Source organism: Delphinapterus leucas, chromosome X, assembly GCF_059928025.1.
Source record: "Delphinapterus leucas isolate spDelLeu-1000000601 "Yukka" chromosome X, BTC_Dleu_Yukka2, whole genome shotgun sequence".
Taxonomy (NCBI): Eukaryota; Metazoa; Chordata; class Mammalia; order Artiodactyla; family Monodontidae; genus Delphinapterus; species Delphinapterus leucas.
This window is the reverse complement of record NC_143150.1, coordinates 1,535,928-1,806,121: the sequence shown is the minus strand read 5'-3', so window position 1 is coordinate 1,806,121 and position 270,194 is coordinate 1,535,928. Positions and strand designations below refer to the sequence as shown.

Here is a 270,194-nt window from a genome sequence, read left to right as displayed (position 1 = left end):
GCTTCAGCCTGTGCCGTGGACCACGCTGACCGGCGCCAGCGCGCCGGCTGGGCCCGCGGCTGCCTTGGCCCCTGCAGCCTGGCCCCGACCCCCAGTGCCGTGTGCGGACGCGGTGAGGCGGAGACCTGCTGCAGCGTGGGGAACGTGACACTCGCCCCGCGCCCCCCGGGCCTGAAGGTGAAATTGGAGTTTCCTGACAACTGAGAACGCTCGCTCGACCGGAGGCTTGCAGAGAGGGGCGGCCGGGCGCGGCCCGGCGCAGGCAGGGAGCTGGGAGCAGGGAAGCAGGTAGGCAGCACAGCGCAGCAGGCAGTGGCAGCACCCAGGGGGAAGGGGGGCAGGAGGCCCAAGCCAGAGCCACGGCTGCGAGGTGGCGAGAGCAGAGCAGCTGAGCAGCCTCCAGGGCCCCAGAGTGCCCGAGGAGAGGGGAGGGACAGTGACGTTATGATCTGGGCTCAGCCGTGGAGGCTCGGGGAGCTGTAGGCCGTGAGGGCTGAGTGCAAGGGGGTCCCCCGGCCAGCCTGCCACCGCACTCTCCTGTCCGCCGAGGGCTCCCACTTTGCGCAAGGGCTCCATGCTGGCCTTCCGCGGCTCTCCTGAGCTCTACACCTGGCCCCCCCTGCTGCCCGCCCCTGCCCTGGGAGGCCTCACCTCGCACACAGCCACACCTGGTCTCCCTGGCTCGGAACCTGGACCCAACACCTAGCTAGTAGCTCGGGCCCCAACCTCACAGTCAGCCCCGACTCCCCGCTTTCCCTGCCTGGCGCCCAGCCCCTCAGCTGCCCCATCCTCAAAGTACCCCCCCCAGTTTGGCTCCCCCTCAAGCCCCACCACCAGCAGCCTAGCCCAAGCCACCCCTCCGACTGGTCCAGAGGTGACTTCGGTTCCCCAGCTGGGCGCCCCGTCTCCATTCTGCACGCGGTGGCCAGGTAAACCGAGACCACTCCCTCAGCCCAGCCCTGCCCCTGCCCCTGCTCCCCCCCAACCCCGGCCCTACCCCCTGCCCTAGGCACGCAGGGCTGGCGTCTCAGACCCCGAGGCCTGCTGTCCAAAGTCATCGAGCCCCTGCCGTGGAGCCCCAGCCACCCTCTAACTTTCTCCCTGGCTGCCTCGGCCAAGGTCCAGGCCGACAGCCTTCAGAGGCTCCCGTGTAGTCGTTGCCTCTTCTTGGTGTCCCTGGCTGGGGCTGGCTCTCCCCTCCCATGCCTGAGCAGGAGAACCTCCGTGCCTGGTTGGGGACCATCTGAATAACGTCACTGCTTGGGGAATGGGGGGAGGGAGGGGGGAGGGGGCCACCGAGTGCACTTTGGGGCTCTGAGGCCGCGCCGGGCCCCGCCATGCTGGCCGCCCAAGCAGTCGACGCTGGTGCTGCGCCACTACCAGCCAGCCCCACCCACTCATGCAGCCTGCACCTCCCCCGGCCTGGGACGCAGAGGCCCCCGGGAGGTGGGGATGGGGGTCTGTGGATCCGGCCGGGGCCGGGGACTCCCGCTGCTTGGGGGAGACCCCACGCGAGAGCCCTGGACGCGGAAAGAGGAAGTGAAAAGAAAGGGCCTGCTGCCCGCCCCCGGGACTTCCCCGGGAAGCCAAGATCCCCAGACCCCAGAGCCCCCAGGGGGGTGCCTCTCAGGATGCACCTCACCCCAAAGCTCTCAGCTGCAACCCGACTTCTCAGATGGGGAAATGGAGGCCCAGAGAGGGGGAGGGCCGGAGCACTCATGCTCAGCTCCGGAGGCCTCCCTGGGCCCTAACCCTCCAGTTCCCCCCTCTGTCCCTGCCAAGAGCTGCAGCTGGAACTGTCCTGGGAATCAGCATGGAAGAGGAAAGGAAGCTGCCCTCTGGGCAGGAGGGGCATTGGGAGTGGCCCCAGCAAGCAGCTTACCTAGCCCGTGACCTCCGATTGACACTGAGGTGAGAGGGCAGAGAGCAAGGAGAAAGGTCAGGTGAGTCACTCAAGGGGGCGGCCCCCACTCCCACACGCCGCCCCAAGCAGCGAGCCCTTGCACACAGGCACACCCAAGCCCCGTGCTGAGCGCCGTGGCCGCTGGCGGGCTGGCTCACCTGTGACGGTGCACTTGCTGGCATCCCCAGTGGGCACGGCCCGAACGCGGTACGGGGAGAAGGGGATCTCATCACCACCATACTTGATGAGGATGGTGTAGCGGCCCGTCACGTCTGGCACGTAGGCCACCGTGTACGTGCCGTCGTGGTTGTCTTGGATGTGCGTCTTCTTGGGCTTGCCCTCAGGGTCCTGCATGGCAGAGCAGAGGGGAGGCGGTTGGCCCAAGCCCAGCCAGGCCCGGGGTTCCCTCAGGCCCTCTCAAAGGACCAAGCGTCAAGCACCACTGCTGCAGGGACAGCCTCTGAGCCGCTCAAGCACCATGGCCCAAAGACGGCTGCCTGCATCCACCACTGTCCTTTACTTCCCCACGGGCAAGGTCCAGAAGGGAAGCGCCAAAATGACCAGTGACCCCCCCCCGACCCCCCGCACCCTGCGTGACAACAGGCAGGGGCAGGGACCTGGCGCCCATCCTGCTTTACCCCCACGAGGACCTCTCAGCTCCCATCCTCTACCCCAGGGCCTGCCCTAGCACTAGGACGAGCTCCCCCAAAGATCTCAGAGTCCTAGCCTTATACCTGGCCCCAGAGAATGTTACAGGCAGAAAAGCTGAGGCACTAAGGGCTTTGGTGACACCCGAAGTGAGCAAGTACGTGCGTGGGGAAGCCCGTGTCTGTCACCACCATCCTAGAGGCTGGCACGGCCTCTAAGGGAGACCAGAGAGCCGGGCTGGCCCATCTGCCCCGGGCCGCGGACCCCGCGCGGCACCCCGCTCCAGCCTGGGCCCCTCCCCTCCCTCGCCTTCCCTGTGCCCGGAGCTGCAGAACAGCTGGAGCAGGCGGCCACCCGTGCGGCCGGCTCACCGTGATCTGGACCGCCAGCAGGCCCTCCCCTGCGTCCTTTGCGTCGATGGTGAACTCCACAGGCAGGCTGGCGGGCACGCCAGTGGTGTTGAGCCCGGGGCCGCTGGCCTTTACCTTGCTGGCATCATGCGTAGGCAGCACCTTGACCTTGAAGGGGCTGTTAGGCCAGGATGCTGTGAGCGGTCAGGAAGGCTCTTGGTGCCCAGCCCAGGCCCCTCCCCACACGCAGAGGGCCCAGCCTCTTACCTTCGGGGCACCTCTTCTTCCCCGTACAGCACCGAGATGCTGTAGGGCCCCTCACGGCTGGGCACATAGTTCACGGTCTGGGTGCCATCGGCGTTGTCCACCACATCCACCGGCTCCACCAGGCCTGGCCCCAGGCCCACAGACAGAGCCTCAGCCGGTGCCCTGGGCCCCTAGGCCCACCACACTAGAAAGCCGAGTTTGGGCCACGCACCCAGCCCTCACCCCAGGCGGCCTCGACTTGCCCTCACCTGCCCGTCCCCAGAACAGCCCCGAGCCCCTATGACATCTCAGACCCTTGCCCACTCTACCTCCCTCCCGCCTGCCACATCTGCTCAGTGGCCGAGTCCTGTCTGTTCTGCCTCCTTTAGGTCCCCTGCCCCAGGGCACTGGCTCTGGGGTCACCTGAGGCTCCTCCGTCAACTGCCTGCCCACCGGCCCCGCCCCCCGCCTCCCGCCGTGTGCTGGGTCCCCCCCCTCAGAGGACCGCACTCTCCTGACCTGACCCCCAACTCCCAGGCACAGGAACGCTCACCTTTGGGCCCCTGCACTTTGACCTGCAGCGGGGCCACACCGGCCTTGCTCGTGTCCACCTGGAAGGACTGAGGGAGGTTGGCACGGACCATGCCTGGGCTCAGGCCAGGCCCAGAGCACTTGACCTTGGACGCGTCTGTCACATCATGCACAGGGACCTTGAAAGGACTGCCTGGAGGCGGGCAGAGGGATGGCAGCTGTGTGAGACAAGAGTGGAGGGCGGACAGGTGGTCCCAGCCCGGCCCCAGCTGACCTGCCTCCTCACCTGGCACCTGATGGCCGCCGTAGGTGACGTTAAGGCTGTAGGTGCCGGCCTCATAGGGGACGTACTCGACCGAGCAGCTGCCGTCCTTGTTGTCCATGCAGGACATCTTGGCCTCGGAGGGGCCCTCTACAGCCAGGCCCAGGCCCCCTGTGCCAGCTCCCCTGGTCCAAAGAGATAGCCCGTTATCCCCTGGGTTCCAAGGCCCCTGCAGCCCTGCCTCCGGGGCTCTCGCTCACCTGGTCTCCACGGTGAACTTGTTGGGCTTGTTGGTGGTGCCGCTTTGGATGCCCGGCCCATGGACGCGCACTCGGGAGGGGTCACAGCCCTCGGTCACGGGCACCTGGAAGGGGCTGCTGGGCACAGGGCTGCCGTCGTAGGTCACATCCACAGAGTGGAGTCCTGCAGGAGGGCAGGCTGAGTCAGAAGGAGCCCAGGTCACCCTGCCCCCACCCCCGGCCCATCCCTCCAGCACCCTAGCACGCACCCTCCTCGTAAGGCGTGTACTCCACTTTGTACGTGCCGTCGCCACAGTCCTGCACGTAGGTCTCGGTCAGGTTGCCCGAGGGGTTGGCCACGCGAGCCTTGACGTGCGGCCCTCCGGTCTGCGTCAGAGCCCGGGCATCCACACTGAACTCAGTGGTGGCTTCTCGGAAGACGCCTGCAGGGGGGCAGGGAGAGGAAGAAGAATGGGGCTCCCAGGGCCCCGGCTCCCGCTGCTCCCACGCCCTATGGTGGGAGGCCTCTCACCTTGGCCCTCAATCCCGGGCCCATAGCACTGGACGCCTGAGGTGTCCACTGCGGGCTCCACCTGCAGCTTGCTGGGGAAGTTGGGCACGGGCTGGCCGCCGTACTTGATGGTGACAGTGTAGGCCCCGGGGCACAGGGGGATGTAGGTGATGGTGTGTGTGCCGTCGCCGTGGTCCTGGATGTGCACCTCGGCTGGCAGCCCCGCCTCGGAGCGGATCTCAATGGTCAGCTCTGCGCTGCCTGCGCTCGAGCAGTCCACGTGGAACTGGCCCGCCTCACCGGCGGTGGCCCGCTCCAGCCCAGGGCCCGAGCACTTGACCTTGGATGGGTCAAAGCAGGGAACCACGTGGGCCTTGAACGGGGAGCCGGGGATGTGGGTGTCAGCGAAGAGGATGTTGATGTTGTAGTCCCCGGGCTCCGTAGGCACGTAGGACACAGAGCACGTGCCGTCCCCGTTGTCCAGGCACTCAAGCTGGGCCTCACAGGGGCCCTCCACTGTCAGGCCCAGGCCGCCTGTGCCGGCGCCCTTGGTGTCGATGGTGAAGCGGGCAGGGGAGCCTGCACTGCCCCCCTGCAGCCCCGGCCCAAAGGCTTTCACCTGAGGGAGGAGGGGCAGGTCAGGAGCCAAAGCCACGCCACCTCCCTGACCCTTGACCCTCAGACCCCCAGCCTGACTCCATCTGCCTCCTCTCGTTCTGGCTCCCCTCCCCCACCAGACGGGCACAGGCAGGCCTGAGCAGGGCCACCGCTCAAAAGGACAAAAATGAGAAGGGGTGAGGGCGAGTCTGGAGAAGAAAGGGGGTGGCGCCTACACCCCAGTTACCTTGCTAGGCTTGGTGGGGGGCACAGCTTCGAGAGAAAAGGGGCTTCCAGGCACAGGCACGCCGTCGTAGGTCACCTCGACTTCGTAGGGCCCCTCCTCACGGGGCACAAAACGCACCACGCTGTTGTCAGCCCCTAGGCCTGGCTCCACCTTGCAGGGCACTGCTGTCCCTGAGGGGCCCACAATCTTGGACACCACTTTGCCTTGGCCACCGGCACCCTTCGACTTGACTGTGAACTCCTGGTCTTTGCCAACATCCACCTCTGTTGACACGATGGAAGGAAGGGGAGAACTGTGGCACGGGCCCAGGCAGCCCCAGGGCATGCTCAGTGGCTGGCTGTGACAGGCCCCAACTACTTACTCTCTCCCAGGCCGGACACCTTGATCTTGCTGAGGTCCAGGCTTGGAGACACCGCCACCGAGAAGGGGCTCTTGGGGATAGGATCCCCTCCATAAGTGACACTGACACCCACTGGGCCCTGGGAAGGGTACAGAAGGGCAGGGTCGTGGGTCATGGCCCTGGTCCCCCGGCCTGGGGCTTCCCAACTTGGGCATGGGGAGGGGCTTCAGAGACAATGGCTTCTCTCTGCCACTGCACCCCCTGGACTTCCATGCCTTCTCTCTCCCAGGTGGGAAACGAGAGTGGGCGGGAAGCCCCCTGGAGCTGCCCACCCAGCCCACCACGTGAGGAGGCCCACGGGCTCAGCAGGTATATATGGACAGGCGCGGCCACAGGGGGTCAAGGTAGCTACCTGCTGCACCGGGGTGTACTTGACGGTATAGGTATTGTCATGGTGGTCAACGAGGTCCACATCACGCACCGCATCCCCCTTGGCCAGCCCCGAGAACTGGACATCCAGCTTGCCTTTGCCGGCGGCTTTGGCATTGACCGTGAAGTGGGTGGGTTTGCCAAGCTCGACACCTGAGGAGACACAGCTACCCTGTAGGGGCACCTTGCCCCACGCCCCCTCGGGGCTCCCCAACCTCCCCATGGGGTACTCGTCCTCACCGGTACGACTGAGGCCAGGGCCCTCGGCCTTCACCTTGCTGGCGTCATGGGAGGGGTCCACCTTGACCCGGATGGGGCTGGTGGGCGTGGCCTGCAGGGGGCGGGAGGAGGAGGGCTGAGAGGAGAGCCACACCCCATCACCCAGCAGCATTAGCGGCTGGAAGCACCAGCACCCACCTGGTCGGCGAAGAGGACCATGATGGTGTAGCTGCCAGCCCCGCGGGGTGTGTACTTGACAGTGAAGGTGTCGTTGTCATTGCGAATGATATCGAAGTCGATGTCGGCCTCGGCGGGGCCCACCACGCCGGGGGCACACTTGATGCCGATGCTGACGTCACCTGCGGGGGAGGAGGGGGTGGAGGCTGGAACCTCACGGGGACGCCCCGCCCACCCGCCCACCCGCGCTCTCGAGGCAGGGCCTCACCCTGGCCGGCCTCCGTGCAGTCCACAGTGAAGTAGGTGGGCTCGTGAGCCTTGAGTCCCGTCTTGGCCACTCCTGGGCCGTACACCTTGACCTTGTTTGGGTGGCTGCCGGCTCCCACATTCACCTGCAGGGCACGGGGGCAAGTGCAGGGGCATGACCAGTCTGGAGGAGGGGCAAAATGGCGTGACCACCCTGGGGAGTGCCATGTAAAGCAACCATTTGATGCTGCAGTGCCGTCACCCTTCGCTATCTATGCAACCAGGGCAGTGAGATCGCTCGTCTGCACTAACGCCTGTACTGGAACGTCCGTGGCAGCACTGCTCACGACAGCCAAAAGGTGAAAAACCCCAAATGCCCGTCAACAAATGACTGGACACCTAACACGTGGTCTATCCGTGCGATGGAGCATCATTCAGCCGTGAGCTCATGCTATGCTGACCGTGAACTAACGCGAACACAGACACAAAAAGCCACAGGGCCTAGGAGCCCGTCCCCAGGGAATGTCTAGCGAAGGTAAACCACACAGCCAGAAAGCGGGTGCGTGGCTGCTTAGGGCCGGGGGCAGTGGAGGCGCAGAGGAGTTTCTCTGGGGGACGGTATGCGAGTTTCATGGAAGAGGGCCGTACCAAAGCAAAGCAGGCACCCAGGGAAGTGGGCTAAAGGCCCGTCTGAGGCCTGCAGAGGGCAGGCTCACCCGAAAGGGGCTGCTGGGGACGCTGACGCCTCCCCAGGACACCATGGCCGTGTGCTTCACCGGCTTCCGGGGCACGTAGGAGCAGCTGTAAGTGCCGTTGCCGTTGTCCTTGACCACTGCCTCCACGGGGCAGCCCTCGTTGTCCTGGAGAGCGGGCGGGAGCAGGCGGCCTCCTGGTCAGTGCCCGGGTCTGGGCACCTGCCCACCCTGCCCCCACCACAGAGGGCACCCCACCTGGACTTGGACCCTGAGAGGAGCCTTCCCGCCGTGCTTGGCATCCACCGTGAACTCTGCCGGCTTGTTGACGGCCACACCCGTCTTCTCCAATCCAGGCCCACGTGCCTTCACCTAATGGGAGGCCACCCAGATCTCAGGGGACCAAGTGCTGGCCTCCAAAGACAGAGTGGCAGGAGCACGCTGCCGGCGATGCCAGCCCAGGGCCCCAAAGCCCAGAGACCCAGCCCAGCGGCCCGCACCCTTTACCCTGTCTGGATGGAAATCCTGGGGCGCCTCGCGGATGTCGGCCATGAAGGGGCTGAGGCGGATGTCTTCACTGTTGCACAGCACGTGCACGGCATACTCGCCAGCCTCCTGGGGCCAGTAGCGCACATCACAGGAGCCATCGCCCTTGTCATCACATTCGATCTTGGCCTGCGACGGGCCCTCCACAGAGAAGCCTGAGAACAGCCGCCAGCTCCGTCAGTGCCCTGGAGCCTCGGGAGGGTGGCCCTTACCAGCCTCTGCCCCCAGGTGCCCACATCGCAGCCTCCAACTTACCCAGGGTGCCCACGTCGTCCCCAATGGCCTCCACCACAAAGTCTGCGGACTTGCCAACGACGCCGCCCTCCAGCCCGGGGCCCCAAGCCCGCACCTTCTGATTGCCACACTCGGTGCCCACCTTCACCTCGAAGGGACTGCAAGGAGAGAGCCACCCAGGGGAGTGCCAAGGGGCCCCGTCTTGGAGGGGGGCCGGCCCAAACCCAGCAGAGGGAGGAGTGCGCCCCCTCCGAGCTCAGCCCGGGGTCTCACCTGCGCCCAATGTTCTGGCCGCCCCACGTGATGGTGACAGTGTATGTGCCGGGGACCATGGGGTAATACTCGAAGCCATAGACACCATCCCCCAGGTCCTTCTGTTTCACGCGCTCCTCGCCCTCTGCCGGAGACAAGGGAGGGCCTCAGGCCTGGCCAGCAGTGGCCGGGGACTGGCACCGCCCACCCCAGCCCAGCCACAGGCCAACTTACTAGGACCCTTCACGGTGACCTTCAGCTCCCCACTGCCCGCGCCCTTCGTGTACACCTTGAAGTCGGCAGTCTCCTTCACTCGCACACCCTTGGGCTGGAGGCCCCGGCCGACGGCGCGGCAGGCCCCTGGGTTACAAGCTGTGAGCAGAAGGCTGGCTGAGCTGCTGGGAGCCGGCGCTGGGCGACCCATCCCTTGCTCCCACAAGGCTGGGCCATCGGGCCACACAGGCCGGTGAGGGACGCGTAAGAAAGAACTGGAAGGGACCGTGACTCTAGGACCTGTGTGGCCCAGGCCAGGACACGGCAGGCCTCCTCCCACCTGCTCCAGCCATGCCAGCCCCCAGCCCCCCGCCTAGCCCCCCCTAGGAAGACAGATCCAAGTACCGTTGACCCTGTGGGCAGAGCAGAGAGCAGCAGGTTTCTAGACAGCTGGAGCGAGCTCTTCCGAAGGTGAAAGCGTGGAGAGAGAGAGAGAGATGGAGAGGGCGAGAGGAGGAGAAGGAGGAGGGTCCCAGCCGGGCCAGAAAGAGTGCGCCCGCACAGCGGAAGGACAGAAGCCCGGGGAGCCGGGGTGGGGGCTGGAACGGGACCTGCCCGGCTGCCCCCTCCGAGACCGCAGGGCTGGAGCCGTGCCCAGCGGGGGGCGGCCGGGACTGGCCTACCTTGGCCAACAGTGACAGTGTAGGGGCTGCGAGGGATGGGCACACCAGCGAAGGTGACATGCACCGTGTGGACGCCCTCCACGGTGGGCTGGTAGCTACAGCGATACGTGCTGTCACCCCGGGCCTCCAGCTGAGGCTCCACGGTACCCTTCCGTCCTGTGGGGTCCTGGATCACCACTTCCACCTCGCCTGTCCCCGCTCCTGCCAGGAGGCATCGGCTTAGATCCCGGAGCCTCCAGGCCGCTCCCGCGCCCCCCCAGCTCTTCCCCCAGACCTGCCGGCCTCGGCACCCTCCCCTCACCCGCCGTGAAGATCTCAAAGTAGGTGGTCTTGTTGGCGATGTTGCCGCTGGGCTCCAGGCCAGGGCCCTGGGCCGTCACTTTGCTGGCATCTCCCTGGGACTTGTCCACATACACCTCGAAGGGGCTCTTGGCGATGTGCTGGCCGGCAAAGAGCACGGTGACCTGTTCCCAGGAGGGGCGCACCGTGAGGGCAGGGTTGGGGCACCCTCGCCACTGCCCTCGCCACTGGCCTCCCCTTGGGCTGAGGGCTCACCTTATGAGTCCCCGTCACCTCGGGGACATACCAGACAGAGAAGGTACGGTTCTTGTCGTTATTGGCGGTCACCTTTGCCTAGGGTGGGAAGGAGTCCGTGAGCCGTTGCTCAGAGCGGCCCCTCCACGCGGGGGCCCGGCAGCACCCTGCCCTGCCTGCCGGCCGCCCTACCTCCTCCTGGTGCCCGGCCGGATCCTCCACGTACACCAGCACCTCTCCCTGCCCGGCGCTTCTGGTCTCCACAGTGAACTCTGCCCGCTTCTTCACCATGTTGCCTGTGGGCTCGATGCCTGCCCGGGGATGAGGGGGAAGCCACAGGCTGGCTGTGAGGGCTGGCGCACTCCCGCCGCAGCCCCATCAGGCTGTTCGGAATGGGGTGAGTCAGTTCGGTGTACACCCCAGCGCGCAGAACCCGGCCTTCGGCCCCAGCTGCGCTCCTGCCGTGGGACAGGCCTGGGCCTCTTTTCTAGAACGCTGGCTTGAGTTTGCCTCGGGCTGGTGTGGCGGGGGGAACACAGAGCCAGTGGCCAGTTTTGACCAGCCCCGACCCACTCCTGTCTGACTCACAGGGGGGGCATTTGATAACCTGGCAGCCACGTGGCTGAAGACTCCCCAGGAGCTCACGTTCAGGGAGGAGGTCACCTTGCAGGAGGACCCCCCGCCTGGCTCTCTCACCTGGCCCGTAGGCTCGGGCTTTCTTCGGGTTCAGTTTGGGCCGCAGGGGAGCCCCTGGTTTCAGCTTGGCCTTGGGGAACTGGGACAGGTAGGTCATGACGGAGTGCTCATCCACATTGGGGTCCACGATCTCCTCAGGGGTGATCACCTGTCACGCGCGGAAAAAGGAGCCAGTTGGCCTCCAAGCCTCAGGGTCCTGGGACACGCCACCTCTCCACACTGGGCCCTCGGCCCCCAGACGGCCACGGTTGGCCCGGCGGAGCGTACCTGAGGGATGCCCAGCCAGTCGTCGGCCTGCTGCATGGCTTCCCTGGCGTTGTTCACGGGCTTGCTGGCATCCCAGGAATCCCAGTCAGGGCACAGGCCTGCGGGGCAAGGAAGGCCATGAGTCTGGGGGGCCATGAGACCTGGCTGCAGGCCATCCCCTCTGCCCCCCTACAGGCGGCCCCGCCCCCCTGATGCCCCTCACCCGGGGCACAGCTGTCGACAAGGGCGCCCAGGGCCCTGCCACTCTGCCAGTCCCGGCTGAAGTTGGTGATGGGCAGCTGCGGCAGCTTGTTCTGGATCCAGCCCAGGAGCCTCTGCTTGGGCGTCTGCTTCTTGGCCTCCTCGTCCTCCTCCTCGTCCCACATGGGCATGGAGATGGAGTAGTGCAGGATCAGGGTCCAGATGAGGCCCAGGATCAGCTTGAGGTTCCCGTCCACTATGGCCTTACTGTCTGTAAGGGGAACGAGCGGCAGCGCTGGGCGGGCAGGGCTGACCCGGGAGTCCCTGTGCATGCGCGCACACACACGCGCGCACATGGGTTTGGGGGTGGCACACATTCAGGGTGTCAGGCCACTCCCAGGCACTGGGCAATGTGGCAGCATAGCAGGCCCCAGGGAGGAGGCACAGGCCCCCGTGGGGCAGGGTGGGGTGTGGGTCGGGGCCCGTTCTGCCCAGGGCCCCTTTGGGGGTGTGAAGGAGGTTCGGAGGCAAAGCACCTGTAGACACATGATGACAATACAGCACAATGAGGGGGCATTGCTGGAAGCCCTGGGGGCCGTGGGGACCCAGAGGAAGGACGGGAGACAGACCTAGGCGGCAGACAGGGCCAGGGGAGGCCTGGGGAGGAGCCCCCTTCCGCAAAGGTGGCTCTGGAGAGTGAGTGGGATGAGTGCTCTGCAGGGGCCCACCGCCCATCCCCAGGGATCTCCAGGAAAGGGCCCCTGACCTGCACTGAGAAAGAGGAAGGCCGGTGGGTAGAGAGGTTGGGAAATGTGGCGGCTGCACTGGGGTCGCGGGGGCGGGTGGATGGGTGGATGGCATGGGGCTGGGGAAGCGGAAGCGGTGGCGCGTTGGGCAAGGACCCTTTGGGTGGAGGGTGTGAGCCCCGCCCCCCACTGCCTTAGTGCTCCCCCTCCCCCCCACAGAGCCAGGCTGGGAGGTGGGCAGCAGCCCTGATGCAGGGGGAGGGGCTGGGAGCCCCAAGGAACCGGTGGTTGGGCTGCATGGCCCTGACTCACTGGGGCCCGGCAGAGATGGCCTGCCAGCCAGGATGCTGGGCAGGACACATTCCAGGGGCCCCCTCACCCAGCCTGAAGGGGAAGGGCGGAGCCAGTGAGCCTGGGTTGGGCGCTCAGGGCCCAGCTTGGGAGTCTGGGTGGCAGAGGTCATGGGTGGGGTCCCCAAGTCCTGCCACCTCAGCAGAGCCTGCTCAGCTGCTGCCCGCCCTCCTCGCCACCTAACGGGCCACTGGGCTACAGGCTGGTGGCCGCCAAGCTCGCCACAGGGGAAGTGGTTAGGGCGGGCACCCTGCACCCCATCCCCGTGGCGATGCCTCTGGGCTCTGAGCCCCACCCAAGGCCCTTCTGGGTCTCAGCCTCCTCAAGCGAATGGGGTGGGGGGGGCGGGGGGGGCCTCTGAGAACTCAGGAGGGCAGCTCATCTTTGGAATCCCTGCTGGCGTGTTCCACCTACCCTTCCCCAACAATCAGTAGAAAATACTTGTCTGGTGAGTCAACTTGGGGGTGGGGAGAAGGGGATGGATGCCACCAAAAGGGCCATCAATGGCAGGTAGCCTCTGAATCCAGCGGGCAGCACCTTGCAGACCAGCTCAGTGCCACTCAAAGCAGAGCGGCCTTCCTGCTCCTAGGCTGCGGTTGGTCCCAGTCCCTCACCACTGCCTTGCACTGTCCCCAAATGGCAGGTAGGAGGGTGGAGTGGGGGCTTCAGGCTAGGGGTGACTGGAAGGTTCAGACAAGCCCAAGGACACAGGAGTAGCCAGGCCTTCCCGCCAGGCTCCCACCCGCAGAATCGCGAGTCTAGCACAAGCCCTCAGCAAGCCCGAGGTCCACTATGACCCACGAGGGGAAACACAAGGCCAAGCTCATCAGCCATCATCGGGCTGGGCCCTCCCCACCCCCGGTCCATAGGAGGCTGGCCTAGGCCCTCCCATCCACCTCACAAAAGAGGGTGGGAAGGACCGGGCTCAGAGTTGAGAGACTGACTGGTTGGATGGCCCCGCCCCATCCCACTCCCTTTCCCCAGCCCCCCGGGCCAGCCTGCCCCCTCCCTCCCCTAATCACTGCTGCTTTCCAACATTTTTTTGCCTTATATGGCAAAGCTCTGGGAACTAGGCCTGCTCCAGCCAGCTCACAAGAGGAGGAGAAGGAGGGAGGGGGGAGGAGGAGACCCCCCCCAGACAATTGGGGTGTGGCCCGCCTCCCCACATCCGGTTGCCCCCCCACCCAAGGCTCAGAGATGACTCAGCTTGGCTAGACTGAGGCTGGGACTGGGGGGTGGGCCTCGGCCTCGACTTGCATTCCAGAGAAAGAGGTGGGGCCCTTGAGACCTGCCCTGAGTGGTTGGGGGCACCTGAGTCTCGGTCCCTCCTTTTCTCAGGCTCCGCATGGACCGGGCCAGGGCTGTAGGGACAACTGGAAGGCCTCTTTCGATTCTAAAGAAAAGAAAGCTCGTGCCCCTTCTCTCCCTGTCGCATCTCCCCGCCCCCCCCAAGTCACCAGTTCTGGTGCCTGTCCCTGTGTGGCTCTCATCTCCGAAGTGCCTGGGATGATGCAGTAGGCCCGACCACTGCCAGCCTCACCAGCCCGGTGACACGAACACTGGGCTGGCAGCGAGCCCAGCACATGCTGGAGTACCTCCCAAACAACTCCTGCATATTCTAGATGCAGGAAAGCAAGTCCTACATGGAGGCAAGAGTTTGGCACAAGCTTGACAGTAACCAGGTATCGAAGTGACTACAAGCCAGCTCCCTTCACTGGCCAGCGCCCAAACCCATCTCAGGTGCTGTTTTGCTAGCTATGGCCCTCTCTGGCCCCCTAGTTCCCGAAAGGAAATCTAAACTTGGGGTATGAGCCATCTTCACTGGGGGGCACTAGACAATGGGACCCACAAGCTCCAACCCCCTGTTTAAGGAACCACAGGGGTGCCTGAAGCCCAGAGGGCCCTCTCCAAACTGCTGTAGGGGGTGGAGAGCCCCGGCCTCCCCCTCGTTATAGATGGGGCACTAGGCGCACGGCCAGAGCTTGGCCAGTGCCCGCCCCCCCAGGCCCTCTCCCACCGCGGGCGCAGCGGCGGGGGCGCGGCCTGTGGAGGATGTGAGCTCAGCCTGGGCGTGGGCCAGCCGGGGACCGGCGGGCGGGGGCGCGTAGCGGTCCGCACGCACCGCCGGCCTGCGAGCCTTTGTTCTCGAGGCCCACACGGAGCTGGGCGGCCCCGGGGACTCCCGGGGCGGCGCCACAGCTTAGGGGGGTGTCTGCGAGGGGTCGGCCCGGAGAAGATGGGAGGACGCGCGGAGCCCCCCTCCCTCGCCTCCCAGCGCCACCGGGCGGCCCGCGCCCTCACCGATGGACACGAGCTTGATGCTCTCGCGCTCCAGGAACTCGAGCGCCACCGACACATTCTCGAGCTGCATCTGGCGGAAGGTGGGCCTCTGGTTGTGCTTGCGGTGCATCTTCTTCTGGCTGAGCACCTCGAGCAGCGCGATAAGCCGCAGCCCGTCGCTCAGGTCCGTCTGCAGGTTGGCGATACGCTTGCTCACGCACTTGAGGTGCTCGTTGCACCAACGCGTGAATGTGTTCTGCTGGATCTTCTTCCACGGCGCATCCTCCGCCAGGTCCTTCTCGGTGGCCGGCATCTCGGCGTCTCGCGTGTCAGCGCCACTGCCCGGAGCCGCGCCCGCAGCGCTCTGGCCCGCCCGGGAGTGGGAGCTACTCATTTTGAGGCGCGAGGAGCCGAGGGGCGGTGCTGCAGCCCAAGCGAGGGGACGGCCCTTTAATTAAAGTCGCAGGCACCTCAGCGAGCGCGGGGCGATGCAGACAGCAGAGACAGCGCTGTGGAGAGAGCGAGCCCTTTAAATGCGGGCGGGGGCGGGGCTGGGAGGCGGAGTCACATCGGGGCGTGGCCTTGGGTGGGGCTTCGGGGCCGTGCCCGCCCCGCCCCACCCCACCCGTTGGAATGCCCCCCTGAGTCCCCCCCGCCCAGGCGATTTCGACCCGACCCCCAGCTCCGGGAAGGGTCGTTGGGCCCCGTAGCGGGCAACGATGCGCTCAAGTCCTGCGATCTCCCTCCTGCGCTGAAGGAAACGCTGCAGCGAGGAAAGGCTGAGCAGCGTCTGGCGCTGGACCTCTTGGCTTCCAGCGGGCACACCATACAAGGGACTTTCCTTCCCCAAGGCCCCTGCGGGGGGTGGGGTGGCTCGCCCTCCCTGAGTCACGTGGACTCCGCTCGGTCCCCGCAGCCCCCCGTCGTCCCCTCTCCCCCGAGCTCCGGCGCTTGGGGTTCCCTGGACGCGCCCCAGCCGGCGGCCCCGGCAGCAGCAGCAGCAGCGGGAAGGGGCCCGATCTGAAGGGCGAGCCCTTGGAGAGCTCAGGTCTGGGCCAGGCGCTGCTGGCAGCACTTTGCGCGCGTGCGCCAAGCCAAGGAAGCCCGTAGCGCCCGAACCCTAGGCCGCCCCCCCAGACCCCCAGACCCCCAGACCCCCTGCCCCAGCCCGCCTTCCCGCTCTGCAGGGCCTGGACTGCGCACCTGCGCCCTGCCGGTCCCCACCGCCTCCCTCCCTCCCCGCTCCACCCGGGAGGAAATGGGGCACTGGGCCAGGAGGCCACCGGCACTCCTGGAGCCAGCAGCCTTGGAAGGGGCCTGGGCGTGCCGTTGCGCACTGGCACAGGGCGCGGTGTGATGCATGCAGAGACAGCGAGTGCCCGCCTCACCCACCAGCTGTCCACCTGGGGCGGGAGGGGCTTCCTCTCCTGTCGGAATGGCCCCTGAGCCCAGTGTGACCAGCAGCCAGGCAGCGGCGGGGGGCGGGGGTGGGGGCTTCCAGACAGAGGGACCTGCTCCGGGGTTCCAGTAAGACTTGGTGGGCTCTGAGCACCTGGGTCTTGGTGGGCTTCAGAGCCGTGGTAGTGCAGAGCGGACCCCCAGGACAGGGGGGCCAGGGGACCGAAGGGGACAAACCACGGAAGGCTGCCAAGGCCTGCTGGGGAGCCCGGATGGTGTCAGGGCAATGGGGAGCTATTTGCTCAAAATTAATTTTCTGGTAGATAACTGGAGACCGTGGGAGGTCACTGTGGGGAGACATTGACCGGCAAAGGCACAGGGGCAAGAGGCCTGTTGGGACATTCACTGCCACCCTCTTCAGTGAAGAGAAGCCAGCCTACTCATGGCTTTGTCACCAGAGTGGACTCACTTCCCCCAGTCCTGTGTACCTCCCCTCTCCAGGATGTTCCCTTCTTTACATCTTTTTTCCAGAAAGGCATGTCTCTGTCCCTCCTGCTTGATTCTTAGATTGACCCGCAGACTTGCAGTAATTAAGTTATCTGCTAAAGACCAGTGGGAGAGGAGGCCCTGGGTCAGCCAGCACGTCATGCCCAAATATGGTTGACTCTTGCACAGCCCTGGTGTCTGCATCACCCGCAGTGGGGCTGCAGTCCCCACCGGCATCTCCCTTGCCCTCCAGCATGCTCGCTTGGGGGCTGCCTGTCCCCCCACTGGTTTTTCCTCACCAGTGGTGGTGGCATGGGGTCTAAATGATGTTTTTCAGTCTGAGGCTCACCTCCTGTGCACTGTCCACTCCTGACCACTTTCAGACACATGTGCACAAAACTCCACACTGCGGTGTCTGGGAACTGGGATGGAGGTGGGAGAGACAGCTGTAGAGGGGGACCCATGTGGACCCCTCCCTACCAGGCCCCATTCAAGAGGAGGTGAGAGTTGTTCTTCTGATTCCCCTGCCCCACTGGAAAGCAAGTTCCCAAGGACAGAATTACACCAAGAATTGATTTTCACTCCATAACTGCCATCCAATTGGGTCATCTGTGTTCATTGCTTAATCTTCAGAGAGCAGGGAAACTGAGTCAGAGTAAGCGACCAGAAGCCGGCTCCAGCAGAAAGGGGGACAGAAGCTGGGTGCCCTAGGCTTTCCCTATTTGGGGGCAATAAGTGATGGGGGTGTAGAGGGTTCTTGTCCCAAGGGGACATAGTATCACCACCAGGTGGCGCCCCATCCCAAAGCCCCCAGATCGGGCAGCCCTTGGAAGCCAAAATCCAGCTCTTTCATATTTTCCCTTATTTGGAGTAGATTCTTGGATGTTAGACACACCCCGCCTCCCACCCCACTCCTGCCCTCAGACCCCAGGCCAGGCCCTCCCACAGGGGTGCTTCGGCTGATGAAGAAAGCCGAAGAGTGGCAGGAGGGGCTGCTCAGGCAAGTCCAGGTGCAGCACGTAACAGCACTCAAGTCCTGAGTTCCCACTTCGACAGAGCTGCCTGGAGCACACACAGGTGGGTCTGTCAGCGGACTTCACCTGCTGCTCCTGGACCAGATGGCATGGGAATCTGGGGACCCTGCCGCTCACATCCTGGCTGGTGTGAACATCTAGCTCAGAGCCAACCTGGGACAGGGCACAGCCTGAGAATCTGGCCTGGCCACCCTCCCACCTGGGTCCCCGTGGAGCACAGCAGCCCAGGAGCCAGCCCCCATGTACCCAAGGCAGTTGGTGCCCAGAGGACTGGTGTCACAGGTACCCACTGTCGCCCTCCCAGGGGGCATACTGGCTGCGAAGTGTCCTTCCAGGTGGTCACTCGCGCTCAGCCCACACAATGTCCTGCTTTCAGGGCGTTGCCTTCCTGGCCAGTCATGCAGTGACCCGCTCACGGGCACCCACGAGAGCCCATATCCTGCCAAACTCTCAGACACCCTCTCTCTCAGGGACCCCCGTGGCTTTCGGCTCCCACACTCCTGGGCACACACATAGGTTCCCGGGGAAACCCGGGAAGGCGGCTGCGCTCACGCACCCGGCTGCACCTGGCCCTGGGCTCCCGCTCCGCGAGCAGCTCGGTGACCGTTCCACTCGGTGCCCGCCTCGGAGGCCTCACCTGCTGTCCCTGCGGGCGGCCGGCGACCGCGGGGTGGCGCCTGGCCGGTCCTAGAGCCCGCGCCGAGCGCCTCGGGGCTCCGCTGGCGTCCGCTGCGCGCCGCGCGCCTCCACGCGAATGGGCCGCCGCCGCCCGCCTTCTTGTTTGCCGCACCCCCGCCCCGCGCCCGGCCCGGCCCGGCGAGAAAGCCTTAATTGGTAAAATCGCCCAGGAGCGGGGGTGGCGGGGCGCTGCGGGGGCGCGCCGTGAGCTCAGGCGCCCGGGCCGCCGGCGACGCCCCCCCACCCCCGATGAGCTCACCGTCCAGCGAGGGGAGGGGCGCGCCCAAGGGGTCGCAGGGCCTGCGTCTCAGCCCAGCAGCAAAAGCCACCTCCTCCAGGGAGCCGCCCACAGTCACGGCCCCCCGCCTTTGCCCCGAGCCTGGGCTGTCCAGACAAGTTTGATTCTGCCTTGGGGGTGGGGGGTGACAGGCCCTTGCAGGTGCTCACTGAGCGCCTACCACCCGGAAGTCCGCACTGGGGCAGGGACCCGAGCCCCGTGGTGAGCCAGCGTCCTGGCTGCCACTGATTTGGCCCCTGATGGGTGCCAGGCCTGGCCTGGGAGCGAGCAGTAGAAATGTTCTGGATTCTCAGGAGCATGATTAGGTGCAATGCTGAGCTCTGGGCGTGTACAGTGGGGTGCCACCGAGGGGCCAAGTGTCTGTGAACTGGGCGGGCACAGCCATGCCCTGGCTCTGCCAGGCTCCCTCTTCCTCTTCTACGTGCCCATTGCCTGGTAGCTTCATATTCAGCTCAAATGTTACTTCCTTGGTGAAGACCACATAAAGCAGTGTCTTAATATTTTGCCCACAACCCCCAATAAGAACTACATTTTACATCCTGAGCCAGTACCTGCATGCACACACAGATCGACACAAATAACTGAAACAAACGTTCCACCAAATGAAACCTTCCCTTACTGCCTGAAAACACTCTATTTCCTATTCTATTCTACTTCATAAAAAGAGAGAAAGGAAAGAAGGAAGGGGGCTTCCCTGGTGGTGCAGTGGTTAAGAATCCACCTGCCAATGCAGGGGACACGGGTTCGAGCCCTGGTTCGGGAAGATCCCACGTGCCATGGAGCAACTAAGCCCGTGCGCCACAGCTACTGAGCCTGCGCTCTAGAGCCCGTGAGCCACAACTACTGAGCCCGCGTGCCACAACTACTGAAGCCCGCGTGCCTAGAGCCCGTGCTCTGCAACAGGAGAAGCCACCGCAGTGAGAAGCCCGTGCACCGCAACGAGGAGTAGCCCCCACTCGCTGCAACTAGAGAAAGCCTGTGTGCAGCAACGAAGACCCACCGTGGCCAAAAATAAATAAATAAAAATTTTAAAATACCTTCAAAAACAAAAAGAAAAGAAGGAAGGGAGGAAGGGAAAAAGGGAGAAGGAAGGAAGGGGGAGGAAGGGAGGAAGAAGTTTGGTCACACCTGCTAAAATGCTGGCTCTGCTGGCAATGACCTTTCCACCTTGACCCATGGTGGGATCTCCTCGCAGTACCTCGACCTTTGTCTCTCCCTGCTCCATCTACTGGGACCCCGTCCCCACAGCACTGGGTTATCCTCACTTGATCGATGAGTGGCCTGAGTTTAGATCCATGAGGTGGCTGTGTTGGAGCTCATGGCCAAGGCTCTCCTTCAAGGAGGGAAACCCACCTACCACAGGCATTGCAGTCGGAGCCAGGGGTACAATAGGTGGGGTAGCAGGAAGGAGACACCTTCATTTTAATTTTCTTTTTACACTACTATCTCCCTCCCCTCCCCCCCACACCCCTGAGACACACACATCTCGGGGTCTCTACTTCTTCCAGGTCTGGGGGAACGGTTTGTACAGCACCAGCTCTTCCCTGGTAAAGACTGTAATAAACACTTTTTCTCCTTGTGTTGAAGGTTCCTGAAAAGCACTAGAACCAGCTCCATTCCCACTGCCAAGGCAAGCTGACTCTCCAGCTAGCTGTGCCAACAGTCCCAAGGTGGACGGATGTGTTCTAGGGCTGGAACACAAGGTGTTAATTGAGAGGCTTTTGGTCAGCTAACCATTCCCTGCTGTATATTGGCTGTAACAATCTTCCACATGTTAATTTTCACAATAATCACCATCTTACGACTTTTGTTACTATCTGAGCAATGTTTTAAAGTATTTGATTGCCAGGAAAAACCCATAGGATGTTTCACATCCTTGAAGAGAAAAACTAAGTTTTGTATTGTACCAAAGTATTATGGTTCTGATCTTTTTTAAAAAATATTTATTTGGTAACACTTTATTTATTTGGTTGCACCGGGTCTTAGTTGCAGCAGGCAGGCTCCTTAGTTGTGGCATGCATGTGGGATCTAGATTGAAACCGGGCCCCCTGCATTGGGAGTGCAGAGTCTTAACCACTGCACCACAAGGGAAGTCCCCTTAAGGTTCTTATCTTAAAGAAAACATTAATAGCTCAATGAATAATAGTCTCCTTGGACATGACTGTTGAGAAATGTATTCATGTTGATATTACTTTTCCTTATAATTTTTGATGTTGCTGGGATTACAAGTTATATAATATACTGCTTAGAATCCATTCCCCATTCTCAAAGGAGAAACTGTCTTCTTGTTCTTGACTTGGAATCGGTGGCTTCCAAGCCCACTCTTCCCAGCAAGACTCCCCTCAAGGCCCCAGATTTCCCCTAACAGCTCCTCTGCTGACTCAGAAACCCCGCTGGGCCACACTGTCCAGGTTAGGACCTCGAGGGCTAGGTACTGGCTGGGGGAACATCCATGAATGAGTTGCACTCAGGGCCCTTGCGCAAGTCTCCTCCTTCTCTGGGTCCCCAATTCCTCCTCTATGTGACAGGGGTGGTGCCGAGGGCCTCTCAGCTCTGACGGTCAAGGGCTCGCCTGTTTTCTGGTGGTCTGGGATGGGTCTGCCTGCAAATGGGGCCTGACTTGGGCTCCAGGTGGGCTTGTGTGCAGGGGACCATCACAAGTCAGACTCCTGGTGCCATCCATGGTGGGACCTCATAGCGGGGCAACTGGGGGAGAGGGAAATAAAAGGCAGAGGGCCAAGGCAGGTGCCGGGGGAGGGGTTGTTCCTAGAGGAGAAGGCAAACTTAGAATTCCTTGACCTCATAAGGAAACAGCTTGGATCTGTATGGGGAGGGGTGGCATGGGGAGGACAGCCTCTGGGACAGGGGCCAGCACTGCAGAAGGCTTGGAGAGGTACTGGGGAATCTGATCTTGCCAAAACTGCAAATTCCAGGAGGCCAACTCTGAGCGGCCCAGAGCCCAAACGCCATCTCCCTTCCTGCTCTGAGATAAGCAGCAAGACCCTGCCCTGCCCTGGGCTCTGCCCCCTTGTACTGCCATGCATGTCTGGGGCCCTCATAGTTTGGGAGACAGAGCAGGCCTCATCTTTACTCTAAAACCCAGCCTACAGCAACTTTTCTGAGGGTCTTTGTGTGTGGTCAAACCAGGGCCCTATCTTCTCTCCACCCCAGGAGCGAACCTCCATGCAGAACTGGTCTGTGACCCTCGCCAGCTGGGCCAGCCTTCCTGCCTGGCCTTCTCCCAGGTACCAGCCGTCATCTATGAGAACCTCCTCCCCAGGCTCCCAGTTCTGGGAGGAGCACTTCAGTTCCCCCACACTCCATCAGCTGCCTTTGTTTAGAACGTGACTGTCATCTCCTTCCCAAATTCCACAGGGCAGCTCTTTACTGACCAAGCCCCTCACCAACTCCTGGTGACAGTCCCGGCTCCCCAGCAGGCCTTGGCAGCCTTCCGTGGTTTGTCCCCTTCGGTCCCCTGGTCCCCCTGTCCTGGGGGCCCGCTCTGCACTACCACGGCCCTGAAGCCCACCAAGACCCAGGCGCTCAGAGCCCACCAAGTCTTACTGGAACCCCGGAGCAGGTCCCTCTGAGTCTGGAAGCCCCCACCCCCGCCCCCCGCCGCTGCCTGGCTGCTGGTCACACTGGGCTCAGGGGCCATTCCGACAGGAGAGGAAGCCCCTTCCGCCCCAGGTGGACAGCTGGTGGGTGAGGCGGGCACTCGCTGTCTCTGCATGCATCACACCGTGCCCTGTGCCAGCGCGCATCGGCACGCTCGGGCCCCTTCCAAGGCTGCTGGCTCCTGGAGTGCCGATGGCCTCCTGGCCCAGTGCCCCATTTCCTCCCGGGTGGAGCGGGGAGGGAGCGAGGCGGTGGGGACCGGCGGGGCGCAGGTGCGCAGGCCAAACCCTGCAGAGGGGGAAGGCGGGCTGGGGCAGGGGGCCTGGGGGTCTGGGGGGGCGGCCTAGGGTCCGGGCCCAGACCCACGCTCTCCAAGGTCTCGCCCTTCAGATTAGGGCCCTTCCCGCTGCTGCTGTTGCCGGGGCGGCCGGCTGAGGCGCGGCCGGGGAACCCCAAGCGCTGGAGCTCAGCTGAGGGTGGACAGCAGGCGGGCTGCGGGGACCGGGCTGAGTCCACGGGACTCAGGGAGGGCGAGCCCCAACCAGCGCGCGGCCCCGCCCCACTTCCGTGTCCTGGCCGGTTTCTGCCGGTTCCATGGCCACAGGCCCCGCCCCTCTTCACTTCGGGCCGGAACAGGCCGGCAAGTGACGTCTTGGCTCGCCGACCCCGCCCCGCTCCCAGGTCCCGGCGGGTCTAAGCTCGTCCCCCTCGCGCGCAGGCCCCGCCCCTCGTTCCCGTCTTGCCCAAACTCGCCAGCGTGTGACGTCTCTGGGCTCGCAGGCCCCGCCCCCCTCCCGGACGCACAGCCCCACCCTCTCCCACGGCCCGACCCGTCCTCGGCTCTTCGGCTCTAGCACGCCCTACATCCCTCTTTCGCCTCTAGCCAATCCCCGCCCATTCCCAGGGCCCGACCGCTCTGCGCCGGGGGCTCCCCGCGTCCTGGCTCCGCCCCGCACAGCGCGCGCGGCCCGCAGGGGCCGCGGTTGGACGCGATTGTGACGCAGGCGTGACGCGGGCGTAGCCGCTCCCGAGGCGCTCGCGCTGCTCCTGTCGCGCTCTCAGGCAGTCGTAGCTCGGCCTGTATCACCAGGCCCGGGCCACCCCCAGGCCTCTGCCGCCCGCTGCCCGCCATGGACGACTACGCGGTCCTGTCGGACACCGAGCTGGCTGCCGTGCTGCGCCAGTACAACATCCCGCACGGGCCCGTCGTGGGTACGCGGCGGCGGCCGGCCCCGTCCCCGCGCTTCGCCCCGCGCCCCCTTCCTTAACCCCTCTCCGCGCCGCCCCCGGTCTCGCGGCCCGCGCCCTGACCGCCCTGTGCCCCTTGTCTGGCCAGGTTCCACTCGCAAGCTCTACGAAAAGAAAATCTTCGAGTATGAGACCCAGAGGCGGAGGCTCTCGCCCCCTAACTCGTCCGCATCCTCTTTCTCCTGTCGGTTCTCGGGTGAGGCCCCCGCCCCACGGCTCCACCTGGCCGCCCTCGGGGACAGGGTTTGGGAGGAAGGGGTCGCGAGGGTGTGGCAGGGGCGCTGGCCGGGAGGGGCACAGGGGAAAGGGGAGGTGAACCTTGGAGGCAAATGGCCCTGGCCCCTCCCCCATTCAGACTTAGATTCTGCGTCCGTGGACTCGGATATGTACGATCTGCCCAAGAAAGAGGACGCCTTACTTTACCAGAGCAAGGGTAAGGCAGGGGTGGGGTGGGCACCCAGACACCTTCGTTCCAGTGTCAGGGAGAACCTGAGATCTCAACCCCCACCATCCTGCAGTAGTCCTGGAGGGGAGAAACCGAGTCACAGGCCCCCACATGGGATTCAGATTAGGGCCATCTGGCCAGGTGGGGACACCGTTGCTCCCTCTTCCCCGCTGCCCCCCTTCCCAAGGCTATAGTCATGACTACTGTGAGGAGAGCTACTTGACCACCAGGACTTACGGGGAGCCTGAGTCTGTGGGCACATCCAAGGGCTTCCGCCAGCCCTCGGCTTCACTCCCAGATGCTGACACCTTTCACCACCAGGTGAGCTGGCTCTTGGGCACCCTGTACTTGGGTACAACCTGAGGGGGTGATTGTGGGGTTTGGATAAATCAAGGGGGCCACTGGGTGCAAATGGTGGCTCCGAGAGCCTCCAGGGAGAGGTGGGGTCAGCAGACACCTGCCGGGTCAGGGCCTTTTTGTGGGGGGCTGTCAGAACTGTTTGACTAGAGTGCCCGGTACATGCCCTGCACCCTTGCCTGGGATCTAGGTTTGAACTGTCTCTGAGAATCCTGCGGCAGAAAGTAGGGTGTAGGCAGCTGGCACAGTCACTTAGCAAGTGGCAAGGCCCCACAGACATAAGGCCGGGAACCAAGAAGGGTGCTGGAGGGTGGCAAGGCCCAGGCCTTGAAGCAGTGTTCAGAATAGGCTGGCAGAGAAGTTTGGGCTGAGGGGTATGACAGGGCCACGCTGACCCTGCCAGCCAGTATCCTTACCCTGATTCACTTCTATAGGTTCACGATGACAATCTTTTCTCTTCTGAAGAGGAGGGCAAGGATAGGTGAGTAGTAGGGAGGGCGAGGGACTGGGGCTGATTCTGGGCTCAGGCCTTCCCGGCCTATCTGCTCCCCTCTTTGCCTCAGGGAACGCCCCGTGTATGGCCGGGACAGTGCCTACCAGAGCATCGCACACTACCGCCCTGTTTCCAACGTCTCCAGAAGCTCCCTGGGCCTGTCCTATTACCCCACCTCCTCCTCCACCTCTGCCGTGTCCTCGCCTTCATCTCCTCCTTCGTGGCTCGCCCGCCGTGCCATCCGGCCAGAAAAGCGGGCCCCTGGGGCTGCTCTGGGCCAGGATCACCAGGTCCCACTCTGGGGCCAGATGCTCCTGTTTCTCATCTTTGCTGCCTTCCTGTTTTTTGTTTACCACTGCATGCAGGCCTAGGATAGCGACCCCTTCCGGGCGGAGCCCTAATGCTCTGGCTTTGTGGCTTGGGGCCAGCTGCTCTTGGAAGTCCTGGCTGACTGCCTTAGCAGTGTTTTCTGGGGGAGGGGGGTTGGGGCTTTTCTGCGTGTTCTAGCTTGGGGGTACTGGGACAGGGGCAGTGTTTGCTTCCCCTGCCTTGTCCTGTCAGGGAGGCAGCAGGCCTGGGCCTCTGCAGCATGGTGGGCCTGGACAGGTGTTCCTCTGGAGCCTCCTGGCCCTACTTGCCTCTGACCCTTAGGGCCTAGGAGGGCAAGAGCCTTCTCCTGGAGAGGAGAACATGGGTGTCATCATTGCATGCCTCCTGTTCATTGTCACCTCATTGGGGGGGATTAACCAAAGGACACCCTGACTTTGTTTTCGTGGACAATAAAAAGACCGTTTATTTTTAACGTGTGGGCTCTTCCCTTTAATGTGGGGAGGGGTTGGGCTGCCCCCTGCTAAGGCCCTCCAGGCCTTGGGCCTCCAGAATTGCCATCTGGCGTTGTTGGTTCTTCTTTTCTTCCTTTGCGCTTGGGGTAGGGATCACATGCTACCCATGGACATATTTGTGCTTTGCTTTTGGGGTCCACTCCCTGACTCGTTACCCAAAGCTCTTGTAACTACTCATAAAAACAACTGTCACACGGAGAACCCACTTGGAAATGCAGGCGAGGCTGCTTGCACGATGTCAGTTATGGGTGTTTAACTTTCCAGCAGAGGCCAATCTTGGTGTCCAAGGGTGGGGGGATGAAGAGGAAACGAGGCATCTGCTTGGTGAGCCATTTCTGCTGGAAAGCTGATTGTTCAGTGCTACAGGAGAAGGCTCTTAGTACTCTGGAATGCTCCATCACCTTTCGGTAAACCAGTTCCTCACCTGGCTATATTCTTTCTTATTGCCAGGTTTTCTGCTGTGGGTATTTCATAATTTTCAAAGAAGGAAACCTAGGGTAGACTGCTACAAGAGGCCGCGCGTCCTGGCTCTGCACTGCCAGTAGAGGGCAGTAAAGCGTGGAGAGGCTGGCTCCGTGTAAACAAGCGGGAATCAGAGGCACCACAAGGGCTACCTCGTTGTGTGGGGGCCTAGCATCAGTCCCTCTCACCTCTGACCGGCTCCTTGCTACAGGTGGCAGGACTTGGCAGAGCCTGGCCTCTCACCTGCATGTACACCACGGGCTCCTGAGCCTTTCGGGGCTCCTGAGCCTTTGGGGGCTCTTGGCTGTCTATGGCTGCATGGTGAGCTTTGGTCAGGGCTGGGACTGGAACCATCCTACCGAAGCTCCTGGACATTTCTTTTTGATGCATCCTAGTCTCCCCATTTTTTTTTCTTGGGCGGGTGTTTTCTTAAAAATAACACAGGGCTTCCCTGGTGGCGCAGTGGTTGAGAGTCCGCCTGCCGATGCAGGGGACGCGGGTTCGTGCCCCGGTCCGGGAAGATTCCACATGCCGCGGAGCGGCTGGGCGCGTGAGCCATGGCCGCTGAGCCTGCGCGTCCGGAGCCTGTGCTCCGCAACGGGAGAGGCCACAACAGTGAGAGGCCCGTGTACCGCAAAAAAAATAATAATACACACCTTTTTGTGCATTTAAAATAAACAAAAAAGAATGATGGGACTTCCCTGGTGGTCCAGTGGTAAAGAGTACACCTTCTGGGACTTCCCTGGTGGCGCAGTGGTTAAGAATCCGCCTGCCAACGCAGGGGACACGGGTTCGATTCCTGGTCCAGGAAGACCCCATATGCCGCGGAGCAACTAAGCCCATGCACCACAACTACTGAGCCTGCGCTCTAGAGCCTGCGAGCCACAACTACTGAGCCGGTGAGCCTAGAGCCCATGCTCCACAACAAGAGAAGCCACTGCAATGAGAAGCCCGCGCACTGCAACAAAAGAGTAGCCCCCACTCGCCACAACTAGAGAAAGCCCACATGCAGCAACGAAGACCCAACACAGCCAAAAATAAATTTATTTTAAAAAGTCCACCTTTCAATGCAGGGGACACGGGTTCCATCCCTGCTGGGGGAACTAAGATCCCACATGTTGTGGGGCAACTAAGCCCGCGTGCCACAGCTACTGAGCTTATGCGCCTCAACGAGACAGCCCACGCACCCTGGAGCCCACGCCACAGCTAGAGAGAGAAAAACCCGCACGCCGCAATGAAGAGCCCGAACATCACAGTTAAAGATCTGTACCGCAACTAAGCCCTGACGCAGCCAAAAAATATATTTTTTTAAAAAAATATTTTTAAATATATACAAAAAAGGATGAAAAAATTGCTTCTAATTTTCTTACCCCTCCCCCAGCACCCAGCCAACTGTGGCATGGACTCCCCAGGTCTCCAGCTTCTGCCCCTTGCCATCCCAGTGCAAGAGCTGAGACTTGTTTGCTTCATGGTGGGTGGTGGGCATGGGCAGGGGGTGCTGCCTTCTCATTGGTGACAATAAGGCCTGATGGTCAGATCAATGAGCCTGAATGGGGGTGGGGGTACAGAAGAGGTAGTCAGGTTGCCAGTGCACCAGAACTCCAGGGCGGCATGGTGAGACATCTTGCTTCAGCAACGGATCCCAAATCAAGTATGTTGGGAAGAGGGACCAAGCCTGTGAATGCAGCTCCCCCATAGGCTCTCACTACCTGGCACTGCTGTTCAGCTGGAGCCCCACCAGGTCTTGGCGGAGAGGCAAGTGGAGCCTAGGGACGTGGTAAGGTTGACTCGCTGATACCCTGTGGAGTAGCTGGGGCGGAGAGGGACAGCATGGGAGCAAGGGGAGCTGGGCTTGGGCCCTCCCAAGGAAGGGGAGAGAGATGGCGTGGCCTCCGGGTGGAATGGTCCTCTCCAGGCCTCAGGTCCTTGATCTGTTCCAGGAAAGAGGAGGAGGCTAGGTGTGCTTGGCAACCACTGTGGTGTCTGAGAGAAGAGAGGAAAGAGTCCCCACCCAGGTGACATAGTCTCCCTGTTCTCATTCATTATTCCCCAAGGGCAACCACATCCATTGATCACCATGCAGCAGAGAGAGGGTGTCTGCAGGCTCCTGAGTGGCTTCAAGCTTCCTGCCCCAGGGCTCTTAGACGCCCCCTCCCAAAGAGTTGTAGCTCCCAAGGGCTCTGGACCGCCCCCAGCACTCCCCTTCAGGCTTGGCCCCACTTCCCAGGGCTCTGAGACTACCTCCCGCGAGAGCTCTGAGGGGCCCAGCTGCCTAAAAGTCCCCCGAGGGCTCTGGAGTTCCATCACAGGGCAACTGAGGACTTCCATTCCCCAGGGCTTAGGCCATCCTCCCTTCCCCCACCAAGGGCTCCAGTGGTGCTGGGAACACAGCAGGGGGCAGCAGCTGCCCAAGGTTAAGGGGACAGTGACTCCCCTGCTGTGTAGGTGCCAGCAGAGGGGGGAGGGAATGGTGGTGGTGGTGGTCCTGCCAGGCAAGGAGGAGCCTGGATGATGCAATGGAGCTGGTTGCAATGGACCTGGATGCGTGGCTGCTGCCAGAGGTCTGAGCCGCATCCCTAGTGGAGCACAGAAAGGAGGGCCCTGTGGGTGGGGCAGGGGGGTGGAGCCAGGAATCCTAGCTCAGGATCCTCCCACCCTTGACCTCCACCCCCTCGTCAGGTCCAGGGTAAGTAGCAGACAGTGTTGGGCAGACCTAGGTCCACCCCTACCTTGACCCCCACGCTGTGCTGGAGCTAGAGATGGTGGCTACTGGGCTGGTCCCCACACTGCAGAGGACAGTCCATCCAAGAGAACAGTCCAAGGGGGGCACAGCCTGTGGATCCACGACGATGGACCACCCCAGGCCCTGAGGGTCTAAAGGACAGGAAAGTGCCACTGTTACTACCCCGGGGGCTGGCCAGTTGCCCTAGGTTCAGGGTGGCCATCGCTGGAGACTCTACCCCTCCCCCCAGGGCAGACAGGACTCAGTGAAAAAAGTCAAGTCCCGCCCCCTGGCCCACCACTTCTCAGGCCATGCCTGCTGCTTGGGGGGTGAGGGGGGCAGGTACACTCTGGAGGCTCTGGAAGCTGCTCAGATGGAGAGCTCCAGCCCCAGTTGAGGGGATAGAGGTCCTCCCCAGGCACCGCCTTCTCCCCTCGGCCCACCAGGCGCCCCTCCCGCCGACTCACCCAGAGCCTCCTGCCTGCTCCCTGTACCAGTCCGCCAGGAGGAGACAGTCCTGTCTCCCAACCTTTCCGAACCCCGCCTGCTGGACGGGCCCCCATGGGAGAATGGCCCCAGAGCCAGGCTGAGTTTAACCAGGAGGCTCCGTCCCCACCGCGGACTCCACATCACACCCAGGCAGCCATGAGGCGTGCTAGGCGTCAGCGGCGGAAAAGATGCCACCCTGGAGGGGGGAAACAGGACCCTGACGACAGCCCTGAGGACAGAGGCCACGGGACAGACCAGGCCTGAGCCTGAGGCCCGCCCAGGCAGGGGTCAGGAGGGAGCGTGACTGGGGTGCCATCCCTGCCAGGGCTTCTGGCGGGGGCGGGGAACAGGCAGATGGCACCAGGAAAAGGACCACCGAGACCCCATCCTGCTGGGGAGAAACGGCTTGGGACCTGGCCCCACTGAGCAAATCCCCCAGAGGACACCCCGGCTGCTAGGAGACAGGGAAGTGCGAGGCCTGGGCCTCAGCCAGGTTCCCACGCAGGGTGTCCAGCCCGGGCCACCCACCCAGAGCCAGCAGGGATGGTGGCCCAGCTCCAACAGGCCCCACGCCCACGCCCGAGCCCCGCTCACCAGCAGGTGCCAGGAGCAGAGACGAGGTCCCGGCCACACGCCTTCCCCCAGGCTGGCCCCATCTCACCTACTAAGTCTAGGGACGGGGTGGCTGGTCGCCCCAGTTGGGAGCAGCCCCCCATCCTGCAGGTCCAGCTGCGGGCAGGGCAGGGCAGGGGGATGGTGGAGCTGACCACCCACACCCCACGGCCAGCCTCCACCCCTGCTCTGGCCACACCTCTGCACCCGACCCTCCCTGCTGCGCACTCCCCCAGGAGGATGGGAGGGACCCGGCTGAGGAAAGGGGAGCACCGGCCCCTCAGGATGGGACTGCCGCCCACCCGACAGTGAGGGAGCCCCAGCACTTCAACAAGGGAGACAGTAGTCTGGAGACCCTTGGGATTCCCATGCAGGCCCCCGGCACGGGCGGCCTCACCCAACTCCAGGGCGCAGGGCCAGGGCGCTCCAGGGCAGCCACCTCCACACCCCCCAGGAACCCCGATGAAGCCAGTGATGGGAATGTGTGTGTGTGTGTGTGTGTGTGTGTGTGTGTGTGTGTGTCTGGAAGGTCCCCACAAGCCCAGCGAGGCCGCAGCCAGGGGAGCAGGACTGAGGAAAGCGCTAAACAATGGGCGGGGCTGGGGGACTGCCCTGGGGTCAGAGCACCTACTGAGGACGGGCCAGGTACTGACGCCCGTACTCAGCGGGGGGAGGCACCCAGGTCCTCGGGCGGGCAGAGGGTGAGGGCCAAGGATGAGCACTGCAGGTGGGTGGCGGCCGGGTGGGGACAGGGCCTGGCCGCTGCCCTGATTATGCCCATCCACAGAGCAGGCCGCTAGGAAGAGCTCCCTCGGGCAAGGGAGGACCAGCGCCCACGCAGTGCCCTGGGCCCCCGTGGGCAGGCCGCCTCAGAGGGAAGACTGCAGGGAAGCCGGGCCCACCTTGTCGTGCCTTCTGCCCAGGGCTGAGGGACTGGAAGATGGCTCTACTTTGGGGGACAGTCAGATGGCCCAGGAGTGTGGGGCTGCAGTGGGCCCGAGCGTCTCCCGGAGCCCCAGGACCCCGCGGCCCCACATCGCGGCCGGAGGGTGTCCCCGGCAGCCACCACCACAGCCACGAGGCCGGGCCCAGCAAGCACGGCCTCGGCCTCGGCCTCTGCTCCTGGGACGGAGACAGAGAGCCCGGCTCTCCCGACACCCACGGTCCTGGGGTTCAAGAAGTGCATGGCGGCCTCGGACGGGGCCGGAGAGCTGTCGCCAAGGGCCCCGGCGTTGCCCAGCAGCGAGAGCCAACAGGAAAGGCACTCACCGCCCACAGAACCTGCGTGACAAATTCAGAGCCACCAAGCGTGTCATCAGGGAGTCACGTCTGACTCCCAGGCAAGAAGGATGCGGCGGCGGGCACCTCTCCCTTGGCCACAGTGGGAGCTCCTTCCTGGGACCAAAGGGACACTCGCCTGCCACCCCGGGCTGGCGCCTGCCACTGCTGAGCCGTCACAGCCCAGCCCGGGGCTACCTGGCATGGTCACTGAGGACAGGGGCTCGCCAGCCTGCACCCTCACAACGGGGCCCACCCTTCTCTGCTCCCTGCCCCTACCCACTTCCCAGCTGCACGGTGGGAGGCTGGCGGGGCGGGGAGGGGAGCTGGGAGAGGAGGGCCTGCACCTATGGGCACAGAGAGGCCACCCCAGCCTCAGGCAAGGTAGCTGCCCCCGCCCCCACCCCACTGAGAAGGAGAGGGGGCGGGGACCTTGGAGGTCGGGGAGCACTGGGGCCCAGGCCTGGGTGCGCACTTGCATGGCCCTGGCAGTGGATGGGCTGCTGTGATGCGAAAGCGCTTCTGGCCCCCGCGCCCATGGCAGCGCAACTAGCCAGGACGCCCATCAGGGCTGCAAACTCCTGGGCAGAGGGCACGCACCGCTGGCTTTGTGGGCCACGCTGGGGTCCTGTCACATGTTCTTTCTTTCCTCTGGCTTTTTTCTTTTTTAACTTTTGTTTTTAAAATTTTATTTATTTTTGGCTGTGGTGGGTCTTCGTCGCTGCGCGCGGGCTTTCTCTAGTTGCGGTGTGCGGGCTTCTCACTGCGGTGGCTTCTCTCGTTGCGGAACACGAGCTCTAGGTATGCGGGCTTCAGTCGTTCAGGCTCGCGGGCTCAGTAGCTGTGGCGCACGGGTTTCGCTGCTGCGCGGCACGTGGGATCTTCCCGGACCAGGGCTCGAACCCGTGTTCCCTGCATGGGCAGGCGGATTCTTAACCACTGCACCACCAGGGAAGGCCCTCTTTCTCTGGCTTTTTGTGTGTTTTGTCTGCAACCGTTTAAAGGTGAAAACCCACTGTGCCCTTGCAAACACAGGCCCTGCTTCTCTGGGTCCCGGGCTGGAACCTGCCACCCCCGCTCAGACAAAGGACGCATGCCCAAGGGGCCTGTGCGGACCAGGAGTCCCGCACACAGATTCTGGAGCGAGGACACTCCTTTGAGCCTTCTCATCCGCCATGAACGCGAACAAGCTACGCCCTAGCGGGTACCGTCCCCTCCTCCGCTGTTCCTGGGTTGACCCGTGTAAGCCATAAAATTACAGCAGAGGTGAGGGGGTGTCACTTCGAGGTGAAGTTCTTAGAGAAACACTGAGGCCTCGATCTCGGGGCTGCTCTGTGCTAGGTCGTGGGCTCTGGCGAAGCCCCACCCTGAGCACCCCTAGGGAGAGGCCCGGTGGGGAGGCCCGAGGCCCCGCCACAGCCACGCGAGCCATCTTGGAAGCAGAGCTGCCCCCGCCCATCCCCACACCCTAGGCAGACCGTGGGGCTGTGGCCCCAGCGGAGGCCTCGACTGCAGCCTGTGATGGACCCCAAGCCGGAAGCCCCCAGCCAAGCCTTCTAGAGTCCTGTCCTTCACACACGCAGGAGATTACGACGGTTGGCTGTGTTAAGGTGCTACGATTGGGGTAATCTGTTACGCAGCAATGGGTAACTAATACACGATCATTTTAAATGGAGAAGACCACTCCAAGTCAGTCTGAAGCAAACAAACCGACGAGAAGCCCCAGAAGCCATTAGGAGAAGCCTGGAAAGTCTGATGACACAAACACTAAAATCGTATGCCTGGCCAACACAAACCCCAAACCACAAAGTCAAGACACAAGTGACAAAGTGGGGCAAAAAAATAGTAGCAAGACGTGACTCGGGGCTCATATCGTTAACGCATAGAGAGCTTGAACCAGTCAACAAGGAAAGCTCAACGACGCCAAGGAAAAGGGGGTGCAGGAGGGGACCGCGGAAAGTGCAAGCCAAAGGCTACCCCCATCTGATCCCACAGCCAGAACGTGCTCGAGTGTTGGGGTCCCAGAGCTGCTGGTTCCGGGCACACATGGTGCCTGGTGACTGGCACTGCATTTGCTCTGCGCCTCCAACCAGAAGGCGGGCGATCCTGGAGCCGAACAAAGACCGGCCACCGCAAAGACTGGCCAAAACGGTGGGTGGTGGCGCTGGGCGTTGAGCAGGTCTGGGCAGCATCACCCAGGAGCTGGGAGACCCTCTTGGTGAGGAACGTTTGGCAGGAAAGGCGGCGGCGGCGGCTGGAGAGGACTGGCCACGCCCACAGACCAGACAACTGTCAGGGCAGTTCCCGGGCAGACAACCCCCTTTCTGGCCTCCACGCTCCCCCAAATCCACACTCTTGGTCTCAGGGCCCGTGTTCCTTTCCCACCTCTGAGCTCGGCGGTCAGGTCTTTTTTCCTCTGCCTCATCAGAGAGTTCTTCCCATCCCCACGCCCAGGCCTCCGCCCCTCCCTCCTAAGTGTCCAGATGTTATCAGCCCCAGTCGGGGAACTGCTGAGCACGTGTACAAACCTGACACCTGATCCTGCTGGGGTGCCGGGGGGGGGGGGGGGGGCGGGGGGCGGTGCGCTGTGGACCACATCCTCAGGCGGGGAAGGGTGAAGGCTGCTCAATGGGAAGCCCCAGATCTCGCGAGAGCCAGCATCCTCCTGGCGCTTCCCAGGCCCGTGGGGACCCTGCAGAGGAGCCAGTCTGGGGTAGGGCAGGGGGCACACACCTAGGAGTCTCAGCCCTCTAGAGCAGTGCTTCTCACAGTGGGGTCCCTGGCCAGCAGCAGCATCACCCAGGATTGCGGGAGGCCCCACCCCAGGTGTGCCAGATCAGAGCCTCTGGGGTGGGGCCCTGCAACCCAGGGTTGAACGCGCCCTCCAGGTGTTCTTACGCGCCTCTCAGCGTGAGAACCACCACCGGGATGGACGGTTCCTGATCGCACCCTCTTCTAGAGAAGCCATGAGCTTTCTCTCTCTGCGGGGCTCACCTTGACCTCCCAGGTGAGAGGCAGGCAGGCAGGCACCCACAGGTTGTCCTGGAGAACAGGCGTGCTTGGGCAGGATTCCTTCCCAGCAGGCCACACGTGTCAAGTGACATGGGGAAGACTTTGTTACTTCGTGCCGTCCCCCCCCTCCAGCAGCATGGACAGACACCCCTGGCCGACACCAAGTTTCTGGGCACGGCCGCAGCTCTGCCCACCTCTCCCTGGATACCACGCGTGTGTGGAGGGGGGCGGGTCCGTGCTTCACAGGGAACCGTCCGAATCACACTCAGGGGCGCTGGAACACAGTGGGCCAGGCAAGGGGTGGGGTGGCGGGAGGGTGGAAGCTCTCAGGATCGCGGAGCCAAAGGCCCCCGGTGACTCGGGGAACGGGGACTCTGGCCAGGCCCAGGACCCAGAGGGGTGGGGGGCGGAGTCCGGGGAAGCTGGGCGGTGACCACAAGGCCGGGCCGTTGTCCCGGCGCGTCGAGCCCCGCCCTGACCGCCCCCACGCGGGTCTCCTCACTCCCCCTCAGCGCGCCCACCGTAAGCCGCGGAGCACCGCTTTCCTGCCCACCCCTTCCAGCTGGCTCCGCCACTGACCAAGCTCGACTCGTGACGAGACCCGCCCCCAGGAAACCCGGCCCTTCTGGTGTGACGGGCACCTCCTTTGCCCAATCACAACAAGCAGACCCGCCCCCCCCCGCGCGCCCCTCTCAGCTCTTCCCCCCCGCGGGTTTTCTTCAGCCGGCGACCGGGTCGGCTGCGGGCCTCTAGGTGTCCCTGCCGGGAGAGCAGGGACTGTCCGTGCAGAGTCGCGCGAGTGGTCCGATGTGTACACGCTAAGCCCTGCTTGTGTGCTTTTGGTGTGAACTTGTATTCTGAAGGAATTAAGTTCACAGGAAGTTACACAGAAACGTCCAAGAGGCCGGAGCACCTCCCGCAGTTCCCCCAGCGTCAGCCTGTTGCACAGCTAGTGGGACCGCACACCAGGAAAGGGCATTGGTGCCAGCGGAGAGCTGCTCCGGGTTTTATCCCCGTGTGTGTGTGTGTGTGTGTGTGTGTGTGTGTGTGTTGGACTCAGGTGACCACCACTGCCGTCAGTATCCAGCCCGTCCCCTCACAAGGACCCCTCCTGTGGACCTTTCGTAGCCACAGGCCCCTCCCTCCTCCTCCCAACCCATGGCAACCGGATTCTATTCTCAGCTCTGTAATTTTGTCATTTGAAGACATTACATAAGGACTTCCCTGGCGGTCCAGTGGTTAGGAGTCCCCGCTCTCACTGCCAAGGGCGGGGGTTCCATCCCTGCTCCGGGCCGGAGCTAGGATCCCGCGAGCCACCCCAGGGCTTGTTTTCACTCACACACTGCTCTTGAGATCCATCCATCGGAACGGTTGCAGGTATCAATAGTTAGTTCTTCCTTTGTATTGCCAGCTGTCGTCCTTGGTTGGATCAGCCACAGTTTGTTCAGGCCTTCACCCACTGAGGGACATGGTGCCGATTCCCACTTTAGGCTTCTACAAATAAATCTGCCATGAACATTCGTGTACAGGTTTTCCTGTGGTCAGAAGTTTCCATTTCTTTGGCATGCCTGCCCAACAGTGCAACTGCTGCGTTCCAAGGAGGTGGAAGTTTAGCCTTGGAAGAAACTGCCAATTTGCATTCCACAGTGGCTGGACCATTTTACACGTTAGCAACCCGCATATATTTAAAGCACATAATTGAAAGTTTTTACAAAACATTATCTTAAGCAAGACTGTTAACAGTTCTGTTTCTCACTTCTAACTATGTTCTTGTATGCAATCACCGACATAGTTATACTCACACAGTTTTAAAAAACACAAACCCTGTACATACAATTGTGATTTTCTTTTAACTAGCAATAATATAGCTTCGAAATTCTTCCATGTCAGTACAGAAACAGCTAGCTCATTTCTTCTCTGGCCACGCGGTATTTGATAGAGTACACGTCCTATAATTTACATAACAAATCCCCAACTGATGAACTTTTACCTTTTCCCTTCTTCTTCTTCTTCTTCTTCTCCTTTTTCTTTGTTTTTGCTACCTGCTCTGAACATGTGTCAATGTCACCCTAGAATAATTACCTCTAAGTGGCCCTGCCAGGTCAAAGCCTATGGACATTTACAGTTTTAATGGACAGCACATAATTGCCTCCCCAAAAGACCCTGCTTGTCATACACTTGGGCTGTTAGTCCTTTGTTCCATGTGTTGTAAATATTTTCCCTCAGTCTGTCTCTTGTCTTGAAAGACTAGGCTGGCTGGTTTGGGCTGTCAAGAAGCTATACAATTTATTTTTTGCGGTACGCGGGCCTCTCACTGCTGTGGCCTCTCCCGTTGCGGAGCACAGGCTCCGGACGGGCAGGCCCGGCGGCCATGGCTCACGGGCCCAGCCGCTCCGCGGCACGTGGGATCCTCCCGGACCGGGGCAGGAATCCGTGTCCCCTGCATCGGCAGGCGGACTCTCAACCACTGCGCCACCAGAGACGCCCGAGAAGCTATACAATTTTATATGAGCAAATTTATTAAACTGTCAGTTGATGATTTCTGGGTGTTATGTAGCTTGGGCACAAAGGCCTCCTCCCTCGTGTGAGGGGAGTGTTGTGACTGCGGGAGTGGGTGGGGCGGGCGGGATTTCTGAGTCCCACAGCAAATTCCTCATTGACCCTGGCTGGTAATCGGCCTGCTGGCCAATCACTGTGTGTGTGTGTGTGTGTGTGTGTGTGTGTGTGTGTGTGTGTGTATGCGCTTGCGCGCGGGGGCAGATTGTGGGGAGGTGGTGTTTGTCACATGACCCCACGTTATGTAGACCGGGACTGGGGGCAGTGCCTCTCAGACACCCAGCCCCTGCCCTCCAGGGTGCCAGTCCACTTGGGGAGAAGACAAGGAAATGTGTAAGGAGAAGAGTTTAGCTACATCATTTAAGTGCGTAGGTGGCCCGCAGGGGAGCGAGGGAGATCCATGGGGGAAACCGCAAATGGAATCAGTGGGGTGGCTGGGGCCGAGGCTGGGCCTGGGAGAGGAGCTGCGGGCAGGCTTTCCGAGGGGCTCAGAGTTGATGGGCCGCAGAAGGTGAGAGAGCAGAACTGAGAATCCGCCTGAAAGCAGCGCTCTTGAACAGTCACCTGCACAGTGAAAAGGAAGGACAGGGCTGTACGAAGAAGTGGGTCCATCCCAGCATGGGTCTGAGTGAGCAGGAGAGGAGCCCCTGCCCCATCATCCACAAGCTGGGGCTGCCTCCCCTCCCCCCGCCGCAGACAGAGGGGCTTCAGAGAACCGCAGGCTGAGAGAGACGATGCCCAGCGCCCCCCGTCGTGGTAGTACTGCTGGGCTCCCCGAAGAGCAGTCGCTCCCTGGAAGGGGACACCTCACCCCCGGCTTCCCCCTCGGGACTCCCAGAGGCCCAGCGGAAGACGGGTCTGCCAGCTCAAACTGAAGACACCGCCCACCCTCGTGGAGCATTGGACGGACGACTGGCCCTGTCAACGTCCTGTCCCCAGGGCATCCCTGTCAGAGGCCAGATAATATAGTTTTCAGTGAGGGCTGTGAGTGCCGGCTCCGTGCCTGGACTCGTCCATTCCACCCTCGCGGTGGCCCTAGGAAGTTGGGAGCATGTCATCCCCATTCTCCAGATGAGCAAACGAGGCCAACATGACAGAAGGGTTGAGGAGCTTGTTCTGAATCACTAGCTAGCAGGTGGCCGAGGCGAGGTGTGGATCAAGGACACTGGCCTCTAAGCCTGACGTCCTTTTGCGGGGAGGCGCTGCATCTGGATTGCTCCCTCGCAGGGAGGCTCCCAGGCCGTGGTGCGTGTGGCACATCAGCTTGTCCTGAAGGCATCAGAGGCGAGTCCTGGTGACTATCCCCGCCCTGGCCTTGGGCCAGCCCATAAAGGAAGGAGGGTGAGAAAGAGAAACACCTTCTACTCTTGTGCTTAATGGAGGGAGGGGGCGGGGGGGGGGCGGCCTTTGAAACACAGACTGACATTACCTTTGGATTCTCCTGAGATCAGAGAGCAGTTCTCATGGGTATTTACAAGTCGTTTGCATTATTGTGATAGAAGGCTGCTCCAGCTCCCCAAATCTTCAGCAGCCTCCGAGACACAAAACAAAGATACCAAGGAAGGAACCACAAAGATAAGACTAATTTTAAAAGCCCAGGCCGATGTGAAGAAGAAAAAGAACTTTAGGAATTAAAAACGAAGCCACAGTCATTGAAATAGAAATCTCAACAGATGAATCGAACCACAGATCGGATGCCACCGAAGAAGGAACCAGTGCCCTGGAAGATAGGTGGTGCCTCGGAAATCACCTCCTGCCCCTCCTGTCCCGTTCCCCCTCTTAGCGATGCTGCTGCTTTCTCCTTCCCTGAGAAACTGCCGCAGCCCCTCCTCAGAGATCCAGCCTCTGTTCTTCAAGGCCCCTTATCCTGCCTTCTAGGCTTCAGATGACGTCAACCCCCTCCCTTTTTCCCAGGCTCTGGGGGTGGGGGGCAGCTTCTTCCTGTACCATCTCTGTTCCTCCAGCCCTCCGATCCCTGGGTAACCTAGTGGGGCTCGAGGCACCCATGACCTGGCGGGGGCCTCACCACTCGTCAAGCTCTCCCCTGCGGTTGACTGGGATGAAGGGCCAAGTGCAGCAAGTGCCCGGGGGAGGCGCAGCGTCTGCTGCCCTGAACTGTCGTGGAGGGGACGCTGGGGATCAAGGCTGTGTGTGGGGTGACTCCACAGTGTCCCCGGGAGTGCACAGAGAAAAAACTGACAAGGTCCGATTCCTTACCTCTCAGCTCAAGGCACAGTATGCCAGCCAGAGCACTTCCATGGCAGCCCTAAAAATTCTCTTCCTCCTGTAACCTGCAGGGCTGACGGTACTGGAAATCAAACACTACAAACACAAACGAAACCTGCATCGTTGTGCGGGTTGCAGAATCCCAAGGTCACCTGAATTCCCAGCCTCTCCATGTTTCTCGTGCGAAGGGTACGGCACTGGCTGGAGGAGTGGGACCCTGAAGCCTAGAATCGGGACATCTGGTTGCCCTCGGTGGAGGCTGACAGTCGGGAAGCCCCCGGTCCCCTGCAGCCTCCCTTGCGGGTGGAAGTAGCCTGCCCTCCCGTCTCTGGCAGGCTGCTGTTCTCTCCCTTGAGGACTGTGTCATCACCTCACCTGGCGCAGATGCCTTGCAAGGGGACACCCTCTGTCCTCCACACCGGTGCCACCACACCCTGTTGCCATTAGACCCATAACTGGGGCCTAATCACAGCGTGATCCAGGGGGACAGACCAAAGCCTGACCCTAGAGGAAAGAGCTCATAGGTCAATACATATTTTCCACAAGGATGTTAAAAAAATATTTTCCAGACTTCACTGATATCTACCAACTGAACTGTATTTGAACGCTTGTGGTAGTAGGTTCTCAGGGTGTGCGACTCAGTAGGTGAGGTGGGCCACTCGATGGGGTGGATTAACTGACAGTGTATTTACTAGAGGTTCCAGATTAAGAGTATTAGGACAGGGGCTTCCCTGGTGGCGCAGTGGTTAAGAATCCGCCTGCCAATGCAGGGGACACGGGTTCGAGCCCTGGTTCGGGAAGATCCCACAGGCCGTGGAGCAACTAAGCCCGTGCGCCACAACTACTGAGCCTGCGCTCTAGAGCCCACGAGCCACAACTACTGAAGCCCGCGCGCCTAGAGCCCGTGCTGGGCAACAAGAGAAGCCACTGCAATGAGAGGCCCGCACACCGCAACGAAGAGTAGCCCCCGCTCGCCGCAACTAGAGAAAGCCCGCGCGCAGCAACGAAGACCCAATGCAGCCAAAAATAAATAAATAAATCAATCTTAAAATAAAAAAGTATTAGGACATACAGCTGGTGTGTAGTCTAGCACCTCACATGCTTGGCTTGGACCTACTACTGACCTGCATTTCATGGGTTTTGATGCCAGAAATGCCCTGACAGGAGGTGCAGGACAGAATCCGTAGGCTTAGGGAGAGAGGAATTTGAGAGTACATTCATCATATCCGGCCTGAACACTCCATCCCCCAACTGTGTTCCAGGGATAGGTCCAGAAGCAGCTCTTTTCAGCAAGGCGCTGAGAGAGCCATTAGCGCAGGAACACGAGCGGAAGGACTAAGGACCCCAGGAACAGTCTGGCACGTTCCAGGAAAAGCAAGAATGACGGGCTGGAGCCAGGTGAGCAAGGCACAGAAAATGAGCCTCTAGGGCTTCCCTGGTGGCGCAGTGGTTGAGAGTCCGCCTGCCGATGCAGGGGACACGGGTTCGTGCCCCGGTCCGGGAGGATCCCACATGCCGCGGAGCGGCTGGGCCCGTGAGCCATGGCCGCTGAGCCTGCGCGTCCGGAGCCTGTGCTCTGCTACGGCAGAGGCCACAGCAGTGAGAGGCGCGGGTACCGCAAAAAAAAAAAAAAAAAGTAAAGAAAATGAGCCTCTAAGAAGGAAATAGTTGGGCAGCCTGCTACAGGACTGCTTGATGCGTATAACCCTAAATCCTCTAGTTCTGGGAGCAAAAACCTGACTTGAGTTGCCCCCGTGGAGAGTCACACCTTCTCACCCAGTTTCCAGACCCAGAGCCCCCTGATGGAAGGGGAGGCCGTGTTCCCTGGGAAGGACCTAGTTGCAGCATTGCTGGAAGTGCACAGCGCAAATCTTCCCAAGCCTTCCTAAAGGACCCATTCACTAAAGTGAAAGGTCGTCCTGGAGAAGAACAGGTGTGTCACACCTGTCAAGTGACATGGGGAAGACTTTGTTACCTTCTTGCTATCCCCAGCTCTAGAAGCGTGGGCACCTCTGGCGGATACTTAGATCCCTGGTGGTATGGGTACTAGCTCTGGACACTTCTCTGGATGTATTCTTGGGCGGGCGGGGGAAGGGTCCGTGCTTTACCTTAGAACATCTCAGAGGCACACTCAGGAGGCGCTGGAATTCAGTGGGCGGGGAAAGAACTGTGTGTGGGGGTGGGTGCCACATTCTGGGCCCCGGGAGGGTGGAAGCTCCCAGGAGTACAGATCAAGGCAGCTCTCAGAGGCCAGGACTGGGGCCCAGCCGGACAAGGAGTGACAGTGCTCGTTTGCCATCTGGGTGGGCTCGCCACCTTCCTCTTCCCCTTCTCCAAGTCACCCTGGGGAGCACAACGTCTCTTTTCTCTGCCGGGTCAGGGCGGGCCCAACGGTGCTCACGGGCTCTCCTGAGCCCTGGATCTTGGGGGGCGGCTTTTTCTTGGCCTTTCTCGCGGGAGGGCGCAGACCTCCTGGGGCCGACGCAGGCCCCGCCCCGGGTCTGCAGGAAAGGAGGACTTGCCGTACAGCTCGCAAACAAGAGGGCTCAGGACTCTTCGGTTACGGCCGGGGGGGGCTGCGGAGGCGGGGCGAGGGCGGGCCTCTCGCTCCGGCCTCCCGGTCGACAAATGAACGTGGGCAGAGCCTTCAGCAGGGCGCCTCCCTGCTGGGCTCTGGATCGCAGGGGGAAGGTACAGAGGGCTTGTCCCGGGCTCCGCCATGCCCGGGACCACGCGCGCGGCCGCCGTAAGCCCCATTCGGCATTTTCCTTCTTTCAACTCTAGGAACATACGTCTTTTACAGTTATGGCAAAGCCTCGGGCAAGAGTTCTACGCCTACAATGGCCAGCCGGAAGCCGGCTTCTCTCGCCGATGTGGCGAAGCCCCATTCGCCAGCTGGCCGCCTGCGGTACGGGACCTAGCCGCCTCCCCGCTCTGCGCTTGTGCCCAGCCACTCCCGCACGCAGGCGCAGAGCACCGCTGCGACTACGGTCCGGAAGTGTGACAGAGTGTCTATCCGCCCGCACCCGGACTCTATGGTTCCTACGCGTGAAGAGAGACGGCCTATATAAGGCCTGCGCAGGCGTAAGAGCGTCTCTTTCCCTTCGGCGCGGTGAGTAGTCGGCCGTTGTGGCTCGTGCGGTACCCTTGCCATTTCTCTCCTCTAGTTCAAGGCCTGTCTTCGACTGCTCTTCCGATCTTGTATGTTTTGTTGCAGCCACTGAAGATCTTGGTGTCGCCATGGGCCGCCGCCCCGCCCGCTGGTGAGTGCCTGTTTCGCTGCTGGGAAAGGGGGGGAGAATCGCCTTTGGCTGCTAAAAGCAACCGTGGGTGGGGTCTCCCTAGTGCAGCTTTCCTGTCCTGGGAACGGACCCCGCGTATTCTTCAAGAACTTGCAGGTCGCTTTAGGTCTTCGTTTGTACCATTTGGTTGTATAAATTCATGCTGGTGTTTACCGCTTCCCTCTTTTCGTTGGAGTGGCCGGTTGACCCAGGTCTGCATACGTTAGCCCCATTTTAGGGCTACAAGCGACGTCCGCCTTGCATCCCGCCTTCAGAGCTGAAAAGTCGCTTGCTTTTTAGGTTCGGTGCCCTCAGGGCCTTTGTGTGCCATCCCCGTCTTATTTCCAGGCGACGTGCCGTGTGGGCTCCTTGGTCGCCAAGGGCAGTCCCAGAAAAGCGTGTTCAGCCGCCTCGTGTGCCCTTCAGGGGGCGCCCATCACGAGGCTTGGAGGCCGACTTAATGCCACGTGCCCAAAGGACTTTATGAAGTGTGTTACTCTTCGCAGTATTTAAGTTGAGAAAGTCCGTTTCAGGATGTTAGCCTTATAGGAAGTTGAAAACACAACAGGGCATAGACGGTGGTTTTTTTGTTTGTTTGTTTGTTTTTTTACTTTTATAATCTCCTAGCATTGGTGTCCTAACTTCTGGCCACATCTTGCTTTAGCACCAAATTTCTAGGAATGAAGACCAAGCTTAGAGATGACATGTGTCATTCCCCCTCTCCCAACGCCCCTTTGGTCGTAGATTGAGGAAGAACTCAGTGCCTATTGTGGAGTTCACTTGTGAATCCCTGCTAACTTGGGTTCCTCCCCTTCCCCGCAGTTACCGGTATTGCAAGAACAAGCCATACCCAAAGTCTCGCTTCTGCCGAGGTGTCCCTGGTAAGTGGTGGGAAAGCCCCCAAACTGGTTTGGCTGCACTGACCCAGTGGCTATGGCACACACACACACACACACACACACACACACACACACTAACCAGATTTTTTTTCTAGATGCTAAGATCCGCATCTTTGACCTGGGGCGGAAGAAGGCAAAAGTGGATGAGTTCCCACTCTGTGGCCACATGGTGTCGGATGAATATGAGCAGCTCTCCTCTGAAGGTGAGGCAGGTTTCCTTGTTCACCATTCCTGGTCCCTTGTATGTGGGCCTCCGGCCAGACCTAGAGCTCACTGCACTGGAATTATCAGGTCATTAATCACGAGCAGCCAATCGTGAGCCTCTTTACTAAACTCCCCCAGCCAATACAGGTGTTCCCAGAGAGCCATGGTAAGTGCTTCTGTGCCATTTTGTCTCACTCTGCTGCCTCCCCCGCCCCAACAGCCCTGGAGGCTGCCCGTATTTGTGCCAACAAGTACATGGTGAAAAGCTGCGGCAAAGATGGTTTTCACATCCGAGTGCGGCTCCACCCCTTCCACGTCATCCGCATCAACAAGATGTTGTCCTGTGCTGGAGCTGATAGGTGAGCTGGGTCCTGAGACTCCTGGCCTTTTCAGATGTTCTCCCATATCTTAAAGCCTGGGCTTGATTATTTTTTTCATCAGTCAGGGCAAAGAGGTGGCCTCACAAAGAGTCAACCACCCATAGCAAAGCCAGGCCAAAGGGCTAGCAAGTGGACTTCAGTGGACAGTCCCAGAGACAAACACAAAAGGCGTCATGGCTCTGGGAAACAGGTAGAGGGAGGTGCTTCTGCCGGAGGAGCTCCTCTTTGAGCCTAATGACATGAGCTGCAGGCAGGCAGGTTGCTGGCGTGGTCACAGGTTGGATGGCTTTCAGATGAGCCCAGTAGCACCTTGCAGGGATTCTAGCTAGTCTGTTTTAGGGTTCTCTGTGTTCTTTGCAGCCAGTTAAGCCGACTGTGCTCTTTTCCCCATGGGGGCCCGGTGCGCAGTGGCTGCAAACAGCAGCCTCCTCGGTAGTGTGTGCGGCCTGTTGCCTGTACAGGCTGCCCTAAGGGACCCTGGAGACAGCCCTTTCCGGTGGACATTAATGACTGGCGTGCTGTTTCCAATCTAGGCTCCAGACAGGTATGCGTGGTGCCTTTGGAAAGCCCCAGGGCACAGTGGCCAGGGTCCACATTGGCCAGGTCATAATGTCCATCCGCACCAAGCTGCAGAACAAGGAGCATGTGATTGAGGCCCTCCGCAGGGCCAAGTTCAAGTTCCCTGGCCGCCAGAAGGTATGTAGTGCTACAGCCTTGGTCTCACCTTTCCCTGCTCCTGTCCCCAGGCCTCCTGACTCGGCTGTTTCTGTCTCTCTCTAGATCCACATCTCCAAGAAGTGGGGATTTACTAAGTTTAATGCAGATGAGTTTGAAAACATGGTGGCAGAAAAGCGGCTCATTCCGGATGGCTGTGGGGTCAAGTACATCCCTAATCGTGGCCCGCTGGACAAATGGCGGGCCCTGCACTCGTGAGAGCCTTGGCGCTGCCCCCTCCCCACCTATGGCCACTAATAAACTCTACTTTCTTCTCCTGTCTTTGCATCTGGATTCATGGGGGGTGGGGAGCCTTTGGGAGTCCTAGGGTTGCTGTCTCTTCTCTTCAGAAAAAGGCTGACCACTAAGCTGGCCAGTTGGCACTTAGCAGGGCCAGCACCGGGACCAGCACTTAGACCTGCCTTAGATCCCAGGCAGTGGGTTCACAAGTCCCCCTGCATGTGCATGGAGCACTTCCTTAGTAAAGCACCCACCCTGAGTGATGGAAAGGGGTCTCAGGCAGCTGTGGAAGCTCTTCCCCAAGGGTCCCAGACCAGGACAGGAACATTGTTGGACATGGGGAGGAAGGAAGCAGACCAGACATGGTTCTGGCTGTATTTTCACCAGTTACCCCTGGAGTAAACATTTGTTCTGGGCCTAACCACATTTCCCCATCTACAGAGTTGAGAAATCTCGTCACCCCACCCCATCCTAAGCCTAACCCACTACCCCTTATAGGGCCTCACTCCCAGGGCCCTTTACTCCTGATATCAAGCTCCTATGGCTGAGGTAGGGCTTGGCGACAAGAGACCTTTGGGCAAATAGCGTGCAGTGCCCTCTGGCCCAGGGGATCCTGGTGTGCTATCTGACACCAACTGCCAGGGCCACCCTGCTGTAAGAGCAGCTGAGTCCCAGAGCTCTGCTAGGTGGGGTGGCCTGGGGCTGTGAGCCCAGGAGAAGAGGACCCTAAAGGGATTTGGTTCCAGAGCCCAGCATAGTAGCCGGAGAGGCTTGCTGCAGTCTGGCTGTGACTGCGTGCAGCAGTCGGCCCCTGAGAGGCCTCTGGCATCTTGTAATCCTTAGCAACTGCCATCTCTAAAGTTTAAAACTACCTTTTAACCTAAAGTTGATGCTTCTATATCATAAAAACATAACTTGCACTTAAACGGCTCTGATGTCCTGCTAGCCGTCTTTAATGAGCTCTGTTTTCTGGGAAATGGAGCTGGGGAAGGAGGGGTTCTCTGATAACACTAAGTGGGGTCATTGTTACTTCCGCTGTAGTATCCTGTATCCCTTTCCCCTGGGGGATCACATACATGGTAACTTTTTTGTAGATAGTATAAGTGGTTTATGTAGATGCTTTTAACCAGCCTCAGAGGTGTCAGGGCAGCTAGCTGGGTTACAATGAACTTAAACATTTCCTGTTGACTACTTACCGTGTGCGCGCGCGCATGTGTGTGTGTGTGTGTGAACTCTTAAGCTCCGTCCCTGTATCTAGTCGGGTCTTGCTTCATGTGAGTCCCACGTATGATAAAGGTGACCCTTTGCCATGTCTGCTACACACATGTAATATCCCTGCAATCTAGCTTTCTGTTCTCAGCGTGTATGGTCTTGTCATACAATAAATATTTATTTAGTTGGCTGCATCGGGGTCTTAGTTGTGACACGTGGGATCTTCATTGCAGCATGGGGGATTTTTGTTCCCCCACCCCAGCCCTGGAGCCTGCCTTTTGTCCTCATTCCTGACACTACCTGGGCTTAGAGTGGCGTGGCTCCAGCCTCAGGGCTCCTGCCTTCCTCTTCCACATTCTCATGCCAAGCACAGGCCCAACCAAAGAACACAAGCCAAAGCAAAGGCACATAGAGGAGTGGCAGGGCAGGATAGAAGGGGGGGTTGAGTCCAGAAAACGGCATAGTCCTCGCAACTGTGGGCAGCTGGCATGCGGTGGCTTCAGGCCACCAGGCCCAGCTGGGGGGACAGGAGCAGCAGCAGCGACAGTAACAGAGTGGCCAGGCTGAGGGTCTGGGCCCCCTGCACCGCACAGCTCAGCTCCACCTCCACGGGGTAGTGATCGCTGATGTTGAGGGCCTGGGGGTGGGCAGCGGGACAAAGCATCAGTCTCGGGGCCTAGGGGCTTCCCCATGAGCCCGTTCCTGCCTCACCCCTTTACCTCCTCCTCGGTGAGCCCAAAGCTCCGGGGGAAGTCGAAGGCGGCTGCGCCGCGCAGCATGCTCTGGAGATGCTGCCCGTGTAGCACTATGCGGTCGTAGGTGCAGTGGGTGCTGGCCCGCACCGTGGTGTCCACGCCATCAGGGATGGCCCAGTGGAAGCCAGCCTGAGTCCGAAGGACTAGGTCATCCAGGCGCTTTTTGGTCAGTGAAGCACAGTCAGCGTTGAAGTCCCCAAGCAGGATCACGTCCTGGAGAGGGAAGCAGCAGTCGGGCCTGGCCACCTGGCCGTCCTGTCCCCCTCCCTCCCATACAACTGGCCCAGCCCTACCTCGCTCTGCCAGCGCTGGGAGGCGTCCAGAAACACGTGGTACAGGGCGTTGAGCTCCGTCTCTACGGCCTTCGGCGTGGTGTGCAGTGGGACCAGCACCAGGCTGGGAAGGACTGCAAGGCCCCGGGGACAGAGGGCTCCCAGCCACTCCTGGCCCCCCTCTGCCCAGTCCCCCCCAAGGCCCCGTAGAACCCACCAGACCCCCATTCCTGCTCCCTCATAGGGGGCCACCCTTCATCCCTACCTACCCTTGCTGGGCAAAGAGAACCGGCACACAAAGGGCTCCCGGGCAAAGAGGTCATTCTGATCGTCGTACACGTAGGAATCCAGGACCTGCGCCTTGTGTGACCTGGTGGACCACTGGTTTCAGTTTGCAAGTGCCCACATCAGACCTGGCACTCAGGGAGAAGCCCTCCACCAGCAGCTCCATTTCATGTAAGCACAGCCTGCCTAGCCTTTCTTTCTAGAACTTCTTCTAGATTGAGATATAATTTGCACATTGTAAAACTCACCTGCGTAAAATGCACGATACAGTGGCATTCAGTACATTCACAAGGTTGTGCGACCATCCCCACAATCAATTTTAGAACATTCTTATCACCCCAAAGAAACCTCGCCCATGAGCAGTTCCCATTCCCCTCCCCGCCAGCCCCTGGCAGCCCTTGATCTGTCTTCTGTCTCTGTACATCGCCTCTGCTGGACATTTCATGTGAATGGAATCCAATAATACATAGTCTTCTGTGTCTGGTTCTTTCCCTTAGCACATGTTTCAGGTCCATCCAGGCTGCAGCCCGGCTCAGACTTCCTTCCTTCTTAGGCTGAATGATATTCTGCTACGGGGAGAGGCCGCCTTTTGTTTATTTGTTCACGAGCTGACGGACACTCGGATCACTTCCACTTTGAGATTGTTAGGAGCGGTGCTGCTGTATGGGCGTGTCTCTGTTCCCCCGTCATTTTGGAGTGAATTCTAGACATTATGTAATTTCATCTATATATAGGAACAGGTCTCCTTCCCTGACTGCCACCCTTGCCCTCTCAATCCTGACCCCCGCCCCAGGCTATCCTCCCAGGGACTTAGGGCTGTTTCTGGAAACTGGGTCTGCCCAGGACCCACGACAGGCCCCTGGTGAGCCTCTTCCCAGAAGCTGCAACCAGTCACTCCCAAAGAGGGAGCCAGCCTCACCCCGAGCCCCTGTGGCTTCCACAGGAGAGAGGCGGGGGGCCCCACTTCTGTACTTGCAGAAGGAAGGCCACCTGCTGGAGGGACACATGGGCACTAAAGCTGTCTGGGGTAGAGGACAAGAAGACCCCAGGGTAAAACCACTGAGGAGAAAAAGTGTGATGCGGAGGTGAGGGCCACCCTTGGGGCTACTGCGCCACCGCATGCCGGGCCAAGTGTCCAGGCCGCCCCGGTCACCATCTGCACTCACCGGTAGATATACACATATCTCTCCTTGTACGTGCCACGCCCCAGCAGGTGGCTGCTCAGGAAGCTGTAGGGCCCAGAGTCATCAAATCTGCCAGGAAAGGGGAACCTCGGGTCAGCGGTCCTGAGGCTCCGTGGGGCCCCCAGTTTAGACCCACAGAGCCCTCCTCACCGATTGAGTTCTCGAAGCAGGAGTAGGATGGCACTGCCAGTAGAGTCCACCACCTCCTGCAGCACTGTGATGTCACACCGAGCCAGGATCTGCAGGACACCAGGAAGGCCAGCCCCACTCAGTGCCAGCCACCCTGGGAGAGGGGTGGTATCCCTGGGGGCCCGGCACCAGCGCGGCCAAGAGTGGCATGACATGCTGGCTGCAGGCCAAACAGAGCAGCGAGGCTAGAAGGGACCCGGGAGAAGACTGAACGCCATCTCCACCAACACCACACCCACTTTATGGAGGAGACTGAGGCCAGCGACAGGGAAGGAAGGTGCTCCATGTCTCCACACCATGTCTCCTGATGTCCCCTCTTCTCTGGCACATGCCCCTGGTCAGGTAGGGCTAGGGGGCTTTGGGCCATGGTCCTTAGGGGCACAGCTTCTCTGCAGTGATGAACCTACCTGAACTAAGGTGTCCAGCACAGGCTCCCTGGCCACCTTGCTGAGTGTCAGCCGCTGGGTGTTAAAAGCACAGATGTGAAAGGTGTCAGCCCCACCAGCCAGGAGGAGGAGCAGAAGCAGTGCATGGCCGTGTATGGGCTTCTGGAACCCTCCAGAGGAATCCAGGTTGCTCCAGGTTCAGGTCCCAGTTGGGCTCAATTCTAGTTCCAGAAGGACATGGTAATATGCGACAGAGAAAGTGATGCCATCCTGCTGCTGCCCAGCACCAGCCTCCCAGAGCTGCCAGCATCACACATTTCCTGCCTTTCTTGTGGACACCTTCCGACATCAGCATGTACGGTTCAATCTCGTTCTTTTTAATTGCGGTCAAATACACATAGCATCACGTTCACCATCTTAACCATTTTTAAGTTCAGTGGCATGAAGCACCTTCACATTGCTGTGCAACCATCCCCACCATCTATCCCCGGAACTCTTCCATCTTCCCAAACTGAAACTCTGTCCCCATTTGACACTAACCCCCACATCCCCTCCCCCAGCCCGTGCCCCCCCATCCTACTTTCTGTCCCTAGGAATCTGACTGGCTCTGAGCAGCTCATACAAGTGGAGTCCTACAGTATCTGTCTGTTTGTGACCGTTTGATTTCACTGATCACAATGTGCTCATTTCATCCATGTCAGAATGTCCTTCCTTTTAAATTCTAAATAACATTCCACTGTACGGATGGACCACGTTTTGTTCATCTATTCACCTATCCATGGACACTGGATTGCTTCCACTTTTTGGCTACTGTCAATACTGCTACTGTGAACATGAGTGTACAAATATCTCTTCAAGTTCCTGCTTTCAATCCTTTTGGTTAGATACCTAGAAGTGAAATTGCTGGAACATATGGTAATCCTATATTTAACTTTTTTGAGGAACCGCCATACTATTTTCCACAGTGGCTGCCCCATCTTACATTCCCACGAGCAGTTCACAAGGGTTCAACCTTAGAGTTGATTCCAACTTTTCACCGCCATTAGCAACTAGAAGGACCATCTTCGTGCATCTCTGTCTCCTCACTTGGCAGACATTATGCTTAAGACAAACTCCCAGCAGTATAATTGCTGGATTCAAGGGCGTATGCATTTAGAATGATCTCGGATACACCAACTCACCACACTGCAGTGTGTGATGGAGCCCCTCTCCCCATCCCCCCCACTACTGGTGAGCCCTACTTGTTCATCTTACCAGCTGGAGCACCCCTCTTCCTGAGTGTCTTTCTCTTTGCCCTGTCTTTTGGGCTCAGGCCCTTGCTCAACTCCCTGTTGGTGTTGCCCTCATACAGCGACGTAAGTCCCTCTACTTCTGTCTGCCTGCTTTTCTCTGTTGCTTTGTCACCTGCCTCAGTGCCTGCCAGGGCTCCATGCCTGTTTCTCCCTAGCCACCTGCTCTGTCATTCATGCTAGTTTGGGTCCCCTGCCCTGGTATCTATTCTGGGATGTATGTAGGCCTTTAGGCAGCCCTGGGCTGGCAAGGGCAGGCTTGGAGGCTCTGGGGCCAGGGGCTCCCAGGTTGGCGGAGGAAAAGAACTAGAGAGTTCCTGGCCTCAGCCCAAAGTCGGTCCGGACTCCCAACACCAGCCCTTTGCCCCAGCCCTGGGATTCCCTTCCCCTCTCGCCTTCCCTCACAGGCTGGGGGCAACTTCCTCCTTCCCTCTGGCCAGAGGGCTCCCATACCTGTGCAGAACGGGTCGTCTCCACACCACCTTCCTGTGCTGTGAGCGGATCGCGACTCCCCACGGAATCACAGCGTCTGCCTGGGCAGGGACCGTAGACGAAAACAGAGGAACAGACTCTCAACTCTCCCCACCCGTCAGGGCTGGCTCGGCAGCCCCACCCTTCCCGGTGGGCGGGCCCGGCCCTGGCTCCACCCCGGAGGCCGCCAGGAGGTTGGGCAGCTGGCCTGGCTTGGACCTGGCCGCCCACTTTCCCACCAGACCCCGCCTTCCCCGCCCGGGTGGGACAGGGCGCTAGCGGAGGCAAAGGCTGGGGAGGGTTTGAGCAGATGACCGTGCTGTGAGTCAGAGTTTTTCCTGTGCCCAGGGCGCGCAGCGAGGAGCTGCGGGCGCCCGAGCGCAGACTCTGTTCTACACTCTCCCAGGCCCGGCGCTCAGCCCCCGTCCCCGGCCGCCTGCAGGAAGGATACGGTGGGGAAGACTCCAGAGCTGGAGGCGTGCCTGAAAAAGGGAAGCACCGCGGCGAGCCTGGGCACCCCCGAGGACAAGGGCCTTATCTCCAAGTCCTCGGGCCGGGCCCGGTGTGGCTGCGCACTCCTGAGCGCTCTGAATACCCAAAGCGAGCGACAGTCGGCGCAGGAACTGGCCATGGTGGTGGAAGCCGAGGGCGGACTAAAAAACTGTACCTGAGAGATTAGAGCGCTGGCAGCTCAGTGCGCCGTGGGGGTCCTGCACTGTCGCTGATGGGACAAGTGGGGGACTCAGGCGGTGTCTGCGGGCGGGCGATGGGTCCTTACTGAATGGTTGTAGTGCGGTCTTCGGGGCAATGTCCCCGTTGGCAGGACCTCCGTGCTAATGGATTGGGGGTGGTGATGAGCCGAAGACTGGGAATTTTTTTTTTTTCCGCGTCTTGCTGGATCTTAGTTCCGAAGCAGGGATTGAACCCAGGCCCTCGGCAGTGAGAGCGCCGAGTCCTAACCACTGGACCGCCAGGGAATTCCCGGGAAAAATATTTTTTAATCAATAAAATTATACTTTGCTTTAAAAATAAAAAATAGACTGCTTAACGCCTACAGGGCTTTCTTTTTGGGGTGATGAACATGTTTGGACCTAGTTAGAGGTGGTGGTTGACAACACTGTGGGTGTACTAAACGATATAAAATACTGTAATATATATAGTATTTCCTATTGTATGTTATATGCTGCTATATATTACATATTGCATCACATGTTACATTATATTACATACATACATAAGTATAGTACAGTTCTGTAACACTGTGATTATATAAAGTTGTAGGGCTTCCCTGGTGGCACAGTGGTTAAGAATCGCCTGCCAATGCAGGGGACACAGGTTCGTGCCCCGGTCTGGGAAGATCCCACGTGCCGCGGAGCGGCTAGGCCCGTGAGCCATGGCCGCTGAGCCTGCGCGTCCGGAGCCTGTGCTCCGCAACGGGAGAGGCCACGACAGTGAGAGGCCCGCGTACTGCAAAAAAAAACAAAAAATAAGTTGTATGTAGCTAATTATGTAAAGTTACATAATGTAACATATACAATACATAACGTTTAACATTACATATGTTACATACATAAAATAATGTAATATAAAATGCTATAAAATACTATAAAATGGTTAATTCCGTGTTATACGAAATTAATGAAAACAAAGGGGGAAAAAAACTAAAGTAAAAGTGCTCCGCCAGCCCCGACCTTTTTTTTAAAATAAATTTATTTTATTTATTTATTTTTGGCTGCATTGGGTCTTCATTGCTGTGCGCAGTGCACGGTTTTCTCATTGCAGTGGCTTCTCTTGTTGCGGAGCACGGGCTCTAGGCGCGCGGGCTTCAATAGTTGTAGCACGTGGGCTTAGCTGCCAGCACCGCGGCATGTGGGGTCTTCCCTGACCAGGGCTCAAATCCGTGTCCCCTGCATTGGCAAGCAGACTCTTAACCACTGCACCACCAGGGAAGCCAGCCCCGATTTTGTGTGGTGTCAGGTAATCGTGTTGCGCACCCCATGTTACTCACAGAGAGTTCACCGGGGAGGAACTAATGAGACAAAACGGACCTGCAGCCGGCGGGTGACCTCAAATCCGCGCTGCTCCGGAGCGGGGCGGGGCCACGCGGCCCGCGGGCCCGCCCCCGCTGCCGTCAAGCGGCCCGAGCGCGTTTTGCGACAGACGGCGGTAGAGCCCGGCGCCGTCGCAGGCTCGCTTTCCGGCGGGTGCGGGGGCCTCGCGGCTGCTGCTCCCGCCCGCGCTAGGTCCTCAGTGCGCACCCCGTCTCCTGGCTCCAGGGCGGCTAGTGTGTGGCGAGAGATCGGGGACGGGCCCGGTTCTGGCCTGACCCACTAGGTGACCTTGGTCGAGTCCCCTGTCGCGCCGAGCCGCGGCGCCCGTCTGTGGCGCGGGCCTGTTAGGGACCCATCCCCCGAGCGGTTGAGGACACAGACCTAGAGTAGCCCCACAGCCTGCCCCAGGGCAGGGGGAGCGCCGGGCCGCCGGGGGCGGTGGGGGAAGTTCGGTCGGGGCGGGGAGATGCCCCTACATGTGAAATGGCCGTTCCCCGCGGTGCCGCCGCTCACCTGGACCCTGGCCAGCAGCGTCGTCATGGGCTTGGTGGGCACCTACAGCTGCTTCTGGACCAGTGAGTGGACCCAAAGCCGAGGCAGGGTTGGCCACGGGTCTCCACGCCCAACCAGAGTTGGGGTTCGGGGTTGGGGGCGCTGGCAGGGGCTGGCTTGGCCGGGGGTGGGGAGCTCTGGGCTCCCCGGAAAGGAAGCGAAGATCCCGACCCTCCCGCTCTCCCTCCAGAGTACATGAACCACCTCACCGTCCACAACAAGGAGGTTCTGTACGAGCTCATCGAGAACCGAGGCCCAGCCACACCCCTCATCACGGTGTCCAATCACCAGTCCTGCATGGATGACCCTCACCTCTGGGGTACACGGGCCAGTGTGCTGGGTTTGGGGAAGCAAGGAGGGAACCTGGGACAGGGCCAAACACAAGCAGAACAAACTCACTCCTCACGGGCTGCTTTGCATAGCTCTGGCACTCCTGTTTCTGGGATGTCCTGCCCCAGGGATGAAAGTTTGATTTGTGGCCCCTTCAGCATCCTCCTAGGGAGTGTAATTTGGAGAGCGCCTCAGATATTTGGAGGGAATGGACGTAGGGCAAGGTCTGACAGCTTCTTTACTCTGACGTATCAGGCCCAATGTGTCAGACCCTCCATTCTCTAAACTGTTGACGGTTCCAAAGAGCCTTGGGAACAAATCTGAGGACCACAGAGTGTCCTGTCAAGGAAACTCTGGGCTAGGGGCTGGAAGACCTGTGTCCTGTTTCCAGGGTTGCCCCAGGCTGGGTTTGTAGCCTTCCACCAGCCTCGTTTGGGAGCCCGCTTCCCCACCTAGAAGTTCCTGCTCTGCTGACTTCACAGGGAGTGGCTTGGCTCCAGTAACCCAGATGGCTGCCAATGCAGGGGACACGGGTTCGTGCCCCGGTCTGGGAAGATCCCACGTGCCGCGGAGCGGCTAGGCCCTCCTAGGGGTGCCCGGGGCTCCCACTGCTGAACTCAGGAGGTTATAGACTAGGAGGTAGAGCTCGTGGGAAGCCATTTGATCAAATCAGAGCCTTTCATAGCTCACCCTTGCCGCCGGGCAGAGCATGGCCTGCAGGGTGCCACAGGCAGATTCCAGGAGACCAGGAAGGAGGCTCTAGAGCCATCCAGTAACCTGGACCAAGGTGGTGGCAGTGACAGTGGGGAAATGGGTAGAAGAATAGGCAGCATCAGAATGTATCGGGGAGGTAGGCAGACCAGCTGTGGTGACTAATAAGACATACGGGGTGGGAGAGAGGGAGGGGCCCGGGAGAACTTGGGGGTCCAGCCCAAGGGTCAGGAAGATGCCACTTTGGACCATAGGGAAATGGTAGTACTGCTGTCCATGTCCCTCATTCCCCAAAACAGGATGACAGAAATCGGCGCCCCCTAGGTACAAGGTAAGTTGGGGCATGAAGTCTTTGCTCTCCTTCTCCAGGGATCCTGAAACTCCGCCACATCTGGAACCTGAAGTTGATGCGTTGGTGAGGAGCAGTGGGCCCCTTGTGGTGGGCCGGCAGGCTTCACCCGTCTCTGCCCAGGTCTGCCCTCCCCCTACTGTGCCCAGGAGGAGCCTCCAGCAGTCCAGGCAGGGCACGGGGTGGGGCCCCGCAGGCCCTCCTGTGCCTCCATTCTGCACTGCCCACGATGTCAGGCCTCACGCTGGGGGCAGGGCAGAGAAGCAGGGTGCAGGGGAGGCCGCGGTGACCACGTCTGTCCCCGCTCCAGGACCCCCGCGGCCGCAGACATCTGCTTCACCAAGGAGCTGCATTCCCACTTCTTCAGCTTGGGCAAGTGCGTGCCCGTGTGCCGAGGTGAGGTGCTTCTGGGGGCTTCTCTGGCCTCCCTTGGGGCCGGGAGACTGGTGGTCCATGCCTCTGGCTTGGCAGTGCTGGGAGTAGAGGGACCCTGGTGGGACAGGCAGCCAGGGAGCCGGGGGCCACTGCCTCACTCGCGTGAGGCCCAGCTTCATCCTGCGGCAGGAGGGGTGGCAGTGGCTTCTTGGAGCGCACTGCATTCCCTGCGACTGCCTGAGGATTGTGTGCCTCCGGCTCCGATGTTAGAAGTGGACGAGGCGTTATCCACGTTCCTTCTCTTGAGGACGTTGCTGAGAGAGACTCACTGATGGCAGTGCGGTGTCATCAGTGTGTGATGGTGGTGGCGTGTGCCGTAGGGTGAGGGGAGTGATGTTGAGCGATAATCAGCACCTCTCGAGAGCTTCCGGAGGTAGGGCCCATTTTCATCCCCTTCTCCAGATAAGGGGACTCAGGGATAAAGGTGCTGGCCCAAGGTCACAGGGCAAGAGGTGGCAAAGCCAGGGTTCAAATCCAGGTTGCTTTTCCCTCTGGGGAAGCAGGATTTTTCCAGGGAGAGTATGAAAGGAAAGGCATCCTAGACACGGGAAGCATGTAGCAGACACTGGAGAGGTACGTGATAAAGGTAGAAAATGTGCATTGCAGGCTGAAAGTGAAGGTTCTGGAACAATCATGTGAAGAATTTGGGCTCTGCTTTCTCATCAGGGTAGTGACAGGGCTTTCGAGTGTGGTTAGAGAGAGAGCCCCCGGCTGCAGTGTGCCTGGAGGGCAGAAGTGGGGTCGAGGATTGTAGCTGGGCCTCTGGGGGTCACCACAGAGAACAGAGACGAGACGGCTTTGGGATACGCTCTGGAGGCGGAGTGGACAGGACTTGATAGGTTGGGTGTAGGAGGGGGCGAGGAAAAGAAAACGCAAAGATGACACTAGGTGATGTCTGGTAACGATGAGCCACTGGGAGGATGGGACTAGGGGAAGGCAGCATGGTGGTTGAGAGGAGCCTGTCACCTGAGGAGGGAACGGTCCAGAGACAGTGAGATGCACAGCTCTGGAGCTCAAAAGAACGCTTGGGAATAAAGATACCGGGAACTCAACCGCAAACAAAGTCACAAACATAGAAGTGAGATCGCAGACGGGGAGAGCACGGAGAGAGCAGGGGTCCAGGACAGCACCTCGGCACAGAAGGAGACACGAGCCACCAAGAGAGCAGAGAGCAGTGGCCAGAGAGGAAAGAAGCAAAACAGGGCCCCTCGGTACTGTGGAAGCCTCCAGTGGCCCTGGAGAGGCCACTTCTCTGGACTGACGGCCACAGGAGCTTCGGGGCAGGGTGTGGGGTAGACGGCCGGGGGCGGGCGTGGGCCGGGCGGTGGGGCGGGGCGAGGGGGGTGGTGTGTGTTTGGCCACTCCTCCCAGAGGTTGGGTTGTGAAGAGGAAGTAACCAAAGGGCGTTGGAGGTCACGGAAATCTTATTTCTAGTAGATGGAAGTAAAACATGGTAAAATCCAATAAAGTAACCTCAAAAAATAAACAAGGTTCTTTAATGAAAAGCTGCAGCGCCCACCCTCCACATCCGCAGACCTAGTTACTCCCCAGAGATAGCCACCTGGAACACTTTCTGTTTTTGGTGCTTTTGGAGGCGGCTTCCTTTCACTAAAACACAAGCAGAGGCTACAGTGTCATGGCAAGTGACCGTGGCGTTGTTTATCATGCACTGCTCTGAGAGATGGCGACTCTGCTCATGCACCCCATCCCTGAGTCTCAGTTCCTCCTTTCTGCAACCTCAGAGGCCTTCCGTGTCCACTTCTAGTCTCATTCTTCTTTTTGACCCGCATCTAAGTTTTACTGCACAATAAAAGCAGCAAGTGAAATCTTAATCCGAAGCACCTTCTGGTGAGAGAAAGTGGGCAGGGACAAGCTGTTTCTCAAGTGCATTTGACGTGCAGCAAAGATCTAACAACACGTATTGAAGCAAAGGAAGTATCTGGCATGTGTTGCTTCTATGTTCCAGAAAATTCCCCTTTCCCCCCAAGCATAGGCCTTGTGATAGGACGTGAAGTGTCAGAGTGATCTTGCACAAGCTATACAAGTGAGTAGAAGTAGCATTTGCAAAAGCCAAACATTATGAAGTGTTGCTCCCAAAGCACGGTATTTGTAAATTTTGATTCCAAGCTGGATGGCTCGGTTGCACCAGTGGGTTTTTGTAGAGCAGGAGCCTGCGCCCCTGCAGCCCACCCCTACCGGCTAATGCGAGCCCAGGTAGGGAAACTGCTGCTCTCAGCTGCGATGCCCTGAGAAACTGCAGTGGGTGACTGCTCCCCAGCTCCAGCCCCTAAGGGAGCTGCCAGGCCGGGTTTCCATTTGGGTTGGGTTGAGACTCCTGGATCCCTATCTAGCACCTTCCAAAGACTCCGCCTTGCAGAGAACAGGTTGAAAGTCCATTTCTTAGTGCATTGGCCCAAAGCGTCCTGGTGTCAGTCTGTCTGTCTCTCTCCCTCTTTGTGCTGCGGCTCTCTACTCCTTACTTGATAACATAAGGATATCTACCCCGCTTCTTCAACCTCCCCCCCTTCTCTGTCTCTGTCCACTCTACGGACAAGGTTGACGAGTGAGGCTCAACTGTGCGTGGGTACAGATTGCCCCCATGTGCCTCCAAGTCAAGAGCCAGCACGTGGCATTAGGCGTTCATGTCTGTGTTGTTGCTGACCGCCGGGCCACCTGGGTCCAGTGTCGTGGTCTCAGGGAAACTCTAAGGCGAGTGTTGCTAGCATCGGGGGCGGCTCAAGCCTGCTGCTTTCCACGTAGCAGGTTTGAGTTTTCCCCAACTCCCAGCGACACTGTTCCGTCAAACATCCTCCCGTTCCCGAGAGGCCTGGCTGAGGGTGAGCCTAGTTTTCAGGGGGAGCCCTTCAAGGCGGGGCCGGCAGAGGCTGAGGGCTCAGGAAGGGCTGGGGGGCCTGTGAGGAGTGGCTGTGGGAACTGGCCTGGCAGAGACCCCGGGGAGAGGGTCGCTGTCCAGAATCTGGGGCCCAGGCGAGGCTGGAAATCACGAACAGACTGGGCCAGAGGCAGCAAATGGTAGGCTCGCCCCAGGGTTGGCTCATCCTAAAGCTCCAAGAGCCCAATCAGGGAGGCAGCTGAGCAGGCCCGAGAGGGACTGGCCTTGGAAGGTGTTCGTGTGGGTCGCCCGCTGGGGGATGGTGAGCTGCTGCTTCGTGCCCAGGGAGGGCGGAGGGGGGGCCCTGGAGGATGGAGACTGAAGGGAGGGACTGTCTCTTGGCAGGAGATGGCGTCTACCAGAAGGGAATGGATTTCATTTTGGAGAAGCTCAACCACGGGGACTGGGTGCACATCTTCCCAGAAGGTCAGTGGGGCTGGCAGGGTCGTGACCCTCTCAAGAATATGGGTGGGACTGCCCCCCCGCCGCCGCCCGGCAGCCCCCAGCCTCACCTCCATCCTGCCTCTCAACAGGGAAAGTGAACATGAGCTCCGAGTTCCTGCGCTTCAAGTGGGGTAAGAGCCGCTGGCCCGCCTCCGGCTGGGTTGGACTGTGGCAGGCGGGGCAGAGGAGCATGTTGGGAGCGGCGGGAAGGGCAGGTGCCGGCCCAGGGCAGCTGCTTTTGACTGGGGGAGGGCAGGAGTGGCCCCGGCCGCAGGCTGGCACCGAAGCTCCACTCATGCCACCATTTCTGCCTCTCTCTGGGGTAGGAATCGGACGCCTGATCGCCGAATGTCATCTCAATCCTGTCATTCTGCCGCTGTGGCATGTCGGTGAGCCAAGGCTGCGGCCCAGGGAAAGGGGCTTCGCTCGGTCCTATTGGCGGGTGGGTCTCCTCTGGGTGGCAGAGAGGGGGTGCCCGAGCTGCCCTGCTCCACCCCACACCTGCTTCCCAGCCTTCTGTCTGCTGTGCTACAGGAATGAACGACGTCCTTCCTAACAGCCCGCCCTACTTCCCCCGCTTTGGACAGGTGGGTAGGGCTGCTGACCTTGTCTGTCTATCTGTCTGTCTGCCATCTGCCCCATGACTCCCACTCAGCACCACTGAGGCCAGATTCAGGAGGCTGTAGCAGGGGGAATGGAGTGAAGCGGGGTGGGGTGTCTTCCTGGCACCAAGGCCGGGGCCGGGGCAGGGGCAGGCCTTGGGATTGGGACAGGACAGGATGGGATGACTAGGGCATGGACCCCGGGACTGGGATGGCCCTTGGATGTCACTGAGCCCAACCACCTCGTTTTAAAGAGGTTAGAGTGGACCCGAGGGAGTACTCAGCAAGGTGGGGACAGGATTTGGCCTCTGGCTCCCCAGGGTGCTGGGGCTGTGGGCACCCCCCGCTCCTGTCGCCCACCGGCGGCCCGTCTCCCCACAGAAAATCACCGTGCTGATTGGGAAGCCCTTCAGTGCCCTGCCTGTGCTCGAGCGGCTCCGGGCAGAGAACAAGTCAGCTGTGAGTTTCTCCCCCAGGCCATCCCAGAGCTGTCCTAGCCCATCCCAGTGCCCTTGGCCTCCCAGGGACCCTGGGCGAAGCTCCCTGAGGGCTGCAGGCCAGCCCCAGTCCTTCCCCTCAGGTGGAGATTCGCAAAGCCCTGACAGACTTCATCCAGGAGGAATTCCAGCGCCTGAAGAGCCAGGCCGAGCAGCTCCACAACCACCTGCAGGCCGGGAGATAGGCGCCACCCCGCCCAGACCCCGCCCAGATCCTGCCCCGGCTTTCCTCTTGGACTGGGGCGGGGACAGGGAGGGGCGGCGAGGCCTGGGACAGAGGCAGCTCTGGGACCCGAGTCCCAGCTGCCAGGAGATCGGTGCTGCCTTGGGTTCTGGCCCTGCACAGAGCTGGGCTGGGGGATGGACTGATGCTTTGAGCTCAGATACGGTTTTTCAGACAGATTTGTTCAGAACCCTTAACGGGTGCCCTCTCCTAGTTGGTGTGCGTTCCAGCTCCTCTGTGGTTCTTCAGCTGAAAGAAGGGTCTCAGCTGCTCCTCCCACTTGGCCACGCAGGGAGGAAGACATTTAGGCAGGGGCCTCCTTCCTTCTTGCCTTCAAGGTGTTCTCTCCCAGGGCCGGGCACTGGAGGGAGGGTAGTTGAAGCGGGGCAGTGGCCAGGCCTGGCTTCTACCCGCCTGCCCTGATCCAGGAGCTGCTCACCACTTCCTCAGGGATGGCCGTCAGCCACGTCTTCCTTCTGCCCGTGCTCCCCACAGGCGTGGGACCCTCGGGCAGGGCCCAGCCCTGGGCTGCAGGTAGAAGAGCTGCCCTTTTCCAGAAGTGGAGCCCAGCCAAATGGAGCCTGCAGCAAGGGCCCAAGACGCGGCCCCTTGCCCTCATGCTGGGGCCTACCGACTTCTCCGTCCTTTCTGCCTCCCTGGCATCACTTGAATCCCCTGGGGCATGGGTTTTCATGTTTTATAAACAATAAAGCATCTGTGTTGTGCTCTTTTACATCTGGCCTCTCTGTAGGGGTGGGGGTGGGAGGTGACCCTCTGGACAGGAAGGCTGGGCCTTAGAGCTCTGGGCACATCAAGAGCACTTGACCAGATGGGCTCTCAGTCTGTACCAGTCGCCTAAGGCTTCCGTCATTGTCTATAATCCCCATACAACCTTGCAAAAGTAGGGATTAATCTCATTCTGTAAAGGACGCAGAGCGAGGTTAATGGACTTGCTTCAAAACCCAAAGATTTGTAATACACGTAACTAACGCAGGGCTCACACCCAGAATAAATAAAGAACTCCTATAAATCAGTAAAAGGATAAACAATCGGATAGAAAAACGGGAAGATTGATGTGAGCAGTCACTTCATAGAAGAGGAAACAATGGCAGAGCTGAAAATACATGTACTGTATGAGTTTGCTGTAACGGCAGTAACAAAGCACCCTAAACTGGTAGGGTTAAAACAACAAAAGATTTATTCTCTCACAGTTCTGGAGGTCAGAAGTCCAAGGTCAAGGTAACGGCAGGGTTGGTTCCTTCTGGGGGCTCTGAGGAGGGATCTGCCCCCTCTCCTAGCTTCCAGTGGTGGCCAGCAATCCTTGGTGTTCCTTGGCTTGAAGACACAAGTTCACTCCAATCTCTGCTTCCAGCTTTGTATGGCCTCTTCTTCTAAGGACACCAGTCGCTGGATTAGGGCTCGCTACTCCACTATGACCTCATCTTAACTAATTATACTCACAAAGATCCTTTTTCCAAATAAAGTCACATTCTGAGGTTCCAGGTGGACATGAATTTGGGGGGACACAATTCAACCCAGTACATACACTCTATGACCTGATATACATACCCTTTGAAATGCACGTATATGTGCACCACATACGCAAGTATTGGCAGCACCACTAGCCGTGCTAGCTAAAGTGGGAAACCACTCAAATGTCTCTCAACACTAGAAGGGCTCAATGACTGGCAGAACATCTATCTAGGGGAATAGCAGTCATGTTACTGTTATGCAATGACTCACATTAACCTCCCAATTTTAAAAAAATATTTATTTTGGCCGCGCCAGGTCTTAGTTGCAGCACGCAGGATCTTTGTTGCAGCATGCGGACTTCTTAGTTGTGGCTTGTGGGATCTAGTTTCCCGACCAGGGATCAAACCCGGGCCCCCTGCACTGGGAACGCGGAGTCTTACCTACTGGGTCACCATGGAAGTCCCTAACCTCCCAATTTTGAGCACAGAATCTAGACACAAAATGTAATACTGAATAATTCCATTTATATAAAGTCCGAAAACAGACAAAACAAAATCATCATATTGAGGGATGCCTGCTTATCTCGTGTGATGGCCTGGATGTTTGTGTCCCCCCCGCCAATTCACTGAAACCTAATCCCCTAATGGTATTAGTATGTGGGGCCTGTGGGGGGTGCTTAGGTCATGAGGTCATGGGGGTGAGGTCCTCATGATGGGATTAGTGCCCTTATAAAAGAAGCTCCAGAGAGTTCCCTCACCCCTTCCACCAGTGAGGATACAATGAGAAGTCTGCAACCTGGAAGAGGGCCTTCCCCTACCCTGATGATACCCTAATTTCTGACTTCCAGCCTTGGGAACTGTGAGCAATAAATTTCTGCTGTTTATAAACGTCACAGTCTGTGGTACTTTGTCATAGCATCCTGGACGGACTGACACAATTGGTAAAATTATAAAAACCAAAGAGATTATCACAACAATCAGGTTTGTGGTCACTTTGGTGGAAGGGAGAAGGAAGTGATGGGAGGGGGATGAGGGGGTTTGGGGAGGTAGACATTTGAGTTCTTGACTTTGGTGATGCCAAGGGAGTGTTTGTTTGCTTTGCTAAGTCATTGAGCTGTACACCTGGATTTTGCAACTTTTCTTTTTTTGGCCAGTGTAGGGGTGGGGGGCAAGGAGTGTGTGGGGAAGGCAAGCCTGGGAGGGCTGAGCAGTGGTCTGGGTGAGCAGGCTCAGGGTGTGGACTCCACTTTGCCTGGGGACACACTCGAGATGATGTGGGATGCAGGGGTGAGGCGATGGCGCCCTTCCCGCCCCTTCACCTGTCTCACACCCAGCACAGCATGGAGTTCAGTGTTTCAGCAGCAACGTTCCAGTGCCTAGTCACTTGCTGTGCGGGTGTTGTAACACTCCCACAGGGACCCTGGTGGTCTCCTGATCCCCGGATCCCAGCTACGGGGGGGTGCCCTGGAACCTGTCTCTTCCACTGTGTCTCCTGCCTGGAAATGGGCAAGGAGGGGTGCTCCTAAGGGAAGGGGGAGACTGAATCACTGAACGACGGTGCCGTCTGCCACGGCCCCTGAGACATCTTGCATTCCTAGGTCATGAAAAGCCTCCCGGCAAACAGGGACGGTAGGGAGCACCGGCACCTGCCAAGGGGAGAGTGAAACCAGGGTCGCGGAAGGCTCACCACCAGACTAGCAAGGATGGCACGATGCTACCCGCGTCCCCTGCGCAGGACGATGCCATTTCGTCAAGCTCAAGTACGAGCAGACTGAGCACTAGACTGTTTAGGGGGACATACTGAAGTGGTCAACCTGTAAGAGAAAAAAAGAGAGAATGATAAACAACAAATTCAGGGTAGCCATTACTTCTGGGCGTGGGGCAGGAAAAAGGGATTGGGGGAGACAGATTCTTGCCCAGGAACTGGCAGCACTCTGAAGTCTGGGGTGGGTGATGAGGGCTCCTTTTCTTGTATATTTCACATAAAATAACGCATCATGTGTAACGTGTGTAAGACACAGGCCACACGTGTCTACGTAACATATGTAATCTATGTAGCACACAGATATTACACATATTTTGGAATGTGTCCAATATTATATTAAAACAATTTAAGAAGACATGGAGTTGATGAGGGCCCAGAAGGGTTTTAATGAAGAAATGCTTTTACCCTAAAAATGAAGCACTGGACAGAAGGTGCTTGTGGGCGCTATCAACATTTAGTGAGTGACTCAGCTTAGATGTCACCTTGTGGTCAAAGCAGACTCAGGTGGTGCCCCTCTTTGTGCCTCCCTCCCAGCCCTGTGTCTCCGCCTTTTGAACATCCATCACCCTGGGTTGTGACTCACTATTCTGCATCTCCTCCAGATCAGATTGTGAACTTGAGGGGCAGGGTCCGAGTCTGACTCAGTGCCTGGCCCATAGCAACCGCTTCAGGAAGCCTTGAGGGTCACCACTCCAGGGACCTCCGGGAACTGAGGGAAGAAGAAAAGTAGCCACGGGACTTTCTCCCTTAAGGATGGTGAGCAAGAGACTGCTGGCCAGCAAGGTCACACTTTTGAGAAAGTCTTTGCCTTGAAACTTTATTTAAATGGTGCCCTTTGTGTTCCTAAGTCTGCCCATGGCCATTGGCTCCTCGTTTTTTTTTTTTTTTTAAATATTTATTTATTTATTTGGCTGCATCGGGTCTTAGTTGCGGCATGTGGGATCTTTAGTTGCAGCATGCGGGATCTTTAGTTGTGGCCTGTGGGATCGAGTTCCCTGACCGAGGTCGAACCTGGGGCCCCTGCATTGGGAGCGCAGAGCCTTAGCTACTGGACCACCACAGAAGTCCCATCGGCTCCTCTTGTCACCCTGTGTCACTGTTCTGATCCCTGGGGCCTCTGTCCCTTCCCTCGACAGCTTTCACTCCTGTGGCATTATTATAGAACTTTCCTCTCAAAACGTGTCCCTTGCCGGGTCTGTCCTGGGCCTGGAGGACTTTAACTTTACTGTGATGCCCCAATTGGGGGTCCTCATTTTGTTTCCCCCCCAGGTGCTGGGCCGAGCAAGATTTCTAGGACTTTGGTGAGTGACAGAATGACAGACCGAGGGGATGCAACTGACCCCCAGGGCAGCGAGTGACAGCAAGAGCAAGGCCAGGGGAGGGCTTGAGCATGAGGGGCTCTGGCTTCCCCACCCCCCGCTGGCTGCCCTGGCTTCGACCTCTCACTTCAGATGCTCCTGGGGCCCTTGCCCCACCATCATGCCACCTGGTTGAACCTCGGTCCTGCACCAACACTGAGGCAGTGACCTCTGCAGTCTCTTTTGCCTTCCCTCTCTGCCCCTCCATTACCCTGGCCAGGCCCCCATCATCTTTCTCCCAGATGATGGCAACAGCCTCCTCCTGGTTTCTGCTGGCACTCCCATCCCTATCATCCGCTCTGTTCCCACAGCCAGATCCGCCTTTTCAAATACAAATCAGATCGTGGCACTAGAACTTCCAACCTCTCCCAGGGTTTTGGGGGCACAGCAAGCTCCAGCACAAACCTCTCCCCTCAGCTGGCCCGGACATGGCCAGTTGGGGGCCCCACAAACAACCCAAACTTAACTGTCCCCAACTGATCTCATCTCCCAGTCCCCAGCTCAGAGACATCCAAGAGCCACCTTCAGCCACTGTCCTCCCTGACCATGCCAAGCCCACCTCCTGTCTTCAGCTCAACTGCCACTGTCTTAGTCAGAGCCACACGTGTGACAACCATGACTACAATCTCATAAGCAGTTTCTCAGACAAGTGCAGGTGATCAATGGTCTGTCAGCTCCATGGGGCTGGGTGGGAGTCATTGTGTACACGGTGCAGCGGCTCCCAGCATCTAGTCCCCCTTCTCATGTGCTTTCCTGTGCTGAGTTGAGGGTTCCGCACACAGATCGAATCCTGCCAAGGAGATGGTGTTTGAGGGGCAGGGGCAGCAGAAGCAGTGGCGGGGCACAGTGTGCTTGGCTGAGTATTTCTGTTGAATGGATCCCTAAGAGGGAAACTGCTTGGTTAAAGGTCATACACGTTTTAGTTTGTTAGATGCTGCCAAATTATCCTCCAAAAAAGTTCTACCAATCGATACTCTCACCACTGTGTAGGTGAGACTCTATTTCCTAACATCCTTGCCAGCAATGGGCCTGATCAAACTCTCCTCTCTCTCTATATATATATATATATTTTTTTAAATAAATTTATTTATCTTTGGCTGCATTGGGTCTTTGTTGCTACGTGTGGGCTTTCTCTAGTTGTGGCGAGCGGGGGCTACCCTTTGTTGTGGTGCGCGGGCTTCTCATTGCAGTGGCTTCTCTTGTTGCGGAGCACGGGCTCTAGGTGTGTGGGCTTCAGTAACTGTGGCACGTGGGCTCGGTAGTTGTGGCTTGTGGGCTCTAGAGCGCAGGCTCAGTAGCTGTGGCGCACGGGCTTAGTTGTTCGGCAGCATGTAGGATCTTCCCGGACCAGGGCACGAACCCGTGTCCCCTGCATTGGCAGGCAGATTCTTAACCACTGCGCCACCAGGGAAGTCCTTCCCTATATGTTTTATTATGAAAAATATCAAACATATAGTGTGTTAGTTTCCCAGGGCTGCCATAACAGATTACCACAAACTGGTAGGCTTAAACCAACGGAAATTTATTCTCTCCCAGTTCTGGAAGCTAGAAGTCCAAAGTCAACAGGGCTGTGCTCCCTCTGAAAACTCTAGGGAAGAATCTTTCCTTGCCTCTTCCAGCTTCTGGTGGCTCCAGGAGTTCCTCAGTTGGCAGCTGCAAAACTCTGTCTCCATCATCAATTGGCCTTCTTCCCTGTGTGTCTGTGTCTAAATTTCTCTCTTCTTATAAGGACACTAGTCACTGGATTTAGGGCCCACCCTAATCCAGCATGACCTTATTTTGATCACATCTGCAAAGATCCTGTTTCCAAATAAAGTGACATTTACAAGTTCTGGATACACATGACTTTTAGGGGGATACTCTTCAACCCAGTACATGTACCAAGGTCAAAAAAAAGCTTACAGTGAACACCCATATACTCACCCGCTAGATTTCAGTGGTCACTAATATGAGAAATAAAAAATGGCACAGAAAGGGACTTCCCTGGTGGTGCAGTGGGTAAGAATCCACGCTCCCAATGCAGGGGGCCGGGGTTCGATCCCTGGTCAGGGAACTAGATTCCACATGCATGCCGCAACTGAGAGTTCACATGCCACAGCTAAGGAGCACGCCTGCTGCAACTAAGGCCTGGCGCAACTAAATATGTATTTTTTTAATGGCACAGAAAAAGATGAAAGTCTCCCAATTTATTTGAGGTGGTGTCTCTCATCTTCTGACTCTAGCTGTCACTCTGTCTCTTTCCTCTCTTTAAGGCAAACTTCGAGAAAGGACAATCTATACCGTGTCTCCACTTCCTCACACTGACATCGCTCTCACCAAACTGGTGTTGCTAAGTACAAGAAAGTTTTCTGTCCTCATCCTACCTGCTTCCTGGCAGCAGTTGAGAATGACGTTGTTAACCATGGTGTGCTTGAAACTTCCCTGGGTTTCCCCCTCCTCTTTGATGCTCCTTCTCCGATCTCTCTTCTGGATCTTCCTCCCTGCCCATAGTAAGTGCTGGCGTTCCTCTGGACGCTATCCAGGGCGTCCTCTTCTCTCCCTACCTGTATAAAGGAGGGTCCATCTGCAGGAAAAAGAAACCACTCTTGCTACTTTAAGCACTAAGAAGATTAAAACAGGGAAAGGGGAAGCTGTGCGTGTGGGAACCAGCGGAGCCCGCTCCGCCCCGCTCCGCCCCGCTCCTTCTGCAAGGTTGGAACCCGCGGCGTCCGCAGAGGGGCAGGAGGCTGTGGGAGCCGGCGGAGCTCGGTTCCGCCCCCTTTCCTACTTGGAGCTTGCGCGCCTGGAGACACGTACAGCCAACCAGTGAAAAGGAGCGGCTGTGAGTGGCATCCACTTCGTCCAATAACCTGAGGGTCTGGAAAGCGGTCTTGCGCCCGGGCCAATGGCGGCTCGAGGCGGAGCTCGGGCGGGGGCGACGGTCACCTGATCTGCGGCGGCCGCGGTGGGTCCAGGCAGTGGAGGCCGAGAGGTTTTGATGGCGGCGACGGCGGTGGATCGAGTGCGGGCGGGGATGCGGCGGTCCCTGGCGCTCTGGCAGATGCCATGGCTGCCGCTGGTGATGGTGGCGGCAGCGGCGGTGGCGGTGGCGTCGGAGCAGCAGGTGCCGCTGGTGCTGTGGTCGAGTGACCGGTGAGCGGGGCGGGCCGGGGCGGGCTGCGCTGCGTGCCGCGTCGGCTGAGGTGCCCTCGCCCGACTCCTGGGCTGTCCTTGGCGAGGGGCGGCGGGGCCCAGAGGGGGACTGTCCCTTGCTCGGCGGCTCCATAGCGAGTGGGCTGGGTCTAAGCTCTGGGCCCCACGCATCAAGCTGGGAGCCCGTGGGTTTCCGATCTCAAGCCATGAGCTTCCGCTTGACAGCACGTCTTCTGTCCCCTGCCAGAGACCTCTGGGCTCCTGCGGGCGACACCCACGAGGGCCATATCACCAGCGACATGCAGCTCTCTACCTACTTAGACCCCGCCCTGGAGCTGGGCCCCCGCAACGTGCTGCTTTTCCTTCAGGACAAGGTGCGCCTGCCACAGCCCTCTCTCCCTCGGTCATCAGGAGGCAGGCAGGCCCCCTCCCCGCCCCCCGCCCCAGGACACTGAGGCCCATTCCTCAAGGGAAGCTTCAGTGACCTTGTCCCAACTCTAGGGAGGTGTGGTTCCTCCCTTGGGAAGGCATGTAGGAGAACGTTCAGTGGGAATGGTGAGGGCCTTGAAATGGCACCCACTTGATTGGGGGAAATAAAGGGTCAGAGGCCAGATGCCCAGTGAGTGCCAGACCCTTATCTGATCTACTCTACATGGTGGGGATGATGCACCCTGTTTACAGATCAGAAGAGTGATGCCCAAGGATGGCAAATGACTTGCCCAAGGTCACACAGCTAATGGGTGGCAGAGTCGTGATTCTAACTGTAATCACCGTAAGAGAGAGAATCGAAGAATGATCACTTACTGAGTGCTTCATTCGCACTATGCTGAGCTGATGTCATTATCTCGGTTTTACTGCCAAAGAAGGATTGGCTGAAGTTGTGTGGCTTGTGCAAGCCACAGCTGGTTCCAGCCTGAGTCTGTTGGACACCCCTCCACCCCAGGTTTGTGCTCATATCCAGCACACTGTTTACCCTCCCATCTGGGTCTTTCTGCTCCTAAAGCAGGCACGTAGACCACAAGAAGGTTCTAGGGCAGTGTAGGATTGTCGTTTGGGAGGTTATCGAGCTTCTGCTTGTCGGTTCCTCATTGATGGCCTGTATGGCTCATTCCCCTTTTGGTCTTGCTCTGTCGTTCTGTGGGCAGGTGGTGGTGGCTGTGCTGGCCTGTAGTCTTCCCAGGAGGTGGTAAATAATGTAGTCAGACTGGAACTCAGTTCTAGTTCTACTACTTACTGGCCTTTGGACATGTGAAATACTCTGCAAATGCCCCTTTCTGCATCTGTAAAATGAAGACACCACTGACATCAGAGGGCTGTGATGAACATTTCTCACAGTCCGTGTGAAACATATAGCTGGCATCCCCACCCTGTCTTATGGCATTCCTTCAATTCATTCATTTGTCAAATATGGACTCTGCCTACTGTGTACCAGGTACTAAGTGTTGGGGACACAGCAGTGAGCAGAATAACCCAAGCCCCCCCGGAGATGCTGACATTGTCGTGAGGGTGACAGGTAAATGCTAAGTTGGTGTATGATATAATGTCAGTTCTGTAGTCCTTAGAGAAGAAGGAAGCAGACTAAGGGGACAGAGTGACTGGCAATGCCGTTTAAGGTAAGGGTGACCAGGCAAGCGCTCGCTGTGGAGGTGATATCTGAGCAGAGACCTAAGTGGAGGGAGGGATGGAGCCGTGTGGCTGTAGGGGAAGGGCATTCCTGACAGAGGTAACAGCAGGTGCAAAGGCCCTGGGCAAGGAGCGCTCCTGGTGAGCCCGTGGAAGAGCTGGTGTGGCTGGAGTATAGTGAGCGAGAGAAAGGGGTAGGAGATGGTCAGCCAAGGAACCGGGAGACAAGGGGGGAAGACGTTGGTTGCAGTTCTAAATGTGGCAGGAAGCCTTGGGTGATTTCGAGCAGGGAGTGCCATGAGGACACAGCGGTGGTTCCTGGGCTTTCAGAATGAGAGCTTAGGTGGCCAGACAGGGTCAACATTCCTGCCCAGAAGGGAGAGGAGGCCGGGCAAGTATGTATACTAAACAGGATGAGGTTAGGGAAGCTGATTAAGATCTCCTCTGGGCCTAACCGGGAAAAGCCAGAGGAAGCTGGGAGTTGGGATGGAGGGGCAGAAGCTGAAGGACATCTCTAGGTTGCAGAGGAAAAGGGATGGGGTTGGGGTTACTGTGGCCCAGAGAGCTCAGAAGACTTCAGTGCTTTCTCCAGCATGTTCTGAGATCCTCACCTCTCTCCCCTTCCACCAAAACCAGGCAGGGAGGGGCACTTCTCCCCCTCCTTTGCAAAGGGTCCCATCCAGACCGGACGGACGCGGCTCTACCTGTCGCAGCTGGCACGCAGGCTCTCCTTGTCTCTGACTTCTGCCCTGGGGGGCGTGCAACCAGTGCTCCTGGCTGCCCCCCAGCTCCTCCCCACAGCTTCCCTCTTCCCTCCGCAGCTCCTCCCGTCTGCTCCCGGGGGGTGGCTGACTCTTACTCCCGAGGTTACCATGAATCAGCTGCCCACAGACTTCCTTCCAACCCCATGACCACCTTCCTTGTTCCCTCACCCTGCCAAGAGGGTGCTGGAGAAAACAGAACCTTCCACCGCCCCACCCTACCCCTAAAATACACCGTTGCTCACTCTTCGGACCAGATCAAATTTGACTCTGAATGAGATTCTGCTGGCCCTGCAAACGCACAGGGAAGGTGTCTGCCCCCTGCCCTGGCCCTAGCCCAGCGTTCTGAGGCCATCTCCCTGCTTCCCTACTAGCTGAGCATCGAGGACTTCACAGCGTATGGTGGCGTGTTTGGAAACAAGCAGGACAGTGCCTTCTCTAACCTGGAGGTAAGGGTCCTCTCCCAGCTGCAGGCCCTGGAGGCCATCCTGTGCCCCCTCTCCCAGCACAGTAAGAACTGTCCCCTCAGGAGCCAGAGATGCTGGCTGAAGGTAGAAAGGCCTTAGTGTCAGGGCCAGGGGTGTGGCGTGTTTTCTTTGTCACCTGGAATGAGAGCCGGTGTGGGTGTGGGCGTGGCTTTCCAGAGAGGTCTGGGAGGCTGGCCCGGGTCCACTGGCCCCTTGCTAACTCATCCTCTCGCCTGCCGCTCTGTCCCCAGAATGCCCTGGACCTGGCCCCCTCCTCTCTGGTGCTTCCTGCCGTCGACTGGTACGCGGTCAGCACTCTGACCACTTACCTGCAGGAGAAGCTCGGGGCCAGCCCCCTGCACGTGGACTTGGCCACCCTCCGGGAGCTGAAGCTCAACGCCAGCCTCCCGGCCCTGCTGCTCATCCGCCTGCCCTACACAGCCAGGTACGGCCCGGCCTCTAGCCTCAGGGCCCAGGCCCCGGTGGCGCAGCTCAGCCAAAGAGAACAGTCCTCCCGTTAGCACCTTGAGGCCCTCCCAGAAGGTGCCTGTGTGGCCAGAAGAGGCGGGAAGGACCTCAGCCTGTCGGGCCTCCTGAGACAAGGCAGACGTGGGCCTTGCTGGCGGGGAGCCGGCCCGCCTAGCGGGGACCATACACGGAGCAGGTGGCAGGGACTTGAGCCGGACTCCGAAGCTGGGGGAGGAGGGCCGGGGGATTCCAGGCAGGGCTGTGAGGTGAGCAAAGGTACCGGTGGTAGGAGTGGGCCCGCAGCTCGAGTGTGCTAGGTGGCGGGGCTACCAGGCAAGGACGGCGGCCCAGGGCAGCGGAGGCCATTTGGATTTGGGCGTCTCTAATGTTCTGTCTCTTCCCCAGCTCGGGTCTGATGGCACCGAAGGAAGTGCTCACAGGCAATGGTGAGTGGGGTCGGGGCAGTGCACGGTTTCTGTCCTCATCCCACCCTTGGCCGCAAGGAGCTGGCCCGCGCTCCTCAGCCCCTCTGCCCTCCCAGGGTGGCCCGCCTGCTTCTTGGCAGCAACTGGCCAGCTGAGCAGGGCCCCGCCAGTCCCCAGGCCTCGGCCCTCTCTGGCTGGGCCCAGCCTGGCAGAGCTGTTGGATGTCCAGGGGCCTTCCGTGTGCAGCCTGGAGCCAGTTTCCACTCAGGCGGCCTGAATCCTCGGGTTTGGGCTTGAATATACCAGCAACGTTTCAAAAAACAGTTCCAAGGACTGGTCTTCCTTTGGCTGTAAAGGACAGTCATTCCTCCTGGCAAGGTCACTGGACACTTTCCGGGTGCAGAGTTGGAGTTTTCTGTGTCTGTCTGTCTTTCCTCCCTCCAGTGAGTTAGGACGTGGCACTAGGGATTCAGTGACTGGGCCACGGTGGCCGGGGGGAGGCTGGGGCTGGGGCGATGGTGAGAAGCGGCTGCTGGGAACAGCGAACACCAGTGAAGGTTGCTGGGACCCGGCTCTGCGAGGATCTCGGCGTCCCACCAGAGGACGTGCCGGTTGCCGGCGTACGGGGACCGCACAGGGCAGACATCCGGCGCTCCCCAGCTCAACACGGCGATCCCGCTGAGCACCGTCAAGAGAAGCCTCCGAGAGGGTGCATGGAAGGCCCCAGCCTTGCCCCTGCCGTGTGACAGTCGGGTGGGTTCTCACGGGCAGTGGCAAGCGTGGCCGCGAGCGGCCGCCTGTGACTTGCTTCTCTGCCCCCCCCCCCCCCGTTGCTCCTCAGATGAGGTCATCGGGCAGGTGCTGAGCGTGCTCAAGTCGGAAGACGTTCCGTACACGGCGGCCCTCACGGCAGTCCGCCCTCCTAGGGTACGTGCCCTTGCCCAGGGCTCCGGGATGTGTGGCCAGGGGCCTGGAGGGGGGCCGGCTTCTCCTCCAGGCAGATGTCGGGGTGGGGGGCGTGGATGAGCCGTGAAGTCCTGCTTCCTCCTTCCAGGCGGCCGCTGCCCATCTCACCCCAACAGCCTTACTGGCTGGCGTATTCGGACAGTAAGTCCAAGTGTTCCTAAGGTGCAGAGACGAGAAACATCACAAAGGCTTAGGGGCCACCAGGGGAAGGCTTCCCAAAGGAAGCTTTGAGTATGAGCGTGACTGGTGGGACTTGAGATGGTGGAGAGAGTGCCCAGCGGGGACCGCAAGGGCAGGCCGCTTGGTTCAGGGCCTGCTGAGAGAACCAGGGCTGTTGAGAGAAGGCTTGTGGGCTCTTTCTGCAGGTGGCCCGCGATGTAGCCTTGGTGGCTGGGGGTCTGGGTCGCCAGCTGCTGCAAAGACAGTCGGCATCGCCTATGATCTTTTCCCCTGTGAGTTACAACGACACTGCCCCCCGGATCCTGTTCTGGGCCCAAAACTTCTCGGTGGCATATAGGGACCACTGGAAGGACCTGACCTCCCTCACCTTTGGGGATAAAGACCGCCTCAACCTGACCGGCTCCTTCTGGAACGAGTCCGTTGCCAGGTAAGGGCGAAGTACATGCCACTGAGGGGGTATGTGTTGGGGGCTGTCCGCCGTGGGGATGCAGGTGGCATTGTGGCGGGGGGGAGGCTGGCGGAGGGCTCCTGAGTGGGCGTTGCTCAGAGCTCTGCCTCCTCACGCCTTCTCGTCCTTGGCCCGACCTCGGTGGTTAATACCTTGGGTCCTGCTACTTCCCCCTTGGGCAGCCTCCGCAATCCCCAGGGGGAGCTGAAGGAGTGGCCATGGGTTCAGGGGAACCAGAGGCAGGAGCTCTCAGCTGGAGGTGGGGAACCTGTGTGCTGGCTGGTTCCTGACTTAGGGTGTGATGGGGCCTCAGTTTTCCTATCTGTCAAGTGGGAGGCACTGCCTCTTCAGGTGGCTGTGAGGACCCCGTACAGCTTAGGTAGAAGGATACCTGAGGAACTTGCTCTAAGATGCTCAAGGCCATCCCAGAACCTGAAAACTCACCTCTTCCTCTGACTCTGCAGGCTTGTGCTGACCTACGAACAGCTCTTTGGTACCACAGTGACATTCAGGTGAGTCCGAGAGGCAGGTGCGGGTGGGCTCGTGCGGCTCCGGCCTCTCCAGCTGCCTGACACCTCCACGGCCTCCCCCAGGTTCATTCTGGCTAACCGCTTCTACCCGGTGTCTGCCCGACACTGGTTTACCCTGGAGCGCCTTGAAATCCACAGCAATGGCTCCGTCGCCTACTTCAATGCCTCCCAGGTCACGGGGCCCAGCATCTATTCCTTCCACTGCGAGTACGTCAGCAGTCTGAACAAGAATGGCAATCTCCTTGTGCCCGGCACACAACCCTCTCTATGGCAGATGACTTTTCAGGACTTCCAGGTAGGAAGGGGGAGGGACCGCGCCCGGAGGTGGGGAGCCCAGGTTGGAGGTAGCCCAGTACTGGGAGGGGCTGGGGGAGCAGAGGCCTGAAGAGTCTCAGTGTGCTTTGGGTTGGGGTTAGGGCTTGGGAATGTCCTGTCGCCTTGGTGAGGGAGAGTCCTGTCGCCTTGGTGCTCCCACGCCCTTACTGGGCCTCCCTGTGTGGGGCCACTCGGTGCTTTCTGTCCCGCAGATCCAGGCCTTCAACGTGACGGGTGAGCAGTTCTCCTACGCCAGTGACTGTGCAGGTTTCTTCTCCCCGGGCATCTGGATGGGGCTGCTCACCTCCCTGTTCATGCTCTTCATCTTCACCTACGGCCTGCACATGATCCTCAGCCTCAAGACCATGGACCGCTTTGACGACCACAAGGGCCCCACCATAGCTCTGACGCAGATCGTGTGACCCTGCGTCTGCGGGGGGGTGAGGGCGTGCTGGTGTCCAGGTCGTCGCGTTCCCACCAGAGGCATGCTGGACGGGAGGGCTTCCCCTCTGCCTACGGTAGCATGACTCCTGGCTCCTCTTAGCCTGTCTGGCTCTCTGTTCAACCTGCTGAGGGTCTTCCCTGGGCTGCCCACTCCCCACCTCTATCACCAAGGTGTATGTATTCTGCGTAGACAGTAGGCAAATTTCCCAGGCTTGGTCATTGTGAAGGAAGGGGCCGTGAGTTCTAGGGCCCGTCCTCCTCCCCCTTTCTCCTTATTTATTCTCATTTCTCCACCTTCGCCCCTTGCTGTTTATAAGTGCTTTAGTGTAGCCACTGCTCCCTCCCCAGGCTCTGTGGGGCTCCTTGTAGCAGCCAGGAGCTGGAAGTTCCCTGAGTTTGGGGGGTGTGGAAGTACTATTTAACTGTCTGTCCTGCTTGGCTGGTGTTATTGTTTTTTGGTGCTGTTGTGCTAAGGATAAGCAGTGCACTGGGTTTTTTTTTTTTTTTGGCCTGAGAAGGAAGGGACCTCCATGGCAGGGGGGCTGGGTGTGATCTCTGGGTGCCTGGCAGGAGCCTGGGGTGCTCGTGGTTTCCTTCCTAATAAAATAAAGACGGGTCGCCATGCTTGGGCCTCTTGTTACTCATTTCTGCGCTGGGCACAAGGGAGGATGCGCTTGGCTGAGGGCTGCCGGAGGAGGCGTGCGAATGTACCCGTAGCCTAGCGCGACCAAGAGGGAGGCGGGAAGGTCTCGCACGGGTCCGTCCTGCGGGCTGCTTTTCCGGCGGCCAGGGGAGGCCGGGAGGGTTGTTAGCAAGCTGCGTCCCTAACCTACTAAAGGAGGGCGGGGGCGGTCAGCGCCCGGGAAGGGGGTGGAGACGGCCGCGACAATGGCCGCCCCTACGTCCCTAGGGGGCTGCCTCGGGCTGCCGCAGCGGCGCGCACCCAACCCGCGGGGCCGCGCTGAGCTTCCCGGGGGGCGGGGCGCGTGCGGCTCCCGCGCACGGATCCCTCGCGGACCTCAGCACCGGCTTCCGAGCCGCCCCGCCCGCCCCGCCCGTCCCGCCCCGCCCGCTCTCCCCTCAGGGCCGTTGGCGAGCGGGCGCTGCCCGCAGAGCCGCGCTGGTGCTGGGGCCCGGACCCCAGCAACCTTCACGGGAGACAACCCGGGGAGGCGGTGGCCCCGGTCGGCGCGGCGGGGGCGGGGAGGGGCCGGGACTCTTTGACGCGGCGGAGGGGTCGGGCTACGGCCGAAGCGCCGCCATCTTTGGTCCAGTGCGGCGGAGGCGGCGGCGGCGGCGGCGGCGGCGGCGGCGGCGGCGGCGACGGCGGCGGCGGTGGTGGTGAAGGAGGAGGAGGAGGAGGAGCCGGAGCCGACGGGCGCTGACACCGAGGCCTGACCATGGACGAGGAATATGATGTGATCGTGCTGGGGACCGGCCTCACCGTAAGTGCGGCCTCTGGCGTCCGGGGCTCCGCCTCGCCTTCTCCTCCCCGGGATGCTGCAGCCCTCGGCCCCATCCTCCCATCATTGCCATCGCGGCGCTGCCGCCCCCGGCGTTCGTGTCCCCGAAAAGACAGCCCCATGCCCATCCCCCCTCGATGTTGCTTCTACCCACTGTCTTGGCCCATCTCCAAGAAGCGGCCCCTCTTCTGGCCGCCCCCCCAACTCCCCGGGCCCCGACCCCTGGCCCCTCCCGTCCTCCCTATTCCGGCCGGCAGGGCCGGAAAACGCACCCCCGCTCGCCCCGATGTCTCCCGTTGCTCCCTGACCCCGCCCACCCGGCCCCCACCCAAGGCCAGCCCAGCATCACCTACCATCTTGCGCTAATTCTGGTGGGGATGTAGTAGTACAAGGACCGCCGGTCAGGTCGGGGGACCTGGCCAGGATGGGCCCTCATCCCGCCTCCCCGGGTTCTTATGGGGCCCGGGGACCCATGGAATGTTCCAGAAGGAGCAGCAGTGGGGGCAGTGACCACATTCCCGTTACCCCACCCCGGTTTCCCGTGGAGACCTCAGGCTGAGTCGTATTTGCAGCCTTTGTCCTTGGGCTGATGACAGTGACTGGTGAGGGTGTTTACCCTCCCCCAAACCCCCTCGGACTGCTGCCTTGAGAGATGCATCCCCTTCAGTCGGGTGCAGAAGCTCCTCCCGTGGCTGGGAAGGCTCACGGCCAGGAGCTCCTCTCTGAGGAAAGAGCAGCCCAGGGTGGGGCCTGGGATTTCAGTACCATGCTAACTAAGCCTTTTTTCGCTTCCCTTTTGGGTCCCTTTGGCTGTGCAGCTAGGTCTTCCCTGTGGTTCATTGTGTTTTATCTGCTTTTCTGTGGGGCTCTACGTAGGTAGATGACTTTCTTGGTATCTGGGTTGCTGGAAGACCCTGCGTGTGTCTGCTGGATACTCTCTTCCTTGTTCACCGTTTTGCCTAGCAAGGTTATGATATGAAAGGAAGCCGTGGTCAAATAAAGCACCACCCCCAATTTTAGGCAAGGCGACCAGCCACGGATGGAAGGAGCTGTCCGTTGGGGCACAGTCCTTCCAGCTTTGCTCTCCTCTCAGGGTTGGGGTGGGGAATACATCAGGGCTGCTGGTGGGAATGTGGGCAGGTAGGAGTGCAGTGAACATCGCCCCTCGCCCAGGAATGTATCCTGTCGGGTATCATGTCCGTGAACGGGAAGAAGGTGCTGCATATGGACCGGAACCCCTACTATGGGGGCGAGAGCTCCTCCATCACCCCCCTGGAGGAGGTAGGGTGCTTGGGGCCCAGGCCCATCCCTTGTTAACCTCTCGTGTGGGGTGCGGAACGAAGCAGCTCCCCAGGTTTTCTGGGCGGGGGGTGGGGGCGGGAGGGGGCGTCCTTGAGGTGCATCTCAGTCTCTCTCTTTTGCCTGCAGCTGTATAAGCGTTTTCAATTGCTGGAGGGGCCCCCTGAGACGATGGGCCGGGGCCGAGACTGGAACGTTGACTTGATCCCCAAATTCCTCATGGCCAACGGTGAGGGAGATGAAGGAGGTATTATGGGGGGTGATTGGGATGACCAGAGGAGGGTCAGACTCCAGAGAAGGGCAGCCAGACCAGGTAGAGCTTCTGGAGTGAGCCACGCTCACGCTGTTGCCTTGCCCACACCACCCCGCAGGACAGCTGGTGAAGATGCTACTGTATACAGAGGTGACACGCTATCTGGACTTCAAGGTGGTGGAGGGCAGCTTTGTCTACAAGGGGGGCAAGATCTACAAAGTACCATCCACCGAGACTGAAGCCTTGGCTTCTAGTGAGTGCGGGTCCCCTGAGCCAGGGAATCGTGGGGCAGGGCCGCTGTCCAGAGCAGGGCGCCCCTTGCCCAAGGTCACGTTCCTCACACCGTACCAGAAGCCCCTTGCTCTGTCATCCCTCTGTGCCCTGGGCCATGCCTCCCACTGGTTGCCAGGAGGGGAGTCCGCGTGCGGAAGGGATGTGGAGTCCTTGACAGACTCCAGGTTTTGACAGGGGCTCCACCTGATCAGTGAAACGTCCCCAAGTGTTGGAGCCGGGAGGGCCCTCAGAGCCGTCCAGCCCGACTCACTCTTCGTACATATGGGGAAACTGAGGCCAAGAAGCACAGAGGGGGTTCATCTGAGGTCACGTGGGGGTCAGCAAGAGAACTCAGCTGGGAGCCAGGGTGCGCACTTGCTCCGCCTGCTTGGTGGGATGGAGAGTTTCATTGTCTGTGGTGCAATGATTGTTTTCACGTTGCCCGCGCAGATCTGATGGGCATGTTTGAGAAACGGCGCTTCCGTAAGTTCCTGGTGTTTGTGGCAAACTTTGATGAGAATGACGCCAAGACCTTCGAGGGCGTTGACCCCCAGAACACCAGCATGCGTGACGTCTACCGGAAGTTTGACTTGGGCCAGGATGTCATCGACTTCACTGGCCATGCCCTGGCGCTCTACCGCACCGATGAGTGAGGGGAAACTGGCATGGCAGACCACCCCTCATCCGGCCCTCACCCTGCCCTACCTGCTCCTGCCTGCTGTTCTCTTGGCCCACGCCTCTCGTACTCAGCCTCGTGCTCGCTTGCCTGTCGCCTTTTCTGTCCCTTCCCTACAGTTGACCCGTGGGCTTCCCCAGGCCATTGAGGGTGGTGGGAAGGCTGGCCTGGTGCCTGGGTGGGGTGAGCTGGGGTTCCTGTTGTTGGAGCCTCTTCTGAACCCATCCCCCCAGCTACCTGGACCAGCCCTGTCTTGAGACCATCAACCGCATCAAGTTGTACAGCGAGTCCCTGGCCCGGTATGGCAAGAGCCCGTATCTGTACCCACTCTATGGCCTTGGCGAGCTGCCCCAGGGCTTTGCCAGGTAAGGGTGTGGCTTCGGTCGGTTGGCGGTCCCAAGAAGGACTGAGGCCAACGATGGAAACGGCCCCCTTGGGTACCTCCACAGCGTTTTGTACTTTCCCACTGTGGTCCTACTTCATTTCACACCATCCTTGGGTGGCGACACCACAGTGGGGTATTGACGTGCAGAGTTGAAGAAGCACAAATGGGGGCTTGCTTGGCTCCTGGCCTGAGTCAGGCAGCGCTAGGACTGGGCACGGGGCCTGGAAACCTCGAGTCAGATTCTCCAGAGCCCTTCGTTCTGTTTCCCAGAACATTTCCGTGAGGAGCCACCCTCACGCTAGCCCTTCGCCGAACATTCTGGCGATAAGCTCCGGAGAGGAAGGACCACTCCAGGTTCAGTCCTGAGTGTGTGGCTGTGACAGAGTTGGGAAGGGCCGCCAGGTCTCCTGAGCTCTGCCTGCCTGGGGCCGCCTTCTCTGCACCCTCGTGCTGGTAGGGGCAGGTGGCGCAGTATCACTGGTCCCCGTTTGTCCTGGGAGGGCGCCCTCACCATCACTCTCCCCACCGCAGGTTGAGTGCCATCTACGGGGGGACCTACATGCTGAACAAACCCGTGGATGACATCATCATGGAGAACGGCAAGGTGGTGGGCGTGAAGTCCGAGGGAGAGGTGAGCCGTCCCCGCCGCGCAGGCACGTTGGTCTGGGCGGGGTTCGCCCCCTCCTTAGAGGTGCTCTTCCCAGTGACCCTGGCTCTGCTGGGTCTGCTGCTGCTCGGCTCTGAGGGCCTCGGGCTGGGGACCGGGGCTCCAGAAGAAGACTACGTAGCCGATCCTGTTGGCAGCCGTCTGCGTATCTAGGGCCCCCCTCCCCAAGGCGCAGGAGGAAGCTGCACGTTGTGGGAGTGTCCTGCCTGCCGGAGCTGCCAGCCCTCATCGTGAGTCCAGGCCCTGAAACCCCGAGGGGTGTGATTAGATAGGGACGAGGCCTTTTGGTGTTTTCACAGGTGGCCCGCTGCAAGCAGCTGATCTGTGACCCCAGCTACGTCCCAGACCGCGTGCGGAAGGCTGGCCAGGTTATCCGTATCATCTGTGTCCTCAGCCACCCCATCAAGAACACCAACGATGCCAACTCCTGCCAGGTCATCATCCCCCAGAACCAGGTCAACAGGAAGTCAGGTAGGGCCGGAGGAAGTCACGTGTTCTCTCCGCTGTGGCTCATGCCTTTCCCCTCAGCCTGGGGGCTGGCTCCCTGCCAGATCCCGCCATGGGAGAACAGGGACCCACACTGCAGTCCCCATGACCTGAGGTCCAAGGCATTGGCTGGCTTGGCCTCTTCTCCTCCGTGAGGGTGGTAGCTTGGATGCTGCCCGCTCTGCAGGGCTGGGGAGGGTGGGCGGGCCAAAATTGAGCTTGGCCCCCCACGTGCCCGTGTTAACCGAGCCCTTCCTGTGGACAGACATCTACGTGTGCATGATCTCCTACGCACACAACGTGGCCGCGCAGGGCAAGTACATTGCCATCGCCAGCACCACGGTGGAGACCGCAGAGCCCGAAAAGGAGGTTGAGCCGGCCCTGGAGCTGCTGGAGCCCATTGACCAGAAGTGAGGGGCTGGGGGGCTGGGGCGGAAGCTGGGGGGGGGGGGAAGGGAGCCAAGGAGCCGGAGGGTGGGCATCAGGGAGGGCATGGCTGGTTGTGAGACCTGTCTCGTCCCTTCCATCTGCCCGTCAGGTTTGTGGCCATCAGTGACTTGTACGAGCCCATCGACGATGGTTCTGAGAGCCAGGTAAGCAGCCTGTCCCGGCCCCGGCTCCTGGCTGCCCGCCCAGGACCCCTGCCCAGCTCACCTCGGGCCCCGGGCGCTGGCTGTTTCCAGGTGTTCTGTTCCTGCTCCTATGATGCCACTACACACTTTGAGACAACCTGCAACGACATCAAAGACATCTACAAGCGCATGGCAGGCTCCGCTTTTGACTTTGAGAACATGAAGCGCAAACAGAACGATGTCTTTGGAGAAGCTGACCAGTGATTGCCGACCCCGGCCCCAGCCCCTGGTGCCCTCTGCCCCAACCTGAGCCTGTTCTCCTCAAGGGCTGGGGAGATGGGCGTGGCTGGGCACCCCCGTTTCCAGCATCTTCTGCTTCCCCCACCACATTCCTGTCATCCACCTCATTGATTCACTGACCAAATCCTTAACCTTAGTGATGGTTTGGGAGATGGGGGGGGGGTTGGTTAGTGTACTCTTTCTTGGCCCTTCCTTATCCTGGGAGAAGGGGGTTCCTCTCCTTGTGTGTGTCTCTCTCCCCACCCCTAATTCTTCTGCTCTGTTCGGGAGGAACGTGGAGGAAAAGCTGACTTCTGCCCCCACCGCTCTTACCCCTGCTCTAGTGGCCTTTGGAGATGCCCCCTGCCTCCCCCCACCAGCTCTTGTGTGTTGGAGAGAAGGGGCCCTCCCAGCACAAAGTTGCAGTCCTTTCCCTACCCGACCCCCGTAATTTATTCTAATTTATTAACTTCGGCCCACCCTGTGTGAGAAGGGAGCACTGTGCCCTGCAGCCTCACGGTGCGGCCTGGGGCTGTGGAGCAGCTACCCTGGCCTGGCCTTCCTAACCCTGGCGACCCTGGTGCAGCCTGGGAAGGAAGAGGGCTTGGGTGTGGCCCCATTGGAGGTTGATTTGGTTTTTGTTTCTTGTCTTTGTGTCTGCTGGTACTTGCTGAGAGAGAAAAGACATGTGAGCAAAGCAGAAGGAGGTGGGAAAATGGATCCAAACCCCGTGTGCCCTGCCCTATTCCTTCCCCTTAGTGGTGGGAAACCCTTATCTTGCAAAGTGAATGTGTCCCCTTCCCCAACCTCTAGTGTATTTCACAGAAAACAAAACCTCCCAATAAAACTGTGTTGAAACCTGAGCCCAGATCGTTCGTTTTATTTCCCCAAAGCTGCATCTGGGGCGGGGCCTTGGCTCCCTGGGCTGTCCTGCTTTCCTACCCAGGCTTGGGACTGCGTGGGGCTTAGCTTTGCTCCTGATGGCTGTTAAGAGGTGACTCCATCAGGAAGGAAACAGGTCACATCACCCTGCCCAAGGGGTCAATGTGAGAGGAATCGAGGGAGAGGGGTCTGGCCTGGGGTGGGGGCTGAGGTGGAGGAAGCAGAAGCGCAGGCCCAGCCTCATGGCCTGGGGAAACGCGGGGCTGGGGCCCAGTCTTGGGAGGGGAGTCAAAGCCAAGGAAGCAGGGGGAACCAGGACGCCCTCAGGCAGGGAGGCAGCGAGGGGATGGGGATCTGCCCTTAGACTGAGATCAACATCGAGGAAGTGAGGGGCCCGGAGGCCCAGCCTTGGGGTCAACAGAGGGAAGCAGGACTGGGAACCCAGCCTCGTGCCGGCGGTTATTGTTGAGGAACTGATGGGGAACCTATAAAGAGAGGGACCGCGGCGTCCAGCTTCCGGCGGCCGGCGGGGCGGGGCCGCTAGCGGGGCGGAGCTGGGCGGCACGCAGTCACGTGCCGGGGGCGGGGCGCGGTGGCAGCGAGTTCCCCGGTAGCGACGTCACGGCGCTGGGGTCAGTTGACTGCACGGCCGCCTCCACAGCCGTTGCAGCCCGTGAGACTCGGCCGGACCGCTGTCGCTGTCGCCGCCGCCATGGCTCAGTACAAGGGTGCCGCGAGCGAGGCGGGCCGCGCCATGCACCTGATGAAGAAGCGGGAGAAGCAGCGCGAGCAGATGGAGCAGATGAAGCAGAGAATCGCGGAGGTGCGGGCCGGGCCGGGGCGCCTCGGCGCATGCGCGCGGCCCGCCGCCCGTGCTCTGCTCCCGCCGCCCCGGGGTCGCGCGGGGCCCCGGGGAGCGGGAGCAGAGCGCGGGCAGCGAGTGGGGGTGGGACCCTTGCTCGCAGATCTCTAGCAAGGGGCGGAAATGAGCCGGCGACAGTCTGCTCATCTGTAAAATGGGCGCAGAAGGCTGAGAGGAGGTGGGCTGTGACAAGCCTCCAGCAGGAAGGAGCCACACTCAATGGTTACATTTTTGGCATTGGGGCGATCCTCGAGGGCACAGAGCATTCTTTCTCTGGCCCTTCAGCCCTGAGAGTCAGGCCCAGATCCAATGGATATCAGGAAGGGTGGGCCCCAGCCAATCCACCGGACTCATTCTGGAGCCCTTTTCATGGGACAGAGGCAGGCAGGAAGGTCTGGGGTGCTCGCGGTTCACTAAGGGCTTCAGTGAGTGGCCAATGGCAGTGGGCCGTCAGGGAGGAAGGAGCCCTCCACTTAGGCCTTTGGGGGAGAGTCGGTGGAAGAGCAGGGACTCGGCGCAAGGGGAGGGCAGGCCTTAGGTACTGTGGCAGCCGGGCCCAAGGAAGTGGCTGCATGCTGAGGCCCGGTGCTGCCTCGGTTTACACTTGTGCCCCAGCCCCACTGTCTCAGTACGAACTCAGTGGCGGGACGGAGGTACATTTCTCTGCTGGCCACCTCCTGTGGAGGCTGCTGGCCAGAGAGGGACCTACTTGGTACCAAGTGGGATGGGACTGGGCTGGAGTGAGGAGGCCTCGTGGGAAGCTGTTGGCAACATCTGGGGCCAGGAGGGAGCAGCATTGCTCGGTGAGGGACCAGGCCGCCAGCCACTCTCTGCTCCCTCCTAGCACTCCTTGCCTTGGGTCTCCAGAGCTTCAGCTTAAGAGCTGGGCGTGAAGAACACCAACCACTGAGTGAGCTCTGGTTCCCAGTGGGACCTGTGGAGGGCCCGGAGCAGCACAGATGGCACGGGGAAACAACCCCACTTGGTTCCCTCGGCACTGGAAGAGCCTCTCACAGCCCCGTGGAACCTTCCATCAGTCAAGGGAAGGGGACATGTCTTTCCCAAGGTCACATCATAGTGAGTCTAGGGACACACCTGGGACTAGAACCCAGGTCCCCACTTGCATGGTGGGGTGGCAGGTGGCCCTCACTGCTGCTTTCCCTCCCGGACAGGAGAACATAATGAAATCCAACATTGACAAGAAGTTTTCTGCGCACTATGACGCCGTGGAGGCGGAGCTCAAGTCCAGCACCGTGGGTGAGCAAAGCGCTTGTGTCCCCACTCCCGGGCTGAGGCCGGCTGCATGGCTGACTCTGGGTGACCGTCTCTTGCCCCCGCGTCTCCTCACCTCGCAGGTCTTGTGACCCTGAACGACATGAAGGCTAAGCAGGAGGCCCTGGTGAAGGAGCGGGAGAAGCAGCTGGCCAAGAAGGAGCAGTCGAAGGAGCTGCAGCTGTGGGTCGTCTCCTCCCAGCCAGCGGCCTTCCCCTCTGGATGGAGCTCGTGCTTGGGGGCGGGTCAGGCTGGTCCTGCACGTGGAAGGGGAGGGGGGACCCTTTTTCATCATCAGAGCCCTGCCTGCCCGTGAACTTGAAGTGCCCCGGGCCAGCAGGACTCCTCTGGGCCTGCGCGGAGTGGGACCCGCACTGAGCACACAGGTGGCTCTGGGTCGGGTAAGGGGCCTCGGGGGGTGGGAACATGCGTGACGGCCACCCATGCCTCGGCAGGAAGCTGGAGAAGCTGCGAGAGAAGGAGCGCAAGAAGGAGGCCAAGCGGAAGATCTCCAGCCTGTCCTTCACCCTGGAGGAAGAGGACGAGGCAGGCGACGAGGAGGAGGAGGCGACCATGGACGATGATGAGCTGGAGAGGGAAGGTGGGGGCAGGTCCCGCTGGCAGAGCTCTGTCCTGGCGTCCAGCTCGCAAGTGAAGAAGCACCTCTGCCAACAGCCTTGACTGCCCGCCGCATTCGGGGTCCCGGACCTCACAAGTTGGGGCAGGAGGGAAAGGGCCAAGTCTTCACCGTGGCAAAGTTGAGTGGGGGGCTCGCTTTTGGTGGCCGATTGAGTGGGAACCAGCTGTGCGGTCCCTGGGCAGCTGTGTGGGGCTCGTGTGGCTGGGCACCAAACTTAATTCTGTTTGAATAATTTCAGTATAAATTGACCCAACCGCAGAAACTAAGCGGCTGCTCACTGGACAGTGCAGGCTTTGCCCAAGGGAACAAGGGGCCACAGGAACGACTCAGGAAAGCTGAGGTCACCATGGGGCCCCTGTGTGCTGGGCACCCGCTCACGGCCGGGCCAGGGCCGAGGCAGACGGACAGAAGCTGGGTGCCGTCCCTGTCCTGGTGGGAGACACACGGGGAAGCGTGTGTCTCGCTGGGGCCAAGGGAGGGGGGAAAATTGAGTTGGGCCTTCAGGGTGAGGGGAATCTCATTAGCACCCAGAGAGAGGCGGGTGGAGAAGCATGTAGAGTCAAGAGATGAGTGTGCCCAGAAGCAGAGCGGGCAGAAGTGGACACATGTGAGGACCGGGGAGGATGCAGCACAGGCCTGGTCTGGGTTAGAAAGCGTGATGGCCAGGATGTGGTGGCCTGGGATCCGTGTTGGGGAACCAAGGCAGGGGATGGCACTGGGACAGCTTTGAGGGGAGCGGCCAGTGCTGTCAGGAGGAAGAGCCTGCCCGCCCCCCGGGGGGGAAACCCCTGGGGCAGTCTCACTACTGTTGAGTAACATTTGCTGTGTCTAAAATATTCCCACGGGCAGGCCAGTTGCGTTTGGTGTGAGCTGCCCATCTGTATGGCAGAGGCCGCCTTTGGGACAGCACGGGCCTGGGGGGAGGCTTTCAACCTCACTGTGTGTCACTGGGGCTTTGTGGGTGCTTCCCTCCCCCTGGAGGTTTGGTTTCCGGGGCCCGGCCATGGGTAGTTGGTGTGGAATTTTTGTGACTTGTCCAGGCGCTGGAACCCCTGCCCTGGAGTATGGGCTTGTCTTCTAGGTCGGCGGTTCTCAAAGAGTGCTCCAGGGACCCCTGGGGGTCTCCGAGACCCTTTCGAGAGGTCTGCGAGGTCAAAACCATTTTCATAATTGTGCTAAGACGTTCTTGGCCTTTTGCACTCTTGTTCTTTCATGAGCGTGCAGTGGATTTTTCCAGAGGTCACGTGACATGGTATGCCGTCCTCCCTCCGACAGCTGATAGAATGCATGCTTTCATGTTCTCGAGTCTTTGGCACTTCCCAGATTTAATTTTCAATTTGGTGACTGTCGATGGTTACAACTCCCAGGGACAAGAGCTCTCTGGGGTCCTTGGTGACTTGTAAGACTGTCCAGGGCGCCGAGACCAGCAAGTTAAAGAATCACTGTTCTCGTTCATTTGTGCCCTAATTGGGGAAAGTGAGTTGCAGAGTCCAAGGTGTCAGGCCTGGCCTGAGCCCAAGTGGGGCCTCTCCTTCCCTCCTCCCCGCGGGTTCTGATAGTAGCAACCATAGGACTTTGGGCTTCAGCTTCGTCTCCTGGTAAAAAGGAATGTCGTAACCTTTTGAGGCTGTCGTGAAAAGTGGATGAGACGTCAGATGTGGATGTCCTGCTCCTCTGGTGCAAAGGACCTTCTCTCCCTCTGGCACCGGCACTGAGGCCTTAAGTCCCCCGAGGCACTCCAGGTCACAGCTGATGGGGCAACAATTTGGTACCAGCCTCCTGTTCAGCTGCTGGCAGTGGAGACCAAGGTGAAGGCCCCTTGGCAAGGGCGCCTCTCATAAAGGTTTCCATAGGTGCTGTGAAGAGGGCTGTGCGTCCCGGCCAGGACAGTCCAAGAAGCCTCCAAGGAGGTTGCATTTGAGCTGAGGCCTGGGTGACAAAGGTCTGGGGTGCCCCGGAGGCAAGGGCCATCGTGCCGCTGACTCTTGTGTTTCCTTTTGCTCCAGAGATCACCACAAAGAAGAGGAAACTGGGGAAGAACCCAGATGTGGACACGAGCTTCTTGCCTGACCGAGACCGGGAGGTAAAGGCGGCCTGACCCCGGCCCTGGCGGAGGCTTTTTTGCTCAGGAAGTGGGGCCCTGCGTGCCCCCTGGGCAGCCCTGGGCCTCCCTCCTTTGCCTCTTTCTCTTCCAGGAGGAGGAGAATCGGCTCCGGGAGGAGCTGCGGCAGGAGTGGGAAGCCAAGCAGGAGAAGATCAAGAGTGAGGCTCCCGGAGCGGGATGTGCGTGGCCCGGGGCTGGGAGCCGCACCCGTGCTCCTGCCAGCACTGCTCTGGGCAGCGCCCCGAGCCCCAGGGAGCTGGCAGGGAGTGGGGACACCGGGGTCTGGAGGCCAAGCGGCAATTCTGTTTTGTAGGCGAGGAGATCGAGATCACCTTCAGTTACTGGGATGGCTCTGGGCACCGGCGTACAGTCAAGGTGACGCTGCGGGGCCTGCGCCCCATGCCCCATGCCCCTCGCCCCTCGGGCCCAGCCTCCTTTGGCCTCGGTGGGAAGGAGCTGTCAATCCCTTGGTACGGGTGGCCCCTGGGGGTTCGGGGGGAGCAGGGAGGAGGGTTCCGGGCTTCCGTCCTCCCTTCCCAGCTCCTCGGTTGGTTTCCCCGCACGGTTTCCCTCTTGCCTCTTCTTGGGTCACTCACACAGATGAAAAAGGGCAACACGATGCAGCAGTTCCTGCAGAAGGCCCTCGAGATCCTGCGCAAAGACTTCAGCGAGCTCAGGTGGGGCTACGCGGGCGTGCAACGGGGTGCACCGGAGTCTGCAGCCTCAGCCCTGGCGCTCGGGACCCCAGGTGGCAGCTGCCGCTCGCGGCACGCCGGGCGCCGTGCTCCTGAGAAGGGGGCCGTGCCCCCTTTCCCATCCCCCTTCCAGCATCGCGGGCCTCTGCCTCCTGGCTCTGGTGCCCCGGTGTCCTTGGCCACCTGCTATCTGGTCCTTTCTCCCTCAGGTCGGCAGGGGTGGAGCAGCTCATGTACATCAAGGAGGACCTAATCATACCCCACGTGAGTCCCTTCTCTGGGGGCTGCGGGGAGGGTCTCGGCCCGTGGCACACCTGGGGGCTTCGAGGGGGGCCCCGCCTGCCCTGGGTCTTCGGCTCGGGTGGGCAGGGCCGGAGCCCGGCTTGCAGGCGGCCGAGGCGGCTCACCTGCCGTCGCCTTCCTGCCCTCTGCTCGTAGCACCACAGCTTCTATGACTTCATCGTCACCAAGGCGCGAGGGAAGAGCGGTGAGTGCGCCTGGCGCCGCCCCCCGGCCGCTTGCCCGTGTCGCGGGGCGTCAGCTGATGGGGCCTGGCCTCTTGTCTCCTTGTCCCTGCAGGGCCCCTCTTCAATTTCGACGTTCACGATGACGTGCGGCTGCTCAGTGATGCCACCGTGGAGAAGGATGAGGTACGGTGGGCTGGGGCACTGCGCGGGTAGGAGGGGTCCAGCCACGTGGCCCTGAGCCCTGAGCCGCAGCGCCCGGCCCTTCTCCCGTCCTCAGTCGCACGCGGGCAAGGTGGTGCTGCGGAGCTGGTACGAGAAGAACAAGCACATCTTCCCCGCCAGCCGCTGGGAGCCCTACGACCCTGAGAAGAAGTGGGACAAGTACACGGTACAGAAGCCCTCGAGCACTGGGTGGGAGCTGGCCTGGCTGCCCGGCGGGAGGCCCGCCCGGCCCTGCTCAGCTCACCTTTCCTTCTCTGTCCCCTCGTCCTGCACCAGATCCGGTGATGTGGCAGCAGCGCAGCCCCAGCCCCTCCGGCTCCCTGCGGCGCCCTGCCTGCGGCCCCAGGATTCCAGGCGCCCGGCTCCCTGCTCCCGAGACGTGACGGGGCCTGCTCAGCCCCTGCCCCTGGTGCTGTGTTTACCGCCTTTTTCTTTTACGACAGAGATACACACGTCAGAGCTAGAGCACCTGTTGTGCGTTTTATTTTAAAGTTTTTTTTTTTTATTGAGCTAAAATTCACATAGCATAAAATTCACCGTTGTGACCATTTGAAAGTGTACCATCCAGGGGTACTTAGTACATTCATAGTGTTGTGAATCACCCCGAAAGGAGACCCCACGTCCATTAGCAGCTGACCCCCAGCCCCTCGCATCCCCTAGTTTACTTTCTGTCTGTATGGATTTGCCTGTTCTGGAAGTTTCACATAAATGGAATTATACAATATCTCTGCTCTCTGTGTCTTGCAAGAAAGCGTGTGTTTGGCAGGGGTGGGAGGGTGGGAGGGTGGGAGGGATATCTGGGATCCACTGGGGCCTCAGCAGGCCCAGCTCGTCCCCACTGCGGCACCTACATGGGTAGGAAGGGCATTCCTCCCCGTGCTTCCCGCCCAGGACTTTGGGCTCCTTTGTGTCTCCTAGCTGCCCGTTCCATAAGGGACACGGCTGTCCTGTGGCTCCCAGCCACCCTGTGTCCCTGTCACAGCATCTCTCCCCAGACTGGACACGGGAAGGCCACTGTGGATGCCCTGTGCTCACTGCTTGCCCACCCCACCCACGGCCAGCTCTGCTCAGGCTGCCCTGGGGCTGGTCGCTGTCACGGCCCCAAGGGGGGAACTTGTCTTGGGGATGTGTGCTCCTGCTTCCTGCCCCGCCTTGGCGGCCAGCTCCCCTGGTTCCCCTGCGCCCAGCTCCAGGAGGCTGAGGAAGGTAAGCTCGCCACCCCTGCTCCCCCCTTATTCCCCTTGCCTGAGACCTGGCAGAGGGGACAGGGGACAGACCCCAGCCAGCAGGGAGCGTCTCCGCTCTGGGTCCGGCCCCACCTCCCTGGCCAGTGTGCAGATCTGACGCTGGTGGTGGGCTTTGCTGGGTGCACAGGCTCTTGTGCCCTCCTCTGTGGCAGGGCCCTCTGTCCTGTTCAGCCGTGGCCTGGGGAGGCCCCTCTGGCAGCTAGGAGCTGTCACTTGGGCTTCCTTACCCTGTGTCTGGGGCGGGGCCATCCAGGGTCACTTGGAGGAGGGAGGAGGGTAGAATAGGCCTGGGCACCTGGGGCACAGCAGGGAGGGGTGGCCAGGCCTGACCCTAAGTCCTGGATGTGGGGAACAATGCTGAGGAAATCGATGGGGCTTTCTGTTGGGTTCCGGGAACCCTGCGGGGGGATCCTCTGGCCTGCGCCAACGCCCTCTTGCCCCCTTTGAGAAGCCACCAGAAGACTGCATGATTTGAGGGAGCCGCCTTTGGCCCGGCAGCTTCTGGAAAACAAGCCCCTTGAGGCCCGATCTTGGGTCCTGTCAGGGAAACAGCCCTAAGTTGCTGGGAAGAAGGGAGACGTCTGGGGTCAGGGTCAAGGGGGCAGGGAGGCAGTCAGGGGAGGAGACCCCCTTCCCTGTGGCCATTGGAGGGATGGAAAAGACACCATGGTTGGTGGGGCCCAAGGGAGGAGCCCCTTATCCTAAGAAAGGGCTGAGAAAGGGCCAGCTTTCTGCTTGGCAGTCTTGGGCTCCCTACTTCCTCACTGGAGGCCAGTGCAGGCCAGCACTCCTGCCAGGAAGGGCACTGTCGTGCTGGGGGCCCTCTCCTCGGGACCTTGAACTCATGTGAGTGTGGAGTGTAGGGGAGAGGTCCGGGGGCTGCAGAGGAAAGTTGGGGGCTGCTGGGACAGCTATTATCTGATGCTCTAGAACTACACGAGGTCACCAAGGCCAGTGAGTGCTCACCAAGGCTTCTGGGGACTAGTGTTTGCCGGGGGTGGGGGTGGGCTAGGCGGTGAGGAGAGCAGGTGTGTCGACACAGGAAGGCAGGCTGGAGGTGAGTGGGGTGGAAGGGAGGGAAGGAGAGAGGGGAAGGCGAGGAAGGGAGGAAAGGTCAGAGAGGCAGTGCCCAGAATGAGCGGGAGGGGCGGGGGCCAGCTCTTCACCCTCAGGGTCCAGTTGCCCCAACAAAGCACTCGCGTTTATTGCTTAACAATACGCCCCCCAGTAGCCTACGTGTCTCTCCAGATCTGTGCATACAGAGCCTCCTCCGTTTTAAATCTTTTTAAAACTTTTTGGCCGTGCCATGCAGCCTGCAGGATCTTAGTTCCCCAGCCAGGGATGGAACCCGTGCCCCGGAAGTGGAAGTGCCAAGTCCTAACCATTGGACGGCCAGGGAAGGCATAATTAATTTTCCAGACAGTGGCAGACTCCCCCGCCCCCGGCCCCTCCCATTTTGCAGCACCACCACCAGGTGAGAGTCCTGGTTCCCAGGCTTCGAGCACAGTGCACTGTCACTCCTCAAGGGGTGGGGGACATATGCAACCTGAGATGGCACATGTGGTCTCTAACTGTGGGATTTTGTTTTTTATTTTCAATTTTTTTCAGCTGAGGAAAAATTCACATAACATAAAAATAACCATTAGCCATTTAAAAATGCACATTTCAGTGGCATTGAGTATATCCGCAATGTTGTGCAACCATCACCTCTATCTACTCCCAGAATATTTTTATCGTCTTAAAAGGTGAGAAGAGGGCTCCCCTGGTGGCGCAGTGGTTGAGAGTCCGCCTGCCGATGCAGGGGACACGGGTTCGTGCCCTGGTCCGGGAAGATCCCACATGCTGCGGAGCAGCTGGGCCCTTGAGCCATGACCGCTGGGCGTGCGCGTCCGGAGCCTGTGCTCCACGGTGGGAGAGGCCACAGCAGTGAGAGGCCCGCGTACCGCAAAAAAAAAAAAAAAAAAAAAAAAATAAGGTGAGAAGAAATGTCTATTGTTTTAGCTACTCAGTTTGTGGAACTTTGTTACAGCAGCCACAGGAAACTTATACGCCTTACTTAGACCACACAGAAAAATGAACTTGACATGGGTTGTAGACCTAAAAGTAAAAGCTAAAACTAAAACTATATATAAATAAAACATGGGGGAAAACCTTTGTGACCTTGGTCTATGCAAAGTTTTCTTAGACAGGAGACAAAAAACAATCATAAAAGGAAAAACTGATAAATTAGACTTCATCAAAAATCCAAACTTTTGCTCTTTAAAAGATACTATTATGAAAATGAAAAGACAAGCCACTGGCTTGGAGAAAAGAAAATATTTTTATGACAGAGGGCTTGTATCCAGGATATGTTTTGCATGCACGTGCGCACGTGTGCGCACGCACACACACACACACGTAAACTCCTGCAAATCAATAAAAATGAGACAAACATCCTAATTTTAAAAAACGGGCAAAAGGGACTTCCCTGGTGGTCCAGTGGTTAGGACTCTGTGCTTCCACCGCTAGGGGGCACAGGTTCGATCCCCGGTCAGGGAACTAAGATCCTTCATGCCCTGTGCATGTGGCCGAATGAGAAACAAAAAAACAGGCAAAAGATTTGAATACACAATGTCACAAAAGACGAATAAGAATGGCAATAGCAACACAACATTGTAAATCAATTATACTCCAATAATTTTTTTTTAAAAAACGGTAAAAAACAAGTGAAAAGATGCTCACCATCTTCATGGTGACAGCAAGCAGATGGGCAGCCACCTGGGGCTGGGCGGAGGGAACCCAGAGGGGCCTCTGGGCTGATGGAAATGGCCTGTATCTTGGCTGGAGGGTGGTTAAAAGGGGTATGTATTTGTCAAAACTCATTGAACTGTACCCTTAAAGTGGGGTCATTTATTGTCTGTAAATTATACCCCAATAAAGCTCATTTTAAAAGAAAACAGGAAAAGAAGGCAACTAATGAAACCGGTTACCTAAAGGGGTAGGAGGGAACCAGGTGATAGGGATGCGAGAGGGAGTGATGCTCCTCTGGATGTGTCTCTTCTGATGTAGTTTTGACTTCTGGACACATGTTGCTATTTTACATACTAAAAAAAAAATCAACAGGATGGGGGGGAAAAGCTAAAACTGAATACAAACAAATTCTCCCAAGTGTATTTCAAATGAATAACATAGCTATATTAAAAGGAAAGATTTTTCTTTTTTGGCCGTGCTCTTCTTGGCTTGTGGGATCTCGGTTCCCCGACCAGGGATTGGACCCGGGCCACGGCAGTGAAAGCCTAACCACTAGGCCACCAGGGAACTCCCATAAAGGGAAATTTTTTTTAAAAGCTACCCAAGGGACTTCCCTGGTGGTTCAGTGGTTAAGAATCCATCTTCCAATGCAGGGGATGGGGGTTCGATCCCTGTTTCTGGGAACTAAGATACCATGAGTGGCATGGCCAAAAAAACAAACACAAAACAAAAAAACAATAATGGATTACAGTCCATCGAATAAAATCCACATCCCCGAGTCCACACTGATAATGAATATATAGATAGATGAACAGAGGAGTTCTTCCTGACAGGAGAATGCCAATGAATGAATGTCGGAGGGATCATAGAGGGAGAAGAATCACTGTTTTGTAACCATCAGAGTAATCATTGATTTAGGCAAGAATTATCAATGACTGGTAACATTTTGATAAAAACAGAATATTTACCTAGTTTCAAAGTATCTTCCTACAAGCTGCTTTTTAGTTCCAAAGGGAAAAATAATAACTGTCCACTTGAGAAACTGGCAGTCACCACCTTAACCAAATGCTTAAAGTTAACATCACAGTGAAGGGACAAAACAATAACACTTGCCTCCTGATAAGAAGCACAGAGAGGGCCTGGTAGCCTCCCAATACCACACAGCCCAAATCGCACCCTGAGAAAACATCAGACAAATCCAACCTGAGGACGTTCTGCCAAACACCTGGCCTGCACTCTTCAAAAATGTCCATGTCATGAAAGGCCAAGAAAAGCAGAGGAATGTTCCAGATTAAAGGGAACCAAAGAGACATGAGAACAAATGCCACGTGGGATCCTAGACTGGATCCTGGATCAGAAAAAACATCATGAGGACAATTGGTGAAATTCGAATGAGACCTTAGATAAAATGATGTTATCGTATTAACATTAACATTTCTCATGTTGATGGTTATACTTTGGTTATGTAAGAGTCTATAATAATCATACAGTAATTATGCTGTGGTTATGAAATACAGAGTGAAGTATTTAGGGGCAAAGGGGTAAGCTGTATGCAGACATAGTTACTTAGACATAGTTGATAGCTTACTTAGACACAGTTGATAAAAATATTATTTTTATATATAATAAACACATATGCACCCACAAGTGAGAGGGAGAGAGAGCGAGAGAGAATGAGAAAGCAAATGGAACAAAATATGAACTCTTGGTGAATGTGGGTTAAGGGTACATGGGAGCTTTCTGTACTATTCTTACAGCTTTTTTGTAAGTCTGAAATAATTTCAAATTATAAAGTTAAAAAGAAAGCTACCGCTTCTATCCAACGTTGACTGGAGGGTGTAGCCAGGGCAATTAGGCAACACAACGAAATAAAAGGCGTCCAGGTTGGAAAGGAAGAAGTAAAACTATCTCTATTCTCAGATGACATAATCTTGTAGGTGCAAAATCCTAATAATCTTCTAAAAAATATATTAGAACTAATAAATGAGTTCAGCAAAGTTGCAGGATGAAAGATCATTACACAAAAATCAATCGTAAAAAAAAAAAAAAAAAAAAAAAAAAAAAAAAAAATCAATCGTACTTCTATACCATAGCAATAAACAATTTCGTTTACAATAGCATTATAAAGAATAAAATACTTAGGAATGAATTTAACAATAGAAATGCAAGACTTGTACACTGTAAACTAGACAATGTCATTGAAAGACAATAAAGAAAACCTGAATAAATGGAAAAATATTTAGTTAGGGTTCTCCAGAGTAACAGAACAGGATACACACACACACACACACACACACACACACACACACACACACGATTTATTTTGAGGAATTAGCTCATGAGATTGTGAGGGCTGGCAAGGTGGCAAGTCTAAAATTTGTAGGGCAGGTCGGCAAGCTGCAACCTCAAGCAGGACTTCTACATTACAGTCTTGAGGCAGAATATCTATTTCTCCTGGAAACCTCAGTTTTTGCTTTTAAGGCCTTCAGTTGAGTGGACAAGACTCACCCACATTATGGAGGGTAATCTTTACTTAAAGTCAACCGATTGTCGGTGTTGACCACACCTACAAAATTCCTTCACAGCAACACTTAGATGAGAGTTTGATTAAATAACTGCAGACTACAGCCTAGCCAAGTTGAAATTAATACACATAAAGTTAATCATTACATCCCATGCTCATGGATGGAAAGAATCTTGTTAAGATGGCAACACTCTCCAATTGATTTACAGATTCAATTCAATCCCTATCAAACCCTTGCTGGCTTTTTTGCAGAAACTGACAAGCTCATCCTAAAATTCATATGGGGCAGACCCGGGAGGACTGCTAAGGGGTATATGGGGGCTTGCTTCAAGGGTGACAGATGAATTATAGGTCAGTAAATCTGTTTAAAAAGAAAAGGAGGGCTTCCCTGGTGGCGCAGTGGTAGAGAGTCCGCCTGCCGATGTAGGGGACACGGGTTCGTGCCCCGGTCCGGGAGGATCCCACGTGCCACGGAGCGGCTGGGCCCGTGAGCCATGGCCGCTGAGCCTGCGCGTCCGGAGCCTGTGCTCCGCAACGGGAGAGGCCACAACAGTGAGAGGCCCGCGTACCAAAAAAAAGAAAAGAAAAGGAAACCAAGGGAATGAAAACCTCCGATTCAGGGCCGCGGTGGCTGGCTGGGGAAGGGGCCAGGTGTAAATGGCCTACAGCCTCAAGTCCTCGTGCTGAGCATCTGCATGTTATTCGCCGCGGGCCCTCCGGATTAAGGACCGTCAGGGGGAGAGTATCCTGAGCCAGGACCGCGAGTCCCCGGCTGGTGTGCGCCCTAAGGATTGGGACACCGGAGGCCGCGCACCGGCGGCAGGTGGCCCCGGGCGCGCCTCCGAGCACCGGGGCGGGGTCTGCGCGTGCCCCGGGTCCTAGGGGGTGTGTGGCGCGGGCGCGCGCGGGTCCCAGGGTTGCGGGAGGCGGCGGTCCGGGGCGGGGGTGGCGGGGGAGAGGCGCGCGCCGCGGACGCGGCCATTGCGCGAGGGGGGTCGGCTCGCTGGGCGGGGACCCGGGCCGCTCACGGGGGCCCGGGCGAAGCACTGGGCCTCTCCCGGCCCCAGGGAGGGGCGGCCGCCGCCCGCGAGCCCTGCCGCTCGGCCCTCCCTGGGCGCCCCCACCCGGCGCGGTGGTACGGTCCGGGTTTAAAAGGCCCTGGCGGCCGCGGGCCGGCCCAGTGTGTGGGCGGCGGCGGCGGCGAGGGGTGTAAGGCGAGGGGTGCGGCGGCGGGGGCGCGCGAGTGGGGCGGTGTGGGGCTCGAGGGCGCGTCCACGTGGCCGGCGGGCGGCCACCCGGAGCCAGCGGCGGCAGAGGGACAGGTAGGTGGCCTCCATCCCCCCGCCGCCTGTGCGGGGCCGGCCTGCTCGGCGGCCCTGGGCTCCGGCAGCGCGGGGATTCGGCTCGGCCTTTAAGGGGTCGGGCCCTGCCCCTGCCTCTCGGGCGCCGGCCTGACTGGTCCTTCGTGCCCGGCGCCGGTAGGGACGGTCCGTCCGCGGCTAGCCCCCGGCCCGACGGGGACCCTTTGTGGCGGAGGAGCGGCCCCTGCAAGGACTGCTGCGGCGCCTCCGTCCACTAGGGTCCTCGTGGATCTGCCGGGGGTGGGGGGGCAATCCCTGGTGGGGGCAGGGCGAGCCGGGCAGGCAGCACCGCGCGGGGCGTTGGGGCGCGGGCGCTAGAGCCGGGTCTCTGCGAGGGTCTGTCCCCACCCTCGGGCTCTGCTGGCAGGGCCGTAGCAGAGAGGCTGGGCGTGCCTGTGATGCCCGAGGCTCCCGGTTACAGGCTGAGGTTTGGGATGGGCACTTGGGCTGCAAATTCTGCCTTTCCAGGTCTCCCTCCCGACCTGTCCCATCCCCATTCTTAGGCCTGTGTTCCTGTGCGGTGTGGAGGAGGTGAGGGTGGCATGAGGCCTCCCTTCTCCGTCTTCCTTTCTTCTCTGGCTCTTACATTAAGGATCCAGGATGCGGACCTGACAAAAGAGCCCCAGAGAGATGATCAGCCTGAGCTGAAACTTTGCAGTTCCAAGCTGGGTCTTCTCCTTGTTCTAGCAAATGCATTTTTTCCCCTTTCCTTGGTTGCTGCCTTGGTTTGGTTCCCCGCACCCTCCCCAAGCTGAGTAACTTGTGTCTCCCTTGGGGCTTGGGCACTGAGAGGGTATCGCTGAGCCCTGCCCCCTTGGCTGCCACGACACTTCTCTGCTGTCTTTGCTGCCTGGAGCTGGCCGAGGGCTGGGTGTGGCCTAGGGGTGAAGACCCAGCCAAGCCTAGTACTGCTCCTGTGGTCCCCCACCCCGTCTCCCCAAAGTCTCAGCTGTATTTCAGAATGCTGCTCCCCTTCCATAGGGCTCCTTGGGCCCCCCTGCATCTCCCCTTCCCCAGCTAACGTGTGGATTTGGAGGGAGAGCCGCGCAGGGCTGCCTGGGCATCCGTCTGGCTGTGCCTGAGCAGAGCCTGACTTATGTCTGTCTCTGTGCTTTGCTCTGGGGGCAGGCGACTCGGCTTTGTGTTCCAGCCGGTAGGCTAGATGGCAGGCTCCTCCTGGACAGCCAGCAGACGGAGGCCCCTGGGGCGAGGAGGCAGCCGGGGCCAGGAAGGTGGAAGTGGCAGCCCTGGTTCCCATCTGGTCTCAGGCTTTGATGCCTCAGACCTCTGTCCAGGGGTGGTGTCCTGACACCAATTTGCGATTGTTCTCTCCCTACCTTTTCTCCTTTCCCCAGCTAGGGTGTGAGGCACGTCTGTGGCCTTGGCTTGCCCATGGTTGGGTTGCTCTTGTGTGCGGCTGGCCACCCTCAGCTCTGGAATCTGGTGTTTGGCTTCTCCTTCCTGGAGGGCCCCCCACCCTGCCTTTCCTAGCACCTGGCTCTGCTGCCCCCTTGGGTGTGGCCCAGCTGAGGCGAGGCCTCCTGGCTCCTTTCCAGCAGTGGGTGGGGGATGATTGATGGCCCCCAAGTCTGCCTGTGCTCGCTGCTCACTCGTGCGCCCTGGCGGAGGCCCCTCCTCTCTCCCAGCCGTGGTCGCCATCTGGGGCTCTGGTATGGTGGTGGGCGACTGGCCTCCACCCTCTGTGGCGTGGCTCTCGGCCTGCTGGGGGCCGTAGGCCAGGCAGGGCCGGAGGCGGCTGGGCGCCCTGGGCCGGGGGGCCTCTGACCGGCACTCCCCGTCTCTCCTCAGGCCCACCCCCGGGGCAGCTGCTGGCCATGCCTGCCGTCGGCCTCCTCCTGCTGTTCCTCCTTGCCGTGGGGCGGGCCCTGGGTGGCAGCACGCCCTTCCCTGCCTTCTCAGTGACGGACACTTCGCTCACCCATCTGGCCGTGCACCGGGTGACCGGGGAGGTGTTTGTGGGTGCGGTGAATCGCGTCTTCAAGCTGGCCCCCAACCTGACCGAGCTGCGGGTCCACGTCACGGGGCCCGTCGAGGACAACGCTCGCTGCTACCCACCCCCCAGCATGCGTGTCTGTGCCCACCGCCTGGCGCCTGTGGACAACGTGAACAAGCTGCTGCTCATAGACTACGCAGCCCGCCGCCTGGTGGCCTGCGGCAGCATCTGGCAGGGCATCTGCCAGTTCCTGCGCCTGGACGACCTCTTCAAGCTGGGCGAGCCGCACCACCGCAAGGAGCACTACCTGTCGGGGGCCCAGGAGCCGGACTCCATGGCGGGCGTCATCGTGGAGCAGGGCCAGGGGCCCAGCAAGCTGTTCGTGGGCACCGCCGTGGATGGCAAGTCTGAGTACTTCCCCACCCTGAGCTCCCGAAAGCTCATCGGCGACGAGGACGGTGCCGACATGTTCAGTCTGGTGGGTGAACCCGCCCACCTGCTCGGGCTCTCGCCCGCTGTCCGGCCCCCAACCCCTCCCCTCCCCTCCCCTCCCTTCTCGCCCCTCTGAAGAGCCAGCTCCCGTGCCCTCCTGCCTTCACTCTGTCCTGGCTCTGCCTCTGGAGCCTTTCTGGCCTGGGGTCCTGTGACCACGTGGGTCAGGGGCAGGGAGATTGTGAGGGAAGACCCCCGGGGGCCATGTTGTGGGCGCAGGGCCAGGCTGGGTGGCGGGGGCCCAGGGGCCATGGTTGGGGAGGTCGAGGGTGGACCTAGGCCTCGTCCCAGGCTGTGTCCTCCACCTGCTCCCCAGGTGTACCAGGACGAGTTCGTCTCCTCTCAGATCAAGATCCCCTCAGACACGCTGTCCTTGTACCCAGCCTTCGACATCTACTACGTCTACGGCTTTGTGAGCGCCTCCTTCGTGTACTTCCTGACACTGCAGCTGGATACCCAGCAGACACTGCTGGACACGGCAGGCGAGAAATTCTTCACGTCCAAGATCGTGCGCATGTGCTCGGGGGACTCGGAGTTCTACTCGTACGTGGAGTTCCCCATCGGCTGCTCCTGGCGCGGCGTGGAGTACCGCCTGGTGCAGAGCGCCCACCTGGCCAAGCCCGGCCTGCTGCTGGCCCAGGCCCTGGGTGTGCCGGCCGACGAGGACGTCCTCTTCACCATCTTCTCTCAGGGCCAGAAGAACCGGGCCAGCCCGCCGCGGCAGACCATCCTCTGCCTCTTTACCCTCAGCAGCATCAACGCCCACATCCGGCGCCGCATCCAGTCCTGCTACCGTGGGGAGGGCACGCTGGCCCTGCCTTGGCTGCTGAACAAGGAGCTGCCCTGTATCAACACCGTGAGCCCTCACCCGCCCCCACCCCTGCCCCCGGGCTGGGCCCTCTGCCCCTTCCTGGGTGTGCGGGGCCAGCTCAGGCGGTCGTACGGTAGCTGATGGGCCGCCACGTGTGCCAGCCTGGGCTCGGTCTTGGGAACGACAGCTTAGCCCGGGGTCCCCCGCCCCCGTCCTTCCCTCCCTGCCTCTGCTGCTTGTCTTTCCTCCCCGGCCTGCCTACCCACCACCTCTCTGTGTGGACCAGCTTGCTCTCCCTGCTGCTGCCTGCTCGCCTCCCTCCTCAGCCCCCGATTTCCTGTGGGGTCCTGGGGCAAACAGTTGGTCTTGGCTGCTAAGGAGCGAGCTCCAGATTCTGCTCCCTCCTAGAACGTGGGCTCTCATTGCCTCTGTCCAGCTGGTGCCCCCAAGCTCTTACTCATGCGTCCTCCTCCTGTTTCACCAGCCCATGCAGATAAATGGAAACTTCTGCGGGCTGGTGTTGAACCAGCCGCTGGGCGGCCTGCACGTGATCGAGGGGCTGCCCCTGCTAGCCGACAGTACTGATGGCATGGCCAGTGTGGCCGCCTACCCCTACCAGCAGCACTCTGTGGTCTTCATTGGCACCCGCAGTGGCAGTCTGAAGAAGGTGAGCCCCGGAACGCTCGGCATGTGGGCGTCAGGGCGCACTGAGATGCAGACGAGGGCTGGGGTCAAGAACGTGCGGCTGAGCCCTGCAGCACCTTGGATGGGGCCTGGCCCCTGGGGGAAGGGGGACTTCCCAGGCTGGGACCCAGGAGCCCAGCTGTGCTCCACGGGTGGCCTCTCAGCCACCCATGCTTGCAGTGCCACTGCCCGCCGTGGCCTGAATCGCTGGCTTCCTGTGGCTCTGGGGGCAGACCGGGCCCACCTCCGGTCCTCCCTGCTGGGAGAGCAGGAGCCGTCGTTGCTGGGTCCTCAGTCGAATGAACGAGGAGACAAATGTGGACCTAACCCTCCTTGCCCTCTTGTCCCCTCATGGGCACGGGGGCTGCAGTGCCGGCAGGGCCGCAGCTGCTCCTGTTCCAGGGTGTTCTGAAGGGACAGGAGTCAGGACAACTGCCACATTCCCTTCCTGCTCACCTGGGGGATGCGGGGCTGTCCCTGGGGGAGGTCTGGGGTGGCCGGGGGAATGTTTGTGAAGGGAGCCACCGAGCTTCTGGGGCCTGGTCTGCTTCCCTCCTGGTCCCCGTCTTGCATTTGTCACAGCTTTATTGGGGTGTAAGTGCCGTGTCACAACCCCCCCCCCCCGTTTAAAGCATACATCTCAGTGATTTCAGTAAGTCTGCGGAGTTACTCAAGCATAACCGCTATCTCATTCCAGGATGTTGCCATGATCCTAAAAATCCCTTCCCTTTTAGCTTTCACACTTTCCCTGTCCCCCAACTCTAGGCAACGCTCATCTCTGTCTCTGTGTCCTGGGAGCCTTTTTGGATTGGCTGTGTCACACCCAAGGGCCTCCAGGGGGCAGCCTTGGCGTCCTCCTTCCCTGGTCTGTGAGAAGGGGGGCGGCGGGCAGGCTGGGTCCCTGGCTCGAGAATAGGACGCCTGGGCGCGTGGGGTGCTGCTGTGGCGTCAGGTGGCTGGTCTCGTGGCCCAGGTACGGGTCGACGGCTCTCAGGAGGCCCACCTGTATGAGACGGTGCCTGTGGTGGACGGCAGCCCCATACTGCGCGACCTGCTCTTCAGCCCCGACCACCGGCACGTCTACCTCCTGAGCGAGAAGCAGGTGGGCCCGGCAGGCGGTGCGGCAGGGGTGGGACAGGGGTGGGGCGGGTGCTGACACGGCTGCCCCCAGGTGAGCCAGCTCCCGGTGGAGACCTGCGAGCAGTACCCAAGCTGCGCCGCCTGCCTGGGCTCGGGGGACCCGCACTGTGGGTGGTGCGTGCTGCGGCACAGGTAAGGAGCCGCCCAAGTGCCCACTCCCCCGAGCTGTGCCCCTGTGGCCTCCCCTCCCTGCCCTTCTACTTTGTCCAGCTAGCGAGTGGAACCTCTACCCCGAGTGACATCCCTCGGACCCCGGGGAATGAGGCCGAGGCATGCGGTTGCCTGGTGCCGTGGGCTGGGCCGGCTGTCCCCTCCATCCCCCCCAGGCCCCCGCTGCACTCCCGCTCCGGGCCTTGCTGGGGCAGCGGTGGGATGGGCCTGGCCTGACCCCGCACAGATGCTGCCGCCGAGGGGCCTGTCCAGGCGCCTCGGCCCCGCGTGGCTTCGCCAAGGAGCTGAGCAAGTGTGTCCAGGTGCGGGTCCGGCCCAACAATGTGTCGGTGACATCGCCTGGGGTGCAGGTGAGTGGTGCGGAGCGTGCGGGTGTAGAGGCCCGTGCATACGTGTTGGGGGCGTTCCCAGCTCTGGGCCCTCTGCTTCCCCCAGCTGACCGTGGCCATAAGCAACGTGCCGGACCTCAGTGCGGGCGTGAGCTGTGCCTTTGAGGAGGTGACCGAGAGCGAGGCCGTCCTGCTGCCCTCTGGAGAGTTACACTGTTCCTCGCCTTCCCTGCAGGAGCTCCGGGCTCTCACCCGGGGGCATGGTCAGTGGCTGGGCCGCGGGGGGCAGGGCTGCTCTCCGTCCACGGCTCACGTGTGGCTCCCCTGGGCTCGCTGCAGGGGCCGCGCGCACCGTGCAGCTGCAGCTGCTCTCCAAGGAGAGCGGCGTGAGCTTTGCTGGGGCTGACTTCGTCTTCTACAACTGCAGCGCCCTCCAGTCGTGAGTACTGGCCCCCTCCCCGACCCCTGTTCCCGCGTCTCTGTTGCTCGCGGTGTCGTGTAGGCCTCAGGCGGGCCCCGGTGCCTTTTGCCTTTGGTTCCCCGTGTGTCCCGCAGGTGGGACGGTGAGGGGCCAGGCCCGGTCTGCTCCGTGATTTCTGAAGCCTCTCCCCTCTAGGTGCATGTCCTGCGTCGGCAGCCCTTACCCCTGCCACTGGTGTAAGTACCGCCACGTGTGTACCAGCCACCCCCACGAGTGCTCCTTCCAGGAGGGCAGGGTCCACAGCCCCGAGGTGAGGCGGGCGCCACACGCGAGGGGGCTGGGCTCTGCGCCGGCCGGCCCCGGGCTTTTCTGCCTTCGGTCTTGGGGTTTTCTTGGAGCCCCCTTAACCGGGGGCCAGCCCAGCTGGCTGATGGGCGTTCTCCTCTCAGGGCTGCCCTGAGATCCTGCCCAGTGGGGACCTCCTGATCCCAGCAGGCGTCATGCAGCCTCTCACCCTGCGGGCCAAGAACCTGCCGCAGCCCCAGTCGGGCCAGAAGAACTACGAGTGTGTGGTCCGGGTGCAGGGGCGGCAGCAGCGGGTGCCCGCCGTCCGCTTCAACAGCAGCAGCGTGCAATGCCAGAACGCCTCGGTGAGGCCCACCCACCCCGCCTCCCTCGGGGGTCCAGGCTGTGCGGGGCTGGGCGTGGTGCAGATCTGTGCCCAGCAGACTCTTCTAGAAGCCTCAGCTGACAGTGGCCAGGGACCTTCTGAGTGTGCTGCTGGGGATTTCTGAGCTGGGGGAGGGGCGGTCTGTGCACCTTCACTGGGGTCACGCGGGTCCCTCTCCCCCAGTACTCCTATGAAGGCGATGAGTATGGTGACACCGAGCTGGACTTCTCCGTGGTCTGGGATGGAGATTTCCCCATCGACAAGCCCGCTACCTTCCGAGGTGACCGGCGGGATGGGGCCGAGGAGCTCGCCTCCTGGGGCGGAGAAGGCACGTGCTGGGGCCGGGCCCACAGGGGGACCCTTCGTCGGGGCCCGTAGCTGCTCCCCAGCGGCGCCTTCTGTGCCCACAGCCCTCCTGTACAAGTGCTGGGCGCAGCGGCCCAGCTGTGGCCTCTGCCTCAAGGCTGACCCTCGCTTCAACTGTGGCTGGTGCATCTCGGAGCATAGGTGCCAGCTGCGGGCCCACTGCCCGGCCCCCAAGACCAACTGGATGCACCCAAACCAGAAGGGCGCTCGCTGCAGCCACCCCCGCATTGCCCAGGTCGGCCTCCCCACCACCCGCCGCCCTCTGGGTACCCACTGCCTCGGCTCACCCTCCCGCCTCCCCTCCTGCTCCGCAGATCCACCCGCTCATGGGGCCCAAGGAGGGAGGCACCCGGATCACCATCGTGGGCGAGAACCTGGGCCTCACCTCCCGAGACGTGGGCCTGCGGGTGGCTGGCGTGCGCTGCAACTCCATCCCCGCCGAGTACGTCAGTGCCGAGAGGTGAGTGCAGCTGCGCGGGCGCTGGGCCTCCCCGCAGCCTGTGGCCAGGCGCCCAGGCCTGACCTCCGACCTGACCCGACCCCTAGGGTCGTGTGTGAGATGGAGGAGTCGCTGGTGCCCAGCCCGCCACCAGGGCCTGCGGAGCTCTGCGTCAGCGACTGCTCGGCTGACTTCCGCACGCAGTCTGAGCAGCTCTACAGTTTCGTGGTACGTGGGCTGCCCGCCCCCTTCCCTCTCCCACTCCTTCCTGGCGGGGGCTGTGGCCTGGCCCTGTTGGGCGCCCGCCGTCTCCCCACTCCCCTCAGGGCTGCTTCTCCCGTAGACGCCCACGTTCGACCGCGTGAGTCCCAGTCGGGGCCCAGCCTCGGGGGGCACGCGGATCACCATTTCCGGTCATTCTCTGGACGCCGGCAGCAGAGTCACAGTGACCGTGAGAGATGGCGAGTGCCAGTTCGTGAGGTGAGTGTTGCAGGTGGGGGCCATGGGGCCGGCAGGTGGCAGCCCTGGGCAGCCTGCTCCAAGTCCCCGCTTGCTGACATAGGAGGGATGCTGAAGCGATCGTGTGCATCTCGCCTGTCTCCACCCTGGGTCCGAGCCAGGCCTCCATCACCCTGGCCATCGACCGCGCCAACATCTCCAGTCCCGGTGTCCTCTACACCTACACCCAGGACCCCACCGTCACTCGCCTCGAGCCCACCTGGAGCATCATCAAGTAAGGCCCTCGGGAGAATGGGGCCTGGCTGGCAGAGGGGAGGCTGGGGGCCAGGTCCTTGAGTGCCCGGCCTGGGCCTCGCCTGGTGACCAGGTGACCTAGGGTTGGGGAGACCCTGGGCTCCCATGGCAGCCTCGATAACGCTCCAGGGCTGGGCTCAGGGTGGTGGGGAGGAAGCCTGAGGCCCCTCACCCCCATACCTAGTGGAAGCACCTCCATCACCGTGAGTGGGACCCACCTGCTGACGGTCCAGGAGCCCCGGGTCCGGGCCAAGTACCGAGGCATCGAGACCACCAACGTGAGTGCCAGCTGCCGCCATCCCACCCCTGACCCTCTGCCCGCTGTGGCCTCACGTGCTGGGCTGCCCACCTTTGTCCCCACAGACGTGCCAGGTGATCAATGACACCGCCATGCTGTGTAAGGCCCCTGGCATCTTCCTGGGGCGGCCCCAGCCGCAGGCCCAGGGTGAGCACCCTGACGAGTTCGGCTTCCTGCTGGACCACGTGCAGACGGCCCGTTCCCTCAACCGGTCCTCCTTCACCTACTACCCCGACCCCAGCTTCGAGCCACTGGGGCCCTCTGGGGTCCTGGATGTGAAACCTGGCTCCCACGTAGTGCTGAAGGTGCCAGTGTGGTGGGCGCCTAGGGCGGGAGGGGCGGGGCGGTGGGGAGCCCTGGCCAGCAGCGCTCTCCATCTGCAGGGCAAGAATCTGATCCCTGCGGCGGCCGGCAGCTCCCGCCTCAACTACACGGTGCTGATCGGGGGCCAGCCGTGCACGCTCACTGTCTCGGACACGCAACTCCTGTGTGACTCCCCCAGCCAGACGGGCCGGCAGCCGGTCATGGTGGGTAGGGGGCAGGGAGGCTGCCAGAGCAGCCTGGGGCGGGGGTGCGGGTCAGCTTACGGCGCCTGTCTCTGCAGGTGCTCGTGGGCGGCCTGGAGTTCTGGCTGGGCACCCTGCACATCACGGCTGACCGGGCGCTGAGCCTGCCGGCCGTGGTGGGGCTGGCGGCGGGGGGCGCGCTTCTGCTGCTGGCCATCACCGCCGTGCTGGTCGCCTACAAACGCAAGACTCAGGATGCCGACCGCACGCTCAGGCGCCTCCAGCTCCAGATGGACAACTTGGAGTCCCGGGTGGCCCTGGAATGCAAGGAAGGTGCCTGCATGAGGGTGGGGGGTGGGGCAGGTGGCAGGGGCTCCCTCCTCCCTCTCTGCTCACCGTCTCTCACCGGCCCTCCCCAGCCTTCGCTGAGCTGCAGACAGACATCAACGAGCTGACAAACCACATGGATGGCGTGCAGATCCCCTTCCTGGACTACCGGACCTACGCCGTGCGTGTGCTCTTCCCGGGCATCGAGGCCCACCCAGTGCTCAAGGAGCTGGATGTGAGTGCCCCCTGTTGCCTGCCCATGCCCTGTCGCCCCCAGGGCCACCTCCACCGTCTGAGATGCCCTGTCCCCCCCCGCCCCCAGACACCCCCCAATGTCGAGAAGGCCCTGCGTCTCTTCGGGCAGCTGCTACACAGCCGCGCCTTCGTGCTCACCTTTATCCACACTCTGGAGGCTCAGAGCAGCTTCTCCATGCGCGACCGTGGCACTGTGGCCTCGCTCACTATGGTGGCCCTGCAGAGCCGCCTCGATTATGCCACGGGGCTGCTCAAGCAACTGCTGGCGGACCTCATCGAGAAGAACCTCGAGAGCAAGAACCACCCAAAGCTGCTCCTGCGCAGGTACTTGGGTCCCCCTCCGCCAGCCCTGCCCCTCCCCTGGGAAGTCCAGCCCTGCCCGGCCGGGGCCCCAGCACCCCTTTCACCCTAGGACCGAGTCCGTGGCTGAGAAGATGCTCACCAACTGGTTCACCTTCCTGCTGCATAAGTTTCTGAAGGTGCGTGCACTCGAAGGGCAGGCGGGGGGCGAGGGGATGTGAGGAAGCAGTCGGCCGCAGGCGGGCGGCAAGCTGTGTCCCGGCCCTGGCTGCAGGAGTGCGCCGGGGAGCCGCTTTTCCTGCTCTACTGCGCCATCAAGCAGCAGATGGAGAAGGGCCCCATCGACGCCATCACAGGCGAGGCCCGCTACTCCCTGAGCGAGGACAAGCTCATCCGGCAGCAGATCGACTACAAGACGCTGGTGAGCGGGGGTCCAGGTGCGCAGGGTATCGGGCCTGAGGGGAAGCCTCACCCAGGACCCACCCTGTGGTCCCCCTCGCCCTCAGACCCTGCACTGTGTGTGCCCGGAGAGCGAGGGCAGCGCTCAGGTCCCGGTGAAGGTTCTCAATTGTGACAGTATCACCCAGGCCAAAGACAAGCTGCTAGATGCTGTGTACAAGGGCATCCCCTACTCTCAGCGTCCCAGAGCTGAGGACATGGACCTAGGTGAGGCCCCTGCCCTCTCCTCCTGGGCCCCCCCACCTCCTGTGGCCACGTTACCTTGGCTGGCGTTCACTCTCCCCACCTGAGCTCTGTCCTCTGAGGGCAGTGGGCCCAGGGTCCCAGGGCTCGTGGAGCAGGACCTCAGAGCTGCCTGTGGCCCGCAGAGTGGCGCCAGGGCCGCATGGCCCGCATCATTCTCCAGGACGAGGATGTCACCACCAAAACTGAGTGTGACTGGAAGAGGGTCAACTCACTGGCCCACTACCAGGTGAGGAGCCGGAGGTCCCCTCACGCCCAGGGCCCTTGTGAGCCATGGCCCTGCCCTGAGGCCACAGGAGTAGGGGTCCCGGCCCCTCCCCTCTCTGGCCCCCGCGCCACAGGCCCCCCTTGGGTAGCCGCCCCACACGTGCCCTGCCGGGCCAGGGTAGGCGGTGGCTCAGGCCCCTTGGCTTCTCGGCCTCCTGCATTGCCCCCTCCTCTGTCTCTGGGATTTGCAGGTGACAGATGGTTCCTTGGTGGCACTGGTGCCCAAACAAGTGTCAGCCTACAATATGGCCAACTCCTTCACCTTCACCCGCTCTCTCAGCCGTTATGGTAGGCGTCCTCGGTGTGGGGTCTCTGCTGGCCCCGTGCCCTGCAAGGCTGTGTCGGCCATCGTGGGGAACCCCCAGCCCCACCCCGTCTGAGCAGCCAGCCTGGCTCTGGCGGCCCCCCTGGACCCTGCTCTCAGGAGGTCTCTAGTTCCTTAGAGCCTAGAAGTGCAGTGGGCCCGTGAGAGCAGACGGGCCCCCTCGGCCTGCAGGGCTCCCGGGATGGAGGGGAGCGAGAGCCACGGCGATGGCTGGTGTGGCCCCACTGGCCTAAGGGGCACACCACCCTCTGCCCCAGAGAGCTTGCTCCGCACGGCCAGCAGCCCTGACAGCCTCCGCTCTCGGGCACCCATGATCACGCCCGACCAGGAGACGGGCACCAAGCTGTGGCACCTGGTGAAGAACCACGACCACGCCGACCACCGAGAGGGAGACCGAGGCAGCAAGATGGTCTCGGAGATCTACCTGACGCGGCTGCTGGCCACCAAGGTGTGGGCCTGCCCTGCGCCACCCTGGCCTTAGTGCACGTGCCTTGTAGCCTGGCCTTGGCCCTGGGGTTGGCCTGGGCTGCCTGGGGAAGGGGCCACTGGATTGTTCCAATCCCAAGGGACTTGCTCAACGCTTTTGCCACGGGAACTGCCACCCTGAGGTCGAGGCCAAGCTTGTCTGAGGGGTGGTGGCTGAGCAGGGAAGCCCTGCTCGTTGTCAAGCCTCTCCGTCCCCATCTGTCCTGCCGTGGGGACGTCCCGCCCTGGCTCCCCGTCAGCTGGTGTCCTTGCTGCGCCCCTGCAGGGCACACTGCAGAAGTTTGTGGACGACCTCTTCGAGACCGTGTTCAGCACGGCGCACCGGGGCTCGGCCCTGCCCCTGGCCATCAAGTACATGTTCGACTTCCTGGACGAGCAGGCCGACCAGCGGCAGATCGGCGATCCCGACGTGCGCCACACCTGGAAGAGCAACTGGTACTGCCGTGCACCGGCCCACGGGCGGGGGTGTGAGGAGGCTTGGCTGGGGCTCAGGGACCACGGTCAGGATGCCGGCGGGGGCTTGGCTGGTCACCCTGGCAGGAGAGGACAGCGGCCTGGCACTGATGGTGCCGCCGAGCACAGAGAGCAAGTGCGTGTGATTCCGCAGGCGGGCTCTGCCAGGGCTTTGGGCGTCTGGGATGTGGGTAGTGTGGCCAGCGCCCAGAGGTGTCCTTGGCCCTGCTGCTCACCTGGTGATACCGCTGACACAGGGCAGAGGTAACCAGAAGCCCGGTCCCGGGGTTAGCCGTGCGAGGGGGGCGCGTTGAAACTCACTGAGGACGGAAGACCGTCCACTCTGACTTCTCACTGCTTGAAGTCAGGCAGAAAATTGAAGAAGAGGCTGCTAGCTCTCAGTGTGTCACTCTCGCCACCTGTGGGCCTGCGGAGGTGAGCGCGGATGGGAGGGTGTGTGCAGGGAGATCGCGGAGCTGCGGGCCTTTGTCCCTCTGTCCAGCCTGCCCCTGCGCTTCTGGGTGAACGTGATCAAGAACCCACAGTTCGTCTTCGACATCCACAAGAGCAGCATCACGGACGCCTGCCTGTCGGTGGTGGCCCAGACCTTCATGGACTCCTGCTCGACGTCCGAGCACCGCCTGGGCAAGGACTCGCCCTCCAACAAGCTGCTCTACGCCAAGGACATCCCCAGCTACAAGAGCTGGGTGGAGAGGTGGGCCCCAGTGTGTGGGGAGGCGGGGCTGGGACCCCAGGGGACGCGGCTGCTGGGCGAGGGAAGAAGGCCCGGAGGCTGGCCTGGCAGCCGGGGCAGGGGTTTTGGTTTCTGTGGTGCCTGCTGGCACGACCTCCTCGGGGCCCCAACAGGTACTACCGGGACATCGCCAAGATGGCGTCCATCAGTGACCAGGACATGGACGCGTACCTGGTGGAGCAGTCCCGTCTCCATGCCAGTGACTTCAACGTCCTGAGCGCGCTCAGTGAGCTCTATTTCTACGTTACCAAGTACCGCCAGGAGGTGCGTGCCACCCCCTCGGGCCCCTGCTCTTTGGCTCTGAGGGTACAGCTGGTGGCAAAGGCAGGGGCGTGGTGGGGGTCAGCGAGCCCAGCTCTTGGACTCCTCACAGTTCCTCCCCCAACCAGGCCCTTAAGGTGGCACAGGTGACACGCTCTGTAGATGCTGGGATTTGAGGGGCCCAGTAGAGAAGCCACTGGCTGGAGCGCAAAGTTCTGGTCCGGCAGAAGTTAGGGGCTGGGAGCACACGGAGGGCTGGGTTGACGGGCTGGGGCCAAAGGTAGGCGCGGTCAGCCCACCTGCCCGGTTTGTGGCTGGAGAGTCAGGGAAGACAGATGCGCCGGCTCCAGGGTTGGATTCCTGGCTGGAGATGAGAATGGGTGGGCCCGGATAGGGCCCTGAGCCTGGATGAGCTCCCCAAGGCGGGGGCCATGGGCAGCTGGAGAGGGAGACGTGGCCCAAGAACTTGAGTGGCCCTGGGACATTCAAGAGGTGGCAGAGAAGAGGGGGGACCGGCTGCAGAGTCTGAGGAGGCTCGGGAGGGGCCCCCGAGTGCCAGACGGGTCCTGGAACACGCGTGAGGACCCCCCCCCCCAACCCCTGCCCTGGGCGTCAGGGAGGAGGGAGCGATGGGCTCTGTCGGGTGCTGCCCACGGTCACGGAAGGTGAGGCCCGAGATCGCGGAGACCTGGGTGAGAGAGGTCTGGGGTGGGGTGGGGTGGGGGTTAGGAGGGACGGGAAAGGGGGGCCTCCAGTCCAGACCACCCTGTGGGAGGGGCTGTGTGCTGGCTGTTGGAAGGCGGGAAGAGGTTGTGCAGTCGGAGGAGGGGTTGGGGTCAAGGAGGAGCTGCAGGCCCTTTCGGAGGCCAGATGCTGGGCCCCTCCCACGTGGGAGGGGCGGGGGGGCATCGGGGGTGGGGCTTGGCCAGGAGGAGCCCGCCCCTCAAGAGCCCGGCTCTGGGCCTCTTCCTGCAGGTTCTCACCGCTCTGGACCGAGATGCCTCTTGCCGGAAGCAGAAGCTGCGCCAGAAGTTGGAACATATCATCGGCCTCGCATCCAGCAACAGCTAAGGGAGGTGGACCCCGTGAGGAGGGGGCTTCTCAGTCCTGAGCCGTACTCCCGTGCAGAGGGGCGTCTCCCGCCTGGGTCCCGGGGCTGAGCCCTGGATCGGGTGGCATGAGGTCACCGGGCCAAGATGCCCCTGGTACAGCCGGGCCCCCGTCATTAGTGCCTTGCTTTGGGCCCTGCGTGGGGAGGGGGTGACCGGACCAAGCCCCCCACCCCGGCAGCAGCAATACCCCCGCCCTCCTGCCCTCGTGCCGGGGGTTGTGGTTGCCCCTGCCCTCCTTGCTATTTATACCCCAACCACCTATTTATTTAATTTATCTCCACCTCACCGTCGTCTCCATCTGTAAATACGCGCCCCCTCCTCCCCCGGCCCCCCCCCCGCCCCCCCCCGCCCCCCCCCCCCCCCCCCCGAGGTTGCCAGCCTCACTCACCTTCTCTCCTTGAGCCGTCCCGGCTCCCCTGTGACATGGTCAGACTTGGCCTAGCCTCTGGCCCCGCCCCCTTGCCCTGGCTGGCCCCACCCATGCCGAGGACGGGACCTCGGCCTCGGCACCAGCAGTCCTTGGGGCCGGTGAGGCACCGAAGTTGCCCTCGGACGGTGGCTCGGCCAAGGGGTCCCCCTGTGGCCACTGCAGCAGCCCCTCCAGACTTCTCGGGCCGGGACTGTACCCCCTCCCGGGGCCCCGTTCTCTCTGAGCGCCTGGAGAGCTCGAACCAGGCTCCTGCCAGGGCGTGAGCTGGGCCTGGGAGCACCGAACCTCCCTTCTCCGGGCCCTGCTGCTAAACCCCCTCAGTGTGGTCTGCGCGTCCGGACCCCTCATCCGCTGCCCTGTCCTGCGCCCGCCCCGAGGGGCAGAGGCAGCAGTGCCTTACTCCTTTGTCCTTCTGCCTCCTCAGAGGAATCTGGCCCCGGCCCGCGCTCCTGGAAACCCAATTGGCCCCTTTTTCTCTTTTTTGCATGAGGTTTTCTTTGTCCCTGTAACTTTTTTTCCTAATTAAATGTTGAGAAATGGATGCAGTGTGTGGCTTTGTCCTCGGTGCAGGTGGCTGCTCCCAGAACGTGGAAGCAGGTGGGGAGGCTGTCGGACTCTGCATGAGCTGCTCGCCCTTGATGGGGGGAAGGGTGACTCGTTGCAGGGTTTCTGAGGACTTGAGGTGCTCTAGGGCGACGTCCAATCCATCAGTGAGTCCTGGTGGCTCCACCTTCAAGACACATGCAGAATCCGCCCCCTTCTCCCCACCTCCACTGCCCCCAACTGGTCCAAGCCGCCCTTGTCGCTTGCCTGGATGCCAGGGTACCCATTTCTGCCCTGGCCGCCCTCAGCCTCTTCTCAGCTTGGGAGGCACTGGGACCCTCCCTCTTAACATACACGGTGGACCTTGTCCCCACTCTGTTCAAAACCATCCAGGGCTTCATGGCCCCCAAACGCCTTCATATCTGACAACTCTTTACTGTCCCAAGTGCACTGCAATCACTGTGCTCCTACCTACCTCCTACCTCTTACCCTCTTATGCCACACACCTGTTCAAGTAAGCCGGGTGGGGAGAAAGCAGGATGCGATTTTAAATAGAGCGGTCAGGAATGATTTCCGGGTGAGCCAGAGGGATCCCCAGAGGAAGAGGGTTCCAGACTGAAGAGAACCAGTGCAAAGGCCTTGAGGCAGTAGCCAGCCTGGCATGTTTTGTTTTTTTTTTAATAAACTTACTTGAGGGCTTCCCTGGTGGCGCAGTGGTTGAGAGTCCGCCTGCCGATGCGGGGGACACGGGTTTGCGCCCTGGTCCGGGAAGATCCCACATGCCACGGAGTGGCTGGGCCCGTGAGCCATGGCCGCTGAGCCTGTGCGTCCGGAGCCTGTGCTCTGCAACGGGAGAGGCCACAACAGTGAGAGGCCCGCGTACCGCAAAAAAAAAAAAAAAAAACAAAAAAAACCCCAATAAACTTACTTGAGGCAGGAGCCAGCCTGGCATGCTTTTGTTTTTTTTTTTAATAAACTTATTTATTTATATTTTTGGCTGTGTTGGGTCTTCGTTGCTGCGCACGGGCTTTCTCTAGTTGCGGCGAGCGGGGGCTACTCTTCCTTGCGGTGTGCAGGCTTCTCATTGCGGTGGCTTCTCTTGTCGCGGAGCACAGGCTCTAGACACGCGGGCTTCAGTAGTTGTGGCTCGCAGGCTCTAGAGCACAGGCTCAGTAGCTGTGGCGCACGGGCTTAGTTGCTCCGCGGCACGTGCGATCTTCCCGGACCAGGGCTCGAACCCATGTCCCCGGCATTGGCAGGCGGATTCTTAACCACTGAGCCACCAGCCTGGCATTTTTGAACGGCTAAGGAAGCCAGTGGGGCTGAACCACGATGAGCAAGCGAAAGGGTGGGAGTGGAGAATATTGGAGAGGAAACGGGCTGGATCACATCTGGCTTTTTTTTTTTTTTTTTTTGGCTGCACTGGGTCCTCGTTGTTGGGTCTTCGTTGCTGCGCGCAGGCTTTCTCTAATTGTGGCGAGCGGAAGCTACTCTTCGTTGCAGTGCATGGGCTTTTCATTGTGGTGGCTTCTCTTGCAGACCTTGGGCTCTAGGCGCGCAGACTTCAGTAGTTGTGGCGCGCGGCCTCAGTAGTTGTGGCACATGGGCTTAGCTGCTCCGTGGCATGCGGGATGTTCCCGGACCACGGATCGAACCCGTGTCCCCTGCATTGGCAGGTGGATTCTCAACCACTGCGCCACCAGGGAAGTCCCTCACATCTGGCTTTTCAGGCCACTGTAAGTTCTTTGGCTTTGTCCCTAAGAGTCCCTTTTGGAGATTCTTTTTAACAGAAGAGTGACGCAATCTGAATTATGTTTTAAACCAACCTGGCAGCTTCACCAGTTCACCTGTCAGGCCAAGGCAGTAGGCTGATTCTGGGCTTTGCTGGGTGAGGGAGGGAGAATCAGATTGACGTCGGGCCCTAGAGCCTGGGGTACTGTAGCTCGGGAGCTGCCGGCAGAGAGGATCCTGGGGATCTGCAGAGGGTCCCCCTGGAGTATCACGGGGTGCTGATCGGCACAAGTGTGTGAGGAAACCGCCCCGGGCCTGGGAAAGGGCTGCCAGGAAGGATTACAGGGAACTATGCTCAGGGCTCAAGCAGGCCCTGGATGAGCACGTGTCCCCACTGGCCAGAATGGAAACCTCGGAATTCAAGAGGCCTGAGGGAGGGCACTCAGAAGGGTCTTGCCTCAGTAGCGGGAAAATAATTAATTCTACAGTAGAAGCTGCTCTAGCGCCATGTAGCAAATCTTAGAAGCGAGATTCTAAAGAATCAAATTGTCTCCAAGTAACCACAGCACCTGAGAACAAAGTTCGAGTATGTTTACGGACACAAAAGTAGCCAGCACCCAAGGGAAAACATACAAGGTCTGCTATCCAAGCAAAAACACTGGGCATGAAAATAGTAAGTAAAGACCAGAAGGGGATAGATAGAGCAATCAATAAAAGGCAACCAGATTGGAAAGGAAGAAGTAAAACTTCCATGATCGCAGGGTATTTTAGAGGGAGCTAACTGCCCCTGCCCAGACCCTGAGCCAGGTGCGCCAGCAGTTTTCTTCACTGATCTGAAACAAAGCCAGTAAACTACAAAATTCCTAGCCTAGTGCTTCTGGGTTGTTTGCTCTTTTCACACACACTCAGTTTTTTATTTTTGCGGGACACTAACCTAATGGTGACATGGATGTGGGGAAACCAGAGTTGTGGTGGGAGGGCACAGTTTCTGGAGTGAGTAGAATAGAACCATTTGGGGAGGAGGCAGAGGGACAGTGGCGTGAAAGTGCTCAATTCTCATCTCCCCATCGATAATTAAAGTCTTAAAAATGGTTTTTAAAAAGGGAAGAAAGAAAAAGACCCTTGCTGTAGCCACCAGAGCTGCTGCATGCTGGCGGGGGAGATGCTCCATCATCACCGTCATCGCCACGCCCACCGCCACCATCCCCAGCACCAGCATCTCCCTCCCTCCAGCCCACACTGCCAGAGCTCTCTGGGTTCTGTGCCGGCAGACTCCGTTCACGCACATGCAGGAACAGGGACCGGATCTCTCCCGCACTGGCTTGAAAGAATCCCCTAAATGCAGCCAAAATATATGAAACACAGGCTGTGAAGAAACTGGGCCTCAGGTGAGGGAGGACCATCAGGGATCTCTGGGAGCTGAGACCCCAAAGAGGTGAGCCGTGCAGCTTCCCCAGCTTGCTGTCTACACGGACTGTCCGGACCGAGTCCAGCCGCCTCCCCGGGTCTCGGGGGTGGATCGCAGAGTGCACGCAGCCCGAGTTGGCGGGTGGAGGACCCGAGAGGACACAGCAGCACAGGGAGAGAACCGTGCCCAAGGGCGCAGGGTCCATTGGAGTGCGCCGAGGACCACTGAGCAGCATCAGTGTGGAAGGGAACTCTGCGAGGCGGGGAACAGGGCCACCCAAAGGATGGAAGGTAAGTCTGCCCAGCGCTCGAGCAGGACAGGGACTGGGGGCTGTCCGCACCGGCCAGAATGCAAACCTCATAACTGGGGAGGCATCCTGAAGGGGGCTCAGAAGTCTCGCGCCTCAGTAGTGTGGGAAAAAAAATGAATCCTATGGGACTTGCCCGGCGGTCTAGTGGTTAGGACTCCGCACTTCCAATGCAGGAGGTGCGGATTCGATCCCTGGTCGGGGAACTGAGGTTCCACATGCCACGGGGTGCGGCCAAAAACTAAAAAAAAAAAAAAAAAGTGAACCCTACACTGAAAGCTGCTCTGGTCCCACAGAGCAAATCTTCAAAGCAAGACTCAAAAGGATCTGTCCCCAGTAACCTAACAGCATCCCAGAACAGAGCTCAAAAAATATGTCTAGGAATACAAAGATACCCAGCACCCAGGGAAAAAGGCCCAACGTCTGACACTGAAGAAGAAACTACCAGGGATACAGAGCAGCCAAATCCAATCCTTAACCAGGAGAAAAATTCATCACTGGAAGGCACGCAGATTGAAAAGGAAGAAGCAAAACTGCCTTTATTCTGAGAAAACGTGATCAATGATGAAAATCCAACGGCATCTACCAAAGAGCTACTAGAATATAAGTGAGCTTAGAAAGGCTGCAGGATACACCTTTTACAGGAAGCTAACTCCTTCTAACTAAAGGCTTAAACGACTGTCCTAGCACTTTTTCTTCACTGATCTGAGACAAGGCCAGTAAGCCACAAAGCTCCTATTCGAGTGTTTCTCGGTTGTTTGCTCTTGTCATACAAACCCAGTTTTTAAAAAAATTTTACCGAGGAGACCCAGTAGTGACAAGGATGTGAGAAACCAGCATTCTGGTGGGAGGGTACACTTTCTGTACAATTTGGAGAGCAATTTCACATACTGCAGTGTGAGAGCTTTACATATTTAACCAATTTACCTCTTGTAGTCTATCTTAAGAAAACAATCACTCAGGCAAAGCTCTACGTACAAGCATTCCACTGAATCATTACCTATATAATATGGCAAAAATTGAAAATAATTTAAACATTCAATAATGTATCTTTTATGTATCCATTCAATAATGCTTTTGGAGAATTTTTAGAAAAAGGTTCATGTTAGATGAAAAATATGAGGAAAAATGCTAAACTTGCAAAATATTATTACTGTTACACATTTACTACATAAATACCACTATAAAACTAAGAAAATATTCCAAAATGTTGACAGTAGTTAATACTGAATGAAAGACAGGACCTATCCTCTTCCATTTCTTAAACTGTCTTCAGTTGCGTTGTACTACTTGGATATCTGAATCACAGAACCTCCCCTCCAATTTAAGGACAGAGGCAAGAATATTTAAAGGTGCTGTAGTTGAAAATAAAGTCAGACATAGCATCGTAGCTCAGTTTTTGTTTTTTTTTTTTAAAGATGTTGGGGGTAGGAGTTTTATTAATTAATTAATTTATTTATTTTTGCTTTGTTGGGTCTTCGTTTCTGTGCCAGGGCTTTCTCTAGTTGTGGCAAGCGGGGGCCACTCTTCATCGCGGTGCGCGGGCCTCTCACTATCGCGGGCTCTCTTGTTGCGGAGCACAGGCTCCAGACGTGCAGGCTCAGTAGTTGTGGCTCACGGGCCCAGTTGCTCCGCGGCATGTGGGATCTTTCCAGACCAGGGCTGGAACCCGTGTCCCCTGCATTAGCAGGCAGATTCTCAACCACTGCGCCACCAGGGAAGCCCCATAGCTCAGTTTTATTTTCAGTAGTTAAGAAACATTTAAGCACCAAACAAAGTAAGTGAACCCTCAGCACCCAAGGGCCAGTAGAGGCAAAAGATGAGGCCCCCATAATAAAGTGGCAACTACTACAGAAATCACTGCCCTAGGAGGGATGCACTGTCTAGGAAGGGACACAAGTTTAGACCTTAATCCCCTTCTCTAGCCCTGGCTTAGCGTGCAACAGGGGGCCCAAAGCGCTGCATGGTCCGTATCACCAGAGAAAGCTGGTCAAGAAAGTTGACGATGGAAATTTGGAGGAGGTGGGAATCTTCAGCTCTCCAGTGGCTAAAAGTGATGGAAAAAGAAAATCAAGGTGATGGTAGCAACCCCTCCAGTCCCTCTCTGGCTCTGCCCCTCTATGACACCGAAGCTGCTGCCATCTCCATTGGAGTGCCCGCTGGGGCGGAGATGGGTCCAGTGCACCGCGTCACCTCCCTAGATCCAACCCTGGAGTATCTCCGAGTCTCCAATAGAGCGCCCTTGGGGGAGTCTGGCCCGGCCACCTGCTGCCACTCCCAAGCAGCCCTTTCTAGAACTTACACCGCCAGGACGCTGCCGCTTACTGTGAGCTCCTTCCCAACAGCCCCATGGTGCAGTTCGGCATCTGGGGCCAGGGACCCACGGGCGATCTCCGCCTCCAAGGTGGACGGGAAAGGCACACTTAGGGCGCTGATGGAGATTCGGTTAAGGCAACATCCACACGGATCTGGTGCTTTGGGCCCTGTCTCAGGGCACCCTGACCAGCCTCACCCCTTTCAGAACTGCTTCCAGCCCCCCAGACCACGCCCGGCCTTAATCCACCCCAGCCGCCCCGCTGCCCCGTGCTCTCATTTCTTCGCCCCCAGGCGCCCCGGGTTTCCTTCTGCTCTTATTTCTCCCCCTCAAGACCACCCCGCAGCAGCCCCTGACTCCCCCTTCTCCCCTTCGCTCCCAGGCTGCCCCTGGCTCGTGCGTCCCTCTGTCCCACCTCCCACCGCACGCAGCCTGCAGCCTATTCCCCACTCCGCCCTCGGGTAGGATACAATACGTGTGGCCGGCTTCCCGGCCTTCTGGCTGTGGACGCGGGGTGTCCGCCCGGCCCCGGAGAGTGCTGTGCCGGCGCGGCACACAGAGCTCCGTCGTTTGCAGCGGCAGCAGCACCCCCGCTGCGAGGGCCGCCCCGGCCCCCCCTGCCCCCGCTGCCCCCCTGGCTGTCCAGGCCTTCAGCGCCGCCCGCCATCCTGCCTGCGCCTGCGTCCGCCTCTGCCGCCTGCATGGCTGCAGCGCGCTCTGCCTCCGACTCTGTCTTCGGGCCGCTGGTCTCCCCATCCGCTCTCTCCGCTGTCGGATAAGAGACAACGGCTCCTTCCTGAAGCTCCGCCCCCTCGCGCTGACTCCGCCCCGTGCGCCTGCGCAAACAGGCCCCGCTGAGGCCGAGGGGGTGCGTGGTGGCTTCCCGCGGAACCGGCCTGGCTGGGCGTTCTCCAAGACTCCCTTGGCCGCAGAGAAACTGAGGCTCCCTCCCAAAGCCCTGGCCCTTCGCAAACTGTGTGACGCGATTTTAACTTCCTTTTTCTGTTTTCCTGCAAGTTTTTGACAGTGACCTTATACGACTTTTTTTTTTTTTTTGCGGTACGCGGGCCTCTCACTGTTGTGGCCTCTCCCGTTGCGGAGCACAGGCTCCGGACGCGCAGGCTCAGCGGCCATGGCTCACGGGCCCAGCCGCTCCGCGGCATGTGGGATCTTCCCGGACCGGGGCACGAACCCGCGTCCCCTGCATCGGCAGGTGGACTCTCAGCCGCTGCGCCACCAGGGAAGCCCTTATACGACATTTTTAATCAAAAATAAGTTTTTAAACTGCCGTGAAATTTCCGATGGTGATAGTCCTGTTAGTTTTCTATTTTCCTACTTTGTAATCATAAGGAAGGGCAAAAAGCTGAACTGGATCACCGAAGCCTGTTGGATCTCCCCGAAAATAAATCCTAAATCACCCCACTTCTCTCCACACAGTAGAATCAGTTCTTAATTTTTGATATAAATCACATCATATCATGTCCTTGCTTAAAATCCTAAAACAGTTTCCCATTGCCTTTGGAATCAAAACCAAACTCCTTCCTGTGTGACCTGGCTCCCGGCTCCTCCACTCTCTGCCCCCACCTGCCTACTTCCTCACTCCGTGCAGCCTCTAGGGTCTTTCTTTTCTCTGCTCCTGACCAAGGGTGGCCTGCCCCCGTCCCCCTTTGCACTTACTCTTCCTCTTTGGAAGACTCTGTCCCCAGACTCCCGTGGCTGGCTCCTTCTTGTCGTTAAGATGTTAAGATCTTCGCTCCAGTGTCACCTCTGAGAGGCCTTCGGGATCACCGATCTAACATACTACCTCCAGGCACCCTTCATCACATTCGCCCATTTCAGTCCGTTGCCTTTCTAATAATCTGAAATCGAAACTTTGTTTTGTTCACTTCTGTTGATGTACTGTCTCTGGTACACTTTCACTGCAGTTTATGCAGTAGGTGCTTTGCTGCTTGTCGGATGAAACAGTGTATTAAACAAGTACAAAACTCAGTGTCTTGGGCCTAGCAATGCCACATGTAGGAAGTTACTTCACAAATATGAAACAACATATTTATAAAATTACTCACTGTAATATAACTGGTAATAGAAAACTATTGGACACAACGCACATATCCATCAGCAGGGAACTGGTGAAATCAATTGTGGTTCATTCATACAATAGGCCTTTTTGTTTGTTTGTTTGCTTTGTTTCTTTTTTTCTAATTTAATTTTATTTATTTTTAACATCTTTATTGGAGTATAATTGCTTTACAATGGTGTGTTAGTTTCTGCTTTATAACAAAGTGAATCAGTTATACATATACATATGTTCCCATATCTCTTCCCTCTTGCCTCTCCCTCCCTCCCACCCTCCCTGTCCCACCCCTCTAGGTGGTCACAAAGCACCGGTCTGACCTCCCTGTGCCATGTGGCTGCTTCCCACTAGGTATCTATTTTACGTTTGGTAGTGTATATATGTCCACGCCACTCTCTCGCTTTGTCACAGCTTACCCTTCCCCCTCCCCATATCCTCAAGTCCGTTCCCTAGTAGGTCTGTGTCTTTATCCCCGTCTTACCCCTGGGTTCTTCATACAATAGTCCTAAGCAGCAGTAAAAAGAATGAAAATCTCTAATGAAAAATGAAATGATTTCCAGGATATATTGTTATATGAAAATATGTAAAAAGCAGGGTGCAAATGACAACTGCACACACGCTCACAGACACACATGCTTATTGGGGAAAAAATATATAAGGAGGATGGAAAACCCTGAAACTAGTGAAAATTATCACCTATAGGGGGTTGAGATGGGTATGAGATTTCTTGTAATATATCCTTTTGTATAGTTTTGACTTTGAACCATGCAAATATTTTATATGTTCAAAAATACATTTGAGGGACTTCTCTGGTGGTCCAGTGGTTAAGACTCTGCGCTCCCAATGCAGGGAGCCGGGGTTCGATCCCTGGTCAGGGAACTAAGATCCTGCACACTGCAGCTGAGACCCAGCACAGCCAAATAAATAAATAAATAATTTAAAAAATATATATATATATTTGAAAGAGTGAAAAAAAAGCCAAAATTGAATATAAACAAAAGCAAATAAGCCTAACTGCATATCCAGTTGATAACAGAACCACACAGAGAAAATAAGTCAGGTACCTTCCAAATTCAGCCCTCTGACTGTGCTCCCTTCATGGGATATATTCTAAGGACAGAAAGACTCCGCTTTATTCCCAGTATGTATGTTGTTGGCAATGATAGTGTTGAGGTGATTGTGGAGCTAGCGTCTAAGGTAGACTGTATCTGGTACAGGACATGAGTAAATATATCCATACATGGATGTTGACAGGAACATCACTGTGGAATGAGGGAAAAGAACTGTACTGCCAGATTGGAATTGGGGACTGCAGTATGAACTCTTAAAAAATAGATTTCCTAGTTTTGTCCAGTGTAAGAGTCTAGAAGCAGTGAAACTCCAGTAGCAACGAACACACCCTGTACCCAGACCTTGGTTTCTCAATACCATTCTCCACTAAAAGGAACCAGAGGTCCTTGGAGAGGTGGAAGATTCTAGGTATGGGGCAGGAAAAAATACAAGATGAGCCTGGAGCACCTTGTGGTGCCAGAAAGTAAGGACATGCTTGAAAAGCAGAAGGATGAGGCATGTCAAAAGGACATGGGAGCCAACCAGAAAGAACCAAAGCTAGAATATCTGAGCATCCAAAAGGCTATTAAACCTTTTGGAGGAGGCACCAGGGAAGGTAGCATATATGTATTCACTTTAAAATTCCATTGAGCTGTACATTCACGATTTATGCACATTACTCTATGCATGCTATAGTCCAAAGAAAAACCAATGCAGGGACTTCCCTAGTGGCGCAGTGGTTAAGAATCCGCCTGCCAACGCAGGGGACACGGGTTTGAGCCCTGGTCCGGGAAGATCCCACATGCTGCGGAGCAACTAAGCCTGTGTGCCACAACTACTGGGGCCGCACATTGCAACTACTGAAGCCCGCGCGCCTAGAGCCTGTGCTCCGCAACAAGAGAAGCCACCGCGGTGAGAAGGCCGCGCACCGCAGTGAAGAGTAGCCACCTCTCGCCACAACTGGAGAAAGCCCGCGCGCAGCAACGAAGACCCAACGCAGCCAAAAATAAATAAATCAATAAATTTATTTATTTAAAAAACAAAGAAACGATGCGTCCACCATGACAATTGTGAAAAGGGAAAGCTCTTTATAGAGAAATGCCAACTAAAAATTGTAGAAAGAAGGAAAGCATGAGAAAACCACCATTTTGCAGCCACCAATGCAATTCATCCAGTTGGGGATCATCCTTGGATGGTAAAACCATTAGATAAAGCTTGCTGGGGAAAAGATAGTCACTGGGTCTCAAGGTGTCACCCAGATTACTTGTGCATTGGGGAGGGAAAATGCAACTTTACAAGGGAGTCACAGCCCAGAGCTGTGGCCTGAAGCTCAGAGACAGGGCTGGGATGAGCCACAGACACGGGTGCAAAACACAGAAATGGTGATGAAGGTGGACAGGCTCCCCAGGGAGTGACATGGAGAAGGGGTCCGGGGACAGAGTCTTGGGGCCCCCCGACAGTAAGAGATGGGGGTGTGGGGGGAGAACCAGCAAAGGAGCCAGAGGAGTGAGCCACCAAGTGGAAGGAAAAGCAGAGAGGGCGGCAGCAGAGGTGGCCAGGGGCAGGTCCCCAGGAACTAGGGGAGGCTGCTCTGGCTGGGCCCTGGGGGGGGACAGGGGCGACTGTCTCTCCTGCAGGCTTTTCAAGGCCCGGAGGGCTGAGGCCGCCACGGCTGTCACGTCTGCTGCTGGCAGGGCCTGGCACGGCTGAACAGCGCCTGTCCCACCTACTGGAGCTGGTGAGGCCCGGTCTCGTCCAGGCCTGTGGGGAAAGCCTGCAAGGCGCCAGCAAATTGTGGGCACGGCTGATCTGTCGCCTGGGTGCTTCCAACTCCATGAGCCCCACCCCCAAAGAAACGCTGCTTTCCTCTGAGTCTGCCCCTCCTCCTGTGTGCCCGTGGGAAATGGCACCACAGGCATCTCATTCCAGGTGCCACAGCCCATTTCTGTCTGCGAGGCCACTTCAGCTGGGCCCTTCACTCATCCTGCCGTCTCCTAGCGGCACTGTGGTCACCACAGGGCTGTGAGCTGCACCCCACGGCCCTGGGGATCAGCGACTGGCTCGAGGCCCCTCCGTGAGTAGCGGACAGCGGGTCTCGGGGCCCCACAGCGGCCAGGGGCCAGGGGGTAACAGGTGGGTCAGCACCCACCTCCAGGGCGGACACTTGGCCCAAGGGGTACAGTGCCCACGATAGACATTCCGGCCCCTGTGGAAGGATCTCAGCATTTGGAGCCTGCGGTGTACATGGGGCCACCCCGAGAATCTAAGGGCAAAGGCGGGATGCAGCCTGCGGCCATTCTGTCTTCACGTGCGGTCGCCCGTCTCCTCTCACGATGGCATGGGCCTTCCCACCCGGGCCTCCCATCTCTCATGCCGGCAGCATCTCCTCCCTCTCCATGTTCCCGCCCCGGCCCTGCCCCTCCACAGCTACACCCTGCTGCGCAGACAAGCTTCCGGAAGCAGGGGTCCGCGGTCACCGTCACGGCCCCTTCCCCACGGCGCTGCCGACGACCTTCTTGCTACCGAGGCGAGAGGAGGCTCTGCCATGCCCTCCCTGTGCTTCTCGGCACCACTAGACAACTCCCCCCCACCGCGTCTTCCTGGAGGGGCGTTCTCGGCCTCTGACACCGAGCTCTCCTTGCGGCCTCCACAGCGTCTCTCCAGTTGGTGAAGTCCCTCATGGCCCAGTCCTCTCCCCTCTTTTTACGCCACGCTCCCAGGGAAGCCGTCTCATCCGTCCTTACGGCATCTAGGACATCGTGTCCACAGGCCGCTCCCGAACGTCATGGAAGGCTGCACGGGGCTGTGGAATCAGACCGGGTCCAGATCCCAGTCAGTTCTGTCAGCGAGGCGCCTACCATACACCGTGAAGACGCCACTCCTGTCTCCCTGTCCAGCCTGATCTACCCGCCGCCGACTTCCTGACCCCCCTGTCCAACTGCCCAGCAGATGGCTTTGTCACCCCCAAGCCGGGAGGCACTGGCACAAGGGACTCAACAACCGCCTCTAGGGTCTGTCTGCAGCATGCGTCTGCGTGTGTCACTCCCCTGCACTGCACCGGTCAGCCCTCCCCGAGGACCTGGCTTTCGCTGAGAATCTCCCTCTCCCGCCCAAGCCCACCCCACCCCCTGCCAAAATGATGGAGGCACCACCCGGTTCTGACCAACGAAAGGACAGCGTTTATTTGCTGGGGGCATCTGAGAAAGAAGCTACGCTACAGGTCGGGAAGGTGCTCCTTGCTGGCTGTGATCGAGGGATTTGGTGGAAGCTGCAGGCAACCATCTTCTGATCCTGAGGCAGAGGCCTGGGATGAAGCAGACGCTGCAGAGTGCAGAGGGGAGGTAGGAAGAAACTGGGTATTGGTGAAACTGTTTATCTGCTGCCAATACCCCTGGACTTCTCAGTTTCGTAAACCAATACATTTCTTTTATTGCTTAAACCAACTTCCTCTACGGTTAAATCAATTACTGGAAACCAAAAGCCGCCCAGCTAATACAGTTCCTTTCAGATCAAAGTCTCACATTCACCTCTAGTGCGACTGGAAGTGTCAGTATAAACCTTCCTTACGGAAGCGAAATGAGAGTGCAGGCAAGTCTGTCACACGGGCCCTGCTGCGGGGCGGGGCCAGGGCCTTCCATCTGTTCTTCAAAGCCTTTGCCCGTCAGGCCTCTGCCCGTCCTCCCAGCCCGGGGACCCGGCGCTTACCCCACGAGGCCCAGGCAGGAGGGCGGCCCAGGCGCCCTCCTCCAAGGAGCAGGTGCCTCGATGATCTCTAGGGCCCACCCGCCAGCGGCTTCTGCCCCTCCCTGGCCCCCCAGGGTTCCTTGTCAGGCACTGAGTGGTGTGCGCAGTGAAAGTCCCTGTACACACGCGGCAGGGGAAGGGTCTACTTTCAGGCTGTGGGTGAGCGCAGGGTGCAGGGGCCTGGCTGAGTAACCTCGAGCCCATCACCTGTCATCTCTAAGGGTCGAGGACCGCCCGTGTCCAGGAGGAGACAAGCAGAGGGGGTGCCCAGAGAAAAGCTGTGACACTAAGGGCCAGGGCACCCCATCTCTGGGCCACGCTTGGCCATCACTCAGCTTTTGGCCTCACTTTGTATCTGGGACACAAGGGGGAGGATGGCTGCAGACTCCCGACCCCGGGGGGGTTGGGGGTAAAGGAAACTGACTGAGGTCTAAGGAGTGGCCCTCACTGTGCAGAGTCAATGGCTGGGGACCAACATGGCACAGGGACTTGCCTAAGGTAACACTCCAGAGCTGGGTGACGTCCCAGACCCCCCAACACGCTTTCCCTTCATCGGGTGCACGCTGGTGGCAGCAGCTTGAGGGGGCCCAAGGCTGGCTGTCACTTGACCTGCCAGTGTCAGACCTGCCAGAGGCGAGGTGACAGGACTGGGCAGCAGGGGCCAGCTGGAAAGGTATTGCTCGAGGGTTTATGCCAAAGCCCACTCCTCAGAACCCTCCTAAACAACCCTCTCACCCTGAGGCACTTCTAGAAGCTGGCTGGACTCAGATTGTGGCTCTCCCACTTCAGCACTAGCGCCAAACGTGGGAGCAAACCCAGGTCAAGAGCCGGATACAGGTACCCGCGTACCCGCCAGCTAGTATTATGAGCCGAATTGCAACATGAGAACACATTTAATGCTACATGCAGCTTGTGGCCTGGCCCGGCTCCTCCCCACACTCCGAGAATCCTACTTGGAGAACCCCTTCTCCATAGCTTCAGTCACTTCAGGGTGCAGGAAGCGGCCAGCCAAGCGTTCGATGTCATCCAGCGTCAGGCGGCTCAGGGACCTCTCATAATCCTGAGGAGAGAAGGCCAGGAGGATTCAGCGGCGTGGGTCGGGGGGACACTGGGATAGGGGCAGGGGCTGCGAGCGGCTGGGTGGGACGTGGAAGTCCCGGGCGACCCTGCTCACCCTCTGGAGTTGGTCCAGGACTCTGCTGGCATCTGCGGCGCTGAAGTGACGGGCCAGGACTTTGGAGATTAGAGGCCAGGTGGCCGGGGGTGGGGGCGGGGCCTCGGCCACTGTCCGCGCGCTGCTTTCGTCCAGTAACACCTTCTCCAGAGGTTTGACCACTAGGTTGAGCTTGGAATTGGGCCCAATGCTGTAATCGGAGAGTCTTTTCCCATCTGCCCGAGAGAGATTGATGGAGCTGTGGCCCACGGTGGTGGGAAAGGCCTCGGGGAGGCCAGGCGGAGCGCCGCGGCATCCGGCTGAGGATGCAGCCTCCCCGGGGGTCAAGTGGCCAGAGCTCCCTCCACTCCACTGCTGCCCGGGATCGGCCCGGACGCCCCGTCCCCTGACTTCCCGCGGGGCTCCCCGGGCGTCTCCTCTCCCCGGTTACCTGCCAGGGCCTTGCCCTTGAACAGCAGCCGCTGCTGGCGGACGGGGACGTTCAGCCTCTCGGAGACCAGATGTTTCAGCGTGGACACCAGCTCGTCCTCCGACACCTGGCCGGGCCGAGGGTGAGAGGCAGGCGGTGAGGCCGCAGCCCCCGCGGAGGGCGGCTCTCCTGGCTTCCCCTGAGCGGCCAGCCCGCCCGGTTCGTCCCCGCCCTCGGCCCGGCCCTGCGCCCAGGGGCCAACCGCGTGAGCCGGCACGGCGGCGGGGACCGGCGGCGCTACCTGCAGGTTGCACTCGCGGCCCTGGAGCGCCTTCACTGTTAGCTGCATGGCGGCCGCAGCGGCGTCCACTCCGGCCGGCGCGAAGCCCTACAGCCCCCCGCCGCGCGCCGCCGCCCCGGGCGCGCGCCAGAACCAGCTGCCGCTGCCGGAAGTCGCGCGAGGGGCGCGCCCGGCGTCGCGGCCCCGCCCCCCGTGTCGCGTTCCCCAGCACCCCCGCAACCCCCCCCGCACCCCGGAGCACGGGGACCGGCCCGGATCCGGGCCCCGCGGCGACTGAGCCGGGAAGCCCGCGGGGATGAGAAGGGGCAGAGGAACTAGTCGGGCCCGGTCGGCGGAGTCGGGGAGCTGGGAGTCGGGGAGCTGGGACTCGGGGGAGAAGGCGGGCCAGGGGTTCGCTCGCCCCCGCTCACTGCCCGAGGGCGGAACAGGTCGGCGCCGAGGCCGATTCCCTGCCTCTCAGGAGTCCGCTGATGACCCGGCCCTGCAGAGCTCGCCCCGCGGCCCTCCTGCTGCCTCCTTTCTAGTCGGCCTATGGAAAATCAGCTGAGCTTGGGAGCGGGCGGGGGAGCCAGTCCTCCGCTCTCATCTTCCCACCGCTCCTTCTGGAACAGAGAGACCCAGCTCTCAGAGGGGATGCATGGGGAAGGAGGGCTGAGAGAGAAAGTCTGGGCAGAGGTCACCGTGTCACCCAAGCCAGCCCTCCACCCTGGCCCACACTTACCCAGCCACACCCTCCGCCCCCCCCCCCCCACCGGCCCGCAGGCCTCAGAGGGCAAAGACTGGAAGGGACCCAAGCTTGCTTCTCTCTTTTATTGAAATATATTTTCTAGGCAGTGCCCACCTACTGAACTCAGCATGGCCTCTTTGGCACTGAAAGCTGGAGAATAAAAAACGAGTAAAAAAAATAAGCCTGGATTTTTCTGAGTGCATAGAGTGCATGAGAACTAAAGGCCTTTGGTACACAGAACTGTGGGGGCCGTGGGTGGAGGCTGGGGGCTAGGGGTGGCGAAAGCTTGACCCGGGGGGCCTCAGGGAACTGCACACACACTGCTATAGATGAAGTGGCCAGTAACTAAGGCCAGCATCTCTGAGGTGCCACTCAGTGCCACAAGGAAGGGGGCCTGGGAGGCATAGTCAGCCTGAAGGCGGCGGAGGGACAGCTGCAGCATGGCCAAGGCCAGCAGGCTGTTCTGCACCCCGACCTCGATGCTGACAGTCCGACGCTGGGCCACTGGCAGCTTCAGGCACGTGGCCAGGCAGTAACCCACCAGGAGGCCGACCGGGGGCACTGTGAGGCCCACCAGCACAATGGGCAGCCTGACGCCCGCCAGGATGAAGACCCCCATGTGGCAGGCCAGGAAGAGGCCGCCCAGGAGCAGCACGAAGCTGAAGGGCTTGATGACCTGCAGCAGCAGCTGCGAGAACCTGGGGAGCTTCGACCTGATCAGCACGCCCGCTGCTATGGGGATGGCGATGAACAGCAGGGTCCCCAGGATCTTGGAAATGGGCACGTGGAGTGTTTCGTGGCTGCTGAGCAGGCGGCTGTAGATGGCCGAGGACAGCGGCAGGAAGCCGGTGGCAGCCACTGTTGAGATGAAGGTCATGGAGATGGCCAGGGTGACATCGCCCCCGAGGAGGAGGCTGAAGAGGTAGCTGCCCCCGCCGCCGGGCGACGAGCAAGTGATGATGAGGCCCAGAGCCAGGGCCTTGGGCAGCATGAAGACCTTAGCCATCAGAAAAGCACAGAAGGGCATAACCAGAAACTGGCCCAGGAGGCCCAGCAGCATGGGCCGGGGGCTCTGCAGGAGCCCCTTCAGAACTTCGAGCTCTACTTTGCACCCAAATGAACACTTGTTGACAAAGATAAGAGGCAGGAGCAGGTAGAGTACTGGGTTCTCTGAGAAGTGGGCCAAGTCAGTGCCAAGGGCGGCAGGGTCTTCAGCACGTGAGACCTTGATGCAGAAATCTCTCCGCTCCTCAACCAGCGTGGGTGGGGCCTCACAGGGGTCCAGGAGCTGGAGGTGGAGTGGTGCTAGCCCAGGCAGGCCCGAGTGGATGCTCACCACGAAGCCGCCCCCACCAGCCCAGGCTATGGCACTCACGTTCTTGATGGTCAGCAGCTCTGTGTCCAGGGAGGTGACCCTCAGCACGGGGCTGGGCCCCGTCCCGTTGCCCTGGCCCGGGTACTGGCTTGAGACCACGATGATGCCCTCGCTCTCCTCTGGGAACTCAAACTCCGTCACGGAGCCATCCCCAATGCTCAGGTAGCGGCGCCCTGTCAGGGGCACGGTATGGCCCACAGCCGCGCTGAGACTGGCGCTGGCTGTGCCCCGCGCCCCCCAGAGCAGGCTGAGAAGCAGCAGGCTGGCCCTGAGCATGCCTCGGGGGCCCGTGCAGACACTGCCACCCCCGAGGCCCAGCCACCTTCTAAACACCATGGCTCCTCCCAAAAGGTGGGGAGAGCAGCTCTGCGGGTGCCGTCGGGTTGTCCTGAGAAGGGTCCATGGGCAAGGCCTGGCCCTGTGCTGCCCTCCTCGATGGCAGAGCTCTTCCTGAGGAGAGAAGGGACACAGAGAGGTAGGTGGCTGGTGAAGGTGAGCAGCTGTGAGCCCAGGAACGCAGGATCTGGAAGCCCACTGTTCGGAGACTTGGCAGCGCCCCTTGCCACAAGCCTGGGGATGGAAACGGAAGGCCTAGTGTTGGCCCTTGAGTGCCATTCGGCTGCCCCCATCCCAGTCACAACTGCCTCAAGCTTCCCATCCCTCACCCAGAGGGGCCACCTACAGGTCGGAGTTCGCCTTCAGCCCGCTGATACGCGCTGATTTCCCTGGGTTTGCCCACCACAGTGACCATCTGGAGATGTCCCGATACCAGAGGATCTGGGAGAGCCACCCTCAGTCCTGTCACCACTAGCCTGTGCCCCACCTGCTTTGAGACGCAGCTGCAGCAGTACCACCACTGGGACGAAATCTCGGAAGGACTGCCCAGGGATGCCAAGGAAGCCAGCCCGCTGAGAGCAGGTTAGGGCATTTGAGTGTCATCTGCCAGGCAGAGAGCAGCCGGCAAAGGGTGGGGCAGTGGGTGGCCACCAGGCCAAAGGCCCCAGGGGCTGATGTTCACCATTGGCACGTGAACGGCGTTGCTGTGCATGGCCACCTGGCCTACCCTTCCTGCTGACAGGGGTGCGATGGGGGTTCTGGGAGGGCACAGGTCCCCTCTCCCCAGGGGAGCTGCCGGAAGGGGCAGCAGGAAGGGATCAGATAGGGCCACGTGTCCACCGGGGGTTCTCCTCCTTCTGTCAGAGCTCCCACTCCCCTGGCGGTCCCAGAATTTGAGCTCCTAGAGCCACTGTGCCAAAGTCCAGGGACTCCTCCCCTGCCCACACATGGCCCTAGCAGAGCCTGGAAGTACCAGTGACAGGAGGAGTGTTTCTAGGAGGGCAGGGCGCCTCAGGGGGAAAGGAGTACGTTTGTCTCCTTCCACTTCTCAGTTTGGGCAGCCAGCAGCCGATTGCCACATCACCTGCAGGAACTGGAGCAACCGGGATGAGGGCACAGTGATTTTGCATCATTACTGTTGACTGAGTCACATCCTACGCTGTCCCAGTCTTGGAAGAGGCCCCGGCTTCTCTAGATCCTATCAGGGCTGGGTCCTGCCCCCTCCCCCCCTCACCGATGCCGGGGGAGCAGGGGAAGTAGGTGGTGAAGTTCCGCTGTGCCACCCTGGGATGCCATGGCCTCTCCTGGCTTGGGGTTTGCGTCACTTACCCTGGAGGCCCTGATCCAGCCTTGAGTCCCACCACTGAAGAGGGAGGCAGGAAAACCAGAGGGAGTCACAGGGAAAGGATGAAGGTACCCGGTACTGAAGGCGCCCGGTACTGAAGGCACCGGGTGCTGTGAGCCAGCTCAGAGGGAGAGGAGGCGAAGGGCTATCCACCCCGTCCTTCCAGTACCGCTGGCGGCTTTGAGTCACTGCGTGAGGGGTCTGGCCCGGATCCCCACTATTTCTGCTTGAGGTACCGTTAGAGTTTGGGCAGATGCGCCCCTAGGCAGGCGAGGGAACCCCGGGCCGGTGGCTTTTTCCACACGGGCGAAGCGCTCGGTGTCGGGGCAGTTGGCAGTGCTGACCCGGGTCTCCTCCCTACCTGGGAGTCCAGAAGTTGTCGGATGGGGCACAATCAGAGCTCGGGCAGGAATCAGGGAGGGAGGGGAGGAGGAGCGCGCCGCCGCCGGGTTCGCGCTGCAGCCCCGCAGCCTGCAGGCCGGCGACCCGCCCGGGCAGTCCCGGGGTCTCTCACGCCACTCCCGGTCCCCACGGCCGCGCCAGGCCTCACGAACGCGCGGTGGTGGCCCTTCCCCGGCCGGGGCCAGAAGCCGCCTTCCAACCGCCCTTCCCAGACCGAGGCTCTCACCTGCCTCCGCGGCCCCGAAGCTCGGCGCCGGTGCCAGCCCCTGCCGGGCGGGCGGACGCCTGCGAGCTCGGCCCGCCGGGGCCCCGCCCCGAGCCGACGAGGCCCCCCCCGCCTACCCCGCGGCGGCCTCCTCACCTCTGGCGGCCGGGGCGGGTCCCGACCGGATGTGGCGTGTCTGGGAGCGACGAGGTGGCGCGCGCGCGCCGGCTTGTCAGCCTTCCGGGTGGCGGTTGGTCGGCCCTGGGTGCGGACTCGTGTGGCCACCGAGCCGCGGGTCCCAGCCTTCTGCGGTCGCCGCCGGGGCGACTCGCTCCGCGTAGGCACCCCAGTCATTCCCAAACACGCTGTGACCTCTGGGGGCACTGGGACACAGGCTTAGACGTTAGCTGAGCTAGGACGCCCGAGGGCTGCTGCTGGTGGCGGGAGACTGGGGTCAGGGTTTCGCCCACAGTCCTGCTCAGGGCGCCCAGTCCTGTAGCCCGAGAGCCGGGTCCGACCGACCCAGACTCCGGGGCCCAGGCTCGGCCTTGTTCCACCTTCCTTCGTTCAAACGTCGACCGAGCGCCTGTTTCCACACTGTGTAATATCAGTGAACTTTTCAACCTCTCAAAACTATTTGGGGCCACCAGCAAGGTCCGGAGGCTTCACGGAAAAGGAACGCACACACATGGCATAAGGAAGGGCAAAAAGGTGGTGAGGACGTAGAATGTGGACATGGGAAGACAGTAAGCAAGCAAATGTAGAATCACGGGGATTTGCATGTTCCCAGAGGCTGCTGGGCAACTGCGGTCAGGCAGCGGGATGAGGGCTACCCACTGCTCTGGAAGACCTCTTGTCAGGGCTGTGATGGAGGCCAGTGGTGCCCAGACTTGCAGGTTCTTGCCCCCAGGAGGTTCATAAGACACCTCGTAGAGAATGTCCAAAAAGACCCGTAGCATCTCTTCTATTTAATTTTTCCAATAAATAATTGTAATCATTTAAATAAAAACCTATTTTCATTTAGCCTTATTTAAATATTTTACTTGTTTAAAAATTCTAGTTGTGTATGTGTGCTATAAAGTTCAGATTAGTACATGCGTGTGACATGTAAGCAGACACAAACATGGTGAGGGTACACACTCTGGGTTTGATTTATGTCAATGATCCAGAAACATTCAGAGGCCATAGCTCTAGGCTGTTCTTTAGCCTCAGTTCATAAGCCATTTGTGTGTGTGGACTTGGTGTCCCAGAAAGTCTGTACTGTCCCTCTCAAATGGGTTGAGCTGTCCTGATGGAAGCAGCCTGGCACAGGTGAGAGGGCTGAACTTGGCACATGCTGTGTTGAAGACTGCAGTTTGCAAAAGAGCAGTGGTGCTGTCGCTGCCTGAGGATGGGGTAAAACTGGCCAGAGGGAGAAGGGGGATGGGTCAGCTGGAAGAACTGGGGATGGAAAACCTAAAAGATGTGTTAGCTCTTGAGGAAACCTGTGTTTTTATATTCCAGCTGCACGGGAATTGGTGCCAGGGGTCAAGGAGAGCAAATGTAGTTAGAAGGCTGCTCCCCGCTCTACCATCAGTCCTTTCAGTCTTCCCTGAAAAGCCAGAGCGGGCTGGTGGGCTGTCCGACAGGAGGGAGTTTAGAGGCCTTCCCTGCAGGAAAAAAGGCGTGGCTAAATTAAAGACAAGAGAATGTTTGTAGTTAGTTTAGGGGATTAATAATTTACCCCAGAGGAGAAGGAAGGTCTCTACGAATCAGTCAAGGATATCTAGTTCCAAAAGAGAAGTCAGCTGGACCGACAGAATAGATGGCACAAACTATAGTGACAGCTGAAACAACATCCGTGCACTTCAGATGGGAGACCTGCCACAGTCCTGCTAACAGGGCCACAGTGATGACCCTGAAAAGTGTGCCTACCTCCTGCTCTCCAGGCAGGGGTCTCCAAGTAGACCGTGTGATAAATCAGCACGCATGGAAGGCGTACTCTATACAAGCACAAGTATGGGATGCATTTGGTATTTACCGGGAAATGTAGTGACAACTGGCGTTTTTGCATGCCCAGCAACAGGTCACGGCCCCCGAGTTTTCTTTGGGGGGGCCATCCCTCCTCCATTCTCGGTACACAAGGTTTGCATGAGGATGACCCCAACACTGGCCTCTAGGGTGGGCACAGGCCCAGAGGTAGCCAATCAGAGCCACACAGATTGAGACAAGGATAAACCCATAATCCAATCTGGACCTATGAGAGGTAGTGCCCGGGGACTTGGGCTGGAACGACTGGGAAGGTGGGAGCTCTTTTCTTGCTGGGGTTGCTAACCTGGGACATCTACTGTCACTCCCCCTGCCTGGGGAAGACAGCATGTTTGAAAAGGATGCAAACACAAAGAAAAGCAGAGCCAAGAGATGGAGAGCCTGTATCCCAACGACGTTACTGGAGCTGGAATCACCCATGGGCGTTGGGGTCTGTTACAGGAACATTAAGCCTCCCTCCCCTGTCATTATGTATTTATTTTTGCATATGCCAGTTGGGTTGGGACCCTGTCACTTGTAACTGACGATGTCTTAACTCCTGAGGGTAGGCCTGGGGGACAAAACCCTGGCGGAAGAGGACCGCAGGATGTAAAGATGTACCTCCGCTTTGGAAGGTCGGGCGGGCTGCACTGCACACCACTGTCAGCATCCTACCTGTGTTGGGCCACATGGGGGATAAAGCTGGCCTGCCGTTTCCATCTGTGTGGCTCTGGCGCACGCAGTGAAGGTCTGGGGCAGGTCAGCTGGCTCAGCAGTTGTATAATACAGAGGCACCTCCCAGCCTTGCGGTGCGGCCCTTCGCTGAGATGCGTTTCATTTGGGGCAAGCGACTAACCTTGTGGGGCCCTATTCATCTGGCTTCTAACCTCCCAGCTTCAGGGAAACTTTCCTGAGCACACCAGGGACCATTTATCTTCCGTAAACGGGGCTCACCAGCAACCAGCAGCATTGCTCGCTAGGGTGTGCAGATGAAACACTGTCCACACGATGATCACTTTGGCAGCCCCACTGGGTACATGTAGATTCATCAGACTAGTCTCTCTACTTTGGAGGATGTTGAAAATGTCCATAATAGAAGGTTTGAAAAATGAATACATGTATGATACTCTAGTGGTAAGTACTCGTCATTATAAACACTGTCAAACGCACAGACTGTACGACACCAAGAGGGAACCCTGATGTCCACCCTGGGCTTTGGGTGGTGATGACGTGTCAGTGGAGGCTGGGTATGTGGGAACTCTGGACTTTCTGCTCAACTTTGCTGGGAACCTAAAACTGCTCTAAAACAGGAAGTCTGTTTAAAAATGAAGACACATAAAGCTCTCGGCACAGGGTCAGGCTGCGTTTCAGCTTCTGTGAACACTGTCTCCCAGGTAAGCGACCCGGGCCGTCCTCACGTCTCCACTTCCTGGTCCTTTGCAGTCGTGGCTATGGCCTCACAACCACAGCTTCTCGTCCTGGGCCGTCCCTCGCCTCTCTCTCCTCTTCTGCCACCTCCTTAAATACTTTCATTTCCTGATGCCGTGTTCACACTCTCCCAGCACCTAACCCCTAGAGGGGGGACTCGCAGGTCCACTGCCCCGGCCACGGCCCCCTTGACCCTACCTGGCTGGCGCCCCGATTCCTCCATCTGGGAAGTCCCAACCGCCTTCTCTCCTTTTTGTGACCCCAGACCATTTCTGCACCCTCATGTACTTCTCCAGAAAACTCCTTATAGTTTCTTGCTGGTTCTCACCCCTTGCAGGGAAATATAACTGCAATCTGTGAGAAATGCCAAATAGTCCACGTGACTCGGCCTCTTGCTGGCCTGATTTCAAAGGCATCTAACGCTGAGCACTGCGGGGGAGACACACTAGCTCTCGCGGGAGGCTGCAGGGAAAGGGGAAGCTCCTGGGTTGGTTTTAATCCCCATCCCTGTCCCTATAGGCCTGTGCCGTGACTAAGGGCAAGGCTACAGGGATGCCCACAGGGGAGCCCCTCTGCTCACCACCTGAATCACATCTCAAGGACAACACCACCCGACTCCCCTCTGAATGCATCTCATTCCTTCGGGGGCCACCAGTTTATTAAGACGTCATTTAGAAAGCGGGCCCTCTGACAGACAAACCGCAGGAGCTGCCACCCGCCGCGCTGGGAACCGCCATCGGGCCGGCGACCTCACTGCCCGGCCAGCCTGGCTCCCAGGCGGGCACCCCTTCCCGCGAGAGCAAGGCAGGAGGCAGCCAGGCGCCGGGAGTGGCCACCGCGTTCGGCTCAGCAGAACGAATCACACTGGAAACAGGACTGGCCTGCAGAGCAGCGAGCCACTCTGGGACGGAGAGGCTCCGGAAGATGCCCCGACCTGCCAGGCAGCTGCTATCAGACTGGGGGCCGCAGGCGCTTGGGACTTGGGTGGGTGTCGGCCAGCAGAGTGCTTTAGGAAAAGGAGACGGGTACCTGGGGTCCCCGGACAAAGCGCCATGGGGCCGCAGCGCAGCCCCACCACCGGGCACGGTCTGGTCACCGGTCACCGCCTCGGAGCCCTGCCGTGCTGGGGCAGGAGTGCCCCTGGCTGGGCGTGGGGTCGGGCCTCAGCGCTGAGCCGGCGCCCCCTCCTGGCTGGGTACACACAGCCTCGCTTAGTCTGGTCGTCGAGCTCGGCCGCTAGCTGGCTGTGGTCCTCCTGGGGATGCAGCCCTCCATCTCCAGCGCCTCGGGCCAGCCTTCGTACTTATTGCTGTGCTTACTGTTCTTCACGTGCTGCGGGTCGGTGGGGGCAGGAAGGCACGGGCTCAGCCCTCGGGCACCAGGGCCAGACAGAACTCTCTGTCCCCCTGTGCCAGGGTCAACCAAGCGTGCAGCCTCGGGCACCCGCCACCTGTCTGTCCCAGCGCCTCAGCGTTCTCATCTAAAGATGGCAGCAGCTGCCCTGGCCTGCCCCCTCGCAGGTGGAGGGGGGGATCACCTTCTTTGAACTTAGGTGGGCCTGGCACACGCTAGGAAGGGAAGGAGGGGGAGTGTGTCCCTGCCCTCACCCAGCCCTCAGGGAGCCGCTGGAAGCTCCGGGAAGAGCGAGGCCAGAGAGGGTGTTTCTTCTCTGGGGACTGAGCTGCTCTTTCGGCAGCCGGAGCCTTCCAGAAACTGGCGGAACAGCCTGTTTGCCTTGTTCTGCTGTGGGGAGCAGGGTGTGCAGTGTGAACTGGGGTGCTGGGTTTTGGGGGGATGGGACAGGACTGAGCAGCCTGGCATGCAGGATCTTAGTTCCCCGACCAGGGATTGAACCCGTGCCCCTTGCAGTGGAAGCGCAGAGTCCCAAACACTGGACCGCCGGAGAAGTCCCAGGAGCATCTTAAAGACGTGTGGCCTGCTGTGTGTGTGGGTGCTGGGCGTGAACAGAGGCGACCTCAGAGGATGCAGGCAGGAGGGGAGGGCAGACTGGCCTGCGCCAGGCAGTGGGGGTCCCAGAGCCTGCGCCCATACCTGCTCAAAGGGGCTCTTGTTCTGCACACCCTTGGCCCCTACAAACACCCAGCTGTCCCGGAAGGCCAGGTCCTTGACATTCTTGCTGCCCAGATCGCTGAAAAGCTTCCTGGTCTCTTCATTCATCCTGCCCCACAGAAGGAAGAGATATGAGCCATGACCACGGAAGGGTGAGGCCTCGGCCAGCCTCGGCCATTACTTACTTGGTGGCTGGGTCATCATAGGAAGCCACAAACACCAGGGTGCCTTCATGCAGCGGCCGGATAAACTTCAGTAGATCATTGACATCTAGGGGGACAGTTCCCATGGAGCATCAGGCACCACTGAGCACCCCTCCCTCACCAACCCCTGTTCTCCAGATGAGGAACCTAAAGTAGTGATCAGGCCAGGGACACACCCCGGCCAGGGCTGCTGAGTGAGTGCAGGGACCAAATGGTATAAGATGCCAGGGCTGAAGCCCTGACCATACACCTGTCCTTCTCCCTGGCTTTTCTGAACCCAAGGAAGTGCTCAAGACTCCCCAGCGAGCAGACAGAAGGAGCAGCTTTCAGGGGGAAGATGCCGTCATTCCGCCCACAGTCAGAAGGCGGAGGCCGCGGCCTGACTCACCTCCCGCCCACATGTCGAAGGCGCGGGCCTCGATGAGCTCTCCGCTTACCCCTGGTCAGAGGGAAGGATGGGTGCTGCTGGAAGCTTTTCACCTCCCCCCATCTTCACGCCCACCGTGCCCCTCGTTCAGACTGCTGGGACCCACCCGAGGCTGTGGAGCTTCTGCTCAGTATTGGGGGCCCTCCAGGGGCTCCCCATGAAGCAGCCTCCCACTTCCTGGAAACTTCCAGTTCTTCACTGCTGCCACGCTCTCGTCCATCGGGTCACCTCTTCTGTGGAGCCTTCAGCTCGCACAGACCCTTTCCCAGGCCCCCCTGCGAATCCCTGGTGGCGGGGTGGAAGGAGGGCGGCAGGTCACGGCTCAGCTTTGCCTCTCTGCTCCGTGGGCAACTCACCGTTCACCAGGGCGATGTTCAGTCCCCGGCCCACGTTGTCCTTGACACTGCTCATGAGCCTAGCAGGGGGACAGAGCCTTCCAGTGGCACGTCTACCCTGCTCGACCCCGGTCCTCGCAGACCCAGCTCCCCTCCCCGCCCCCACCCGCCTGAGGGGCTCACATCCTGTCCTCCAGGCAGATCTTGGGTCCAATGACGTTGGCAGCCCCGCTGACCACGCGGAAGGCCAGGTGCTCCTCGGGACACGGCTGAGGCAGGCCGCATTTGTACTTCCTGGCCCTTGGCTCTGGGTAGGGACAACAGGGGTGACCCATGGGCCTGGCCCTGGGGGCACCCGAGATCTGAGAGGGGGAGGTCAGGACCAGCCCATAGGGAGGAATGAGTGACCACAGACCAAGGGACTGGCGTGGGGTGGGGACGTGGCTCAGGCCAAGGAAGGGACACTTCCACGGACACTCTGTATCCCACTGGGGCTGGCCTCAGGGCAAAGTGACAGGGACCCCAGGGAGGCTCTTCGGCCACTGGTGGGAGAAGAGAAAGGAGGCAGGAGGGCTGGCCTGGGCTGTGGCCCCACCGGGAACAGAGGACAGGAGGGAAGGAAAGCTACTGGGAGGGCAGGTGCAAGGACCCCATGGAGAGGGCACAAGGAGGTTGGTCTCTATTACGAGGTGACCTGTGTCCCCACAAAAGATGTTCTCAAGTCCCAACTCCCAGGACCTCAGAACGTGATCCTCTGTGGAAATAAGGTCATTGAAGTTATAATTCATTAAGATGAGGTCATCCTGGAATAGGGTGGGACCTAAATCTAATGACACATGTTCTTATAAAAGACAGAAGAGAAGACCCACACACATGGAGGAGAAGTCCTTGTGAAGATGGAGGCGGAGATGGGAGGGAGGCGGCCACAAGTCCAGGGACACCTGAGGCCACCAGAAGCTGGCAGAGGTGAGTAAGGGTCCTCCCTGGAGCCTCTGGAGGGAGTGTAGCCTTCCAACACCTAGATTTCAGACTTCTACCTTCCGGAACTGTGAGAGAATACACTTCTGTTGTTTAAGCCACCTGGTTTGTGCTATTTTGTTACGGCAGCCCCAGGAAACTGATACAGATTCTGATACCAAGAAGTGGGGTGCTGCCATGATAAATCCCTAAAAATGTGGAAATGGCTTTGCAATTGGGTAATGGGTAGAGGCTGCAGAATTTTGAGGTGCATATTAGGAAAGGCCTAGATTGCCTTGAAGAGACTGTTGGTAGAAATATGGACATTATAGGTGATTCTGGTGAGGGCTCAGAAAGAAGAGAGAAGAGCAGTAGAGAGAGCTTCTATGGTCTGAGATAAGGCACATATCATCGCGACCAGACTGTCGATAGAAATGTGAATGCTAACAGTGCTTCTGGTGAGCTCTCAGACAGAAATGAGGAACATGTTATGGGACACTGGAGGAAAGGCCATCCTTGTCATAAAGTGGCAAAGAACTTGGCCAAGTTGTTTTCTACTGTTTTGTGGAAGGTAGAACTTGTAAATGCTGAACTTGGAGACTGAGCTGAGGAGATTTCCAAGCAAAGTGTTGAGGGTTTCTCCTTGTTGCTCAAAGTAACATGTAAGGGAAGAGAGATAAATTGAGGATGTAACTATTAAGTATGAAGGAACCAGAATGTGAAGATCTAGAAGATTCTCAGGCTAATCATATTGCAAAATATGAGAAAGCAGGCTTGGGAGAGAACACCAAGGGTGTGGCTGGACAACTGTTCATGAAGAGCTGGGCCACGTGACCTGTGGACCCACTCAAGCATGTCAGCGGAAGCTAGGAATGGAGAGATGAGGTTATCCAGGAAAGATCTGGAGGACTCTCTTGTCTTACAGCTTAGACCCTCATGAATTGCACAGGAGATCAACAAAGTTTTTGAGAATTTTATACCAGTAGAAACACTGCCAGCCTGGACTGAAAGGGACAGAGAAAGGACAGAAGGGAGGAAGGATGATTCCAAGGGCAGAGCAATGGCTGCAGAGGCCAGAGTTGGCTCAGGCCCAGAGGGAGGGTAGGATCGTCCCCTACGTTCCAGATCCCCCCTACCCCCACCAAAGACCCAGGGATTCTTCTTATGCTTTGAAATCGAATGGATTTGCCCTGCTGGGTTTGGGACTTGCTTGAGACTGATGACCCCTTTATACCTTCCAATTTCTCCCTTTTGGAATGGGAATGTCTATCCTATGCCTGTCCCCCTAGTGTATTCTGGAAGCAGGTAACTTGTTTTCTAGGCTCACAGCATGCAAGCAGCTCCAGTGGGCTGTGACAGCTAGTTTGGGGAGGGATGAATGGAGAAGAGAAACCCTGGAGGGCTGGGGACAGGCACGAGTGTCACAAAAGTGGTAAGAGGGGTGGGCACAGGGGAGGAGCAGGGAGGTGACAGGAGCCTTACCTGCAGTCACTGAGTTCTCTGGGCCTGTGGGTACAGAGAGTTGTTTCTGTTAGTGTGGACTTTTCCTAGGGCCTGTAGCAGGGAAGCCTGCTCCTATACTGTGAAGTCAAGGTGGAGGGGCAGTCAGGTTCAGGGGCCAAGGGCTAAGCCAGGCTGACCTTGGCACGTACGTTCCCGCTCAAGTCTAAATGATGTTCAGATGCAAAGCTCTCTGCTCCAGGAAAAGGGTAGATCGGAATTGCAAAAAGTACTTAGGTGATGTGTCACCAGTAACGAGGTGTCGAGTCCCCTCCCCATCTCAGAACCCAGCGGAAAGCCTGCAGGGAACAACTTGGGAGTCATCCCCAGTGTTCAGCAAAAGCCCCCCTGCCCCTCACATGGGCCCCAGTGAACAAAGGATTCTAATTAGCGGGGATTGGCGTTTCCAGCCGAAGCAGCTGGGTGGTAGGGGGAAGGCTGTGCCGGATGCCAGGAGGCGGACCGAGGGCAGCTACAGGTGCCCTGCCAGGAAGAGACAGAAAACCCAGGCCACCGCCACCTCCACCCCGAGCCTCAGGCTGCAGGCCCAGGTGGCCGCGCCGGGGACCTCGTAGCGGGGCGAGGGAGAGTCCCACACTCACTGGCGAAGAGTTGCTGGATGCGAGGAAAGCCGCCGCCAGGCCCACCGAGGAGGATGCTGGCTACGAGCCAGGTGAGGCCCACGGAGATGACCAGGGCCATGATGCGGAGGGGACCTAGAGGCATGACAGACACGGGCAAGGCCTCCTCAGATGCCAGCGAGCTCCCGAACGACCCCAGGGCCTCTCATGATCGGATCTCCCCAGGCACTTGGGAAGAAGCGAGTGGAGACCAGGAAGGTGGGAGCTCCTGGCGGGTGAAGGAGAAAGCTGAGCTCCAACCCCAAGGCTCAGCTTGGCTCTCCCTGGAGGTGTGGAGGGGCCTCCTAACCTCCTGCTTCTGAGGCTACCAATGTCTTTGAGTCCCTGTCATCCTGCCCTCCTTTCTCCTGTGACGGTGACGGTGGAGGTTCCTACTCCTTTGGAAGGCCAGGCAGTCCTCCTGCTGTGAGCTGGGCGCCGAGCTCTCCACCCTGCTCGGCTTTCTTAACATAGCGGTCACTTTGTCTCCCTCTTTCCCCTCCATTTTTTTTTTTTTTTTTTTTTTGCGGTACGCGGGCCTCTCACTGTCGTGGCCTCTCCCGCTGCGGAGCACAGGCTCCGGACGCGCAGGCTCAGTGGCCATGGCTCACGGGCCCAGCCGCTCCGCGGCATGTGGGATCCTCCCAGACCGGGGCACGAACCCGCGTTCCCTGCATCGGCAGGCAGACTCTCAACCACTGCGCCACCAGGGAGGCCCTTTCCCCTCTACTTTCAACACCTCCAGTCCTCAGAAAACGCGGGAGGAAAGGCCTCCTTCGGAATCACATCCGCAGCCAGCGGCGGGGCTCTGTGCCCTCCCTTCCTCTCCCTGCCGGCTCCTCCAAAGTCCTGTGTGCTGGCTTCTTCCATAGACTTCCCTCCCCGTCTCGCAACCTGCTCCACTCTGCCCTTGCCTCCATTACCCCCGCAGGACGGCTTGCGGCGAAGGCCGCCTGGGACCTTGTTGATGCCAGCACCCCGGGTTACCTGTTGGCCCTAATGTCCCTTGACCCCTCAGGTGGCCGCACAGGCTGCGGCCCTCCTGCGGAAACCCTGCTCGGCTGGCTTCTGGGACGGCGCCCTTGAGCCCCACCTGGATGCTCCTCGTCCTTCTGGCTTAGATCGTCCTCCTTGACCCTCCCCTGAAAAGCTGGACTTTCCCCAGCTCCTGTCCCAGTGTCCTCTCTGCCTCTACCCTACTCTCCGTCTCCCCTCCTGCCTCGACTCTACCTAGAGGTGCCCTGCTCTGCTCCCAGCCTTGAACTAACCCTCACGAGCACTGACTGTATTTTACCACTCCAGCCCTGACCACTCTTGAGGCCCCACTCTCCCAGCCAGCTCCTCATGGGTCAGCTTCCCCGGGATACATGCATAATGCTTCAATTTTAGAAGGTATGAAGTCCACCCCCAACCTATCCATCCCCAAGCCCCCTTCATCTTAGCTGTCCAGGCGACAGTAGGGCTGGCACTGGGTTCACATCCAACCTCAGGGCCACTATGGTCAGCTTCTCATCTAAGACCACTGCCTCTCCCTGTCCACCCAGCCGCCGTGCTCCCTGGAGCTCTCTCCCACAACTTTTTCCAAACAGCGGCCAGTTATCCCATTTGGGAGAAATCTATTATAATCCTCATCTCACAGCTGAAAAGAGAGAGCTGGGAACTGAAGTCCTCAGAGGTGAAAGGATTTGCTCAAGGTCATAGAATGAGTGTTTGTGCAGAGTCCTCTGTTTCAAAAACCAAACCCAGGGACTTCCCTGGTGGCGCAGTGGTTAAGAATCCGCCTGCCAATGCAGGGGACACGGGCTTGAGCCCTGGTCCGGGAAGATCCCACATGCCGCGGAGCGACTAAGCCCGTGCACCACAGCTACTGAGCCTGTGCTCTAGAGCCTGCGAGCCACAACTACTGAGCCCACGTGCCACAACTCCTGAAGCCCGCGTGCCTAGAGCCCGTGCTCTGCAACAAGAGAAGCCACTGCAATGAGAAGCCCGTGCACCACAAGGAAGACCCAACGTAACCAAAAATAAATAAATAAAAAATAAATAAATGTATAAACCCTCCCCCCCCAGACCCAGTGGTGCCACCACCCCTGGCCCTTCCAGACAGACCTCTGGACACCTGGGCCTCCAGCCAAGTCTCCTTTCCAACTCTCTCCGGTTCACTGTGGAAGCCACCCACCTGCCAACCTCATGTCCACTTCTCCCGCTGGGGTGGGGCAGCCGTCAGGTGCAGCGTTTGTGGACCGTGCGCTCTGGGGGGCAACAAAGCAGAAGAGCAGGTTTGGGTGGGGGTCAGGGATGATGAGCCCGTGCTGGGTCCCAGCTGTGGGGCGGGCGCGGTCGGTGCACCGACTTGCTCGGCCAACTACATGGCCAGGCTCCTCGGGAAGGCGGAGAGAAGCCCGGCTGGGACCGGAAGGGCCTCGGGAACCTGGAGGCTCACGATCGTGCCCACGGGAGCCTCTGGGCCTGGGAAGTGGAAGTGGTTCTCCCGGACGCGGGAGTGGGAGGCCCCAGCTCAGGCCCCCCACACGGCCCCCCGGGCCTGGAGGTCGGCGACGCGGGCCGGGCCGGCCAGAGACTTGCCTGGCGGTGGGGGGATGCGAGCTCGGTCAGGGGCAGCCCCGTCAGGCCGGCCGCCCCACTCTGCTCGACGAGGCGAAGCGAGGAAGCTCCGCAGCGCGGAGCAAGAGGCCCGGCAATGGCGGCCCAGGGCGGTAGCACGGTCCGCAGGCGCCACCCCGCCATCGGTCGGGGCTGGGCGACCGGCCACCGGGTGGGAGGGGCCCGGGCCGGCCCCGCCCCGCCCCGCCCCGCCCCTGACGCACGCTCCGGCGGAGCCGCGGGGCCGGGCTGCCAGGCTGCCAAGGGGCGGGGCCCTACTCAGCCCCGCCCCCGAGGTCTCCTCTGAGGCTTCGTTCAGGAGGGAGAGCCCCGCGTTCCCAGGCTTTGAGGGCGGGGCTGTGGTCGTGCCCCGCGCTCGGATTTCTGAAGTTTAGGAAGGGGCGGATGGATCTGGGGGCGTAATTAGACATTGTTCAAAAGTTCAAATGTGTGCCTTTTCGAAACCCGGAGGGACAGAAGCGTGTACGGGAAACAGCAGAATGCGAAGAGCCAGGGGCCAGCAGGCTCAGCCTTCCGCGGCCTCCCTTTCGCCGTCTTCTTTCTAGAGGGCAGCGCGCTCACACGCTGTCACCCCTGCCTGCTCCTCCAGCCTCCTTCACAAAGGCGCCCCCGACACCGCCCAGGGCACCCCGATCACCTCCCGCGCTGGGAGAGCTGGGGCCACCTCTGTCGCCTGGACCCATCTTTCTGGACGGCAGCAGCCGGGCGGCGTGAGAACCACTGAAACATCCGTGCCCTTTGACCCAATGTCACCGCTTTCTGGAAACCTTCCTAAGGAAAGAACCCAGAATACAGAGAAAGGTGATAGAGCCAGGCAGTGACAGAGCTCTGGTTAGCATCCAGGAGCTTCTCCACTGGCATTCACAACACTCCCTCGTTCTCCCTAACAAGATCAAGGTGATAAGTTTCAGGCCCCTGTGCTGCTGTCACGGGTTGGTATTTGAGTTTTGTCATGGAATTTGGGACCAGAAATAGCACTGACCATTTGCCAAACTCTCACATATCTGTGAGTACCAAGCCCTGGGCACCGTGCCCTCCTTAGCGCTCTTCCCTGTAATGCTGGCAGTCGTGGTGCCCAGTAGACGAAGCTCCTGCCAGGCACAGGGCAGCGGCCAGACGGCTGGTTCTTAGAGGACAGTGTTTACACCTTGCTCAGAGCAGGCATTTTGGAAAGGCTGGTTTAATGAGCCCCCCTGAGGGCCCAGAGGCACATTCACCAACCCCAGGGGCACCACCCTCGAGAGGGCCAGAGGCCTGGGACTCATCCCAAGCCTTCTGTGCCTCAAGGGGCAGCTTTGTTTCTCCAAGGAATGTTTTTCAATGGGGACTTGGAGAGCATGAGACCCTCTTGTCATAGACCCTCATGGCCCGGCCCCAGTGCGGGCACCCAGCGGGAGATGGCAGAGAATGTAGTTCCCACAGCTGCGGCACCAGTTCACTGTGTTTCCTCGGCTCCTTGTGTCCCTGCCTGAGTGTAGGCACCCAGAGCCCGCGTGCTCAGCTGATCCCTCGTTCCCCTCTCAGTGTAGACACCGAGCACGGAGTTGTCACTTGACAGTGCTCACGTGGGCCTGCATGCTGATGCCCCCGTGCCGGCACCTCCCGCCTCTACCCCCGAGTAGGCACCCAGAGCTGAGGTGATGGGCGACTGTCTTATTGCAGGACCTCTTGCCTCTACCCTAGATTAGGCAATCGGATCTCCGGTGACAGTTGAATGCCCTCACCTGAGGCCACCTATGCCACAGTGTAGGAATCCAGAGCTGAGATGACAGTTAAATGACCTCCATGGTCCCTCGCTCTCCGTTCCAGTGTAGCTACCAAGATTTGTGCCTGTAGTCAACTCACCTCACCTGGGCCCTCAGGTCTCTGTGGTGTGGAGCTGTACGGAGGTGAAGTGGCATTTGAGTGCCCCCTGCTGGGCCTCATGTCTCTGCCCCAGGGTGGCTGCCATCGCTGAAGGGCTACCTGTGTGCCCTTGCCTGCCCCTCATGCCTTTACCTGAGGTTGGGCCTCTAAGCCTCGCCCTGGTCCAGGTATCCCACAGTTAAATGTGAGTTGAACGTTGAAACCTGGGCCCAACGCCTCTCACTCAGTGTAGGCGCCCAGAGCTAAGGGGACTGTTGGCTGTCCTCGCCTGGGCCCTCCTGCTGTGTCCCACTGCAGAGATTCAGTGCCAGTTGAAAGCCCTCAGCGCCAATGTTGCCACCCAGAGCTTAGGTGACAGGTGTCTTTCCTCACTAGTCCGTTGTGTCTGTTCCCCATCCTAGGGCCCCAGAGCTGTGACATTTGTCTCAATTCAGCGAGGCTCTAAGGACTATGTCAGAGATGAGGTGACCAGTGACTGTCCTCACGGGGTCCCTCATGCTTGTGGCTCCAGAATGGAGGTGACAGCTGAACGTCCTTACCCGGGACCTCATGCTTCTTCCTCACTTCAGGCTCCTAGAGCTGAGATCACAGCTACTGTCCCTCTCAGGTCTCTCATCTCTGTCACTCACAGGCACCCGGTGTCAGGTGATAGCGGAGCACCCTCACCAGAGCCCTCTCATCACTGCCACAGGGTAGCACCCAGATCGGAGGTGTCCATTGATTGCCCTGACCTGGGCCCTCTGTCATGGTGGGGACACTCAGACAGATGGGGAGGGTAGGGTCCCCACCCCTCCCTCCCTCCCTCCCTTCTCACAGGCGGTTATCACATTTTGGGGTCCCAGGAGGAGCTGGGTCCCTCCTCCACTTCAGGCTCCTGCCCCTACATGGATCTTCTGTGTTGCTAAGAGTCCCCCTCGGTGATGCCATGCCAGAAGGTTCCCCAAGGGGCCTGGGTCCTGGGAGGACTACCCCCAGCACACAGCTCTACTGGGTCCCCCAAAAGGCTGTAGGCGTCTGTGGGGCTCTGTGAGGGGGCTCTGAGCACCAAGACCCCAGCGGGGTCAGGAAGGGCCCCCTGCACCTCCGTTTATTTGGTTTTTATCCCGAAGGTTTGTGGTCATCCTCAGGCCCGGATTTTGAAGGTTTGTCCTTCCCCGGGAGCAGCACAGCGCCCCCTGGCGGCTAGCAGAAGGCCAGGCTGCGGCTCCGAGGACCCGCTCCACCGCATTCTGGGCCACCATCTCGGGGTCTGGCGCTCTCGTGCCATCCTGGGCCTTTTGCAAAGCCTCATTTGCCCCTCACGGGCACGTGGCTGCACCACAGAGAGTCAAGGGCAGGACCCTCTGTAGCCACGCCGGAGCCAAAGCGTTACAGGGGGGCGCGTGAGTCCCTAGGCCCACACCATCAGCTCCCGGTGAACCTGGGCGACTTACGGCCCCTTCTCCAGGCCACAGGCATCGGGAGGACCAAGGCCACTGCCCGTCCCCCCGCCCCCAGGCTGAAGCCTGGCCTGTAGTCCTATCCACGTGGGGCTTTCTCAGCTGCTCTGCATGGACCTGGGCCAGGAGGCACTGCAGGATCCGGATTCCAGCCGCGCCTGTCCCAGAAAGCCCCTCCCTTCCCCGTCCACCTAGGTCTACGTGAACTCTGTGGTCTCCCTCCTGCAGAAGCTGGATGGAAGCGGCACGTCCTCTGGTTACAGGAGGGGTCGGGGAGAGCGGGGATGGTTACAGGAGGGGTCGGGGAGAGCGGGGATGGTTACAGGAGGGGTCGGGGAGAGCGGGGATGGTTACAGGAGGGGTCGGGGAGAGCGGGGATGGTTACAGGAGGGGTCGGGGAGAGCGGGGATGGTTACAGGAGGGGTCGGGGAGAGCGGGGATGGTTACAGGAGGGGTCGGGGAGAGCGGGGATGGTTACAGGAGGGGTCGGGGAGAGCGGGGATGGTTACAGGAGGGGTCGGGGAGAGCGGGGATGGTTACAGGAGGGGTCGGGGAGAGCGGGGATGGTTACAGGAGGGGTCGGGGAGAGCGGGGATGGTTACAGGAGGGGTCGGGGAGAGCGGGGATGGTTACAGGAGGGGTCGGGGAGAGCGGGGATGGCACCTGAGGATGCAGCCGTGTGCAGGGTGTGACTCACCACCCTAGCTTGTGGGACAGGAGGCGGCCAGCCCCCACTTGAGTTCCTTCTCGTCTACTTACCGTTCCTGCAGAGTCCTGGGTGGGAGCCTCAGCTCTGCCCCCAGCCCCGGGGGCCGTGCGGGGGTTAAGGGGAGCTGGTTGTCAGCATCAGGCTGAGGAGAGGCCTCCGTGATGGGAGCGGGAGCGAAAAGCCCTGGACAGTTGCCTTCAACAGTGGGGGTGGGGACAGACAGGCCACAGGCCCAGCTGAAGGGAGGAGCCACTGGTCAGGTTCTTGCCAACGGCCTGAGGGCCTGGCCCCGCTGCCACAGAGCGTCCCCGCAGGAGCCCTGAGCCCTGCCAGCTGTGAGGCCCTGAGGCATGGAGTCTGCCTGCCTGGGGCACGGATCGGGCTGCTGGCTCCTTCCGTACCAGCATCTGAGTCTTTTGTCTGTTCGTTTGGTTTGGGTCAGCCTGCTGCTCTCCCCGGAGCTCAGTGAAGAGCTGAGCTGGCGGCAGGGGCAGGACAGACGCCCAGGGAGTGTGCTCTTATTCAGAAGTGGGGTGTGTGCAGACGTAATCAGGTCAAGGTGAGGTCATCCTGGAGGAGACTGGGCCCCAAATCTAATATGACTGGTGTTCTTGTAAAGGGAAAACAGAGCGAGACAGACACACGGAGGAGAATGTCATATGAAGACAGAGAGAGACCGGAGTGACGGGTCTACGTGGCCAGCTGAGCCCCTGGAGGGCGCTGGTCCTAGAGCTCAGCCTTCCGGCCTCCGGCACTGGGAGAGGATACCTTTCTGTTGCCTTAAGCTTCCCTGCGTGTGGCGCTTTGTTAACAGGGGCCCCAGGAAACACAGGCAAGGGAGGCTGGTGGGGCCAGCTGTGCACCTCTCCACGGTGCCCAGGGTGCGCCCTGGACTTGCTCCTCCCCCTTGGCATCTGTTCCCAAATCCCTTAGCCACTCCTTCCTAAATACTTGTCGCCTCAGTGGGCCGGCAGTGCCCCTGAGTGCCCTGGCTGGGGCAGGGGCACTGCCTGCGGAGGGAAGGGGAAATGAACGTGACTTGTTCTTGTGCCCAAGGTGGTCTCATGACGAAGTTCTAGGGTGCGGGGCAGAGAGGAGGGGAAGGCCGGGCTTGGTCAGGACTGAAGGATACCCACGTTCCCGCCCGAGCTAGCGGTGGAGGGAAGTGGGTGGCAGGGAGAGGCGAGGGCTGGGGCCCATGGTCGCAGGTGGCAGGAAAGAAACAACCAGGGGACAGGCAGGCCTGTCTGCGGATTTAATGGCAGGGGACTGAGCCGGGGCATCCCACCTGCCGCTTCTGCTTTTCTGGTGGCGAGAGCACCACCTGAGGGCGGGGTGAGATGGGGCGGCCGTGGAGTGCTGAGTTAGGGTGGCCACGGGAGCTGTGGGGGACAGAAGGCCACTCGGGAGGCCCGACACAGGTGCGCTGCTGGGCCCTTCCAGCACAGAGGTCCCTTCCAGTGGGGAGCCAGGAATGTCAAGTGGCGCTGAGACTGGGCCGCGCCTGCCCCCTTCCCCTGCGCTCCGAGGACCTTGCCCCCCTGCTGCCCACAACTGCAGCCCTCCTTCTCCTTCCTCCAGGAGGGCTCAGTCTGGGGGACAGAGGCTGGCTCGGGTGGGGATGGTCACAGTGCTGGGTGGCAGAGGAATGAGACTGGGCCCAGGGGCGGGTGGCGTGGCCCGAGCCCGGGCAGGAATGTGAGGCTAAGGGCTGTGGTCCCGAGTCCTCCAGAGGCGGGTCCTCCCGAGGTAGGTCAGGCGGGGGCGGGGAGGGGTGGTGGCGGCGGGGAGCACGGAGAGGCGGGGCAGGGGTGGGCCCGGCGCAGGGTCAGAGCTTGTGCGGGTTCACCCACTTGTAGGTGCCCTCGTACTGGAAGCCCACCCTCTTCATCAGCTCGTCTGCTTCCACAGGGCCACGGCTGGGCGGGGGACAGGTCGGGGAGAGGTGAGGGGACCCTGAGCCCCAGAGTCCCCCTCCCCATCACCCCCATCACCTCCCCCGCCCGCCGCACCTGCCGTAGACGTAGGGGATGGGCTGGGCCTTCTCGAGTTCGATCTGGTGCAGCAGAGGAGTGAAGATCCGCCAGGCCTCCCGCAGCTCGTCACTGAGGGGACAGGGGCCGGCGATGGGGTGGGTGGCGGCCCAGAGGGAAGGAGGTGGGGAAGGAGGGGGGAGGGGCCAACCCTCACCTGCGCACGAAGTGCATCTGGCTCCCACAGAAGACGTCCAGGATGAGGCGCTCGTAGGCGTCGGGGAGCTTCACGTTCTGCCAACGGACAGGCGGGAGGGAGTCACCGAGGCACGCGCCCCTTGGAGCCCTGGACGCCACCCCCTCCCCACAGGCGGGCACCCACCTTGTATCTGTTGCCGTAGGTCAGGTCCAGCTCCGACTCCTCAGGGTTGAAGAACATGCCAGGCTTCTTGGTCATCATTTTGGTGTACACGGCCTCATTGGGCTGCACGCGGATCACCAGCTCATTGCGCTTGCACTGCTGTCGGAAGATGTCCCCGGCCACGTCGCAGAACTGCAGGCGCACCTCGGCCTTGCGCTCGTTCAGGGCTTTGCCGCAGCGCAGGATGAAGGGCACCCCTGGGGGGACAAGGCCAGCCTTGGGGGGCCGTTTGGGTGGATGAGGGGGCCAGGTCCCACCACCGCGGGCCCAGCGGCATCACCTACCATCCCACCGCTCGTTCTCCACGTAGAGGACGACGGCCGCAAAGGTGGCTGTGGTGGACCCCTGGGGCACTGTGGGGTCATCCAGGTACCCTTTGGTGGCCTCTCCCTCTCCGTTGGGGTTCCCCACATACTGGCCCAGGACCACGTTGCTCGCCTGCACCTCTGAGATACATTTCAACACCTTGACCTGGAGAAGAGCCAGGGAGAGGGGCCCCTTGGGTAACAAGGACAGCAGGTGCCAGGAACCACGTGACTCCGAGGGGTGGCCTTCCTGGACGGGTGAGTGGCCCAGATAGTCAGGAGGCTCCGTCATGCAAGGGCCCTCTGGGGCCACCTCAGCCCGCCCTCACTGTTGCTGAAGGAGAAGCTGAGGCCTAGAAGGTCAGTTCTGGGACAGGACACCTCGGGCTCGCGGCTGGCTGCGGCAGAGGGGAGGGGCCTGGCGGGCACAGCCCCACCCACCTTCTCATCGCGGACGTCATCCGAGTGGGTGGAGGCGGGCTTCTCCATGGCCACCAGACATAGCATCTGCAGGAGGTGGTTCTGCATCACATCCCTGGTGGGGGGGCGGACAGTGAGCTAAGGCCCCTCCCTGCTGGCCAGGTTCTGGGGGCTCAGGGCCTTAAACTGGGCTTGTTTCCCGAGCCCCCGTGTCTGCCAGGTCCCCTTAAGGCAAAGGAGAAGACCGTGACCACTCCTGACTGCTCAGACACTCCTGCTGCCAAAACAGGAAGAGGCAACCCTGCAGGGGGGCGGGATGCCCGCCCCCCCATCTCCCAGGAAGGGGAACCAGGCTCTCACCGGATGATCCCAAATTCATCGAAGTAGCCCCCACGACCCTCAGTGCCAAAGGGCTCTTTGAAGGTGAGAATGACGCAGGCGATGTTGTCCCGGTTCCAGATGGGGCCGAAGATCCTGTTGGCAAACCTGCAGGAGGGGCAGGGTGAAGGCTGGTGGGCGTCCGAGGGGGCAGCAGCAGGGCCCCCCAGCGCCCAGTCCTGGCCCCGGTCGCACCTCAGCACCATAAGGTTCTGGACCATCTCCTTGCCCAGGTAGTGGTCGATGCGGTAGATCTGGTCCTCGCGGAACAGGGAGGCGATGTGGTTGGACAGCCGGTTGGAGCTCTCTAGGTCCCTCCCGAAGGGCTTCTCCACGATGATGCGATTCCAGCCTCTGCGGGAGGCCAGAGCTGCGTCACTCCCACACCCTCCCTGGGGACCAGGGCTGAGCCCCTCATCCCCCTCCAAAGCCCCTTCCCCAGGGAGTGAGGGCAGAGCCTCCCTGCCACCGCTCTGCAGTGAGATGAGCCAGCAAAGCTCTGTCGGGCCGGCCCTCCCCCGGCCTCGGCACGGAGAACACCTCCTTTCCTTCCCAGCCCTCAGCGCCACGCTCAAAGCTGACTGGCTGGTGGCTGGAAGGAGCGCCACTGGCTGGCTCTGCTCCCTCCTGGGCCCCGAGCTAGTGAGAAAACGGGGAGGGGATGCCAAAAGCAGAGCCACCTCCATGGGTTTTAATGTGGAGAAAGATCCCTTATTCCTCACGGAGAGTTAATGTGGGACAAAGTGAAACCAACACGGCTGTGGCTTTGGAAAAACGACAGAGCGCTGAGCTGCTGCGGCACAGGCAGCAGGGTTCCCGTGGACCAACGCCGCCCTCTGGTGGTGGTCGAAGGGACCCTGAGAAACGCCGAAAGCTAGAGTAAGCGACCGGCAGCAAGAGTTTCGTGGAGCAACACTGCCACCTTGTGGTGCTAGGCGGGACTGCTGCCAGGGACAACGGGATTTCATACGGGGGATTTGGAAGGTAAACACGGGTGGTAGCATTTTCAGTAAAGGCTGTTAGAGAACTACTCTTACTCCTATTGCCTTCTTTGGAGAGGTAATTCATGGCAAGAACAAACACGGGACATCTGTCTTTTTCAGACTCCCTAGATCGGTCGGCCCAGGAGGCAGGAAGGGAGGGTGAAAGAGCAGCCTTACGTCTGGCTCATGCAGGTTTCGTGGATGTTCTTGGTGACAGCCTCATAGACAGTGGGGGGCAGGGCCAGGTAGAAGAGGCGGTTGGCCTGTGGCCCCTGGTGGAGAGCGTTCATGTGGCTGTTGAGGCGCTCGTAGGAGGCTGCATCGTTGTACTGGCCAGCCACATAGGAGTTGCGGGCAAAGAACTCCTCCAGTTTGGGCTTCTCCTCCGGGGCAGCCTAGAAAATACGGACACAAGGATGTCGGAGCGGCCCCTCCCTCCCTGACCCCACGGGCAGGGTGGGCTTCCTGAGAAGGCAGCCATCCCAGCCCTGCCCTAGGCTCACTCCCATCTCGGCGGCTTTGCACACCCATGGGGGCGGGGGCCGCGTGACCTAAGACGGAAGCCAGAGTTCAGGAAACTTTGACCCGGGAGGAAGATCTCTCTCCAAAGTCATTCCACCAAAGTATGGTATGCTGAGAAAAGTCAGGCTTGCAGCATTTCCATGGTGGAGGGGCCACAGGGTACAGTGGGAAGGAACTGGTGAGCCCAAGTCAGAGGGGGCTGGGAAACAGGGGTCTCAGGCTGGCATCAAGGAAGCAGTGGGAGCAGGTGGGGAGGAGTGCCAGGCTGAGGATCGCTAGGGAGGAAGTGGCCCTGGCACAGGGGGGAAAGGCTGGGCCTGGGGGGAGGGAGGAAGGGCATCTGCGATGGGAGGCGGGTATGGCACGTATGGAGACCCCAGAAGCCACTCACTTTGAAGAAGGGCTCGCTCTGCTTGCGGATGTCAGCCACTGTGAGGCGGGAGCGGGCATAGCCCACGATGTAGGTGTCTTCGGGCAAAAGGCCATCCCGGAACAGCCACCTGAGGGCAGAGCACGGCTGTGGCGAGGGCGAGGGCAAGAGGACCGTGGGGGGCAGTGAGCAGTGGGGGAACAAGCTTACCAGATGGTGGGGTAGATCTTCTTCTTGGCCAGGTCACCCTGTGGCAGAGAAAACAGGCATGGTTAGGAGCTGAGGACATGCCCTAGATCATCTCCCCCCCAGGACACCCGGGTACCCTTGTTCTGCCCCTGTGTACAGCCTGAGCAGCTTGAACTAGAGCCCAGCCTAGCCCTTGACCCTGACCCGACAGTGCTCGCACACTGCCGGGGGCACTTCGAGGCAAAGAGACCTCGTGCTGGCCAGGAGGCAACCACCAACCCGCTGGTTCCAAGATCCACAGACCCCAGTCTCTGGTCGAGCAGGCAGAACCAAAGCCAACACAAGATGCCCGCTTCTAAACAGCTCACGGGCTAAAGAAAACCCTAAATTCCCTGGAACCGAATGGCAATGGAAGTAGCACACATCAAATGAGACATGACCTTAAATGCTTAGGTTAGCAAAAAAGAACGGCTGGAAGCTGCTGAGCTCAGAATTCAATTGAAGAAGTTAGAAAAAGGACAGCAGAATTTTAAACCCAAACAAATTACAAGGCAGAGAACAATGAAAAATAAAAATGAATAAAATGGAAAAACAAACCAAAAGAAAAGATCAAAAAGCCGAAAGTTGGTGCTTGAAAAAGACTAATCAAAACAGACAGCCTTCTGGCAAGACTGGTTTTTTAAAATAATTAATTAATTAATTAATTAATTATTGGCTGCGTTGGGTCTTCGTTGCTGTGCGTGGGCTTTCTCTAGTTGCAGCGAGTGGGGGCTACTCTTGGTTGCTGTGCGTGGGCTTCTCATTGCGGTGGCTTCTCTTGTTGTGGAGCACAGGCTTCAGTAGTTGTGGTGCAAGGGCTTAGTTGCTCTGAGGCATGTGGGATCTTCCCGGACCAGGGCTCAAACCCGTGTCCCCTGCATTGGCAGGTGGATTCTTAAACACTGCGCCACCAGGGAAGTCCCTAGACTGCTTTTTAAACAGGCACCAAGAATTAGGAGTGCAGTGGGACAAAACTACCGATGGGAAAGACAGAAGAGAGGTTTATGAACAACCTTACTGCATGTCTGACAACTTACATGAAATGGACACATTTCTAGAAAAATCCAACATACCAAAACGGAGCAAGGGACCTGAGCAGGCAATGGTTATAAAGGAGACAGGATTGCAGCCACAGCCTTCCCAATGAGACAAGCCTGGCCCTGATTCTGGCACAGAAAGCTCTGCCAGCGGGTCTCCCAGGAAGAGAGAACACCAGTCTGAGGCAAAGCCTGCCTGGGAAGCACCTGCTGAGCCACGTGATGGGGCCCCAGAACCCTGCGGCTGGAACCTCTGAGAAATGCACACAGGAGGCCCCAAGCCCATCTCGTCCATGTACACAGATACAGATGCAAAATTTCTGCAGAAGATACCAGCAAACCCAATCATGCAACGTCAAAAATGGAGTATGTCAGAATCAAGTTGGGGTCATCCTGCAAACGAAAGGTTGGTTTGATGCTGAAAAGCAAAAAAAAAAAAAAAAAAATTAACAGATTAAAGGAAAAAAAGCTGTAAGAAATCTGTCTACTCCTTTTGATTTTTCAATCTAGCAACCTTGCTAAACTCACCAGATGTAGATAAAGTGTTCCAGACATCAACATTTATCACAATAGGACCTCTTACCAAACTAGGAATAAAAGGGAACTTCCTTATCTTGATAAACAGCACCTATAAAAACCCCCACAAACATCATATATTGTGGGGAAATGTTGAAACAATCCCCTTTAAACAGCCAGGAGCAAGAAAAGAGCGCCTGCCATTGGCTGTTTATTCAATGCCCCACCAGAAGCCCTGACAGCGGCAGGTGGAGAGCGGACAAGACGTGAGGACGGGAAACGAAGAGCCACGCTGGCCCTCTTTGTAGCTGACAGTCTGTCCATTGAAAGAAAACCACCTCAAAGCAAGCTACAGGCAAATTATTACAATTAATGAGATTTTAGCAAGGTTGATAGATTTAAAAAAATCAACAGATGGGAGTAGAAACAGATTTCTTAAGACACAGAAAGCAGTAATCAGAAAAACGGATAAATGAAGGTTTCAGCAAAATTAGAAACTCCTGTTCACCATAATACACTACCAAGAAGGTGAATAGAAAGAAAGAAAAAAAAGAAGATGAATCCACCCAAAGGCTCAAATCCATCAACAGGGGATGGACACGCAGCGTCAAGGGGGGAGCCGACGGGTTCCCTGGTGGGCCAGTGGTTAGGGTTAGGGCTCCTGCTTCCACTTCAGGGGGCCTGGGTTCGATCCCTGGTCGGGGAACTAAGATCCTGCAAGCTGTGCAGGAGGCCAAAACAAAAACAAAAAAGGGATGAGCCAGTGACCCACCCAGCACATGTGAATCTCAAAATCATAACGCTAAGCCCCAGACCCAGACACAAGACTAAATACCCTAAGTTCATTTAAGTGAAGCTTTAGAAAAGGCAAAATGGTTGCACGGTGATGGAAGTGACAGCCGCGGTGTTCCAGAGCGGGAGGTGGACCACCGCCCAAGGACTTCCTGGGGAGGTGGGAACATCCTCTTTGCTAATAAAGGTGTGTAAACCTTTACAGTGAAAATGGGTGCCTTTCAACGTGTACAAGTTTTACCTAAAAATAAAAAGACTGAAAAGAATAATAACCGAGCAGAGGGTGGGGCCCGGGTGGCCCGAGCGCTTAGCTGTTGACTTGTGTGCGCGTGAAACTTTCCAAAGTAAGAGCAAGGGTATGAACACACAGTGACTGTGGGCAACAATATGGTCATCCCACGAAGGTGACAGAAGACTCACTAAAATGTCACTAAAAAGTCCCTTCTCTCCACTCCAGTTCAGTCGCCGTGGCCACGGCAACATGCGTTAATTTGGTATTGGTGACCTGACAAAGGAATTCTCCACTCGGGTGGAAGAGGCTTCGAGCAAGAGCATGGCCGGGGGGGTGGGGTGGGGGGTGGGGGGCAGAGGAAGCCTGCGGGGCACAGCAGGCCACCCTTTCATGCGCCCGCCCTGTAATCAGGGAGGGCCGCTGGGCGGAGGCGCTGGACTCACCCTGGGCAGGAAAACCACCTCCAGGGATAAGGACCCAAATCTTCGCAGCAAAATAACCTTAGGAGCCACATAACCACTGGACGGGTTCTATGAACCACTGCAGAACGGAAGCCGCGTGACCAGAAGCGAAGCAATTCCAACCTGATTAAAATCCCTGTCCCCTAGACAGGCAGTTAGGAAGGCACTTGGGGGTCTCCTGGGTGGCGGTGGAGGTCGGGGCGGGCCACTTATGAGACTCAAATGTTCGCGTTCCTCCTGTCCTTGGCTTCAGCCTCCAACTCCCGGGCTGAGCCGACCTCTGCATGCAGACAAGCCCAGGTGTCTGTTCCACCCCAGGTCACCACCTCCAGGCTCCACTGGGACCCCGACGGCCCGAAGTGGGCGGTTCCCAAGCCAGGGTTCCCCATGCTGCTGCCCCTGCCCATGTCTTGCCAACTGCTCAGAACTGATCCCCCACGTGCCTGCCACCTTCCATGGGAGCCACGGAGACAGCAGTGCATCAAGGTCCGGCTCCGACCCCCAGCCGGGGCCTCGAGCTGCCCCCGAGCCCAGTAGCCCCCAGCTGCGGCCCCCTCCTCCCAGGGCCCATCGGCGCCTGCTTCCTGCTTCTTCATCACTGGGACCGGGCCGGTGGGAGACTCCACTCTGGTCCCTGGGGCTCGGTGGGCCCCGTCTCCTCCCGGGCTTGTCGGGGACTGGCCGGGAGAAACGACCAGCACCACGGCCCACAGCCACCTCCCGCCTTCCTGGCCAAGTGGAATGTTTGCTTCCGATCAAATTCCAGCAGGCTGCCCGCCGGGCCCAGCGGGCCCAGCGTCCTGCCTGACTCACGGCGCCCCACACCCCACTGCTCTCGCTGGTCCCTTTGGGATTAACTAGCGATAGAGCCTGCTCGCCTTGTTCAGCTCAGCCCTGCAACCAGTGGCCTGTTGGGCTCCGAGTCACCCGACGGAAAGACGAGGTAGGACCCAGGACAGTGGGGGCAGGGGCCCGGGGAGGCCCACCCTCCCCACCAGCCTGGGCTGGACTCCGCTACCAGAACCACTGTGGGAAGAGAGCACGCTGTACATGGTGGGGGCGATGATGGGGCTCCCGAGGACCACAGCAGGGAGGGACATGCCTGGGGACACATGGTGATGTAGCAGAAGCAGTACCTGATTCAAATTTCCAGCTGTCAGCCAAGGGCCGTGGGCCGCCACCTGCGTGTCACCACCCAGGTCTGACCTCAGTCTCCAGTTTTATAAACCCTCGGTCTCGGTCTCGGAGGCTTTTAGGGTGGAGGGGCGCGGCAGAGAATGCAGAGGCCGGCTGCCAGCTGGAGGCCAGGAAGGGGTGGGCTATCCCTGTCCCACTAGGGCCACCCGGGTCAAGGATCGCCCAGGTCCTGGGGTGGAGCGCAGCTCTGCTGGGGCCCAGCTGGATCCCAGCCACTGGGGTGAGACCCTGGGGCTGCTGAGGCAGGCTGGGCTGCAAAACCAACAAAAGGGCCTCCCTCCTACTCCCTGGGGCTCATGAATCATCAGGCCTTTGGGGGAGTGCCAGAGTCATCATGACACAGCAAGAATCTTATCGCCCTAAGAGGGGAGGCAGCCCAGAAACACCCCGAGGAGAGGGAGGGCTGAGGCTGCCAGATCATGCCATGCACGGGCCCATCACTGGGATGGGACCTGAGCACCGATCGAGCCCACAGCCCTCGTGGTCCAGGTGGGGAAACCGAGGCCCAGAGAGGCGAGGGACGTGCTGAGGACCATGCAGTGAGCCAATCTTGCCCGAGGGGGCTCCCAGTCCTGTTCTCTTTCTCTCGCCCCGATTGCTCTCTCCGTCCACTGTGGGGGGAAAGTGGCTCCAGCCTGGGAGAGGACACATGCGATCTGCCAGGCCCCAGGTTCCTCTCCCAATGCTGGTCTATAAGGAGAAACTGAGCTCTTTCATTCCAGAGCTCTCTGGACTGGGACAGTAAGTACCTCCACTCCCTTCCCAGCCGAGGGTGGGAGTCCTGAGAAGGGAGATAGTGGTCTCAGAGCAGGGAGAAGAGAGTGGCTGAAAGCCCATCGGTAAGTCCACGAGCCAGCCTCAGGACACGCCCAGGAAGGAAGCTGGGCATGCGGGCGACGGTTGGGTAAGCGGCCCAGGGAGGAGAGGGGGCAGAGGACGGCCCTGCAGCCCAGCCTGCCCCAGGGGCTCTGCGTCCGCTCGTCCTTCTGAGAGGAAGGCTCTGTTCCATGGCCCTGGGAACATGAAGGCCTGGCAGTGTCTGCTGTCACATGCACTCACCTTGGGTTCCGGCCCCCAGCACAGTTCCCACGAGGAGGAGGAGGGAGGGGGGAGGGAGGAGGGAGGAAGCCTCCCAGCTGGGCTAGGTGGGAGCTCTTCTAGGTGCTGCCCTTGCAGGGACACCCCCCCGCACCCGGAACAGGAGGAGGGAGAAATACACAAGGGCTCTTCCTCAAGGACCCTCCTCCTCCCCCACTCCACCCTGCTGGAGAGGCACTTCCCACTTCTGCTCTAGAGGCCTCTGGTTATTGCTCCCACAGCAGAGGAGAGCAAAGGGGAACCCTACTGTTGGCAAAGAAACAAAGTTGCCTAAGCCCAAGCCCATCCCACATGAAGGCAGTGGAGTCACAGAATCAGCTCAGCAGAGCCCCAGGGCCCTCCACACTTGCTTCAGAAGACCTCAGTTGCTAAGTGGAGACAATGAGGTTCAGAGAAGGAAAGACACCTGCCCCAGGCCACAGAGCAAACTTGGATGCTCTCAATGAGGTATCTAAGTGTTGAGGGCCTGGGGTCATATGCCATTTACTGAGGCCTGGGACCCTCTGTTGGAGCATCCTGTGGCAGGCCGGTATGGGGACGGAGGGGGGGGGAAGGAGGAAAAATAATCCTGAGTTACTTTCTCCCCCAACCTATTTCTTAGACAAGGTCCCAGGTGTTAAGGTTTCTGGCTCCTCTAAGGGGATGAGGCCGGGGCCAGGGTGGGGGCCAGGCCTGCTCCGTGTGCTCCTCCTGGGCACCCCCCAGTCCTGGGTGACAGGGGGTCAGGGGACAGTGTTTGGGGTGACCTTCCTTCCCTCCCACTGGCAGAGCCCTGCATTCTGGCTCGCTTTTCCAAGTTCTGAAGAGAATCACAAAACTGGCAGGAGGCAGGCTCTGCAAAGCACGGTGGTGTGTTACGACACATGAACGAAGAGCCGAGTTCCTCCAGAGCTGAGGGGACAGTGGTGTGGAAGTCACAGAGAGACAATGTCTGCCCCGCCAAGAGCTGACTAGTTTGGGTAGAACTCTCGCTTGAGGTTTATATAATAAGTTACCAGCAAAGATGCTCATATCACGGGTAGCAGATTCTTGGTCAAGTCCACGGTGAAAAGTGAAAAGAGAAAAGAGACCACTTTCACTTTGAGATGAAACCCTGACAGCTCCCCAGCCCCTGCTCATGTCTTACCACTGGGTAGATCTTGTTTCCACACGGCACGTGGGGAGAGTGCTTCAGTCAGGGGTCATGGCTCTCTGAGGACCCACCCTCCCTCTCCTGTTCCCCCACCCTCATCACGTATGGTCAGCGTGCTTTACTTCTGACTTTGCTTCTACTCTTTGGCCTTTCTGATCAGAGAAAAGTGGCAGTTCCACTGGCTAGACAATGGGGCTGGTCTCAGTTCCTCAGCAGGCCTTGGAAGCTGGGGCAAAGAGATGGTATTTCAAGAAAGGTTGAGTGTTTTTCCTCAGGGAACTTGACGGTAGAGAGATAAGGCAGAGATCCAGCCTCGAATCCTACCTCTGGATCTAACTGTGTGACATCTGTCAAGTCAGAAACAGGTTTGGAAAACATACTCCCAGAATCAATCGCTTCCCCTGTTTGCATCTCAGTTTTCCCTGTGGAGGAGGAAGTCCAACCAGACAGTCTCTAAGGACCTCCCAGCTCCAGGACATAGGTCTACAGTCAATGGCTGCACACGGACTTCAGAAATGCCTCGCGGTGTGTGTATACTGGGTGGTGGCAGGAGGAGTGGCACATGAGCAAGGGCAACAGCGAGAGCCCAACCGAGCAGAGCCCGAGGGACCCGACGACAATCAGTTGGGAAAGCCCAGGTACCTAAAGGGAAGGGAACTGAAGCAACGTCACGCTCTAAGTCTGCTGCTTCTACGATGTGGGGCCTGGGGGAGACTCACCGATGCACCCATGATGATAAAGATATGCGTATCAGCCTGATGGAAAGCATCGCCCTGGTACAGCTCTTCCCGCAGGATCCCGCACACCTGGGTCCGGCTCAGAGCCACCTGCCCTGCCATGATGCTCTCTGGTGGAAGAAAAACTGGTTAACAAGGCAGGAGAACAGAAGAGCATTGAGAAGCTGGCCCCTTTCTGGAGGGGTCCTTTGGGCTCTCACCCAGCTGGTGCCTGATTATTGAAATCACTCACTGTGAATGGCTGGGGAGCAGGACGTTTGGGAGGTTAGAAACTGCTGGCCCTGGGCTCTGGCCATACTCTCTGGGCAACCTTCTTTCATGGTGTATGTTACAAAATTACCCAAAGCATTAGTGAATTCCTACTAGGGCCTCCGCTCTGGGGGACTGAATAAAACCCTACTGTAGCATTGTACGACCTGCTTAAGACTATCTCACCCGGGGTTCAGGCGGAAACTCCACAATGAGCTGGAGCATGCTAGATTGTGCAGCTGATGGAGTGTAGCTCCAGCCCTCCTCCTGCCACGCTGCGAGACACCGGCAAGCCCCGTGTCCAGTGTGGCGGGGGGGCGGGGATGCAGGGGACTGTGAGATCGGCTAAGACCCTCTCGATTTTGCTCCGTTCCCAAGTACTGGAAATCAAAGTGCCTCGCAGCGCCGCGACCGCCCACTCAGTTACCTGTGCTTCGACGCTGCCGCCCGTCGCGCTCGCAGCCCCGGAGTTCCCGACAGTTTCCGGGGGCTACTCCCCGCCGGCCCATTTAACCGGCGGGGGCGGGCACCTGGTCTGAGCTGACCAGCCTCAGGCGAGACGCGCGGGTGGGGCCTCTGCAGGCCCCTCCCTCGAGGGGCAGGGAGGGCCAAGGGGCGGGCAGGTGCGCGCGCATTCCAGGCCGCCCCCCCCCCCCCCCCCCCCAGCAGACCCTGTGCGAGGGCCCAGCCCTGGCCCACTCTGCCCTTTGAGCACCTGCGCTGGCCGCCGGGCTACGAGCTGCCTCCTTTACCCGCCGCCGCTGCACCGTGTCCCCGATGCTTCGAGAGTCCGCGTGCTGCTCTCTGCTGCTTGCCCGCGTGCCCATCCCCGGCCCGACCCCGCCCCTATAGTCCGGCTTTCTCCCGTTCCCTGGGAGGTCCCGCGCCCTCGCGAAGGGCTCCACTTCCGCCGGCCGCGTGGTCACGCCCCTCGACCTTGTTTGTGGGCGGGGCCTTCAGCAGCCCCGTCCCCTCGCTGGACCGGTCGCCGGATCAGGTCAAACCGGCCCTATTAGATGATAGCCTCGTCGTGGCTCCTCCCCTAACGGGGGCGGGGCAGCCAAACGCCCCGAGGCTGGATGCAGCCGACGGAGAGACAAGGGGGAATGCGGGTCGCGACGCATATTACTGGGGAACGTCCTGAGGGCCAGCCGAGGCTGCCGGGCTCGGGTTTCGGTCTGAGGCAGCCTCCCTCACACCTCTCGCCGGCCGGCCGGGGTCGGGGCCTGAGTGTTTTACTTCCGGATCCCACAGCTACGACACCGGAAGCCGGAAGTGGGAATTTGGCAGCGGGAGAAAGGAAGGGCTACCGCGGAACCCAGGCTTTCTCGGAGCATCGGGGTCCGAGGAGCGCTCGGGGCCCGCCACTCCCGCCTTTCTCACGTCGGACCGACTCTGCTGACAGGTGTGGTCCTCTTTTCTGAAGACAGGGTACCATCGGTGGGTGTTCCGCTGCCTCCGAGACCGCCCCCCCCCGGACGACCAGGCTTCCCCCTCCTGTTGGGCCCCAGCCAGGTTCTGCCGCCAGCTTCTAGACCAGGGGCCGAGCCCAGCCGATTTAGGACTCAGGTTACTTTAGCGGCGAGCGGGACTGTTCCTGCCTCTTCTTCCTCCACCACGGCGGAGTCTGACCACACCCCTAGTTTGTGAATGACTCTTCTAGTTCGGAGACATTTTCTGTTCATCAAACTTGACTGCATTTGAGGTTAAGTTCTTTAAAAAGGCCTCAAATATAACTTGGCAGCTAAGTATCTTAACTCATGTGCCTCATTTTGCTCCTTTTGCAAAAGGTGACTGTCTCCCGGACCTCATATCATTTCTGTGACTTGAGGATGAATGGGCCATCCTGGCATGTTCGAGGAACTCATTAAGGCGGCCACTATACCTGGAGTAGAGTGAGCGAGGGGAGAGTACTTAGAGTGGAAGCCATGGGGGACCAGATAGTTCACGGCCTTGTAGGCGGGTTGTAGGGTCTTTGAGTTTTACGCGATGGGCAATGAGACACCATGGTAGGGATCCGAGTAGAAGAGGAATGTGATCAGAGTCACCTTTTAGGCTGATTGTTCAGCTGATTGTTCGCTGATTGGCGCGGTGGGGAGAACAGACTGTAGGGGGCAAGGGTAGGAGCAGGGTGACCTGTTAGGAGGTTATTGTAGTAATCCAGGTGAGAGACGATGCTGCTCTGATCATTTTATTATGTAAAATTTCAAAGATGTTCAAAAGTAGAAAGAATAGTCTGGTAAATCCAATGTATCCACTTCCCAGCTTCAACAGTTACCAACTCGTGGCTACTTTTGTTTAATTTATACCCCTCACAGTATTCTGTTATTTTCAAAAATAGCTTTATTGACATATAATTCATATACCTTACAATTCACCCATTTAAAGTGTACAATTTGCTGGTATATTCACAGACTTGCACGACCATCACCATTAATTCCAGAACATTTTCATCACTCCAAAAAGAAATCCCATAAACTTCAGCCATCACCCCCATCACCCCATCTACCCCAGCTCTAAGCATCCACTAGTCTCTATGTATTTGCCGATTCTGGACATTTCACATAAATGGAATCATATAATATGTGGTCTTTTGTGACTTGTTTCTTTCTCTTAGCATAATGTTGTAGTGTGGGAACGTACTAGATTTTGTTTATCAGTCGTCATTTGATGGACATTTGGGTCGTTTCCACTCTGGCTGTTAGGAGTAATGCTGCTGTGAACATCCCTGTGTGGACACAGGTTTTCATTTCTTTCAGGTAGATACCTAGGAGTTCCCCCATTATTTTGAACCAAATTCCAGACAGTGTAATTTCGTCCACAAATATTTCAGTGTGCATCTCTAAGAAATGACTTTGAAAGAAACCTAACCACAATACCACTATCACACCTAAAATAGTTACCATTATTTGCTTAGCATCATCAAATAAATTCTAAGATACATTTTGACAGGATTTCCTGATGGATCTGACGTGAGCTGTGAGCAGCAGAGAGGACTCAAGAAGGACTCCTAGGTTTTGTCCTGCTAACTGGAGGATGGATTTGCCACCAACTGCTAATAAGGAAGGCCGTGGGTGAGCTGGCTTCTGGGAACTGTCAGGAGTGCAGTTTTAGAGACGTTAGTTTTTTTTTTGTTTGTTTTTGTTTTTTTTGCGGTATGCAGGCCTCTCACTGTTGTGGCCTCTCCCGTTGTGGAGCACAGGCTCCGGACGCGCAGGCTCAGCGGCCATGGCTCACGGGCCCAGCTGCGCCGCGGCACGTGGGATCTTCCCGGACCAGGGCACGAACCCGTGTCCCCTGCATCGGCAGGCGGACTCCCAACCACTGCGCCACCAGGGAAGCCCGAGACATTAGTTTTGAGAGGATGACTAGATACCCAAGTGGAGATGTGGAGTTTGATGTGTTAGTTTGGAGTTCAGGAAGGAGTTCTGATTTGGGGTATCATCAGCATTAAGATGAGGGTTACAGCTTTGGGTCTGGATGGAATTAGTATTGGAGTGACTGGAGTTAGAGAAAAGATCCCAGAACAGAGCCCTGGGCACTGCCATGTGAAGGGCTGGGCTGACGAGGATGGTCCAGTGAAAGAGCCAGAGCAGGGGCAGCCCATGAGGCAGGAGGAGAACCAGGAGAGTGGGCTGTTCTGGAATCAGGGACCAGCGATCCGTCAGATACTGCTGGTGGGTCAGGAGGGTGTTCAGGTAAGTATCAGTGTAATAGTGAAACGTCCAGGCTCACTTGGTGTTCGAGTCTCTGGCTGAAGCTCAGGCCCTACTCCTGGAAACTTCTGTTGGGATTGGCCTCCTCCTCCATGTAGTCAATCTTCTTGGTCAGGACTTAAAAGGGCTCCAGGCTGCTGCTGTCCAGCATAGCCTCCCTCTCTATACCCTAGTTCACAAGAGAACGCAAACAGCTCAGCCTGTGTCTGCCACTCTCTCTTCGGCTGTGAGCCCAGCTCCCACTTTCAGATGCTTCAGTACACGTCAGATGCTAGATGTCCGCCTCGGCCCCTCAGGTCCAGGGAACACTCATCAGGCTCTGAGTGAAGCCCCTCTTACTTGGTGTATGGACTTCCTAGGGCTGCTGTGGGAAATTTCCACAAGCCAGGGGGCTGAAAACAACAGAAATTTATCCTCTCCCAGCTCTGGAGACCAGAAGCCTGAGATCGAGGTGTTGGCAGGGCCGTGCTTCCTTTGGAGGTTCCAGGGGAGGGTTCTTCCTGCCTCTTCCAGCTTCTGGGGGCTCCAGGTGCCACTTGGCTTGTGGCCGCATCCCTCCCATCTCTGCCTCCATCTTCACGTGGCTTCTGCTCTGCGTCTGTATCTCTGCTCTTCTGTGTCTTATAAGGACCCTGCCATTGGATTTAGGGCCACTCTCATCCAGGATGATCTCATCTGCAGATCCTTAACTTTATTACATCTGCAAAGACCCTTTTGCCAAGTCAGGTCACAGTCACAGGTTCTGGGGGTCAGGGCGTGGACATACCTTATTGGGGGCCATCATTCCACTCAGTACACTAGGTGAGAGGCCAGCACCCTCCACTCCTGCTTGGAGGTGTAGGTGTCGGGGTACGATTCCCGGCACACTGGCACCTCCCTCCAAAAATAATCTCCGTGATTTCTCCTCTCTGGTGAAGTTCCTCAGGTCACAGCCTGGAGATAGTGCTAGGCACAGTTTACAACCAGTGCTGAACCGTGACCTTTCCAAGCGCCACATAAATGCCTGTACCTCCCTTTGGAATGGGAGTATGTGCCACCTCTTAGCATCCTTTTCCGCTTGGCACAGTGCTCGTCATTCTGCTTAAAGGGTGGCGCCCGAACTCCTCCCCGGCCTGCAGGGTGGGAGAATTCTGCATAGGCCTCCTCACGTGATGCCTCTGCTGGCTCTCTGTTTCAGACCCTGACGTGTTGGATGAGCAGGCCCCCTTGGAAGAGTCCACTGTGTGAGATGGTGCAGCCTAGTGGCGGCCCGGCAGGGGACCAGGACGTGCTGGGTGAAGAGTCTTCTCTGGGGAAGCCAGCCATGCTCCACCTGCCTTCAGAGCAGGCTGCTCCTGAGACCTTCCAGCGCTGTCTGGAGGAGAATCAAGAGCTCCGAGGTGAGGGAGACAGCGGGTGTGTGGAGTAAAATGTCCGGGGACCCGGCACTGCTGGGGGAAGGATTATCCCACTCACCTGCCCCTCTGCATTGACTGGGACTGGAGTGGGTCAGTTAGGGACTGAAGCTCAGCCACCCTTCCTCTTTGTTTCAGGTGGGAATCCCTGGAAGTGGACTTTGAGATACAGAGTGGCATGCAGGACGTTTATTTAGAGTCCTCTTAGGAGTAACACTGGGGAGGGGAGGGGAAGGGCAGGGCAGTGAAGAAGCAGGGGAGGGCGGAGGGAGAAGCTGGGCCGCAGTGCAGGCCAGCCCTACAAGGAGCTCTGGAGCGGGAATGACCCTTCTGCGTTGTCCCACTTGGGCCAACGCGGCCAGGGCCCCTGTGTCTCCGTACTGATCAGTCATTAAGCACTGGCTCTCGTGGGAAGGGGCGAGGCTATCCTGGGAAGGAGCGAGGTTATTCCGGGAGGGGCGTGGCTATCCTGGGGAGGGGGCGTGACCTGCTCCAGAAAGGGGCTGTGGTCCGCTCTGGGAATGGGCGTGACGTCCCTGAGAAGGACCAGTGGGCTGCTTTGGAAAAGGGGCGTCCAGGCCCTGTGGGCGGGGCATGAGCCCGGCGGGCCGCTCCTCGAAGATACCGGAGCTGAGGGCTGTCCTCCAGCAGCACCCACCCCCCAGGTGGCCGGGTTCGAGTACCTTCCGGGCCGCCCCCTCCCCATCGCCATCACAGCCCCCACTCACTCACTGTCCATGTCCTCACCTGCATCGGGGGCAGCTTCTCCAGGCCCCAGGGGCCGTCTCATCACGCCCCTCACCTGGTGTGGCTGCCCTGGGGTGTGACCCACTCCTGCCTGCTTCGCGTGAGACAGCCCTCCCCCCTTGGTGGTCGTGCCCCGGGTGCTCCTCGTCTGGCGTGCCGCTCCTTGGGTACGGTAGCCCCAGGTGCCCAGGCGACGCCCCTGCTTCTCACTCAGTGAGACTCTTGTGTTTTGTGCTGTGAGGACCTTCTACACTGCCGAGCCCAGAGCTGCAGGTGGAGATGGGCGGCACAGACTCCCCGGGTGGGTCACGGGGAGTGATGGGGCACATGGCCACTTCTGCTTCATCCTGGTTCCTGTTGGCAACTCAGGGCTTATAAAGGTCGCAGTCTTTGTGTACACCATATCCCAGAGGACAGGGCCTTGGTTATTTTCACTCAGCCGTCCACTGTCCAAGCTGGCGGGCAGGTTGGCGTGTGACATAAGCAGTGGAGGCCACAGTCATGGGACCACTCCCCCACCCCTCTGCTGGACAGTGCATCCTCTGGTGTGATGGGATGTCACGTGGGGCCCTGTGCTGCTGGGTCACGTGCCCTGTAGGCCTCAGAGACTGGTGCTGGCTGAGGCCCTGCAGGCAGGCACCAAACTTGTGCCCAGAATATGTGTCTCTTTTTCTGTGGAGATGAGTCGCCTTCTCTTGCAGGATGGAAAGGGTCCAGCGTGGCCAGCTGGCCACTTAGGGGCTGCTTGGTCTTTTGGAGCGCTGGCCTGCTTTGGAGACAGCCCTGATTCACGCACAGAGGGCTGGGACCTACCTGCTTGAGGACAGGGTCCTCCCCCTCAGCGCTCAGACATCTAGAGGTTGTTCTGGGCACTGTGGCGTGTTGAGCAGCATCCCTGGCCTCTACCCACGAGGTGCCAATAGCACCCCTTCAGTTAAGACAACCATCAGTATCCCCAGATGTCATCAAATGTCCTACTGTGTTGGGGCCACATAGAGCTGGCAGCCAGGTTGAGGGGCAGGGAGACAGCTCACCCTCCATAGCTATGTGCGTAGTCTCTGCTCATCCCCAGGACAGCACTCTGGCAAAGGGGACTCGGGGGTGAGAGTGTGGCAGGCTGGCCAGGCAGGCACCATGGACCCCCAGCTGCCCCCCAGGGAGCTCGGGCTCTGCACGTTTCTGCTTATACGGCTGCAGTGTATCAGGCCCTGGTCCAAACCCCCAGGGCCCGAGGTGTCTGCCCCTGTGATGCTTGTGATTGTGTCCATGGAGGAGGGGGCAGGAGGGAGGACGTAGGATTTGTTTGGAGTATTTGTGGATAAGCTTCATGGTAGAAGTTGTTTCTACCTGGTGTAGGAGTCCATTGATGTGGCGAGTCCAGTGAGAAGCATGAGTGGGCGCCAGTGTCTGGGGCCAGAGGGGAAGTGACTGCCAGTGGGTATGAGGTTTCTTTTGGAAGATGGAAATGTTCTGGAGCTAGATAGAGGTGATGGGTGCACAGCTTGGTGAATATACTATAGCCACTGAATGACTGTATACTTTAAAATAGTTCAAGTGGTGAATTTGGTGTTCTGTGAATTGTACCTCAGTTAAAAACAGAAGTTGCGTGTGAGCTGAGCTGAGCCTTGGTGGGGGCTGGTGAGGAACCTGAGGCAGGGGACAGTGGGGCGCAGAAGGTGGCTTTGGAGCCAGGCTCAGGAGCCACTATGGTTCCGGCAAAAGAATGTTCCATCAGCAGGCACCAGTTAGCTCGTTGGGGGTTTTGACCAGAGCGGGGCCTGAAGCTACTGCCTGTCCCCCTCTTGTCCAGCTCTGTGGTGGCTAGAACCTTTGCATGCCATGGATCAGTTCTGTCACTCTCAACGGATTTCTGCTGCCTGGGGTGTCCCCAGGTGTGTGGCTTTCCTTTTCTTAGGCCCTGCTGACTGCCCGGGGAAAGGAGGATGGACTGGTTCTTGAGGTTGTCTTGAAAACCAGGCACTTTGGCTGCTTTTTTGTTTACCTTTCCTCATCGTGTGAGATGAGTGTGCTTGTCCCCGTTGAACATGGACATGAGGATGGTGAGGCTCAGAGAGGTGGCTAAGTGGCCTGCTCCAAGGCTTCTCACCCGCCCACCCTGGTCTGTGGCCAGCAGTGCCACGGGCAAGTTTGTTCTGGTGGCTGTGCCCCCGAGTCTGATCCCGAAGGCAGTGACCCAGGGCCCCAGGGCGGCCCACCTCTGACCCACACGGAGGGCAGATGAGTTCCAGAGTCACTTGCTAAGAAAGTGGCATTTGACAACGTGCTTTTTTCTTTTTCTTTTTTTGGCTGCCATGTGCGGCCGGTGGGATCTCAGTTCCCCAACCAGGGATTGAACCCACTCCCTGAGAGCGAAAGCCTGGAATCCTAACCACTAGGCCACTAGGGAACTCCCGGACACATGCTTTCAAGTGAAGCTGACGTGGTTAATATCTTGGAGACACTGGGGGCACGTCATTTGCGTAGTTGACTTCGAAAGCGCTTGGCGAAGTGAAGGGAGTGTTTGGAAGTTGTCAGGGTGGGAGAGGCCGCGGGGTGGTGGAGGCCGCGGCCACCGGGCTCACCTGCCCCCTGCCACCTCTGCAGATGCCATCCGCCAGAGCAACCAGATGCTGCGGGAACGCTGCGAGGAGCTGCAGCGTTTCCAGGGCAGCCAGAGGGAGGAGAAGGCCTTCCTCATGCAGAAGTTCCAGGAGGCCCGGGACCTGGTGGAGAGGCTGAGCCTGGAGAAGCGGGAGCTGCACCGGCAGAGGGAGCAGGCCCTGCAGGAGGTGGAGCGCCTCAAGACATGCCAGCAGGTAGCGGGCCACCGCTGCCTGCCCCGGACCCGCAGGGACTGTGCTCGGGGTCGTGGAGGGGGGCTCCTGGAGTTGGGAAAAGCCATTGTCCTCGTGGCCATGGCGTTAGGCTTAGTCACCCAGGAGGGATGCAGGTTGGAATTAGCAAAGATAAAAGGAACAGAGGGCGGGTCCAGGAGAGGCTGGGCCACATGTGATGGCACGCACGGGTACCACCACCAGGGAAGCTCCCGTGAGTGGTGCGGTCCGGGGACTTGAGTGGGGGTCGGTCCTGGAGGCCTGGGGCACCCACGTGACTGACCTGAGTTACCGGGTCTCTGTGCCCCGCAGGTCAAGGTGGTACATGTGGCCTGGGGCCCCGCCCCAAATCACCCTGGTGGTGTAGACTGCCTGGTGGGGGCCCTCGGGGAGGTGTGTTAGGTTCCTGGAGCTGCTGTAACAAAGTACCACAAACTGGGTAGTTTTAAGCCACAGAAACGTATTGTCTCCCAGTTCTGGAGGCCGGAAGTCCAAGATCAAGATGAGGGCAGGATCTGGCCAAGGCCTCTCTCCCAGCCTCGGGTGCTGGCTGGCAGGACTTGGCGTCCCTTGGTTTGCAAACACACTGTCATGGGGCCTTCTCCCCACGTGTCTGGGCATCTCTCCTCCTCTTATGAAGACACTGGTGGCAAAGAGCAGCTCAGCCGGCCATTAGGTAAAGGGGTAAAAACAGGTTTTGTTTGGTAACTACCGACAGCAGGGGAAGGTGCTGCGCACTCTTCTGATGGGCACAGAATTGCTGGCGATTTGAAGGGAGAGTGAGGTGGGGGCAGCGAGCAGGGGCTCAAGTGAAAACCCACGCGGGGTGGGTCAGTGTCAGTGCGGTGAGGTCAGCGGCGTCCACCCCGGGAGTCAGTTCTGGAAGTTAGGATTCCATCCCACGCAGACACAGGCAGACTGAGCCCCTATCCTTCCTGAGGATTTCGTTTCAGAGGAATGGCTCTCAGGTCCCCGAGAAAGACTCCTGGGTTGCCTCAAAGGGACAGAGGAAGGATTCACATGTTGGGAGCCCTCTTAGGAAAGGCTCTGAGGATGGTGGGGGTCTAGGTTAGGTGTTGGCTGGAGCAAACAGTACATTCTTTTGCCAGCCTTCTTTTCTCAGACAGGAACTCAAAAGGGGGCTGGGCCGGCCCAGGGTCGTGACCTTAGGCTGCAAGAAGCCACTCTAGAGTTTGCTCGAGTGTCCGAGTCTTTTGTAGTTCTCAGCAGTCACTGGATCAGGGGCCCACCCTCCTCCAATACGATCTCATCTTAAGTTGGTCACATCTGGAGAGACCCTGTCTCTAAATCAGGTCCCATGTACAGGTACTGGGGGTTAGGCCATGGCCATGTCACTTTGGGGCCATCGGTAAAGCCACTATAATCCTGAACTGCTGTACTCGGCGCAGAAGTGAGGAGAAGGCTGCTGTTCTCAGGATGCCTTCAGAGCATCCGCCTGCCCCGTGCTCACATGATGGGATGCTGGCTTCGCGGTAGCGATCAGAGCCACTGCCAAAGCCCTATTTCTAGCTGACAAGTCTGACAGTAGCGGGTATTGGAGGGGCCATGGCTTCATGTTGCTGTTGGCAGCATCAGTTGGTGCCACTGCTTTTTTTTTTTTTTTTTTTTTTTGCGGTACGCGGGCCTCTCACCGTTGTGGCCTCTCCCGTTGCGGAGCACAGGCTCCGGACGCGCAGGCTCAGCGGCCACGGCTCACGGGCCCAGCCGCTCCGCGGCATGTGGGTCCCTCCCGGACCGGGGCACGAACCCGCGTCCTCTGCACCGGCAGGCGGACTCTCAACCACTGCGCCACCAGGGAAGCCCCAGTGCCGCTGCTTTGAAAAACTATTTGGCATTTTTCTCTTCAAGTTGAAAATTTAGGTCACCCCCAGCTCATCAGTTGCACCCCTGGTATACGTAAGAGAAACTCCTGCACATGGACAACAGGTGATGGGGATAAGACGGTGACCCCAGCAAAAACCTGGGCATAGCTGAGTGCCCGTCCCTGGAGAAAGTGGTAGAGCCACAGGCTGGAGTTTTTTCCAACAGCTCTTCCAGGATAAAACTCAACATACCATGAAATTCACCCCTTGAAAGTGTAGAATTCAGTAGTTTTTAGTATAGTCACAGAGTTGTCCAACCATCACCTCCATCTGCTTCCAAAACATTGTCACCATCCCAAGGAGAAAGCCCGTCCCCACAAGCAGTCACTCCCCAGCCCCGGGCACATGCTCACCTTCCTGTCTGTGTTTGCCTGCTCTGGGCGTCTCCTGTGAGTAGGATCCACCGTGTGGCTCTCATGTCTGGCTGCTTTCACTCAGCATCACGTTTTTTTTTTTTTTAAATAATATTTACTTATTTATTTATTTGGTTGCACCAGGTCTTAGTTGTGGCAGGTGGGCTCCTTAGTCATGGCATGCGAATTCTTTTTTTAATTTTTTTAACATCTTTATTGGAGTATAATTGCCTTACAATGGTGTGTTAGTTTCTGCTTTATAACAAAGTGAATCAGTTATACATATACATATGTTCCCATATCTCTTCCCTCTTGCGTCTCCCTCCCCCCCACCCTCCCTATTGACATGCGAATTCTTACTTGCAACATGCCTGTGGGATCTAGTTCCCTGACCAGGGATCGAACCTGGGCCCCCTGCATTGGACCTCAGAGTCCTAACCACTGCGTCACCAGGGAAGTCCCAGCATCATATTTTTTGAGGTTCATCCACGCTGTAGTCTGTCCAAGTACCTCATTTCACTTTATGGCTGGATGATATTCCAGTGTATGGAGAGACTACGTTTTGTTTATCAGTCGTCATTTGATGGACATTTGGGTCGTTTCCACTCTGGCTGTTAGGAGTAATGCTGCTGTGAACATTCCTGTGTGGACATGGGTTTTCATTTCTTTCAGGTAGATACCTAGGAGTTCCCCCATTATTTTGAACCAAATTCCAGACACCTCATAGTTTCGTCTGTAAATATTTCAGTGTGCATCTCTAAGAAGCATAAGAACAATACCACCATCACACCTAAAGTAGTTACCGTTACCTGCTTAGTGTCATCAAATAGATTCTAAGAAACATTTTGACAGGATTTCCTGGTGGATCCGATGTGAGCTGTGAGAGGCAGAGAAGACTCCAAGGCTTTGTGCCGCTAACTGGAGGATGGACTAGATGGGGAAGGCCTCACCGGGGTGCCATCTAGTCAGGACTGGAATACACGTGGGTATCTGGGGAAAGACTGTTTTAGAGGTGGAGAAAGCATGTGCAAAGGTCCTGAGGCAGGAGCATGTCTGTGATGTTCAGGGAAGACCGAAGAGGCAAACATGGCTGGGGCAGAGTGGATAGGGGCTGAGGAGGGCAGAGTCATGGTGGGGCTAATCATGTGGGATTAGTAAGCCAGTGAAGGATTTGGGCTTTGATCCTGAGTGTGACAGGAACCGTGGGAAGGTGCTGTGCTAGTGTGAGACATTATCTGGATTCCTGTCTAGTGTAGGGGTGTTATGGGTTGAATTATGTTCCCCCAAAAGAAATGCCCATATCCTAACCCCTGGGACCTCAGAATGTGACCTTATTTAGAAATGGCGTGTTTGCAGATGTAATCAAGTTAAGGTGAGGTCACACTGGCTTAGGATGGGCCTAAATCCAATGACTGGTATGTTTCAAAGAAGAGAAACAGACACCCAGGGAAGATGGTCATGTGACGATGGAGGCTGCTACAGCCAAGGGCCCTCAGGAGGAACCAGCCCCGTCGACACCTTACTCTTGGACTCCCGGCCTCTAGAAGGCAATCCGTTTCTGTTGTCTTAAGCCCCCTGCTTTGTGGTCCCTTTGGGGAAAGCTTACTGCAGCCTCCGGGCCTCAATGTGGAGAAGCTGGGCAGGCAGTTGGGTAGCTAAGCTGGGGTGCCGGAGGGAAGTCTGTCCTGGAGGGAGGAATCTGGAAGCCCTCAGTCCGTGGAGGGTACTGAAAGCCTTGAGACGGAGCAGGTCATCATCGTGCGCGTATAGCTGGCGAGGAGACGCAGCCCTGAGACTGCCCTTGAGAAGGATGGTGGGTGGGGCCGTGTGTACGGCCGGGAGCACAGGGGTGCTGGTTCCTACCGAGGGGTTACTGCGGAGGGGCCGGGTATGGAGAAGACCGGGGCTGTACCCTTGGCTTGAGCAGCCCGAGGTCTCAGGGGACCGGGATCTGGACAGTTTGATGACGGAGGCACACAGACTCCTGCTGGGCTCAGCCCTCGTGGCCTGGTTGTCAGCCTTGTGAGACTCGAGGCACCTCCGTGCTCCTGTGTCCCTGGGTCTCCTGTTGCCCCATCTGCAGGGATGAGGAGGGGCTTGGAGTGGGGGCTCATGGGACTTGATCCCTTTCCACCGCTTCAGTTGCCTCGCTGGGGGGGAGAAGCTTCCAGAGGTGAGAGGTGAGATGAGTAGGGGTGCTGAGGGTGCGAGGGGAGCCCTCGGGGGACCCATCTCAGTGCTTTCAGCTGCCCTGGGGCTTGGGGCTGCCAGGGGTGAGCAGCTGGTAGGGAAGCATCGCCGACAGGAGGTGGCTTTTTTTCATGCAGCAGATGGCCGAGGACAAGGCCTCAGTGAAAGCCCAGGTGACATCCTTGCTGGGGGAGCTGCAGGAGAGCCAGAGTCGCTTGGAGGCCGCCACCAAGGAGTGGCAGGCTTTGGAGGGCAGGTGAGTAGGGAGGGAAAACCAGCCTGGAGGCCGTTGTCAGGGTGCCCGAGAAGAATGAGGCCATTCAGGGGCTTCCAGAGAGTTCCTCTGTGACAGGATGGATGGGAGCACACGGGCGTGGGGCAGGTGTGTGGTGGGGCTGTGGACTGGGTGTCCAGGACCTGAGTCGCAGTGGCACTTCTGGCCTCTCTGACCTTTTGCTGGAGTTTGGATTATTTCCTGAGGGGGCATTTGCTGGGCAGTGGGGAAGAGCACCCCCGTGACCTGCAGGAAAGCACTCCAGTGCCCTCCCGGCTGAGGTTGATGACAGGGACAGGGCACGCGCCAGCACCCCCAAGGACGGAAGACGCGGGTCGGGGGTGGAGAACCCCACACCTTCGGCTTCCCCTCTCCCTCCCATGAGGGGCCAGCCGAGCACTCTCCCTTCTCCGGCAGTGACAGATGCCTCCCTGGAGACCCAGGGAGCCCACTCGAGACTCAGCGCCCCAGGTTTCATTGAGGGCTGGTCGCTGCCCGGCACGTGCCAAACTTCCCGATTCCCAGAGGAAAGCAGGTGCGCCTCCTAAACGACCCTGTGGTGCCAGAGTCCAGGCACAGGGACCACCCTTATCAGTAGGGAAAGTGTCTTGTTGATGCAGGGCACTCGCACCAGCCCACTGCCTGGGCACCACCCCGGGGCCAGCCTTGCAAGCCGGCCCTTACAAAGCTGGCAGCCTCAGGTCCACCAGTCACTCTCTCCTGCAGAGGGAGGTTCCTGTAAGTGGGGTCATTGGGTCAAAGGGCACGGATGTTTCAGTGGTTCTCACGCCGCCCGGCTGCTGCCGTCCAGAAAGATGGGTCCAGGCGACAGAGGTGGCCCCAGCTCTCCCAGCGCGGGAGGTGATCGGGGTGCCCTGGGCGGTGTCGGGGGTGCCTTTGTGAAGGAGGCTGGAGGAGCAGGCAGGGGTGACAGCGTGTAAGCGCGCTGCCCTCTAGAAAGAAGACGGCGAAAGGGAGGCCGCGGAAGGCTGAGCCTGCTGGCCCCTGGCTCTTCGCATTCTGCTGTTTCCCGTACACGCTTCTGTCCCTCCGGGTTTCAAAAAGGCACGTGTAATTTTTAGGGCGCTTTTGGGTCTTCCCCGCCTATCTTTTTTCTATGCACATGAAAGAAGCCAACTTTGGTCACTTAATGACCCTGCAAGGGCGTTACTCCAGCAATTGTAGGCTCTTGGGCACCCTCCTTTCCTGTCCCCCGCCCCCGTCTCCGTGGCTGAGCATGTACGTGCTGAGCTGGACGGCTCGGGGCAGGAAGCCTGCCCGCATCTCCCGTCGTTCGGCGTGGCCATTTAAGTGGCCTCAGACTTAATGCACACGGCTGCCCTTTGAGCCCTGGCCTGTCACATCTGCTGACAGTGGCAGCCACTAGCTTTTGTCGGCTCCCAGATGGGGCCCTGTGTTCAGTAGATTTGGGTGGGCGTGTGCACACGGTGAGACAAGAGCATCCCCAGTAGCCTCCCCCACCGGGAAGCAGCCACTGTCGTCGCGCAGGGAGCTGTGTGGACGTAGGGATGTGGGGCAGGGAGATGGCGGGCTGGAGGTAGCTGAGGAGAGCTGAGCTGTCACTGCGCCATGGGACAGGGCACCGGGAATTCTCTGCTGAGGCTGCTGCTGTCTCCTGGGTGGGCAGGCGCAAGGCTCTTCGTGCAGGTGCGGACCCCGGGGCCCAGACGGGCCTGCGCCCCCTCGCCACTTCTGGAGCTGTGACTGGTCGGCAGAGAGCCTCTGAGCACTGACCCTGCCTCCCCTCCACCTCCCCCTGCCCTGCCCCATTTCTCACCTTCTCCCTCTCCAGCTTCCAGAAAGGCTCTCTTTGCTGGCTGTCTCCACCTGCTTTCCTCCCAGTCCCTCCCAGCCCATCCACTGAGATGGCTCTGGCCAGGGCCCCCAGCGCCCACATGTCGCAACCCAATGGGCAGTTCCCTGGGGCTCCTCTCCCCTGGGACCACCTCCTTCGCCTTCCAAAGGGCTTCTCTGGGGGCCGCCATCAGCCCGACCCTGCCCCCATTCGGCTGCCCTGCAGTTGTCCCTGTTTCCAGTGATAGTGTGTCCGCTGTGACGCCTGGAGGACCCCCTTGGTCCCACCTCTCTGTGACTTGTTCCCCCCCCCCTTGGTCCCACTGTGCCGTGACTTGTCCCTGCCCCTGTGCAGCGTGGCGGAGATGCTGGGAGCACAGGAGGGTCCTGCTACGGGCCCTCTGTGACCGCCCATGCCCTCGCCAGGGTCCGGGCTGCCAGCGAGCAGGCCCGGCAGCTGGAGAGCGAGCGCGAGGCGCTGCAGCAGCAGCACAGCGTGCAGGTGGACCAGCTGCGCCTGCAGAACCAGAGCATGGACGCCGCCCTGCGCATGGAGCGCCAGGCTGCCTCGGAGGAGAAGTGAGTGGGCCGCTGCCTCCTGGGAGCCCTTCCAGGGCCCGGCCGGTGGGGAGGGCCCAATGCTGTCCCTTACCGTTGTCACACCCCAACGATCCGGCTTTCAGAGGGTGACATTGTTCGCTCTCCGGTCCACATGTCAACAGCGTCCCATCTGGGATCCTACCTTCTCCTTGTTGGCGTGTCTTTTGAGTCTTCTTTAATCTAGAACAGTCCTCCTGCTTTTCTCTGTTTTTCTTGAACTTGACTTTTTTGAACAGTACAGGACAGCTCTGTTTTATTATAAACATTTCTTTGTGTACATTTTGAAATGCCAGATTGATGGAAAATGATATGAAATAGGTAGCAAAGCTTACCTCAGAGCTGACGGCCTTCCAGGCACACAGGCACCCTGAAAGCCACATTCTGGTCTGTGGCCATGACGACAAGGAAGAGGGTGGAGTTGGAAGCAGTAAGAGCTGTGGCTGGGTCAGCACAAGGTGGTTCTCCAGCCTCAGCTCCTTTTCCGTAGGAGGAAGCTGGCCCAGCTGCAGGTGGCCTATCACCAGCTCTTCCAAGAGTATGACAGCCACATCAAGAGCAGCATGGTGAGCAGTGAGTGGAGCCGAGTGGACATGGTGGCGGCGTCTCCTGGGCTGCTGGCCTGGGGCTGACTCCCTCAGCTCAGGGATACTGGAACTCAAGGCCCTACCTTAACAGACTCACACAGCTGGCTTTGGAGAGGGATCCTCGATTCGACCTAGAGCTTTGTCAGGGCTCTGGGGTGATGGCTCAGGACAGGCAGTGGGGAGGCGGGGACACTTGGGCTGTGTTGTTTGCAGCCCATGTTGGACTAGGCGGCGCCTCCAGATGCTCCGCCTGTGGGCAGGACCACGCTTGTCTCTGCAGCTGGTCCCTCCCGCCAGGCGTCCCCAGATTTCCCTGGGAATGTTTCCATACCAGTGTTGAAGGTGGCTGATACCCCTTTTCTAGTTTGTCCTCGTCAGACTTATACCGAGTGCGGCTTCTAGTGATCACATTTTAAGAAGGATGTAGTCAAACCTGAACATACCTGGAAGAGACTTATAAGGGTAAAGCCTGAAAAGTGGGTCCCATGAGGAAGAGTTAGTTAGGAAAGCGTGTCCCTTTGATCTCCAGAGGGAAGGCTTGGTGGTGTGTGTGTGCGTCTGTGTGTGGGGCTGTGGGGGGGGGCGGGGCATCCGTGAGGGACCAGCAGACCCTCGACCAGGTGGCAGAGCGGAAGGACCGACGGGCCTCGGCTTAGCGGGCACATGGTGGAGCATTAGTGCATGAGACTGGCTCAGTGTGCAGCACGTGGCCTCAGGAGGGAGTGTGGCCCCCGTCCTTTGAGGGGTCGGAGGACTGTCCAGCTGGGAAGGGAATGTCGGCCTGGGGGGCGGTTGTGCCAGATGACCTCGAGGTCCCCTCCAGCCTCTGCCTTTCCTGGGCCCTGCATAGCACGGGCTGGCTGGGCCCGATCTCTCGTTCCTCTTGGTTCTGCTTTCCTGGAGCGGCAGCCGGCCTGGGGGCAGCCCTGCCCCAAGGCTGAGCCAGATCAGGCTCTGTCAGCTCCCCATCACCCACATCTAGGGATTGCAGCTGGAAGATCTCAAGCAGCAGCTCAAGCAGGCAGAGGAGGCCCTGGTGGCTAAACAGGAGCTGATCGACAAACTGAAGGAAGAGGCTGAGCAACACAAGACTGTGATGGAGACGGTTCCGGTGCTGAAAGCCCAGGTGAGGGCTCTCCTCTGTGGCCTGCGTGCGGGTGAGCAGACCGGGCCACTGGCGCTGGGACCTGGCATGCCTCTGGCGGCGCTTTGCACTGGCCTCTCGGAAGCTCTTTGAGTCCCTCGCAGTGTTCCTTGAACCCTCGATGCCTCTGGGGTGACTGTCTTCGTGCCGTGGGCTCTGGGAGAACAGGAGCGGGCTCTGCCTTCCCCCGGCCCCCGTGGCTGCCGTGGAGTGTCCGGTGTGTGGCTGATGGAGAGTGGGCACTGCCCCTGTCTTGGCTTTGCCAGGCGGATATCTACAAGGCGGATTTCCAGGCTGAGAGGCAGGCCCGGGAGAAGCTGGCTGAGAAGAAGGAGTTCCTGCAGGCGCAGCTGGAGCAGCTGCAGAGGGAGCACAACAGGCTGAAGACCAGCTGTCAGGAGTCGGCCAGGTGGGCCTCGGAGCGCGGGACCCACGGGGAGTGGCAGCGGGTACCGGGCCTGTCAGGTTAGGGGGAGCTGGCCTCCCTCTCCCCGCCTCGCGCCTCGTCCTTCTATCAGCTTTGTACGTGATGGAGATTGACTCATACGTACTGATCGGACGGTTTCTTTTCTCAAAGGATCGAAGACATGAGGAAGCGGCATGTAGAGGTCTCCCAGCCCCCCTTAGCCCCTGCCCCAGGTGAGGGAGCTGCAGGGGGAGGGCTGGGGAGGCAGGGTGCTGGGAGGAGGTGCTGAGGATCCTGGAACCCAGCGAGAGAGCTCCAGGGAGCTCGCACCGGCCCCTGGCCCCTCCTCCCCAGCGGTACCGCCCCTGGGGGCGGGGCTAAAGGGGAGGCGCTAGCGGTGGGGACCCAGGTCACTGGAACCAAGGTATCTCGGCACTTTCTGCCTTGGCCCTTCCCTGCAGTTTGTGCAAGGGGACACACAAGAAGCCCGCCCCCACCAGTGCCTATTCTCTTTCCCCAGCTCATCACTCCTTTCACCTGGCCCTGCCCAGCCAGAGGAGAAGCCCCCCTGAAGAGCCGCCCAACTTCTGCTGCCCCAAGTGCCAGTATCAGGCTCCTGACATGGACACCCTGCAGATACACGTCATGGAGTGCATCGAGTAGGGCTGCCTACCGACACCCAGCCCAGGACAGTGCAATCTGTTGCTTTCCTCTCCTGTCTGCCTGGTCCTGAATTAGGGGCTGGGTGACAGAGGTTGGGCCCCTTCTCTGAGCCCCGAGACCTAGCCGCAGGGCCTTACGTCCCCGTCCGCTGGTTCACCTCTTTTAGGGCACACAGAGCCCCAGATAGGCGCGATGCTCTGCTTTTTCTGTTTGTTCTGTCTGCTTGACTCCGGGGTTCGCTCTTCTTTCACCTGTGCTGGGGAAGCCAAGAGCCCAGGCCAGGGCTCCCAGACAACTGATTCCCAGGCTGAGACGGGCAGGACCCTTCGTCCCGGCCGCCTGGCACAGTGCGGTGCTGCTCTCATGGGCCGTGTGCTGTTCCACTGGCGGCTGCACCACTGTGGATCAAACTTGTCTGCTGCTAGCGGGCGTTTGGGTTGTTACTGGTCTTTTTACTGTCATAAACAATACCACGCTGAAAATCCTTGTGCGTCCATCATATGTACCTTTGGGTTGGATCCCGCAGAAGCGGCACCATTGAGCAGGGGGTAGACAGTGCCGGCGCTCCCCTACCCTGGGCGTGCTTTCCCACTCCTCCCTCACTCCCCATAGCCCTGCCGCAGATGGGTGTCCGGCCCGTGGGCTTGTGCCATCCACCAGGCGAGCCGTTCTCTGTTAAGAGAGAGCTTGAGCATCTCTTGAGAGCTTGAAGGGTCCTTTTCAGTTCTTCTGGTGTAGACAGCTTGTTTGTATTATTTGCCCATTTCTCTATTGGGCTGTTAGTCTTTTGTTCCTTGACTTACAGCAGCTCTTTGGTCATTAGTGGGATCAGCTCTTGTGTGTGATAGAAATTTCGGTTATCTTTTCCTCCTGACTTGGTACCGGTGTGTTTGGACTGGAGCTTGTCATCTTTTTTTTTTTTTTTTTTGTGGTACGCGGGCCTCTTACTGTTGTGGCCTCTCCCGTTGCGGAGCAACAGGCTCCGGGACGCGCAGGCTCCGCAGCCATGGCTCACGGGCCCAGCCGCTCCGCGGCATGTGGGATCTTCCCGGACCGGGGCACGAACCTGTGTCCCCTGCATCGGCAGGCGGACTCTCAACCACTGCGCCACCAGGGAAGCCCTGGAGCTTGTCATCTTTGTAGTCACGTTTATCCACTGTTCCTTCACGGCTTTGGGTTTGGAGTTGTTGCGACCACCTCTTGGTCTGGCGAGGGGTGCGTCCCACACGTACACTTGCTCTGTCCTTGCCCTGACACTGCAGTGCGCTCTTGTCCTCCCCAAGTGCGTTGCCACCCAGCGTGAGCAGTGGTGGCCGTATGTCATCACATTCCAGAAGTTGGTGATGCCGTTCCCCACACCAGCCGCAAATGCCCCGGCCTGGCCAGCAGAAGCCACTCAGCAATCTTTGGCGGATTACCAGCACCAGAGGACTCTTCCTTGTTGTTTTGCAAGATTCTGGATATTTCCGAGGATGTCAAAGCTGTGGGCATTACCCCTGCAACTGTGGTTTACTCCTCAGTGCCCAGCCTCTTCCTGCACCCCGTGGGCTGCCCTGGTTGGGAATGGGATGTCACAGGTCTGTCCCTGGGTTTTGTCCAGGCCTCCCTGCTATGTGGCAGCGACAGGGTGGGCTAGGATCGGGGCATAAGTCTCCTGCAGGAAGACGGCCCAGCCAGCATCCTGTTCCAAAAACAAGCCTTGGCTGGGGGCTTTCTTGGCATCTGCAGGGGTGGGAGGGGCTGACCCACTTCCTGAAGCCCAAGTATGTAGTTGCAGATGGTCCTTCGGGAGCACGTTAAAGGCACAGATAGGTTCTCTGCTCATGGGTGCTGCGTTTCAGTCCACATCCTGCAATTTTTCGACAAGAGCACTTTGTGTTTTGGGGGGAATGTGTTAGTTTCCTGTTGCTGCTGTAACAAATGGCTGCAAACTTGGTGGCTTAAAACAACAGGAATTCATTCTTTGCCAGTCCTGGAGGCCAAAGTCTGAGGTTCAGGTGCGGGCAGGCTTGGCTCCTGGCACCTCTGAGGGAGCCTCAGTTCTGGGCCTGTCTTCCAGCTCCTGGTGGCTGTCCTCGGTGCTCCTTGGCTGGTAGACGCGTCTCTCCGGCATCTGCCTCCGTCTTGACGTGGGCTTCTCCGCTTCTGTCTGTGTCCTCTTTCTTCTCTTCTAAGGATACTTGTCGTTGGATTTGGGGCCCACCTGTGTCATCCAGGATGGCCTCATCTGTAGACCCTTAACTTTCATCACATCCCCAAAAACCTTTTTCCAAATAAGATCACTGCCGCAAGTTCTGGGGGTCAGGACACGTATATCTCTCTTGGCCACCATTCAGCCCAGCACAGGGGCGTCTTCTGGAGCCCACAGATTAGGACAAACGCAGTCAAAGGCAGGCGTCTCCAGGAGCTGCAGCTCTGTTGGAGGGCTTGTTCCCCAGGGTGATGGTGTTGAGGAAAGCTGGAGTTGGCGGTGGGTGGGCCCTCGCAGGCTTGGGGACTGTCGATCCTTAGGACGTCTTGTCTCCAGCTGGACACTGCTGCTGCGGCCAGTGGACGTGGCCGGGAAAAGGGGTCAGTGCCGTTGGACCACCTGCAACCTGTGCTGGCTCCTGGCTGTGTTGGGATTGGCTTCGTGCTTCTAACAGGGTGGCGGGCGCACAGGAGCCCTTCTCTGATCAGCTCCCTTTTCTGAAAGGGGGTTGAAAGAAGGGGAGACCCTGGAGTGGTGCGAGGCGGACGTTCTCCCCCCCCCCCCAGGAGTGCGCCAGCGCCTCGGCGGTGACCCCCACGCAGGCCGCATGGCGGCAGCGGCGAGAGCTTGACACACGTGCTGCCCACGCCCCGGACCGGCTGAGTGGGGGCTGGGATGGGACCAGGCGCCGGCCGAGAACCACTGCTCTTTGGAACCTTCTCTTCCTGGAGGCTGTCTTGATTACTGTAACTTTGGAGTATAGTCTGGAGTTAGGGAGCCTGATTCCTCCTGTAGGGCCGACTGGACCCGAGAGACCGAGGGTTTTAAACCAGGGCTTCCACTCTCTGGCTTCGCGAACAAGTGGCTGGATTCCTCCCGTGAGGGAAGCAGCCTGCCTGTAGGATTAGCTGTGGCCCCTTGATACCCGTGACCCTGGGTTTGGGAGGTAGAGACAGACAGACAGAAGCACATCCCTGTTGTCATTCCCACACGCCCCACTCCGTTACCTGCTTAAGAGGAATCCAGATGAGCCATAAAATAAGCACCATATGAAAGGTTTTCTCCCTCACGAAAGACTAAAACAACACAGACTCAGACTACACAAAAAGTGATGTCAAAATAGCAACAAATGAAGACTTCCAGTGCTCTGCTGACGAGGTGCAGGGACCCCCTTCCGTGGGGGCCGGTCAGGCGGGGTGACGACTTGGGCCTGTGCAGCCAGCACTGCGGACACCTCATTACCTGGAATACACTCTGTAGCACCTTGGTGTGAAAAAGCCAATAGACACAGTTATGTATAAAGTGCGACCCCCAATAAAAGAGCAAAAGCTGCTGTGCACACCCTGCTACCACTTGGATGGATGTGGTGGTAGGATTACCAGTGATTAAGCTTTCCTCATGTATGTATTTCCTAGGTGCCTATCATTTGCAGGTATGAGTTTGATACATAGAGGATGTATGTTACTGCCCTGGGGTGGGTGCAGCAGGGGGCTTTGACACCAGGTGGCTGACAGCAGATGGTGCGAGGGCCGACTCGACGCTTCCATGCTGCGTGCGCACAGTGCATGGGGCAAACGACAGAGACGTGTCGTCTCCCAGTTGTGCAGGCTAGGAGGCCAAGATCCAGGGGTGTGGGCAGGGGCAGTTCCTTCTGGGGACCGCGAGGGAGGGTCTGTTCCAGGCCTCTCTCCTGGGCTTGTAGTTGCCGTCTGCTCCTTGTGTCTTCACGCCGTCTCTCCTCTGTGCGTGTCTGCGTCTCCAAATGTCCCCTTTTTATAAGGACACCAGTCCCGTCGGATGAGGACCCACCCCCGTGACCTCACTTTAACTCGATCACCTCTGTAAAGACCCCGTCTCCAAGTGCAGTGGCATTCTCATGTCCTGCGGGTGAGGACTCCCATGTGTCTTCTTTGGGGGCACACATTTCACCCATAGCACGTGGGGCACTCAGCCCTGTTTTATAGGAGGCCCGAGACAGCAACGAGTCTGCTGTTTTCTGTTAGAAAACACAGCTCTGACTGCATTGCGAGTTGGATGCCTTTGGTTGCCAGCCAACCACTGACACGTTAGAAAGGGGACAGGGCTGAGCAGGTTCCCTTGGCCGCGGCAGGACATTGCCCGTCTGAACAGACAGAGCAGACACATCACTGTGCGGGCTTTGCTAGGAGCAGAGAGCAGCAGCGGCTCCTTGGGGAGGAGATGGGCCCAGACGGCGTCTCCCTGGGCCCGTCTGCTGTTTGATGGCGGCCTGGTGATTTTACCTTTCTGAGCCTCAGGCTCCTCAGCCATGAAATGGGACCATCCAAGTATTGGCTTCCATTTGAGCAGGTTGTCCTTCGCACACTGTTCGTACATGGTGGATGGAGAAGAGGAAACGAAATAGCACTGCAGTAGCAGCACTTTCTGGGTGGGCAGTGTGGGGTGTGGCTGCTTCATGGTTTCTGCGACCTCCTCCCTTACTTTCTGGAGTGTCTCATGCCTTAGTGGCGGTGAAGCCATGGCAAGGGCGGGTCTTGAACAACCTTGGCCAAGGCAGAGCTGAACTGTGGCTGAGGTACAAACCACAAGCCTCTGAAGCAGACATCTCAACCTACAGTCAAACTGCGCGCTGCACCATGGGTGGGTGGGTAGGGGAATGTCCCCAAATCCAGGTGTGTAAAATGGGGAGTATGTTACTGCCGCCTCTGTGAGGTCAGCCAGGTGGGCATGGTCATGAGCCTTCACTGTGTTTCCTCATTTATTTGCAAAAGACCTCTCTAGCCCCATCAAGGTAAACCAGTGTGTAGGTATTCAGAAATGGAATGAGAAAACGTGCTCGGACAGACAGCTGCACACTGACCCGTGCTTGTACCTTTCCCGCTGACCCTGACATCTGAAAGCAGTTAAGTGCAACCAACTGAACATAGGGTGGGAAGCAAAACTGATTTCATAAGAACATAGCGGGACTGTTGGGCTGACACAAATGTTGTAAACACGGTGCTCCACGGCAGAGGTTCCAGTGTTCTTGGTTGGATTAGCTGCTCTGCTAACCACAGGGGTGGCCAACCCCATGTTTCACTCAGGCATGAGGAGCTGCTGCTTTAGGAAATCAGGAAGAAGTAAACAATGCATCTAAGCCTTATTCTCGAGTGTGGTAACACAGCTTATGAACTTCTGACAGACCCGGGGGTTTGTTACATAAGTGCTTCTGTTACCCAGTTGTTGGCAACCACTGGCTTCCTAACAGCTGGGCTTCTCTGAGCACGTCCCCAGCAACTGCATGGTGTTGCTCACAACAAACCAGACACACAAACACACACACACACACACACACACACACACACACACACACACACACACACACACTGCTAACTCTTTGTTGATCCCTGGCCTGCCCAAGTGAGACATCGAGGTGTCTGCACGGCTGTCCACTTGTGCTCCCAAAGCAACTTCAAACATGATGCGATTCATTCTGGAAACCTAAGAGCACATAATTCCAAACTGGTAATTCATTTTTAAAAAGCTAATTTTTTTTAACATCTTTATTGGAGTATAATTGCTTTACATTTGTTGTGTTAGTTTCTGCTGTATAACAAAGTGAATCAGGTATACGTACACATATATTCCCATATCCCCTCCCTCTTGCATCTCCCTCCCACCCTCCCTATCCCACCCCCGCATCCCGCCCCCTAGGTGGTCACAAAGCACAAAGCACTGGGCTATGTGGCTGCTTCCCACTAGCTATCTATTTTACATTTGTTAGTGTGTATATGTCCATGCCACTCTCTCACTTCGTCCCACCTTCCCCTTCCCCCTCCCTGTGACCTCAAGTCCATTCTCTAGTCCTGCGTCTTTATTCCTGTCCTGCCCCTAGGTTCTTCAGAACCTTTTTTTTTTTTTTACATTCCATATATATGTGTTAGCATATGGTATTTGTTTTTCTCTTTCTGACTTACTTCACTCTGTATGACAGACTCGAGGTCCATCCACCTCAGTACAAATAACTCAATTTTGTTTATTTTTATGGCTGACTAGTATTCCATTGTATATATGTGCCACATCTTCTTTATCCATTCATCTGTCGATGGACACGTACGTTGCCTCCATGTCCTGGCTATTGTAAATAGAGCTGCAGTGAACATTGTGGTACATGACTCTGTTTGAATTATGGTTTTCTCAGGGTATTATACCCAGTAGTGAGATTGCTGGGTCATATGGTAGTTCTATTTGTAGTTTTTTAAGGAACCTCCATACTGTTCTCCATAGTGGCTGTACCAATTCACATTCCCACCAGCAGTGCAAGAGGGTTCCCTTTTCTCCACACCCTCTCCAGCATTTATTGTTTGTAGATTTTTTGATGATGGCCATTCTGAATGGTGTGAGGTGATACCTCATTGCAGTTTTGGTTTGGATTTCTCTAATGATTAGTGATGTCGAGCATTCTTTCATGTGTTTGTTGGCAGTCTGTATATCTTCTTTGGAAAAATGTCTATTTGGTCTTCTGCCCATTTTTGGATCGGGTTGTTTGCTTTTTTGATATTGAGCTGCATGAGCTGCTTGTATATTTTGGAGATTAATCCTTTGTCAGTTGCTTCATTTGCAAATATTTTCTCCCATTCTGAGGGTTGTCTTCTCATCTTGTTTATGGTTTCCTTTGTTGTGCAAAAGCCTTTAAGTTTCATTAAGTCCCATTTGTTTATTTTTGTTTCTATTTCCATTTCTCTAGGAGGTGGGTCAAAAAGGATCTTGCTGTGATTTATGCCATAGTGTGTTCTGCCTATGTTTTCCTCTAAGAGTTTGATAGTGTCTGGCCTTACATTTAGGTCTTTAATCCATTTTGAGTTGATTTTTGTGTATGGTGTTAGGGAGTGTTCTAATTTCATTCTTTTACATGTAGCTGTCCAGTTTTCCCAGCACCACTTATGGAAGAGGCTGTCTTTTCTCCATTGTATGTTCTTGTCTCCTTTATCAAAGATAAGGTGACCATAAGTGTGTGGGTTTATCCCTGGGCTTTCTATACTGTTCCATTGATCTATCTTTCTGTTTTTGTGCCAGTACCATACTGTCTTGATGACTGTAGCTTTGTAGTATAGTCTGAAGTCAGGGACCCTGATTCCTCCAGCTCTGTTTTTCTTTCTCAAGATTGCTTTGGTTATTCGGGGTCTTTAGTGTTTCCATACAAATTGTGAAATTTTTTGTTCTAGTTCTGTGAAAAATACCATTGGTAGTTTGATAGGGATTGCATTGAATCTGTAGATTGCTTTGGGTAGTAGCGTCATTTTCACAATGTTGATTCTTCCAATCCAGAACATGGTATATCTCTCCATCTGTTTGTATCAACTTTAATTTTTTCATCAGTGTCTTATACCTTTCTGCATACAGGTCTTCTGTCTACCTAGGTAGGTTTATTCCTAGGTATTTTATTCTTTTTGTTGCAATGGTAAATGGGAGGGTTTCCTTAATTTCTCTCTCAGACTTTTCATCATTAGTGTATAGGAATGCCAGAGATTTCTGTGCATTAATTTTGTATCCTGCTACTTTACCAAATTGATTGATTAGCTCTAGTCGTTTTCTGGTAGCATCTTTAGGATTCTTTATGTATAGTATCATGTCATCTGCAAACAGTGACAGCTTTATTTCTTCTTTTTCTATTTGGATTCCTTTTCTTCTCTGATTGCTGTGGCTAAAACTTCCAAAACTATGTTGAGTAATAGTGGTGAGAGTGGGCAACCTTGTCTTGTTCCTGATCTTAGAGGAAATGGTTTCAGTTTTTCACCTTTGAGAACAATGTTGGCTGTGGGCTTGTCATATATGGCCTTTATTATGTTGAGGTAAGTTCCCTCTATGCCGACTTTCTGGAGGGTTTTTATCATAAATGGGTGTTGAATTTTGTCGAAGGCTTAAAAAGCTGATTTTAAAATTTTATTTTCAAAGGTGTTCTCCAAACACTTCGTGATGTGGGTGTTTTTATAAGTTGTAGTAAAATACACGTAAGATTCACCATCTTAACCATTTTTAAGTTCAGTGGCATGAAGCACCCGCACAGCGTTGTGCAACCATCCCCACCATCCATCCCCGGAACTTTTTTCATTCTCCCAAACTGCAGCTCTCTCCCCGTGAGACACTAACCCCATTTCCCACCCTCTCAGTCCTCATCTCTCTCCTGTGTCAGCAGCGTAGGACATGCAAAGAGCAGCTCAGCCGGCCATTAAGTAAAGGGGTAAAAACAGGTTTTGTTTGGTAACTACCGACAGCAGGGGGAGGTGCTGCGCACCCTTCTGATGGGCACAGAATTGCTGGCGATTTGAAGGGAGAGTGAGGTGGGGGCAGCGAGCAGGGGCTCAAGTGAAAACCCACGCGGGGTGGGTCAGTGTCAGTGCGGTGAGGTCAGCGGCGTCCACCCCGGGAGTCAGTTCTGGAAGTTAGGATTCCATCCCATGCAGACACACGCAGACCGAGGCCCTATCCTTCCTGAGGATTTCGTTTCAGAGGAATGGCTCTCAGGTCCCCGAGAAAGACTCCTGGGTTGTCTCAAAGGGACAGAGGAAGGATTCACATGTTGGGAGCCCTCTTAGGAAAGGCTCTGAGGATGGTGGGGGTCTAGGTCAGGTGTTGGCTGGAGCAAACAGTACATTCTTTTGCCAGCCTTCTTTTCTCAGACAGGAACTCAAAAGGGGGCTGGGCCGGCCCAGGGTCGTGACCTTAGGCTGCAAGAAGCCAGACAGTGTTTGCCATCCCTGAGTGCCAGGGGTTGAATGGAATGTTCCTGCCAAGAGTTCTTGTAGTTCTCAATGTCACCCTCTTCCCCTTCCTCAACTGTGTCTTTAGGTCTTTGTTCCAGCTGGCCTCCCCACCCCCTTGCGGGGAGTGCCCTTTTCCAAATCTTTGCATGGCTGGTTTCTCTTTTGTTGTTCAGCTTGAAGTTGAAACATCACCTCCTTCATCTATAGTCTCCATCCTAAATCCATTGCCCTGTTTGAATTCCCCATCTTTTCTGGTTTGTTTTCCATCTCCCTCCACTAGAGGGCAGAATCCCCTGGAACAGTGTGCATATAGAAGGCGTGAGCTTGCCTTGAAGCCCCATCAAGATCCCTCTGTCCATATTTTTGCAGACATCACCCCATCCCGATAAATGGTACTTGACAGAAATGTGTATTAATGTGCTAGAGATGATCACACAGAAAACCTCTTTTAGGGAGCATGTGACTTAACTTGGGGGGGGCCTCTTATAACCATCTGTATTTTTTATTGATATTTCTCTGGAACACGAATGGGTAGATCATGTTGGCTATGTACAGGCAGGAACACAGACCCTGGGGTCACCTGGACAAGTCACAGCTCTGCCCCTTATTTAATCTCTCTGAGCTGTAGTTTCCCCATTTGTAAAAAGGGCAGAATGCCATCTGGTTACTTCAGAGTTACTAATGAGATGAGGCACGCAACACACTTAGAGTAGTGCACAACCAAAGGTAGAAGGCAAGGGACTTCCCTGGTGGCACAGTGGTTAAGAATCCGCCTGCCAACGCAGGGGACATGGGTTCGATCCCTGGTCTGGGAAGATTCCACATGCCACAGAGCAGCTGAGCCCGTGTGCCACAACTACTGAGCCTGAGCTCTAGAGACCACGAGCCACAACTACTGAGCCCACGTGCCACAACTACTGAAGCCCTCGCGCCTAGAGCCCGTGCTCCACAACAAGAGAAGCCACCACAATGAGAAGCCCGGGCACCGCAACGAAGAATAACCCCCGCTCGCCGCGACTAGAGAAAGCCCGCGCGCAGCAACGAAGACCCAACGCAGCCAGAAAAACCAAACAAGACAAAACAAGAACAAAAAAACCAAAGGTGGAAGGGAAAACCGTGAAAGCAATTCCAGTTCAGGCCATGCCAAAAAACTGGATTTTCCTTTAGATTATAGTTGTTGTGAATGTAAGTTTAAATTTTAAGCAGGGTCACCTGGCGGCTGCTAGGCTGCAGGAGCTGGGGGAATTGGGAAGTGACTGCTAGTGGGTACAGGGATGATAAGAAGATTCTGAAATTGGTTGTGGTGATGGTTGCAAAAATCTATGAATATACTAAAACCCGCTTGACTGTGCACTTTAGACGGCTGGATTGTATGGTGTGTGAGTTTATCTCAATAAAGCCGTTATAAAAAAACGTTGTCCAAGAGCCCTGTGCAGCTTCCTATAAGCTCCTTTGAAAATGCAAATGAAGATACAGCAAAACATTTACACCTTTCCCAAAGCTCTGTTTGACAGATGACCATTGGACAGGTGGTGCCATGTGCACTAACCACAGGGCAGAAGAGAACAGGGGACTGTCTGCCTTGGTCTCATGATGCAGATGACCCCACTCTGACCTTTCCCTAGAGGCTGCTTTCTCTAGAGTCATTCAGAGGTGAACCCCCCACAGAGGGGGGTGTGCATGTCGGGGGTGGGCAGGCAGCAGCTGACGCTACCACATCCTTGGTGGAGCAGAGTGCAGGGCAAGTGTGGTAGGTCCTGGAGGCTCTGGAAGCAGGGACACCCAGGGATGGAACCGTTCTGAGAATTCCACTGGTTCCATTGGTTCTGAGCATTGTGGGTCTGGGGGCGAGGTGGGGACTGATTTCTCAGAACCACGTGGATGAACGTCTGCTGCCAACAGACAGGTTGGAAGTCCAAGATGAAGGTACCGGCAGATTTGGTGTCTGGTGAGGGCCCACTTGTGCTTTGTAGACAGCCATCTTCTCACTGTGTCCTCGCATGGCAGAAGGGGCGACTGAGCTCTTTGGGGTCTCTTTTGTAAGGGCACTAATCCCATTCATGAGGGCTCCACCCTCATGACCTAAATCATCTCCCAAAGGCCCCACTTTGCAGGTTAGGATTTCAACACATGAATTTTGAGGGGACACAAACATTCATTCTATGGCATAATTCAACCCATAATAGTACCATTAGATGCCAAGCAAAAGCAATCAATTCTTTTCTGGAGAATGCCATCCTAGGCTCCAAAGAATCCCCACAGAAAAACTTCTTAAGGGCAATGAGCAGTACACAGTTCAAAAACAACCAGGCACTCCATAACACAAGGCATCCTGAACAGGACAGGTGCCCTGAGACACCTCAGGAAATTGAAATAAAAGCAAAAATAAACAAATGGGACCTACTCAAACTTAAAAGATTTTCCACAGCAAAGAAAACTATCTGCGAAACCAAAAGGCCACCTACTGAATGGAAGAAAATATTTGCAAATGATAGGTCCGAAGATGGTTTTTTCAAAAAAATTTTATTGGCGTATAGTTGATTTACAATGTTGTGTTAGTTTCAGGTGTACAGCAAAGTGAATCAGTTATACGTATACATATATCCACTCATTTTAGATTCTTTTCCCATATAGGTCATTACAGAGTATGGAGTAGAGTTGCCTGTGCTATACAGTAGGTCCTTAATACTTATCTATTTTATATATAGTAGCGTGTATCTGTCAATCCCAATCTCCCAGTTTATCCCTCCCCCCACCGCTTACCTCCCTGGTAACCGTAGTTTGTTTTCTACATCTGTGACTCTATTTCTGTTTTGTATATGAGTTCATTTGTACCATTTTTTTTAACATTCCACATATAAGTGATATCATATGATATTTGACTTTCTGTGTCTCACTTCACTTAGTATGACAATATCTAGGTCCATCCATGTTGCTACAAATGGCATTATTTCATCCTTTTTAGGGCTGACTAATATTCCATTGCATATACATATATACCACATCTTCTTTATCCATTAACTGTTGATGGACGTTTGGGTTGCTTCCATGTCTTGGCTATTGTAAATAGTGCTGCTATGAACATTGGGGTGCATGTATCTGCTCAAATTAGACATGGAAGGGACACCCCCCCAGAGAAGGGTAAGTCTTTGAATCGCTAGTGTTGGGGAGAGAGTGGGTGTGTTTTATCTGTTTGGAGGAGAGTTGCAAAATGGGAGACAGGAGACTGACGTTGGCAATATTGTCTGAAAACCTACATGATGGACTAATACACGCAAAGCAATTGAAACAGTGTATGGAACATAGGAAGTGCCAGCTATTACTACGGAGTCCAGTAGCCAGAGGGTGGACCCTGCTGAGTTCTGTGGCTTGGCCCCACGCCATCTACATCAACCTTCATCCGGTGAGCCCTGTTCTACGGCACAACTGTTCTTACATATTTCTCCCCAACCTGACAGGAAGCCCCTGAGGGAGCCATGTGTCCAGGCTCCCCGCTGGGTCCCCAAGGGCAGACAGGCAGGTGAGAGAGACAGACCGAGAAGGTCAAAAGCTGACTCAGAGCCAGAACCGAGAGGAACTGGAAGGGAGGGAAGGCGAGCCAGGGATGCCCCCCCACCCCAGGGAAGGGGCAGCCGCTGCCAGAGCCACTCCACCTCCACTCGGGAGGGAAGGCTGCCGGGCCTGGGGGCGCAGGGTGGGGAGGACTCTCCAGCCAGGGGGTAGGGATGAAGTGGCCCAGACTGAAGTCCCTGCCCCTCCTCGGGCTCTGGCCCTGGTGCCGTCTCCTCCCGTGGCAGCAGTGGTCGCTGGCAGACACCCACACCCCACAGGCAGTGCTGTCCCCGGGCTTGCCGTCACCCCGGCTGTACCTTTTCTGTTGACTTGACTCCTCTCAAGACAAAGACGTAGACCAGCACTCAGCAGGCCAGCAGACACAGGGTCTCCTCCCAGCTGAGGGTCCCCGGAACCTCTAGGCCCCCGGAGACCCTCAAGACTTTGTTCCTGGGGGAGGGAATGCCAATGAGGGCTGTGCCAGCAAAGGGCCAGGAGACTGCCGGTGGTCCTGGGGTGGCGCCCCCAGCCCCTCCTCCCCTCCCCTCCCACCTCCGCCCCCCCACCGCCACAGCCCTTCCGGCCACCCGGTCTCCCCCATGCACCTGGCCAGCCCGGGCCAAGCTTGCAGCCTGAAGTCGCTGCAGTCTTTGGCCCCGGAGCCTTGGAGCCCCTGGCGGCCCGGCCCCACGCCGTCCCCAGCGGGCCCAGCAGCAGCCCCCCGCTTCCCTCCCCAGGCGGGCAGGCACCGCCCGCTCTGCATCCCTGGCCTCATCCCCGCAGGGCTGGGCCCCGACTCACGCACGCGTGCACACGAACAGACATGCAGACACGAGCTACGTGTCGGACACCAGTGGGCTGGCTGGGCCTGGCCCAGAGGTGCCCGACTCCCTTCCAGAACTCGATGACAGGGACCTGCGCTCAGCACGCTGGTCACACGTGAAGTTGGCCAAGCTGGCACTGACACAGACTTCGAAGTGCACGGGGCTCGCCGTTCACAGAGGCCTTAGGAGATGGGGCGGGGATCTGTTTGCACATGCGCCCTGGGAAGCTCCAGCCACACCACGGCGAGGAGCGTCACCCGGAGGCCTCATGGCTAAGCCGCTTACGGGGAGCCTGGGCCCGAGGTAGGCCGGTTAGAGGGACCGGAAGATGTGGGTTTCTGTCTGCGCAGGCTCATTGGGGTTACACAGCTCTCTGGGGTGTGGAGCTTCGTAAGGGGGCGACCATTGGCTGGAAAGCCTGCACGCTCTGTCGGTGGGAACCAATCACGAGTCAGGACGCATTACCAGGGGTCTGTTTGCGCAGGCGCTCTGGGAATCCCCACCTGAGTGGCCGTTAGAAGGTTGGTTTTGTGAGGGACCGTTTTTTTCTTCTCCCGCTCGTAGGGAGGGTGGAAGCGGTTCTAGATGGAGTCTGAGGCAGATGGTGAAGGAGCCATGAGGGCAGCAGAGGAAGGCGCAGGTGCCGCGGCCGTTGCAGTGGGAGCAGCACGTGGTGGCCAGGGTGACCCCGGTGACCCGGTTGATCCTGGCGACCCTGGAGACCCTGGCAACCCTGGCGTCGCAGGAGAGTCATGTGGCGCAGCCGGTGGCCTTGTGCAGATCCAGTGGGCAGCCCACGCAGCAGGGCCACGTAGAGACGCAGCACCCGGGGCCGGAGGTCCGGGTCCGTGGGCGCTACAGTGCTATCCTTTTGCAGGAGCCCCCGTGGGCCGGGCGGCCAGGGGCTGGGCTGGAGGTGGTTTGTGGGGAGGGGCTGCAGGCGGTGGGGCCTGAAGTGTAGAAGGAGGGAACTCTGGGCGGCTGGAGGGTATGGGCCAAGGGTGGTCTGGGCTGACGGGATGGTGGTGGGGCAAACCAACCTGAGGGAAACCAGAGGGTAGGGGTGGTGATGTCCAGGGTGCCCTCAGTGTATAGGGTGGGAGGTTGTGGACGGCCTCAGGGGTGGTCTGGCGGGGAAGCCGGGATGTGGGGGGGTGAAGGCGGGTCTCAGTGAGGAGGAAGCCTGAGGCACAGGCGAAATCAGTAGTGTGGGTGGTGCCTTAACCATATCTCCTCCAGCACCCTTACTGTGCATTTCCCATCGCCCATGGACGCGGAGGTCGCCCAGCAGTTGCTGAGTGTATACTTTCTACTCCCAGAGCCCATTCAGAAGGAGCTCATTGTGGAGGGCCGCATCCTGGTCATGTGGGATCTAGAGGGGTCTAGGGAGGGGCTGGTGGCAGGTGGCCAGAGCCAGGCTCAGGCCAGGTGGAGCTGTAAGGGAGGGTTAAGCTTAAAGAAGAAGTGTGCTGCTCTGGGATTGTCGGTGTGGGGGGACAGGGAGGGACGTGTGCCTCCCCAAACTTGAATGTTATTTTTCCCTCCCTTTTAGCCGATTGACTGCTGAAGACTTTGGCCAACTCCGAAGTTCCATCATCGTCTGTGTGAACCAGCTTTCCTGGGTGGTTCACATCTTGCAGTACATTTTCACCCAGTTTTTCGTTTAGCGTCAGCAGGCCCCTGGGCGCTAACCCTAACTTATGTGTCGTGTCCTTGGCGTCCTTCCCTAGGGCATTGCTTTCTTCAGTGGTCACCACTTGTTGCGGCCTCGTGTTTTGCCTGTACTGGCCCTTGGGCGCTCAGGGTCCACGTATTTTGTTTGGTGATTAAATGTTAACTGCAGAAAATACAACTGACCTGCTGTTCTGTGTCTGAGTTTACTTTTAGCTTCTGCACCTCCTAATATTCTTGCATTTGTGCTCAGGTTGGAGGGGAGGTCTGGGATTCAGCTATTCAAGTAGCACACCTAATTGAAGACAATGTCAGAAGTGGAACAAAAAGAAAATTGTGTCCTGCCATTCAGTGTTAATTTTGGAATATTTTCTTAGTTCTATAGTTACATTTTTATATTAATGTATAACGCCAGAATACTAAGTAAGAGTTTGTGGCTTACCGACCTTGTTTCAGGTCTGCAAAGAAAAGTGCTGGGGCAGTTGGTTAAGTGTTTGGGGTGAGGTGATAAGCTCCCTCTAAAACAGCTTGTATTCTGCAACCTTGCTAAACTCACTAGTTGATAGTAATAGCTCTTTTTATAAATCCCATGGGCCTTTCTACATATACAGTCATTTTGTCTGTAAATAAAGGCACATTTACTTCTTCCTTTCCAATCGATGCATTTTAACTGATTTCTGTCATAACGGTTTGGATGTTCCTGCTTCTTTGCATGCCCGGTAATTTAGATTGGATGCTAGGCATTATAAGATTTCCCTTGGGTGCTGGATGTGTTTCTATTCCTGAACTTATTCTTAAGCTTTGTTCTGGGATCCTATTAAGTGACTTGGAAACAGTTTGAACCTCTTGAGTCTTAGTTTTGTGGTTTTTCTGCGTTACGCGGGCCTCTCACTGTTGTAGCCTCTCCCGTTGTGGAGCACACGCTCCGGACGCGCAGGCTCAGCGGCCATGGCTCACGGGCGTAGCCGCTCCGCGGCATGTGGGATCCTCCCGGACCGGGTCACGAACCCGTGTCCCCTGCATAGGCAGGCGGACTCTGAACCACTGCGCCACCAGGGAAGCCCCTGTGTCTTAGTTTTTTAAGATTTGCTTTTTGAGACCAGAGCAGGTCTCACTGTAGGATTTTTTTTTTGTAACATCTTTATTGGGGTATAATTGCTTTACAATGGTGTGTTAGTTTCTGCTTTATAACAAAGTGAATCAGTTATACATATACATATGTTCCCATATCTCTTCCCTCTTGCGTCTCCCTCCCTCCCACCCTCCCTATCCCACCCTTCCAGGGGGTCACAAAGCACTGAGCTGATCTCCCTGTGCTATGCGGCTGCTTCCCACTAGGTATCTGTTTTACGTTTGGTAGTGTATATATGTGCATGCCACTCTCTCACTTTGTCACAGCTTACCTTCCCCCTTCCCATATCCTCAAGTCCATTCTCTAGTAGGTCTGTGTCTTTATTCCCGTGTTACCCCTAGGTTCTTCATGACCATTTTTTGTTTCTTAGATTCCATATTTATGTGTTAGCATACTGTATTTGTTTTTCTCTTTCTGACTTACTTCACTCTACATGACAGACTCTAGATCCATCCACCTCACTACAAATAACTCAGTTTCGTTTCTTGTTATGGCTGAGTAATATTCCATTGTATATATGTGCCACATCTTTGGATTAATTTAATTAACTGAAATCTTCTGTGTTTGAGAAGGCTACAGTTAGAAACAAAGACTCATACACTATCAGAATGGTGGTAAAATCTATCTGGACACTTGATTGGCATTTCCTCTCAAATATTAAGATATGCATATCCTTTGACCCACCTTTGGGAATCTATCACAGAAAAACTCTTGTGTATGTGAACAAGGCAGCACTGGCCACAGTGTTAATTACAGCATTGTCTGTCATTGTGAAAATTTGGTAGAATGTACATCAACAGGGGAAACGTTCAGTAAATCACAGCAAGTCCGTCCTGGTGGAGTACCATACGGCAGTCAGAGCAAAGTAGATAGCTGGGAACTAATATGGAAAGAGATGAAAGCAAATTGCAGAATTCTGGGTATGGCATATTCCTGTTTTTGAATACATTCTGACCATATGACCATGTGGGGAAAGGCAGAGTCACCACCTGGAATGAGCCACCCTGCTTTCAATGTCGTCACTGGGAATTAGGGAAGAAACTTTTCACTATTTAGCTTTTAGATTTCCAAGTTGTTTAAATATTTTCATAAGGAATTATTAGTTTTGAAATGTTTTTCCTTTGGAAAACAAGTCTGCTCCATTCTTTTCGCTTTAAAAGCACTTACTTAACAAACTTTAATTCAGCAAAGGTCTGTGTGGGAGTATTAGGCAGAGGACACCCCCCTGAAATGGACGTGGAAGCCCAGAGTCAGGGGATGGGAGCTGATGGGAGGGCCAGTAACAGGGCACGTGGTCTATTACGAGAAGAATCTTTACTAGACTTTGTTTTTTTAAAAAAACAATTAGAAATGGATTTTCAATTTGATGAAAAGTCTGCACCACTGTAGAGGACATCTATGGGTTTTGTCACCCAGCATCCGTGTCCCTTCTCTTGGTACTGGTATCCTCATGTCACCCTAGAGAATCTCCCCTTTCCTTTTCTCTCGGCCATTATGGTTCTGATAGAGTTGACGTCACCTCTGATTCCAGGGGTGGGCATGTGGCTCAGGCCTGGCCAATCGGAGCACTGCTTTCCTCCGGCCGCGGTGATCCCATCCAACCAGTGACACTTTTGGGGCTGCAGGGGCGGCAGGCTGGCAATGGACAGAGGGGAAGCTAGAGCAAGAAGACAGATCTCAGAGAACCGAGTCCTGGATCCAGCCATGCCCGAAGACAGGAACTACCTCTGTACATTTCAGTTACACAGACCCAGAAATTCTCCCTTTGGCTTAAGCCAATGTGGATATTTTTGATTGTTTCTGTTCAACTCGGTTCCAAACCCTCCAAGGGGCTCCCTGTCAGAATTGAAAACGAAGCCTTACGGTGGCCTGAGAAGTCCTACGTGATCCAGGCTGTATCCTCTCTGGCTTCGTTCCTTCCCCTTCCCCTTCCCCTTTCCCCTTGCGTATTTTTTTTTTTTACATCTTATTGGAGTATAATTGCTTTACAATGGTGTGTTAGTTTCTGCTGTATAACAAAGTGAATCAGTTATACATATACATATGTTCCCATATCTCTTCCCTCTTGTGTCTCCCTCCCTCCCGCCGGCACGCTGTCTTATTGTGTGTCTGTTCACACAGTTGTCCCCACAACCTGACAGGGAGCCCCTGAGCGAGGGATGTGTCCAGGCTCCCCGCTGGGTCCCCGAGGGCAGACAGGCAGGTGAGAGAGACAGACCGAGAAGGTCAAAAGCTGACTCAGAGCCAGAACCGAGAGGAACTGGAAGGGAGGGAAGGCGAGCCAGGGATGCCCCCCACCCCAGGGAAGGGACAGCTGCTGCCGGGGCCACTCCACCTCCACTCGGGAGGGAAGGCTGCCGGGCCTGGAGGCGTAGGGTGGGGAGGACATTCCAGCCAGGGGGTAGGGATCAAGTGGCCCAGACTGAAGTCCCTGCCCCTCCTCGGGCTCTGGCCCTGGTGCCGTCTCCTCCCCTGGCAGCAGTGGTCGCTGGCAGACAGCTACACCACCCCAGGCAGTGCTGCCCCCAGCCCTGCCGTCACCCCGGCTGTACCTTTTCTGTTGTCTTGACCCCCTTCCAGACACAGAAGTAGACCATCACCAAGCAGGCCAGCAGACACAGGGTCACCTCCCAGCTGAGGGCCCCCGGAACCTCCAGGCCCCCGGAGAGCCGCAAGACTTTGTTCCTGGGGGAGGGAAAGCCCATGAGGTCTGTGCCACCAAACGGCCAGGAGACTGCGGGTGGTCCTGGGGTGGCGCCACCCCCCCGCCGCCCCTCCCCCCACCTCACCGCCGCCGCAGCCCTTACATCCAGCCGGTCTCCCCCCTGCACCTGGCCGGCCCGGGCCAAGCCTGCAGCCTGTTGTCGCTGCAGTCTATGTCCCCGGAGCCTTGGAGCCCCAGGCGTCCCGGCCCCACGCCGTCCCCAGCGGACCTAGTAGCAGACCCCGCTTCCCTCCCCAGGTGGGCAGGCATCGCCCGCTACGCATCCCTGGCACCTTCCCCCCAGGGCCGGGCCCCGACACACGCACTCGTGCCCACGCACACACATGCAGACTCGAGCTACGTGTGGGAGACCAGAGGGCTGGCCGGGCCTGGCCCAGAGGTGCCCGACTCCCTTGCAGAACTCGATGACAGGGACCTGCGTTCAGCAGGCTGGTCACACGTGAGGATGGCTCAGCTGGCCCCAGCCCAGACTTTGAGGTGCATGCGGCTCGTCTGGGGTTTGCCGGTTTGCTGGGAAGCAGTCACGTGCCCAGAGGCCTCGCAAGCGTGACATCCGGGGAATGGCGGCGGGGCCTGTTTGCGCAGGCGCCCTGGGAGCCCCAGTGACGTCAGGCGCCGAGGGGCGGAGCTTCCAGTGGGGGCCTCGTTCCCTCAGAAGCTCGTGCTGGGCGTGGAGGGCAGAAGCGAAGCGTGTGGCAGCATGGAGGCCGCAGACCAAGGCGATGGCGGCGGCGTGGCGACAGGTGGTGAAGGCCAGGGCGAGCCAGATGGAGCCAGAGGTGTCGCACAAGAGGTCGGAGGTCCACAGGCCTTGCAGCTGCCGCCTGCTCCTGGGCCGAGAGGAGATGGTTTGCCCGGGGCGGGCAGACGCCGATTATGGCGTCTCCATCGCCATGCCCTCCCACGGCCACGCCGTCCACCGGCCTGGGTGCCACCCCGCACCATACACAGGTGGACACGCCGCGCCCGGACCAGGTGGACAAGGCGCGCCTGGATCAGGTGGAGACGCCGCCTACGGACCAGGTGGACACGCCGCGCTGGGACCAGGCGGACACGCCATGCCGGGACCAGGTGGACACGCCTCGCCGGGACTAGGTGGACACGCCGCGCCGGGACCAGGTGGACACGCCGCCTCAGGGCTGGGTGGGTTTGTCGGGCCCGTGGGCAGAGGATCCGGAAGCCAACTGCTCCAGTTACATTCTGTTTGAGGAGAGGCCGAGGGATGCGCCTTCGGGAGCCAGTGGAAGGGGGAGAAGGGGGTCAGCCCGGGGATGTGGAGGGGTGGGGGAAGGGGGAGCAAGACCGTTGGAGGCGCTGGTCTCGTGGGGGAGGGGTCAGCGGGGCCGGGGAGAGGCGGCGGGGTGGGGGGGGGCCGCGGGGGGAGACGGCCTGAGGGACCAGAAGGGGGCGGAGCAGACCTGGAGGGGGCCGAGACAAGTGAGAGCGGCCTGAGGGCACGCAGGCCTGCGGCACAGGCCAGGTCGGGAGCCGGTTCCTTGGCCGTGCCGCCACCGGCTCCTTCCCGGTGCCCCTCCGATGGCCCGTGGAGGCAGAGAGGGCCTGCCAGCCCCCGGCGCCACATGCCCAGCGCCACCGAGGGGCGGTGTGGAAGGAGCTCGCGGTGTGCGGCAGCACCCTAGCCGTGTTAGTTCTCCGAGGGGCCCCGGTGGGGGGCGGTGGCAGGTGGCCGGGCTGGTTCTAAGCGTGAATTGGAGACCCCCAGAGGCGGGGCCTGAGGACGTAGACCTGCGCGCCGAGCCTGCCGCGCGCTGAGGGGGCAGAGCATTAGGCTCACGGTTACCACATTTCACTGGGTTTTCTCTTGCTCTCCCTTTTAGCCCAGTGAGTGCTGAGGACCCGGGCTGACTCCAGATTTCCATCACCTCCGGTCTCAACCAGCCTTCTCTGTTGCTGCGGACCATGCAGCGCTTTGTGCTCCATGTTTTCACGAAGCCCGGGCCAGGAAAGGGGGCGTAGGACTAACCTAGCGTCTCTTCCTAGGCAGGGCGTCCCTCCCCAGTGCGTTGATTCCTACACTAGTTGCCACTTTATTCTGGGGCCCTAATTGTTTGCTTGCATTGGTCTTGCGCCCGCTTGGCCCTGTTGTTTCCCTGTTGCTGGAGGAGGAGGTGCCGAAACGTTTGTTACGGCAGAAAATAAAACTGAACTACTACTCCGTGTCTGAGTATATTTTCAGGTACTGCGCCTCCACGGTTTCTTGCTTTGTCCTTGGTTTCAAGGGAAGGTTCTGGGCTTCAGGTATTCTAGTAGTACAAGGTAATTGAAGACGGTGTAGGAGATGGAAGAAAAGTAAAATGCATTATGTCGTGTCATTCAGCGTTAGCTACTATCAGTATTTTGGAATATTTTCTTAGTTTTATACTTTCATTTATATATAGCAAGAAGATAGTGTAATTTTTGCAAGTTCATGGTTAATTTTTTTCCTGAATTATTTTCATTTAACGTATGAGCTTCTTTTCCCCCTAAAATGTCTTCAAAAACGCGTACTTGGTTGCATAAAAGAGGTACTATAAGCGTTAACATTTAATACGTTTCCATTTTTCCCTATTATAAGAATCGAGTCAGTGGAATTCTTCTGTGTAAGTATTTGCCTGACTGGTTATGTCCTCAAGGTAGATTCCAAAGGGTAGAATTGCTGAGGTAAAAATTCACTTTTCTATTGATTTTTTAAGGCTGTTGGTGTACAGTACATGGTTGCTGCTCAGAAAGTGTGCCCTCCCACCAGAATTCTAGTTTGCCCACCACCTCGTACCAGTAGGTCTGATTCCTGCCAAAATAAAAAGCTTAGTTTGCAGAAGATCAAACAACCCAGAAACACTGGAACTGGAACTTTGTGGTCGACTGACCTTGTTTCAGACGAGTGAAGAAAAGTTTTGGGACAATTAGTTAAGTCTTTGGGGAAGGAGTTAGCCCCCTCTAATGTATAGTGTTTCCTGCAACCTCGCTAAATTCCCTTATAGTTTTCGTAGCTCTTCTGTGAATTACATCATATTTTCTACGTACATGATCAGGTGGTCTGCAGATAAGGTAGTTTTACTTTTTCCGTTCCACTTGGGATGCCTCTTTGTGATTGATTTCTCTCCTAATGGGACTGGATTTTCCTGCTGCTTTTCGTGCCTGGTGATTTTGTATTGGATGCCAGACATTGTGAAATTTTACCTTGGATGCTGGATATTGGTGTTCCCAAACATATTCTTGAGCTTTTTTCTGGGACTCTCTTAAGTTACTTGGGAACAATTTGAGCCTTTCAAGTCTTCCTTTGGGTGAGAACAGGGCAGGTTTTAGTGTAGGAATAATTTAACTAATTAACAACCTCCAATATTTGTTACAAACAAAGACTTTTATACCTTATCAGTTGGAGTGTTAGTAAAGCTATCGGGACGTTTATTTGGCATTTTATATTGAAGTTTAAGCTGTTCTTACCCTTTGGCCTACCTTTGGGAATCTTTCAGAGAGAAACTCTTGCATATGCAAACAAGGCAGAATTAACCAGAATGTTAATTACAGCATTGAGTAAAAAAGCTTCAACTGAGTAAAGATTCAGTAAATTACAGTAAGCCCATCCTAGTGGAAAACCGTGTGGCAGTTAGAGAAAGAGCAAGGTAGATAGCTGGGTACTAAGAAAGATTAAAACAAGTTGAGAATCTCTGCGTGGTATATATGCTGTGTTCTCTGTACGGTATGTTCTGTTGTCACACTGTGCTGCCACCATGTGAATGTGTGGGGATATGCATAGTAACTACCTAGAGTGAGCCACCTCCACCATCAGGAATGCTCATCTCCAGACATTAGCATTAGGGAAAGAAACTCCACCTGGTAAGTTTCACACGTACGTATTGTTTAAATATTTTCATCACGTATGTATTCCTTCTGACATAAGTATTTTTATTTTGGGAAAGTACAAATACTGTTCTGTTAGATTAAGGAATAATCTTTCCTAGTCTTGTTCCTTTAAAACATTGGACATTGATTTTGAATTTGATGAAAAGTCTGCACCACTGTAGAGGACATCTATGGGTTTTGTCACCCAGCATCCGTGTCCGTTCTCTTGGTACTGGTATCGTCATGTCACGCTAGAGATTCTCCCCTTTCCTTTTCTCTCGGCCATTACGGTTCTGATAGAGTTGACGTCACCTCTGATTCCAGGGCTGGGCATGTGGATCAGGCCTGGCCAATCGGAGCACTGCTTTCCTCCGGCCGTGGTGATCCCATCCAACCAGTGACACTTTGGGGGCTGCAGGAGGGCAGACTGGTAATGGACAGAGGGGAAGCTAGAGCAAGAAGAAGACACATCTCAGAGAACCAAATCCTGGATCCAGCCATGCCTGAAGACAGGAACTACCTCTGTACCTTTCGGTTATACAGACCCAGAAATTCTCCCTTTCGCTTAAGCCAATGGGAATATTTTAGATTGTTTCTGTTCTACTTTTTTTCACTTGCAATAGCAAAGTCTTGACTATTAATGAATTGAGGGAATCATAATTTTATTTATTTAACTACTGTGGTCTGAGGACTTGGCCCTCCTTTATTACTTCAAGGGAGAAATAGGCCTCTTTCCTTGTTAAGGGATTAGCTCCTTGCTGATCAACTCATATTGTGGTAGAAAAGGAGACAAATGAGTCAAAGGAGGGGAGGGACTGCAAGGGGCAGCTGGAGGAAAGGGACAAGGAGAAGGACCTTCCCTTTCCAGACAGGGCACCCAAAATTGGCCCAGAAGTGGGCCACATAGTGGATATGGAGAAGCCTGTGCCTTCCACATTATTTTCAATAGCTGTATAATATTCCACAGAATGTGTATACCATAGTTATTTTAACCAATCTCTTGTACATAGGCCTTTAGGCTACTTATAATTTTTCAGTATTATGAACCATGCTGAAATTAATACCCTGGTACATTTGTTTTTGTGTAACACATTATGTACAATAGAATTTTAGAAGGAGGCTTGTTGGGTCAAAGAGTAATCTCTTTTTAAAGTGTTTGATATGTATTACCAAGTTGCCCTCCAAAAGGTTTGCATCAATTTAACTCCAACCAACTGTGTATGAAAGTGTCCGTTTTCTTACTTCCTACCCTCTATTTGTCAGCTTAGCCCGCCATAATAAAATACCACAGACTAGGTGTCTTAAACAGCAGAAATTTATTTTCTCATAGTTCTGGAGACTTGAAGTCCAAGATCAAGGTGCCAGCAGGTTGGTTTCTGGTGAGGCCTCCTCCTTGAGTTATAGACAGACACCTTCTCGCTGTGTCCTCACATGTCCTTTGTGTGTGTGTGTGTCTGTGTGTGTGTGTGTGTGCGTAGGGAGAGAGAGAGCTCTTTGGTGTCTTGTTCCTCTTCTTATCAGGACACCAGACCTATTGGATTAGGTACCCACACTTATGACCTGATAAATATAACCTTAATTAGCTCTTTAAAGTCCCTATCGCCAAATACTGTCACATTAGACAATAGGATTTCAACATACGAATTAAGGGGGGATACAATTCAGCCCATAATGCACACCAAGCAGGACATTTTCAATCTTTTAAATCTTTGCCCATAGAGTAACCAAAATCGTATCTCAATAGTGTTTCACTTTCTTTTGATTTCTAAACTGGTTTAACAATATTCATATGACACCTGGCCACTGGTAACTCCTGAGAACTGCCTTTTCATATCCTTTTTTCCTATTTTTTGATTGTAATAGTCATATTTCACTTATTGATTTGAGAGTGCTCTTTATATGTTAAAGATATCAAATCTTTGCTGTAATTTGAAAACGCTTTCCTTCCTCATTGCTTCATTCTTTAACTTTGGTCATAGTTCTTTTCTATATAGAAGGTTTTTAAAAACTTTTCATTATGATTTCTGTAGTTTATGTCCAATAGAAAGCCTTACCCACTGTAAAACTGTAAAATTTGTCACTCATAACGTCTTCTAGTACTTTAAAATTTTAATCCACTAGGAATTTATTTGGGTGCAAAAAATGACATTGATCTAATTTTGTTTTGCCCCCAAAGGTTAGTCAGGTGTTGGAACGTTATTTATTTATTTATCTTTAGTTTTTGCAGTACGCGGGCCTCTCACTGCTGTGGCCTCCTCCGTTGCGGAGCACAGGCTCCGGTCGCCCAGGCTCAGCGGCCATGGCTCACGGGCCCAGCTTTTTTCTGGGACTCTCTTAAGTTACTTGGGAACAATTTGAGCCTTTCAAGTCTTCCTTTGGGTGAGAACAGGGCAGGTTTTAGTGTAGGAATAATTTAACTAATTAACAACCTCCAATATTTGTTACAAACAAAGACTTTTATACCTTATCAGTTGGAGTGTTAGTAAAGCTATCGGGACGTTTATTTGGCATTTTATATTGAAGTTTAAGCTGTTCTTACCCTTTGGCCTACCTTTGGGAATCTTTCAGAGAGAAACTCTTGCATATGCAAACAAGGCAGAATTAACCAGAATGTTAATTACAGCATTGAGTAAAAAAGCTTCAACTGAGTAAAGATTCAGTAAATTACAGTAAGCCCATCCTAGTGGAAAACCGTGTGGCAGTTAGAGAAAGAGCAAGGTAGATAGCTGGGTACTAAGAAAGATTAAAACAAGTTGAGAATCTCTGCGTGGTATATATGCTGTGTTCTCTGTACGGTATGTTCTGTTGTCACACTGTGCTGCCACCATGTGAATGTGTGGGGATATGCATAGTAACTACCTAGAGTGAGCCACCTCCACCATCAGGAATGCTCATCTCCAGACATTAGCATTAGGGAAAGAAACTCCACCTGGTAAGTTTCACACGTACGTATTGTTTAAATATTTTCATCACGTATGTATTCCTTCTGACATAAGTATTTTTATTTTGGGAAAGTACAAATACTGTTCTGTTAGATTAAGGAATAATCTTTCCTAGTCTTGTTCCTTTAAAACATTGGACATTGATTTTGAATTTGATGAAAAGTCTGCACCACTGTAGAGGACATCTATGGGTTTTGTCACCCAGCATCCGTGTCCGTTCTCTTGGTACTGGTATCGTCATGTCACGCTAGAGATTCTCCCCTTTCCTTTTCTCTCGGCCATTACGGTTCTGATAGAGTTGACGTCACCTCTGATTCCAGGGCTGGGCATGTGGATCAGGCCTGGCCAATCGGAGCACTGCTTTCCTCCGGCCGTGGTGATCCCATCCAACCAGTGACACTTTGGGGGCTGCAGGAGGGCAGACTGGTAATGGACAGAGGGGAAGCTAGAGCAAGAAGAAGACACATCTCAGAGAACCAAATCCTGGATCCAGCCATGCCTGAAGACAGGAACTACCTCTGTACCTTTCGGTTATACAGACCCAGAAATTCTCCCTTTCGCTTAAGCCAATGGGAATATTTTAGATTGTTTCTGTTCTACTTTTTTTCACTTGCAATAGCAAAGTCTTGACTATTAATGAATTGAGGGAATCATAATTTTATTTATTTAACTACTGTGGTCTGAGGACTTGGCCCTCCTTTATTACTTCAAGGGAGAAATAGGCCTCTTTCCTTGTTAAGGGATTAGCTCCTTGCTGATCAACTCATATTGTGGTAGAAAAGGAGACAAATGAGTCAAAGGAGGGGAGGGACTGCAAGGGGCAGCTGGAGGAAAGGGACAAGGAGAAGGACCTTCCCTTTCCAGACAGGGCACCCAAAATTGGCCCAGAAGTGGGCCACATAGTGGATATGGAGAAGCCTGTGCCTTCCACATTATTTTCAATAGCTGTATAATATTCCACAGAATGTGTATACCATAGTTATTTTAACCAATCTCTTGTACATAGGCCTTTAGGCTACTTATAATTTTTCAGTATTATGAACCATGCTGAAATTAATACCCTGGTACATTTGTTTTTGTGTAACACATTATGTACAATAGAATTTTAGAAGGAGGCTTGTTGGGTCAAAGAGTAATCTCTTTTTAAAGTGTTTGATATGTATTACCAAGTTGCCCTCCAAAAGGTTTGCATCAATTTAACTCCAACCAACTGTGTATGAAAGTGTCCGTTTTCTTACTTCCTACCCTCTATTTGTCAGCTTAGCCCGCCATAATAAAATACCACAGACTAGGTGTCTTAAACAGCAGAAATTTATTTTCTCATAGTTCTGGAGACTTGAAGTCCAAGATCAAGGTGCCAGCAGGTTGGTTTCTGGTGAGGCCTCCTCCTTGAGTTATAGACAGACACCTTCTCGCTGTGTCCTCACATGTCCTTTGTGTGTGTGTGTGTCTGTGTGTGTGTGTGTGTGCGTAGGGAGAGAGAGAGCTCTTTGGTGTCTTGTTCCTCTTCTTATCAGGACACCAGACCTATTGGATTAGGTACCCACACTTATGACCTGATAAATATAACCTTAATTAGCTCTTTAAAGTCCCTATCGCCAAATACTGTCACATTAGACAATAGGATTTCAACATACGAATTAAGGGGGGATACAATTCAGCCCATAATGCACACCAAGCAGGACATTTTCAATCTTTTAAATCTTTGCCCATAGAGTAACCAAAATCGTATCTCAATAGTGTTTCACTTTCTTTTGATTTCTAAACTGGTTTAACAATATTCATATGACACCTGGCCACTGGTAACTCCTGAGAACTGCCTTTTCATATCCTTTTTTCCTATTTTTTGATTGTAATAGTCATATTTCACTTATTGATTTGAGAGTGCTCTTTATATGTTAAAGATATCAAATCTTTGCTGTAATTTGAAAACGCTTTCCTTCCTCATTGCTTCATTCTTTAACTTTGGTCATAGTTCTTTTCTATATAGAAGGTTTTTAAAAACTTTTCATTATGATTTCTGTAGTTTATGTCCAATAGAAAGCCTTACCCACTGTAAAACTGTAAAATTTGTCACTCATAACGTCTTCTAGTACTTTAAAATTTTAATCCACTAGGAATTTATTTGGGTGCAAAAAATGACATTGATCTAATTTTGTTTTGCCCCCAAAGGTTAGTCAGGTGTTGGAACGTTATTTATTTATTTATCTTTAGTTTTTGCAGTACGCGGGCCTCTCACTGCTGTGGCCTCCTCCGTTGCGGAGCACAGGCTCCGGTCGCCCAGGCTCAGCGGCCATGGCTCACGGGCCCAGCCTCTCCGCGGCATGTGGGATCTTCCCGGACCGGGGCACGAACCCGTATCCCCTGCATCGGCGGGCGGACTCTCAACCACTGCGCCACCGGGGAAGCCCTGGAACGTTATCTATTTATAACGTTTATAATCCGTATTTCTCGACTGAGTTGAAATGTCATCGTCACCAAAGTTTAACCCCCACCTTTGTATATTCTTGCAATTTGTTCTTCTAGCTAATTTGGGTTGAGTGATCTGGGATGGCCTCTCTGAGGAAGTGACCTGAGGGATTCAGTACAGGAAGTTGGGATTGGGGAGGGAGAAGAAAGAGACAGAGAAAGACAGACAGACATTTGATTGGTTCAGCTAAAGTTGCCTTCCCAAGAATGCAGGGAATAACGTGAGGACAAGAAGGGGATGAGAGAGAGGAGATTAAAGCATCAATGGATTAGAGGACTGTTGAGTTGGGGATACTTGAACATTTGAGTTTTTCTATTTTTTACTATTATAAATAATGTTGTTGTGAATATTTTGTTTAAAAGGGTTGCATACACACATATGCAAATATACACAGTCCGAGGTTTAGTGATGAGAGAGTTTTCAGGTGGAGTTCATAATTTTGCAAGAACTATGCATTCCCACATGACATATTTATCCATGTCTCTGTAATTATAGCATATTACCTGGTTAGGGAATGAAGGAACATTACTCTACCGTGTAGTAGGGTGAAGGATAGGTGGAGAAAGGCCAAGATATGTGTCTGCAAAATTGACGTCCAAAATAAAAAACAAGTTCCATATTCTCACGGGAAGGTAGGGTTTATCAGCCAGGATGCCAGCAGTTGTGTCTAAGGGACCAAGCCAGAGATGTGACTGGAGAGAAAATGTAAAATTAAGTCAGAAGTCAGAGTGAAACTGAAATTGAAAGAGTACCTAAAGAGCAATGGTGAAATTACTTGGATTACACAAGTCAGAAGAAAGCTGGTCTAGATTTTACTTTTTACAGAAAAATTAATTTCCAAAAGAATTAAACTTGAAATGGGAATAAATGAAAGCATACAATTAAATAGAAAATATGAAACCATAAAATGAAAGGAGAAAACATTGATGAAGTCATTAAAGCATGATACAAAACCCAGAAGCCATGCATGAGTAAATATGAATCAATGTCTGAACACAAAGAAATGTGAAACGTATTTATGGCAGAAAACACCGTGAAAGCATCAAATTGGGAATCAATTGGGATAATTCTTTATAAACGAGATAACAAAAAATGCAGGAGGGCTTCCCTGGTGGCGCAGCGGTTGAGAGTCCACCTGCTGATGCAGGGGACACAGGTTCGAGCCCTGGTCCGGGAAGATCCCCCATGCCGCTAGCAACTAGGCCCGTGAGCCAGAACTACTGCGCCTGTGCTTCTGGAGCTTGTGCTCTGCAACAAGAGAGGCCGTGATAGCGAGAGGCCCGCGCACTGCGATGAAGAGTGGCCCCTGCTTGCCACAACTAGAGAAAGCCCTCGCACAGAAACGAAGACGCAACACAGCAAAAAAATAAAATTAATTAATTAATAAACTCCTACACCCAACATCTTAAAAAAAATTTTTTTTTAAATGCAGGATACAAAGTGCAGAAGGCAAAAAAATAAAATAAAATCGATGTCTAATTATACAAAAATGTTAAACTCTGTTATGAACAAAACACCATAAATAAGATGAAAAGACAAACGAGTTAGGAAAAAATCAGTGATACAAATAGTAAACTAAAGAAAATATCTTTAAAATGTGAAAAGAAACACCAAAACACTCTTAGAAATCAGTACATAAAAGACAAACAATCCAATAGGGAATTGTACAAATGACGAGAACATGGCATTCATGGAATAAGAATTATAAACAGCCAAATTGGTACTTGATATGATCTTATTAATGTAAAAAAATATTGTAAATGCAGGTTAGCATATCCTAGGAAAAAATCTGGACGAATACACATAAAACTGCTCATAGTGGTTAGTGCAGACACATTATGAGAAAAAAATGTATTTATTCATTCATTTATTTATTTATTTTTGGCTGCCTTTGGTCTTTGTTGCTGCACTTTGCGCAAGCAGGGACCACTCTTCGTCGCGGTGCACGGGCTTATTGCGGTGGCTTCTCTTGTTGCAGAGCATGGGCTCTAGGTGCGTGGGCTCAGTACTTGTGGCTCATGAGCTCTAGAGCGCAGGTTCAGCAGTTGTGGCACACGGGCTTAGTTGTTCCGCGGCTTGTGGGATCTTCCCATACCAGGACTCGAACCGGTGTCCCCTGCATTGGCAGGGGGACTCTCAACCACTGTGTCACCAGGGAAGCCCCCTATGAGAAATTTTAACTTTCTAAGAGTGCACCTTTCTGTAAAGCATAAATGATTTTATTTATTTTATTAAATTTTTTTTAACCATTTAAAAAATTGAAGTATAGTTCGTTTACAGTGTTAGTTTCAGGTGTATAGCAAAGTGATTCCATTACACACACACACATATTGTGTTTTATATATATATAGTCTTTTTCAGATTCTTTTCCACTATAGGTTATTACAAGATATTGAATATAGTTCCCTGTGCTATAGAGTAGGTCCTTGTTGTTTATCTGTTTTATATATAGTAGTGTGTATATGTTAATCCCAAACTCCTAATTTATCTCTCCCCCTCTCCCTCTGCTATCCTCTTTGGTAACCGTAAGTTTGTTTTTTATGGCTGTGAGTCCATTTCCGTTTTCTAAATAAGTTCATTTATATCATATTTTTAAAGACTCCACATATAAGTGATATCATATGATATTTGTCTTTCTCTGTGTTACTTCACTTAGTATGCTAATCTGTAGGTCCTTCCATGTTGCTGCAAATGGCACTGTTTCATTTTTTATGGCTGAGTAATAGTCCATTGTATATATTCCCACATCTTCTTTATCTGTTTATCTGTCAATGGGCATTTAGGTTGTTTCCATGTCTTGGCTACTGTGAACAGCGCTGCTCTGAACATAGGGGTGCATGTATCTTATTGAAGTATACTTTTGCCTGGACATATGCCCAGGAGTGGGATTGCAGGATCATATGGTAGTTCGATTTTTAGTTTTTTAAGGAACCTCCATACTGTTCTGCATAGTGGCTGCACCAATTTCCATGCCCACCAACAGTGTAGGAGGCTTCCTTTTTCTCCACACCCTCTCCAGCATTTATTATTTGTAGACTTTTTTTTTTTTTTTTTTTTGCTGCATTGCGTCTCCATTGCCGTGCGTGGGCTTTCTCTAGTTGCGGCTGTTGGGGGCTACGGTTCGTTGTGGTGCGCAGGCTTCTCATTGCGGTGGCTTCTCTTGTTGCGGAGCACAGGCTCTAGGTGCACAGGCTTCAGTAGTTGTGGCGCGTGGGCCCAGCTGCTCCACGGCCTGTGGGATCTTCCCGGACCAGGGCTCGAACCCGCGTCCCCTGCACTGGCAGGCGGATTCTTAACCACTGCGCCACCAGGGAAGTCCCCCCAGCAATGTTTTAACCAGTCCCGCCCCTGCCTTCTGGTGTCTCTGTTTGAGAGAACCACTGGCTTCAAGTACGACCTCTTCATTTCCTAGTGGCTTTCAACTCTTGCCCCAGAGCAGGAATGAGAGAAGCAGCAGACACAGACACAGACAGCTTTTCAGACGCTTCGTGACTGTAGGGTCCCAACATGAGAATGAGAGAGAAAGCGATTCACTCCAGTCCTAGGGAAAGAGCGCTTCCCCTCCCCCTCCTTGCTGGTCCCCAAGGCTGAAGTCACATCTCTGTCGTGTGACTCGCACTTTCACTTCCCACATGAGGGTTTTCGTGCCTTCATGCCGTTCGATTCTAAAAACAGTGCGGGGTCCTGGAAGCAGCGCCCACCTCTGCTCCTGTGAGGACATACGCTTGCTGTGCTCCGGTCACAGAGCAGACACACGAGAGGCCTGAGGCCACCTCCACCGAGGGCTTTGAAGGCCGCAGCCAAGGTCCTATCGACTCCAATCAGTGGACTCCAGACAATTTTGCTCACTTCCCTGCAAAAGAATTTTGTGAAACTATGACAGACACACACACACACACACACACACACACACGCACACACATTTTTAAGCTAGCATCGGAAATTGTTCATAAGTTTAAATAGTGGCAAAGATGTGATTTCTGGCTTACTGTGAATATTCACAATTTAAAGCTACCCCTCCCTGCCTGTGCCTGGGGAAGCCTTCACTTACCCCTAGCAGGGTGCCTGCCTACCAGGGTTTGAACGGCAGTCATGAAGACCACGCAGCTTTTCAGAAGCCACTGATGGGCCTGGTTCCACAGGAAGCTGGCGCCGTGTGCTGGGGCGTGGAACGTGCTAGTCCTTACAGAAGGTGGTGGCTTCTCGTTGCCATCGGGGCTGACTCTGGCCTCATGGAGTGGCGCTGTGTGAGCAGACTGAGCCGTCTGGAGGACTAAGGAGAGCAGCCTCTACGCACGCAAAAGTATCCTGTACCATTGAGATACTGGCAACATCGTCCCCGGGGAAAAGGCCCCAACATGCTCTTCACTGAGAACTCCATAGATGGCATCTATTTCCAAAAACGGCATTGCAGCCCCCAGGGCATGAGATGGAATTGCCATGAACTGCCTTTGTGAGATGGGCTGAGCAGCTCAGTGATGGGAGTAGAGAACATCAGAAGGAGAGCCCCTTCCTGCTCTGCCTTTGAGCCAAACTTTGTTTTCCTGAGATTAAACCTGCTTTGGGATGAACACAGTGAGATTTTCACCAGCCCTCTCTTGTCAAATCGTAACCTGTTTGCCTGATTTCAACAGTGCTCTGGCCAACCACGATGTCTTCACTTACCTGAAGTTTGGATTTCTAGTTCAGCTGGGAAATGGAAAGAACTGTAGTCTCTGTTCTGTGCGTGCTTTCCTTTAGACGAAAGCCGGTAGGCTCAATCATCTGTGCCTTGAGGAGCTTGATAGTAAGGCGTTAAAACAGCCTTGAGGACCTAAGAGCTGTAGATATCAGGAGTCAATGGTAGGTCCTTCCGGGACAGGACGCTTGATCAGGAACGCCCTTGCACTTCTGCAGAGCAGGCACCGACCGCAGCAGAGAATGAACATGTGGGCAGAGGTGAGTCCTTCTTTCCCAGGGGTGTAGTCTAAATTTTCACTCTTTCCATAGCTGTCAACATTTCCTGACTAGTTGGTCCCCAGATTCTGAGGTCCACCTGGGACAGGGGCAAAGGACGTCCCTCTGGGCACAAACTTGCCAGGGACTCTGGAGTCCTCTGCCTCTGAGTTCCCTTGTAGCCTGTGGCCGGCCTCCCATTGCCCAGCGGCTCAGGGCTGCAGTGAAGTCAGCATAGGTCATAAGAAAGTCCCGTCCTCTTGCTTGGGACACACAAAGGACAAGCATACCTGGCACATCTTCAGCTAGACCCACCCTCTAGGGAGAGAGCGGCACGTCCCCGAGTCACATGGCTCACAGTACGGCTCAGGAAAGGAATCCCAACTTTCCGATCTGCAGTCCGGGTTGGGGGCCACCTGTGCTGGCCCTTGTTAAGCAGAGAGAGATTTAGGAAACACAAAAGGATCTTGGCAAGAGAACCTCAGGGGAAACAATTAGAGGTGTATGCCAACCACATTACTGACGTGAGCAGCCTCTGTGATCCTTGACCACACACCAGCATTAATAGACTGAGAGCCATCATTTGCTGTATACCTCCTCTGTGCCAGGGTGTATGGACGAATTTAGAGACTAATAGGGGACCAAACACAGACACGTGAAGCAGACAAGAGTCAAGCATTAGTCTGCTTACAGTGGAAACTGAGGCCAGACCTGACTGTGAGGTGGACCTGAGCTGGGGCCAGGCAGACCACCCGAGGCCCAACTCAACTCCACCCCTTCCCGGCTGGGTGGCTGCGGGGAAGCTAAGATGCTTCATCTCCCTCAGCTTTAGATTTGTCCTCTTCAACATGGAGCAAGTGATAGTGAGGGTGGTGAGGCCGGAGCCCAAGACGACTGCAGCACAGACGTTCTTTTTCTATCCTAGGGCAGTAGCCAGTCGGTCGGTTGGGCACAGTCCCCTCAGAAAGCCACTCCGTGGCAGTGCCCAGCTCTTGCCCTGACATCATCAGATGCGACCAGTATCAGGTGGACTTCTCCCCAGAAGGCTGCGTCCCCCTCCTCCGGCTGCCGAACCTCCAGCCCTGACCCTTCTCAGTCAGTGGGTGCAATTCCCCAAGGAGCTCTGCTCTCCTGCGCCCCTCGGCCCCCCATCATTTGTCGTTCCAGGAGAAATATGGACAGAGGACTTAGATCCATGTCAAGTCACGATTTGCCCAGAACGTCTAATTTTTCTGTGTTTTGTTGTATCGATGTTAAGATATCTTTATTAATCGTTCTGACCCAGAAGCCATACAGTTTCTCGATTCTGGGAAGGTGGCAGCAGAGGTGGTAACATCATTTTTGAATCTTCACAAAATCCTCATCTACTCTCCCAGCCCCGAAAGAGAAAGAGAAAGAGATACAGGAAACGATAGCAAACCCAAAAACCCAGGGTAACGTCCACAACAAAACTAGGTGACAAGGTATTCCCACAAACTCCAAAATCTGGGTTGGCTGAGACCAACCCATCCCGGCTCCAAGGTCTGTGGACGCTTATCCCCCGAGGGAAGGAAGCAGATGGGGGGAAATCAGGGGCACGGGGTGCCTGGTGGTCCTAGAAATCCGATGCTTACCTACCTACAGGTAATTTCAACTGTGGAGCTCTTTGTGGTTGCCAAAATACAAGGCAGGAAAATAAAGAGAACCCATCAATCTGTCACTAAGAAGATTAAGAGGTACAAACTACTATGTACAAAATAAATAAGCTGCAAGGATATACTGTACAGTACAGGCAATGGAGCCAATATTTTATAATAACGATAGGTGGATTATAACCTTTAAAAACTGTGAATCACTATGCTGTGCACCTTGAAACTTATATAATACTGTACGTCAACTATACCTCAGTAAATCAAAACAACCATGAAGAGACTGTTAAGGGAAAAACAATCAACCAGATTGCTTCATCATCACGTCCTAACCGAATACAAGCACGTGGTTCCACGAAGAGGCCTAGTGTCCCGACCCACTGCCCGTAAGGTGAGGAAGCGGGAGCGGAGTTCCCTCCCTGAGAAATGAAGGGAATTCTGAGGCTCCCCACTCAGGACTGCATGCCTGCCTCCTTGGCAGCACAATTTCTAAGAAACTTAAATACAAATATGAGCACTTAAGTTGAGAATTTGGGGGAGTGAAGAAGGGCCAATAAATAGCATACCTCTTCCCTGCCGGAGTTCTGAACCACTTGAGAAATACAAGAAAAGTCCCAGCAGATGGGGAAGCAAAGCCTCTACACTGGTAAGGGCTGGTTTGTGAATACAGCTAATTCCCTATACCCCACACAGTTAGACTCAGAACAACCCATTGGAGGGAGTGGAAAGGGAAGGAGAAAGAGACCAAATACTCCACACTGAGAACCTCTGACAAACTCCCCCTGGTGAGGAAACGTGGACCTCTGGACGCTGCTCACCAACAGTGTATTTCACTGCATCTCCATGTGGCATCTCTTTCCTCGAGGAAACCAGGGGAGACACACAGAGTCTGTGATTGTGAGTGGTGTGGCAGCTGCGCTGACACTGCCTTAGAACATCTAGGAATTTGCAGAGGCGGCAGCCCCAGTTACTTAGGGCCCTTTTGACGTGCCTTTCTTCCAAAGTGCTGAATTTATGTTTAAAACCTCTTACTTGCCGTCCCTCCCTTCGGACCCCACGTGCCGGTAATGCTGGCACTAAGGTGGGCATGCGCATTAGCTGGAGGAAGACAGCATATCCTCAGCCCCGCGCTGCCGCCACATCAGGTCACTCATCGACGCTGGAGAGTTGCACGGTGCTTCTCTCCATTAGATGGCAGAAGAGCTTTTGTATTAGAAACTGGGGCCAAGAGGAGAAACAGGCCAGGGAGGAGGGAGAAGAAGGTGGAAAAGTGCCGTAGGCCCACCTTGGACTGTTGGCAGCCCCTCTGGGGTCATGATTAGAGGCAGAGACGACTGGAATGATTCAAGGGGAATTGTGTGTAATTCTGAGTACCCAGAGGGCTCTTGGGGGTCCTGTTTCCGGTTGCAGAGTGTGGCAGAATGCTGCGGGGCAGGCCTTGTCCCACTGCCGCCTGCAGGCCAGCACCGAGCTAGCCCTCCGAGGCTTTGGCCCGGGCAGGGCTATCCTCCAAAGGACGGCGGTGGAAAGGGGGTTTACTCTGAGCAAGCCTGTGGGCCGTGGAAGTGAAACCAAAGGAAGGCCCAGAGTGGCTGCAGGGGGAAGACTGGCTTTATGAATGTAGGCGAGACGTCGTTGGGGTCCTGCCTTACGAGGATGCGGGGCACGGTGCAGGTTGGACATCGGGCTGCACCTAGACCAGAACCGGGGAGATGAAAGTATTAGACAGAAGCCTGGGTCAGCTGAGTAGTAGCTTTCTCAAGCTTCCATAACCCTCAGTCCCCACTTCGTTCAATGAAGCTACTTTGATGACTCAGAGTTTACAGATTAAAAATGGAATCCCCGATGGCCCTGATTAAGTCCCCTTGTAGACTCTCAGCTTTGGGGGCTGGGGGGCTTAGAAGCTCACCGATCTCGGGCTCCACTGCCCACTCTGCACTCCTCTCTAGCAAGGCCTGATGGCTTGATTCAAACCCAAGCAAACCTGTGCATTTCCTGCCTCTAAAATCAGCCTGAGGCCCATTCGCATACTGGTGACGGCACAGTGGGCCCGCAATTTCAGCAGATCTGAGTTAAACGACATTGTCAAGATCTAGACTGTTTTTTTCTTTTTCTTTTTCTTTTTTTTTTTTTTTTTGGCAAGGAAAACCTGAGTAATTGAGTTTGGGCTTGGGTTCAGCTGTGTGACCTAGGGAAGGGCCTCCCCTCGGTGGGGTGGACCACAGGGACGGCCTCCTTCCCCACCTCTCCTCTAGGGCCAACGTAGCAGCTCCTCTAAGGACACTCCCTTCCTTCCAGCCATCAGACAGTGCTTCCGAGGGCTCGCTCCCCGTGGTCCGGACAGGCGGGAAAGCCACCGGCCAGGCTGCGGGAAGCTGTGCCACCGGGTCCAGGCCACTCGGCGCTGCCGCTGCTTCCCTGAAGATGGGCTTTCCTCCTCCTCGGGCTTCTCCCCGGTTTTCCGCTTCACGCGCTGACCTGTGCCTCCCAGGTAACAAAACCACATCTCTTCTCCGGGGCCGTTCCAGGCACGCGAGAAAAGAGCAGGAAGGATGCACGAGCCGTACTCACGCGGGGCCGCTGCTCCGCGCTCCACTCGGGGCTATGCTTTGGACCGTGGCGTGTGGTAAGAAACAAATAGAAACCACTGCAACACCGAAGTAATGAAAGACTGATTCAAGTCTCAGTTATTTTAATTATGTTTTATTTACTTTTGTGTATAGGTTTTATCTGTTATCGTGTGTTTGTTGTATTATTTCATTATACTTAATGACATTACAGTGCATCCATACTGTAGAATGCGGCAGTTAAAAGACTGAAGTATGATTCCCTTTGTCATAAAGCAGAAACTACCACACCATTGTAAAGCAACTGTACTCCAATAAAGATGTTAAAAAAAAGAAAAAGAAAAAAAGATTGACGTAAACCAGCTACGTGCTGACTGAAAACCTCTCCCGGACACATTATGCGGTGAAAACACTAAGGGCAGTCAGTTTATATGTGTAATATGATCCCATTTCAGCTTTTTTAATGTGTGACTGTGGTGAATGTTTATATACATACACGTGTGAGTGTGGGAATATGTGCATATATGCGTGCAGGTGTGTGTGAATGTATGCGCGCAGGTGGGTACTGTGTGTGTCCATACACGTGTGCACTGTGTGTGTCCATACACGTGTGCAGATGTGTGCGTACATGTGATCGTGTTTATGCTTGCGTGTGTAAGGTGTGTGCATGATTGTTTCTGTGTACACGTGTGGGAGTGTGTGTGTGTGCGTATGCCCATGCGTGTGAGTGTGTGCGTGAAGTGTTTGCGTTTGTATGCACCGGACAAAGCAGGGAAGGAAGTGAGCCCCCCGGCTGAGAGCGATGCTCTCTGGGAGAGCAGGGGGAGAAAGTCACACTGACTTTCACTTCTCGCTTTTCAACCGTTTGGATCATGTGTCTTTGAAAGTCTTTGACTTTCATCTTTGTGTTTTCAGTATTTTCAAGGTTTAGGGCCCAAATGAAACAAAGCAATCCCCACACGTCCGCAGCCCCGTCATGGGAAAAAAGAGAGGAAGTGATCAGCTGTGGCCAAGCCAGAGCCGAGGGTCCGAGTCCAAGGAAGAGAAACAAGAACCCGGAAAGGATGGCCTCACTCAGACCGCTGGCAGAGCAGGGCACTTAGTGTGATTTCCAGGCGGAGCTGGTGGCAGGGCTGGGAGCAGGGAAGGCGTCATCCGGGGAAGACGTCGTGACCATCGGCTCTGCGGTAACGAGTGGGCAAACGGCCCTCCAGGGACCCGTGCTGCTCAGAGACTCTAGGCGCCCATTAGGTCAGTGAACACCCAAAGAATAGTCAGTGTGACATGCAAGGAAGGGGCTGGAAAACTGGAAGCACAAACTCCGTCTGGGCCAAGCAAAACCATCAGCAGAATGGGTTTTCAGGTTTCAGTGAACACACTTCGAGTCTCACACTTTGGCCCCGGTCCAAATGGTACCTAAGTGAGCTCCTGTCCTTGAGGTGACAACTCCATTTCCACGAGGCGCTGAAAATGAAGAGAACCCATCTCAGTGACCTCAACAGGTCACTCCTGTTGAGTCTCGATGTGTTAGATCTCTAGACTCTTTAGCAATCTTCTCCTCTCCTCTGCTGTGAGAAAGGGATGCACAGGAAGGAATCGAAGCCTAGGCATAAGGCCTCCTACTTGTATCTTTGGTCCTACCGGGGAAGAGAGAAGCAAACGTGTCCCCCAAAGTCTGGGAAGGTGCCGACTATGTCCTAGTTCTGTCCTGCTTCCTCCCACCCTGGACGATCATGACCTCAGCATCCCCAATACGTCAAAGGTTCCCTGCCTTCACTTAACCATTAACTCAAGCATACGTGTTGGGCGCCTACTCAACGTCTGACTCTGCCCTAACTGCAGAGGATGCAGAAATGAGCAACAGACTTTTAGTCAACAGATCTTCACCAATAATACTAATATGTACCAGCCACTGTTTGAGAGCCTAAATAAGAAATCATTCTTGCCATCAGGGAGCCCACAGGCTTTTGGGGTAGCCAGAGAGAGAATCCGCCTGACTCAGCCCAGGGCTCAGAAGAGGTGTCTAGAGCAGGGTGACACGTAAGCGACTCAGCGGAGCTGAAACAGGGGAGGCTGCAGGAACCCTGGGAGTTTGGTGGGGAGGGGCGGTGGCGAGGGAGGGACAACATAGCCAACGCACAGAGTCAAAGTGTCTTTAAGACCAACTCGCCGGACCTTCCATCCCACGGGAATTCCCCACGGCGTCAATGACCCCGCCGGCCCGGCCTCTGTTCCAACCTAAGTAACATCACGCTCAGCACCCAACCCCTACCCTGAGGCCGCTCTTCAAAACGTAGTCAGAAGGAGGACTTTCGTTAGGGTCTGTTAAAGACAACTTCACTCATCTCGGCTCGTTTCTGTAATAACTCAACAGGTGAACTAAAGTGACGTCACCATCAGAGCGAGCACTCCGCCGCTCTCACTGAACAGAAGGCAGAATTCAAAAGGCTCACAGAATGGGGACAATGGCCATCTGTGGAGAGGGCTCCAGGGTCTCCCATGACTTAGAGAATTGCTAGAAAGCTGCCTTTTCCGGCCCAGGAGCTCGACAGAGGAGAACGCAGGATGGCCCCACTGCAGAAGCAGCACACCTTGAGCTCTGAATTCATTGTCTTGGGCTTTGGGGACCTGGCTGAATTACAAATCTCCATGTTTGGACTGTTTCTAATCATGCATCTTGTCACCCTAGCAGGGCACACGACTCTTGCGCTCATCACCCTCTTTGACTCCGCGTATTTCCTCCTTCGCAACCTGTCCACCATTGAAATCGGCTATATATGGGCCATCGTCCCCAGCATGCTGGCCAGTTTCCTGTCCGGGAGCCAGCGGATGCCCTTCCTGGGCTGAGCCCTGCAAATGCATCTCTTCAGCGCCCTGGGCAGGGCAGAGTGTTTCCTCGTGGCTGCGATGGCCTACGACCGCTTTGTGGCCATCTGCAAGCCCCTGCATTACACAGTCATCATAGCCAGGACCCTGTGTCTGCAGATGCTGGCTCTGGCGTGAGTCAGCGGACTTGCGCTCTCCTTCACCCTCCCCACACTGATATCCCTCTTCCCCTTTGGTCAGTCTCATGAGATCAGTCACTTCTTCTGTGACATCCCCGCTGTGCTACTCCTGGCCTGCGCGGACGCACGCGGGCCAGTGAGGTCGCGGTCTTCCGCGTCTGCCTGCTCATCCTGTTGGTTCCCTTCCTGCTGACCCTGCTCTCCTGTGGGTTCATTATCGCTGCCGTCCTCAGAATCCACGTGGCTGAGGGCAGGAGCAAGGCCTTCTCCGCCTGTGCTGGGCACCTGCTGGTCTCCCTTCTGCACTACGGCTGCACGATATTCATCTACATTCGCCCCAAGTCATGCTACGCCCCAGAACAGGACAAAACTGTGTCCTTAATCTACACCAGTGTCACTCCCGTGCTCCACCCTATGATCTATAGTCTGAGGAGCAAGGAAGTCGAGGGGGCCCTCAAGAGACTCCTGGAGAGCCACGAGCAGACGAGGCCGGCGGTCCAATGCAAGGGGAGGGGGAAGAGGGGCTCCACGTGCCAGAGCCCAGTCGGTCATGTCCGTGCAGCCCTCGCAGCCCCACGCCTCCTCCTGAGGGCTGTGCTGTGGTTCTGCGGGCGCCTGGACCTTACCGGTAACCCCCTTTCCCGCCGTCACACGTGGAACAAACCCTGACGCTTTCCGAGATGGAGCAGCTCTGGGGGGGTCAGTGAACGTTTCACGGCCCCTTCACGGACGATGACACCCAGACCCTGGAGCACCGTCAGACACTTCTCCGGCCAAAGAGCTAGAAGTACAAGGAGCGAGCTCCCAAGTCCAAATGAGGTAAAGGCAAGGGGGCAAAGGCAGAGCCAGCCCAGGGGCTGTACCCCACTCCACCCTCCTCCTGCGCGCCCTCCTCTCCGCCGCGTTTCCCGACCTACCCCGCTTCCAGCCTCTGGGCCAGCTGGCCCCTCCTCATGGTGCCATGGGTTCAAGGGCCGCTCACTCCTGGCGGCCTTGGGGAGTGCCCGTGCGCTCACTCATTACCTAGGGCTGAAGTGCTTTGCTCTCTCCCTGACTGGCCGAGAGGCTCCTTGAAGGCAAGAACTGTGATTAACCTGCCGCCCCGGCACCGCGCACATAACAGGTGTTCAATCAGCACTAATTGGACGCTGACCCCCCCCCCCGCCTCCCCCCCCCCCCCCCCCGTGAGCTCTGGCATAGGAACAGCTTCAGACTCTGGCTGCTAATGGAAGGGAAGCCTTCAATATCCTGCTGAGCCTCCGAGATTCAGGGACTCAGGTCCGGCATTATGATCCCAAGGAAGTGTTTGCTGACCCCACGTCCACCCCACAGGCTGGGCGAGGTGCCCTGGATCCCTGCATCCTAGCACTTAGCAGCAAATAATTCTTGAATGAGTGAATGAGCACCTTGTGGGTACCAGGCACTGCCCATGGCACTGGGGATACGACAAAGCATAAGGCACAAAAGAGCTCACAAATGAGGCTGGCGAGTTGAGCACCTTATTTAAAAGACTAAAATAAAACGAATTATTTAGAAAATATACAATGGTTACGAGCTCTTCTTTCCTAGGCAGGAGTCATTCACCCAGCACCAAGCCTAGAACACCCACATGCTGTTTAAAAGGGTCAGGAAGGAAAGGGTCTGGGTCCTTGATGACCCTTCATTGGAAAACTCAACCACAACCATCATCACCTCCCTCTAGCCTTCGTGTTCGGTCAACAGTACACTTCCTCATAGTTTAAACCCCCGAAACCTTCCTCACCAAACCCCAACCTTGCCTACTCTCCTCAATTCATGTCTCCTACCACCTCCCTCATCATTCCTAGACGATGACCCCACCTCCTGCCACAGAGGGGCCCTCAGAGCCACCAGAGGGGCACTCCTCAATGGGAGTGGCAGATCTTGGAGGGCAGGAACCATGTGGGTAATTTTCCCTCGTGTCCAGCCCTACTTGCTCTCTGGCCTGCGCCCTCAGACCTAGGAAGGGGCAGAGCCTGGAGGGGCAGGAGGCGGTGCCATCATGAGGTCCTTGCAGGGAACCCAGATGGCGACTCCAGGTTGATCAAAGTGAAGGTGGGGTGATCGCTAGCTTCAGCGTATGTGGAGAGAGAACTGACGTGAAAGTCAGAGAGACAGCGGCCGAAACACCAGTAGCCGCTTGTTGCCGACCACATCCCGTTGCAACCCTACGCGGGCCCTGTGCTTCAGGGCCATGTGATACCCTTACGAGAGGGGTGCACGGGCACCCCTGTATTTGGACAAGCTTCGAGGGGTGCCTCTTCTTTTATCTCTTCAAGAGATATTATTTTCACTACTCTCACCCCTAAACCCTTCCTTATTTTCAAAATAAACTAGTGAAACGTTGACAAGTGTTGAAGCCGGGTGAAAGGTAGGCGGATTTTTAAAAACATTATCCTCTCTCCTTGTGCGTACATGTGAAATGTCCGCAATAAAGACGCTAGAAAAGTCAAGGTACTGACCGGTCTCCCACCCTCGCCATTTATCTAAACTTCGCTCTTCCTTTAAGGCACAGCTCAGATGCCTCTGAGCCCCCGACCCCTTTTTAATGACCGCCTCGGTCGAGTTCGCACTTAAGGCAAGGGAATGCTGCTGACAGGAGAGCAGCCTCGGGTTCCCATCCACCACGGCCTTGCCGTGTGTGCACAGCACCGACCCACGTGTTCCTGTGCACGTGTGCACCCACACAAACGTGCACACACACAAGGCCCTGGGTGGGCAGGGGTGCAGAGACAGGGGGGTCCATCACTCCCAGGAGGTGGGGTGGGAGTCTGGCGGCACAGGGGGCCCCAGGGAGGAGGGAGACCCTCTCCTGGGTGCCGTGGGACAGGACGTGGGTCTGTGTGGTTGGGGCGTGATCCTGGGTGACATGACGATAACCCACTGACCAGCCCAGGGAGGAGGGGTTCCCAGAGAGAAGGCACACAGCAGTCTGTCAGGTAAGAGATGACGCCCCCTTGGCTAAGAAATAGAGATCTATGTCTATACCCTATGTACTCACGCACACATGCACTCAAGCTCACACAACTGCTATTGGTGGCAATTGACTCAGGAACTGAAGGTTCCCTTGCTGGCTGGCTCTCTAAGCCTCTAGAGTAGGGACGGGGAGAGGGGTCTAGCCCAGCTGAAATATTCGCCTTGGTTCTGCTGCCCCCCCCTCGCCTGCCCCCTCTGCTCTCCAGTCCCCCTGTTCCCCGAGCTGCCACTGCTGCCCCTGGGGTGAGGGGCCACCCAAGGGTGTGCTGGGCAGAGCCTGGAGAGAGGCAGGCAGGGCCTGGTGGGGTCAGGTGAGACGTGACGGTAGCGGGCACTGGAGGGCGGGCGGCAGGGCTTGGGAAGCAGCGTGGGCACCAGCTTGGTTAAGGGGGGTGGGGGAGGCATCTAGTTTTGGTGGGTTGTGATATTTTTGGCATTTTATTAAAAATGGAAAAAGTTATTTTAGTTATAAGCACTCTGCTGCTTCCTCCCCTCCCCCCCCAGGCAGACCCCCATAGGTGTCAGGGAAAGGCAAGCCCCCTGGGCGTGTGGGGGGCTAGAGCAGGGGCTGCTATGGCTACGAGAGGGTGAGCTGGTGATGTGAGCCGGGGCACCTGTCACATGACGCTCTCCACCACCACCACCTTGCTGCTCTCAGACACCGGGGTCAGGGTGGTCAGGCCCCTGACATCCGAGTCCTGAGCTCTGTACTCCAAGTGGTGGAGGCCCCAGACGGGCTGCGTCAGGTGCTGCCGGCGCTGCGGGAGAGAGGGACACGTTGGGTCCCTGGGGAGGGGCACCTGCTTGTCCCTGGCCTCTCTCCGCTTCCCGCCACCTGCCACCAACTTGGGGCCCGGGGCCGCGCCCCTCCTGACCAGGCCCCGCTCCCTACGCTAGGGAAATAGGGGTTCAGTGGAGGGCCGAGTGGCTGCTAGAACAGAGGCTAGGGACAGGCCTCTCCTCCGCCGCCACCACCTGAGCGAGGCCCTGGAGGGCCAACTCTCCTCCCGTACACCCCCCTCCGAGCTGGCCCAGAGGCTCCGGCACAACGGTCTGTCCCTCCCGGCGGGTGGGAGAAGGGGCAGGGCGCTCTGGACATCACGTCTCCACCCAACGGGAGGGAGGGATGGTGTGCGGGAGACGGGGCGCGGGGAACTGACCTCAGCCACGGTCCCCTTGGCCCTGAGGAGGCAGCCCAGGAGGTGGAGGGGCACACACAGCATGGAGGAGAGCGCGAAGCCCCAGCCCATGGCCTCGCCCCACCACGGGTACACGTAGGTGTTGTTGTAGACCAGCGGCTTGTAGTACACCGTGTGGAAGATGAAGACGCCCTGCGGGCGAGAAGCCTCGCGCTCAGCCGGCAGCCACCACTGCGAGCCCTCAGTGTCCCTCGCCCTGCCCAGCCTCTCCCGGCCCTTAACATGCACACCAGCGGGGTGAAGAAAGACCGGCACCATTTCATCCAGGGGCAAGGTCGGTACCCGATCATGCAGGCCACGTCGTGCATGAAGCGGTCGGCTCCTGGGGTCACGTGAGGCCGGAGGGCCAGGGCTAGGGACGCACCACCGCTGACCGCACCGCACCCCCGGCTTGCCTGTCGGCCCGGACCTACCGTACACCCAGGCGATCACCGCGCACTCCCAGAAGGCCTGCCAGAGCAGGGTGGTGCCGCTGGCTGAGTAGTAGTCAAACAGCTGGAAGACATACATCCCGCCCTGGGGATGGAGCCAGGTCAGGGAAGGTGGCAGCCGGCAGCCTGAGGCCAGGGGCATCCCTCACCCTGCCGCCACTCACATCGGTCACCATGGAGAGATCAATGACAAAGCAGAGGGCGCAGCAGAGGGCCACGGAGATCTCTCTTTGGAAACGGAAGTAGTAGGAGGCCGGGAGGAGGTCCAGCAGGCCGGTGATGAAGCCTTCCACACCTACAAACTGTGGCCGGGCAACTCAGGCCGTGCCCCTCCCCACCCACCTGCCATCTCCCGTCGCCCAGTGTGCCCTCTGCTCGCCAGCCCCCCTCCGCCCCACCTCCCATCCCCCTCTCTTGCGTCCCCCCTCTCAAACCTGGCTGTCAAGGCCAAGCAGCAGCAGCATGAAGAAGAACAGAGCAGCCCAGAGCGGGGCCACAGGCATCAGCGTGACGGCCCGGGGATAGGCGATGAAAGCCAGGCCAGGCCCTGAGGGGGAAGGGGCAGGGTGTGGACACCTGGAGCACCCCACCCACATCCTGTCCCCCTCCACCCTGCACCACGGTACCAGAGGAGTGGACGATGCCAGGGCACCCTGTGGCCAAGGGCCTTTCGACTTCTGTCAAGACACTGCCGGGCCACTCGAGCCCTCGTGTGTGTGTGTGTGTGGGTGTGCGCGCCATACCAGGGGCTGGAAGGTTCCCGCAAGCCCTTGGTAGACCTGTACCAATAAGAGTGGCGTGTCTGGCTCAGCCTTCTGTGCCTGGGTTCCGGCAGCTACTGTGGTCGCAGATCACCACTGACCCAGAAAAGGCCGACCTTTCCCTCTACAACACTCAGGCAAGTGTGAGGACATACCCCGAGGCCTCTGGATACAGACGGATGGGGGCTCGGGGCTCCACGTGGCCTGGCCTGAGGTGGCTGGACAGCTGTGCCTCGCAGCTGCTCAGCCAGGCCTCCTGGCCCAGAGTGATGGGACAAATTGAGTTTGAATTGTTCTCATTTCTCAGAACGTCATTCTGTGTGCGTTCGCGTACACGGTCCGTTACGACAGCAGCTACCGCTGCTCCGGAGGCCGGGCTGGGGCTTGGGGCGTCTTTACCTGATTCCGCCACCTTGGAGATGTGCACGCCCTGCTCTGTGGCCATGAAGCCCAGGATGGAGAAGACCACGAAGCCAGCAAAGAAGCTGGTCCCGCTGTTTATGAGTGCGAGGATGATGGCATCCCTGGGGGCAGAGGGGACCGTGTGGGCTGGTGAGACTGCCTGCTGGCCACGGGCAGGCAGGGCAGGGGTGGCAGGGCTGTAGTGCCTACTTGTAGCAGTTGTTGTTGAAGCGATTGTAGCCGCCCAGGGCCGTGAGGGCCCCCAGGCCAATGGCGTAAGAAAAGAAAATCTGGGTCCCGGAATCTATCCATACCTGGAGATGAGCGAGGGGAGAGCAGGTGTGAGGAGCCACGGCGAGCACAGGTCAGCTGCAGAGGGAGGGAGAGGCAGGGCCCTCCCCTGGCGGGGAGCAAGGCCGCAGCCCGCAGGCAGGTCCCACGCCTCCCGTGCCGACTCCAGGTCCTGGTCTGCAGAGAGGCGGGGGTCCTTGGTGCTGGGGATTAGAACTCAGCTAGCCAGAGACACAGGCAAGATCAAGACGACAGCAAAGGCCTCTGCCTCCCACGCAAGCAGCGCCAAGCGGCTGCTCTGCGGACCCTGCCGGAACGCTCCCGCCCTCCAGAGACCTGGCCGTGTCCCGCGTGTCCCGCAACCACCGGCAGGCTGTCTTATTGTGTGTCTGTTGACACAGTTGTCCCCACAACCTGACAGGGAGCCCCTGAGGGAGGGATGGGTCCACGCTCCCCGCTGGGTCCCCGAGGGCAGACAGGCAGGTGAGAGAGACAGACCGAGAAGGTCAAAAGCTGACGCAGAGCCAGAACCGAGAGAAACTGGAAGGGAGGGAAGGCGAGCCAGGGAAGGCGAGCCACGGATGCCCCCCACCCCAGGGAAGGGGCAGCCGCTGCCGGGGCCACTCCACCTCCACTCGGGAGGGAAGGCTGCCGGGCCTGGAGGCGCAGGGTGGAGAGGACTCTCCAGTCAGGGGGTGGGGATCAAGTGGTCCGGACTGAAGTCCCTGCCCCTCCTCGGGCTCTGGCCCTGGTGCCGTCTCCTCCCGTGGCAGCAGTGGTCGCTGGCAGACACCGACACTCCACAGGCAGTGCTGTCCCCGGGCTTGCCGTCACCCCGGCTGTACCTTTTCTGATGACTTGACTCCTCTCAAGACAAAGACGTAGACCAGCACTCAGCAGGCCAGCAGACACAGGGTCTCCTCCCAGCTGAGGGTCCCCGGAACCTCTAGGCCCCCGGAGACCCTCAAGACTTTGTTCCTGGGGGAGGGAATGCCAATGAGGGCTGTGCCAGCAAAGGGCCAGGAGACTGCCGGTGGTCCTGGGGTGGCGCCCCCAGCCCCTCCTCCCCTCCCCTCCCACCTCCGCCCCCCCACCGCCGCAGCCCTTCCGGCCACCCGGTCTCCCCCATGCACCTGGCCAGCCCGGGCCAAGCTTGCAGCCTGAAGTCGCTGCAGTCTTTGGCCCCGGAGCCTTGGAGCCCCTGGCGGCCCGGCCCCACGCCGTCCCCAGCGGGCCCAGCAGCAGCCCCCCGCTTCCCTCCCCAGGCGGGCAGGCACCGCCCACTCTGCATCCCTGGCCTCATCCCCGCAGGGCTGGGCCCCGACTCACGCACGCGTGCACACGAACAGACATGCAGACACGAGCTACGTGTGGGAGGCCAGAGGGCTGGCTGGGCCTGGCCCAGAGGTGCCCGACTCCCTTCCAGAACTCGATGACAGGGACCTGCGCTCAGCACGCTGGTCACACGTGAAGTTGGCCAGGCTGGCACTGACACAGACTTCGAAGTGCACGGGGCTCGCCGTTCACAGAGGCCTTAGGAGATGGGGCGGGGATCTGTTTGCACATGCACCCTGGGAAGCTCCAGCCACACCACGGCGAGGAGCGTCACCCGGAGGCCTCATGGCTAAGCCGCTTACGGGGAGCCTGGGCCCGAGGTAGGCCGGTTAGAGGGACCGGAAGATGTGGGTTTCTGTCTGCGCAGGCTCATTGGGGTTACACAGCTCTCTGGGGTGTGGAGCTTCGTAAGGGGGCGACCATTGGCTGGAAAGCCTGCAGGCTCTGTCGGTGGGAACCAATCACGAGTCAGGAGGCGTTACCAAGGGTCTGTTTGCGCAGGCGCTCTAGGAATCCCCACCTGAGTGGCCGTTAGAAGGTTGGTTTTGTGAGGGATCGTTTTTTTCTTCCCCCGCTCGTCGGGAGGGTGGAAGCGGTTCTAGATGGAGTCTGAGGCAGATGGTGAAGGAGCCATGAGGGCAGCAGAGGAAGGCGCAGGTGCCGCGGCCGTTGCAGAGGGAGCAGCACGTGGTGGCCAGGGGGACCGCGGTAACCCGGTTGATCCTGTCAACCCTGGAGACACTGGCAACCCTGGCGTCGTTGGAGAGGCAGGTGGCGCATCCGGTGGCCTTGTGCAGATCCAGTGGGCAGCCCACGCAGCAGGGCCACGTGGAGACGCAGGACCCGGGGCCGGAGGTCCGGGTCCACAGGCGCTACAGTGGTATCCTTTTGCAGGAGCACCTGTGGGCCGGGCGGCCAGGGGCTGGGCTGGAGGTGGTTTGTGGGGAGGGGCTGCAGGCGGTGGGGCCTGAAGTGTAGAAGGAGGGAACTCTGAGCGGCTGGAGGGTATGGGCCAAGGGTGGTCTGGGCTGACGGGATGGTGGTGGGGCAAACCAACCTGAGGGAAACCAGAGGGTAGGGGTGGTGATGTCCAGGGTGGCCTCAGTGTATAGGTTGGGAGGTTGTGGGCGGCCTCAGGGGTGGTCTGGCGGGGAAGCCGGGATGTGTGGGGGTGAAGGCGGGTCTCAGTGAGGAGGAAGCCTGAGGCACGGGCGAAATCAGTAGTGTGGGTGGTGCCTTAACCATATCTCCTCCAGCACCCTTACTGTGCATTTCCCATCGCCCATGGACGCGGAGATCGCCCACCAGTGGCTGAGTGTATACTTTGTAGTCCCAGAGCCCATTCAGAAGGAGCTCATTGTGGAGGGCAACGTCCTGGTCATGTGGGTTTTAGAGGGGTCTAGGGAGGGGCTGGTGGCAGGTGGCCAGAGCCAGGCTCAGGCCAGGTGGAGCTGTAAGGGAGGGTTAAGCCTAAAGAAGAAGTGTGCTGCTCTGGGATTGTCGGTGTGGGTGGACAGGGAGGGACGTGCTTCTCCCCCGAACTTGAATTTTATTTTTCCCTCCCTTTTAGCCGATTGACTGCTGAAGACTTTGGCCAACTCCGAAGTTACATCATGTTCTGTGTGGACCAGCTTTCCTCGGTGGTTCACGTTTTGCAGGACATTGTTACCCAGTTTTTCGTTTAGCGTCAGCAGGCCCCAGGGCGCTAACCCTAACTTATGTGTCGTGTCCTTGGCGTCCTTCCCTAGGGCATTGCTTTCTTCAGTGGTCACCACTTGTTGCGGCCTCGTCTTTTGCCTGTACTGGCCCTTGGGCGCTCAGGGTCCACGTATTTTGTTTGGTGATTAAATGTTAACTGCAGAAAATACAACTGACCTGCTGTTCTGTGTCTGAGTTTAGTTTTAGCTTCTGCACCTCCTAATATTCTTGCATTTGTGCTCAGGTTGGAGGGGAGGTCTGGGATTCAGCTATTCAAGTAGCGCACCTAATTGAAGACAATGTCAGAAGTGGAACAAAAAGAAAATTGTGTCCTGCCATTCAGTGTTAATTTTGGAATATTTTCTTAGTTCTATAGTTACATTTTTATATTAACGTATAATGCCAGAATACTAAGTAAGAGTTTGTGGCTTACCGACCTTGTTTCAGGTCTGCAAAGAAAAGTGCTGGGGCAGTTGGTTAAGTGTTTGGGGTGAGGTGATAAGCTCCCTCTAAAACAGCTTGTATTCTGCAACCTTGCTAAACTCACTAGTTGATAGTAAAAGCTCTTTTTATAAATCCCATGGGCCTTTCTACATATACAGTCATTTTGTCTGTAAATAAAGGCACATTTACTTCTTCCTTCCCAATCGATGCATTTTAACTGATTTCTGTCATAACGGTTTGGATGTTCCTGCTTCTTTGCATGCCCGGTAAGTTTAGATTGGATGCTAGGCATTATAAGATTTCCCTTGGGTGCTGGATGTGTTTCTATTCCTGAACTTATTCTTAAGCTTTGTTCTGGGATCCTATTAAGTGACTTGGAAACAGTTTGAACCGCTTGAGTCTTAGTTTTTTGTTTTCTTGTTTGTTTGTTTTTTTGCGTTACCCGGGCCTCTCACTGTTGTGGCCTCTCCCGTTGCGGAGCACACGCTCCGGACGCGCAGGCTCAGCGGCCATGGCTCACGGGCCTAGCCACTCTGCGGCATGTGGGATCCTCCTGGACCGGGGCACGAACCCGTGTTCCCTGCATCGGCAGGCGGACTCTCAACCACTGCGCCACCAGGGAAGCCCCTGTGTCTTAGTTTTTTAAGATTTGCTTTTTGGGACCAGAGCAGTTCTCACTGCAGGATTAATTTTTTTTAACATCTTTTTTGGAGGATAATTGCTTTACAATGCTGTGTTAGTTTCTGCTTTATAACAAAGTGAATCACTTATACATATACATATGTTCCCATATCTCTTCCCTCTTGCGTCCCCCTCCCTCCCACCCTCCCTATCCCACCCCTCTAGGTGGTCACAAAGCACTGAGCTGATCTCCCTGTGCTATGCGGCTGCTTCCCACTAGGTATCTGTTTTACGTTTGGTAGTGTATATATGTGCATGCCACTCTCTCACTTTGTCACAGCTTACCCTTCCCCCTTCCCATATCCTCAAGTCCATTCTCTAGTAGGTCTGAGTCCTTATTCCCGTGTTACCCCTAGGTTCTTCATGACCATTTTTTGTTTCTTAGATTCCATATTTATGTGTTAGCATACTGTATTTGTTTTTCTCTTTCTGACTTACTTCACTCTATATGACAGACTCTAGATCCATCCACCTCACTACAAATAACTCAGTTTCCTTTCTTGTTATGGCTGAGTAATATTCCATTGTATATATGTGCCACATCTTCTTTGGATTAATTTAATTAACTGAAATCTTCTGTGTTTGAGAAGGCTATAGTTCGAAACAAAGACTCATACACTATCAGAGTGGTGGTAGAATCTATCTGGACACTTGATTGGCATTTCCTCTTAAATATTGAGATATGCGTATCCTTTGACCCACCTTTGGGAATCTATCACAGAAAAACTCTTGTGTATGTGAACAAGGCAGCATTGACCACAGTGTTAATTACAGCATTGTGTGTCATTGTCAAAAATCGGTAGAATGTACATCAACAGGGGAAACGTTCAGTAAATCACAGCAAGTCCGTCCTGGTGGAGTACCATATGGCAGTGAGAGCAAAGTAGATAGCTGGGAACTAATATGGAAAGAGATGAAAGCAAATTGCAGAATTCTGGGAATGGCATATTCCTGTTTTTGAATACATTCTGACCATATGACCATGTGGGGAAAGGCAGAGTCACCAGCTGGAATGAGCCACCCTGCTTTCAGTGTCATCACTGGGCATTAGGGAGGAAACCTTTCACTATTTAGATTTTAGATTTCCATGTTTTTTAAATATTTTCATAAGGAATTATTAGTTTTGAAATGTTTTTCTTTTGGAAAACCATAGTCTGCTCCATTCTTTTCCTTTTAAAAGCACTTACTTTACATACTTTAATTCAGCAAAATTCTGTGTGGGAGGATTAGGCAGAGGACACCCCCTGAAGTGGATGTGGAAGCCCAGAGTCAGGGGATGGGAGCTGATGGGAGGGCCTGTAACGGGGCACATGCTCTATTAGGAGAAGAATCTTTCATAGTCTTGGTTTTTTAAAACAACCATTAGAAATAGATTTTGAATTTGATGAAAAGTCTGCACCACTGTAGAGGACATCTGTGGGTTTTGTCACCCAGCATCCGTGTCCTTTCTCTTGGTACTGGTATCGTCATGTCACGCTAGAAATTCTCCCCTTTCCTTTTCTCTCGGCCATTATGGTTCTGATAGAGTTGACGTCACCTCTGATTCCAGGGCTGGGCATGTGGATCAGGCCTGGCCAATCGGAGGACTGCTTTCCTCCGGCCGTGGTGATCCCATCCAACCAGTGACACTTTTGGGGCTGCAGGAGGGCAGACTCGTAATGGACAGAGAGGAAGCTAGAGCAAGAAGACACATCTCAGAGAACCAAATCCTGGATCCAGCCATGCCTGAAGATAGGAACTACCTCTGTACCTTTCGGTTATACAGACCCAGAAATTCTCCCTTTCGCTTAAGCCAATGGGAATATTTTAGATTCTTTCTGTTCTACTTTTTTTCACTTGCAATAGCAAAGTCTTGACTATTAATGAATTGAGGGAATCATAATTTTATTTAATCATAAATCATAAATTTATTTATTTTCATAATTATATTTATTTATAATTGAGGGAATATTTTTGATTGTTTCTGTTCTACTTTTTTTCACTTGCAATAGCAAAGTCTTGACTATTAATGAATTGAGGGAATCATAATTTTATTTAATCATAAATCATAAATTTATTTATTTTCATAATTATATTTATTTATAATTGAGGGAATATTTTTGATTGTTTCTGTTCTACTTTTTTTCACTTGCAATAGCAAAGTCTTGACTATTAATGAATTGAGGGAATCAGAATTTTATTTAATCATAAATCATAAATTTATTTATTTTCATAATTATATTTATTTATAATTGAGAGGATATTTTTGGTTGTTTCTGTTCTACTTTTTTTCACTTGCAATAGCAAAATCTTGACTATTAATGAATTGAGGGAATCATAATTTTATTTATTTAACTACTGTGGTCTGAGGACTTGGCCCTCGTTTATTACTTCAAGGGAGAAATAGGCCTCTTTTCTTGTTAAGGGATTAGCTCCTTGCTGATCAACTCATATTGTGGTAGAAAAGGAGACAGATGAGTCAAAGGAGGGGAGGGACTGCAAGGGGCAGCTGGAGGAAAGGGACAAGGAGAAGGACCTTCCCTTTCCAGACAGGGCACCCAAAATTGGCCCAGAAGTGGGCCACATAGTGGATATGGAGAAGCCTGTGCCTTCCCCATTATTTTCAATAGCTGTATAATATTCCACAGAATGTGTATACCATAGTTATTTTAACCAATCTCTTGTACATAGGCCTTTAGGCTACTTATACTTTTTCAGTATTATGAACCATGCTGAAATTAATACCCTGGTACATTTGTTTTTGTGTAACACATTATGTACAATAGGATTTTAGAAGGAGCCTTGTTGGGTCAAAGAGTAATCTCTTTTTAAAGTGTTTGATATGTATTACCAAGTTGCCCTCCAAAACGTTTGCATCAATTTAACTCCAACCAACTGTGTATGAAAGTGTCCATTTTCTTACTTCCTACCCTCTATTTGTCAGCTTAGCCCGCCATAATAAAATAATAATAAAATACCACAGACTAGGTGTCTTAAACAGCAGAAATTTATTTTCTCATAGTTCTGGAGACTTGAAGTCCAAGATCAAGGTGCCAGCAGGTTGGTTTCTGGTGAGGCCTCCTCCTTGAGTTATAGACAGACACCTTCTCGCTGTGTCCTCACATGTCCTTTGTGTGTGTGTGTGTCTGTGTGTGTGTGTGTGTGTGTGTGTGTGTGTGTGTGTGTGTGTGTGTAGGGAGAGAGAGAGCTCTTTGGTGTCTTGTTCCTCTTCTTATCAGGACACCAGACCTATTGGATTAGGTACCCACACTTATGACCTGATAAATATAACCTTAATTACCTCTTTAAAGTCCCTATCGCCAAATACTGTCGCATTAGACAATAGGATTTCAACATACGAATTAAGGGGGGATACAATTCAGCCCATAATGCACACCAAGCAGGACATTTTCAATCTTTTATATCTTTGCCCATAGTGTAACCAAAATCATATCTCAATAGTGTTTCACTTTCTTTGATTTCTAAACTGGTTTAACAATATTCATATGACACCTGGCCACTGGTAACTCCTCTTCTGAGAACTGTCTATTCATATCCTTTTTTTCTATTTTTAATTGTAATAGTCATATTTCCCTTATTGATTTGAGAGTGCTCTTTATATGTTAAAAGTATCAAATCTTTGCTGTAATTTGAAAACGCTTTCCTTCCTCATTGCTTCATTTTAACTTTGGTCATAGTTCTTTTCTATATAGAAGGTTTTAAAAAACTTTTAAAATGTATTTAAGATTAAATAATGTATTAAAGATTAAATTGTATTAAAGACGTGTTTAAGATTACATTAAAAGATGTATTTAAGATACATTAAAAATGTATTTAAGATTAAATAAGGTATTAAAGAGTAAAATGTATTAAAGATCTTTTCATTATGATTTCTGTAGTTTATGTCCAATAGAAAGTCTTACCCACTGTAAAACTGTAAAATTTGTCACTCTTAACGTCTTCTAGTACTTTAAAATTTTAATCCACTAGGAATTTATTTGTGTGCAAAACATGACATTGATATAATTTTGTTTTGCCCGCAAAGGTTAGTCAGGTGTTGGAACGTTATTTATTTATTTATCTTTAGTTTTTGCAGTACGCGGGCCTCTCACTGCTGTGGCCTCCTCCGTTGCGGAGCACAGGCTCCGGTCGCCCAGGCTCAGCGGCCATGGCTCACGGGCCCAGCCTCTCCACGGCATGTGGGATCTTCCCGGACCGGGGCACGAACCCGTGTCCCCTGTATTGGCAGGCGGACTGTCAAGCACTGTGTCACCAGGGAAGCCCCCTATGAGTAATTTTAACTTTCTAAGAATGCACCTTTTTGTAAAGCATAAATGATTTTATTTATTTCATTAAATTTTTTTTAACCATTTTAAAACTTGAAATATAGTTCGTTTACAGTGTTGTGTTAGTTTCAGGTGTATAGCAAAGTGATTCCATTACACACATACACACATATTGTTTTATATATATATATATATATATATATATATATATTCTTTTTCAGATTCTTTTCCACTATAGGTTATTACAAGATATTGAATATAGTTCCCTGTCCTATACAGTAGGTCCTTGTTGTTTATCTATTTTACATATAGTAGTGCGTGTATGTTAATCCCAAACCCCTAATTTATCTTTCCCCGTCTCCCTCTGCTATCCTCTTTGGTAACAGTAAGTTTGTTTTTTATGGCTGTGAGCCCATTCCTGTTTTCTAAATAAGTTCATTTATATCATTTTTTTAAAGACTCCACGTATAAGTGATATCATATGATATTTGTCTTTCTCTGTGTTACTTCACGTAGTATGCAATCAAAAATATTCCCATTGGCTTAAGCGAAAAGGAGAATTTATGGGTCTGTATAACCGAAAGGTACAGAGGTAGTTCCTGTCTTCAGGCATGGCTGGATCCAGGATTTGGTTCTCTGAGATGTGTCTTCTTCTTGCTCTAGCTTCCTCTCTGTCCATTACGAGTCTGCCCTCCTGCAGCCCCAAAAGTGTCACTGGTTAGATGGGATCACCACGGCGTGAGGAAAGCAGTGCTCCGATTGGCCAGGCCTGATCCACATGCCCAGCCCTGGAATCAGAGGTGACGTCACCTGTATCAGAACCATAATGGCCGAGAGAAAAGGAAAGGGTAGAATTTCTAGGGTGACATGAGGATACCAGTACCAAGAGAAAGGACACGGATGCTGGGTGACAAAAACCCATAGATGTCCTCTACAGTGGTGCAGACTTTTCATCAAATTGAAAATCCATTTCTAACGGTTTTTTTAAAAAAAGCCAAGACTACGAAACATTCTTCTCGGAATAGAGCATGTGCCCTGTTACTGGCCCTCCCATCAGCTCCCATACCCTGACTCTGGGCTTCCACATCCACTTCAGGGGGGTGTCCACTGCCTAATCCTCCCACACAGACCTTTGCTGAATTAAAGTTTGTTAAGTAAGTGCTTTTAAAGGGAATAAAATGGAGCAGACTATTGTTTTCCAAAAGAAAAACATTTCAAAACTAATAATTCCTTATGAAAATATTTAAACAACATGGAAATCTAAAATCTAAATAGTGAAAGCTTTCTTCCCTAATGCCCAGTGATGACATTGAAAGCAGGGTGGCTCATTCCAGGTGGTGACTCTGCCTTTCCCCACATGGTCACATGGTCAGAATGTATTCAAAAACAGGAATATGCCATACCCAGAATTCTGCAATTTGCTTTCATCTCTTTCCATATTAGTTCCCAGCTATCTACTTTGCTCTCACTGCCGTATGGTACTCCACCAGGACGGACTTGCTGTGATTTACTGAACGTTTCCCCTGTTGATGTACATTCTACCGATTTTTCACAATGACAAACAATGCTGTAATTAACACTGTGGCCAGTGCTGCCTTGTTCACATACACAAGAGTTTTTCTGTGATAGATTCCCAAAGGTGGGTCAAAGGATATGCATATCTCAATATTTAAGAGGAAATGCCAATCAAGTGTCCAGACAGATTTTACCACCACTCTGATAGTGTATGAGTCTTTGTTTCTAACTATAGCCTTCTCAAACACAGAAGATTTCAGTTAATTAAATTAATCCAAAGAAGATGTGGCACATATATACAATGGAATATTACTCAGCCATAACAAGAAAGGAAACTGAGTTATTTGTAGTGAGGTGGATGGATCTAGAGTCTGTCATATAGAGTGAAGTAAGTCAGAAAGAGAAAAACAAATAGAGTATGCTAACACAAAAGATGGTCATGAAGAACCTAGGGGTAACACGGGAATAAAGACTCAGAACTACTAGAGAATGGACTTGAGGATATGGGGATGGGGAAGGGTAAGCTGTGACAAAGTGAGAGAGTGGCATGCACATATATACACTACCAAACGTAAAACAGATACCTAGTGGGAAGCAGCCGCATAGCACAGGGAGATCAGCTCAGTGCTTTGTGACCACCTAGAGGGGTGGGATAGGGAGGGTGGGAGGGAGGGGGACGCAAGAGGGAAGAGATATGGGAACATATGTATATGTATAAGTGATTCACTTTGTTATAAAGCAGAAACTAACACAGCATTGTAAAGCAATTATCCTCCAAAAAAGATGTTAAAAAAAATTAATCCTGCAGTGAGAACTGCTCTGGTCCCAAAAAGCAAATCTTAAAAAACTAAGACACAGGGGCTTCCCTGATGGCGCAGTGGTTGAGAGTCCGCCTGCCGATGCAGGGAACACGGGTTCGTGCCCCGGTCCGGGAGGATCCCACATGCCGCAGAGTGGCTAGGCCCGTGAGCCATGGCCGCTGAGCCTGCGCGTCCGGAGCGAGTGCTCCGCAACGGGAGAGGCTACAACAGTGAGAGGCCCGGGAAACGCAAAAAAACAAACAAACAAGAAAACAAAAAACTAAGACTCAAGCGGTTCAAACTGTTTCCAAGTCACTTAATAGGATCCCAGAACAAAGCTTAAGAATAAGTTCAGGAATAGAAACACATCCAGCACCCAAGGGAAATCTTATAATGCCTAGCACCCAATCTAAACTTACCGGGCATGCAAAGAAGCAGGAACATCCAAACTGTTATGACAGAAATCAGTTAAAATGCATCGACTGGAAAGGAAGAAGTAAATGTGCCTTTATTTACAGACAAAATGACTGTATATGTAGAAAGGCCCATGGGATTTATAAAAGAGCTATTACTATCAACTAGTGAGTTTAGCAAGGTTGCAGAATACAAGCTGTTTCAGAGGGAGCTTATCACCAAACACTTAACCAACTGCCCCAGCACTTTTCTTTGCAGACCTGAAACAAGGTCGGTAAGCCACAAACTCTTACTTAGTATTCTGGTATTATACATTAATATAAAAATGTAAGTATAGAACTAAGAAAATATTCCAAAATTAACACTGAATGGCAGGACACAATTTTCTTTTTGTTCCATTTCTGACATTGTCTTCCTAGCTGTGCTACTTGAATAGCTGAATCCCAGACCTCCCCTCCAACCTGAGCACAAATGCAAGAATATTAGGAGGTGCAGAAGCTAAAACTAAACTCAGACACAGAACAGCAGGTCAGTTGTATTTTCTGCAGTTAACATTTAATCACCAAACAAAATACGTGGACCCTGAGCGGCCAAGGGCCAGTACAGGCAAAAGACGAGGCCGCAACAAGTGGTGACCACTGAAGCAAGCAATGGCCTAGGGAAGGACGCCAAGGACACGACACATAAGTTAGGGTTAGCGCCCAGGGGCCTGCCGATGCTAAACGAAAAAGCGGGTAAAAATGTCCTGCAAGATGTGAACCACCGAGGAAAGCTGGTTCACACAGAAGACGATGGAACTTCGGAGTTGGCCAAAGTCTTCAGAAGTTAATCGGCTAAAAGGGACAGAAAAATAAAATTCAAGTTTGGGGAGGCACACGTCCCTCCCTGTCCTCCCACACTGACAATCCCAGAGCAGCACACTTCTTCTTTAGGCTTAACCCTCCCTTACAGCTCCACCTGGCCTGAGCCTGGCTCTGGCCACCTGCCACCAGCCCCTCCCTAGACCCCTCTAGAACCCACATGACCAGGACGCGGCCCTCCACATTGAGCTCCTTCTGAATGGGCTCTGGGACTAGAAAGTATACACTCAGCAACTGCTGGGCGACCTCCGCGTCCATGGGCGATGGGAAATGCACAGTAAGGGTGCTGGAGGAGATATGGTTAAGGCACCACCCACACTACTGATTTCCCCTGTGCCTCAGGCTTCCTCCTCACTGAGACCCGCCTTCACCCCCCCACATCCCGGCTTCCCCGCCAGACCACCCCTTAGGCCGTCCACAACCTCCCACCCTATACACTGAGGCCACCCTGGACAACACCATCCCTACCCTCTGGTTTCCCTCAGGTTGCTTTGCCCCACCACCATCCCGTCAGCCCAGACCACCCTTGGCCCATACCCTCCAGCCGCCCACAGTTCCCTCCTTGTACACTTCAGGCCCCACCGCCTGCAGCCCCTCCCCACAAACCACCTCCAGCCCAGCCCCTGGCCGCCCGGTCCACTGGGGCTCCTGCAAAAGGATACCACTGTAGCACCTGCGGACCCGGACCTCCGGCCCCGGGTCCTGCGTCTCTACGTGGCCCTGCTGCGTGGGCTGCCCACTGGATCTGCACAAGGCCACCGGCTGCGCCACCTGCCTCTCCAGCGACGCCAGGGTTGCCAGCGTCTCCAGGGTCGCCAGGATCAACCGGGTCACCGGGGTCACCCTGGCCACCACGTGCTGCTCCCACTGCAACGGCCGCGGCACCTGCACCTTCGTCTGTTGCCCTCATGGCTCCTTCACCATCTGCCTCAGACTCCATCTAGAACCGCTTCCACCCTCCCTACGAGCGGGGGAAGGAAAAAACGGTCCCTCACAAAACCTACCGTCTAAGGGCCCCTGAGGTGGGGATTCCCAGAGCGCCTGCGCAAACAGACCCTTGGTAACGCCTCCTGACTCGTGATTGGTTCCCACCGACAGAGCCTGCAGGCTCTCCAGCCAATGGTCGCACCCTTACAAAGCTCCACACCACAGAGCGCTGTGTAACCCCGATGAGCCTGCGCAAACTGACACCCACATCTTCCGGTCCCTCTAACCGTCCTACCTCGGGCCCAGGCTCCCCGTAAGCGGCTTAGCCATGAGGCCTCCAGGTGACGCTCCTCGCCGTAGTGTGGCTGGAGCTCCCCAGTGCGCATGTGCAAACAGAGCCCTGCCCCACCTCCTAAGGCCTCTGAGAACGTAAGTTTCCCTGCCAAGCCTGCAAGCCCCTGGCGAGCCCCGTGCACTTCGAAGTCTGTGTGCCAGCCTGGCCAACTTCACGTATGACCAGCCTGCTGAGCGCAGTTCCCTGTCATCGAGTTCTGGAAGGGAGTCGGGCACCTGTGGGCCAGGCCCAGCCATCCCTCTGGTCTCCCACACGTAGCTCGAGTCTGCATGTGTGTTCTTGTGCACGCGTGCGTGTGTCGGGGCCCTGCCCTCTGGGGATGAGGCCAGGTATGCAGAGCGGGCGGTGCCTGCCCGCCTGGGGAGGGAAGCAGGGGGCTGCTGCTGGGCCCGCTGGGGACGGCGTGGGACCGGGCCGCCAGGGGCTCCAAGGCTCCAGGGACACAGACTGCAGGGACTTCAGGCTGCAGGCTTGGCCCTGGCTGGCCAGGTGCATGGGGGAGACCGGCTGGACGGAACTCTTAGAAATCAGTACATAAAAGACAAACAATCCAATAGGGAATTGTACAAATGACGAGAACATGGCATTCATGGAATAAGAATTATAAACAGCCAAATTGGTACTTGATATGATCTTATTAATGTAAAAAAATATTGTAAATGCAGGTTAGCATATCCTAGGAAAAAATCTGGACGAATACACATAAAACTGCTCATAGTGGTTAGTGCAGACACATTATGAGAAAAAAATGTATTTATTCATTTATTTATTTATTTATTTTTGGCTGCCTTTGGTCTTTGTTGCTGCACTTTGCGCAAGCAGGGACCACTCTTCGTCGCGGTGCACGGGCTTATTGCGGTGGCTTCTCTTGTTGCAGAGCATGGGCTCTAGGTGCGTGGGCTCAGTACTTGTGGCTCATGAGCTCTAGAGCGCAGGTTCAGCAGTTGTGGCACACGGGCTTAGTTGTTCCGCGGCTTGTGGGATCTTCCCATACCAGGACTCGAACCGGTGTCCCCTGCATTGGCAGGGGGACTCTCAACCACTGTGTCACCAGGGAAGCCCCCTATGAGAAATTTTAACTTTCTAAGAGTGCACCTTTCTGTAAAGCATAAATGATTTTATTTATTTTATTAAATTTTTTTTAACCATTTAAAAAATTGAAGTATAGTTCGTTTACAGTGTTAGTTTCAGGTGTATAGCAAAGTGATTCCATTACACACACACACATATTGTTTTATATATATATAGTCTTTTTCAGATTCTTTTCCACTATAGGTTATTACAAGATATTGAATATAGTTCCCTGTGCTATAGAGTAGGTCCTTGTTGTTTATCTGTTTTATATATAGTAGTGTGTATATGTTAATCCCAAACTCCTAATTTATCTCTCCCCCTCTCCCTCTGCTATCCTCTTTGGTAACCGTAAGTTTGTTTTTTATGGCTGTGAGTCCATTTCCGTTTTCTAAATAAGTTCATTTACATCATATTTTTAAAGACTCCACATATAAGTGATATCATATGATATTTGTCTTTCTCTGTGTTACTTCACTTAGTATGCTAATCTGTAGGTCCTTCCATGTTGCTGCAAATGGCACTGTTTCATTTTTTATGGCTGAGCAATATTCCATTGTATATATTCCCACATCTTCTTTATCTGTTTATCTGTCAATGGGCATTTAGGTTGTTTCCATGTCTTGGCTACTGTGAACAGCGCTGCTCTGAACATAGGGGTGCGTGTATCTTATTGAAGTATACTTTTGCCTGGACATATGCCCAGGAGTGGGATTGCTGGATCATATGGTAGTTCGATTTTTAGTTTTTTAAGAAACCTCCATACTGTTCTGCATAGTGGCTGCACCAATTTCCATGCCCACCAACAGTGTAGGAGGCTTCCTTTTTCTCCACACCCTCTCCAGCATTTATTATTTGTAGACTTTTTTTTTTTTTTTTTTTCTGCATTGGGTCTCCATTGCCGTGCATGGGCTTTCTCTAGTTGCGGCTGTCGGGGGCTACGGTTCGTTGTGGTGCGCAGGCTTCTCATTGCGGTGGCTTCTCTTGTTGCGGAGCACAGGCTCTAGGTGCACAGGCTTCAGTAGTTGTGGCGCGTGGGCCCAGCTGCTCCACGGCCTGTGGGATCTTCCCGGACCAGGGCTCGAACCCGCGTCCCCTGCACTGGCAGGCGGATTCTTAACCACTGCGCCACCAGGGAAGTCCCCCCAGCAATGTTTTAACCAGTCCCGCCCCTGCCTTCTGGTGTCTCTGTTTGAGAGAACCACTGGCTTCAAGTACGACCTCTTCATTTCCTAGTGGCTTTCAACTCTTGCCCCAGAGCAGGAATGAGAGAAGCAGCAGACACAGACACAGACAGCTTTTCAGACGCTTCGTGACTGTAGGGTCCCAACATGAGAATGAGAGAGAAAGCGATTCACTCCAGTCCTAGGGAAAGAGGCCTTCCCCTCCCCCTCCTTGCTGGTCCCCAAGGCTGAAGTCACATCTCTGTCGTGTGACTCGCACTTTCACTTCCCACATGAGGGTTTTCGTGCCTTCATGCCGTTCGATTCTAAAAACAGTGCGGGGTCCTGGAAGCAGCGCCCACCTCTGCTCCTGTGAGGACATACGCTTGCCGTGCTCCGGTCACAGAGCAGACACACGAGAGGCCTGAGGCCACCTCCACCGAGGGCTTTGAAGGCCGCAGCCAAGGTCCTATCGACTCCAATCAGTGGACTCCAGACAATTTTGCTCACTTCCCTGCAAAAGAATTTTGTGAAACTATGACAGACACACACACACACACACACACACACACGCACACACATTTTTAAGCTAGCATCGGAAATTGTTCATAAGTTTAAATAGTGGCAAAGATGTGATTTCTGGCTTACTGTGAATATTCACAATTTAAAGCTACCCCTCCCTGCCTGTGCCTGGGGAAGCCTTCACTTACCCCTAGCAGGGTGCCTGCCTACCAGGGTTTGAACGGCAGTCATGAAGACCACGCAGCTTTTCAGAAGCCACTGATGGGCCTGGTTCCACAGGAAGCTGGCGCCGTGTGCTGGGGCGTGGAACGTGCTAGTCCTTACAGAAGGTGGTGGCTTCTCGTTGCCATCGGGGCTGACTCTGGCCTCATGGAGTGGCGCTGTGTGAGCAGACTGAGCCGTCTGGAGGACTAAGGAGAGCAGCCTCTACGCACGCAAAAGTATCCTGTACCATTGAGATACTGGCAACATCGTCCCCGGGGAAAAGGCCCCAACATGCTCTTCACTGAGAACTCCATAGATGGCATCTATTTCCAAAAACGGCATTGCAGCCCCCAGGGCATGAGATGGAATTGCCATGAACTGCCTTTGTGAGATGGGCTGAGCAGCTCAGTGATGGGAGTAGAGAACATCAGAAGGAGAGCCCCTTCCTGCTCTGCCTTTGAGCCAAACTTTGTTTTCCTGAGATTAAACCTGCTTTGGGATGAACACAGTGAGATTTTCACCAGCCCTCTCTTGTCAAATCGTAACCTGTTTGCCTGATTTCAACAGTGCTCTGGCCAACCACGATGTCTTCACTTACCTGAAGTTTGGATTTCTAGTTCAGCTGGGAAATGGAAAGAACTGTAGTCTCTGTTCTGTGCGTGCTTTCCTTTAGACGAAAGCCGGTAGGCTCAATCATCTGTGCCTTGAGGAGCTTGATAGTAAGGCGTTAAAACAGCCTTGAGGACCTAAGAGCTGTAGATATCAGGAGTCAATGGTAGGTCCTTCCGGGACAGGACGCTTGATCAGGAACGCCCTTGCACTTCTGCAGAGCAGGCACCGACCGCAGCAGAGAATGAACATGTGGGCAGAGGTGAGTCCTTCTTTCCCAGGGGTGTAGTCTAAATTTTCACTCTTTCCATAGCTGTCAACATTTCCTGACTAGTTGGTCCCCAGATTCTGAGGTCCACCTGGGACAGGGGCAAAGGACGTCCCTCTGGGCACAAACTTGCCAGGGACTCTGGAGTCCTCTGCCTCTGAGTTCCCTTGTAGCCTGTGGCCGGCCTCCCATTGCCCAGCGGCTCAGGGCTGCAGTGAAGTCAGCATAGGTCATAAGAAAGTCCCGTCCTCTTGCTTGGGACACACAAAGGACAAGCATACCTGGCACATCTTCAGCTAGACCCACCCTCTAGGGAGAGAGCGGCACGTCCCCGAGTCACATGGCTCACAGTACGGCTCAGGAAAGGAATCCCAACTTTCCGATCTGCAGTCCGGGTTGGGGGCCACCTGTGCTGGCCCTTGTTAAGCAGAGAGAGATTTAGGAAACACAAAAGGATCTTGGCAAGAGAACCTCAGGGGAAACAATTAGAGGTGTATGCCAACCACATTACTGACGTGAGCAGCCTCTGTGATCCTTGACCACACACCAGCATTAATAGACTGAGAGCCATCATTTGCTGTATACCTCCTCTGTGCCAGGGTGTATGGACGAATTTAGAAACTAATAGGGGACCAAACACAGACACGTGAAGCAGACAAGAGTCAAGCATTAGTCTGCTTACAGTGGAAACTGAGGCCAGACCTGACTGTGAGGTGGACCTGAGCTGGGGCCAGGCAGACCACCCGAGGCCCAACTCAACTCCACCCCTTCCCGGCTGGGTGGCTGCGGGGAAGCTAAGATGCTTCATCTCCCTCAGCTTTAGATTTGTCCTCTTCAACATGGAGCAAGTGATAGTGAGGGTGGTGAGGCCGGAGCCCAAGACGACTGCAGCACAGACGTTCTTTTTCTATCCTAGGGCAGTAGCCAGTCGGTCGGTTGGGCACAGTCCCCTCAGAAAGCCACTCCGTGGCAGTGCCCAGCTCTTGCCCTGACATCATCAGATGCGACCAGTATCAGGTGGACTTCTCCCCAGAAGGCTGCGTCCCCCTCCTCCGGCTGCCGAACCTCCAGCCCTGACCCTTCTCAGTCAGTGGGTGCAATTCCCCAAGGAGCTCTGCTCTCCTGCGCCCCTCGGCCCCCCATCATTTGTCGTTCCAGGAGAAATATGGACAGAGGACTTAGATCCATGTCAAGTCACGATTTGCCCAGAACGTCTAATTTTTCTGTGTTTTGTTGTATCGATGTTAAGATATCTTTATTAATCGTTCTGACCCAGAAGCCATACAGTTTCTCGATTCTGGGAAGGTGGCAGCAGAGGTGGTAACATCATTTTTGAATCTTCACAAAATCCTCATCTACTCTCCCAGCCCCGAAAGAGAAAGAGAAAGAGATACAGGAAACGATAGCAAACCCAAAAACCCAGGGTAACGTCCACAACAAAACTAGGTGACAAGGTATTCCCACAAACTCCAAAATCTGGGTTGGCTGAGACCAACCCATCCCGGCTCCAAGGTCTGTGGACGCTTATCCCCCGAGGGAAGGAAGCAGATGGGGGGAAATCAGGGGCACGGGGTGCCTGGTGGTCCTAGAAATCCGATGCTTACCTACCTACAGGTAATTTCAACTGTGGAACTCTTTGTGGTTGCCAAAATACAAGGCAGGAAAATAAAGAGAACCCATCAATCTGTCACTAAGAAGATTAAGAGGTACAAACTACTATGTACAAAATAAATAAGCTGCAAGGATATACTGTACAGTACAGGCAATGGAGCCAATATTTTATAATAACGATAGGTGGATTATAACCTTTAAAAACTGTGAATCACTATGCTGTGCACCTTGAAACTTATATAATACTGTACGTCAACTATACCTCAGTAAATCAAAACAACCATGAAGAGACTGTTAAGGGAAAAACAATCAACCAGATTGCTTCATCATCACGTCCTAACCGAATACAAGCACGTGGTTCCACGAAGAGGCCTAGTGTCCCGACCCACTGCCCGTAAGGTGAGGAAGCGGGAGCGGAGTTCCCTCCCTGAGAAATGAAGGGAATTCTGAGGCTCCCCACTCAGGACTGCATGCCTGCCTCCTTGGCAGCACAATTTCTAAGAAACTTAAATACAAATATGAGCACTTAAGTTGAGAATTTGGGGGAGTGAAGAAGGGCCAATAAATAGCATACCTCTTCCCTGCCGGAGTTCTGAACCACTTGAGAAATACAAGAAAAGTCCCAGCAGATGGGGAAGCAAAGCCTCTACACTGGTAAGGGCTGGTTTGTGAATACAGCTAATTCCCTATACCCCACACAGTTAGACTCAGAACAACCCATTGGAGGGAGTGGAAAGGGAAGGAGAAAGAGACCAAATACTCCACACTGAGAACCTCTGACAAACTCCCCCTGGTGAGGAAACGTGGACCTCTGGACGCTGCTCACCAACAGTGTATTTCACTGCATCTCCATGTGGCATCTCTTTCCTCGAGGAAACCAGGGGAGACACACAGAGTCTGTGATTGTGAGTGGTGTGGCAGCTGCGCTGACACTGCCTTAGAACATCTAGGAATTTGCAGAGGCGGCAGCCCCAGTTACTTAGGGCCCTTTTGACGTGCCTTTCTTCCAAAGTGCTGAATTTATGTTTAAAACCTCTTACTTGCCGTCCCTCCCTTCGGACCCCACGTGCCGGTAATGCTGGCACTAAGGTGGGCATGCGCATTAGCTGGAGGAAGACAGCATATCCTCAGCCCCGCGCTGCCGCCACATCAGGTCACTCATCGACGCTGGAGAGTTGCACGGTGCTTCTCTCCATTAGATGGCAGAAGAGCTTTTGTATTAGAAACTGGGGCCAAGAGGAGAAACAGGCCAGGGAGGAGGGAGAAGAAGGTGGAAAAGTGCCGTAGGCCCACCTTGGACTGTTGGCAGCCCCTCTGGGGTCATGATTAGAGGCAGAGACGACTGGAATGATTCAAGGGGAATTGTGTGTAATTCTGAGTACCCAGAGGGCTCTTGGGGGTCCTGTTTCCGGTTGCAGAGTGTGGCAGAATGCTGCGGGGCAGGCCTTGTCCCACTGCCGCCTGCAGGCCAGCACCGAGCTAGCCCTCCGAGGCTTTGGCCCGGGCAGGGCTATCCTCCAAAGGACGGCGGTGGAAAGGGGGTTTACTCTGAGCAAGCCTGTGGGCCGTGGAAGTGAAACCAAAGGAAGGCCCAGAGTGGCTGCAGGGGGAAGACTGGCTTTATGAATGTAGGCGAGGCGTCGTTGGGGTCCTGCCTTACGGGGATGCGGGGCACGGTGCAGGTTGGACATCGGGCTGCACCTAGACCAGAACCGGGGAGATGAAAGTATTAGACAGAAGCCTGGGTCAGCTGAGTAGTAGCTTTCTCAAGCTTCCATAACCCTCAGTCCCCACTTCGTTCAATGAAGCTACTTTGATGACTCAGAGTTTACAGATTAAAAATGGAATCCCCGATGGCCCTGATTAAGTCCCCTTGTAGACTCTCAGCTTTGGGGGCTGGGGGGCTTAGAAGCTCACCGATCTCGGGCTCCACTGCCCACTCTGCACTCCTCTCTAGCAAGGCCTGATGGCTTGATTCAAACCCAAGCAAACCTGTGCATTTCCTGCCTCTAAAATCAGCCTGAGGCCCATTCGCATACTGGTGACGGCACAGTGGGCCCGCAATTTCAGCAGATCTGAGTTAAACGACATTGTCAAGATCTAGACTGTTTTTTTCTTTTTCTTTTTCTTTTTTTTTTTTTTTTGGCAAGGAAAACCTGAGTAATTGAGTTTGGGCTTGGGTTCAGCTGTGTGACCTAGGGAAGGGCCTCCCCTCGGTGGGGTGGACCACAGGGACGGCCTCCTTCCCCACCTCTCCTCTAGGGCCAACGTAGCAGCTCCTCTAAGGACACTCCCTTCCTTCCAGCCATCAGACAGTGCTTCCGAGGGCTCGCTCCCCGTGGTCCGGACAGGCGGGAAAGCCACCGGCCAGGCTGCGGGAAGCTGTGCCACCGGGTCCAGGCCACTCGGCGCTGCCGCTGCTTCCCTGAAGATGGGCTTTCCTCCTCCTCGGGCTTCTCCCCGGTTTTCCGCTTCACGCGCTGACCTGTGCCTCCCAGGTAACAAAACCACATCTCTTCTCCGGGGCCGTTCCAGGCACGCGAGAAAAGAGCAGGAAGGATGCACGAGCCGTACTCACGCGGGGCCGCTGCTCCGCGCTCCACTCGGGGCTATGCTTTGGACCGTGGCGTGTGGTAAGAAACAAATAGAAACCACTGCAACACCGAAGTAATGAAAGACTGATTCAAGTCTCAGTTATTTTAATTATGTTTTATTTACTTTTGTGTATAGGTTTTATCTGTTATCGTGTGTTTGTTGTATTATTTCATTATACTTAATGACATTACAGTGCATCCATACTGTAGAATGCGGCAGTTAAAAGACTGAAGTATGATTCCCTTTGTCATAAAGCAGAAACTACCACACCATTGTAAAGCAACTGTACTCCAATAAAGATGTTAAAAAAAAGAAAAAGAAAAAAAGATTGACGTAAACCAGCTACGTGCTGACTGAAAACCTCTCCCGGACACATTATGCGGTGAAAACACTAAGGGCAGTCAGTTTATATGTGTAATATGATCCCATTTCAGCTTTTTTAATGTGTGACTGTGGTGAATGTTTATATACATACACGTGTGAGTGTGGGAATATGTGCATATATGCGTGCAGGTGTGTGTGAATGTATGCGCGCAGGTGGGTACTGTGTGTGTCCATACACGTGTGCACTGTGTGTGTCCATACACGTGTGCAGATGTGTGCGTACATGTGATCGTGTTTATGCTTGCGTGTGTAAGGTGTGTGCATGATTGTTTCTGTGTACACGTGTGGGAGTGTGTGTGTGTGCGTATGCCCATGCGTGTGAGTGTGTGCGTGAAGTGTTTGCGTTTGTATGCACCGGACAAAGCAGGGAAGGAAGTGAGCCCCCCGGCTGAGAGCGATGCTCTCTGGGAGAGCAGGGGGAGAAAGTCACACTGACTTTCACTTCTCGCTTTTCAACCGTTTGGATCATGTGTCTTTGAAAGTCTTTGACTTTCATCTTTGTGTTTTCAGTATTTTCAAGGTTTAGGGCCCAAATGAAACAAAGCAATCCCCACACGTCCGCAGCCCCGTCATGGGAAAAAAGAGAGGAAGTGATCAGCTGTGGCCAAGCCAGAGCCGAGGGTCCGAGTCCAAGGAAGAGAAACAAGAACCCGGAAAGGATGGCCTCACTCAGACCGCTGGCAGAGCAGGGCACTTAGTGTGATTTCCAGGCGGAGCTGGTGGCAGGGCTGGGAGCAGGGAAGGCGTCATCCGGGGAAGACGTCGTGACCATCGGCTCTGCGGTAACGAGTGGGCAAACGGCCCTCCAGGGACCCGTGCTGCTCAGAGACTCTAGGCGCCCATTAGGTCAGTGAACACCCAAAGAATAGTCAGTGTGACATGCAAGGGGCTGGAAAACTGGAAGCACAAACTCCGTCTGGGCCAAGCAAAACCATCAGCAGAATGGGTTTTCAGGTTTCAGTGAACACACTTCGAGTCTCACACTTTGGCCCCGGTCCAAATGGTACCTAAGTGAGCTCCTGTCCTTGAGGTGACAACTCCATTTCCACGAGGCGCTGAAAATGAAGAGAACCCATCTCAGTGACCTCAACAGGTCACTCCTGTTGAGTCTCGATGTGTTAGATCTCTAGACTCTTTAGCAATCTTCTCCTCTCCTCTGCTGTGAGAAAGGGATGCACAGGAAGGAATCGAAGCCTAGGCATAAGGCCTCCTACTTGTATCTTTGGTCCTACCGGGGAAGAGAGAAGCAAACGTGTCCCCCAAAGTCTGGGAAGGTGCCGACTATGTCCTAGTTCTGTCCTGCTTCCTCCCACCCTGGACGATCATGACCTCAGCATCCCCAATACGTCAAAGGTTCCCTGCCTTCACTTAACCATTAACTCAAGCATACGTGTTGGGCGCCTACTCAACGTCTGACTCTGCCCTAACTGCAGAGGATGCAGAAACGAGCAACAGACTTTTAGTCAACAGATCTTCACCAATAATACTAATATGTACCAGCCACTGTTTGAGAGCCTAAATAAGAAATCATTCTTGCCATCAGGGAGCCCACAGGCTTTTGGGGTAGCCAGAGAGAGAATCCGCCTGACTCAGCCCAGGGCTCAGAAGAGGTGTCTAGAGCAGGGTGACACGTAAGCCGGGGTCTCCCTGCGACTCAGCGGAGCTGAAACAGGGGAGGCTGCAGGAACCCTGGGAGTTTGGTGGGGAGGGGCGGTGGCGAGGGAGGGACAACATAGCCAACGCACAGAGTCAAAGTGTCTTTAAGACCAACTCGCCGGACCTTCCATCCCACGGGAATTCCCCACGGCGTCAATGACCCCGCCGGCCCGGCCTCTGTTCCAACCTAAGTAACATCACGCTCAGCACCCAACCCCTACCCTGAGGCCGCTCTTCAAAACGTAGTCAGAAGGAGGACTTTCGTTAGGGTCTGTTAAAGACAACTTCACTCATCTCGGCTCGTTTCTGTAATAACTCAACAGGTGAACTAAAGTGACGTCACCATCAGAGCGAGCACTCCGCCGCTCTCACTGAACGGAAGGCAGAATTCAAAAGGCTCACAGAATGGGGACAATGGCCATCTGTGGAGAGGGCTCCAGGGTCTCCCATGACTTAGAGAATTGCTAGAAAGCTGCCTTTTCCGGCCCAGGAGCTCGACAGAGGAGAACGCAGGATGGCCCCACTGCAGAAGCAGCACACCTTGAGCTCTGAATTCATTGTCTTGGGCTTTGGGGACCTGGCTGAATTACAAATCTCCCTGTTTGGACTGTTTCTAATCATGCATCTTGTCACCCTAGCAGGGCACACGACTCTTGCGCTCATCACCCTCTTTGACTCCGCGTATTTCCTCCTTCGCAACCTGTCCACCATTGAAATCGGCTATATATGGGCCATCGTCCCCAGCACGCTGGCCAGTTTCCTGTCCGGGAGCCAGCGGATGCCCTTCCTGGGCTGAGCCCTGCAAATGCATCTCTTCAGCACCCTGGGCAGGGCAGAGTGTTTCCTCGTGGCTGCGATGGCCTACGACCGCTTTGTGGCCGTCTGCAAGCCCCTGCATTACACAGTCATCATAGCCAGGACCCTGTGTCTGCAGATGCTGGCTCTGGCGTGAGTCAGCGGACTTGCGCTCTCCTTCACCCTCCCCACACTGATATCCCTCTTCCCCTTTGGTCAGTCTCATGAGATCAGTCATTTCCTCTGTGACATCCCCGCTGTGCTACTCCTGGCCTGCGCGGACGCACGCGGGCCAGTGAGGTCGCGGTCTTCCGCGTCTGCCTGCTCATCCTGTTGGTTCCCTTCCTGCTGACCCTGCTCTCCTGCGGGTTCATTATCGCTGCCGTCCTCAGAATCCACGTGGCTGAGGGCAGGAGCAAGGCCTTCTCCGCCTGTGCTGGGCACCTGCTGGTCTCCCTTCTGCACTACGGCTGCACGATATTCATCTACATTCGCCCCAAGTCATGCTACGCCCCAGAACAGGACAAAACTGTGTCCTTAATCTACACCAGTGTCACTCCCGTGCTCCACCCTATGATCTATAGTCTGAGGAGCAAGGAAGTCGAGGGGGCCCTCAAGAGACTCCTGGAGAGCCACGAGCAGACGAGGCCGGCGGTCCAATGCAAGGGGAGGGGGAAGAGGGGCTCCACGTGCCAGAGCCCAGTCGGTCATGTCCGTGCAGCCCTCGCAGCCCCACGCCTCCTCCTGAGGGCTGTGCTGTGGTTCTGCGGGCGCCTGGACCTTACCGGTAACCCCCTTTCCCGCCGTCACACGTGGAACAAACCCTGACGCTTTCCGAGATGGAGCAGCTCTGGGGGGGTCAGTGAACGTTTCACGGCCCCTTCACGGACGATGACACCCAGACCCTGGAGCACCGTCAGACACTTCTCCGGCCAAAGAGCTAGAAGTACAAGGAGCGAGCTCCCAAGTCCAAATGAGGTAAAGGCAAGGGGGCAAAGGCAGAGCCAGCCCAGGGGCTGTACCCCACTCCACCCTCCTCCTGCGCGCCCTCCTCTCCGCCGTGTTTCCCGACCTACCCCGCTTCCAGCCTCTGGGCCAGCTGGCCCCTCCTCATGGTGCCATGGGTTCAAGGGCCGCTCACTCCTGGCGGCCTTGGGGAGTGCCCGTGCGCTCACTCATTACCTAGGGCTGAAGTGCTTTGCTCTCTCCCTGACTGGCCGAGAGGCTCCTTGAAGGCAAGAACTGTGATTAACCTGCCGCCCCGGCACCACGCACATAACAGGTGTTCAATCAGCAGTAATTGGACGCTGACCCCCCCCCCCGCCTCCCCCCCCCCCCCCCCGTGAGCTCTGGCATAGGAACAGCTTCAGACTCTGGCTGCTAATGGAAGGGAAGCCTTCAATATCCTGCTGAGCCTCCGAGATTCAGGGACTCAGGTCCGGCATTATGATCCCAAGGAAGTGTTTGCTGACCCCACGTCCACCCCACAGGCTGGGCGAGGTGCCCTGGATCCCTGCATCCTAGCACTTAGCAGCAAATAATTCTTGAATGAGTGAATGAGCACCTTGTGGGTACCAGGCACTGCCCATGGCACTGGGGATACGACAAAGCATAAGGCACAAAAGAGCTCACAAATGAGGCTGGCGAGTTGAGCACCTTATTTAAAAGACTAAAATAAAACGAATTATTTAGAAAATATACAATGGTTACGAGCTCTTCTTTCCTAGGCAGGAGTCATTCACCCAGCACCAAGCCTAGAACACCCACATGCTGTTTAAAAGGGTCAGGAAGGAAAGGGTCTGGGTCCTTGATGACCCTTCATTGGAAAACTCAACCACAACCATCATCACCTCCCTCTAGCCTTCGTGTTCGGTCAACAGTACACTTCCTCATAGTTTAAACCCCCGAAACCTTCCTCACCAAACCCCAACCTTGCCTACTCTCCTCAATTCATGTCTCCTACCACCTCCCTCATCATTCCTAGACGATGACCCCACCTCCTGCCACAGAGGGGCCCTCAGAGCCACCAGAGGGGCACTCCTCAATGGGAGTGGCAGATCTTGGAGGGCAGGAACCATGTGGGTAATTTTCCCTCGTGTCCAGCCCTACTTGCTCTCTGGCCTGCGCCCTCAGACCTAGGAAAGGGCAGAGCCTGGAGGGGCAGGAGGCGGTGCCATCATGAGGTCCTTGCAGGGAACCCAGATGGCGACTCCAGGTTGATCAAAGTGAAGGTGGGGTGATCGCTAGCTTCAGCATATGTGGAGAGAGAACTGACGTGAAAGTCAGAGAGACAGCGGCCGAAACACCAGTAGCCGCTTGTTGCCGACCACATCCCGTTGCAACCCTACGCGGGCCCTGTGCTTCAGGGCCATGTGATACCCTTACGAGAGGGGTGCACGGGCACCCCTGTATTTGGACAAGCTTCGAGGGGTGCCTCTTCTTTTATCTCTTCAAGAGATATTATTTTCACTACTCTCACCCCTAAACCCTTCCTTATTTTCAAAATAAACTAGTGAAATGTTGACAAGTGTTGAAGCCGGGTGAAAGGTAGGCGGATTTTTAAAAACACTATCCTCTCTCCTTGTGCGTACATGTGAAATGTCCGCAATAAAGACGCTAGAAAAGTCAAGGTACTGACCGGTCTCCCACCCTCGCCATTTATCTAAACTTCGCTCTTCCTTTAAGGCACAGCTCAGATGCTTCTGAGCCCCCGACCCCTTTTTAATGACCGCCTCGGTCGAGTTCGCACTTAAGGCAAGGGAATGCTGCTGACAGGAGAGCAGCCTCGGGTTCCCATCCACCACGGCCTTGCCGTGTGTGCACAGCACCGACCCACGTGTTCCTGTGCACGTGTGCACCCACACAAACGTGCACACACACAAGGCCCTGGGTGGGCAGGGGTGCAGAGACAGGGGGGTCCATCACTCCCAGGAGGTGGGGTGGGAGTCTGGCGGCACAGGGGGCCCCAGGGAGGAGGGAGACCCTCTCCTGGGTGCCGTGGGACAGGACGTGGGTCTGTGTGGTTGGGGCGTGATCCTGGGTGACATGACGATAACCCACTGACCAGCCCAGGGAGGAGGGGTTCCCAGAGAGAAGGCACACAGCAGTCCGTCAGGTAAGAGATGACGCCCCCTTGGCTAAGAAATAGAGATCTATGTCTATACCCTATGTACTCACGCACACATGCACTCAAGCTCACACAACTGCTATTGGTGGCAATTGACTCAGGAACTGAAGGTTCCCTTGCTGGCTGGCTCTCTAAGCTTCTAGAGTAGGGACGGGGAGAGGGGTCTAGCCCAGCTGAAATATTCGCCTTGGTTCTGCTGCCCCCCCCTCGCCTGCCCCCTCTGCTCTCCAGTCCCCCTGTTCCCCGAGCTGCCACTGCTGCCCCTGGGGTGAGGGGCCACCCAAGGGTGTGCTGGGCAGAGCCTGGAGAGAGGCAGGCAGGGCCTGGTGGGGTCAGGTGAGACGTGACGGTAGCGGGCACTGGAGGGCGGGCGGCAGGGCTTGGGAAGCAGCGTGGGCACCAGCTTGGTTAAGGGGGGTGGGGGAGGCATCTAGTTTTGGTGGGTTGTGATATTTCTGGCATTTTATTAAAAATGGAAAAAGTTATTTTAGTTATAAGCACTCTGCTGCTTCCTCCACTCCCCCCCCCAGGCAGACCCCCATAGGTGTCAGGGAAAGGCAAGCCCCCTGGGCGTGTGGGGGGCTAGAGCAGGGGCTGCTATGGCTACGAGAGGGTGAGCTGGTGATGTGAGCCGGGGCACCTGTCACATGACGCTCTCCACCACCACCACCTTGCTGCTCTCAGACACCGGGGTCAGGGTGGTCAGGCTCCTGACATCCGAGTCCTGAGCTCTGTACTCCAAGTGGTGGAGGCCCCAGACGGGCTGTGTCAGGTGCTGCCGGCGCTGCGGGAGAGAGGGACACGTTGGGTCCCTGGGGAGGGGCACCTGCTTGTCCCTGGCCTCTCTCCGCTTCCCGCCACCTGCCACCAACTTGGGGCCCGGGGCCGCGCCCCTCCTGACCAGGCCCCGCTCCCTACGCTAGGGAAATAGGGGTTCAGTGGAGGGCCGAGTGGCTGCTAGAACAGAGGCTAGGGACAGGCCTCTCCTCCGCCGCCACCACCTGAGCGAGGCCCTGGAGGGCCAACTCTCCTCCCGTACACCCCCCTCCGAGCTGGCCCAGAGGCTCCGGCACAACGGTCTGTCCCTCCCGGCAGGTGGGAGAAGGGGCAGGGCGCTCTGGAGATCACGTCTCCACCCAACGGGAGGGAGGGATGGTGTGCGGGAGACGGGGCGCGGGGAACTGACCTCAGCCACGGTCCCCTTGGCCCTGAGGAGGCAGCCCAGGAGGTGGAGGGGCACACACAGCATGGAGGAGAGCGCGAAGCCCCAGCCCATGGCCTCGCCCCACCACGGGTACACGTAGGTGTTGTTGTAGACCAGCGGCTTGTAGTACACCGTGTGGAAGATGAAGACGCCCTGCGGGCGAGAAGCCTCGCGCTCAGCCGGCAGCCACCACTGCGAGCCCTCAGTGTCCCTCGCCCTGCCCAGCCTCTCCCGGCCCTTAACATGCACACCAGCGGGGTGAAGAAAGACCGGCACCATTTCATCCAGGGGCAAGGTCGGTACCCGATCATGCAGGCCACGTCGTGCATGAAGCGGTCGGCTCCTGGGGTCACGTGAGGCCGGAGGGCCAGGGCTAGGGACGCACCACCGCTGACCGCACCGCACCCCCGGCTTGCCTGTCGGCCCGGACCTACCGTACACCCAGGCGATCACCGCGCACTCCCAGAAGGCCTGCCAGAGCAGGGTGGTGCCGCTGGCTGAGTAGTAGTCAAACAGCTGGAAGACATACATCCCGCCCTGGGGATGGAGCCAGGTCAGGGAAGGTGGCAGCCGGCAGCCTGAGGCCAGGGGCATCCCTCACCCTGCCGCCACTCACATCGGTCACCATGGAGAGATCAATGACAAAGCAGAGGGCGCAGCAGAGGGCCACGGAGATCTCTCTTTGGAAACGGAAGTAGTAGGAGGCCGGGAGGAGGTCCAGCAGGCCGGTGATGAAGCCTTCCACACCTACAAACTGTGGCCGGGCAACTCAGGCCGTGCCCCTCCCCACCCACCTGCCATCTCCCGTCGCCCAGTGTGCCCTCTGCTCGCCAGCCCCCCTCCGCCCCACCTCCCATCCCCCTCTCTTGCGTCCCCCCTCTCAAACCTGGCTGTCAAGGCCAAGCAGCAGCAGCATGAAGAAGAACAGAGCAGCCCAGAGCGGGGCCACAGGCATCAGCGTGACGGCCCGGGGATAGGCGATGAAAGCCAGGCCAGGCCCTGAGGGGGAAGGGGCAGGGTGTGGACACCTGGAGCACCCCACCCACATCCTGTCCCCCTCCACCCTGCACCACGGTACCAGAGGAGTGGACGATGCCAGGGCACCCTGTGGCCAAGGGCCTTTCGACTTCTGTCAAGACACTGCCGGGCCACTCGAGCCCTCGTGTGTGTGTGTGTGTGGGTGTGCGCGCCATACCAGGGGCTGGAAGGTTCCCGCAAGCCCTTGGTAGACCTGTACCAATAAGAGTGGCGTGTCTGGCTCAGCCTTCTGTGCCTGGGTTCCGGCAGCTACTGTGGTCGCAGATCACCACTGACCCAGAAAAGGCCGACCTTTCCCTCTACAACACTCAGGCAAGTGTGAGGACATACCCCGAGGCCTCTGGATACAGACGGATGGGGGCTCGGGGCTCCACGTGGCCTGGCCTGAGGTGGCTGGACAGCTGTGCCTCGCAGCTGCTCAGCCAGGCCTCCTGGCCCAGAGTGATGGGACAAATTGAGTTTGAATTGTTCTCATTTCTCAGAACGTCATTCTGTGTGCGTTCGCGTACACGGTCCGTTACGACAGCAGCTACCGCTGCTCCGGAGGCCGGGCTGGGGCTTGGGGCGTCTTTACCTGATTCCGCCACCTTGGAGATGTGCACGCCCTGCTCTGTGGCCATGAAGCCCAGGATGGAGAAGACCACGAAGCCAGCAAAGAAGCTGGTCCCGCTGTTTATGAGTGCGAGGATGATGGCATCCCTGGGGGCAGAGGGGACCGTGTGGGCTGGTGAGACTGCCTGCTGGCCACGGGCAGGCAGGGCAGGGGTGGCAGGGCTGTAGTGCCTACTTGTAGCAGTTGTTGTTGAAGCGATTGTAGCCGCCCAGGGCCGTGAGGGCCCCCAGGCCAATGGCGTAAGAAAAGAAAATCTGGGTCCCGGAATCTATCCATACCTGGAGATGAGCGAGGGGAGAGCAGGTGTGAGGAGCCACGGCGAGCACAGGTCAGCTGCAGAGGGAGGGAGAGGCAGGGCCCTCCCCTGGCGGGGAGCAAGGCCGCAGCCCGCAGGCAGGTCCCACGCCTCCCGTGCCGACTCCAGGTCCTGGTCTGCAGAGAGGCGGGGGTCCTTGGTGCTGGGGATTAGAACTCAGCTAGCCAGAGACACAGGCAAGATCAAGACGACAGCAAAGGCCTCTGCCTCCCACGCAAGCAGCGCCAAGCGGCTGCTCTGCGGACCCTGCCGGAACGCTCCCGCCCTCCAGAGACCTGGCCGTGTCCCGCGTGTCCCGCAACCACCGGCAGGCTGTCTTATTGTGTGTCTGTTGACACAGTTGTCCCCACAACCTGACAGGGAGCCCCTGAGGGAGGGATGGGTCCACGCTCCCCGCTGGGTCCCCGAGGGCAGACAGGCAGGTGAGAGAGACAGACCGAGAAGGTCAAAAGCTGACGCAGAGCCAGAACCGAGAGAAACTGGAAGGGAGGGAAGGCGAGCCAGGGAAGGCGAGCCACGGATGCCCCCCACCCCAGGGAAGGGGCAGCCGCTGCCGGGGCCACTCCACCTCCACTCGGGAGGGAAGGCTGCCGGGCCTGGAGGCGCAGGGTGGAGAGGACTCTCCAGTCAGGGGGTGGGGATCAAGTGGTCCGGACTGAAGTCCCTGCCCCTCCTCGGGCTCTGGCCCTGGTGCCGTCTCCTCCCGTGGCAGCAGTGGTCGCTGGCAGACACCGACACTCCACAGGCAGTGCTGTCCCCGGGCTTGCCGTCACCCCGGCTGTACCTTTTCTGATGACTTGACTCCTCTCAAGACAAAGACGTAGACCAGCACTCAGCAGGCCAGCAGACACAGGGTCTCCTCCCAGCTGAGGGTCCCCGGAACCTCTAGGCCCCCGGAGACCCTCAAGACTTTGTTCCTGGGGGAGGGAATGCCAATGAGGGCTGTGCCAGCAAAGGGCCAGGAGACTGCCGGTGGTCCTGGGGTGGCGCCCCCAGCCCCTCCTCCCCTCCCCTCCCACCTCCGCCCCCCCACCGCCGCAGCCCTTCCGGCCACCCGGTCTCCCCCATGCACCTGGCCAGCCCGGGCCAAGCTTGCAGCCTGAAGTCGCTGCAGTCTTTGGCCCCGGAGCCTTGGAGCCCCTGGCGGCCCGGCCCCACGCCGTCCCCAGCGGGCCCAGCAGCAGCCCCCCGCTTCCCTCCCCAGGCGGGCAGGCACCGCCCACTCTGCATCCCTGGCCTCATCCCCGCAGGGCTGGGCCCCGACTCACGCACGCGTGCACACGAACAGACATGCAGACACGAGCTACGTGTGGGAGGCCAGAGGGCTGGCTGGGCCTGGCCCAGAGGTGCCCGACTCCCTTCCAGAACTCGATGACAGGGACCTGCGCTCAGCACGCTGGTCACACGTGAAGTTGGCCAGGCTGGCACTGACACAGACTTCGAAGTGCACGGGGCTCGCCGTTCACAGAGGCCTTAGGAGATGGGGCGGGGATCTGTTTGCACATGCACCCTGGGAAGCTCCAGCCACACCACGGCGAGGAGCGTCACCCGGAGGCCTCATGGCTAAGCCGCTTACGGGGAGCCTGGGCCCGAGGTAGGCCGGTTAGAGGGACCGGAAGATGTGGGTTTCTGTCTGCGCAGGCTCATTGGGGTTACACAGCTCTCTGGGGTGTGGAGCTTCGTAAGGGGGCGACCATTGGCTGGAAAGCCTGCAGGCTCTGTCGGTGGGAACCAATCACGAGTCAGGAGGCGTTACCAAGGGTCTGTTTGCGCAGGCGCTCTAGGAATCCCCACCTGAGTGGCCGTTAGAAGGTTGGTTTTGTGAGGGATCGTTTTTTTCTTCCCCCGCTCGTCGGGAGGGTGGAAGCGGTTCTAGATGGAGTCTGAGGCAGATGGTGAAGGAGCCATGAGGGCAGCAGAGGAAGGCGCAGGTGCCGCGGCCGTTGCAGAGGGAGCAGCACGTGGTGGCCAGGGGGACCGCGGTAACCCGGTTGATCCTGTCAACCCTGGAGACACTGGCAACCCTGGCGTCGTTGGAGAGGCAGGTGGCGCATCCGGTGGCCTTGTGCAGATCCAGTGGGCAGCCCACGCAGCAGGGCCACGTGGAGACGCAGGACCCGGGGCCGGAGGTCCGGGTCCACAGGCGCTACAGTGGTATCCTTTTGCAGGAGCACCTGTGGGCCGGGCGGCCAGGGGCTGGGCTGGAGGTGGTTTGTGGGGAGGGGCTGCAGGCGGTGGGGCCTGAAGTGTAGAAGGAGGGAACTCTGAGCGGCTGGAGGGTATGGGCCAAGGGTGGTCTGGGCTGACGGGATGGTGGTGGGGCAAACCAACCTGAGGGAAACCAGAGGGTAGGGGTGGTGATGTCCAGGGTGGCCTCAGTGTATAGGTTGGGAGGTTGTGGGCGGCCTCAGGGGTGGTCTGGCGGGGAAGCCGGGATGTGTGGGGGTGAAGGCGGGTCTCAGTGAGGAGGAAGCCTGAGGCACGGGCGAAATCAGTAGTGTGGGTGGTGCCTTAACCATATCTCCTCCAGCACCCTTACTGTGCATTTCCCATCGCCCATGGACGCGGAGATCGCCCACCAGTGGCTGAGTGTATACTTTGTAGTCCCAGAGCCCATTCAGAAGGAGCTCATTGTGGAGGGCAACGTCCTGGTCATGTGGGTTTTAGAGGGGTCTAGGGAGGGGCTGGTGGCAGGTGGCCAGAGCCAGGCTCAGGCCAGGTGGAGCTGTAAGGGAGGGTTAAGCCTAAAGAAGAAGTGTGCTGCTCTGGGATTGTCGGTGTGGGTGGACAGGGAGGGACGTGCTTCTCCCCCGAACTTGAATTTTATTTTTCCCTCCCTTTTAGCCGATTGACTGCTGAAGACTTTGGCCAACTCCGAAGTTACATCATGTTCTGTGTGGACCAGCTTTCCTCGGTGGTTCACGTTTTGCAGGACATTGTTACCCAGTTTTTCGTTTAGCGTCAGCAGGCCCCAGGGCGCTAACCCTAACTTATGTGTCGTGTCCTTGGCGTCCTTCCCTAGGGCATTGCTTTCTTCAGTGGTCACCACTTGTTGCGGCCTCGTCTTTTGCCTGTACTGGCCCTTGGGCGCTCAGGGTCCACGTATTTTGTTTGGTGATTAAATGTTAACTGCAGAAAATACAACTGACCTGCTGTTCTGTGTCTGAGTTTAGTTTTAGCTTCTGCACCTCCTAATATTCTTGCATTTGTGCTCAGGTTGGAGGGGAGGTCTGGGATTCAGCTATTCAAGTAGCGCACCTAATTGAAGACAATGTCAGAAGTGGAACAAAAAGAAAATTGTGTCCTGCCATTCAGTGTTAATTTTGGAATATTTTCTTAGTTCTATAGTTACATTTTTATATTAACGTATAATGCCAGAATACTAAGTAAGAGTTTGTGGCTTACCGACCTTGTTTCAGGTCTGCAAAGAAAAGTGCTGGGGCAGTTGGTTAAGTGTTTGGGGTGAGGTGATAAGCTCCCTCTAAAACAGCTTGTATTCTGCAACCTTGCTAAACTCACTAGTTGATAGTAAAAGCTCTTTTTATAAATCCCATGGGCCTTTCTACATATACAGTCATTTTGTCTGTAAATAAAGGCACATTTACTTCTTCCTTCCCAATCGATGCATTTTAACTGATTTCTGTCATAACGGTTTGGATGTTCCTGCTTCTTTGCATGCCCGGTAAGTTTAGATTGGATGCTAGGCATTATAAGATTTCCCTTGGGTGCTGGATGTGTTTCTATTCCTGAACTTATTCTTAAGCTTTGTTCTGGGATCCTATTAAGTGACTTGGAAACAGTTTGAACCGCTTGAGTCTTAGTTTTTTGTTTTCTTGTTTGTTTGTTTTTTTGCGTTACCCGGGCCTCTCACTGTTGTGGCCTCTCCCGTTGCGGAGCACACGCTCCGGACGCGCAGGCTCAGCGGCCATGGCTCACGGGCCTAGCCACTCTGCGGCATGTGGGATCCTCCCGGACCGGGGCACGAACCCGTGTTCCCTGCATCGGCAGGCGGACTCTCAACCACTGCGCCACCAGGGAAGCCCCTGTGTCTTAGTTTTTTAAGATTTGCTTTTTGGGACCAGAGCAGTTCTCACTGCAGGATTAATTTTTTTTAACATCTTTTTTGGAGGATAATTGCTTTACAATGCTGTGTTAGTTTCTGCTTTATAACAAAGTGAATCACTTATACATATACATATGTTCCCATATCTCTTCCCTCTTGCGTCCCCCTCCCTCCCACCCTCCCTATCCCACCCCTCTAGGTGGTCACAAAGCACTGAGCTGATCTCCCTGTGCTATGCGGCTGCTTCCCACTAGGTATCTGTTTTACGTTTGGTAGTGTATATATGTGCATGCCACTCTCTCACTTTGTCACAGCTTACCCTTCCCCCTTCCCATATCCTCAAGTCCATTCTCTAGTAGGTCTGAGTCCTTATTCCCGTGTTACCCCTAGGTTCTTCATGACCATTTTTTGTTTCTTAGATTCCATATTTATGTGTTAGCATACTGTATTTGTTTTTCTCTTTCTGACTTACTTCACTCTATATGACAGACTCTAGATCCATCCACCTCACTACAAATAACTCAGTTTCCTTTCTTGTTATGGCTGAGTAATATTCCATTGTATATATGTGCCACATCTTCTTTGGATTAATTTAATTAACTGAAATCTTCTGTGTTTGAGAAGGCTATAGTTCGAAACAAAGACTCATACACTATCAGAGTGGTGGTAGAATCTATCTGGACACTTGATTGGCATTTCCTCTTAAATATTGAGATATGCGTATCCTTTGACCCACCTTTGGGAATCTATCACAGAAAAACTCTTGTGTATGTGAACAAGGCAGCATTGACCACAGTGTTAATTACAGCATTGTGTGTCATTGTCAAAAATCGGTAGAATGTACATCAACAGGGGAAACGTTCAGTAAATCACAGCAAGTCCGTCCTGGTGGAGTACCATATGGCAGTGAGAGCAAAGTAGATAGCTGGGAACTAATATGGAAAGAGATGAAAGCAAATTGCAGAATTCTGGGAATGGCATATTCCTGTTTTTGAATACATTCTGACCATATGACCATGTGGGGAAAGGCAGAGTCACCAGCTGGAATGAGCCACCCTGCTTTCAGTGTCATCACTGGGCATTAGGGAGGAAACCTTTCACTATTTAGATTTTAGATTTCCATGTTTTTTAAATATTTTCATAAGGAATTATTAGTTTTGAAATGTTTTTCTTTTGGAAAACCATAGTCTGCTCCATTCTTTTCCTTTTAAAAGCACTTACTTTACATACTTTAATTCAGCAAAATTCTGTGTGGGAGGATTAGGCAGAGGACACCCCCTGAAGTGGATGTGGAAGCCCAGAGTCAGGGGATGGGAGCTGATGGGAGGGCCTGTAACGGGGCACATGCTCTATTAGGAGAAGAATCTTTCATAGTCTTGGTTTTTTAAAACAACCATTAGAAATAGATTTTGAATTTGATGAAAAGTCTGCACCACTGTAGAGGACATCTGTGGGTTTTGTCACCCAGCATCCGTGTCCTTTCTCTTGGTACTGGTATCGTCATGTCACGCTAGAAATTCTCCCCTTTCCTTTTCTCTCGGCCATTATGGTTCTGATAGAGTTGACGTCACCTCTGATTCCAGGGCTGGGCATGTGGATCAGGCCTGGCCAATCGGAGGACTGCTTTCCTCTGGCCGTGGTGATCCCATCCAACCAGTGACACTTTTGGGGCTGCAGGAGGGCAGACTCGTAATGGACAGAGAGGAAGCTAGAGCAAGAAGACACATCTCAGAGAACCAAATCCTGGATCCAGCCATGCCTGAAGATAGGAACTACCTCTGTACCTTTCGGTTATACAGACCCAGAAATTCTCCCTTTCGCTTAAGCCAATGGGAATATTTTAGATTCTTTCTGTTCTACTTTTTTTCACTTGCAATAGCAAAGTCTTGACTATTAATGAATTGAGGGAATCATAATTTTATTTAATCATAAATCATAAATTTATTTATTTTCATAATTATATTTATTTATAATTGAGGGAATATTTTTGATTGTTTCTGTTCTACTTTTTTTCACTTGCAATAGCAAAGTCTTGACTATTAATGAATTGAGGGAATCATAATTTTATTTAATCATAAATCATAAATTTATTTATTTTCATAATTATATTTATTTATAATTGAGGGAATATTTTTGATTGTTTCTGTTCTACTTTTTTTCACTTGCAATAGCAAAGTCTTGACTATTAATGAATTGAGGGAATCAGAATTTTATTTAATCATAAATCATAAATTTATTTATTTTCATAATTATATTTATTTATAATTGAGAGGATATTTTTGGTTGTTTCTGTTCTACTTTTTTTCACTTGCAATAGCAAAATCTTGACTATTAATGAATTGAGGGAATCATAATTTTATTTATTTAACTACTGTGGTCTGAGGACTTGGCCCTCGTTTATTACTTCAAGGGAGAAATAGGCCTCTTTTCTTGTTAAGGGATTAGCTCCTTGCTGATCAACTCATATTGTGGTAGAAAAGGAGACAGATGAGTCAAAGGAGGGGAGGGACTGCAAGGGGCAGCTGGAGGAAAGGGACAAGGAGAAGGACCTTCCCTTTCCAGACAGGGCACCCAAAATTGGCCCAGAAGTGGGCCACATAGTGGATATGGAGAAGCCTGTGCCTTCCCCATTATTTTCAATAGCTGTATAATATTCCACAGAATGTGTATACCATAGTTATTTTAACCAATCTCTTGTACATAGGCCTTTAGGCTACTTATACTTTTTCAGTATTATGAACCATGCTGAAATTAATACCCTGGTACATTTGTTTTTGTGTAACACATTATGTACAATAGGATTTTAGAAGGAGCCTTGTTGGGTCAAAGAGTAATCTCTTTTTAAAGTGTTTGATATGTATTACCAAGTTGCCCTCCAAAACGTTTGCATCAATTTAACTCCAACCAACTGTGTATGAAAGTGTCCATTTTCTTACTTCCTACCCTCTATTTGTCAGCTTAGCCCGCCATAATAAAATAATAATAAAATACCACAGACTAGGTGTCTTAAACAGCAGAAATTTATTTTCTCATAGTTCTGGAGACTTGAAGTCCAAGATCAAGGTGCCAGCAGGTTGGTTTCTGGTGAGGCCTCCTCCTTGAGTTATAGACAGACACCTTCTCGCTGTGTCCTCACATGTCCTTTGTGTGTGTGTGTGTCTGTGTGTGTGTGTGTGTGTGTGTGTGTGTGTGTGTGTAGGGAGAGAGAGAGCTCTTTGGTGTCTTGTTCCTCTTCTTATCAGGACACCAGACCTATTGGATTAGGTACCCACACTTATGACCTGATAAATATAACCTTAATTACCTCTTTAAAGTCCCTATCGCCAAATACTGTCGCATTAGACAATAGGATTTCAACATACGAATTAAGGGGGGATACAATTCAGCCCATAATGCACACCAAGCAGGACATTTTCAATCTTTTATATCTTTGCCCATAGTGTAACCAAAATCATATCTCAATAGTGTTTCACTTTCTTTGATTTCTAAACTGGTTTAACAATATTCATATGACACCTGGCCACTGGTAACTCCTCTTCTGAGAACTGTCTATTCATATCCTTTTTTTCTATTTTTAATTGTAATAGTCATATTTCCCTTATTGATTTGAGAGTGCTCTTTATATGTTAAAAGTATCAAATCTTTGCTGTAATTTGAAAACGCTTTCCTTCCTCATTGCTTCATTTTAACTTTGGTCATAGTTCTTTTCTATATAGAAGGTTTTAAAAAACTTTTAAAATGTATTTAAGATTAAATAATGTATTAAAGATTAAATTGTATTAAAGACGTGTTTAAGATTACATTAAAAGATGTATTTAAGATACATTAAAAATGTATTTAAGATTAAATAAGGTATTAAAGAGTAAAATGTATTAAAGATCTTTTCATTATGATTTCTGTAGTTTATGTCCAATAGAAAGTCTTACCCACTGTAAAACTGTAAAATTTGTCACTCTTAACGTCTTCTAGTACTTTAAAATTTTAATCCACTAGGAATTTATTTGTGTGCAAAACATGACATTGATATAATTTTGTTTTGCCCGCAAAGGTTAGTCAGGTGTTGGAACGTTATTTATTTATTTATCTTTAGTTTTTGCAGTACGCGGGCCTCTCACTGCTGTGGCCTCCTCCGTTGCGGAGCACAGGCTCCGGTCGCCCAGGCTCAGCGGCCATGGCTCACGGGCCCAGCCTCTCCACGGCATGTGGGATCTTCCCGGACCGGGGCACGAACCCGTGTCCCCTGTATTGGCAGGCGGACTGTCAAGCACTGTGTCACCAGGGAAGCCCCCTATGAGTAATTTTAACTTTCTAAGAATGCACCTTTTTGTAAAGCATAAATGATTTTATTTATTTCATTAAATTTTTTTTAACCATTTTAAAACTTGAAATATAGTTCGTTTACAGTGTTGTGTTAGTTTCAGGTGTATAGCAAAGTGATTCCATTACACACATACACACATATTGTTTTATATATATATATATATATATATATATATATATTCTTTTTCAGATTCTTTTCCACTATAGGTTATTACAAGATATTGAATATAGTTCCCTGTCCTATACAGTAGGTCCTTGTTGTTTATCTATTTTACATATAGTAGTGCGTGTATGTTAATCCCAAACCCCTAATTTATCTTTCCCCGTCTCCCTCTGCTATCCTCTTTGGTAACAGTAAGTTTGTTTTTTATGGCTGTGAGCCCATTCCTGTTTTCTAAATAAGTTCATTTATATCATTTTTTTAAAGACTCCACGTATAAGTGATATCATATGATATTTGTCTTTCTCTGTGTTACTTCACGTAGTATGCAATCAAAAATATTCCCATTGGCTTAAGCGAAAAGGAGAATTTATGGGTCTATATAACCGAAAGGTACAGAGGTAGTTCCTGTCTTCAGGCATGGCTGGATCCAGGATTTGGTTCTCTGAGATGTGTCTTCTTCTTGCTCTAGCTTCCTCTCTGTCCATTACGAGTCTGCCCTCCTGCAGCCCCAAAAGTGTCACTGGTTAGATGGGATCACCACGGCGTGAGGAAAGCAGTGCTCCGATTGGCCAGGCCTGATCCACATGCCCAGCCCTGGAATCAGAGGTGACGTCACCTGTATCAGAACCATAATGGCCGAGAGAAAAGGAAAGGGTAGAATTTCTAGGGTGACATGAGGATACCAGTACCAAGAGAAAGGACACGGATGCTGGGTGACAAAAACCCATAGATGTCCTCTACAGTGGTGCAGACTTTTCATCAAATTGAAAATCCATTTCTAACGGTTTTTTTAAAAAAAGCCAAGACTACGAAACATTCTTCTCGGAATAGAGCATGTGCCCTGTTACTGGCCCTCCCATCAGCTCCCATACCCTGACTCTGGGCTTCCACATCCACTTCAGGGGGGTGTCCACTGCCTAATCCTCCCACACAGACCTTTGCTGAATTAAAGTTTGTTAAGTAAGTGCTTTTAAAGGGAATAAAATGGAGCAGACTATTGTTTTCCAAAAGAAAAACATTTCAAAACTAATAATTCCTTATGAAAATATTTAAACAACATGGAAATCTAAAATCTAAATAGTGAAAGCTTTCTTCCCTAATGCCCAGTGATGACATTGAAAGCAGGGTGGCTCATTCCAGGTGGTGACTCTGCCTTTCCCCACATGGTCACATGGTCAGAATGTATTCAAAAACAGGAATATGCCATACCCAGAATTCTGCAATTTGCTTTCATCTCTTTCCATATTAGTTCCCAGCTATCTACTTTGCTCTCACTGCCGTATGGTACTCCACCAGGACGGACTTGCTGTGATTTACTGAACGTTTCCCCTGTTGATGTACATTCTACCGATTTTTCACAATGACAAACAATGCTGTAATTAACACTGTGGCCAGTGCTGCCTTGTTCACATACACAAGAGTTTTTCTGTGATAGATTCCCAAAGGTGGGTCAAAGGATATGCATATCTCAATATTTAAGAGGAAATGCCAATCAAGTGTCCAGACAGATTTTACCACCACTCTGATAGTGTATGAGTCTTTGTTTCTAACTATAGCCTTCTCAAACACAGAAGATTTCAGTTAATTAAATTAATCCAAAGAAGATGTGGCACATATATACAATGGAATATTACTCAGCCATAACAAGAAAGGAAACTGAGTTATTTGTAGTGAGGTGGATGGATCTAGAGTCTGTCATATAGAGTGAAGTAAGTCAGAAAGAGAAAAACAAATAGAGTATGCTAACACAAAAGATGGTCATGAAGAACCTAGGGGTAACACGGGAATAAAGACTCAGACCTACTAGAGAATGGACTTGAGGATATGGGGATGGGGAAGGGTAAGCTGTGACAAAGTGAGAGAGTGGCATGCACATATATACACTACCAAACGTAAAACAGATACCTAGTGGGAAGCAGCCGCATAGCACAGGGAGATCAGCTCAGTGCTTTGTGACCACCTAGAGGGGTGGGATAGGGAGGGTGGGAGGGAGGGGGACGCAAGAGGGAAGAGATATGGGAACATATGTATATGTATAAGTGATTCACTTTGTTATAAAGCAGAAACTAACACAGCATTGTAAAGCAATTATCCTCCAAAAAAGATGTTAAAAAAAATTAATCCTGCAGTGAGAACTGCTCTGGTCCCAAAAAGCAAATCTTAAAAAACTAAGACACAGGGGCTTCCCTGATGGCGCAGTGGTTGAGAGTCCGCCTGCCGATGCAGGGAACACGGGTTCGTGCCCCGGTCCGGGAGGATCCCACATGCCGCAGAGTGGCTAGGCCCGTGAGCCATGGCCGCTGAGCCTGCGCGTCCGGAGCGAGTGCTCCGCAACGGGAGAGGCTACAACAGTGAGAGGCCCGGGAAACGCAAAAAAACAAACAAACAAGAAAACAAAAAACTAAGACTCAAGCGGTTCAAACTGTTTCCAAGTCACTTAATAGGATCCCAGAACAAAGCTTAAGAATAAGTTCAGGAATAGAAACACATCCAGCACCCAAGGGAAATCTTATAATGCCTAGCACCCAATCTAAACTTACCGGGCATGCAAAGAAGCAGGAACATCCAAACTGTTATGACAGAAATCAGTTAAAATGCATCGACTGGAAAGGAAGAAGTAAATGTGCCTTTATTTACAGACAAAATGACTGTATATGTAGAAAGGCCCATGGGATTTATAAAAGAGCTATTACTATCAACTAGTGAGTTTAGCAAGGTTGCAGAATACAAGCTGTTTCAGAGGGAGCTTATCACCAAACACTTAACCAACTGCCCCAGCACTTTTCTTTGCAGACCTGAAACAAGGTCGGTAAGCCACAAACTCTTACTTAGTATTCTGGTATTATACATTAATATAAAAATGTAAGTATAGAACTAAGAAAATATTCCAAAATTAACACTGAATGGCAGGACACAATTTTCTTTTTGTTCCATTTCTGACATTGTCTTCCTAGCTGTGCTACTTGAATAGCTGAATCCCAGACCTCCCCTCCAACCTGAGCACAAATGCAAGAATATTAGGAGGTGCAGAAGCTAAAACTAAACTCAGACACAGAACAGCAGGTCAGTTGTATTTTCTGCAGTTAACATTTAATCACCAAACAAAATACGTGGACCCTGAGCGGCCAAGGGCCAGTACAGGCAAAAGACGAGGCCGCAACAAGTGGTGACCACTGAAGCAAGCAATGGCCTAGGGAAGGACGCCAAGGACACGACACATAAGTTAGGGTTAGCGCCCAGGGGCCTGCCGATGCTAAACGAAAAAGCGGGTAAAAATGTCCTGCAAGATGTGAACCACCGAGGAAAGCTGGTTCACACAGAAGACGATGGAACTTCGGAGTTGGCCAAAGTCTTCAGCAGTCAATCGGCTAAAAGGGACAGAAAAATAAAATTCAAGTTTGGGGAGGCACACGTCCCTCCCTGTCCTCCCACACTGACAATCCCAGAGCAGCACACTTCTTCTTTAGGCTTAACCCTCCCTTACAGCTCCACCTGGCCTGAGCCTGGCTCTGGCCACCTGCCACCAGCCCCTCCCTAGACCCCTCTAGAACCCACATGACCAGGACGCGGCCCTCCACATTGAGCTCCTTCTGAATGGGCTCTGGGACTAGAAAGTATACACTCAGCAACTGCTGGGCGACCTCCGCGTCCATGGGCGATGGGAAATGCACAGTAAGGGTGCTGGAGGAGATATGGTTAAGGCACCACCCACAGTACTGATTTCCCCTGTGCCTCAGGCTTCCTCCTCACTGAGACCCGCCTTCACCCCCCCACATCCCGGCTTCCTCGCCAGACCACCCCTTAGGCCGTCCACAACCTCCCACCCTATACACTGAGGCCACCCTGGACAACACCATCCCTACCCTCTGGTTTCCCTCAGGTTGCTTTGCCCCACCACCATCCCGTCAGCCCAGACCACCCTTGGCCCATACCCTCCAGCCGCCCACAGTTCCCTCCTTGTACACTTCAGGCCCCACCGCCTGCAGCCCCTCCCCACAAACCACCTCCAGCCCAGCCCCTGGCCGCCCGGTCCACTGGGGCTCCTGCAAAAGGATACCACTGTAGCACCTGCGGACCCGGACCTCCGGCCCCGGGTCCTGCGTCTCTACGTGGCCCTGCTGCGTGGGCTGCCCACTGGATCTGCACAAGGCCACCGGCTGCGCCACCTGCCTCTCCAGCGACGCCAGGGTTGCCAGCGTCTCCAGGGTCGCCAGGATCAACCGGGTCACCGGGGTCACCCTGGCCACCACGTGCTGCTCCCACTGCAACGGCCGCGGCACCTGCACCTTCGTCTGTTGCCCTCATGGCTCCTTCACCATCTGCCTCAGACTCCATCTAGAACCGCTTCCACCCTCCCTACGAGCGGGGGAAGGAAAAAACGGTCCCTCACAAAACCTACCGTCTAAGGGCCCCTGAGGTGGGGATTCCCAGAGCGCCTGCGCAAACAGACCCTTGGTAACGCCTCCTGACTCGTGATTGGTTCCCACCGACAGAGCCTGCAGGCTCTCCAGCCAATGGTCGCACCCTTACAAAGCTCCACACCACAGAGCGCTGTGTAACCCCGATGAGCCTGCGCAAACTGACACCCACATCTTCCGGTCCCTCTAACCGTCCTACCTCGGGCCCAGGCTCCCCGTAAGCGGCTTAGCCATGAGGCCTCCAGGTGACGCTCCTCGCCGTAGTGTGGCTGGAGCTCCCCAGTGCGCATGTGCAAACAGAGCCCTGCCCCACCTCCTAAGGCCTCTGAGAACGTAAGTTTCCCTGCCAAGCCTGCAAGCCCCTGGCGAGCCCCGTGCACTTCGAAGTCTGTGTGCCAGCCTGGCCAACTTCACGTATGACCAGCCTGCTGAGCGCAGTTCCCTGTCATCGAGTTCTGGAAGGGAGTCGGGCACCTGTGGGCCAGGCCCAGCCATCCCTCTGGTCTCCCACACGTAGCTCGAGTCTGCATGTGTGTTCTTGTGCACGCGTGCGTGTGTCGGGGCCCTGCCCTCTGGGGATGAGGCCAGGTATGCAGAGCGGGCGGTGCCTGCCCGCCTGGGGAGGGAAGCAGGGGGCTGCTGCTGGGCCCGCTGGGGACGGCGTGGGACCGGGCCGCCAGGGGCTCCAAGGCTCCAGGGACACAGACTGCAGGGACTTCAGGCTGCAGGCTTGGCCCTGGCTGGCCAGGTGCATGGGGGAGACCGGCTGGACGGAACTCTTAGAAATCAGTACATAAAAGACAAACAATCCAATAGGGAATTGTACAAATGACGAGAACATGGCATTCATGGAATAAGAATTATAAACAGCCAAATTGGTACTTGATATGATCTTATTAATGTAAAAAAATATTGTAAATGCAGGTTAGCATATCCTAGGAAAAAATCTGGACGAATACACATAAAACTGCTCATAGTGGTTAGTGCAGACACATTATGAGAAAAAAATGTATTTATTCATTTATTTATTTATTTATTTTTGGCTGCCTTTGGTCTTTGTTGCTGCACTTTGCGCAAGCAGGGACCACTCTTCGTCGCGGTGCACGGGCTTATTGCGGTGGCTTCTCTTGTTGCAGAGCATGGGCTCTAGGTGCGTGGGCTCAGTACTTGTGGCTCATGAGCTCTAGAGCGCAGGTTCAGCAGTTGTGGCACACGGGCTTAGTTGTTCCGCGGCTTGTGGGATCTTCCCATACCAGGACTCGAACCGGTGTCCCCTGCATTGGCAGGGGGACTCTCAACCACTGTGTCACCAGGGAAGCCCCCTATGAGAAATTTTAACTTTCTAAGAGTGCACCTTTCTGTAAAGCATAAATGATTTTATTTATTTTATTAAATTTTTTTTAACCATTTAAAAAATTGAAGTATAGTTCGTTTACAGTGTTAGTTTCAGGTGTATAGCAAAGTGATTCCATTACACACACACACATATTGTTTTATATATATATAGTCTTTTTCAGATTCTTTTCCACTATAGGTTATTACAAGATATTGAATATAGTTCCCTGTGCTATAGAGTAGGTCCTTGTTGTTTATCTGTTTTATATATAGTAGTGTGTATATGTTAATCCCAAACTCCTAATTTATCTCTCCCCCTCTCCCTCTGCTATCCTCTTTGGTAACCGTAAGTTTGTTTTTTATGGCTGTGAGTCCATTTCCGTTTTCTAAATAAGTTCATTTACATCATATTTTTAAAGACTCCACATATAAGTGATATCATATGATATTTGTCTTTCTCTGTGTTACTTCACTTAGTATGCTAATCTGTAGGTCCTTCCATGTTGCTGCAAATGGCACTGTTTCATTTTTTATGGCTGAGCAATATTCCATTGTATATATTCCCACATCTTCTTTATCTGTTTATCTGTCAATGGGCATTTAGGTTGTTTCCATGTCTTGGCTACTGTGAACAGCGCTGCTCTGAACATAGGGGTGCGTGTATCTTATTGAAGTATACTTTTGCCTGGACATATGCCCAGGAGTGGGATTGCTGGATCATATGGTAGTTCGATTTTTAGTTTTTTAAGAAACCTCCATACTGTTCTGCATAGTGGCTGCACCAATTTCCATGCCCACCAACAGTGTAGGAGGCTTCCTTTTTCTCCACACCCTCTCCAGCATTTATTATTTGTAGACTTTTTTTTTTTTTTTTTTTCTGCATTGGGTCTCCATTGCCGTGCATGGGCTTTCTCTAGTTGCGGCTGTCGGGGGCTACGGTTCGTTGTGGTGCGCAGGCTTCTCATTGCGGTGGCTTCTCTTGTTGCGGAGCACAGGCTCTAGGTGCACAGGCTTCAGTAGTTGTGGCGCGTGGGCCCAGCTGCTCCACGGCCTGTGGGATCTTCCCGGACCAGGGCTCGAACCCGCGTCCCCTGCACTGGCAGGCGGATTCTTAACCACTGCGCCACCAGGGAAGTCCCCCCAGCAATGTTTTAACCAGTCCCGCCCCTGCCTTCTGGTGTCTCTGTTTGAGAGAACCACTGGCTTCAAGTACGACCTCTTCATTTCCTAGTGGCTTTCAACTCTTGCCCCAGAGCAGGAATGAGAGAAGCAGCAGACACAGACACAGACAGCTTTTCAGACGCTTCGTGACTGTAGGGTCCCAACATGAGAATGAGAGAGAAAGCGATTCACTCCAGTCCTAGGGAAAGAGGCCTTCCCCTCCCCCTCCTTGCTGGTCCCCAAGGCTGAAGTCACATCTCTGTCGTGTGACTCGCACTTTCACTTCCCACATGAGGGTTTTCGTGCCTTCATGCCGTTCGATTCTAAAAACAGTGCGGGGTCCTGGAAGCAGCGCCCACCTCTGCTCCTGTGAGGACATACGCTTGCTGTGCTCCGGTCACAGAGCAGACACACGAGAGGCCTGAGGCCACCTCCACCGAGGGCTTTGAAGGCCGCAGCCAAGGTCCTATCGACTCCAATCAGTGGACTCCAGACAATTTTGCTCACTTCCCTGCAAAAGAATTTTGTGAAACTATGACAGACACACACACACACAC

The 270,194-nt window shown here is 56.3% G+C and overlaps 18 protein-coding genes, 1 long non-coding RNA gene, 1 other non-coding gene and 2 pseudogenes across 48 annotated transcripts in view; 11 read left to right on the top strand and 11 right to left on the bottom strand.

The window, feature by feature from the left end:
- The window catches only part of FLNA (filamin A), a 25,260-nt gene extending 6,980 nt beyond the window's left edge, over positions 1–18,280 (bottom strand). Inside the window, exons 1-30 of one of the 2 annotated variants that reach the window (XM_022565866.3) lie at positions 18,175–18,280; positions 14,641–15,128; positions 11,265–11,513; positions 11,063–11,160; positions 10,796–10,943; positions 10,292–10,410; positions 10,121–10,198; positions 9,867–10,029; positions 9,566–9,766; positions 8,904–9,041; positions 8,691–8,814; positions 8,439–8,575; positions 8,145–8,338; positions 7,896–8,009; positions 7,662–7,805; positions 6,968–7,091; positions 6,721–6,881; positions 6,544–6,634; positions 6,287–6,456; positions 5,896–6,013; positions 5,535–5,797; positions 4,712–5,309; positions 4,449–4,622; positions 4,201–4,363; positions 3,965–4,125; positions 3,701–3,871; positions 3,169–3,292; positions 2,923–3,079; positions 2,062–2,251; positions 1,883–1,906 (exon numbers count right to left, since the gene is read on the bottom strand). In XM_022565866.3, coding sequence (XP_022421574.1) covers positions 1,883–1,906; positions 2,062–2,251; positions 2,923–3,079; positions 3,169–3,292; positions 3,701–3,871; positions 3,965–4,125; positions 4,201–4,363; positions 4,449–4,622; positions 4,712–5,309; positions 5,535–5,797; positions 5,896–6,013; positions 6,287–6,456; positions 6,544–6,634; positions 6,721–6,881; positions 6,968–7,091; positions 7,662–7,805; positions 7,896–8,009; positions 8,145–8,338; positions 8,439–8,575; positions 8,691–8,814; positions 8,904–9,041; positions 9,566–9,766; positions 9,867–10,029; positions 10,121–10,198; positions 10,292–10,410; positions 10,796–10,943; positions 11,063–11,160; positions 11,265–11,513; positions 14,641–15,013 — 4,969 coding nt within the window. In that variant the 5' untranslated portion in view covers positions 15,014–15,128; positions 18,175–18,280. The remainder of the gene's footprint in view (positions 1–1,882; positions 1,907–2,061; positions 2,252–2,922; positions 3,080–3,168; positions 3,293–3,700; positions 3,872–3,964; positions 4,126–4,200; positions 4,364–4,448; positions 4,623–4,711; positions 5,310–5,534; positions 5,798–5,895; positions 6,014–6,286; positions 6,457–6,543; positions 6,635–6,720; positions 6,882–6,967; positions 7,092–7,661; positions 7,806–7,895; positions 8,010–8,144; positions 8,339–8,438; positions 8,576–8,690; positions 8,815–8,903; positions 9,042–9,565; positions 9,767–9,866; positions 10,030–10,120; positions 10,199–10,291; positions 10,411–10,795; positions 10,944–11,062; positions 11,161–11,264; positions 11,514–14,640; positions 15,129–18,174) is intronic. The other variant, XM_022565867.3, reaches the window with a different exon arrangement.
- Positions 18,281–23,099: 4,819 nt separating this feature from the next.
- Positions 23,100–26,417, top strand: EMD (emerin). Of its 2 annotated transcripts, none has more exons than XM_089903950.1 (6): positions 23,100–23,343; positions 23,468–23,575; positions 23,735–23,812; positions 24,012–24,145; positions 24,616–24,662; positions 25,967–26,417. In XM_089903950.1, exons 1-6 carry the CDS (start codon positions 23,262–23,264, stop codon positions 25,989–25,991), a joined length of 474 nt encoding a protein of 157 aa, XP_089760076.1. In that variant the 5' UTR covers positions 23,100–23,261; the 3' UTR covers positions 25,992–26,417. The 2 variants fall into 2 exon arrangements, with proteins under 2 accessions (XP_089760076.1, XP_022421664.1); XM_022565956.3 differs by lacking the exon at positions 25,967–26,417 and adding an exon at positions 24,709–25,476 and having other exon boundaries at positions 23,102–23,343.
- A 6,182-nt stretch (positions 26,418–32,599) lies between these two features.
- On the bottom strand, positions 32,600–35,561 carry LOC149744122 (uncharacterized). The gene is given in 6 exon segments (XM_089903913.1): positions 32,600–33,550; positions 33,613–33,787; positions 34,004–34,329; positions 34,365–34,591; positions 34,594–34,782; positions 35,552–35,561. Coding segments are annotated over 6 exon segments (1,425 nt in total). The 3' UTR covers positions 32,600–33,052.
- Positions 35,562–41,975: 6,414 nt separating this feature from the next.
- RPL10 (ribosomal protein L10) lies at positions 41,976–44,633 on the top strand. Its single transcript, XM_022566609.2, has 6 exons — positions 41,976–42,136; positions 42,977–43,035; positions 43,149–43,256; positions 43,478–43,616; positions 44,171–44,333; positions 44,418–44,633. The coding sequence occupies exons 1-6, from the start codon at positions 42,114–42,116 to the stop codon at positions 44,568–44,570; spliced, it is 645 nt and encodes a 214-aa protein (XP_022422317.1). The 5' UTR covers positions 41,976–42,113; the 3' UTR covers positions 44,571–44,633.
- LOC115802455 (small nucleolar RNA SNORA70) lies at positions 43,992–44,126 on the top strand. Its single transcript, XR_004022928.1, has one exon. It is a non-coding gene; the product is annotated as a small nucleolar RNA SNORA70 (small nucleolar RNA).
- A 1,329-nt stretch (positions 44,634–45,962) lies between the features above and the next one.
- DNASE1L1 (deoxyribonuclease 1 like 1) lies at positions 45,963–49,072 on the bottom strand (the record flags this gene model as incomplete). Its single annotated transcript, XM_022566640.3, has 7 exons — positions 45,963–46,440; positions 46,523–46,771; positions 46,852–46,964; positions 47,100–47,200; positions 48,282–48,368; positions 48,450–48,538; positions 48,896–49,072. Coding segments are annotated over 7 exons (954 nt in total), but the record flags the coding sequence as incomplete, so codon positions are not given.
- A 3,741-nt stretch (positions 49,073–52,813) lies between these two features.
- TAFAZZIN (tafazzin, phospholipid-lysophospholipid transacylase) lies at positions 52,814–59,789 on the top strand. Its single transcript, XM_022566617.3, has 10 exons — positions 52,814–53,260; positions 53,428–53,556; positions 54,648–54,693; positions 54,938–55,023; positions 58,301–58,381; positions 58,489–58,530; positions 58,726–58,788; positions 58,934–58,986; positions 59,383–59,460; positions 59,582–59,789. Exons 1-10 carry the CDS (start codon positions 53,152–53,154, stop codon positions 59,681–59,683), a joined length of 789 nt encoding a protein of 262 aa, XP_022422325.1. The 5' UTR covers positions 52,814–53,151; the 3' UTR covers positions 59,684–59,789.
- A 1,021-nt stretch (positions 59,790–60,810) lies between these two features.
- LOC111170960 (uncharacterized) lies at positions 60,811–67,097 on the bottom strand. The gene is made up of 3 exons (XR_002643550.3): positions 66,680–67,097; positions 63,542–63,667; positions 60,811–63,007 (listed from the first exon to the last, which is right to left on the bottom strand). It is a non-coding gene; the product is annotated as an uncharacterized LOC111170960 (long non-coding RNA).
- A 179-nt stretch (positions 67,098–67,276) lies between these two features.
- ATP6AP1 (ATPase H+ transporting accessory protein 1) lies at positions 67,277–74,699 on the top strand. Its single transcript, XM_022566610.3, has 10 exons — positions 67,277–67,448; positions 67,696–67,822; positions 70,207–70,281; positions 70,551–70,744; positions 71,173–71,213; positions 72,034–72,119; positions 72,524–72,765; positions 73,251–73,298; positions 73,380–73,611; positions 73,844–74,699. The coding sequence occupies exons 1-10, from the start codon at positions 67,294–67,296 to the stop codon at positions 74,051–74,053; spliced, it is 1,410 nt and encodes a 469-aa protein (XP_022422318.1). The 5' UTR covers positions 67,277–67,293; the 3' UTR covers positions 74,054–74,699.
- Positions 74,700–75,393: 694 nt separating this feature from the next.
- GDI1 (GDP dissociation inhibitor 1) lies at positions 75,394–81,291 on the top strand. The gene is made up of 11 exons (XM_022566611.2): positions 75,394–75,520; positions 76,712–76,819; positions 76,967–77,066; positions 77,209–77,343; positions 77,814–78,012; positions 78,273–78,404; positions 78,956–79,055; positions 79,391–79,562; positions 79,843–79,987; positions 80,116–80,170; positions 80,261–81,291. Exons 1-11 carry the CDS (start codon positions 75,476–75,478, stop codon positions 80,411–80,413), a joined length of 1,344 nt encoding a protein of 447 aa, XP_022422319.1. The 5' UTR covers positions 75,394–75,475; the 3' UTR covers positions 80,414–81,291.
- Positions 81,292–81,912: 621 nt separating this feature from the next.
- FAM50A (family with sequence similarity 50 member A) lies at positions 81,913–88,296 on the top strand. Of its 7 annotated transcripts, none has more exons than XM_022566612.2 (13): positions 81,913–82,133; positions 83,345–83,429; positions 83,528–83,627; positions 83,900–84,045; positions 86,091–86,167; positions 86,280–86,367; positions 86,502–86,563; positions 86,789–86,865; positions 87,093–87,147; positions 87,322–87,370; positions 87,463–87,533; positions 87,628–87,738; positions 87,849–87,962. In XM_022566612.2, exons 1-13 carry the CDS (start codon positions 82,023–82,025, stop codon positions 87,855–87,857), a joined length of 1,041 nt encoding a protein of 346 aa, XP_022422320.1. In that variant the 5' UTR covers positions 81,913–82,022; the 3' UTR covers positions 87,858–87,962. The 7 variants fall into 7 exon arrangements, with proteins under 7 accessions (XP_022422320.1, XP_089760073.1, XP_089760072.1 ...); XM_022566613.2 differs by having other exon boundaries at positions 81,914–82,133; positions 86,280–86,346; XM_089903947.1 differs by lacking the exon at positions 87,322–87,370 and having other exon boundaries at positions 86,280–86,346; positions 87,849–88,296.
- A 6,997-nt stretch (positions 88,297–95,293) lies between these two features.
- On the top strand, positions 95,294–110,031 carry PLXNA3 (plexin A3). The gene is made up of 33 exons (XM_022566614.3): positions 95,294–95,395; positions 97,244–97,866; positions 98,197–98,736; positions 99,176–99,358; positions 100,349–100,477; positions 100,547–100,647; positions 100,913–101,036; positions 101,122–101,278; positions 101,355–101,454; positions 101,632–101,746; positions 101,886–102,086; positions 102,290–102,386; positions 102,517–102,707; positions 102,787–102,932; positions 103,019–103,139; positions 103,255–103,391; positions 103,474–103,644; positions 103,849–103,942; positions 104,028–104,267; positions 104,346–104,489; positions 104,567–104,801; positions 104,888–105,030; positions 105,118–105,374; positions 105,463–105,529; positions 105,625–105,771; positions 105,857–106,016; positions 106,178–106,281; positions 106,511–106,607; positions 106,902–107,092; positions 107,396–107,565; positions 108,086–108,298; positions 108,451–108,601; positions 109,574–110,031. Exons 2-33 carry the CDS (start codon positions 97,270–97,272, stop codon positions 109,667–109,669), a joined length of 5,619 nt encoding a protein of 1,872 aa, XP_022422322.1. The 5' UTR covers positions 95,294–95,395; positions 97,244–97,269; the 3' UTR covers positions 109,670–110,031.
- A 4,611-nt stretch (positions 110,032–114,642) lies between these two features.
- LAGE3 (L antigen family member 3) lies at positions 114,643–117,306 on the bottom strand. Its single transcript, XM_022566608.2, has 3 exons — positions 116,914–117,306; positions 116,432–116,560; positions 114,643–116,176 (listed from the first exon to the last, which is right to left on the bottom strand). Exons 1-3 carry the CDS (start codon positions 117,144–117,146, stop codon positions 116,062–116,064), a joined length of 477 nt encoding a protein of 158 aa, XP_022422316.1. The 5' UTR covers positions 117,147–117,306; the 3' UTR covers positions 114,643–116,061.
- A 5,423-nt stretch (positions 117,307–122,729) lies between these two features.
- On the bottom strand, positions 122,730–125,333 carry UBL4A (ubiquitin like 4A). The gene is made up of 5 exons (XM_022566638.2): positions 125,196–125,333; positions 124,916–125,021; positions 124,486–124,700; positions 124,265–124,371; positions 122,730–122,888 (listed from the first exon to the last, which is right to left on the bottom strand). Exons 1-5 carry the CDS (start codon positions 125,241–125,243, stop codon positions 122,777–122,779), a joined length of 588 nt encoding a protein of 195 aa, XP_022422346.1. The 5' UTR covers positions 125,244–125,333; the 3' UTR covers positions 122,730–122,776.
- A 657-nt stretch (positions 125,334–125,990) lies between these two features.
- Positions 125,991–130,152, bottom strand: SLC10A3 (solute carrier family 10 member 3). Of its 7 annotated transcripts, none has more exons than XM_022566618.2 (2): positions 129,742–130,152; positions 125,991–127,867 (listed from the first exon to the last, which is right to left on the bottom strand). In XM_022566618.2, exons 1-2 carry the CDS (start codon positions 129,937–129,939, stop codon positions 126,224–126,226), a joined length of 1,842 nt encoding a protein of 613 aa, XP_022422326.2. In that variant the 5' UTR covers positions 129,940–130,152; the 3' UTR covers positions 125,991–126,223. The 7 variants fall into 7 exon arrangements, 5 of the variants coding, with proteins under 5 accessions (XP_022422326.2, XP_022422328.2, XP_089760057.1 ...); XM_022566620.2 differs by having other exon boundaries at positions 125,991–127,747; XM_089903931.1 differs by lacking the exon at positions 129,742–130,152 and adding an exon at positions 128,963–129,580 and having other exon boundaries at positions 125,991–127,747.
- Positions 130,153–133,641: 3,489 nt separating this feature from the next.
- On the bottom strand, positions 133,642–146,889 carry FAM3A (FAM3 metabolism regulating signaling molecule A). 8 transcript variants are annotated; one of them, XM_022566633.3, is made up of 10 exons: positions 141,716–142,369; positions 141,309–141,381; positions 139,115–139,228; positions 138,495–138,518; positions 136,239–136,362; positions 136,077–136,135; positions 135,682–135,732; positions 135,276–135,360; positions 135,073–135,199; positions 133,650–134,352 (listed from the first exon to the last, which is right to left on the bottom strand). In XM_022566633.3, exons 1-10 carry the CDS (start codon positions 141,875–141,877, stop codon positions 134,257–134,259), a joined length of 915 nt encoding a protein of 304 aa, XP_022422341.1. In that variant the 5' UTR covers positions 141,878–142,369; the 3' UTR covers positions 133,650–134,256. The 8 variants fall into 8 exon arrangements, with proteins under 8 accessions (XP_089760066.1, XP_022422341.1, XP_022422342.1 ...); XM_089903936.1 differs by lacking the exons at positions 133,650–134,352; positions 141,716–142,369 and adding exons at positions 142,392–142,525; positions 145,819–146,889 and having other exon boundaries at positions 134,359–135,199; XM_022566634.3 differs by lacking the exon at positions 135,682–135,732.
- A 119-nt stretch (positions 146,890–147,008) lies between these two features.
- On the bottom strand, positions 147,009–159,663 carry G6PD (glucose-6-phosphate dehydrogenase). Of its 2 annotated transcripts, none has more exons than XM_022566624.3 (13): positions 159,535–159,663; positions 158,553–158,680; positions 151,351–151,388; positions 151,162–151,270; positions 150,426–150,643; positions 149,461–149,619; positions 149,248–149,373; positions 148,909–149,002; positions 148,447–148,633; positions 148,124–148,359; positions 147,959–148,035; positions 147,781–147,873; positions 147,009–147,687 (listed from the first exon to the last, which is right to left on the bottom strand). In XM_022566624.3, the coding sequence occupies exons 1-13, from the start codon at positions 159,644–159,646 to the stop codon at positions 147,597–147,599; spliced, it is 1,668 nt and encodes a 555-aa protein (XP_022422332.1). In that variant the 5' UTR covers positions 159,647–159,663; the 3' UTR covers positions 147,009–147,596. The 2 variants fall into 2 exon arrangements, with proteins under 2 accessions (XP_022422332.1, XP_022422333.1); XM_022566625.2 differs by lacking the exon at positions 159,535–159,663 and adding an exon at positions 159,247–159,374.
- IKBKG (inhibitor of nuclear factor kappa B kinase regulatory subunit gamma) lies at positions 155,330–177,904 on the top strand. 7 transcript variants are annotated; one of them, XM_022566630.3, is made up of 10 exons: positions 155,330–155,349; positions 163,713–163,914; positions 167,281–167,492; positions 172,074–172,192; positions 174,452–174,604; positions 175,113–175,188; positions 176,192–176,335; positions 176,620–176,762; positions 176,931–176,992; positions 177,280–177,904. In XM_022566630.3, exons 2-10 carry the CDS (start codon positions 163,728–163,730, stop codon positions 177,420–177,422), a joined length of 1,239 nt encoding a protein of 412 aa, XP_022422338.1. In that variant the 5' UTR covers positions 155,330–155,349; positions 163,713–163,727; the 3' UTR covers positions 177,423–177,904. The 7 variants fall into 7 exon arrangements, with proteins under 7 accessions (XP_022422338.1, XP_022422340.1, XP_022422336.1 ...); XM_022566632.3 differs by lacking the exon at positions 155,330–155,349 and adding an exon at positions 160,050–160,259 and having other exon boundaries at positions 172,077–172,192; XM_022566628.3 differs by lacking the exon at positions 155,330–155,349 and adding an exon at positions 160,050–160,259.
- A 38,033-nt stretch (positions 177,905–215,937) lies between these two features.
- LOC149744121 (olfactory receptor 10V1-like) lies at positions 215,938–218,783 on the top strand (annotated as a pseudogene).
- Positions 218,784–221,148: 2,365 nt separating this feature from the next.
- LOC149744120 (sodium- and chloride-dependent creatine transporter 1-like) lies at positions 221,149–226,328 on the bottom strand. The gene is made up of 7 exons (XM_089903912.1): positions 226,308–226,328; positions 223,627–223,730; positions 223,414–223,538; positions 222,688–222,800; positions 222,418–222,555; positions 222,236–222,338; positions 221,149–222,144 (listed from the first exon to the last, which is right to left on the bottom strand). The coding sequence occupies exons 1-7, from the start codon at positions 226,326–226,328 to the stop codon at positions 221,567–221,569; spliced, it is 1,182 nt and encodes a 393-aa protein (XP_089760038.1). The 3' UTR covers positions 221,149–221,566.
- Positions 226,329–239,676: 13,348 nt separating this feature from the next.
- LOC111171241 (olfactory receptor 10V1-like) lies at positions 239,677–249,185 on the top strand (annotated as a pseudogene).
- Positions 249,186–251,793: 2,608 nt separating this feature from the next.
- On the bottom strand, positions 251,794–256,737 carry LOC149744119 (sodium- and chloride-dependent creatine transporter 1-like). Its single transcript, XM_089903911.1, has 7 exons — positions 256,717–256,737; positions 254,036–254,139; positions 253,823–253,947; positions 253,097–253,209; positions 252,827–252,964; positions 252,645–252,747; positions 251,794–252,553 (listed from the first exon to the last, which is right to left on the bottom strand). The coding sequence occupies exons 1-7, from the start codon at positions 256,735–256,737 to the stop codon at positions 251,976–251,978; spliced, it is 1,182 nt and encodes a 393-aa protein (XP_089760037.1). The 3' UTR covers positions 251,794–251,975.
- Between the last annotated feature and the right edge of the window lie 13,457 nt (positions 256,738–270,194).

Coding starts and splice junctions, on each gene's coding strand:
- IKBKG (XM_022566630.3), top strand. CDS start 163,728: ATGAGCAGGCCCCCTTGGAAGAGTCCACTGTGTGAGATGGTGCAGCCT. Junction 174,605..175,112: donor CAGGCTGCCTCGGAGGAGAA/GTGAGTGGGCCG, acceptor CCTTTTCCGTAG/GAGGAAGCTGGCCCAGCTGC. Junction 176,336..176,619: donor TTCCGGTGCTGAAAGCCCAG/GTGAGGGCTCTC, acceptor TGGCTTTGCCAG/GCGGATATCTACAAGGCGGA.
- LOC149744119 (XM_089903911.1), bottom strand. CDS start 256,737: ATGGGCGATGGGAAATGCACA. Junction 253,948..254,035: donor TTCAACAACAACTGCTACAA/GTAGGCACTACA, acceptor CTCTGCCCCCAG/GGATGCCATCATCCTCGCAC. Junction 253,210..253,822: donor CTCCAAGGTGGCGGAATCAG/GTAAAGACGCCC, acceptor CTTCCCCCTCAG/GGCCTGGCCTGGCTTTCATC.
- GDI1 (XM_022566611.2), top strand. CDS start 75,476: ATGGACGAGGAATATGATGTGATCGTGCTGGGGACCGGCCTCACC. Junction 75,521..76,711: donor TGCTGGGGACCGGCCTCACC/GTAAGTGCGGCC, acceptor CCCCTCGCCCAG/GAATGTATCCTGTCGGGTAT. Junction 78,405..78,955: donor CTGCCCCAGGGCTTTGCCAG/GTAAGGGTGTGG, acceptor TCCCCACCGCAG/GTTGAGTGCCATCTACGGGG.
- TAFAZZIN (XM_022566617.3), top strand. CDS start 53,152: ATGCCCCTACATGTGAAATGGCCGTTCCCCGCGGTGCCGCCGCTCACC. Junction 53,261..53,427: donor CTACAGCTGCTTCTGGACCA/GTGAGTGGACCC, acceptor CTCTCCCTCCAG/AGTACATGAACCACCTCACC. Junction 58,531..58,725: donor GTTCCTGCGCTTCAAGTGGG/GTAAGAGCCGCT, acceptor TCTCTGGGGTAG/GAATCGGACGCCTGATCGCC.
- LAGE3 (XM_022566608.2), bottom strand. CDS start 117,146: ATGCAGGCGGCAGAGGCGGACGCAGGCGCAGGCAGGATGGCGGGCGGC. Junction 116,561..116,913: donor GGAAGCCGGCCACACGTATT/GTATCCTACCCG, acceptor AATCTCCATCAG/CGCCCTAAGTGTGCCTTTCC. Junction 116,177..116,431: donor AGCGGCAGCGTCCTGGCGGT/GTAAGTTCTAGA, acceptor CATCACTTTTAG/CCACTGGAGAGCTGAAGATT.
- FAM3A (XM_089903934.1), bottom strand. CDS start 141,877: ATGGCGGGGTGGCGCCTGCGGACCGTGCTACCGCCCTGGGCCGCCATT. Junction 139,229..141,308: donor AGTGGACATGAGGTTGGCAG/GTGGGTGGCTTC, acceptor TCATGCCTCTAG/GTCCCCTCCGCATCATGGCC. Junction 136,136..136,238: donor ATCTGCCTGGAGGACAGGAT/GTGAGCCCCTCA, acceptor TCCCCCTGCTAG/GCTCATGAGCAGTGTCAAGG.
- ATP6AP1 (XM_022566610.3), top strand. CDS start 67,294: ATGGCGGCGACGGCGGTGGATCGAGTGCGGGCGGGGATGCGGCGGTCC. Junction 67,449..67,695: donor GTGCTGTGGTCGAGTGACCG/GTGAGCGGGGCG, acceptor GTCCCCTGCCAG/AGACCTCTGGGCTCCTGCGG. Junction 73,299..73,379: donor GGTACCACAGTGACATTCAG/GTGAGTCCGAGA, acceptor GGCCTCCCCCAG/GTTCATTCTGGCTAACCGCT.
- RPL10 (XM_022566609.2), top strand. CDS start 42,114: ATGGGCCGCCGCCCCGCCCGCTG. Junction 42,137..42,976: donor GGCCGCCGCCCCGCCCGCTG/GTGAGTGCCTGT, acceptor CCTTCCCCGCAG/TTACCGGTATTGCAAGAACA. Junction 43,617..44,170: donor TCCTGTGCTGGAGCTGATAG/GTGAGCTGGGTC, acceptor TTTCCAATCTAG/GCTCCAGACAGGTATGCGTG.
- UBL4A (XM_022566638.2), bottom strand. CDS start 125,243: ATGCAGCTAACAGTGAAGGCGCTCCAGGGCCGCGAGTGCAACCTGCAG. Junction 124,372..124,485: donor TCCTGGACCAACTCCAGAGG/GTGAGCAGGGTC, acceptor TTCTCTCCTCAG/GATTATGAGAGGTCCCTGAG. Junction 122,889..124,264: donor ATGGAGAAGGGGTTCTCCAA/GTAGGATTCTCG, acceptor TGCACTCTGCAG/CGTCTGCTTCATCCCAGGCC.
- SLC10A3 (XM_022566618.2), bottom strand. CDS start 129,939: ATGACTGGGGTGCCTACGCGGAGCGAGTCGCCCCGGCGGCGACCGCAG. Junction 127,868..129,741: donor ACCCGCCCCGGCCGCCAGAG/GTGAGGAGGCCG, acceptor TTCCATCCCCAG/GCTTGTGGCAAGGGGCGCTG.
- FAM50A (XM_089903943.1), top strand. CDS start 82,023: ATGGCTCAGTACAAGGGTGCCGCGAGCGAGGCGGGCCGCGCCATGCAC. Junction 87,148..87,462: donor AGGACCTAATCATACCCCAC/GTGAGTCCCTTC, acceptor TTGTCCCTGCAG/GGCCCCTCTTCAATTTCGAC. Junction 87,739..87,848: donor AGAAGTGGGACAAGTACACG/GTACAGAAGCCC, acceptor GTCCTGCACCAG/ATCCGGTGATGTGGCAGCAG.
- G6PD (XM_022566624.3), bottom strand. CDS start 159,646: ATGGGCACGCGGGCAAGCAGCAGAGAGCAGCACGCGGACTCTCGAAGC. Junction 148,036..148,123: donor CCTACGGCAACAGATACAAG/GTGGGTGCCCGC, acceptor GTCCGTTGGCAG/AACGTGAAGCTCCCCGACGC. Junction 147,688..147,780: donor ATCCCCTACGTCTACGGCAG/GTGCGGCGGGCG, acceptor TCCCCCGCCCAG/CCGTGGCCCTGTGGAAGCAG.
- EMD (XM_022565956.3), top strand. CDS start 23,262: ATGGACGACTACGCGGTCCTGTCGGACACCGAGCTGGCTGCCGTGCTG. Junction 23,576..23,734: donor TTTCTCCTGTCGGTTCTCGG/GTGAGGCCCCCG, acceptor TCCCCCATTCAG/ACTTAGATTCTGCGTCCGTG. Junction 24,663..24,708: donor GAAGAGGAGGGCAAGGATAG/GTGAGTAGTAGG, acceptor TTCTGGGCTCAG/GCCTTCCCGGCCTATCTGCT.
- PLXNA3 (XM_022566614.3), top strand. CDS start 97,270: ATGCCTGCCGTCGGCCTCCTCCTGCTGTTCCTCCTTGCCGTGGGGCGG. Junction 100,478..100,546: donor ACCTCCTGAGCGAGAAGCAG/GTGGGCCCGGCA, acceptor GGCTGCCCCCAG/GTGAGCCAGCTCCCGGTGGA. Junction 108,299..108,450: donor TACAAGAGCTGGGTGGAGAG/GTGGGCCCCAGT, acceptor GGGCCCCAACAG/GTACTACCGGGACATCGCCA.
- LOC149744120 (XM_089903912.1), bottom strand. CDS start 226,328: ATGGGCGATGGGAAATGCACA. Junction 222,556..222,687: donor TGCTTGGCCTTGACAGCCAG/GTTTGAGAGGGG, acceptor GCCCGGCCACAG/TTTGTAGGTGTGGAAGGCTT. Junction 222,145..222,235: donor GGTGATCGCCTGGGTGTACG/GTAGGTCCGGGC, acceptor ACGTGACCCCAG/GAGCCGACCGCTTCATGCAC.